Source organism: Corythoichthys intestinalis, chromosome 2, assembly GCF_030265065.1.
Source record: "Corythoichthys intestinalis isolate RoL2023-P3 chromosome 2, ASM3026506v1, whole genome shotgun sequence".
NCBI classification, from domain to species: domain Eukaryota; kingdom Metazoa; phylum Chordata; class Actinopteri; order Syngnathiformes; family Syngnathidae; genus Corythoichthys; species Corythoichthys intestinalis.
This window is the reverse complement of record NC_080396.1, coordinates 41966455-42215318: the sequence shown is the minus strand read 5'-3', so window position 1 is coordinate 42215318 and position 248864 is coordinate 41966455. Positions and strand designations below refer to the sequence as shown.

Sequence of the window (248864 nt, the reverse complement as noted above, 5' to 3'; positions counted from 1 at the left end):
GACTCCTTTAGTGTCAGATTTCCAAATATATAAACCAAAAAGGGTAGCTTATTCAATTGGCTACTGGTTATTTCATATCTCATCAGCATTCTTCACAAAACACGCACACGCGGTACATATTATCGATGCGTAAAATTAAGAAAATAACATGCATTTGCTCTACACCCTCAATGTGTTGGCCGTCGCAATTCTATAATTCATGCAACATAAATGAGAGTAAAGAGTGGTGTACAAAACCACAGAATTCAATTCTGACCTTTAGTGAAATATTCAGTTGTTTTTAAAACTTGTAATTCTGATACTTTAATCAATTTATTACAGATTGCTAAACAAAAATTGTGAAAAGAAAAACAAAGAATATTTTATTTAAGGGCCAAAATTTAGTTTTTAAATATTCTATTGTATTTTTCTTAGTCTAAGCTCTTTTTTTTTTTTTTTTTTAATAAGATTGAAATGAAAACTTTTTGTGGTCTTGCGCCTGTCCTTCACCACAAAAACCGCTGTTACTTTGGAAGGGCATAGGTTTGGTCTCAACATTCGTAGGGACGATATAACAGCATAACCTGCATGTAGGGACTTTTTGCTCGGGACGGGACATTAATAAGACCAAACAGATTGGATGAAGGGAGCAAAGGGCCACATTTCTCATGTATATGAACCTAATTAATTAATAGGCAAAATGATCAATGCAAAATAAATCCTTATCTACTGATGATAACTTTTACGTGCATTGGTTCAGATGATACACTGTTCGATTCAAACCTTTGTTTTAAAAAAATACTAAAGAAACCTTTTGAAAACTTCCTGAATAAATGTCTGGTTTTTATTAGCAAACATAAACATAATGAAAATAATTCACTTAATAATGGTAGGGTCAATTCTATCCTTACAACATATGGAACTTTTGAAAGATCTAAATTCTCTATATAACTGAACATTATATCATGCAAAAAGGTAAGGTTGCTTAAACATTGGTGGGGACAATTTTAGCATCCTGAAAAGTTGGTAGTGTTATGTCCCCACCGTCCCTATGCAAACCTACGCCATTTTTGTAAAAGTCCTCCTTATTTTCCTTTACTTTAAAAAAATCTCTCCGCCTCAATGGAGAGGATTGCTTCAATTACATCGTTCTGTGTTCTATTTGACAAGCCAGAAAACACAGTGGATGTATCCAAATGTCTAGCTAACCTTTCATCTTTCTCAGCAAAACCATGTAATCGTTCTACATATATGCCACGTTTAGAAGAGCTTACACGCTCATTGTTACCACAAAATGTTAACTCCTGTTTAGCTAGGATGCAGGTTGCATTAATGAGGTCTTTCAAACTCTTTCGGTTTTCCTTTACCTTAGCATTGTGGATGCTACCATTGAGCTTCCGCTGTTCATCAAAGCCAAATCGATCCTTGAGCTTCCAAAAGTTTTTAAAGCAATCAGGCTTTGAATGTGAGTGGTTGAGCTCTCATGTTTGCTGAGGCTTCGTGGTAGTTTTTTAATGTCACAATATCTCGTGTTAGTCCAGACATTGGCACAAGTTGAAAAGAAAAGGCAGGGAAAGCAGCAAAGCCGATTTTTCGAAGGACAGCCACATAGCCAGTCTTTTCGGGTGTACCAGTCCGTTTGAAAAGCGCGAGTTATCTTCTGTCCCGTAGTTTGAAGCAAACCTTTTAGCTCCGGTGTTGAGTTAATCGCGTCCACTTTTGACGGAAAGTCCAGTTTCACGTACGCCGCCTTTCAGTGCGGCAGAGTACTATCTGCCGCAACCTGCGCTTTTTCACTGCGGTTTTATTTCCCATCAGCAAAACTAAAAATGTCGCTCACAAACATTAAACTTTAAGGGTTAAAGGCATTAGCCAGACTGTGGAAAATCAGGTCAAATAAACGTATCTAGAAACATTATAATGGCGACATGCAGATGTACGGCAACCAGCACGCTCCAATTCCATGTATCAACCCAGTTTGTTATGGATTGCGCATTCAGAGGTGAGGCTTTACTCGTTGCTGCCGCACCTCTCGTTTCATTTCTTTATTTGAACAGGAAATAGGCAAATTCAGCGATTTTGACTATAAAAAATGTTTGAAATGAGTCATACATAAAGAGCAATGGACAAATATTAATATAAATTTGATGCTATAATTATTTTTTTTTCATGATGACAGGTGAGGCTCTGCCTCACCTGCCTCCCCTGACCGCACGTCACTGACGGGGTTCAAGGCTACATTTTTCACAAACCTAATTATTTGATAGGCTAAATTATACTCTATCATACTAGCTTTTATGTGTATTGGTTCAGGTTATACACCGTTCAATTCAAAGCATTGTTTTCAAAAACTACTAAAGAAACATTTTGAAATGAAAGTCCCTTTGTTAAAAGAACGGGGAGCTATCCAAGAATGGGTCCACATCTGGGGGACACTGGAGCACCCCTAGACTTAAACTAAAGTACTGTAATATGAACGTGATTTGGGAAAAAAATAATCTGAGACATCCAAGACCCGATCTACATCTGAGGCATACTAGATTACCCAAGACTCGAACCAAAGTACTCACGAAATTCTGATGTGCAATTTCATTTCACATATTTTTTTCATGTCTGTTCATTCCAGTGTCCCTCTGAAGTGGACCCATTCTTGGATTTTTTTTTTTTTTTTTTTTAATAAAGGGACTGGCACTCTGGAGCCACTGCGTTGCATCACTGTAATGCACATAATGCATACAATGATCCAAATGAGGGACAGCTAGCTTGATGTTGTTGTTCCTTGTGGAGGCTGGCCTGAAAGCAGTATGTTTGCATGTTAGCAACTTCACACAGTTTAATGTACTGCTAACTCTGATGCAGGTCGGAATTTCAGTAGCAAAATTAGTGGTCTTTCCCCCAGCACCACAACATTTACGTCTTTTTACATTACTTAACGTGGCTGCTGCTGGCCAAAAAAGAACCCCTTCTAATTTCCTCCTCTTCGAAGGGGGCGGAGGAGGCGGCATGTTGTCGACATGAATCTGTTGGGGCTGTGTGAGTGTGCATGTGTGTCTGTGTGGCAGGAGGGTGGGGATCAAGTCATCAGCCAATCAAACGTGCATTTGAGAGGGGAAAAAAATCGACCGGCACCTTCAACAAATGAAAAGGGATAAATGCAAGTCTGAACATAATGAAAATAATTCACTTAATAATGGTAGCGTCTATTCTAGCCTTAAAACAAATTGGAAGACAATTTTAATCACCAATATAACTGAACTAATTATATTATGCAAATAGGGTTGCTTAAAATTTGGTGGGGACAATATGAGCATCCTGCAAAGTTGGTAGTGTTATGTCCCTACCGTCCCAATGCAAACTTACGCCCTTGATGAGGACTGTAAGACAGTTGTGAGGTGTGCTTTTGTTGATGTGACAGAGGAGTTCAAAGTGGAGGTGGGGCTACATCAGGGATCAGCTCTGATCCCCTTTTTGTTTGCAATGGTAATAGACAGGAAGACAGATGAGGTTAGACTCTCCATGGACTATGATGTTTGCAGATGACATTTTGATCTGTAGTGAGAGCAGGGAAGGGGTGGAGAAGGAACTAGAAGTGTGGAGGTTTGCCCTGAAAAGGCAGGGAATTAAGTTTAGCCTTAACAAGACGGAGTATCTGTGTGTAAATGAGAGGGACCATAGTGGAAGAGTGAGGCTACAGGGAGACAAGAGACCAAGATGGAGGAGTTTCAAGTATTTAGGCTCAACAGTCCGGAGCAATGGCGAGTGTGGAAAAGCAGTGAAGAAGCGTGTGCAGGCAGGCTGGAACAGGTGGAGAAAAATGTCAGGTGTGATGTGTGATAGAAAGGTTTCAGTTAAAATGAAAGGAAAGGTTTATAAAATTGTGGTGAGACCAGTGATGTTGTGTGGTCTGGAGACAGCGCCCCTGAGGAAAAGACAGGAGGCAGCCTCGAGGTGGCAGAGATGAGGGAACAGAGGATGCACAGGACAGGGTTAGATCATAATTCACTGTGGCGGCCACTGAAGGGGAAAGCTGAATGGAAAAGAAGATTTTGAATATGAATGTAATAAAAAAAGTAAAAATGCATCACAGGTTTATTGAAGGGTCGAAATAGTCGATACAAAAACATGCATTGAGAAGTCAAAATTGTCCATACATGTGAATATACTGTAATTGTAAATGATTTTCCTTACAGATACGTGCACTGTGGTTAGCTGGTGAACAGTTCAGAGATTGCTCCATTAGTAATCATTCTCTCATAGGGCTCCATTCTAAAACACTGGTTTTCTACATAAATATAAATCTCAGCCTGGAATTTGGTCTGGATGGCACCATTGCTTCAGAACAGGGATTTGATTTTTTTTTTCACTTAAAAGTAGTAATCTCATTTTAAAAATATGAGCAAATGCGTGATTTTTTGGGCCATGCTCCCCAACTAAAACAGACTACCGGGGTTTCCTTTAAAAAACGATGAAAATAAGTGAAAGTTGAACTAATCATCTCATGGCAGCTAAAAACAAACCCATCATACATATACAATGACTATCAAGCATATCTTCCAGGTCAGAAGTATGGCACGTAATCATGCTTGTTTTCAAATCCATTCTTTTAATAATGATGCGTCACAGGGGCATAACTTGATTGTTGTAACGTACGAGACGCATCCCAGACCCTATTTTAACACGGGGAATGGCAGTCACCACCGTATTAACTTGTGCCCTGCCAGGATAACGTTTTTGATTTTCTAATTAAGTACACATTGTGCAAGAGAGGGAGTGTGGTGACTTGTATCTTAGTAGTTAAAGGTGCTATGAAATATGACAGCAAGTAGGTTTAAAATGATAGCAGACCATATTTTGGACACAAATCCATTAAAAAAAAGTGACAGAAAATTCTTAGTAATGAAATTAGATCCTAATTACTGTATTTTTCGTAGTTTTGGTAATCATTCAAATAAAGGCAAGAATGACTCTTTATACCAAAGTTTACATTTTTGGGTATAGGATTTTGTACTTGGATTATTTTCAATATTTAATATTGTTACTTTACGGAATATATGAGGATAGCGTTCTGCCTATTTAGCAGTAGGCCTAACATACAGTTTCAGAAATTTGCACTGGGAAATGGTCATTTTACATTTGTGTTTTCTTAACACACGAATATATTTTTATCCAAATAAATGCCAAATGTTCTCAAATACTGAATAGTTTTTTTTATTCTTCAATCAGTTAATATACATGTTACAGAATGTATAATGTAATAACGTGAAGAACGTGAAAAGTAATGTCAGTTACTTTGCCGAGTAACTAATTACTCTTACATTGACGTTATTAACTCAGTTACTTTTTGGGAGAAGTAATTTGTAACTCTAACTAATTACTTTTTTTTTTTTTTTTTTAAATAAAGTAAGATTAACAACACTGGTGATGTTACTTCCAGAATTGCTAAAAAAAAAAAAAAATGATGGGTGGTCTTTGATGCATTTTTTTTTTTGGGTGGAATGAAATGATTAAAAAAAGAAAGAAAGAAAAAAAAAGAACAAAGAAATAGCCAGATTTGAGTACCATTTTTTTTCTACATGTAAAATTACATTAGTTTAAAAAGCTCATTATTTCGTAGCACCTTTGAGGTGTGCTGTTTTTACGCCATGGTTTCAAATGCCGCTGTCAACATGTGAACAGTTTTTCAACAATATTTGCAATTTCTTGCAGCAGATCAGAAGCTGATACGTTGCGTTTCACTTAAAAAACTTGAACATACAGTTGAACACAATCTCAATTTGTGAGACAGTGACCTTTAAATGTTAGGGATTGAAGGCCAGGTAACGGTATTGGGGACGTCACCAAGGTTACGAATTTTCATATATGGCTACCGCTGACTGGAGATGTCATCCCTTCTTCTGGTCTATTACCGCGGTCTAAAACACTGTTAATTTGACAGTGAGAGAAAATTTTGTGGACTGAGTCCTTTTAATATTAAAAGAGACGATATTCCATTCAGGCCATGAAAACATACGTACTAATTGCTGTGCACCGTTTCGTTATGTTACAACAAAGTAGTAATTGAGTTTATTTATTACCCGTCGACGCTGCGGTACAACCAGAGTAAAAGCGAGTGGATTTTAATCTCAAATTAAACACATTAAAATCATTTTTTTCCCGCTTGTTAGGTGTTCTACTGTTACGTAGGTTAATAAAGAAATTGGGTGTGGGAACTTCACATAATTTCAAGACATCCACCCACTTACAGGCAGTTTTTAATGAAAATACATTTCAGAACCTGCACCGCTACTTCTTATTCTCATCGCTGCCGAGGGCGGACCATCGTCTTGGGTGCACAAGGGTCGGCAACCTGCGAATAAACTGCATTACATTCATAGCTCGTTAAATCTGTAATTAATGAATTTATTCATTCATTAATTATGATTAACTCACCCTTATAAATGTGTGTGTGTGTGTGTGTGTGTGTGTGTGTGTGTGTGTGTGTGTGTGTGTGTGTGTGTGTGTGTGTGTGTATAATGGTGACCAAAACATGCCAAGATTTGGAAAGGCATTATTTCTTGAATACTTTTTTTTTTTGTCGGAATAATAAGAGACTAGCTATAACTACCATATTTTCTTTCTTTCAGAATATCATTCATCCTATTAAAGATAAAAAAGTTTAAGCTCTTTCTGTCACTGTTTTTTGCCAACACTGTAGTAATATACAGCAGATGGCATTCAAAGACGGAGAGATCTCATTCATCTATTTTGTACTGTTTTGTGTTACAAAAAGATTTAGTTAATATGAATTTTCCCTGATGACGTAGATGAACAAATGTATTCCTTCATGTTGTCACCAAAAGAACACACATTGGTGTGGAAAGCATAGCATCCATTCCCACATGCACAATCATGCACACAAAGACACAGTGAGCAGACTGTGGTTGTCTGGATTAGTGAGCAATGCACAAACAGATTTAAGCGTCACATGTTGGCCCCCTATAAACTGCGTCTGTTCACAACTATGCTCCACGCCCCCTAAGCATCTCCCGCCCTCCCCCACCATCGGCCCACTTCGTCTGCACTCGGCCATCATTGATGGCTAGGCTACCGCAGCATCACAAGGTGGAGCGCCGGTTGTGAGAGAGGGAGACACAGGATCAGGGTCAGATGGAGTCTAGTTAGCTGGAGTGACGTGCAGGGTGCATGTGTGTGTGCGTGCATGTAAGGAAGCAAGAACAAATAAGGGAGGGAGAGAGAGCTTTAAGGAGAGTGCGTGTTTAGGTGTGTGTGTGTGTGTGTGTGTGTGTGTGACAGAGAGAAAAGGAAGGGCAGACAAGAGGAGGAAGAAGAAAACTAAAAGGTGTGAAGGAAAGAAGGGTTTGCAATAAAGACGAAAGAAGAAATAATGGCTGAGCCGGAGTTGAAATTAAGGAGCAGCCGGGAGAGCGTTGCTAAGGAGAAGATGGGGGGTAGGTACACTACAACATAATACAATACACTCACCGCCACATGTCGCAGTGCTCTACTAATGCTTCATGTGGGCTGATGCAATGTTGCAAGGCAAGGTGATGCCTCAGGGAGGTATGTGAGCGTTTGTGCCGACAGGTGGATCAAGTGTGCGAATAAATGCTTTATTTACTGTATATTTAACTGAAATCTGCTTTGCTCTCCCACTGAATTCTTTTCAATACACGTGCAGACAAGAAGACGGAATCATTTGAATAGCCCCATTGTTTCTTAACCTGTAAAAATGGTCTTGATACTTAGAATCGTTTGCGTGCACAAGTTAGTTGGATCATAATCACTCCAGTTTATTTGCACACTCAATTTCAAAGATGTCCTTTAAAGTACTACAAATTGGTTGCATAGCATAAAGATCCTTAATGTTTGATATATATTACAATTAGCAAACAACATTAGAGACACACCATGGTAAAGTAAAATTGTTTACATTACACTGTAAGCTAATAAAGCCTTCCTCCTCTTAAGGCCTATTCTTAAAGACAATTTGAATGTAGAATTACTGTATGGTAATATGCTTTTCAAATGAATTACTGCTCCATAGAAATATAATAAGTTTGAACAAACTAAGAATGCCCAATGGAACGTATTCAAGCTGTTTTGCAACCCATGCAAAATATAGTCAGAAAGTGTACATCATCCTACTTCAACCCTACGTGGCTGCCATAGAATTAAAAAAAAAAAGTGTTGAGAGCAGGTGTCTCCAAACCGGTCCTCAAGGACCACTGTTTGTTCCTACCGATCGAGCACTGACAGTTTAACCAATGAGGTTCCTGCTAAAACAAGAAGCACCTGACTGCAATCGAGTGATTAAACTTATAGAACAGCAGATTGGTGAAAAGGTGTCTTCGTTTTTGTTGGAAAAAAATCCTGCACCCACTGCGTCCCTATCTGGAATAGCATGGAGACCCCTGGTTTAGAGGATAGATGTGTACAGTATACAACTGAACATCTCTAGAATATACCTATCAAATTTTATTCCGATCTGTCTGTGAATAAACAGGGAGTAACAATTATAGTTACTGTCCTCAAGAAGAAGAAAAGAACGGTCTAAAAAAAAACAAACAGAAAGAAAGCAAATTGCACCATCGTCTATCTGCCCTTTTTTTTTTACCATCATCCAATATCCTTGATTCTTTATTTTCTGACATGAGCAGAGGTAGAGCCAGACCAAGATGGCCAGATCATAGAGAAAGCTTCTCCATCCACTCCGATGGTCGCTGCCTCCTCAAGCTCGCCTGACCCACAGCCTGGCAAAGGGCAGAAGATCGAACTCAAGCGCAGCATCACCCTCTTCAACGGCGTTGGCATGATCATAGGCACCATCATCGGCTCGGGCATCTTTGTCACGCCGACGGGCGTGGTAAAAGAAGCGGGGTCGGCGGGACTCTCTTTGATCGTCTGGTCCGTCTGTGGGGTGATCTCTACCATGGGGGCTCTATGCTACGCTGAGCTGGGCACCACCATTACCAAGTCCGGTGGCGACTACACATACATCCTGGAGGTGTATGGCGAGCTGGCCGCCTTCCTCAAACTATGGGTGGAAATGCTCATTATCCGGCCGTCGTCACAGTACGTGGTGTCTCTGGTGTTTGCCACGTATCTCCTTAAACCTGTGTACCCACACTGTCCTGTCCCCGATGGTGCCGCCAAGCTCATCGCTTGTTTGTGTCTCAGTGAGTACCTTTCAGGAATATAAGGGGCAAAATTGCTGACACTACATGGACTCATGTAAATAAAGACTCTGATAAACGAACAATTTTTGATTAAATTCCTGTAATTAGAAGTGTAAAGGTATCTTTTGCTGCAGTATACCGTATTTTTAAGCAAAGCTTTTAAATTTTCATATGCACAATGAACTGCAAGTGTTAACTGGCTTTCGCCAAACACTTCCTGAGCTAGACTGCCGTTCCCCTTATCCTTTTATTATAATTTATAAGAATAATAATCAACTTTAATATAGCTCACTATTTAACCATTTTATTAGTCACACATTGATGATAAAAAAAGATCACTTACCACATCTTCAATGCATTCTTCTTGGTAAACACGAACATGATTTTCTGTAACTGCTGGTTTGGATAATCACAATCATTTGAGATCCCATCCAGGGTTAACTTCTATTCTATTCTATATCATGTCATCATTTGCAAAAGATGAAATGAGTAACAAGCCTATTTTGATAGAGTTAAGAGTGGAAAGAACAGATTGTTGTTATCAAACATTAAACATTAAAGTAGAAATATTTTGGAATAATAAATACCTAAGTATTAGATATGTTGAAAATTCAAGTCAGTAAATAAGCAACTACACACACAACAGCACAGATGACTGAGCCTTCAATCTTTGATTGCGTCTCACCTCCTGCAGCTGCCTTGACCTTTGTCAACTGCATCAGCGTGAAAGCCGCCACCAAGGTGCAAGACTTGTTCACTGTCTCCAAGCTCCTTGCACTGGTCATCATTATCCTCTTCGGCTTCATACAGATCTTTACAGGTGAGTCGCAGAATGGCAGATTTTTAAATGTAATGTTCAACCAAGCATGGTGGATAAGTATAGAGAACCAGGGGCTATTGCACAAAAATAGGATAAAGACATCCAAGATAAACGCGAAGACGCGGCTTGACTACACTGATCGGCGCTTTCTTGGATATATTGGTTGCATGTTTGCTGGGACAGGGTGTAATGATGCATTTCAATCAAGCCAGGAGTGAATGTTTGGGATAAGTGCATGAAATTAATCGCATAATCACAGGTGCAACAATGGAGACTTTATGTGCACATTGATTACAGCACATTAAGAACTAAAATCCAGTATGTGCCAAAAAGCAAACTTAAGTGCTGCAAAAAGAAAACAATGAGAGAGAGATAAATCTGCATACAACAGCAGACCAGTTTAATGTGGAAGTAGCCAAAATATGTACGTAGATTAATAAAATGTACTCTGTTGGAACTGTCACTTCAAGGTATAAAATGCTTAGATGATTACTTTTATTCATTCATTTATTCATTTTCCATGCCGCTTTTCCTCACGAGGGTCGCGGAAGTGCTAGAGCCTATCCCAGCTAACTACGGGCAGTAGGCAGGGTACACCCTGAACTGGTTGCCAGCCAATTTTATATTATTTTATTTTATTTATTTTTATTTGTACTTATTTTTGCTTTTATGTGGTTGATAGAAGTGCTGCTATGTAATGCTATGTCAAGTATAAATGAGACTTCTAAATCAAACCTCTGACAGAAATTCGACAAGTAATCTTTGTTACGTAGTATTCAGCATAACGCCAGGCTACGAACAAAGGAATAATTTGACAGGTTGTTGAAGTTAAAAAGTAAAGTTAAATTAATATTGAACCCTTCCTTTTTAGCGTCATGGTCTTGTGGTGATACATACATATACATATTTTTTAATTTAATATTTCTTATTTCATCATTATGTAGAATTTCTTGTGTTTTTTTCTTTCTGAATTATTTTATATGATTAAGGTCATGTTATTATGTATCTTTTTTGAACCTTTAGAAAGCATTCATAATAAACAGTCTGGCTACTTTTTTGCTCAAATATTCACTTTTTATTTGTGATTTGGTATTTAAGTATCCAAATGTCCAGGATCAACTTGGTCTTTTTTTTGTACAACTAATTTGAAGCTTAAATTATCCAGGGTAACTAATATTGACTGACTTAATCCCTTATCTTGGTTTTGTGCAACACACCCCAGGAATTCAAAAACTAACTAAATAATACACATTAAATAAATAATCAAAATACCGACAGTGGGGCAAAGAAGTATTTAGTCAACCACTAATTGTGCAAGTTCTCCCACTTGAAAATATTAGAGAGGCCTGTAATTGTCAACATGGGTAAACCTCAACCACGAGAGACAGAATGTGGAAAAAAAAAAAACAGAAAATCACATTGTTTGATTTTTAAAGAATTTATTTGCAAATCATGATGGAAAATAAGTATTTGGTCAATACCAAAAGTTCATCTCAATACTTTGTTATGTACCCTTTGTTGGCAATAACGGAGGCCAAACGTTTTCTGTGTGTTTGGGATCATTGTCATGCTGAAAGACCCAGCTACGCCTCATCTTCAATGCCCTTGCTGATGGAAGGAGATTTTCACTCAAAATCTCTCGATAAATGGCCCCACTCATTCTTTCCTTTACACAGATCAGTCGTCCTGGTCCCTTTGCAGAAAAACAGCCCCAAAGCATGAGGTTTCCACCCCCATGCTTCACAGTGGGTATGGTGTTCTTTGGATGCAATTCAGTATTCTTTCTCCTCCAAACACGAGAACCTGTGTTTCTACCAAAAAGTTCTATTTTGGTCTCATCTGACCATAAGACATTCTCCCAGTCCTCTTCTGTATCATCCAAATGCTCTCTAGCGAACCGCAGACGGACCTGGACGTGTACTTTCTACAGCAGAGGGACACGTCTGGCAGTGCAGGATTTGAGTCTCTGGCGGCGCATTGTGTTACTGATAGTAGCCTTTGTTACTGTGGTCCCAGCCCTCTGTAGGTCATTCACTAGGTCCCCCCATGTCATTCTGGGATTTTTGCTCACTGTTCTTGTTATCATTTTGACGCCACGGAGTGAGATCTTGCATGGAGCCCCAGATCGAGGGAGATTATCAGTGGTCTTGTATGTCTTCCATTTTCTAATAATTGCTCCCACAGTTGATTTCTTTACACCAAGCGTTTTACCTATTGCAGATTCAGTCTTCCCGGCCTGGTGCAGGTCTACAATTTTGTCTCTGGTGTCCCTCGACAGCTCTTTCGTCTTGGCCATAGTGGAGTTTGGAGTGTGACTGACTGAGGTTGTGCACAGGTGTCTTATATACCAATAATGAGTTAAACAGGAGCCATTAATACAGGCAACGAGTGAAGCCTCGTTAGACCTCAGTAGAAGAAGTTAGACCTCTTTGACAGCCAGAAATCTTGTTTGTAGGTGACCAAATACTTATTTTCCACTCTAGTTTGGAAATAATAAATTTGGAAATAAATTCTTTAAAAATCAAACAATGTGATTTTCAGTTTCTTTTTTTCCACATTCTGTCTTTCATGGTTGAGGTTTACCCAGGTTGACGATTACAGGCCTCTCTAATCTTTTCAAGTAGGAGAACTTGCACAATTGGTGGTTGACTACTTATTTGCCCCACTTTAAATCTCTATTAAAACAAAAATATTAAAATATATATTCATATCAATCATTATTTATCTATTCATTAAACTGTTTATTTCTTTTTACCAACACTGATTTATTCAAAATTTATGTAATTATTTAAATTTGTATTATTTGTTAATTATTTTTTTTATTAGTTACTTCTGCAATTCAAGATTTATTTATTTCACATTTGATCTATTTCACTGTGGCACCTTTGTTACAGTTTCGGCAGCATGAAATAATTTTATCTGTAATTGGCCCAGCATGTAGTCAGCAAGAACTGGGTGGGTTTTAGCATCTAGCGAGTCCCAAACCATCAATTTTATCCAAATGCGGCTTGCAAAATGGTAGTGTGTCCGCAAATGAGGGTGTGTCTGGCCATTTGTCACAACATAGCACCAATGATAGCGCACATGGGTTGTTACATCAACATATTTCGAAACAAACCCCCACTCAGAGATTTGCGATTTCCCAGTTTCCACTAAGTTCTTGTACTTCAAAATCTACATTCCACTAGTTTGAGTTTAGCTTTTCATCACTTAATTTCTCTCAACTGTCATACAAGCCTGGTATCCCCAATCAATTTCAAATTGATGAATTCGTCTGAGCACTTTTCTGCTAAGGTAGCCATAACACATGGATGTACTCGAAGAGCCAAGTGAACTCCTCTTGGCCTTTTTTTCTGTGTATGATTTTTGGTGTCATATTATAGGTCGCTGTCTGGTTTGATACTGTATAAAATCAACAGACTCATCATTTTTGTCTCTATTGATCCAAAAACTGTTGACTATCCTTAACAAGTGAAGTCGAGCAGTTAACTGTCAGCTTGTCTGTACAGAGCGTTCCCGCGAAACTACAAATCAGTACTCATGTGCATGTTTGTGTACAAGGCGATCAGGTCTACATGGATGAATAGAACAAAAAGACAATTATATGTCTAAACAGGAATTCTTTGTTTGAAAAAAAAAGTCCTTTATCATTATGATGGTGATATTGCTCGTCCAAGAATATACATGCATCTGCTCCTCATTGCCCTAATTTGCAAGGCCACACCCACAAGTATTGTGCTCGCCACTGTGTTGCCATGGTGACGACTCGGCGCTGCTTGCCGGCTGCTGTCGTGTACACACATTGAGGCCTTTCAGAGCCCAAGAGAAAGGGCAGAGTGTGAACATCCTGCACGTGCGCCTTTGGTTATCTTCATTAGCATCTGAAGAAGACAGGTTTACGTGGAAACAACTACCGACTACACGCAAATGTACACTCGATTAATTTTTCATTGGGTCTGCTATAATTTAATAATAACTAGATTGTGAGGCATGCACAAACACCAAGAAAAGGATCACAAAGCGACCAGCCCAAATTAAAATCCTGAATGGCGATAAGGTGATGTCACATATTTTGATTGTTTCAAGTGGATGCTCATGTGATGAAGGCGAATCAGTGTCACCTTGTCACTGATGAAGTTGTTGAAAATTTTCTATAACAGTATTATGATTTTGAAAATCACAGAAGAAGGGAATACTCTGCGATAGTTTATAGTCATTTACTTATAGATAGCTCATATACCACATTATTCTTGCTGCTGGGACAAATAGGTAACATTTGCTCAATTTGGCTTATTAGGTAAACCAGTTCTTGTTCAGGGCTCACCATAGCAGCGGCTTCTACATACAGTGGGGCAAATAAGTATTTTGTCAACCACTAATTGTTCTCCCACTTGAAAATATTAGGGAGGCCTGTAATTATCAACATGGGTAAACCTCAACCATGAGCGACAGAATGTGGGGGAAAAAAACAGAAAATCACTTTGTTTGATTTTTAAAGAATTTATTTGCAAATCATGGTGGAAAATAAGTCTTTGGTCAATACCAAAAGTTCATCTCAATACTTTGTTATGTACCCTTTGTTGGCAATAACGGAGGCCAAACGTTTTCTGTAACTCTTCACAAGCTTTTCACACACTGTTGCTGGTATTTTGGCCCATTCCTCCATGCAGATCTCCTCTAGAGCAGTGATGTTTTCGGGGCTGTCGTTGGGCAACACGGGCTTTCAACTCCCTTCACAGATTTTCTATGGGGTTGAGATCTGGAGACTGGCTAGGCCACTCCAGGACCTTGAAATGCTTCTTATGAAGCCACTCCTTTGTTGCCCTGGCTGTGTGTTTGGGATCATTGTCATGCTGAAAGACCCAGCCACGTCTCATCTTCAATGCCCTTGCTGATGGAAGGAGATTTTCACTCAAAATCTCTCGATACATGGCCCCATTCATTCTTTCCTTTACACAGATCAGTCGTTCTGGTCCCTTTGCAGAAAAACAGCCCCAAAGCATGAGGTTTCCACCCCCATTCTTCACAGTGGGTATGGTGTTCTTCAGATGCAATTCAATATTCTTTCTCCTCCAAACACGAGAACCTGTGTTTCTACCAAAGTTCTATTTTGGTTTCTTCTGACAATGACACATTCTCCCAGTCCTCTTCTGGATCATCCGAATGCTCTCTAGCGAACTGCAGACAGGCCTGGACATGTACTGGCTTCAGGAGGGGGACACGTCTGGCAGTGCAGGATTTGAGTCCCTGGCGGCGCATTGTGTTACTGATCGTAGCCTTTGTTACTGTGGTCCCAGCTCTCTGTAGCTCATTCACTAGGTCCCCCCGTGTGGTTCTGGGATTTTTGCTCACTGTTCTTGTTATCATTTTGACGCCACGGGGTGAGATCTTGCATGGAGCCCCAGATCGAGGGAGAATATCAGTGGTCTTGTATGTCTTCCATTTTCTAATAATTGCTCCCACAGTTGATTTCTTTACACCAAGCGTTTTACCGATTGCAGATTCAGTCTTCCCGGCCTGGTGCAGGTCTAAAATTTTGTCTCTGGTGTCCTTCGACAGCTCTTTGGTCTTGGCCATAGTGGAGTTTGGAGTGTGACTGACTGAGGTTGTGCACAGGTGACTTTTATACCGATAATGAGTTAAAACAGGTGCCATTAATACAGGTAACGAGTGGAGCCTCGTTAGACCTCGTTAGACCTCGGTAGAAGAAGTTAGATCTCTTTGACAGCCAGAAATCTTGCTTGTTTGTGGGTGACCAAATACTTTTTTTTCCCACTCTAATTTGGAAATAAATTCTTTAAAAATCAAACAATGTGATTTTCTTTTTTTTTTTTTTTCACATTCTGTCTCACATGGTTGAGGTTTACCCATGTTGACAATTACAGGCCTCTCTAATCTTTTCAAGTAGGAGAACTTGCACAATTATTATTATTTGCCCCACGGTAAGCATCAGAAACAGGCTCTTTGCTCTCCTTCCACTTTCAGCATGTGTTGTCTTGTGTAATCAAGGCCCCAAAGAAAGAACTAGGTGTTTTCCATTTTACACAATGCACGCAACGTAATCAGCCAATGCTCATGTTTCGTCAGCATCCGAATCGTAAAGTCAAACGTTCAAAATAAAAGCACCCCAGCGAGCTACTGTACTCTGCCTCCTTATCGAGCCAAAAATATGTGATTAATGACTACAAGTTCAAAGTGCAATTGTAGAGTTGTAAAGTCAACCTAGATTAATCTGCACAACACCTAATGCCAAAACACAACACATCCAATTAAATCAGTCCTGTCTTGTGTGTGTGCGTGCATATGTGTGTGTGCACAGGTGACGTGCCCTACCTGAGGCCAGAGAATGCCTTTGAAGGCAGCAAAGTGGGTGTTGACAATATTGTCTTGGCTCTGTACAGTGGTTTGTTTGCTTTTGGAGGCTGGTGAGTCATCTTTAACTGAAGTATTGATCAGCAATAGAAAACTTCCTCATAATAGTTTGTGTCTGCAGTTGCAAGAATAATGATGCTTAGCTTTGATTTGTATTCTAAATATTGTGCTTCATGTTATTTATTTAATATTTTATCACAAAAATTGGCCTCAGTGAGATGTTTACTAATCTAACTACTACAAATTACAACCAAATTGATCAACATCAATTAGGTTAGGTTAACTAAATTGATGTTATTTAATGTTAATGTTAAATGTTATTTAAAGCAATGTCTTTGTTTTGCTTTCTTCTTAGGAATTACCTGAATTATGTAACCGAGGAGATGATCAATCCAGTGAGGTGACTTAAATGTGATGGAGATTGTTTTGAGGAGGGTTCTCCTGTTAGTATTTGCCAATAGCATGACTTCACTTACTGTTGAAAGAGCATGCTCACCTTCTCTCAGTTGCTTGATGTAGAGTGTGAATTGTGCATCAACAGACAAAATAATACACACTATAATTGCAAGATGTACTGCATATGAAAAAAAGTTGTTTTACTCATGTTACTAAAATATTGTAGAAAAGAAATTATGACCTTTGAAAAAAATCTGATATTTTTCTTAAGAGAAATGTTTTCTCTTCAAAAAAATGTGGCTTCATTATCACAATATTATAACTTTTAAATGAAACAAAAATGAGTATGTTTTGCTAATAGTACAACAGTATTTACATAAGATTTTGGCCCTTTCTTGGTAAAAAAGTACTCCTCCCCCCAAAAGTGAAGAAAAATGTCTGAAAAGAAAAAAAAAAAAAATTCTTCATAAATTATTAAAAATACAATTTGTATAATGAAATTATTTTAATTATAATTTCACTTTATGCCACTTTATTGTGGAATTTGAAAGAAAAGAAACATTAACAACATTTTAAACATTATTGTTTAAAAAGGTAATTTTTGTTGTTATGTTTATGAAATTTCAACTATATTGTTATAACAGTACAACTTTCCTCCTTCCTACTTAAATTATAGTAGTTTATTAGTTTTTTTTTTGTTGCTAAAAATAATTTGACTTTATTCTAAAAAGAAAAACGTTTTTTTTTATTATAATCCCATCCATTTACCTATTTTATTCCTTGAAAAAAAACATAATACTAATAATCATAGAAGTTTATTTGTCATTGCAGCAAGTATAACTAAATTGCAAAAATACAGCAGAAATAAAACAATACTATAAGGTGCAATATAGAACAACAAAAGCAATAAAAAAACAAAATACAATAAAACAATAATGAAAATGATGATAATAATATTTTTATCATCAGTTTTTTTTTTTTTTTTGCAAAATAGAATCAGATCTTTTTGCTGAACACAATGTTTTTTCCTAAAGCTATTCTCATAAAAACATTATCCTTTTTTGATGTAACTATGTTGCATGCTGATAACAAATTTGAACTCTTCTCCACCCAAGAAACCTGCCCCTGGCAATCATCATCTCGATGCCCATTGTGACGATTGTGTACATCCTGACCAACTTGGCTTACTTCACAACCATTTCTCCTGAAGAAATGGTTGAATCAGAGGCTGTCGCAGTGGTTAGTATTGTCCATTAAATACATTTTTATAAAAAAAAAAACATAAAAGATAACGTATGGACTATATATCATTACTAAAATGTAACCTGTTTACTATGACTGTACACAGAGCTTTGGCGAGTACCATCTGGGTGTGATGTCTTGGCTGATTCCAGTGTTTGTGGGTCTGTCTTGTTTTGGAGCCGTAAATGGATCCTTGTTTACATCAGCACGGTAACATTATTATTGTTATTTGAGGGAATGGGGGGTGGGTTAAATTGAAAGCCTTCCCACCTTGAATGTAAAAGTGTCTAAAACCTCCTCCTATTGCTCACAAACTTGATATAGGCAAAGTGCATCATGAGGGAAAATAAATAAATGTAACCCATACTGCTTGTTCCAGTTTGTTCTATGCTGGAGCTCGTGAGGGTCAACTTCCTGCTGCTTTGGGACTGGTCCACACTGACCTTTTCACACCGGTGCCATCCCTCATCTTCACAGTAAGAACAGCTAGGATAATACCATTGCTTATGTGCTTTTCAAGTCAAAATAATCCCAATTATGTGGAATCTGGCCCATGAAAGGTTAAAGGGTAAAAGCCAAACACTTGCTTTAGAAAATGTTAATACATACATCCTCTTTTTGTAGATCCAGCCACATCAATCCCAATCTACCATCTTCACAACCCAAAAGCAAAATGAGCGAGCAAAAAAAAAAAAAAAATCCAGTTGCTAGTTATGTCTTTATTTTTACAAAATTAACCTATCTGATCTATCTTTTGTCTTTGCTTCTAGTGTGTGCTGTCCATGCTTTATGCAATTTCCCAGGACATCTTCTCTGTTATCAACCTGTTCAGCTTCTTCACTTGGCTTTGTGTTGGCATGGCCATTGCTGGGATGGTCTGGCTGCGAATTCGAAAGCCCAACCTGAAAAGGCCAATAAAGGTACAGTGGTTGTGTCTACTTAACCACATGTGAGTGTGCTGAAATCTAAGAGAGGTCTAGACTCAGCACATCTGAACTATCTTTTCCTTCAAAGTAATTCAGTATGTATTTATTTATGAAAGGATGAATGAATGAATGACTTCTAGTGGTTGCGCAGAGCTTGCATTGGCGCTTATTTTGTGTGCTGTCTTTCATCTTTGTTCAGAGACAAATTGCCTCTCTCAGGCTATTCTCCCAATGATTTTAAACACCAATTGTCTAGTTGTCATCTTTCTGTGTTCGTGACCTGTTCCTGACTGAGACCCTTCTAAATTGAAAGCATTGTGCATTATTTTCCTTTATTAACTTATTTCACCGCCAAATCCATTTGCCTGCCCCACCCAGAGTGGATGTTTTGCCATCTATCGCTTTGGAATATGGTCATTTGTTGGCAGCTCCCCCAATTCAAATAGATTTGACATCAATTGATCTGCACCACTCTCATACAGTAATTTAAAAAATTTCGTCTAAAATATACAAAACTCATAAGATGATCTTCAATACATAATCATATGTTGCTACAATAATTTGACCAAGGCTGAATGTGATGTAACTGAACAATTACAGAAAAAAAAAAAAAAAAATGGTCGGGGACTCACACCGCATACACTGTAAAAAACCACCTATAGAATTTACGCAATAAAATTGAGGTAACAATTTACATTCACTTTGATATTGTAAAGTTTAGCCAATAGTACTTAGTAAATTTTTTACCTAAATGCATAAACAATAATATACTCAAATAATTTGGGTAAGGTTTACTTAACCTTTTGAAACAGATTATATCACTTAATACCGATAAAAATGGAGTATAATTTACTCATGGTTGTAGTGTATTTGTATTGTATATTTTACTGAATGTTTTTAATAAACATTAAATTAAATATCAGCTTAATTATTACTATTGTAGATTAGGTTTGTTTTACCCTAAAGACATTGTATACAAGAGAAACATTTGATTGTCAACTGTTTTTATTGACAATTTGCTCATTAAATTTAACATTTAACAAATTGTCTGCCCAACATAAATTGCATGCAAACTTTTTTTCCTCATCGTATGTGTTCATGTACAGTATAAACTGATAAGTGAAGAACAAGCGGGCATCAGTCCAAAACAAGTAACATGCAAACAACATGGTTTAAGAACAGTTTTAACTGAACAGTGAACAACATGAGTGCATCAAGCATTTTTCTGTTTGAGATACAAATAAGGCAAAAATGCTGCACCATAGATGTTTGAACCCGTAGTGCTATGTTGTAACATGTTAAACTACAGTGCAAAGTAGTTTCATGAAATCAGTGTGCAAATTTAAGAAACAAATGTAAATGGAATACATCATGAGCAGAAAAGACTTCCTAGAGCAGGGGTCACCAACTCCAGTCCTCAAGGGCGCGTATCCAGTCTGTTTTCCACGTCTTCCTCGTCCAACACACCTGAATCAAATAATCAGGATCATTATCAGGCAATTGGATAGCTTGCTGATGAGTTGTTCCTTAATATATATTGACTAATTCCAGTTGTGATGGCCTCTAGTGGTTCTCACCATTATTAGGTGTGTACACACAGCAGCCCAGCGCTACTCAATTACACTGAAGGGCAAAACATCTGACGAGACTGTACGCCGTAACAGAAAATTTAATAATAAAATAAGGTTAATGGTTCAAATTAAGCAAACATTATTACCAGCAACTCATGTTGCCATGCTCTGAAGATCATTGTTAGCTAGCTATCAGGAATGGCTGTCGAGAGCCAGGAATAAAATAGAAAATTATTTTTTACTATAGGGGCTTCTTAATTTAACACATTTCTTACCAGGCTTGTTAATGTTTTCACATTGTCAATTTTAAAAGAAACAGTAAGTTCAAACTTACCTGTTACTGTAAGATGCAATCCAAGTTGGAATGTCTCGCCAAATGAAACGGTCCTATTTTCATTTCAAAGAAGATGCGCAGCCTTGAGCACATACTGTACGTAATATTTTTGGGTAGATATTATCTTGTTTGTTCAAGTTGGAAGTTTATACTGATTAAAATTGGGTAAAGAGAGTAATTTTAAGCAATTTAATACAGTGCACTTGTTTACCTAAATACTTTTAGTATAACTTATTCAATTTATATAATCATAATTACTACCTACAAAAATTGTTTTTTGTTTTTTTTACTGTACTGGGCGATTGAGCCTACACTGAAAAAAGAAAAATTGATGGATTTACTTGATAAAATCATTGTAACAATTTGCACTTCCTTTTATTCAATTTTACTGGTTGCAATATTAAGTTCCGTTCACAAGTAAGTACACAGTTACAATGATTTTATCAAGTAAATCCACCAGTTATTTTTTTCAGTGTAGCTTGCAGAACAATTTGCTGTAGCAGAAAAATGATGAGAATAATGTGGTTTTTTTTCACTTGATGCAGATCTGTTTGTTCATCCCCGTGGCTTTTGTCCTGAGCTGTATCTTCATGATCATTGTGTCCTTCTGGGCGGCTCCCATCGAGTCATTGATAGGCTGCAGCATCATTCTCACGGGCATCCCAGCCTACCTGCTGGGCTACAAGTGGAAGAAGCCACGTGTGGTCAAGAAGATGCTTGGTGAGTTGTTATTGTTCTAAAATCAAATGAAAACAAGGAGAATTGTCCAGATGTAAACAGGGAGGCAACACTGACACTTTGTTATGAGATTGTAGAAAGAGGATCAGCTGGAGAACACATCTGGACTTTGTTATCATTAGTGGGTTTGTGAAAAGTCTTGTCTTTGCTCTAACCTGGAAACAACATATGTCCCTAGGGCAGTGGTTCTTAACCTTTGTAAAGGTACGGAACCCCACAAGTTTCACATGTGGATTCACCGAACCCTTCAGAATAGGATAATAAAGCTTTTCTTTTCCCAATTCAAAACTAATATACAGTATCTAAGCTAGCAAGCTAATAATTTTGCACATTCCCGTTCAAAATTCTTCTCATTTTGACAGCATGTTTTATAAACAGGTCAAAATTTGAGACCACGCTGCATATTGGTCTGTTGTATTCCCTCATACTGAGTGCGAGTCAACCTTCAACTGAGCAAACCAGCTCCTCCTCCAATCAGATTGAGAACTAGCAGTTAAAAAAATGAATTAAGCATGTAAATTGGGAGCAAACCAGTCCAAAACCTGGTCTAACAAGCAACTTTGCCTAGATTTAATACGCGTGCAAAAAATAGGGCTCTGCAATCTTTACCTTTGCCGAACCCCTAGATTTACTCACCGAACCCCTGGGATTTGATCAAACCACTGCCCTAGGGGGTAAAAGTTAATCAGAAAGGAAGCTGTCCCTCAGCAAAATCAACAGATAAGAAGTTTATTTGTCCAGCTCTTCACCAATTGGTATCATCAGACACAGTTTGCAATCTGCAAACACAAGTACCACTGAACACAATATTAGTTCCAAGATCAGCACCAAAATAAAGGAGGCATACATTTGTTTTTCGAGAAGCAACAAAAACCGAGAGACAGTTACCTTGTGATGCTTGCTAAGAGCGCTAATGAACATGTTTTGAGAGCTTTGCTTTGGTTTGTCTAGAGACAAATATATCTTCTTAAAGTACAGGCAAAAAATATGATCTTCCTAAATTTCTAAGACTTTACAGTGTTCAGGCCAATTTTGTAATTGACGAACCAGAACACAACGTGCGTACTTCCTGGTTCTCTGACAGTGGACTGCTGAACCACGGCCAGGCCATACTAATATAGTATGTAGTATACTTGCGGTTTACTACATTACTTAATACTTTGTGTATGTGTGGTGTTAATAGCGAGAGATGAATGGCGCCATTCATTTAAGTGTCAAGCACACAGCGCATAAAATAATGGCAGTATCGCTTGTGACTCTCCACATCAAATGATCAATAGCCGTGTGAGGTTGTCATAATATAAACCTGCTTAGCGAGGCACCCACTTGCCAATGGCCAAGCATTTTAAATATAAATGTTAGTTATTTAAATTCAATCCAGTCAGCCACATATTATATAAAATTGGCGGTTTTCAGAGATGAGCAAAAAAGACCAACTGAAATAGAGTTCCAAATGTTATTCTGAGCCTTTTCAAATTATCCTTTAAAACCAGTAAAAGGACATCCAAGGTTATATAAAATGATGGGGGGACGCATGATCGGTCGTTAAGAGCTCAGCTGTGTGACAGAGAGAACAAGAGAAAAGAATTTTGTCATAGCACATAATTTTGCCATATCTCATAATAATGGTGTATTTTCCCCCACAGAAATCTTCACCATGTTCTGCCAGAAGATATTCCTGGCCGTCCCAGAAGAAAAAAATGACGAACCTGAGGAATCGGAATAACGCCACATGATCATGAACCAGTTTAACTCATTTGTTTACATTACTTGAAAATGTGCAGTTTTCATGGTATTTGGCATTTGCTTTGGCGTTCAAAGTGTGTAATGGCTAACATACACTCTTCAAATGTGCATCTGAATTATATTCATTGCACACTACGAGAAGCTGCATTCAACACACACTACAATGGCCTAAAATGTACCTAAGTATGTTTTAGTGTTGTTGCTCTCACACATTGAGTAGGATTTCCAACAAAAGAAAAGGTTTTGACAAGACTCTTGACATCATGGCCAAATACAGCAGTGTTGACGATCTTTATAGGGCGATAAACTGTTGGAACTGAGTAGGACTTCCTACTACATTTTTGTGAGAGCATGTTCAGAATGTTTTCTTACGATAATCTAAAAAAAAAAAAAAAAAAAAAAGTAAAATACTTTAAATTACTTGATTAGAATTGGCAGGAACGTGGTTAGCCTATGATTACATGTTACTAAAATACTGTACGTGTTAAAGGTACTTTTGAATAGTTTTAGTTTTGTATTAATTTGTTAATGAAGCTTAAACTACACAGTGTAATGAAATGTGCGTGGGTGTGTGTGTGTGTGTGCGTGTGCACGCACTATGGTGTGCTGCTTTTTTTATTTGCTTTAAATTCATGTGAAAAAGGCAAAGCTTTATTGTGTTACCACCAGGGACGGGCATAAGAATGAAGTTAAAGATCGAGTCATAATTTATGTTTTATTTCTTTTCCTGAGGTGGCGAGCATAGTTGTTAGCATTGCATTACAGTGATCCCTCGCTCCTTTGCGCTTCAAACATTACGCCCTCAGTCCATCGCAGATTTTTTTCAATTAAAAAAAATTCAGGATTTTATAGAGATGTCCCATCCGATCATGTACAGCCTCTCACTCTCCCTTCTGAAGCGTTTCTTTCGCACCAGGCGGCTGCAGCTTGTTAAAGTAAACAATGAGTGACAAGGGAGCTGCTTGTGGCTAGTGGCCAGACAATTACCTTTCAAAGGCCGCCGCCTCGTTTAACTTTTTAAATATTGGCTGTAGTCGCAATGGCAACTCACTTTGTTGTGTCGTGAGCTGTCATCTAAGCACTCAATGAAGAATTTAATGAAAAATTATACTTTGGGGAAAAATCCTGTCTTATATGAATCTCTTTTCAGTGCTAAATGTGAATAAATATATTGAACACACACACTCACACACACACACACACACACACAAAAAAAACAGTTTTTAACACTGACCACGAAAAACGAGGGATCACTGTATCTGTAATTGAATTGACTGGCAACCGGTTTGGAATGGACTGTCAGCCCAGTTCACATTACGTGCAACCATGAGTACAGGAGCAATTAAAAAAAGGTGATAATATGTTGTGGCTAAGCAGCGGACTCCACTTTGCCTTAGTTGTTTCAAGATTCGTAAAAACATGGATTTTTATGCCCATCCCCAGTGATGATGCTGGTGTAAAAGCTTTTTGTGAAGAAGGCTTTACAAAGTCTTGTGTCAATGTCAGATGATAATTACTACATACTGCAGCAAGCGTCACTGTTGTGATTGTATATTAGATCGCATGTACCTATTATGTCTGCTGTTATTCCCAACTGAGCCAAGTTTCCTGGTCATTCAGAGGGATCTTTCTTTTTTTGAAAAGTTGTGAGAGATAATGAGTACACGAACAAATTTTGATGTCATGGCAAGATCTAACATTTCCATTACACATGCTGGCTCATGAACATTATCCTTCGCATTTTCTCATATGGTTTCCAGTTGAATTTTAAAATACAGGTGCAGCTTAATGAATGTTAATCAACACATAACGCGAAGTAAACCCGACAAACAGGAATGCTGATGAAGTCTTCAGCATACAAAGAAGGTTAAAAACAATGAAATCTTCGACTGCCACTAAAAGATTAGTGCAAGCAACCACATGTGTTGTGTTCGCATCACTAAAGTCTTGGATGGTACACTATTTAATCTCATTTTAATTGAAATAATCTCTGTCTGTTTTTTTCTACTCTTGTTTAGCAGTGACCATGGCAGGTACATGTGACAATAAAGCTATTTTTGGTCAGTATTTGTGTGTGTGTGTGTTTTTTTTTTTTTTTTAAATTTATCAAGCATTCACAAAAAATGACGCCGTATTCACACGGAAGGCATACCTGTCAAGTTTTACGGTTTCGGCGTAATTTGTACAAGTGACCACTGATTTTTAAAACGTGTACGCCGTACGTTCAAAATCTGTACGTTTTTCGTGCATTACTTTTTTATTTCACCATTCGGATTTTGTCACCGTTTCGGCAACAAGACAATGTGCGTTACTACGTTGGTTGAATGACGCGAGAAAAGTCAGACACACGGAGAAAGAAGAGCGGGAGTGGGAAGGATGGAAGAGAGTGTTGTGACGCTATTGCAAACGCGATGCTAGGCTAGGTGGCTCCAATATTTCCTCCTGACTGTAGCCAACAGCCTACAGTCTATGCCCACTTGATGCTACACTACATAACATATGCATATAGAACTAGATGTGAAATGACAGACTCGGCGGCGTTAGTAACAACAGCCATCTTAAAGCAGTAGACTTCTCAGAGAGGCTGTTGTAGTGAATCTTCCTAGCTGACCTAAGTTACTTTTTATCTAAAATACTCCTAAATGGGCAAAATCTTGACTTGAATCTATCTTTAAATGATGAAACAGTTTTATAACTTTCACATGTCGAAAGTGGACAGAAGAGAACTAATGCAAAAATGGGAGCAATTTTAACAACTTTAACGGTTGATTCACAACATTAAATGACTTCCAAACATATCAAAGGTTACCATGTTTTTTCTTTCTTTCTTTCTTTCTTTTTTTTTTAAAAATGAAAAACAAAACATGAACGGTAACACCAGTTGCTTTGCCAAGTAACTTATTACTCTTTCATTCAGGTAACTGAGTTACTAACGCAATTACTTTTTGAGAGAAGTAATTTGTAACTGTAAATAATTACTTTTTAAAAGTAAGATTAACTACACTGGATATAAAGATGCAGTCTGCAGAATCAAAAGTGACGAAAGAGGAGATTTTATTTTGCCAGTTTTTTGCCGAACACAATTTCCCTGCAACTATTGCTGATCACTTCTCAGAATTAGCAAAAGAAATGTTCCTTGACTCAAAAATTGCATCGGTAAGTTAATTTTTTCAATTGACCTTTTTTATTCATAATTGGACACACTAATGAACTACCTTCAAATCAAACTGAATTGCGAGCTGAAGTGCAGCCATCAAAACACATGTAGAAATTGTCAAAAGTGCTACAACAATTATAACAAAAGTCATTGTTAAATTTTAGTAATAATGATATAGCTGAAGATATTGATTGTTCTTTGATTGCACTAGGTTGTGTGTGACAATATTACAAATAAGTTCATATCATTTTAAAAAACTGACTTTTTTTCTTCTTCTTCATATTGCATGCTATATAAATCATTGTAAGATTAGTCATCAATTTGTAAGGGCATATGTCACTATTTGTAAGATTGCCAACGGCCTCGGGTTGACAGGTATGGGAAGGTTTCAATTCTGCCCTCCTTATACATTAAACAGCAACTTCAACAACAATGACTAAATTCAAAAGGGGCTAATGAATTGGTGTGAAAGGCCTGCCTGCTTCTTTCTTGTCTCGTCTTTTTGTGTGATTATGTCTGTGTGCAGCTGTCAGGACATCTCATATCCTCCTGAAGGGAAATGATGAAAGGGTCTGATGGTGACTGATAGAAGCAGTGCCACTGGGGGCACAATATTAGAGATAGGACAAGCAATATAGACTTAGTATTTGCGACTTTCAGCCACAGGACTATTGCCTACAGCAATCAAAATATAATATTGAAGGGTTGCTTGCATTTACTACCTGTTGATAACATGAACTTCATGTTATAGGTTGTGCCTGTGGCATTCTGGAACCCTGAGACCAGGGAATTCCGACCGCTGTGCTGTGGGAAATATCTGGCTTTTATTTAATTGGGGTCGAGTCGTCACTCGTGAAAGGCAGAAAACGAGCAGTGAAATGCTATTTCACTACACAGCAGGAAGCATATTTAAGCTCTATAGGCCCACAATTCAACGGCAGGTGGTGCTAAATCGCTTTGAACTAAATCCCGCCGTGATTTAAATATTATTCACCGCTTTGCCGGCAGATGGCGATATGAGGTTTTAAAACGCACTCATTTTTTTTTTATACAAAGGATTTGACCAGTAGATGGTAATAGAGGTACATTCTCTTGTAATGATTTGAATTCCCTGTGAGAGATAGGAAAGAAACCTTAAACCAATCTTTCATTTGTTTTGTCCATTAAAACACATTCGATTTAATCTGATAATAAATGCAAGCAATATTTGTAAACATGAAAATCACTGACCTATTTTTGTTCTCTATCTTGTGAAAAACATTTTGTGAATAATTTACGAGAACAGTGAAAGAAAATCATGGAAAATGGAAATCGTGTTAACCCTACCTACTAGTATCCGTTTTCTTTTTCTTTCTTTTCTTTTCTCTTTTCTTTCTTTCTTTTTTTAACAAATCAACAGTAGGAGGCGCTGCCTGTTCATCATCGTCATCATAGGGTATGACAGATTTTATTTCCATTCGATTCTTAATTCAGCTGTGAAATTCAAAAGTAAAAGGCTGTGTGCGTGTGTGTGCGCGTTTGTGTGTACGTGTTTCTTGTTTTTTTTTTTTTTCCCCCCTTTGAAAAGCTGCGGATAGTTGCATTAACTTGGGTTTCATCATCACACATTATTAAAAAACAAAAGTGACTAGTGGACAGAGAAATACTGCCTGCTATATAATATTGACTGTAAATGATGAATAGGGTTCAAAAATTCAACATAAGGGACCAAACTTTTGTTACTCGATTTGATGTTATAAAATGTAATAAAGTGTTACATACAATTTTTAAATGTATGAGTACAAATGTGAAGAAACAAACAGAAAAGCTCCCAATACTTTGGACATTTTATTACAGACAAAAAAGAAAACAAAGGAATATTTGTGACACAAAATTAATCTAATGCTGGTCCAGTGGTATTGCACCAACAACAATTTTTGAAAAATATTTTAATTACCCATGTTATAATAATAATGCACCCTGATGAAAACTCTAGCACATTCTGCCTTTTTTATTGATAAACCAATGGGATATCTTCTAACCAATTGAAAAAGAGCATTTTGAAAAACCACTATTTATCAAAACAAAGTCTGTGGTGTGACAAAGTAAAGAAGTACATTTGGCAGGCTTTATACACAAAACTGAATTATATACCCAGATGTACATTTTCTTAAATCCTGCTACAGTGAAAACCAAAAGATCTCTTTTTTAAATTCTTCACAAAAGATGATAAAGATGAGTTCAACACAATTCTAAAACACCTAATAAAACTAGTCAAAACTTCAAAACCCCACTGTTTTTTTCTTTAGTTAACATTTCACATTTAGCTTCTTTTTTTTGTTTAATTCACCTGTACAAGTGGTGTTGGGACAAAAGGAAGGTGGGGGATGATCAAAAGGGTTTGAAATCTTCCTCCTCTGCACTTCGGCATCGTCCTGAGGTCACGTGACGAGAGTCGACGCGCCCTACTATCGGCAGGGAAATGCTCGATTGTTTTTGGGTTTCCTCCTCCTCTCTTGCTTGTAGCACATTTTTAGTGTGTGTATTCCGTCATCACACAATCCAATGAAAAGAAACTCAAAACAGCAAGGGACTGCTGTTAAATACACACATGAGAAGGATCTGTTTTTTTTGGTTGTATTTACAAATTCTCTGCGAGAAATGAGGAAAATTAGTCCTTCATTAGGGGCAAAGATGGGTTTTGCAAACATCTCGTGTGTGCGACTCGCTTGAAAATGTCCTGAAAACATGTACCCCTGTTAAGGTGACTAAACTGGTCAGCCTCACTCATTGAGGATGCTTTGAGCATGTCACTTCCACCCATCAAGAGGCAAAGGAGCGCATCAGAAGGAAATCCGAAACAAAATAAAAGGATATTTTTTTTGTCTTTCTTTCCAGTATGTTGGCAAGAGCTCATAGCTCACTGCCCCCCCCCCCCAAAAAATATGAAAAGTTCACTGATAAGTGAGAGGAAAAGAGAGAGAGAGAAAGAAGAGAAAAGAAAAGTGCCTCAGGCGTGTGGCTGATCTAAGTGCTTGGCGAATAGGTGAAGATGCTGGAGAAGTCTTTGGGATTTTCAAAATCCGGCAGATGAAGAAGAAGAACGCAAAACTGTGTCAAAGCTGATATACTGATGATGTTATGTTGGGTTCCTTGAAATTTGTCACGTGTGTAGAGGTCTTCAGCTTCAAGTGAGGTAGAGTGGCTTGTCTCGAGCTCCCATGCCACTGCTAAAGAAAAGACAGGTTAAGTTAAGTTTCATACTACTCATTTCAACATATGCAGGAATATCACTGAGTGTCACGGGAAACCGGAAATCTCGGTGACTTCAGGAGCTACACAGAGGCACACACAGTCACACAAGCATTCACACTCAGGGTCAAACAAATTTAGGAAAGTCAAGTGCCTCCTCTCGAATGACTCGTCATATTTTTTCATTCAAATCAACATGTTTTATAGATTAATGCCAATATCTGCCAGCAATTACTGACTTGTGCCTTAATCCGACTGAATTTATTGTCAACCATAAGCTAAAAAACAGGGGATATCCAAGACTGTGTTGGTTGGTGCTACAAGAGACATTGTTTTTGCAAGTGAATACAGTGGTACCTCGACATACGATCGCTTCATCTTTTGCCATCTGATGAAAAATTTGACTCTCCATTTGTTTCTATAGCCGACGACATGCTTGAAATACAACAATTTATGACAGCGCTGCAGTTTCTTTGTTTTCCCACATGATGGATGCATGGCGGATTTTCTTTTGAGAGAAATCAACATGGGTTCCAACTATGTTAATGCAGGTGGTGACAAAGGAAAAAGATGATGCTTACCTTTGAAATGAAAATGGAAATGATAGAAAAATATTAGTGTGGTGTGCGCATCCGTGGCTCGACCATACACGGCCCTAGTATGTCTATGAACTGGACGGTCCTCCTCTTACCTCTGTTCGCCAGTATTTATAAGTTAAGGTGACAATTACTATTATTGTAACATCGCCAAAGAAATCGCCAGCTCAGTCAGGTTTTTAATAATTTATTTCAGAACTTGTGCAACACAACACACCTTCTGTCCGCCGCAGCTGACGCCAACAACAGAACAAGAAATGTGGAAGTAAAAACTCTAATGCACCTATGTCACTGTCACGTCAGCTACGCGGTGCGTTCAGGTACATCACCCAAAACACATGCGCCACATTAAAACCCCATTCGTTACATTATTACAGGTATTATTATTATATTACTATTCCAAATTTTATTTATTTTTTATTTGTTTTGCTCTATGTAATTGTGATTTTTTGCAATAGTACCAGAAGTATTTATCAAGGATTTAGTGTAGGTTTTTGGGCTGTGGAACGAATTAATGGAATTATAATGTATTATTATTGGAAAATCCTGCTCCACATACGACCATTTCGACTTCCAAACAAGGTCCTGGAACAAATTAACTTCGTATGTAGCGGTACCACTGTATTGTCAATTTTACTGAAGATCGTGTGTGATGGAGACTAAGGTCAATGGACACTTATGGAATACATGGTAGGTAGGTAGGTAGGTAGGTAGGTAGGTAGGTAGGTAGGTAGGTAGGTAGGTAGGTAGATTGATGGATACAATTCACCCAAATCGCTCTCCAACCCTCTTACCGATTGTTGTTTTACATCCTAAAAGGCTGCAACCCTTCTAGGTTGGATGTGCATGTACCATTACAGAAGATAAATATTTGGGTCCTATACCCCTCACACACGCACTAAAGCTGTCCTGTCTCGTCTTCGTGCATGAACTGATGAAGCCTGTTTGGATTGAAAGGGCGAAACATTGTCTAAGGCAAACTGAACGTCAACTTGCAATCGATTCAATGCCCTAAGAATACAATGACCTGGATGAATGAGAATATTCACAGCCGTAGATTGACTCAATGTCCTTTCAAAGTGGATTTCAATGGTTGTCACTCTCCAATGATGCTGTTTTCAAATGTGATGCATTAGTCTATGGAATGAGCAGGTAGGTACTACGATAATTCATCTCATTTTTGCAGACTCCTAACATGAAGTGTCAAATGCAAAAATCTGCAATTCCTTCAATTTATCTTTAAGGAGATACCCAGGGCCCTCCAAAGCGTCAACATACTATTGAGAGCAGGAGAAAATTCCGACATATACTCAATGTGCCTCAAAGAGCAGCAAACGTGATTTGACTCAGGCTTGATCCTATTTGACATAGAACAACAGAGAAGGCTCCAAGTGGAGAAGCCGATGACTTCCACATTACATAGCAACACCAAGTTTCAGGTGTGATACAAAACAAGCCCTCTTGTAGCTGCTTGAATGGCTTGATTCGATAAGGCAATGTGTGCTAAACGAAACACAGGGGAAGTTAATTGGATGTCAAGGCTGGTAATGGCGTTATACTGCTGCTGTGTGTCACTTTGGATGAGGTGCGTTGCTTTAAACAGGACAATCAGAGTGTGTTATTAATAGATTTTTAAGTTTGGCAGTGTGACAGTGAAGTGGTAGAACGACTCGTTCGGAAAATTAATAAAACGGATAACAATTCCCATTTTGTGATATGTTCTGTATTGAGCATACCTGCAAGGGTTGGGTCCACAATCCCTGTTGCAGTATTCACTATCCCATTCTGGGTTCTGGCCATGCACTGGGTTCGGGGCCCCTGGAGACTGTGAGCCCCCCACGCTGTTCTGGTACTCAGTCTGAATATGGGAAAAACCCTGAGGGTCACAACGTGATTAGTAAAATTAATGTGAAGATAGTAGACTGACACTGAATGGACAGGAAATGTTAATGATTGAATCTTTAAGAAAATAAAATATATCTGGGAATAAACCATCAAGTAAAACACATAAAACTGAACTCTTAAAGTCAGAACTCCTACAGTCATTACATGGCATTAACGATCATGCTAAAGAAACACCAAGAACCAATATGTATTTGGGCACCATCAGTCCTTTTAATTTACTGCACGTAAACAAATTCCAATTGTACAACTGTGGTGGTTGTTCAATTTGTCACCAAATTGGTTAAAAAAAAGAAAAAGAACAGCAAAAAGGATCAGACAGCAAATTATGATTATAATAAAAGTCCACACCCACCTGTTGGCTGAGAGGTGGGGAATGCAAAGGTGCCTGGAGTCCCATTTGGTGTGAGATGATTGGCTGTGACTGCTGCATGCGGATAGGCTGATTGAGCAGGGAGCTCTGGTGCAGGGAGAGCTGGGCATGAGGGTGGAGGGGTGGGCTGATCTGGAAGGGAGCAGGGGGTGAGGCACTCATGCTGGGTGGCAGCATCTGCGATTGGCTTAGAGTGGATGCCAAGCTGTGACGCGGCGGACCCGCGTAGCTCTGGAGGTCCGACAGAGGGAATGAGCCCGACGGGCCCAGGTAGGGTGATGAGGGCTGTGGACTATACAGGGGCTGCTTGGGGGGTAGCAGGTGGGAGGCCTGGCTTGTCTGCTGGGCACTTTTTGGCTCTGGATCATTATATGTCTGAAAATGAGACACCACATTTTAAATCATATAAACACACACACATGCCTGCCCCTTCAGTGCTTCTAAATAGTACTAAAATATCTGTGATTGATTGGCATCCTGTAAAAGATGTATCCCACCTATCACTTAGTCAGCTGGGATTGGGTGCAGCTTGCCCATGACCCCAATGACGACTAGCACTACAGAAAATGAATGGATTGATATAGAAATATTTGACATACTGTAGATTGGATTGGATTTAAAACGATAATTGGGACAAAGAGAATGAATTTCAAAACGTTAAGATTGCAACCAGTACTTAAAAATTTCATTTAAAAAAATGGAAAGGGAAGTACACATAAGACTGACATAATTTGGATGCAAAATTAGGCTCACCCCTCTGCAACTGCATTTGTGGCACATTAAAACTTGAAATGGGAGGTGGCACATACTTGACACCTGCCTGATTTACCGTAAATCTAGAATGTTAGAACTATATGGAACACACACTCAACCTTAGTCCAGAGTTCTGCAGCTCCAAAATAATTCTCAACTTAATTTTCAATCGATCTTTGGCTTGAGAGCTTTTGGTTATGCATTTTCCATTAGGGCTGATGAATGAACGGGCAGATGAAATTTGATGTTTGGCAGGAGAAGCAGTGGAGGTGGAGTAAAAACTCGCACGAACTCCAGAAAACAACAAAAAAGCTTGGTGATTTGACCTTTCCCACTGAGGGTGCAATGAACAAGTGTCACACCCATAGGGCGCCCCTCTTCTGCCCTTTTATGATGAGCTGTCACACTGCTCATCTCCAACCATCAGTGTTGATTAGGCTGTAATGGAGCCCATTTGTATGAATAGATCTGAGGCTGGGGTAATGATCAATAGACACCTTTAGAGAAATGGGAAAAGAACAACCACACACACACACACACATGGGTGGACAGACACACACAAGAACCCAGGCAGAGAAATGAGACTGTTTGCTTGCAGAACAAATGGAATGACAAAAGGAATCTTCCCGGCACTATGTTGTGTTGTTAATACAAGGCGGCACTAAACAATGCAATCCTCAGCCCTCTTCCTTGCTCTTCTTTATTCCACTGCTGTCACTTTTCTTTAAATCATTCTGGGGGCACGCAAATGTTATTCCTTCAAATTAACAAGAAGCTAAAAATAAATGATCAAATATGTCATTCATGACCTTTTGACATATTGTTTTAGAGGCATAGAAGAGAGAAGAACGTGTTTTCTATCATTAATCTGTTATAGCTGTTATGGTCATATGCTTGGACTATGATTGGGCGACCCTCCCCCAATACCTCACTATTGCATCTACAACACTCCCACCCCCACAAATCGACTACACCCTAAGGAAATCAGGTATTGTTCCAAATACAGTATGGCTGGTTCTTTTTGCATCTAATTCCCACCTCCACCCTTCTCCAACACAGAGGCCCCTCCCAGCCCATTAGTGGGGCTTTTCCATCCAATCCATCATCAGTCTAAGCCAGTGCCTGTGTGTCATAAGCGTTACCTTGGAAACCAGACTTGCTCTGTACGCCGCCAAGGCTTTCAGGTACTCCTTTTTTGCCGCCTCAGTTTTTCTTTTGTAACCCTGAGAAGAAAGGTGAAAATCAAAACATGCGGTTTCAGGTGAGACTAGATCTTGACTTGCTCATGCACATACACACTCTTAATGTTTCCCTTTCCATCAGAGCTAATGGTACAGAACACTTTTATTTCCTCACTGCATCACTAATACTGCCTCATCTCAATGTGTCTCCTTCTATTGTAGAAACACATCATTTCCATTCCAATCCACCACAATAAATGAACTGGAACTTCTTTCAGCTCCCGAATAACAGTCCTATCAGCACACTGATATTAGAAACTCACTGAACTAGCTTGCTGCGGCAGTAAAGACCATAAGGAGGGATTCCACTGCCCTTCTTGTCGTTACGGCAACTCTTATCAATAGTGGCTTTATTTATTTATTTTTTTTGAAAATACACTACAAGTGTTGGACACGTTTTAGCTGGGTAGTACTGAAACACATTAAATATTATGAGTGGCTATGAGGAATACAGAGCTGGGTAATAATGGCAGTTATATAAACAGTTGAAAGGGGAAAAGAGGGCTGCTAATGTTTTTTTCTCCTAATTGCTCTCCTATCAGAATGTGTTTTAGAATGTCTGTTGTCATTCTTTTTCATCATAAGTTATTACCTAAACAGCCTTTCATCAACATACAAATCAGGTTTAAAAAAAACTTGTGCAGTATAATTTTATTGACTACCCTGGTGATACAGTATTTTTATAACAATTTTGAGATGCTTTTAAGGTCTGAAAACAAATTAAGAATACAGTGGTACCTCTACATTAGAGCTGAAACGAATCCTCGAGCAACTTGAGTAACTCGAGTTTAAAAACTGATACGAGTAATTTTATTCACCTCGAGGAATCGTTTAATTTTGCCAGCTCTAAGCATCATGTTTTACCCGAACTCCTTTTAATGCGGGACAACGTGCTGATGTCACGTGCGTAGAGGAAGAAGCAAAAAAAAAAAAAAAAAAAACCCTTTCTGCAGCCGACAGCCGCTACAAACTACGGCGTCGTTGCTAAAAACTAGCCCGCATGATGCGGTGGTAGCAGGTAGCGTCTGATGCGTCTCATAGATATCACATGTATGTTGAACTAGATGCGATATGACAGAGTCAGCGGTGTTAGTAAACAGCCGCCATCTTAAAGCAGTACACTTCTCAGCGCTAATAAGTAAGATTAAGGTTACTGTCACTCGCTCACGTACGTAACGTTAGCCCTGCGGAGGGCTAGGTTTCTATTAAGACCACTGTCGATGTGTGGCTAATTTGTCTTACATAGAGGCTTTATTTAATCTGTGAAACATAGCGCTGTAGAGTGATGAGGCTGTAAAATGAAAATATGATAAAGCTAACTGTTAATTTTAGCTCAGTAGTCATTGCTGGATAAAACACCAAGTAGCACTGGCCCCTAATGTGCTCCAATACAGTAGGTATCTTACTGTAACTTTGACAAAGAGTCACCCGCTTCATTAGGTTGAAATTATTTCTTTTTTGGGAACTTGTGGAACGATAACAACAACAGGAAGGCACGTCTCTCGCTCTCCCGCACCTCCCTCATCCCCGCACGTCACGCGGTGCATTCAGGAACGCATGCAAATATCCTCGCCATATTATATAACCTGATATGTTTTCAACAATGTACATCGAAAATAAAGACATTGATTGACTGAAAATGGTTCAATATTAGATGAAATGTCTTTTTTTCTCATGTATATTTATAATTGCTCTTTACCTAAAAAATATGTTTTATCCAACTCGATTAATTGATAGGATTTTCAGTCGATTACTCGTTTACTAAAATATTCGATAGCTGCAGCCCTACTCTACATACGAAGTTAATTCGTCCCTGGACCTTGTTTGTAAGTCAAAATGGTCGTATGTCGATCAGGATTTTCCCATAAGAATACATTATAATTCCATTAATTTGTTCCACAGCCCAAAAACCTACACTCAATCCTTACTATTACAAATGGCAATTACACATATCAAAACAAATAAATTACAAATAAAAATCGGAATAATATTATAATGATAATAATTCCTGTAGTAATGTAATGAAATGGGTTCCAATGTGCTGGACGTTTTTTTCTGTACCTGAACGTGACTGACATGACAGAGACTTTACTTTCGCTTTCAATGTTTACTTGTGAATACCATCAGCTGCGGTGGAGAGTAGACGTTTTGTGTTTGATAAGTTCTGAAATAAATAATAAAAACCTGACGAAGCTGGCGATTTCTTTGGCGATGTTACCACAATAATACGGTAATTGTCAACTTAAAGTGCCTGTGACACAAAAAAGCATGTTTATTTCATAATACACGCGGTATTTTATGCCCCTGAATGATATAGGCCGCTTGGATGTGTGTGGAAGCGATCGCTATTTTTATTTAGTTTTTTTAATCCTGTGCCATGAAAATGAGTGACTTCCGGCTTCGGTCTTGCATTGAGGAGGAGGGCGCTGTGACGTGTACGGTAGAAGACGTCCTCTTCACGCTACAGTGTACTGTTGTGTATGAGGACGCAGAATTCAGCTGATTTTGCGGATTAATACGTTTATTTTTCGCATCACGCCAGCCAAACGGCTGCAGAAAAATCATTCTGTATGAGGGAGAGGCGTATGCGCCTTTTTGGAGTTTCAAAAGGTTCCCATTCACCGTGGATATTTACTGTGGGACCATTGGACTTACGAGGAAGTGAGTAAACATCTTGTTTTGTATTATGTCAAATACGAATATACAACGATTACAAAGTGAACACTACAAACTTCCTTTAAATGAAGGACTACTTACGTTTGATCATTGATAGGCATGTAAAAAGCTCTCCTAATGCTCATTAGCAGCAGCACGTTAGCTGCACAACAACTCCAGCCACCCTCCTCCGGGGAACGAACTGTAAATTGCTCTCCGCCGGGCGGTTTGCCGTTTCGCGAAGACAATCGACAACCGGGTCGTCATGTCAAATAATCCAGGATAGTTATGTGTGATTTTCCGCTTCGAAGACTTTGAAACATCACTCGGTTTGGGTTAGCATGTCGGCTAGCTGTCATGCCTTCTGGTTTGTTTACATTCTCCGAAGCCGGGGAAGGGAAATGACATATGTCCGATTTAGGTGTCATAAAATATCGTTCGGGAGGTGCAACAGTAAAGGTGAAGTCAACAGTTTTGACCATTATGGAGTAATTTTGCCATGTCGTTCTGAATAAATGCATTTTTATTATTTCATATTTCATTCAGCACAAGACTGTTATTTGTCATGTCCATGCGATTTATTTAGTAATTGGGGAAAATACATGGATAAAAAGAATATCCTGTAAAAATATTGAAGTAAAGAGACAGAAACAATGACATTTTGCCGCTCTCTTCGTCGTGTTTTCCTCGTTGTGAATAGTTCCCCCTCGACGGGCTGACTGGTCCTTCTCAAGCCATTTATATAGCTATTGGGGAAAATACTTGGATAAAAAGAATATCCTGTAAAAATAATGAAGTAAAGAGACAGAAACAATGACATTTTGCCGCTCTCTTCGTCGCGTTTTCCTCGTTGTGAATAGTTCCCCCTCGACGGGCTGACTGGTCCTTCTCAAGCCATTTATATAGCTATTGGGGAAAAATACTTGGATAAAAAGAATATCCTGTAAAAATATTGGAGTAGAGAGACTGAAACAATGACATTTTGCGGCTCTCTTCGTCGCGTTTTCCTCGTTCTGAATAATTCCCCCTCAATGGGCTGAATAGTAAAAGCGATGAGCCCAGTCTACCGCTGACGTCATCCACCTGTTGGGGACGCTAAAGCCCTATAATGGTAGGCGTGGCTAACCGGCAGATTAAAAGACTAATTTCTCATCATCTGTGCTTTGCTAAATTGTTGTAGATAGTCGAATTGTCTCAAAATATGATTCTAATTCACATAATAATGCCATTTAAGACTTTTTTTCTCGTGTCATATGCTCTTTAACTTGTAAAGACTGGCGAACGGTGGTCGGAAGAAGACAATGGAGATGTATTGTTAAGCCAGTTCACGGATGTGCTCCCCACGCTCATATTTTGTATAATTTGCATCTTCATTTCAATGGTATGCGTCACCTTTTTTCCTTGTTTCACCACCTGTCCCAACCTTTTTGAAACCTGCATTGATTTCTCTCACAAGTAAATCAGCCCTGCGTCCGTCTGCCGTGCTGTCACGTCGTCGTATTCCAAGCATGACCTCGGATGTAGAAACAAATGACGAGTCAAATTTGACGTCAGATGTCGAAAAGATCGTGTGTCGAGGTACCACTGTATTGTTTTTTTAATTTCAACCACTCAAAATGTTCAGTAGAATCAAACCTATCTATCCATATGTAGTTTAAGCATCATGCTTTGGGGCTGTTTTGCTAGAGCAGAAACTGGAGCTTTTAATAAAATAGATGGCATCAGAAGAAAGAAAATTACTGTACATGGATTTATTAAGGCAACACCACAAGACATCAGCCGTGAAGCTAAAAGTTGGTGCAAATGGTTCTTCCAAATGGAAAATGACAATAAGCATACTGCCAAAATAGTTAAAAAGTGCCTTGAGGATAACAAAGTCAATGTCTTGGAGTGACCATCAAAAAGCCCTGATCTGAATGCCATTGAACATTTGTGGGCTGATCTGAAAAGCCTTGTGAGACGAGGCAACCGACAAACCTGATTCAATTACACTAGTTTTGTTATGAGGGCCAGGATTCCAGCAAAGTACAGTCTGAAGCTAGTGGAAGATTACCCAAAATATTTGACCCAATTCATGCAGTTCAAAGGAAATGCTACTTGATACTAGGGAAATGTTTGGAAACTTTTTACTTCTAGGAAAATAATGTAAAAATCGCTAAGAACGTCTCTCTCATTCTTGTTGCATTTAAATATTATTAAAGAAATGAATAATAATAATAATAAAAAAAAAGAATTTCAGTAATCCTGACTGACTTGAAATAGGAGAGGTCTTGTCTGATTTGACTTCAGACAGTGAAACAAAAAATGAAATGTGTGTTTTTGTACAGTTTATGTAAACCTCTGGCTTCAACTGTACATAGCAAGTCAGTCTGGTCTACGGTGAATTGGATTCCCACTCGAATCACAGCATGTGAGGCGGGACTATGTGATGCGTCTTGAAGGGGAGCGGTGGCAAATCTTTTTTACACTCCTGGGAGTTTTGAAAGGTGTTGCGCGTTCTCAATTTTTTTCTCTATATCCAACAAAGGGGCTGATCTAGGGGACTCGATGGCACTTTTATTCAGTGTCCTGCTAAGGTTGTACAAGTCTCATTCGTCGCATGAAGAAGACCAAACTTTGCACATATGCACCAAAATGCTGCTAGATTGAGTCAAAGGCAGACATATCAGACCTAAAAATCTTTTGAATGGACTTTAAGCGTTCACTATGCAAATACATTTGCTGTACAACATTCACAGAGTCTTTTTATAGTGTTAGGGTTGCATAGAGTGCAATTAAAGCTGTGTATGCAAAATCATTAACTGTTCTCTATCTTTACATGGTGTTTTAAAAGTTGGAACATCAGTAAAGAGATCGATGCAATAACAACAGGAATTGCATTTTTATACATCAGGTTTAAAATATATAAAAATATCATGAGTTAAACTGCGTATCTACTAGACAAAAAATGTTAATTATTGGCAAGAGGTATCAAGATGTGCAGCTCCAAACTACAATGGTTCAGAAATGACAGCATGGTGGCATTTTGAACGTCTCCACGTTTTAACATTGTACGGAAAATTTCAGGTACCCAGTGTTTATTTATTCATTTAAAAATGCTTTCTCTTTGCTAAAAGGTAAAAAAGTTGAAAATTACAACAACAACAAAAAAATGCAGACACGAGGGTTTGAACAAAATTTGAGAAAATAAAATAGCAAAATACCTGTCAATACTTATAAAAATTAAGTTTAAACATACAGTATAGTTATGTATGCAAATACCTGTCAAATACCTGTCAAATGCCGGATAAGCATTTTCTGACATTTTCAGTGATTGTTACTAATTTCATCTTCTTCTGAACTTAAGTAGTTTCTTTTTTACAGCATTGACTTATGACTTTTTTTTTCTTTTCTATTCTGTTTTAAAATGTGGTTCAGTTGTCCAACTCTACATGAAATAGATTATTTAAAAAAAACACTTTGAAATAAAGTCACTTAAGTAAGAAAATAGGTCTTTTTCAACGTTCAGTTTTAGAAAACCATCCTTTATTAAGAGCAACCTTAATCATGTCATTAAGCAAAAAAGGGAAACTGATGCTTTAGATTTGAATAGCCTCAAGGTAAAACACGATGACCTCATGTTTACTGCAGCAGAGCAACGATGTTGAATAGCGACAAAAGCATAAGGCTGCTTGTCATGAAAATGGGAATTGTCAAGATGCCCTTTAGCTACACAAAGGACAAGATGGACTTATTTTATATTCTTGGGAGGATCAAAAACATAGAGTGGCAAACTAGCGATACCTTGAACAAAACTGGACTGCATTTTTTCCGCAGTTGTCCAGTTTTATTGTGTTCATCCGCATTACTTTAGGTGCAATGCACCTTGGATGACACAAGATTTTTTTTTTTAACTGAGATACATTACTACTTTTTTAAGAAGCAGACAAAAGCGCAACCGTGAATGCTAACAACAACTGGTTCCTCGACTACACTCTTTTGTGTGTGCATGTAGGTGTGTGTGTGTGTGTGTGTGTGTGGGGGGGGGGTTCTCTTGTGTTCTGAGTCTCACAACACATTGACAGTGTTTCAACACACAGAAATTCAGGACTAAGCACAATAGAACAGGACATGTCTTGCTAAAATCTTCCGACAGTAACACATAACTGACATGCAAACTAATCCAGTTCATAATAGAATTTCTATTATTTAGCTCTATCCAAGTCCGCATCTTGCCACAATGTCCTTGTAGAGGCTGAAGAGGAAGTCACTCTTATTTGTATAACTCACTACCAGAAGTATGTCTGAACATGAAAAATGAAAGTAAAAAGTCCTCTCTCTCTCTGTCATGTCAGCCACGCGGTGCATTCAGGTACACCACGCAAAACACATTCGCCACATAAGAACCTGATTCGTTAAATTCTTACAGGTATTATTATTATTATTACTATTATATATTATTTTTCCTATTTTAATTTATAATTTATTTGGTTTGCTCTTTGTAATTGCTATTTGCAATAGTACCAACAGTATTTATCAAAGATTTAGTGTAGGTTTTCGGGCTGTGGAACGAATTAATGGATTATTCGTATGGTAAAATCCTGTTTGACATTCAACCATTTTGACTCACAAACAAGGTCCTGGGACGAATTAACTTCGTATGTAGAGGTACCACTGTAAATGTATAGGTTTTTTAAACGAGAGTCAGGGGAGTCAGGGATAGATAAATGGGTGAATTATCTTTAGGAAGAGGGAGAACTTGCTCATTAAGGTGAGTGGTATCTCACAGCAATGTTCTGGTAATTACACAGTGGTTAATGCCTGCTGTGAGTTTCACACGCATTGCACACTGGTGCAAGAGGAGAACTATTATGGTATATCAAATTAAATATAATATTACAGACACACAAAAAAGATTCCCTTTCTTGTTGATTAGTAGTGTTTAAAAAAGCAACAACCCTGAACACATAACCCCAGCTGTATTACAGAAAAAAAGATCCCATTGGATATATATATACATACAGTGCCTTGCAAAAGTATTCGGCCCCCTTGAACCTTGCAACCTTTCGCCACATTTCAGGCTTCAAACATAAAGATATAAAATTTTAATTTTTTGTCAAGAATCAACAACAAGTGGGACACAATCGTAAAGTGGAACAAAATTTATTGGATAATTTAAACTTTTTTAACAAATAAAAAACTGAAAAGTGGGGCGTGCAATATTATTCGGCCCCCTTGCGTTAATACTTGGTAGCGCCACCTTTTGCTCCAATTACAGCTGCAAGTCGCTTGGGGTATGTTTCTATCAGTTTTGCACATCGAGAGACTGACATTCTTGCCCATTCTTCCTTGCAAAACAGCTCGAGCTCAGTGAGGTTGGATGGAGAGTGTTTGTGAACTGCAGTCTTCAGCTCTTTCCACAGATTCTCGATTGGATTCAGGTATGGACTTTGACTTGGCCATTCTAACACCTGGATACGTTTATTTTTTAACCATTCCATTGTAGATTTGGCTTTATGTTTTGGATCATTGTCCTGTTGGAAGATAAATCTCCGTCCCAGTCTCAGGTCTTGTGCAGATACCAACAGGTTTTCTTCCAGAATGTTCCTGTATTTGGCTGCATCCATCTTCCCTGTCCCTGCTGAAGAAAAGCAGGCTCAAACCATGATGCTGCCACCACCATGTTTGACAGTGGGGATGGTGTGTTCAGGGTGATGAGCTGTGTTGCTTTTACGCCAAACATATCATTTTGCATTGTGGCCAAAAAGTTCAATTTTAGTTTCATCTGACCAGAGCACCTTCTTCCACATGTTTGGTGTGTCTCCCAGGTGGCTTGTGGCAAACTTTAAACGAGACTTTTTATGGATATCTTTGAGAAATGGCTTTCTTCTTGCCACTCTTCCATAAAGGCCAGATTTGTGCAGTGTACGACTGATTGTTGTCCTATGGACAGACTCTCCCACCTCAGCTGTAGATCTCTGCAGTTCATCCAGAGTGATCATGGACCTCTTGGCTGCATCTCTGATCAGTTTTCTCCTTGTTTGAGAAGAAAGTTTGGAAGGACGGCCGGGTCTTGGTAGATTAGCAGTGGTCTGATGCTCCTTCCATTTCAATATGATGGCTTGCACAGTGCTCCTTGAGATGTTTAAAGCTTGGGAAATCTTTTTGTATCCAAATCCGGCTTTAAACTTCTCCACAACAGTATCTCGGACCTGCCTGGTGTGTTCCTTGGTTTTCATAATGCTCTCTGCACTTTAAACAGAACCCTGAGACTATCACAGAGCAGGTGCATTTATACAGAGACTTGATTACACACAGGTGGATTCTATTTATCATCTTCGGTCATTTAGGACAACATTGGATCATTCAGAGATCCTCACTGAACTTCTGGAGTGAGTTTGCTGCACTGAAAGTAAAGGGGCCGAATAATATTGCACGCCCCACTTTTCAGTTTTTTATTTGTTAAAAAAGTTTAAATTATCCAATAAATGTTCTTCCACTTCACGATTGTGTCCCACTTGTTGTTGATTCTTGACAAAAAAATTAAATTTCATATCTTTATGTTTGAAGCCTGAAATGTGGCGAAAGGTTGCAAGATTCAAGGGGGCCGAATACTATTGCAAGGCACTGTATATATATATATATATATATATATATATATATATATATATATATATATATATATATATTTTTTTTTTTTTTGGAGGGGAGAATGGGAAATTCGTATTTTATTAAAGCACAGCATAAAAATGTGACACATCAGCGTGATTGGCAGTATTGTTAATCTTACTTTAAAAAAGTAATTAATTACAGTTACAAATTATTTCTCCCAAAAAGTAATTGCGTTAGCAACTCAGTTACCTGAATGTAAGAGTAATTAGTTACTTGGCAAAGTAACTGGCGATAATTTTCATGTTTTATTTTCTCAAAAAAAATACAACAAAAACAAAAAAAAAAAACGTCACACAATGTGAAGTTTAAAGAGTTTTTGGGACAATTGGCCCTAGCCCAATTCTTTACCCTAAACTTAACTAGACAGAGGGGTATTGCGGATATTGCGATAACTAGATAGTAACCTTTGCTATGGGTGGAAGTCATTTAATGTTGTGAGTCAACCGTTAAAGTTGTTAAAATTGCTCCCGTTATTGCATTAGTTACCTTCTATTTTCGACATAAGTAACTTTTAGGGGGTGGCGTGGCTCAGTGGTAGCGTAGTTGTCCCCCCCAACCCAGAGGTTGTGGGTTCAATTCTCCGCCCTGATGAACACGCCTAAGTGTCCTTGAGCAAGATACTGAACCCCACGTTGCTCCTGGTACTGGATGGCAAGATAGTGTAAAGCGCCTTGAAAGGTGGAAAAGCGCTATATAAGTATAACACCATTTACCATTTTAAAACTGTTTCATCATTTCAAGGTAGATTTAAGTTAAGTTTTGCTGATTTAGGAGTATTTTAGATAAAAAGTTACTTAGGTTCGCAAGGAAGGTTCTGTACAACAAAGCCTTCTTGAGAAGTCTACTGCTTTAAGATGGCGGCTGTTTACTAACACATCTAGTTCTTTATTATACTTGTTGCTAATGCCGCCGTGTCTGTCGATTGCATCTACAGTAGTTCTGTATGTATGTGATATCTACCGAAGTATCATGTGGGCGTCATTTGTAGGCTATCGGCTACAGTCAGGTATTATTGGACGCACCTAGCATAGTGACATCGCATTTGCAACGGCGTCACACTCCCTTGCCTCCTCCCCACTCCTGCTCTGCTCTCGCGTCTCCGTGAGTCCGTCTTTTTCAGACTTTTGTCGTGGTCGTCAACAAACATCGCAACGCATCGTAACGCACGCCTTTCTCGCCTCAGTAACGGTAACGGCGTTGCCAAATGAGAAAAGTAATTGATTAGATTACTCACTACTGAAGAAAATAACGCCGTTACATTCTAACGCCGTTATTAACAACACTGGTAATAGGCATTCAGCAAACAGGGGTTCACTGTCATTTAGCAAAACTATTCAAACTTGTCTTCCTTAATTTAAGGAAGGAAGGAAGGTAGGTACAGTATGTTGTGGGGTTAATAATTCTTTTAAACATATCATTTAAATATCATAATAATAATAATCTACATAATTAGGGATGTCCCGATCCGATCACGTGATCGGAAATCAGGGCGATCAGGCCATTTTTCATAAGATCGGAATCGGTGAAAAGAATTGGGTTTTTATTTTATGTTACATATAATTTTAAAAATCATATTGTGCTGGCTTGAGTCGCCATGGTTTAGATCCACTTACCATTTTACAGTACGTTACTGTCACCTCGTGGTCATAATTATTCACTGCATCCACCATGTGACGCAGTTTGAAACATATGCTCATTCACTTTTACCGTACACAGCCTGTTGGTCCCATTAACGCTGTTGAGTGCATTCTGTTACGTTTCTACCTCGGAAACTATATGTCTGCAAGTATTTTACATTAATACCAACCTGCTAATATGCAGTACATTTGTGTTAGTGGGGGAAAGCTATATAAACGAAATTTGTTAATAAGTCCTGCTGTATGGAAGCTAACCTATACTTATAGCGTGTATCCCAAGTGAAGTGTGGTGTCTCAATGGTATTCATACACCGGCATGTATTGTGCAATTGTGTTTGTTAGTTTCACAAACTTAAACAAATTACTTCATATAAAAACAAGAAAAGACCAAGCCTTGTGTTTTATTGGAGGACATACAATATTAGCTAGTTGCCGGGCAGTGTACAAGGAAACGCATTGTTTTAGGCAGTACAAAATACAATGGCGTGGCCTAAAGAAACAAAAACATATACGATTTATTCTCCGCAAAACTCCTGGAAAAAGAGGAGCTGGAGTATCGGATCCGACTCGGTATCGGCAGATACTCAAAATCAGGTGACTCGGACTCAGCTGCAAAATTATGCGATCGGGACATCCCTATACATATAATTGTTCCTATAGTTCCTGTTCCTAGAGATATCATTTTGTTAAGGTGTAAGTTTTCAACCTTTGGAGAACATAGGATTTTTCAAGAAAATGGTTTAAGAAAAAAAAATTTTTTTTTTAATTTTGAAAAACTTTAATAAACTGTGTTGACGTTTGGCACAAGTTTGTCCCGAAATGTTGCTCAGACTTCCAACTGTGAAACTTTGGGGCCTTGTATTTAAGGGGTACTCCGAAAAGCATTCTCTTTATATTCAAAGAATAAAAAGCTAACGAGGTTGTGCCTGATTGTGGGAAGTAAATTTGAATAACAAATTTAAAATGCAGAACCTCTTGTTCTTTAAATTCAATATAAAATGAGATTTTGAAAGAATACGAGCTTGGTAATTCAATCATGTTTTGTCCAACTGCATTAACATATGAAAGCATATTATCAACGTGCACTTCCAAAGATATACTAGATGTACCTGCTTCTGTTCCTCTCCTAGGCTGTCCCACATGGAGGCAACAATTTTGGAGACGTCTCCAAAGGTGGCGTTGGGGTTCTGACCCTTAATGGCCGCCTGGGTGTCTCGGAAGAAGAGCGCATAGGCTGAGACAGGTTTCTGTGGCTCGTTGGGGTCTTTCTTCTTCTTTTTCTTTTGCGGTTTGGGTTTAGGTTTCATCATTTCTGCTGAAGACCGCTTGTCGTTGCTTATCTGCAAAAAGACAACAGACCGGACAAAAGCTATTAATTAAGGTAATGAAAATAACTTTTTAGTTATACATCAGGTCAAATGATGACTCGTACTTGACGAGGCAAAGGATTTAAGGATGACTGCTGCTTATAAAGGTGAACTGCAGCAAGGTGCGCAAAGGGCAGAACCAGGGTGAAAACAAACACATTCTGTGAATCGCAGCCATAGTTTGTTCTAAGAAGGAACAGATCGATATACGAACTAAATGGACATTAAGGAGACTGCTTAGCCTCTGGGGTATCGGAAAGCAAAACTGGGCAAAGATAGAAATAACAATCTTCTTTGAAGCATAGTACAGTACTAGTATTATTGTTCTTTACTTTCAAATAAATCCCACACGTATCTTCACTTTGTGAGAAAAGACAGAGGGTGAAAAAACTCCCCACAGAAATCTCTATATTTAAAGGCTGTAATCACATAGTTTGTCTGCAATAACACAGGGCAATCTCACTCCACTTTCAGGAGGCGTAAACTGCTCACATCCGCATGATGTGCAACATCCAATACACATGAATGCACTTTCATTTTCCGTGAGGGGTTCAGACGTGGAGTCAAATCCAGGTCACCTGATCCTGGTTGTGATTCTGTATGAAAATTACCTTCTTGGATGCAGAGAACACATCAAACACAGGAGACAGAGAAGGCGGGAGAAAAAGCGAGAGAGTGGGGAGGGCCAAGGGTGTGGGCAAGCCCGAAGACATTTCAAGGCAGAGAAAGAGCCGTAAACCTGGTTTCTCGATGGTTTTAAAAATGATCTTTTTATTCATTAACATTGTAATAGCAAAGTGCCTATTACAATGTTCAACCTAGTTAAAGGCTCTGTTTTTCTTTGTCATCAGCATCTCATTTCAGAAATCACATGAAAGCACAAAGCAGAAAATGGGTGGCAGTGTTGGACTTGAGACCCCACTATCCAAGACTTTGCCCAAGACCAGAATTCACAGAGACCAAGACAAAACCAATATTTTGGTACTTGAGACTAAGGCTAGGTTCATAGTACAGGTCATAATGCACAAATCTGATTTTTTGTCATATGTTTTTTTTTTTTGGCGTGCCCGTTCAGACTGCCTTTGTCCATTGAGACCATTCAAGTATTACGCATGCGCACTAATTCGCAGTCTGACACGCGCTGAGCAAGAAGACCCGCATGTACAGAAGCATGAAAACAAATGACCACACATGCTGGCTGTCTTCCGTCATTCCAGGGTTATCATATTTTGCTTTTCAAAAAGAGGACAAAATAACAGACATAAATAATCCCCGTTTAGGCTTATATTCAAAGTTTATATGGATCGATAGCATGCAGGCACTGCCCGTGCATGTCACACGCATACGGGCAGTTTGCCCCGACTCTCAGCCATGTAAGCAATGTTGAAATATTGCTCATATAGAGCAGAGAGAAACCCGATCATTCTCAGGCTTATCCTCAACCCATTCAATTTTTTTTATGACTGTTGGCAAGCCCGGCCCTTCCCCAAAAGCCGTGTTCAATGCAAGCTAGGCGCTAATAATGCACAGTTGCACCGCTAACGTACCGTCTCTCTCGCTCTTTGATGGTAAATAATGTTATACTTGTTTAGTGCTTTTCCACCTTTCAAGGCTCTCAAAGTGTTTTACGACGTAATTGCTGCATGAATTCCGATTTGGGAGACTTGCCAGTACAGACATTCTGGAAAAATGTGGCCCAGATCGGATTTGAACCACTTACGAAAGTGACCCAGATCGGGTTTGAAATGGTCCAGTTCTATGCGATTTGTCACGTTCAGACCATCAAGTTAATGCCTCACTCGAGTCCGAAAAACACGAAAAAATCGGATTCATGCATCAAGACCTGTAGTATGAACGTAGCCTAAAACAAGCCGAGAAAAATAAGTGACAAAGTTGAACAGTTGGAGTACATTCACTTTTATATACAAATGTTTTTTTTTAAACACACGTGACTTGCATAAACATAGTATCTGCAACACTTTCAAAGTATGGCATGCAAAATTCTCCCATCTCAACATTTTTTTTCAACTGAATTCTTCTAATAATCCTTGCATACAGTATATTTAATGATCAATCTTAGAAGAAGAGTTCATTTATATGTAAAATAAAAACAAATGTGAGTTGAATTTAAAACCTCTTTCCAATAATTACGGAGCCCCCCGGGTGCCAGGGTAGGAAAAAAAAAATCATAGCTAATCTGTACCCACAGTTTAGTAATCTGTACCCACAGATTACTAAACTTTATCCACAGTTTAGCAATCTGTGGGTACATTTTAGTAATCTGTACTCACAGTTTACTAATCTGTACCCACAGTTTAGCAATGACTCGAAAACAGTAGTCACCAATGTTTGGCGGGGACTCCAAACCCAGAGGGACCGACCGAGCAAGCACCTGCACGTTTTGCCCTCGGCGAACAAAGGGGTTTTAAAAGGTAACTATTGCACGTTTTCTTTGGTAGCCATCTAAAATTTCACTCTCAGGTGTCATCAATCAATATGGCATGTTGTGTTCGCTACCAAAGAAAACATGCAATAGTTACCTTTTAAAACCCCTTTGTTCGCCGAGGGCAAAACGTATAGGTGCTTGCTCGGTCGGTCCCTCGGCGTTTGGAGTCCCCGATAAACAATGGTGACTACTGTTTCTGGGTCATTGCTAAACTGTGGGTACAGGTTAGTAAACCGTGGGTACAGTTTAGTAATCTGTACCCACAGATTACTAAACTGTCACAGTTTAGTAATATGTGGGTACAGATTACTAAATTGTGGGTACAGTTTAGTAAACTGTGGGTACAGATTAGTAATCTGTGGGAACAGATTACTAAACTGTACCCACAGATTTGTAAATCTGTACCCACAGATTACTTATCTGTGGGTACACAGTTTAGTAATCTGTACCCACAGATAAATAATCTGTGGTACAGATTACTAAACTGTGGGTACAGATTAGCTATGATTTTTTTTCCTACCCTGGCACCCGGGGGGCTCCGTAGGAACTTGATGACAATTAGACATATGCAATACTGTATTTCAAATTTATTTTCAATGTCAATTTTATTGGCTTCCCTAAATAACTGTTACTGTATATTTTAGTGTTGACAGTCGCTAATAACTATTTTCCTTGCTGTTATATAACACTTGTTTTGTAATCACCACCACATCTTTTGGATTCCACAATTTCCTCCCCAAATCAAATGCATCCTTACAACAGTTGCCGCCACCCTTTCTCTTTTAACTGTCCAAGTAAAAACAGGAAATGAACGTCTTTGAAAGTCTCATTGTTTCAGCAAAAAACACAAAGCAGAAAACCATGCTGTACACAGATCTTCACAGCGTGAAATGAAAGTAATCAAAATTCAAGGTCCAGGAGCACAATTGGTGACAAAAGAGCAAAAAAGAAAAAAAATTGTAGAAAAAAACTGAAATGAAATGACAATTCAGGACAACGTGAAGATGCTGCTTGTCTATTCACAGCTTACAGGTAATATTCATTTCTTGTGAACAAGTATGTCTCGTTTCATTTAAACATAATCAGCCCTCACTTCCAGGCAATGAGGCAGAAGACGGGCATTAGATATGACATCTGTTTCATTCAAGCCTTTGAAGTGAAAAGAAACTAAAATGAAGGTAGACCAAATTGAACTAACAAAATGGGGGTGGGAGAGACAAAACACAGCTAAAACATTTCCAGGACAATTCACATGTATTTGTACTCTGGAGAGCATGATGACAACCGTGTGCAACAACATGCAATTAACTAGATGATGGAACAATGGGCACATGCTTTCATTTCATCTTGTGGTTCTATTCTTCGATTGTACAAATGGTGATGGAATTGCATTGAAAATGAAAGAACAAATAAAGCAGAATACTGTGCCTATAAAGAATCCAACTGGAGCAACTGCTGAAATACAATAGTTGTAGTATAACAACCTTCTTTTGACATGTATAACAAACAGCTTCCTCACATGAATTGGAGGCTAAAGCAACCTGTCAGGTACGCAGTAATAATTCTTATTATATAAAAATGTGGCCTTCCCGAGCCTGCTATGCTGCACACATCTGTCATTTAGATCAGTTTAATTTTTGCTCTTTAGACTGTTCCTAACAAATGTAAACTCCAAATGCATTTGAACTGTATTATTGAAATGCTTCTTTTGTTACAACTACCAAGCCATGCAGATAATATCAGCTATGGCAAACCAGAACAAAAATATTATCACAAACAGGTGCCAATATCTGAACAAAACAGAAGTTTCCCCATGACAACCAGTAGGAGTCACTGTTGAAAAGTGATGTCGTGTTGAGTGTAAAATTGCAGATTACTCCCTGGGATCTTGTCTTCACTGAGGGGGAGGAGGCCAAATTGTTTAATGAATATTACAACTGTAACCCTGATGATGATGATGTCAGTGGCGATGGGGGAGAGGAAACATGTGCACCTCTGCTTTACATCTCATTGCCTTTTCTTTTTGAATCGCACCTTGCAAGACTGTTCCGACGCATTTGATTTAAGGAAATGTCATTCAACATCAGAACAGGCTATCATTTACATTTTTATCATCTATGCAGATCTATAATAGGCCTGATATAATTGTCACATGTATTCTTACAGCAAACTAGAGGACAAAGTTGAGGTTGACGGATCCGCAGTAGCTTCAAATAAAAGTATTTTTCACTTATTGTACGTTGTTGCTTGGAAGAGACTACCACCTGCTTCATAAGGACCAGCAGATTCTAAATATATATTGCACTCCTCTTTCTAGTTTACCATCAAAAGACTGAACTACGGTGTCAGCCTCAGCTTGCTCATCCCATCAGCGTTTCTGTTGTCTGAGGGGAAGCGAGAGACGGAAAAGGGGGGAGGTGGATGCTCCTCAGGAGGGTGGGGGTCGCTGTAAATCTGAATGGAGAGCATTGCATCGGCAAGACAAGATTAGAATTGACAGCCTGATAACTGCGTCACTATGAAAACAGCAGCGAGAATGAGAACGAGATGGAATAGAAAAAGGTGAGGCACAACAAAGGACGAACTCGGACATGCAGGCTGACAGTTACAAAGACGTGAAAGTAAGACTATAAAATCAGGTAACAGTTTTGGAGGGCATGAATGTGTTTGCTCAGTCATGGTCTTAATGTTCAGTATGCATCATCATCATAATCATCGTTGGAAGCAGCAAGCAGCAGGGTGGAGATAACTGTGAACTGCTTGGACTTGATAAACCCAAACCTTTTTTTTTTACATGATGGTATTGCAGAAAAGCATGCTGCAGACCCTTAAAAGATACATTGTCCTCCTAAAAACAGTGAGGATGAACATGACAATGGCCTCATTATAAACAAATATATGTACAGGCATGAATAGATGAAAAATTAAATGAGGGTGGAAGCGCCGTAAAGTTTTGTATGTAATCATACTTAGATTTCTTCGTCACTGAACTGCCTACATATTACTTTACTTTTATAAAAACAAACATGACACATTCTTGAAATAAAGAGCACACATTCCAAACAAAATTATAGCTGCCTGAGAGAATTCCATGTTTACCATACAGCACAGTGCTAGGCACAGTTACTGCTGCTTTTTATTTGACAGTCTGAAATCTGAGCGCAACACAGAGGCCACAAAAATTCCCACAGCGGAAGGAAAAAAGAGGTGTTCGTGGCATGTAAATGACTTGCAGTGCTTAGCTGAAAAGAGTAGATTCTCATAACAGCTGTCAGTGATGACAAGAAATGACGATTCATGTCATACAGTTTAATTTATACTGTTCCTATAACTCCCATCGTTGTCTATCAGGAGTACGCGCTCACTCTCAACAATGACAACCCACAGGACACAATGAAGATAAGCTTTAATTGTCTTCGTTTGCAAAGTTTCTCTTGAGACATTTGATTTCCAGATGTCAAAATTAGCTGATCTCACTGGGAGAAGTGGGAATCCAGACAAAATGTTAAGAATAAAACCTGTTGAAATCATATTAAGGGCCATGGTATGTTTCGCTGTGACACAGCTATCAAGGCAGGAATGTGTCTAAAATTAACATGCATTTTTTGAAAATGTGGGGACAAAATATAAACTCACACAGAAAAGTCTGAGAAAACATCCAACACACAACCTCTTGACTGTGAGGAACATACAGTATTTATTTATTTATTTTTTTACATTTATTTCAATTGTTGTGCAAGCTTAAAGCCTTGTTGACTGTTTCTGGGTACATTAGAAGTGTACAATGTGCAATAGATGTGGGAATCTTGGGGTATCTAACGATTCGATTACAATTCAGAGGCTCCGATTCAATTATAAATCGATTATTGATGCACACCCCCGCTTTTAATGTTTTGTAAATTAGTTCCAAATTTGTTCAAAAATCCTCTCAGGCTAAACCAAACTACTATTTCAGTATCAAGTTAACTATTAAAAACAGTAAATAATAAAATACTCAAGTCCCCATTCTGTATCAGCAGCTTTAAACTACATTCAATTAATTTAATGTTGTGAATCAACCATTAAAGTTGTTAAAATTGCTCCTGTTATTCCATAATTTCCCTTCTTACTACTTTCGATATATCAAAGTTTTAAAACTGTTTCATCAATTAAAGATAGATTCAAGTCAACATTTTGCCGATTTAGAGTACCGTATTGGCCCGAATATGAGACCGTGTTTTTTGCATTGAAATAAGCCTGAAAAAGAGGGTGTCTTCTTATATTCGCGGTCTAGACAGTATACTCATTCAGGACGCTAGATGGCGCCAGATATCATTGAAGCGATGTTCTGTCATGATAGCATGATTGCAATGTTTTTCCTTATTCAGAGTTGTTTCAAGACTACAGTTACAGTTAGACTTCACTTTGATGGTTAATGCAGTTATTGCAATTTTGTTGTTTAATCACAATAGATTGGTTAAATTACATTTCAAAAACCAGAAGCCATTCATTTACGAATGTGATTGCACTTTAGTTTACATATTTACATGTTCAGATATTAAGATTTGAATGAGGCAAAATGAAATGCTTCTTCTCTCAAATATATTGTTATAATCCTTTGTTTCGGATGTACTGTAATTATTTTCTGTATAAAAATTAATTTGGTGTTCAAAAAGTCTTTTCAAACTTGAGTCTTGAAAAAGAGGGGATCGTCTTATAATCAGGGCCGTCTTATATTCGGGCCAATACGACATTTTAGATAAAAAGTTAATTAGGTTGGCTACAACAGAGCCTTCTAGAGAAGTCTACTGCTTTAAGATGGCGGCTGTTTACTAATGGCGCAGACGTCGTCTATTACTTCGCATCTAGTTCTAAATATATGTGATATCTACCGTAGCTGTATGTGGCCGTATGTTTGTAGCAACTAGCAACTGGACGTTGTTTGTAGCTGCTGTCGGCCGCAGTCAGGTATTATTGTTTTTTGTTTTTGTTTTTTTTAAATCTAGCACCATGGGTTGAAAATGATATTTACTCTCAGTCCGTTCCTCATTGCGTTCCGAAGACCGCGCTGACTGTGTTTTAGTTCCGTTTTACCTAGTATAATTCAATAATCAGAATTTGGATGTTTGTGAATCGTTCTCAAATCTTCCATGGCCGAATCGCGTATAATCAAAGAATCGGACATTATGCAGGCCTCTAGTGTGCAACCCAATTGAATGCACTACCTTTCAAGACAAGAATATTCACTCATCTATTATCTGTACCATGTAGCCTCATGAGGGTTATGAGGGTGCTGGAGCCTATCCAGTCATGTGATTAAAAAAAAAAAAAAAGTAATACCTACCGTAGTTTTACATGACTTTAATTATGTGCATTAACTATTGCAAAATTGACATAATTAGCAAGAAAAATATTGTATTTGTTGTTTTCACATACATTCTTATTGAACCAAGGAATTTAAAATGTATACATTAATATAATGATCTTAAAACAATAATGTAAAAAAAAAATGTTTAAGCCATCAGTATGATCTCTGGGGCTGTGTAGTTGAACACAAAACTGTTATTTTGCTGTATAAAAGGTAACAGGTAAATAGACAATTTTATTTAGCACCTTTTGACATCCTATTGTGTTGCTTCTCTGCTTTTTGCAGATGATGTGGTACTTTTGGCTTCAACAAGCCACGATTTTCAACTTTTGTTGGAGCAGTTCAGAGCTGAGCGTGAAGCCATCGGGATAAGAATCAGCACCTTCAAATCTGAAATCATGGCTCTTGGTCGAAAAAGGTGGATTCCTGCTCCGATCAGGAATAAGGTCCTTCCCTAAGTGGTGGAGTTTAAGTATCTCAAGGTCTTGTTGACAAGTGAGGAAGGATGGAGCAGGGGATGAATAGGGCATTTGCAGTGATGAGGTGGCATGGGTATCTAATTAGGATGACCCCTGGATTTCTCCCTGGTGAAGTGTTACGAGGCACTTTCTATTGGGAAGAGGCCGATAGGGTCGACCATGGACACACGGGGGATATTATGGTAAGGTTCATACTGCGGGTCTTAATGCACAATTCTGATTTTTATGTCATATCTGTTTTTTTGGCGTGCCCGTTCAGACTGCCTCTGTCCATTGAGCACGTTCAAGTATTACGCATGCGCACTAACTCTCAGTCCAACACGCGCTGAGCAAACTGGCCCGCATGTGCAAAAGCATCAAAACACCAAAAGAAATGACTACACATGCTGGCTCTGCATCATTCCAGGGTGATAATATTTTGATTTCCAAAAAGAGGATACAAATAAAAGACATACAATAAATATTCCCCGTTTAGTCTTATATTCAAAGTTTATACGGATTGATAGAACGCATGCATCGTTGTGTGTGCGTCATGCATGCACAGTTTGCCCCGACTCTCGGCCATGTAAGCATAAATACAGTACTGCTCATTTAGCACACCGAAAGAAAACCGAGCATTCTCAGGCTTGCCCCCCCCCCCACGTAATTAAAAAAAAAATTTTTTATGACTGTTGTCAAGTCCATCTCTTCCCAAAAATCCGAGTTCAGGCTAGGCGCTAATGTACAGCTCCATTGTTGCCGTCCTCCATACTTCTCGCTCCTTGCTGACCTAATTGCTGCATGAATTCCGATTAGAGAGATTTGACAGTTCAGACCGCAGCCACATGCTGGACAAATGTGGCTCAGATCAGTTTAAACCACATACGCAAGTGACCCAGGGGGGATTTGAAATGGTCTACTTCTATGCGACTTATCACGTTCGGACCGTCAAGTTAATGCCTCACTCACAGTCTGAAAAACATGAAAAAATCGGATTTGTGCAGTGTGAACCTAACCAATGTCTCACGTCTTGCTTGGTAACACCTCATGATCCCCCTGGAGGACATGGATGAAGTTGCTAAGGAGAGAGAAGCCTAGGCTTTCCTTTTGAAAAGCTGCTGCCCCCGCGACCCGAAATCGGATAAGGGGTAGAAATGGCTGGCTGGGTGGATGGATGGGTGGGTGGATGGATGGATGGATGGACTGACCTTCTGCCATCTGCAGAATTCTTACCCCTGTCACTATATGCCACTGTCATTAGGAGATAGACAAATTACAGCATTTGCAGTAAAAAAACAAAACAAAACAAAACAAAACAAAAACCGAATGAATGAAATTTTGGTTCAAAAAAGTGAAAGTAAATGATTTCATGTGACACAGATGATCTCCTATGGAACATTAAGATGTCAATAGTTAGGAATTACATTGTATTAAATTGTATAGAATGGTATTGAAAATATTGATCAAGAAAGGAAACAAAGTTTGTTTATGTTGAGCGCTATATATGGTTGAAACAAATAAGCAAGATTATAGCAATAACGTGTATCTTGGAAGAGGATAGCATAGCTGCTCACATTCTATTCTATGCTGTGACATCTAAAGAACATTAAGGGGGATCCAATTTTTAGGATAGGGATCCAAAACCATTCTCTAAATGCAAATGTAGCACATAAGAGAGCAACTTTTCAACACCAAGAGCACGAAGCACTGCAGAGCTCAGTGCAGCTGTTATCTACTCCAAGCCTTTAGTGGGTTTATAAATAGATAAATGGCCATGGTTAAAGGAGCAGCAGCAGTGAGAATAATGCAATTTCAGAATGTCATATGTAATTTTTCGACCAGTCCCACCACAAGATGTACCCTTAAGGAGAAAGTGGGTTCCTCGTAAGTTGCGTAGTGCAATAAAAATATCACGTGTGTTGTAAAACATATGCATGCTGCCATGCAATTTTTAGCATCAATGTGTAGAGCTCCAGTCCACTGATGAGGATAATATTGTACATGTTGCATAATTTTTAGATTTAGGTTGGAAGAAAAGAACACATTTCGTGTATAGATTGAGAACACACGTGGCATAAAGTTTGCTTTGATTGCATACGTTTTGTGGTTATGTAGAGAATCATTTTGTTTTTACGGACATCTGCAAGTAATATGCAGCACTATCAAGATTGGTCTTACATAATGTGGCCGACAAGAAGAAAAGTGTAAACAATGCTGTTTGACGCTCGAGCCTTCTGACCATAAATGGAATAAAATATACTAAACACTAGACAACATGTGATAATCTACTTAAATGTCTATCCACACATCATTATAATGTACTAAATCTTTAAATCAGGCTGCATAGGTGACGCCTGGTGGTTTTAGACATATCTTGAAAATGTACCATGCACTTTTCATCTGGAAGCTATTACAGCGCCATGTCAGAGCAGCCATCTGTAAGCAATGAGCAGGACTGCATGTCAAAGCCACCTCACAGATCCCTGAGCAGAAAGAAGCAGGCAATCATTCGGAGGGCAGCACTCATCAAATAAAGATACAACCTGGCCCAAACAATCAGCAACCGGAAGTGCAGATTCATGGTTGGGATTTAAAAGAAAAATAACAACATCAGGAGTCATGTGAACCAGAACCAGAATAGAACTTGTGTTCAATCGGGTCTTGTGCTGGTCTAGTACAATGTGCAAAGCTTTTCATCATGTAAAATATCTTTAGACTGACAGGCCGCATCACTGAAGTTGCAGCTAATATTACCTTTTCAGATAATTTAATTTCAACGACACACCAGAATCGGTGTTCATGATTTAATGTTAAATGGGTGGGAATGTGCTGTCTGCTTTGAGGCTCTCCTCTCAGCACTAGACAGACTTAATCAGACTAGATTGCAAAGTTGAGACCCTTGTATTTGGTAATGTGGTCAAAACAGTGACAAGTGAGAGGTAATTAGATTAACGGTAGTTTAACGAGCTGTTTGAGTGGTCCACGCAGATTGGATTTTAATAAATAGCGGCAAAAAGGCATCTGCTGTGCACTTCCTGGCTCTCCTGGCATTCTTAATTGGCCCCAGTGGATTGCTGTAGCTCAGCAGCACAGTAGGCAATTTAGACTAGGAAAAGGCAAAAAGATGATTTTCCATTCAGGTAGGAATTACACAGGATCGTCTTTCATAGTGTTAGTAGAACTAGTATGAAAATAAAGATTTGGTATTACCAACCATATTGTGGATTTGATGAAGGTTGTATCGGTGCTGTGTGAGAGAGAATATAGGAAATATTAAATGGAATAACCTTATCCTGCTGTTTGTTTTCAAGGTACAATGTCCCCATGATGAGGTCTTTGTAGAAGCAAAAAGCTACGACGGGGAAAAAAATACAATTAATCAAACATGAATGAGCGACCATAGCAGAGTTATTTCCATAGCAACAGCCCGAGGGGACAACTTGAACCCTTTAATGTGAGCTGGTGATGTCTCTTTGTAAACATCTGCGCAGTAGGGGGGAGAAAGCCAATGAGAGAGCCTGGCAACAGAGGCATCACAGGGCAACAACCTCTTGGTAGCAATCGAAGTTTCCATTATCTGGTGTTGAAAGTACGGTAAAGTGGTTTCTGTATTATGTTAGGTAGCCTACCTAATATATCTTTACACACTTTAAAGATTTGATTTAAAAAATGAACAAACAAATATGTAAATGATTGTTTTTTTTTATTTATTCATTTATTTTTAAATCTGCATATGAAATTAGCCTCAAAGCAGCACAAACAGATTTTAATGTTATTCCTTGATTGCACAGTGATGCACAGACACCATCTCTTTTATGCTCCCCATCTCTTAGAGCCAGCGATTTTAAATGGCTCTTCCAGCATCCGGCTGTGAGCAACAGTGAGCGTATTAATGTAGAATGTAAAATTATTCATATTGTAAAAAGGATTCTAATACTGATCCGAGCATGCGTTTTTCTTCTTTGCTGGACCATCCAAATATTCACAAACACATTCAGAATACAACCGCCTACATTCTTGCTGTTAAATCACATCAGTAGCTTCTCATTCAAGTAGAAGTGTTTCTTTTCAGCTCACAGCAGCAAACAGAACTGACGATCACAACAATATAAGAGATGTCTGGGCTAGTCCGCCAGTAGTATAAGAGCCAAGCTAGTGAAACATCCAAAACATTTTGTAAGCTGTCATTTTCCCCCTAGAAAATAAACTCAGATAATTACTGTACATTTAAAAAAGTTCTCTTCTGTGCAGCTCTGCTTTCTTTTTGACGATAATGTATACCTCCAGTGGGCCTCCAAAGCCTTCAGACAGTGGCTTCCTGGTGAGAGTAGAATGAGTTCAGGGGGGCAGTAAAGCTGAAATTAGTCCACGAGGCCTACCATTATGCTTTGACTGACGAGCTGTGATGTATAAAATCAAGATTTACTTTTAAAACTAAAACTCCAAAACCCTCCTATGTGTCTGTTGGTATTTTGGAGATGTAAACACACGTTGTTTCCTTGTCATTATTCTACCACTCGGAGGCAGACGCTCGGTTGATTTTATGTCTCTTTGTAAATGCAGGGCACAATTGTTGGTTCTGTCTGACGACTGCCAGGCCTTATTAGACACGCTTATTGGATTTTTATGCAGGTACAAGGCAAATTCTTTTGTATTTTGCTTTTAAAGTTGTTCAGCTTTCTCCCATTTATAATGATGATTTTAGATGAATACAACCTCTAGCACAATGGTGAGACAGTTTAAATCTAAAAAGGCGGAGCAGCATAACTATACACTGAGTAGCAGTGAATTTCAAGTCAACCACAATGTGCTCTCAGCAAGTCCTTTGTAGTCAGTGGTCAGTGCTTCTAGTTTAAGTGCACATAGACAACTAAGTCAGATGGCCAGAAAACTGATTATTTATACCAAGAAAACATGTAATTTCATTTTCCTTGTATCCAGAAGCAACTAAACCTTGATTATTTGTTTGTAGAATCTGGCAGCGGCACCGCAAGCGGGAAGCAGGAACCCGTCGCTTGCTCCCATCGCACACATCAGAATTTCCTCGGGCAAGAGTAATGGCTCCTCTGCGCTGGGCTGCGCCTTGCTATTGTAGAATCACAGAGCGGTTAATTGAAACAAATGACTCTAATAATGGGACATTATCCCCACAGGCTGACTTTGTGGCGGGCCTAATTAGCGTAGCGTTGCTGACGAGGGGGACGAGTCAACGCTCCGATCCCTTAAAGGAAGCAACCAAGGCGATGAGGGATTCACTTTCAGCGCAAAAAACGTGTTGTGCTCTTACAAAAGCAACGCTGGACATTAAATACTTAAAAAGATATACATAGAGTAATTGCTACATGTGTTTGATTATTTGCCTTTTAATTTTAGCAACACTTTGAAGGTAACTCATTTTGTGATAAAAGGGTAAAGAATAGAGTAATGCAGATACAGTAGTACCTCTACATATGAATTTAATTGGTTCCAGGACCTGGTTTGTAAGTTGAAATGGTCGCTGGTCGGGCAGGATTTTCCCAAAAGAATACATTATAATTCGATTAATTCGTTCCACAGCCCAAAAACCTACTCAAAACCCTAAATGAATACTGCGAGTACAATTACACATACCAAAACAAATAAATTATAAATACAATCGGAATAAAAATAGAATAATAATTAGAGTTGTGCAAAATTTCTGTTTCTTAGATTATTCGCGATTCGGCCGTGGAAGATTCGAGAACGATTCACAAACATCCAAATTCCGATTATTGAAATATGCCAAGTAAAGCGGAAGTACAACACACTCAGCGCGCCGCGCGGTCTTTGGGGCAATGAGGAACGGAGCGAGAGTAGCTAAACATCATGTTTCTCATTACCCGGTGTTCTGTCAAAATTTGCTCCCTTATAAAATTTTGCTCCCAAAGCTTTTGTGGCGCTGAAAACCCCCTCTTTTACATTCAACTGGACTCTCAATGTTATCCAAAGTGCTAACTAAACTAGATACATCATAAACATACATGTGCAACACGAAAATGGCTTAAATTAATACTTAACGACGCGGCAAAGTTATTAACAGTGAGAGCGCGGAGTGCAGTTACTGTGTGCAGCTAACATGGTAGGATGTGTCTGAGAACTTTTGTACATGTCTTTACATGATGAAAATTAAGTAAATATTCCTTTCTTTATGAAAGTTTGTAGTGTTTACTTTGGAATCGCCGCATTCGCGGCCATTTTTAATTGTACGCGCATGCGCAAAACCCGCAAGGTAGCAATTTTTGATGGGTTGCAAATTTTGTCAGAACACCGGCCCCTCGGGTAATGCCAATGCTCAACTCACGGCTCTAGCTCAACTCATGCCACGAGATAAAAAAAACACAACAACATACCTGACTGCTGCCGAAAAGCTGCTACAAAGTCCATCCACATAATGTTACGGTAGATATCATTTATATCGGACTAGATGCAATATAGATTCGGCAGCGTTAGCAGCACATCTACAAAAAGCTAGATGCGGATGTTAGTAAACGGCCGCCATCTTAAAGCAGTACACTTCCCTGCAAGGCTGTTGTAGCGAACCTTCCAAGCAAACCTAATTAACGCTTATCTAAAATACTCCTAAATCGGTAAAATATTGACTTGAATCTATCTTTAAAATAGTTTTAAAACTTTCACACGTCGAAAGTAGACAAAAGGGAAATTATGGAATAACGGGAGCAATTTTAACAATTTTAACGGTTGATTCACAACATTAAATCAATTGAATGTAGTTTAAAGCTGCTGATACAGAATGGAGACTGGAGTTTTTTATTTACTGTAATTTTTGTATATTTGTTTACTGCTATATGTTAACTGGATACTGAAATAGTAGTTTGGTTTAGCCTGGGAGTATTTTTGAACAATTTTGGAACTAATGTACAAAACATTTAAAAAAAAAAAAAAAAAAAAAAAAAGGGGTGCCTCAATAATCGTTTTATAATCGAATCGGAGCCTCTGAATCGTAATTGTAATCGTAATCGAATCGTTAGGTGCCCAAAGATTCCCAGCTCTAATAATAATAATGTAATGAATCAGGGTTCTCATGTGGCAGTTGTGACTGACGACAGAGTGAGAGAGGTGCAGAAGATATTTTACTTTCTCTTCTCATGTTGTTGTTTGCGTTGGCTAAGGCGGACAGTATGCGTGTTGTGTTGCACAAGTTCTGAAATAAATGATTAAAAACCAGACAAAGCTGGCGACTTCCTCGCCGATGTTACCATAATAATAATTGTCACCTTAACTTAGAAAGACAGATGAAAGGAGTTTGGCGGAGAACCGTCGAGATCGACATATTCCAAGCCAGTTCACTGATGTGCAGACCACGTTCATATTTTTCATCTTAATTTCAATGCCAAGCATCACCTTTTTTCCTTTTTTCACCATCTGCACTAACCTTCTTGGGACCCATGTTGATTTCCCTCACAAGAAAATGCGTTGTGCATCCGTCTTTTGGGAAAAAAATAAAATTGCGACGCTCTCATAAATCGTCGTATATCGAGCAAGTCGGCATATGTCGAGACAAATGACGAGTCAAATTTTACGTCGGATGTCGAAAGGACTGTATGCCGATGCGATCATATGTTGAGGTATCACTGTACGCAACACCGTACAGTTGATTTAGAATAAAAAAAATTAAAAAAAAGTATGATAATTAGAAGCATATGCTTTTAATTGTTTGTAGCACCAATAACGTTAAATTAAAAGTGAATAAAAATTACAGCGCAAATGTTTTTTTGTTCTGGCTGCAACATGACATGTTGATGTAAAGGTGAATGTAACTTCCATAACAACCCAGGCTAAACTTCGTTTTTCACATAAACACAAAAAGTCTCTCATTGGGAATTTATCACTTTAACAAACTTTATGACACAAATGTATGTACTGTTTTCGGAAATGAACAGAGTTCTGGTGACATTTTGTGACAACTTAGCATGTATTCAAAATACCACAAAAAACACAAATACCTGATTTTTATTTTAACAAGCAGCCGAGCAAAGGTTTGATAGGTAAAAGACAATAAAAACACACAAAAAAACCCCCACTAATATCGATTTTAACAGCTTAGTAGAAAACGGAAGAAGATGTTTGTAATTATTTGAATGTTGTTGATATGGGGGATCATAGTTAGTGCATAGTTTACTAGTATACTTATATGTATACTGCATAGGGTTTATGTTTGGTGAGGTGAACATCAATTATTTGCGGAAATTTGTCAATCATGGTTGACCTTGGTCCAATTATCCACCAAAAACAGCAGGGGTCCATTGTTCATTGATTATTAATAGTGGGGGTCCACTGTACTAATTCTAACTCAAATTAGAAAAAAACAAAGCTTTCAAAAGTTTGGGGTCAGTCACCAGGCAATTTTGTGTTTAATTTTGTGTCTTTTTTTAAAAACAAACTTATTACTGCCACGTTTTCCTGCCATTTAAATACACAGTGGATCGTTGATGTGACATGCATTCTTTCACACTAACTTTAAATTGCTGCCCATTCCTTTTTAAGCAAAATTTTACTTGTAGTGACACCCCATTATACTACCCCAGATGAACATACATGCACATATGCACATTTTCATTCAATACTTTGACTGACTATTCAAGAAATGTACATATGGTATTGTCTTTTGCATGTAATCGAAGTCTCCTTTTGTGGCCTGTAAAAATGTCGATGCAAACAAGCGGTATTTCTCTCCAGATGCATTCTGACAACCAGTCCAATCATTTTCTTTTTCAAAATGTTTACCCTTGAACACGATGCTCCCATAGAGTCAGCTGTAATGCAGTGTTCAAATCGCTGTGACCAAGCTGTTTTAAATATTCATCAGTCCTAACAGTCGCCTAAGGTTGTTTGCGTTAGTGCCATGAATATTCATGCACGCCAATGAATGCACATTTGTTTTTAATGCTCAGTCTGTTAATACTGCACTTCATTACTCCAAAGTCGGCATAATAAAGTGCCACAAAACAAAGCTTTATTTTATTTTATTTTTTTAAACACCATTCTGTTTGCAAGCCTATTTGTTTCAGTTTAAATGAAAAGGGAGCGCCCTGCCAATTATCTTGCTGTCATTTCTCTTGACAACTGCGAGACACATGGTTTGCCCCTGTGCTAGAGTGTAACACACTGAAGGGCATTTGTCTCTTCTTTTTAATGAAATGAAAATACACAACAAAAAACATTTCTACTGCTCCAAAAAGTGATTTATCTTCGAATGTCACCAAGATGTCATATCTGCCCCAGTGAAAGGCAGCAGAGCATGTGGGTCATATGAGATATGCCTCAAACCTTTCGAAATAAAGACAGCTGTTTCAATAAACACAAGTAATCCAAGCAAGCAATGAACATGTGAAGTCAAGTGCAAACTGCAATTTGCGGCTGCATTTTTTGATTCATACTTCTTTTGATAGTTTTTTTTTGAAGCAGTTTTCCACCATTTTCAGATTCAGACTACTGAATTTAGTTGCTTTTTGGCATGCCAGAGGATTTAATTCAAATGTAATGTTGGTGAGGTATTATAAAGTACAATGTCTATATCTTGTGCATGAGCAACTATAGATATCTTCGAAAGAATTCCCAATAACGATTTCTGCTTATTGCGTATCCTCGAACTCTGACCTGTTCAATTTCTCCATTTTGCCTCAACCTCATAATCTCCAAGCTGCAAATAAATAAAGCAGCCTGCATCGATTCGATGTCATTGTTTTGAAATCTCTGTTCCCCACATTGTCGCCCTTGTCCTAAATGCCAAGTGATGCAAAAATAAATTTCCTGTCAGATTACAGTAAATGAAGTCGAATGGAATCAAGCTCACATAACCTTGTCGTGATCAGTGTCTCTGACAATGTCCGACACACGCAAACAGAGACAGACACACGCACACACAAATTTGTTGCTATTGTTTGATTTAAGATTGTAATTGTTGAGAGCCATCTTTGTCTCGAAACCCATTTCAAGACCACATTTTGAGGGTCTTGATCATAACTCTCATAAGTCTTGGTCTTATCTCAGTCTCGGACCACAACTTCAACTTCATTAATGAGATTTTAATGAAAAACCCTTGGTAAAAAAAATTCTTGATAACTTTTATTTTAATAACATACCACCACCCCTATAAATGACCTTAACAATTTTTCCCCTCAGATTTTGATGATTGATTTTCATGGTTCTGGTTCCGACTGTTTTGTCTTGGTCTTGTCTCTAATCCCAAAAGTCTTGGTCTTGTCTGTGTCTTGGCGAGTTCTGGTCGTGGGCAAGTCTTGGTCTCAGTTAGTGTGGTCTTGAGCCCAAGACTAGCTTCAGTAAAGTGCATATCAAAGTCCATACTGTATTTCTGTACTAAGTGGGGATGAAATTAAATAAAATTAAAATAATTAAAAATAAAAAAAAATCTAATTAATTAGTAATACAAAACCATAAAGTAATACTAATACTATATTAATACTATATTTCTAACATCCAAGACCACGCCGTTTTCTTCAACTAATTTCCTTGTACAATTAAATGTGCAGTACATTTGTTTGGAAAAATTTTAATGATAACAACAAAAATAACTCATAAGTTTCATCAACTGCGACTGGCTGACGATCAGTTCACAGTGTTTGATACTTGGAGATGCTAGAAACAACGTTGTGGCTCCGCTAGCTCGCAATTACAGCTGTTAGGAGAAAAGTCAATGGATCTAGTTTAGAAATAATTACCATCCTTGATGAGTACCATGTATTATATTTCAGGTTTATATCATGTTATTTGCTTGAAAATGATTTTTATATGCTGAAGAAATTTACAGAATACTAACACAGTACGAGCACACTTGAGGTTAAAACCCAGAAAATGTCGCCAGAGCCAAATCAACTTATATTGCCTTAAAAAAAAAAAAAACAGCAGCAATCCCTACATTACATGTAGAACATGCTTTCCAACTAACAACATACATGAGATAGATAATAAGAACCCTAAATAACTGGTTAACTCTGTACAAAACTATGAATCCAAAGTCAAAAATGAGTGGGAGTCCAGTGAGTCAAACTTGTTAAACTGGCAGCTGTTTTTTTTTTTTTTTGGGGGGGGGGGGGGGGGGGGTGTTGGCACGGCTTTGGCCTCCCTTACATTATTGCAGTAATAAGACAGGGAGTAGTGCTGCATTTCAATATTTAAACGCCGCTGTGCCCCTTAAGGCGCTATTTTGAGCCCCTCCATGACCCCTCATTACTGTCTGCTGGCAAATGTCCCTCCTACTTTGTCTTATCAAAGTCTTAGAGCTTGCTGGCATCCCTTCCACACACACCCAAACAGCAGCCTCAAGCAGACCTGAGTGATCAGAGGGGTTGTTGAACATGAGCCCCCTAAGTGCCACCTCTTCCCAGGCTGGCAGACATCCTGACAGCGAAGGATGAGACAGGGATTCTCCGGCGATGCTGAGCATTCACACGCCAACATGTTACATTTCGCAGTTTGCTCTCATCCAAGGCTTGTCTCTTTCTGGCTTGATTCATAGTCACTGCAAGAGTAGGTCAACTTGGAAGGGAGGAGCAACGACAATAAGTAATAAAGCTGTAAATAGCACTTAGTGTCAAGCACTAACATTATTTGTTTCTAAGACAAAGGATAGCTTAGGACTTAGGCACAGTGCTGTATATATACAATAACCAGTGTTGTTAATAACGGCGTAAGAGTATAACGGCGTTACTAACGGCGTTATTTTTTTCAGTAGTGAGTAATCTAATTAAATTACTTTTCTCATCTTTGCAATGCCGTTATCGTTACTAAGGATGTAAAGGCGTGCGTTACTACGTTGGTTGAATAACGCGAGAAACGTCTGAGAGACACGAAGAGAGAAGAGCGGGAGTGGGAAGGAGGGAAAGGAGTTATGACGCCGTTGCAAACGCGATGTTAGTCTAGGTGGCTCCAATATTACCTGACTATAGCCGACAGCCTATAATCTACGCCCACATGATGCTACGCTAGATATCACATGCATATTGAACTAGATGCGAATTGACTCGGCGGCGCTAGCAAATGTAAAGAAGTAGATGGGAAATGATAGACTTGTCGGCGTTGGTAAACAGCCGCCATCTTAAAGCAGTAGACTTCTCAGGAAGGCTCTGTTGTAGAGAACCTTGCCAGCCTTTTTATTTACTTTTAACTTTTTATCTAAAATACTCCTAAATTAGCAAAATATTGACTTGAATCAATCATTAAATGATGAAACAGTTTTAAAACTTTTACATGCAGAAAGTAGACAGAACGGAACTAATGCAACAACGGGAGCAATTTTAACTACTTTAATGGTTGATTCACAACATTGAATTACTTCCAAACACTTCCAAACATAGCAAAGGTTACTATTTAGTTATCACAATATCCTCAATTCCCCTGTGTCTAGTTAAGTTTAGGGTAAAGAATTGGACAAGGGCCAATTGTCCCAAAAAACCCTTTGCACTTCACATAGTGTGACCTGTGGTTTTCTTTCTTTTTTTTTTTTTTTTTTTTTTTTTTGGATGGATAAAAAAAACATGAAAAGTAACACCAGTTACTCTCCCAAGTAAATAATTACTCTTACTTACTCTAGTTAACTGAGTTACTAACTCAATTACTTTTTGGGAGAAGTAATCTGTAACTGTAATTAATTACTTTTTTAAAAGTGAGATTAACAACACTGACAATAACTAGCCACAACATTATCACCACATGCGCAAAATAACGATATCCCAGACGGGCTGTATAAATTTTCAATCCTGACGCAGCTGTAGAGAGCTTTGTCATAATTTCTTCAACTAATTACATGACCAAATCCCAAAAATTTAATGTGGGGTCAGGCCACTGTGAACTACAAGCACAATAATAATCACATTTACAGTGTATCACAAAAGTGAGTACACCCCTCGCATTTCTGCAGATATTTAAGTATATCTTTTCATGGGACAACACTGAGAAAATGACACTATGACAGTATGAAAAGTAGTCTGTGTGCATCTTATATAATAGAGTTCATTTATTTTTTTCCCCCTCAAAATAACTCAAAATATAGCCATTAATATCTAAAGCTCTGGCAACAAAAGTGAGTAAACCCCTGAGAAACTAACTAAATTGAGTACTGCTTGTCATTTTCCCTCCAAACTGTCATGTGACTCATTACAGGAGTCCTGTCAGCATTGCTGCAGAGATTGAAGAGGTAGGGGTTCAGCCTGTTAGTGCTCAGACCACACGCCGCACTCTACATGAAATTGGTGTGCATAGCTGTCACCCCAGGAGGAATCCTCTTCTGAAGACGGTACACAAGAAAGCCCGCAAACAGTTTGCTGAATACATGTCAACAAAGCACATGGATTACTGGAACCATGTCCTAAGGTTTGATGAGACGAACGGGCTTTCTTGTGTACCGTCTTCAGAAGAGGCTTCCTCCTGGAGTGACAGCCATACACACCTATTTGATGTAGAGTGCGGCGTATGATCTGTGCACTAGCAGGCTGACCCCCCACCTCTTCAATCTCTGCAGCAATGCTGACAGCACTCCTGTAACGAGTCACATGACATTTTGGAGGGAAAATGACAAGCAGTGCTCTATTTGGACAGTTAGGGATGTACGTAGTTTTTAAGAGGTGTACTCACTTTTGTTGCCACGGGTTTAGATATTAATGGCTATATTTTGAGTTATTTTGAGGGGAAAATAAATTACCTCTATTATAAAAGCTGCACACAGACAGCTTTTCATTGTGTTATAAAGTCATTTTGTCAGTGTTGTCCCAAGAAAAGATATACTTAAATATCTGCAGAAATGCGAGGGGTGTACTCACTTTTGTAATACACTGTATACCTTCTAAAGGCATACTATCCGATGCAGCTCTTGTAAATTTTAAATGTTTTTTTTGTTGTTGTTTTTTTTTTAATTTCATTAGTTTACATGATGCATGTAGTCATCCTTGTTTCTATTGTATCATCAGGCCACAGGCTCACTATTTCAGATACTTGACTGAAAATGGCTTTACTACAAAAGCAGTAAAAACATAAGTAAAAGTGCAAATTATTGCATTTAAGCTTCCACATGAACAGCAGAAATAATTTGCTCTCTAAAACCTAAAACAACACATATACCTGTCGAGACATTTGCTGTTTTACCAACATCTGAAAAAAAGAATACTTTTGCACAGCAATTTACATTCTGGGAAGAACACCTGATGTTCAATGTACATCAAATTTAAACGGCTTGTGAGTCAGTGTCAATTTTCAACGCATCTTATGATTTTGGAGTTAGTATGTGTGCTGAATATTGCATTCCAATCATAAGGATAAGAGGTAGCTGGCAGTCAGGATAAATTGGACTCTTGTGCGCTGCCGTTTAAAGCGAACATTTTGTGCCTAAGCAGCATGATGGTGGTCAATCCACTACTCTCAATCCTGAAATGATTTAACTCTGCTTGCTGTAAGATCGATGTGCGCTGAGAAAGAGAATCCCAAAGCAGGGAGAAGTTTACAGAGCTTTAGCCTAAGGCTACATGTTGTACAAAAACCAGCAACAACATCCCTTGAGAAGAAGTGAATCTGCTGCTCCAGCTGAGCTTGTACTTGTAGGAGGTTTATTTGTGCACTGAAGGATAGCTTTTATTGCAGAGAAGTGTATCCTAAAGGTACAACTTTTTTATTTGCTTTTTTTACTGATGGTGAACAAGTCTGTAAACGATTAGTATTTTGGTTGTCAATGCAGCTCCAAGTGTTGTTTTTTTCATAGGTGAGCGGTCACACAGAAACTGAGAGCCTATTTTGATCTACCTTCATTTTCTTGAAGCACGACGCAGACAGAAATTCAATCTTACATATTATACCCTTATCAGTATGAAATTAAGGTTAATTGAGTTTGCAGGGGAAACATCGAATGAAACATCCCTAATGGAAACGAAATGAAAACAACGCCATCTTCAATTTCTTTAAATATTTCTCAATATATAGCCTACTTTCCTATTCCGCAGCCTGAGAAATAAGCCCCTCTTGTCCCATGAGATAATAAATGAATTGAAATCCCCCCACTCCTACCTCTCATTCCCTCCTCTTTCTCTCTTATCGGTCATCTATTTTTCCGGAGTAAGCTATTACTTGTGGCGGTTGCTAGGCGACAAGAAATATTATTAGAGGCTATTATTAGCCGGGCTTTGCAAGAGTAGTACTAAAATGTAAAAGTGGGAAACATGAATGCGTTACATAAATCTTGTGCCCTTTCAGCAAGCGTGCAAGTCTGTGTTTGTGCAGTGATTTACTGCAATGAAAGTCCATTTATGAGAAAGGGGGTGTGAAATAAGAAAATGGAACATTACACCGAAGGGCTTTTTCAAGGTAAATAATTGCAAAGGTGAAACAAATGCTGTTTCAAAAAAATGACACGCCCTCTCTGACTCTTCAAACAATATTATTGTGGCTTTGTTACACATTCTTCACCATGTAAACACATTTGCCCAAAGGCGAATAGAGAGTGCTAATCTTCTCATTTAAATTACCGTATAGGTGTCGGCCATTATATTTACTGTATTACAGCCAAACGCATCTTTGAATGGACTGAGAATATTCTGCAACGCAATCTGCAAAATGTGACCCAATCCTGACTAACCGAGGCCTTTAGCCACCACCCACAGTGAAAAGAGGGCAGGCAACTTATGCCATTTGAGAAAGAGAAAGAAAACCACATAAGACCTGATTAACGAAGGATAAACGCCACGGATGCTCACATTAAAGCATAAATATTCATAGTGGGGGAGGGTGTTGAGAGGGGGAAAAAAGTAATATTCATGTCAGATGAAAGTATATGACGTTGAATAATTAACCACACGGGCCATCTATTATTCATCTGGTTCGATTCTATGATTAAAGCATCTGACTGTTCAGCAGGGGCATTTACATGTTGAGTCTGAAGCATGTTTGACACAAGAAAAAGTCCCTTTGCTTTCACAGAGGGGGATGAGGGTATCTTTTAGAAAAAGAAAAAGTTGCTGACAAGGGACATTCCCTCTTCTTCTCGTGCTTTCGTCAAAAACCTCCCGTTCCCCTTAAAGCTCCTTTTTTCACCCTCTCTTTCACTTTGCTGGTCTTCACAAATGAAAATGTGAAACGCTGAGTTTCTTGCTCCCTCTCTCGGTTCTCTTTGAGGTAATGAAATCTTTCAGTCGCGCAGCTGAGGCGATATTAAAGGAGCTGTGCGCTGCAAAGATGTGTGTGGGGCTGCAGCTCGGTGCACTCTGTTTATAAATGTTTCACACGCGAGGCCCGAGCCTCAGCTTTGACTTCACTGTCTCAGCGTCCATGGCCTCTAACCGTGCTGATTTGAACGCTAATAGATGAACACTTTACCGTTATGAAAAAATGATCACAGGGAATCAAGAATATTGTAGCTCAGGGATGCATGCAGGAAAGTACCACATCGTGGAATGACAAAAGGGGCAAAGGGCTGAAGAAAGGTGAGAGAGAGATTGTACTTACTGAGTGCATAGGCCCCGAGAGAAGGTGGCTGTCCTGACCCAGCATGTTGGACATCATAAGGGCGGGCAGCTCGGGGTAAGAGTAGGTGTTGAGTAGGCCATTGTGAGGCAAGGTGTGAAAGGGGTACCCTGACTCATGTTCCATAAGGTGCAGCAAAGAGGGGTCAGCATGATTAGGGGGTGTAATCGGGGGGATCTCGTAGTCTTCATCCCCTGCGCCTCCCCCTCCTCCACCATTGCTTCCTCTGCCCTGACTGGTATAGCTCTGCAAATGCATACAAAACAAATTAACAGCAATAATGAATATTATTGTGCATGTTTTTAAACTATCGTGTATTCAAAACATCAAATGCAGGTGACAAAAAAAGGACACACATTCATACCTATGAGCAATTTAGAGTCTCCAACCCACAGACATGCATTAGCATATCTTTAGCACTGTGGGCGTGAATTGGAGCACACACAGGAAATCCGCAAGAATTAAATTCAAACATTTAACTTTGCAGCTGCATCTCAAAGACACAGCTAGATACTCCAGTTAAAATAATGTAGTTCATCATTCAAAGCATTAACAAGAGCAAACATACCATTTTAAGTTGCCATTTAGCGTACCAGAAGCAATTAATGTGTTTTTAGCAAAATTTGCTGTAAATGAACTATGCAAGTAATTATTCTGAAATAATTTCATCCATTAACAATTTTATAAGTAAGGCTATAAACACACAGTCAGCAGCTGCTCTACAAGCTATTTTACTTCACATCCTGACAACAAAAATACAATGTTTGTTTGCAAAGAAAATCATTGACCATCAAATTGTACATATTTTCGTAATCACATAAATAATACTGCTTCTAATTATAAACCAAGCATTTTGTGTGTAAATGTGCAGCAAAAAATGCATAGCGAGCAGAGTCTGTGGCTGTCTTTCGCAGCACTTGTCTTGACATAATGCTGCACAGAGAAAGATGGTTTTCTGCTCTCAAAAGCATACTGAGGGTGTTCACCAGGGAATGAAAAGCAATTTTGTCAGCGACAATCTGATGCCAACTCCCCTTTATAATGACCGAAGAAAATTAATCATCACAAATAATATTCCAGTGTCAGCCTTTCAAGAGCTTTTTAATAGAATTTTTATTATTCATGTCTCGTGGTACACATCAACTAGTCCGTTCTGCAACATTTCAGAAATCAATTCAATATCTTTCTCATGTAGCCTGTCATCCCGCTCGGCAGTGCAGCAATTCATCTTACAAACAAACATTTAAAGCAAACAGAAATTGTGGAAGAACAGCTACGATATCACCCTAACAAAACTCGTGGAAGCCAGGCTGGAGACCTAATGCATTCTATTATTGCAGGGAATGTAATAACACTAAAACATTTTATTAAGAGTGCTGAATGTGCCTTTTCTTGATGATTGCTTAAAACGATCAGTTTTCCCCTCCACATTAGAATGTTTTTGCAGTGGCTGTTGTCATTTAGAATTATGGTTCCCAGGCACACAGTATACAAATAGAAACAAAAGTCACAATTTTTAAACTCATCCAAGGGTAAAAGTTGATGGTATCGTCAGTTTTCATTCAGTAACATGACATGACTGTTTTGTAATTTTTCTTCTTTGTGGCGTTTTTCTACAGGGAAAAGAGGGGGCCTTCTCCTTCTTTTCCTTTCGGCTTTTTCCTTCAGGGGTTGCCACAGCTAAACATGTTCTCCGCATTCTCTGCTCTCACACCAACTATCTTCACTTCCTCTAAAATACAAAAAAATAGCCTACCTGGAAAGGCCTACTATCTCTCCAGCTCTAATGACTGTTGAATTGTGTTGCTATATTAATAAAGTGCCTGTGACACCAAAAAAAAAAATCTTAAATAGCATTATTATTGGAATTAACATATTCTAAGACGATTCGACTATATACAACAATTTGGCAAAGCACAGATGGCGAGAAATGAGTCTTTTAATCAGCCATTTAGCCCCTCCTGTCATTATATCACTCTGGCGCCTCCATCTGGGGGATGACTTCAGCGGAGTAGCGATTTCAGCGGATTTAGAATTCAGCCCAATGGAGGAGGAAGCGTTTTTCAGCAATTGTGGTTCAAGTGTGGATCTTTCAAGTGATATTCTCGATCCAGAGGAAGCCTGTGGCATATATGTTTGAGTTGTATTTGGAGTAGGAAGATTTAAAATAAAAAAAGGCTGATGTCAAGAGCATACTGTAAAATGTTATCATTGTTTTTTCTCTCTACTCCAATATTTTTACAGGATATCAGGAAATCTAAGAATTATTACCCGATTGCTGAATGAATTATACGGTCATGACAAATAACAGTCTTGTGCTACATGGAATACGAAATATTGAAAATGCATTTATTCAGTACGACAGGGCAAAATTACTGCATTATGGTCAAAACCGCCAACTTCTTAAACCTCCCGAACGGTATTTCGTGCCATCGGAGTTAGTCCAGCTCTTGTCATTTCCCAGCGGGGACTTGGAGATGGAGGAAAGAGCGTAAACAAAAGAGGAGTGTTAGAGCTAGGCTACATGCTAACCCGAATCAAGCGGCTCTTCCAAGTTTCTTCCTCGCCTTTCGAAAATGAAATTTCACACAGAACTACCCCAACTCATGTCACACAAAGCACCGGGGGTGATAGCCTTCACCGATGGGCCAGCCTGCGGCGGTGAGCAGGTTTTGGCTGGTCGTTCCCCTGCTGCGGCCCCGGCAGAAGTGCTCGGTGCCGGGGATGCAGCTAGGGAATGAACACTGAAAATGGCACATTCTCGGTGGATAAACCGGCCGACGTGGGAGCGCGTGGCTGTCCGAGCCCAAGCCGAGGATAGCACTCTCTCGGGGTTCACAAGAAGAGGGCCGAGGGGTGGAGGTCTCTACACAATTGAGAACCGCAGATGGGAGTCGGGGGCTCCCAGGGCCCAAGCCGAGGATTACGCTCTCTCAGCGGGGACACGAAGCGGGCCGAAAGAGGTGGAAGTCTCGACAGAATTGAGAACCGCAGACGAGAGCATAGACAGGCCACAGCACAAAAATCAACCAACGTATGACCAGATACCAGCCTACGTAGCATGAACTATATGCTTGCCTTATTAGATTAGCTAGCTCAACACTTTTGTTAAATGAGATAACAATTATTATACAAATATTACAATATTTATCCTACTGTGGAGAGGAGCAAGATGTGCTATGGGAATGACAGCATTGCATTAGCCTGCATTTACTGACTGTCCTTTGGTGCACAGTGATTAGCTACCGGTAATTGTGTTCAAGGGGTGTGGCCTTGCAAAAAGGTCAATGAAATTTTACAATGATGTGTCCCTTCTAACTGGACACGGGAGCTGCCATGTTGGAGGTCGACGCATTGTTTTGTTCCGGTGCTTATTGAGTGTTTGATTATCTGTGCTTTTCAAGTACTATCTAAAAAGTACTTGGCTTTCCAAGCCAGCACCGGTTTTGGATAAGGGCGAGAAGACGTGAATGCCACAAATCCGGCAAGACATGGGGTGTGAATCTGCGCAGATTGTGTTTTGGCCGCAGTATTTGATTGAACAGATGTGTTCATTGCGGCAGATTAAAAAAATAATAATTTTTAGCCATTGTCAGCGTGAACCTAGCCAACGTCATCAGGTCAATCAGAGCAGTTTCTCTCATTCTTTTAAATCTTTGCATATTCACATCGGTGCTGGGGACATACTGTATCTGTTCAGAAAAGTATGCAGTGAGATAGGACCAATTATGACCGATTTAAGTGAGTTATACAGAAAAGAAACCAAATTCTTTCTGGTTCAAGCCCATCTAATACAATACCCAACATGAATGACAGATGAATACTGACGACCATATAGAATTAAGGTATTAAAGAAAATGATAATACTAAGGGGCTGTGAGATATCAATAGAACCGTTGTGTATGATAACAAATATTAATAAAGTTAACAAAAAAATAAATCACATTCATGAGCAATTATCGAAAATAGATCGAAAATTACAACATTTCCGAAAGTATTCCGGAAACAGCCGAATGGGGCTTTGACGTCACAGCCAGGAAACAAAAGGTCGAGGCAGGTGCCATCGTTGTATATCGACGAGAGAGTTGCGTTCGTGTTTTATCAAAAAATCGCTACAATGGTTCAAACCTGTCATGTATATGGTGTACAAATAGCCATTTGTCGCAATGTAGTACCCATGAGTTCCCGAACGCAAGAAAAAGAGCTGGACTACGCAGACAATGAGTAGAGTTCGTCCGTGCAAAGAGGGGTAATTTTGCAGAACCAGCCTCCGGCACGGTTTTGTGTGGTGCACATTTTACACCTGAAAGCTATTCGAACTATGGACAAATGAAATCAGGTTTTGCTAGGAAATTGCTGCTGAAAGCAGATGTGGTGCCCACCATACATGCGCAGCCGCCTAAATGTCCCGAGATATCAAGAAAGAGGACAATGACTGGCACTGATGAGACCACCCCACCACCCCAGGCTAAGCAAAGGAGGGGAGCAGCCAAGCTCGAAATGGCCAGAGTGAGTACCGTATTTTTCGGACTATAAGTCGCAGTTTTTTTCATAGTTTGGCTAGGGGTGTGACTTATACTCAGGAGCGACTTATGTGTGAAATTATTAACACATTATGATATCATTTCACATGTTATTTTGGTGTTTTGGAGTGACAGTGAAGGTTTGGTAAACTTGTTAGCATGTTCTTTATGCTATAGTTATCTGAATAACTTAATAGCTATGGCCACGTTCTTCCTTTGGCAATGTGTGTTCAATTGTATTATTGACTTTTTATATTGAAATGCATGCTTTTAGTTTGTGGCGCTTTCACGCCCACGTGGGGGCGCACTTGCACTTGTTTGCGTGAAGAAGAGCGCTCACACGCCAGAACAAGACCGACAGCTACGTAGCTCTGAGTGGGTGAATTAGCGAGAGAGAAACACGTCTGCGAACCTACGTTCATTGTTTATGCTTGTAACATATCTCTACAGAGGCAACGCCTGTGTGTATCATCTTTTCTGTTGTTGTTGTGTGTTTTCCACCCGCGATCGGACACTTAGAGCCAGTTGTGTGGTTGTTTGAACGATGCGCTAATGCTAGCGAATGCATGCTAACCGTTTGTGTCTGTAAAAGCACCTAATTATCATTTATTTACGTCGATGTGAACCTGTTTGGTATCGAGGACGAAATTGATTCAGCAAATTATACGGACGTCCAGCATCGTCATTTGGTAGTTTAGCCCGCTGAATAGCCAGGACCGAGCCGTAGCGTCCAGGTGAGGACAGTATATTCGCATTTCGTTGTTCATGCACTGAACACTTATTCAGCATGTTGATCTCTATTGTATTTTTATATTAAATTGCCTTTCAAGATGACATGTCTGTTCTATGAGTTGGATTTTATCAAGTAAATTTCCCCCAAAAATGCGATTTATACTCCGGTGCGACTTATATATATATTTTTTTCTCTTCGTTGGGAATTTTATGGTTGGTGCAACCTTTACTCAGGTGCGACTTGTAGTCCGAAAAATACGGTACTCTTTTATAATAAAAAACATATCACGCATTGGATATAGGACTGGACACATGTATAAATTATCGCTCGTAAAATATATACAACAAATCCTCTAATCCCATTCATATTTGTGTCTGTTGGCAGAGCAAAAACCTATGATAGCACAATAAATCATAATTATTCTATGCATTACTTTATTTTGCGGTCACGGTGTATCAGCTTCACAAAAAGAAATGCAAAACAAACCATTCGGTGTTTCCCACACAATCTGTTGCCGGTGTTTCATCAGTGTGATTGCTCCCCTCAATGATCGTTTCATTAGGCTGCATTGGCTTTCGTTTGGGCTCAATTTGATAACCCAAAACACCAAAGAAAGGTTCATAACTCTCGTCATCACCATTAGAAGAAGGTTCGTTACGTCGGATTCGTCGCTGCAACTAGTTTAGCGGACTGTGTGGGTTGCTGTAGGCACACTCTTCGTGGTAGACAAAAACTCATAAGACTTGTGCTCTTTTGGGCGAAGCCGTCCCGACTCTTTATTGAACCGCCAACAACTCAATAACATCCACTCTCTCTCTTTCTCTCTCTTTCTCTCGTTTCCTGCGCTTGCACACGTCATCAACATGAGACACATTTGAGTGTTACAAGAGTTCCCCCTTACAAAAAGAAATGTCCTCATTTCCATGCACATTTTACTTTAGTTTTTTTCATTGATAACAAATACAATAAAACATTTGCACATATACAATAACAATTCACACACAAAAGAACATGTGAAAAATTAATTTTTCTCTTTTTTTGTTTGTTTTTTTGTTTTGTTTTCTTTTGCACACACAGTCATACCTGGGCCACATATCACAGCATTAACAAACAAAAGACCCAAATAAAGCAGAATAACAGAACTATTTAACCCCACACATAATCCTTCGACCGGACAGGGGGTTTTAATATCCCACTGCTGCCACCAATGTAGCGGACCGTGTGGGTTGCTGTAGGCACACTCTTCGTGGTAGACAAAAACTCATAAGACTTGTGCTCTTTCAATAGTCTTACAATAATTCCTAAGTTTGCCTTTTAGAGTGTGGGCAAAAAAAAAAAAACTCTTTATATAAAAGAAGGCAGCAGATCCAAAATGCAATAATCAGGTAATCAAGTTATTATTAGAAGATGGTTAACACAAGACAAAACAAAACAATGTAAACATAAAAGCTGTCATTGTTCTTATTAGAGATTGCAGGTAGGAATTGAATTATTGAGGTCAAACACAAAATAAAGTCTAAATTTGAATTTCTCCTAAAAGTGCGAGTGTGCATGCTTTTCTAATTAACATAAAATTGAATGTATTCTTTGATCGAAACAAAGCTGTTTAACATGAAATAAAAGGTTGCACTTAATATAAAAACAAGCAAGGTCAAAATGTTTTATGAGCAATCGTTCAAACAGCTTAAGCTTATTTACAAAAAGATATGGGTTTTATTTAGTTTTCATATTGATAATATAACATAATACAGATGGGTACTTCTTTTATTCTGTGCACGATTTCTGTGTTATAAAACATATTGTAGTGTTGACATTTGTAATTTCCCTGGTTAAAATGCTGTTTGAGACTATTCAGTAGTTGTGCCTTTCATTGTTTTCATGAATGTTATTTGTCTTTATGGCTTCTACGATGCCCTTGGAGAAAAGACATGAGACAAGGACGTTTCATGTTTAATATTTACAAATGTAAGATAAATAATTCAAAAATATACTGTCTTTCGGAGCATTGAAGGAGAGTGGATCAAAGTGGGGTCAAAATGAAACACATAATGTTGATTCAGCCCTTCCCTTGTAACCTTCACACTCTCTCTCTAGAGCTAAAATTTGAGCAAATCGGTCATTTTGTCTGACAACGGTATTTAGCTATCTTAAGAGCCAAATACAATAAATCCAACAGTAACTTTTAATTTTGTTTTCATATATTGCTCTGCTATGTCATAGGAATGCTCATGATATATTGCGATGAGTTGTAACAGAAGATGAAAAAAAAAAAAAAAAAAAAAAAAAAAAAAAAAAAAAAAACAGAACCTGTGTTTAAAGAAATCAATTTGAGCATTATCAATGTGCTTGATCTTTGCCACATCTTTTCTGTGAAAGTTATAAAGAAAAAAACAAAAACTGAAAACATATTGAACCTCATGTAACTTGCTATTTTAACAGTTATTGAAGTGCTTACTATTCATCATGAAGGACTCAACCCCAAAAGTCATCCATCATTCCATCCACCAGTGGCAGACATTTTTTTTTTTTTGGACTCATCGTAGCCCAGCCAATTCCTGGGGTCTCGTCACTATAGTAGGGCTGGGCGATATGGCATTAAATACGGATCACGGTAAATTGAGCAGATTTACCTCGATAACAATAAATGACGATAAATTCGCCCAAGCGGACTGTTATATAATTTGAAAATCTGAATCAATGCATAAAATAAAAATTAACCGTTTCTCATTGATTTATTTACCAGCTTTCAATTTAACATATTTAACAATTGTACATGCAGTCTAAACATTAAGTATATAAAAATGTATTATAAACAACAAGAATTCAAGTATGAACAATGTAAAACATTATAAAATCAATACGACGACTGTGCAAATATGCCATTGTAACACAAATGACTTACAGCTTGACCAGTATACTTCAAACAGACAAGTTATTGTCAGTGGCTGCTGTGACATAATTACTCAACACAAGTGTTTACTTCAAGTTTTCAGTTTTTTTTTTCCCCAGAGTATTTTTAAATACATGCACGCACACATGCACCCTCCACGCAGATGCACACAAATTAAAGCTATATTGCTCTTATGCCAATGAAACATTTAAGATTTTATGATGTTAGTAATGACACAGAATAAAGCAAGCACATACAGAAAAATAGCTGTGGCATTAAACGGTCATATTATAGGTTTCACTGTTGGATTGTACTTTATGCTGAATGCTTTACCATCATAAAAGCTATCAGAGAAATCACACACACACAGTGATACAAAATAACGCGACATACTGATTGCTAGATGCAGTCCGTGCCCAATCCACTCATTAAGTTCACCCGTTTCGACAAGGTCAGAACCGCTATCCGACATTCCCATCACGTTCATTTGTAGCGTTAGCCGCTAGTGTTAGCCTGTTGCCTGGCTACCATTAGGAAGCACTGAAAGCACCTCTCCTCAAATCGTGAGAACCAGGGAGGACAGCGGGTGAAAGCCTGTCTGGATGCCGCCAAGAATCTACTTAATGTCGGGTGAAAATTTGGTGAAGCTCCCTTAAGCCACGCTCCATCACGTTTGCATGTAGCGTTAGCCGCTAGTTTTAGCCTTCTGTTTCTTTGACTTCCTGATAACCACAAGACTTAATACGTAAGCACACTGCTTTCTTAAATAAAGTCAAAAGTCAAAGCGGGATGATAAGACTATATTTTCTTGTTTTATTGAATTACCGAATTTACAGACATGGTCAAAATTACGTTGGTCATCGTGAAGAATTTCGGTAACGGTAAATTTTCGGTGTACCGCCTGGCTCTACACTATAGGGCTGAAACTTTTTCTCCCTTTTCTTATTTTTATTTTTTTATCTTTTGCTTGTGCTGTGTTGTTGTGACTTGGACCTTGAGTGTGTGAATAAAAATCTATCCGTCTATCTATCTATCTGTCCGTCCGTCCGTCCGTCCGTCTTTCTTTTCATCTTGGATTTTGCTTTAACTTACTGTAACTCCTCTGGTGACTTTCTCTTTCTTGAGAGTCATCTTTTTTCCCCAGTGCTTGGGGGGTTCAGAAACATGTCTTCTTCTAGGATAATGTGGGGTGGGTACTGAGATACTGACAATCAATCAGCAGCAGTAATTATGTTGCACGCATTCACGCGGAAGCGAGCGAACAAGGTGTGTTTACGGCCCACGGAGAGCAACGGCTGGCTGCATAGACTGTAAGGTTGTCTTTGATGGGGATAGCGTACAGGGAAACACAGATTTAAAAACAAAAAATTTTTACTGGCCCAGTGGGGCCAGTGTTTGGAGCACTCTGGTGGCCATGGCACCGGGCCATTTATATTGTCGACCTCTGGCCGTCCGTCCTTCTATCCATCCATCCATCCATCCATCCATCCATCCATCCATCCATCCATCCATCCATCCATCCATCCATCCATCCATCCATCCATCCATCCATCCATCCATCCATCCATCCATCCATCCATCCATCCATCCATCCATCCATCCATCCATCCATCCATCCATCCATCCATCCATCCATCCATCCATCCATCCTCAATGTCGCTTATGCTCATTAGTACAAAGTACATCAGATCTTGATTAAATGAAAATCAAATCATTAATTAATGTTAAAAAAATAAACATAAAAACATTTGGTAGATTAAAACAAATGTTATTTCAATGATGATTATGACCATGCTTCATTTTAATAAAAGTCAGAGAGATGAGCTATTAAATGAAATAAGAATTATTATGTTTTAACATAGTGTATATATGTACGCAGTTATAATTGCGTTTGTATAATTCATGCTTTACATTGTGAGCATTATTGGCAAAGGCCGAAAATCTTCTTTATCATGTAAAGTAACTACTGCAGATCCAAAACGCTCAAATTGCCATCTTAATTCATACAATCAACTTGTCTTCAGTGGTGATAAATGATACAGCACTGAAAATGTTTTGACAAACATCCAAGACTGGGTTATAATGATGGAGTCATTTTTGGTGTTCAGTTAAAGACAACTTAAATGGTTATGTCTAAAAATAAACTAATAAATAAATAAATGAAAAAAATACTTCCAAAAACACTTAAGAGTCTGGCGTGGTAGACAATGTGTGGAAATTTTTCAAGAGACAGATATAAAAACTGAAGTTTAAAATTGCTTAAGGGAGTGTTTTCATGACACTCTAAAAACAGGATGGACACACTAAACTGGAAAAAGCCTCATCAAACTAAATAACTTTCATTTAGTATATAATGTCCTATGGAAAGTCATTTAGCCATATGCTACTCTGAGAGTAAAATGACAGTGCAACATGTTTTTTTTGCGATAAACAACAGCTGGCCATGCATACATAAAGATCCTCATGTCCAGTGTGTGCATGCCTGATAGATTTATGGCAACAGTAAATCTTGAAACACATCTTATGAGGAATTTCACATTTCACCTTCAACAAGCAACCTTGTGGTGGAGACAAAGGTAAGAAATCAAGCTCATAGCTCATAATCAACTCCACGGATGAAGAGTGCCCGAGAAGCCTGCCTTACCTGTCTTTGAATAGACAAGGGAGTACATTTGTATCAACAGGAGCAGACAGTGTGATAGAAAAGAATGAAATAGCACCTGGTTGACTGACAGCAGGACAGAACTGGGATAAGGGAAGTGTGCGAGTCGGGGAGGGTGTTACGAGAATACGGGGTCGTAGTTCGTGTCTGTCACTAAAGGACAGGTGGGCTACGAAAGGCTCCAACCAATGGTGAGACAGTGAGCTAACCTCTTCTCTGCTTCGCGCGTGCACTGGTAATTCTCTCAAATGTCACATCAAAATGGATCTCATTTAAGGACCCATCTCTCAATTACAGATGTGGGTGGACGATGTATTTTGAAAAGGTCTAGGAAAGGGCCAAGTTTTGAACCTTCATAGTTTCTTGTTCACTGTTAGAAATCGAGATAAAGATGAACATTAAAAAAAAAAAAAAACATCTTAACTCTTCACACTGGAACAGAAAGGCCTCTAGCACATGTTCTAGTCATCTCATTTGAAAATATATATGAAAAATATTTTGTATATCAGTGGTTCATCCCCCCCCCCTCCAGGGTATATACATGGAAGCCTGGGTAATCACATATGGCACAATAGCTTGAGTATAATCGCCTTTATTTTTATTTTCATGATGTCACTCTCTCAGCCCTTTGCTTTATGACTGGCAAACCGAGTGGAGGCAGGCAAACGGGCGGGGTGGAGAGGAAAGGAAAAAGCAAGGGAGGGGTGAAAACAAATGATGTGGATCCCTCATTGTTCTTTCTCTATGCCCTCATTCCAGTCAGGGTAATAAGAGAACATTGTGATTTACTGTCAGCGAAGCGCAAGAGTGCATCAGAGAGAATCCACTGCGGCAAGGGCCATTAAAATAGATTTAACTTCCCACAGTATTAGGCCAGATGTCTACACTTCTATTATATTTCAATCAGCCATGACCTTGGTCTCACTGTGATGAGAAAGATCACTAGCAGAATGAGAGAGAGTGAGCGTAAGTGAGGGAGAAACACGCAGAAAACCAATAGAAATATCAAACTACTTAGTCACGCTAAATCCCTCTGCTCCATCGTGCTGCATTTAAAGTGAGATGCTGTGACGGAAATAGAGGCAAGGATTCAAGTTCTTTTAAAAGACTTTATGAATCATTGAGCGCTCTCTTGGTGCTGATAAGTTGCTTCTTTTTTGGAGGGTCGGCTGCTGTTCTGCAGGAGGATGCATTTTAAGCAGCACGCTGAAAAAAGCGGGAGACTGTGGAGTTGTTTTGGTAGTCCTCAATCAAGTCATTATTGGCACAGTATTTCTCTTCTATCTACTGATCAGGCTCAACTGGCTGATGAGGCCATTCTGAGCATGTTTGCAACTCTTTTTTTTCTTCCCCACAATGTGCCATCTTTACGTCAACTCCTGCATCCATTCCATGCTTATAAAAGCAGAGCAAAGGTTGCTGCTTGTTCTATTTCAGAGCATGACGGTAATTGGACTTATTGGCGGGCAAGGGCTGACCTACATAAAGAGCTACCGATCCCTGGCTGCAGCTCTTTACAGTCCATCCAAGCATGGGCGTGGATGTTGTGCCGATGTGACTCTGATGTTCCTCCAGCACTGTTTTCAAATATCGATTTTACTGAACTGCATTTTTTGTGTGTGCTAAAAAAAAATAGTGTTTAGCCTGACTAGACAACAGTGTGTGTTAAAATTTGAATATATTGTGAGACTCTCATGACCTAGCCAACGGCTCCATATGACCTCAAAGAGGGATTGAAATGTGTTGGCGTTTTCAGACTTTTGATTTTTGTCATCCATTGTCTTGAATGCCCCTTCATGGTGGTAAGAGACAACCACATTCACTGATAAGGGTGAGGAGAGTGCTAGCAGGACTATAATGGTGCACTGTGACTCACTATTAAGTAACGATACCTTCGCCTACATTAGGGTGTGTAGTGCCAGGGTGTACTAAGAGGTGACTCAGACAAAGATGGGGAGGTGGAGGAGGTATTGATGGCGGGGGTTAAAGGCTGACTTCAGCTGTTCAAATAGGCCAAACCACATCAGGATGTCAATTAATGAAAGTCACAATAATATAATGTCAAATGGTTTGCATGGAAAATGTTGACACTGGTTGTCTTGACAAGTTGGCCATGGTCAAATTAAAAACAGACACATGCCTCTTCTCTTGTTTTGAGAACCTTGAAAGGATGTGACTCCTTCCCCATCTCATCATAGCATGCAAATAATATGGGAAGCATTTGAAACAATTTCCCTACGGAGGACCTTGTAAGCCATATCTAAGAATCAAACAAATAAAATCAGTGTAGCAGAACAAAAGTGGAATAAAAGTCAATACGCTCTATGAATTGTGGTGTTGATCGACCAGCACTCAAGAAGAGGAGCCCCCGGAGATGTGCCCTTGATTTGCATTATGAGCAGATTAACGTGAATATGCATGCTCACAACAGCGCGAGCACAAGCATATGTACTGTCTAGAAGAGTGATGATCTGACATTAATTAAACACATAAGTACAAACTTACGGTGGCCGAGAGGTGTCAGGCGAAATGCAAAGTCCAAACACTTTGCAAATAGAAAAAGCACGAACCCCAATTGCAAACGCTTTGCAAAAGAAAAAAAGCATGAATGCAAACTGCCACAACACGATCCCTGATTTCTAAAGCGTGATCGCAAATTGGCAAAAGCACGAATCCCAATTGCCACAACACGACAGCAAATGGCTCGCAGCACGACCGCAAAAGGCTCGCAGGACAATTGCAAAGACGATGACTCAGAAGTAAAAAAAAAATATAATAATAATAAAAAAGACGTCACTTTGTGTATTGCTATGTGTGCTTTGTGACCATCTCTACGGGCCTCCGTAAAGTTACCCCCCATTCAGACGCAAATGTATATAAAAATGATGTTAATCGTTTGTGCTGCAACGGTTTTGTAGATACAGTATTATGCTTTTATTGAGATATTAATTTCGAGTGGGGACGTCACTTGTAGCTTTTTCTTAGCTTAGCTCCTGCAGCTAATGGAGCGTACCAACTCTCTCAATAACAGAGGGGTGTCCTAACTACTAGCACGAACAGAGCACAAAAAAATTTGGGTCCATTTTGCGGTAAATTGGGGGGCTTTAGATATTAATTTCGAATGATGACGTCCCTCTAAGCCCCGCATTTACTGCAAAATGGTTCCGAATTGGTGCCATTCGTTTGTGCTAGTTGTTAGAACACCCCTCTGTTATTGAGAGAGTTGGTACGCTTCATTAAAATAACAGAGGGAGAGAGTTGGTACGCTCCATTAACATAACATAACAGAGGGGTGTCCTAACAAGTAGCACAAACGAATGGCACAAATTCGGAACTATTTTGCAGTAAATGAGGGGCTTAGAGGGACATCATCACTCGAAATTAATATCTAAAGCCCCCCAATGTACTGCAAAATGGACCCCAATTTTTTTGTGCTCTGTTCGTGCTAAAGTCACCCTTCTGTTATTGAGAGAGTTGGTACGCTCCATTAGCTGAGGGAGCTAAGCTAATAAAAAGCTACTAATGACGACTGTGACGTCCCCACTCGAAATTAATATCTCAATAAGAGCATAATACTGTATCTAAAAAACCGTTGCAGCAGAAACGATTAACATTTTTATATACATTTGCGTCTGATGGGGGGGGGGCAGCTTTACGGAGGCCCGTAGAAATGGTCACAAAGCACATATAGCAATATACAAAAGTGACGTCTTTTTTATTATTATTGTTATTTTTTTTTAACTTCTGGGTCATCGTCTTTGCAATTGTCTTGCGAGTCTTTTGCGGTCGTGCTGCGAGCCATTTGCTGTCGTGTTCTGGCAATTGGTGTTCGTGCTTTTGCCAATTTGCAATCGCGCTTTAGGAATCCGGGATTGTGTTGTGGCAATTTGCATTCGTGCTGTGAGCCATTTGCTGTCGTGTTGTGGCAATTGGGGTTCGTGCTTTAGCCAATTTGTGATCGCGCTTTAGGAATTGGGGATCGTGTTGTGGCAGTTTGCATTCGTGCTTTTTTTTCTTTTGCAAAGCGTTTGCAATTGGGGTTCGTGCTTTTTCTATTTGCAAAGTGTTTGGACTTTGCATTTCGCATGACACCTCTCGGCCACCGTACAAACTAAGGATAGTGGGTGTTTTAATGTGTGACGAGCAGACAATACAGGAAGTTTTAAAATGTACAATCCCAATAATACACAAAGTACTATAACGGAAACACAAATGTGTGTCCCAACATTAAAAAAAGATAAATGTTTACAACGTACAAAACTTGCATAATGGAAAGCATGAAAGAAGACGTGTTTGTTGTAGTATGTATATTTGCAGAAAATATTTACATGTGATAAAAATTTATTACAGTATCAAAGTATAAAAAGTTTGATAAACTACTATATACAGTAGAAGTACCCAAGATTTGTGCATGGTATCTAAGTGTGAAAATTTCAATGATAAAACAATACAGGACACTTGTAAGAGCATTTAGCTCATAATGAACTCTCATTTCTTGACTATAAGGCACACCTGACTATGAGCCGCACCCACCAATGTTTAAAAAAAAAAAAACTAGTTCAGTTCTGTCATGTTTTATTTCTCGGTTGTTGTTTGTTTTCTCAGTTGTTCTTTTGATGCATTAAAGACCACATCAGTTGTTCTTTGAGACGCATTAAAGAGCAAACTGTCTTTGTTTTGTGACGCATTAGGAGCGCACTGTATTTAAGGACGGCCGTGTCTATCAGCTGTGTCGGACGATTGCCTTGCTTACCGCTGTGTGTGCCCTCATCTTAATGCTCTTCAATGTTTCCCCTGGTTGTATCCTACTTTGATCATTTTGTTTTATTGTGCTCTATTTTCTAGTGGACTTTGTTAAATTCGCGTGCTTTTTGGCATGCTTCCTTTGTTGTACTTTTTAATGAAATATAAAATTATTCGGTATTTCTGGTCTCTGAGTCTCTAATATAGATCTACATAAAAGGCTTGCTTCGTCACAAGTTCAAAGTGGTAAAGTATTGGTTATAGACCAAAAATTTACAGTACATGATATTCTGTACTATGTATGAGAATTCTAAGTACCTCATTGACTTCTAAAGTACCTCATTGACGATAAAGTGGAATGAGTTGACGACAACAATCACAATATGACACTTAAATTATAAAAAATATTTTGGTCTTAAGAAAAGTTTTTGACAGGTCTGCCAAGCCTAGCTCAAGGTTGAGTGAGTCTTTCAGAGTGCAGCTGCAATGAGCTGAATTGTATGAAGAAAGGATCTGGATTGACATTCCCCTGCAAGAGTAAAACTAAACATAGCTGGAAATAAATCCTGTATAAGCGCAACAAACCACATTGTCAGCTAGGCACGTATTACGTTATTTCATGGTGACACATTTATCAGAGTTGTTTAATTGAAGAACAAATTAAAATGGAAAAAGATGTGAGGAAAAAATATGCTTACATGAAGATACAGTGATTCTGGTTAGAGACAAATTCATGTAAAGGAGTCAAAAGAGGGAGATAGTCATCAAAGGACATACAGTGGGGCAAATGGAGATAGTCATCAAAGGACATACAGTGGGGCAAATAAGTATTTAGTCAACCACTAATAGTGCAAGTTCTCCCACTTGAAAATATTAGAGAGGCCTGTAATTGTCAACATGGATAAACCTCAGCCATGAGAGATAGAATGTGGAAAAAAAAACAGAAAATCACATTGTTTGATTTTTAAAGAATTTATTTGCAAATCCTGGTGGAAAACAAGTATTCGCTAAATACCAAAAGTTCATCTCAATACTTTGTTATGTACCCTTTGTTGGCAATAACGGAGGCCAAACGTTTTCTGTAACTCATCACAAGCTTTTCACACACTGTTGCTGTTATTTGGCCCATTCCTCCATGCAGATCTCTTCTAGAGCAGTGATGTTTTGGGGCTGTCATTGGGCAACACGGACTCCCTCCACAGATTTTCTATGGGGTTGAGATCTGGAGACTGGCTAGGCCACTCCAGGACCTTGAAATGCTTCTTACGAAGGCACTCCTTTGTTCCCCTGGCTGTGTATTTGGGATCATTGTCATGCTGAAAGACCCAGCCACGTCTCATCTTCAATGCCCTTCCTGATGGAAGGAAATTTTCACTCAAAATCTCTCGATACATGGTCTCATTCATTCTTTCCTTTACACAGATCAGTCGTCCTTGTCCCTTTGCAGAAAAACAGCCCCAAAGCATGATGTTTCCACCCCCATGCTTCACAGTGGGTATAGTGGTCTTCGGATGCAAATCGGTATTCTTTCTCCTCCAAACACGAGAACCTGTGTTTCTGACAAAAAATTCTATTTTTTGTTTCATCTGACCATAACACATTCTCCCAGTTCTCTTCTGGATCATCCAAATGCTCTCTAGCGAACCGCAGATGGGCCTGGACGTGTACTTTCTTCAGCAGGGGGACACGTCTGCCAGTGCAGGATTTGAGTGCCTGGCGGCGCATTGTGTTACCGATAATAGCCTTTGTTCTGTGTGTGGTTCTGGGACTTTTGCTCACCATTCTTGTTATCATTTTGACGCCACGGGGTGAGATCTTGCATGGAGCCCCAGATTGAGGGAGATTATCAGTGGTCTTGTATGTCTTCCATTTTTTAATAGTTGCTCCCACAGTTGATTTCTTTACACCAAGCGTTTGACCTATTGCAGATTCAGTCTTCCCAGCCTGGTGCAGGTCTACAAGTTTGTCTCTGGTGTCCTTCGACAGCTCTTTGGTCTTGGCCATAGTGGAGTTTGGAGTGTGACTGACTGAGGTTGTGGACAGGTGTCTTTTATACCAATAATGAGTTAAAACAGGTGCCATTAATACAGGTAACGAGTGGCGCCTCATTACACCTCGTTAGACCTCTTTGACAGCCAGAAATCTTGCTTGTTTGTAGGTGACCAAATACTTATTTTCCACTCTAATTTGAAAATAAATTCTTTAAAAACCAAACAAAGTGATTTTCTGTTTTTTTCCCCTCCACATTCTGTCTTTCATGGTTGAGGTTTACCCATGTTGACAATTACAGGCCTCTCTAATCTTTTCAAGTAGGAGAACTTGCACAATTGGTGGTTGACTAAATACTTATTTGCCCCACTGGGGGAAGTTTAAAAACAGACCATAAACAACTGCAAAATGAAAAAGGAACACTGAATGACAGGGAGCACGAAACCAACTGTAGAATGCAGAGCTACAGAGCTGAGTATCAGCTATTGCTCCCTTGCAGCCGGCCAAATCAATAAAGACAGATGGCACAGCAAGACACCTGCGAGCAAAATACAAGAAAAAACCTGACTGCTTCTCTAAATACCACAAAGCAACAAGTCTGACAAGAGCGAGGGAGGCCTACAAACTCCTTTTAACTTAAAATAAACTTCTCTACAGCTGCTTCTCTAAATCCACCTTTTGTTGTCTCTCATTTTCCCTTCACTATCTCACATATATATACATGCATACAGGCTAATTACAGGGTGAGTAAAAGCCAGACAAAATTTTCAAAATATACATGAGGATATGTCTACACAAAACACCAAAAGATCATGCCTGGTTTGAATCCAAAGAACACTTATTGGCCATTTTACCAAATTAGAAAATCTGTGGTCAGCGTTGAAGGTAGCCATTTTGGTTTTAGTGGCAAGTCCTGTCATGTAGCGACTACCCTACTGCAAGAATACACATGGCAATCAGCATTATTTGACAAACACGTGATAATAATAATGAAGTGAGATTCTTTTCAGTTGGGTGGTGGAGGAGGTTGTGATAATGGAGGGGGATTCGTGTATACCTTGTAGTGACAGAATTTTTTTTAGTTGCCACAACACAACATTATACTGTCAGCTCAAACACTTTAAATAGTTATTTCTGGTCAATCACTGTTCTGCAACAAAATAAGATGCGCTCAATTTCTATTCCTAATTCCTAATTAAAAATGATGATTGCCTAGTTTAAACAAGCAAGGAGTAATCAACGAGACCAACTGCATGTTTGGAAATAGTACGTATTCTGAATTAAAACTATATGCGATGCCATCCTAACTACTAATTTCCCCAAACCTCAAAAGAAGATTTATTAATTCAACCATTCCACTAATGGTTTTGGATGGATACATACACAAACAGAATATTCTGTCCACAGTTCGACACTGAGAGATGAATGAAACACATGGAAAATATCAATATCATATCGAAAGTGTACAGTGGTCAGAACCTTGAAAACATCTTGTTTGAATGAAATGATTGCCTCCAAGCAGACAGTTAAATGCCCCCCTTTAAAGCTGTTTCTGATTAGCGGTTCTCTCTTTTTAAGAGCGCAGAGATGTTATGTGTAATGCAATCTCCTGGCTGTGTCAAACTGCTACCTCACTGTGTATGCTGTGCAAGACGCAAACAATGGACTCTCTGTTCTGGCTCCATGCACCTCAGACAAGCATCATGGTCAGACTCCTATATGGTCATGAATCCATAAGTTAAAAGTTGTATTACGGGGCACGTCTTTCATATAATGAGATCCTTTTAGAAGGTTTCATACTGTATCTCTTGAGTCTTTTCACAGAATATAATAAAATAATCAAGCAAAGCATACACTTTGCTAGTTCACATAATAGATTAAATTTTTAGTAATCCCCATTTCAAATTGAGGCAGATTATTCCATACTTGAAACTCTGATTTGTCTGATGTACCGTCAAACACAAGAAATATTAATCAGAAAACGCAAGAAATTAAGCATTGATTAAGAATGACTGTCATGCACAGCAAACTGCTCAGATCCCTAGTATTGCAGGATGTTTGTTTAAACAAAACACACATATTAATGTAGCAAGAAATTCCTTTTCCACCTTTACTGTGAATCATCAATGTTATAACGCCACACAACTGGTTCAGTTTATATCAACAGTAGTGCAAATCTTTTTTTTTCTTTTTTTGACAAAACCTGTAAATTAAATCTATTAAAATCCCCAAGAGGTGTGCAGAAACAAAATTTAACTCAACATATTTTTAGCTTTCAGGTCTCCCCATTCAATTTCAGATCAGCTTATGCGCATCCTGGTGATTTGGAGAAGCAGTCGATCACAAGTAGCAAAGCTCTCCTCTTACCCAAATAGTACATGCCTTTTTCAGCATGTGAAACTTGCCCTTTGTGAGCATGCAAATGGGAAGCATTGAGCAAAACAAAGCAATTACGTATTTTTTTAATGTAAAATTGTAAGTAACAGATGGGAAGAAAACCTGGAGGACTTGCGGTTTTGTTGCAAATTGGTGTAATATCAGTAAATGTAGTTCTTCCAATTTGCAGATTTGACTCTTACAGTATACTATATAGTGGTGGATGGCCTCCTCAGGCCAGGCCTCTGGCAACGTTCTAGCGCCCTACTAGCCCCACTCATAAAAAAATCAATTCAATTAAGAAGGTGAACATAGTTTTTTTTTTCTAATATCGCAACAATTCAACACTAAATTATTCAGGGTCTGTATCTTCAAACATTTCAAGTGTCATGAATGTTTACTTTTGTGTGATGGGCTCTGTACAGTAGCTGCCGAAACGCTAGTGAACTCGGATTTCATAATGGTTTCATACAGACTGTGTCACATGCAACACGCAACACAACTCACTAATAAACAATAAAGAAGAATAAATGTAGTTCCAAACATTGTAAATGAGACGAGATTGTGGGTAGCAAGGAAATTGGCTAGACGGCAAAGGTTTAGAGGGGCGTAGTTTGTATGAGGCGTGGTTTGTAGTGGGGGTGCGGCTGCAGTCAGACCCTTCTCAGCTAAGCGCTACATGCAGAACCAACTGTGGGAGTTTCCGCCCGGACGCTTTAAGTGTCAGACAGCTTTCACAAAGGGTTTAACAGTTCACGTGGAAGTTATGAACCGTTTCGGTTTTGCATTTTCAGTTCAGCTCACTTACATACTGTTTCGGTTTTATTTTATGATTTTTTTATCCCATGAAATTTATTATTAGCGCAACCTAAGCACTACGTGTGGAACCGACTGTGGGACGCCTTAAGTGTCGGACGCACAGGCTCCCAGCCAGTGTGGCAACGGACCCCTAGGCTATGCCTGGCAGAAAACAACCGATGGCAGTGCGGGGAGATACTTTTTGGCTTCCCTGTTAAATTTTAGCAATGGACAAAGGTTGGTGGATAAAACCAAAGTTATATTGATACTTCCGAACTTATATTTTAACCCACATAATATGGCATAATTGCCAGACAGCTTATCTTTCTTCAGCACTTCAGACATTAAATCAGATTTTTTCGATTTCGCGAAAGATGGTTTTGAGGACGATATATATATACTGACGACGATGAAAATATTTCCAATATTATTATGAGCCGGAGGCAGAATATCCAGCAGATGACATGATTACTGATGGTGATGAGGGAGAAGTTGAAGAAATCGCCGCCAACATTCTGGAAAATGAGTCAGGCACGTCTACGGCGCGTCAACGTTTCCACCACCTCAACGCAGTGAAACGTGGCTGTTCAAGTCAAGGAAGGAGTGCACACCAGCCGCAGTGCAGCCACATTTTAGACACGTCCTAGAAGTGGTTCAAAGTGTCACACATCGAAACGAACGGCAGACTTTATTATTTGACGCGAGAAGCGACCATCCTGCCTCAATACTACTAGGTAAGATCAAGTAGGCCGGAAGTCACTCGTGTAAAAATACGGTGGATCCGGTTGATTTTCAAAATAATATGCATTAGTTTTATTAATTTCTGCATGGTGCTTTAATTTAACAAAAATCCATCATTAAAGCTTTTGAACTGTTTATAAGAAAAAAAAAATGATTCATTGAGGCAATTCATTTATAAAACGTGAAAATTTTTATCATTGTGATTGTTTTTCTCTTTAGCACAGGACTTTTTTCTTCTTTCTTTCAGAAAGAAAGCTGACCAATATGCGGGGTCTGAAAGTGGTTGCTGTATTATTATCTTTAAATACTCTTACGCGTTCATGCAATCCTCACGTGAACCAATTGAGCCGCTCCACAGACGCTATGCTCGTAAAATGCACCCTGTGGAAATTGGGGGCGAGCGTCAGTGGTGCGTTGACGTGCCACAGACGTGCCTAGTGTACAGTAGTGTACAGTATTACCGGGGTTAGGGATATGCGCGACTAGTTGTTTAATCGTTTAACCGCCTACTCATAAATAAATGTTTAATATTTCACTAGTCGGTTAAACGCAGCATCATGAGCCGCTTTCAGACATACGCTGAACTCCGGTAGCCCGTATGTCTGAAAGCAATTTCCCGGGTCGACTCCACGCACAGAAAGTGCCGAGTCGCCAACACACAGACGTAGGAGAGGGCAGTGACACATAATTTGGGGATGTTTGGCGAAGGTGTCAGGAATGTATTTCTATTTCAATTGTTTACCTTTAGTCACTTTTTGTTACATCAATAGAATTTAAATAAAAAACCTGTCCTGAATGTTAGGGCTAAAATAGCTTGTAGATACACAAACCTTTTGCATTTTCAACTTTTTATTTAATATGTGTATTAAATTGTGAGTTTTCTTGCTTATAGACTAGTCAACTCGTTGCAAATAAAATCTGAAACTAGTCGGCAGGAAAATTAGTCAAACATCCCATCCCTAGCTAGTATCTCCTAAAAACTGAATACTCATACAATAGTCAAGATGTGGTAATAGATGAGAGAAATGCTTTGTTTGCCTGCGTTCCCCCTCGTCTAGCTTCACCGCAGCCCACGGTCCAGCTATACAAATCTCACCCACCCTCATCTAAGTGCATCATTTTAAAAAAAAAAACACACATGCGTTGATATCCCTAAATTCCAAAATCCACCGACAATGCAATAGTTTGGCATTTTGTGGCGGACAATTCCCTCATTGATGCCAAGAGTAAAGGGACAATTTCTACATTTGTCTCCTATAGTTGATTGAATTTTCTTTTGTCGCTGATGAACCGTGAGACTGATTTTAAAAAAGTATGACGCTACATTATTTCAAAACAGGTTTGGATTATGTAACATTTTTTTTTGTATATTCTTCAGATCTGGGCGTTAGTTTTGCTGTGAAATGTCCACTTTAAAGCCAGTGATGGAAAACAAACAAACAAACAACAGTCCCCCAATGTGAATTACATTTCTACCATGTCAATTCAAAATGAATAATAGCAAATTCAACTTGAATGGTTGTAAGTGGTGTTTCAGTAACTCACTACAACATAATAATGAGGAGTATGTCAAGGCTTAAAATAGTCCTCTTATGGACCTTAGTGTCAGAGAAGGCCAAGTTATGAATCATTCTAGTATTTCATGTTAGTGCTTAATAATTTTGCTCAGAAACCATCAACACTAGAGCAAAGCCATGCACACATCAGCCCCTTTCACATTTCAAATGGTTGTGGTGCATTAAAGGATTTTGGGAATTAAAGCCAGAGAGTGAACTTTGTGTTTGTGGTGGGGAGTTTTGGGGCTGGTGAGTAAGCTTCTCTTTGACATCACTGACAGAGCATCAACTACAGCTGAGATGTTTTGAAAAGCCTAAATTGCTTTATCCACTAAGAAGCTATTTGTTGACACAACAGTGCAGACCTGCCGAGGCAGTCAGTGATTGACACATGGCTGCCACAGCGGAGAAAGTACAAAGCCGGACATTTATCCCAATTAGTGTGCACACATGTTTGCATACAAAGTGACATAATTAGGGCAGGTCAGCAAATGTGGCTAACAATAATGGACTCCCGGTTTGTGATGTGAGGTATAAGTAGACAATAAGCTTTAAAGCTCCCTCTCGACCTCTCATTACAGTCACTCAATCCTAACATCAATGGTAAGGCAACCTTATGGCTACCAAATCACCTGTGAGTGTTTGCGTGTGTGCATGTATGTGTAACTTAAGGATAATAGCATTTAGTAGTAGTGACGTGGGTATGTGAAGATTTTCCCAACAGCGATGACAGGCTCATTTTGGAAAAACATTTGACAGGTCTTGACAGCTTCCAATGGCTGACCTTCGCTGAATCCCGATTTTTGTGCTACAGTCAATATCATGTTCAAATGTTTAGTACACTACAATAAAGTGAAAAAAGTTTGTATTTTTGGAGGAACATTTTTTTTACTCTGTTAATGAAAAAAAAAAACATTATTGTTAGACGGATGCAAAAATCTCTTGTTTCTATACTAGTCTCATATTCATCAGCATAATGGCAATTCATCCGACCCCGGATTAAGCGGTAGATGACGGATGGATGGATGGATGGATGGATAATGGCAATTGAAGTTTTTTACAGTTGTGGCTCAACTTCATTAAAATGTCACATCAACAGCTGAAACCATATAAACGGCACTTTTTCTGGTTGAATCAACACCCTTCATTTTCCCAGTTGTTTTGAGACGAAAGTAATTGGTTACTAATTCAACATAATCGAGAGAGTTCTACAAAGTTTTGGTAGAGCAAGCACAGAAAGCAAGAAACAACGTAAACTAATAAGGAGTAAATAATGTCGCCTATCTATCATCCATCTATCTAGTTCAGACAAGTGTGTGTTTTTGTTTGTGTATGTCTCGACCTGTCATTGATAGCAGTTAGTAAGGCGCTAATTGATGAGGACGGTCCACCTCGCCATGTTTTGACACTCTTTCCTGAGTGCTGGATCAACAAAACGCGACGTTCGAAAATTGGCCATGTGTCCAGCAGTGTGTTCCCGACGAGCAGCTGGGAACCCTCAATGCAGTGCCTGTCTATACCTCCCCGACTGTGACCATGACTGTGCTTCCAGACGGCAAGCAGTATCATTGGCGTTGAAAGCAGTGTGATGAGGGTACCATAAGATTTGAGTGACCTGTTGAATCACAGTGATAACGCAGCTGATGGTGTAATCCATATGCTATATTTAGCCATCAATCCACCCATTTTCTCCAAGTTTTTTCCCAGTTTCAGGGGTATCAGGTTAGTAGGGAAGTATAGACTTCCCTTTCCCCAGCCAATTCATCAAGTTCTCCCAAGGGATCCTAAGACATTCACATGTCGGCTGGGACTCTCGCTTGGTGAGACAAGGCCTGGAACCTCACCAGCGAGGCATCACTACTAAGCCTGAACGATATATCGTTTAAACATCGCCATCGCGATGTGCGTGTGCGCAATAGTCCCATCGCAAGCACGTGCGATAGTTTTTCTTTTTTTTTTTTGATCCACATACGCTTCACTTTCTGGTCTGCGCACAGCCTCCTACCCTCCCACTCCCAGCCTTTTGATCCTCTCAGTCACTGCCACAACGATGGCTTTGATCTGGCCAAAGAAGCAGACTTCACACGGGCATCTGTCAATCATCGTTTAACTTGTTAAACAGTTGCAAGGAAGCCCCGCTGGAATGAATGTGTGTACTGTGGGGACGTTGGAGACATTTAAATGCCAGAAGTGATCATGAGGAGTTTGAAATTTCTACATGTCACTTCAACGGTCACAGCTACAGTAGATAAACAGAAGCATTTAATAAAGCCAAGCATTTATCTGCTACAGTACTTTATTCTTGTTCAAAAATGATTTGGTTGGACAGTTATGTTTAAAACTTATCATAATTATGACATTTGAAGTGCTTAAAAACCACTTATTTATACATTTTTAAAATCACTTTGGGGGAAAAGTGAGAAAAAAACATGTCTTATATGTATCTCTTTCCAATGCTAAATCTGAATAAATACATTGGGCACAAAAAACACACACAAAAAAAAATTGTTTTAAATGGGGGAGGTGCGCTACTTCGCGGTTTTTCACTTATCGCGGCGGGTTCTGGTCCCCATTAACCGCGAAAAACAAGGGATGACTGTACACTGTGGTGATGGTGAGTCATCTAAAGTCTTTCCAAACAGCTATTTAAGTCATCTTGTGAAAATTTCTTGAAAAAAAAAAAAAAAACACTTTTTTTAATATCGCAATATAATATCGCAATATATCGCAAACCTAAAAAAAATCGCAGCAATAGTTTTTTCCAATATCGTTCAGGCCTAATCACTACTGTATTTAATTAGTTGTTTTGGTTAGCGAAAATGTGTGCGACAATAGCCTGAGACAACTAAGGCCTGATTTATGTTTCTGCGTTCCGTTGACGGTGGCGCAACGGTGCTAACCCTACGTCGTCATTGAGCATTCGAAGTTCTGCGTCAAGGGAACTCGTTGCTCTGTAATTCACCGCCAAGCCATTAGAGGGGTGTGGCTTTATCTTTGTGCGGTTTTAGGAGACTTTTCGAATTCCTTTAGTTTTCATCCAGTCGTAAACAGCAGTGGCAACAGAGATGGAATGCGTGTATTTGGAGCTGTAGCTAATCAATATTGAACAACAAATGTTGTTAATACCATTTTACGAATGTTTCAAAACGATGTTGTTTTGCTGAACCGGAAACAACGTTCTGAGCGGACTAATCACAGTCCTTTGACGGTGACGTCACGAAGCGTTGATGTGACGCGCAGTCAGGATTTTTGGGAGGCGCACATTCGGCTACGGCGTAGGGTCATAAATCAGTTCTGCGTTAACAGCATAGGTCCGCCGTCACCGCGACGCAGAACCAGAAATCAGCCTTAAGGCTGCAACAACTAATTGATTAAATAGATTAAAGTTGATGAATTAATTAGGTGCCAAATAATTTGATAATTTAATTTTGCTGGCAGCTATGAGGAGTCCCATTTGGGTCTTTTTTGTGTGTAATGTGAGGCTGCACGCAAGCGCCAGTGATTAGCGCAAGAGAGAGCGGGTTCACTGCTACACTCAGGTTGGATTACAGCTGAATCAATAATATTACGAAGTGTCGAGAGTTAGGCCATTTCTACACCTAGCAGGTTTTTTTTTTATTTTATTTTTTAAAATCTTTTTAGAAGATATACTTTAACAAGTTTAATTTAGCATAATATAAAAAATGATGTACAGTGTTCCCTCGCTACTCCGTGCTTCAAAACTTGTGCCCTCAGTCCATCGGGGATTTTTTTTTCCAATTAAAAAAATAAATAAATAAATGCAGTATTTTATAGAGCTGTCCCTATCCAATCACGTAGTCTCTCACTCTCACCTCTGCTGCTTTTCTTGGTCAGGGAGTGCACTAGAGTTGCTTATTTAGGTTAACGATGATTGACAGATGTTAAGGTTTGATCTTGCCAGAGACGCTTGTAAGCCCAAACTTCAAAGCACCACATACGTCAATCATCGTTTAACTTGTTAAACAGTTGCTGTGGTAACTCATTTTGTGTAAGTGAGCAGCTTGAGCGGATTTGAGTGGACTCACTCACTGAAGCATTTAATAAAGACAAGCATTTTTCTACTTTATTCTTGTTTGAAAATATTTCAGTGGGACAGTAAGATGTTTAAAATAAATAATCATAAGTGTAACATTTGAAGTGCTTAAAAAACATTCATTAATACATATATACAGATATGTTTTTTTTTTTTTATTATTATACTTTGGGGGGAAAGAGGTAAAAAAACGTCTTATATTTTATATGTATCTTTCTAATGCTGAGTCTGAATAAATACATTGAACACAAAAAAAAAATCTTCCGGGGGGCACTTCTTCGGGATTTTTCACATCGTAGCAGTTTCTGGTCCTCATTAACCACGAAAAACGAGGAATTACTGTGTTAATCAAGATCAGCCGATCTGATGAAAATAATTGTGATTATTCTTTTTTGCCGTATTGCCCAACCTGACAAGGGATGATATCTCACAGAGTATTATTAAATGATTAAGATATGGATATTAAGAGAATGTATATAATCTCCATTATATAATCTGTCAAGAGGCATATATTTGGTGGTTTATGGAGCTCTTTAATCTTGATTTAAAACATGAGGAAAATCAGGGCAAACTTTGCATGTGAGTGATTTAAGACAACCAAATATGGCTATGATGTATCTATTCTGATCTCATCATTTTAATGATTAGTTATTGAATTGTACGATTAATAGTTATGTTTTTTCTGGCCACAGTGGCTCAATGGTTTAAGGGTATGATTTTGGAATATTGCAATTTATGTGTTCAGCAAATCATTCATTTTTACATGTGAGATGAAATATTTTAAACAAAAGTCTTTATAGAGGCGATGGACTGGAGGTTGTGTTCAAACTATAGGGGAATCACAATCATCAGCCTCCCTGGTTCTACTCAGGTGTACTGGAGAGGAGGGTCAGTCAGGAAGTCACATCTCAGATTCAGGAGGAGCAGTGTGGTTTTCGTCCCAGCTGCGAAACTGTGGACCAGCTGTATTACCTTTGCAGTGTTCTCGCGGGAGCTTGGGAGTTCACTCAACAAAGACTAAATATATATCAGCAACTTTTGGTATTGTGACTTATGAAGCTTTTAAATTCTGCAAATTGTTACAAATAAATTGTTATAAATTCTTACCAACAACACATTTTGACTTTCTGAACTACAACATATGGTCGAATTAATAATCTATGTAATAAATTAATAATAGTAATTGACCATCGATATTATAACTCCCACTGGCATCTTGCCAGCTTTTACTGCTGCTGAGCTTTTTTTCAAAAGCCTTTTTTCCAGAGAGAGTGAATCGCAACCACATACGTACGCGGTCCCAACCACAACCAACAGCTAAATAATAATGAATTAAAGTTTGTTTACTTTGATACAGAACATGAATTCACTTTAGGGCATGCCAGTAATGTTGGCAAATCTAACCATTACAATTTCCAATGACAAACAAAAAGTGGTTCATTCGTTGGCACATCACTGGGAACATGAGGATAGCACATCTGCCTTGGGGCAAAAGGTTCTGGACATGAGTCTCAGGTCAGACCTTTCTGCGTGGAGTTTGCATGTTCTCACTGTGCTTGTGTGGATTTTTCTCAAAAGATACTCATGTTTTTGCCCACAAAACAAGGACGTCAGTTTAATTGAAGATTCAGACTTGCTCATAGCTGTTAACTTGAGCGTGAATGTCCAAAGTCAGCTAGGGTCTAAGCCGTCCAGCTCACTTGTAACCCTAAGCAGGCTTTATGGATGTGCACACTATTCTACATATACTGTACATAGTAAAAGTAGGGTATGACTTTAATGTCTTTTGTATTGACGATATTCACACACATTCATGTATTTTCTAAAGGCAATTCTTACTTTCTTTCGTTTAAAAAAATTTTTTTTTTTTTATGCACCTAAACCTTCTACCAGGACTTAAAAAGTCAACATCTTTCCTGCCACACGGTACTGTCAGAGCTGCAACACTAAAACACACAACAAATACCTTATACTTACGTAAATATAGATATTGTTCATTTTTATGTCTTCAATGTCACAAAAATTGAAACTATTGAAATGTGGTCACACCCACCTGGTTTGGTGACCGGAACTCTTGGTTATTGTCATTCATGTACATGTTGTCACCATCAAACTGCGGGAACAAACAAAGAGGAGACATTGACATCGTATACAGAATTTGGTTGAAATAAATTAATAAATGACATGGAGGATCTGTGTAGTGAAAAGCCCTTTACGGGTGGCCTGATGTGTTACACTAATGACTTTGTCACTTTGGTTAAACCTTGTGCTTGGCATGGAACTGTCGGTAATTACCGTTCATCAGCAGGGCCGGTAATGAGGCTACATGAGCTCAGTGGTGAAAGATAGGCCGTTCCCTGTGGGCTCTGCGGCGTGTGAGAAGAAGTGTGAATGAATCAGCGCACAGCGACTACACGCTGCGTCTTCGGGAGCGAGTTAACAAGGCATTGAAAGATCACTTGCTGCAGGTGCCAAAACACTGTCTGACTGGGGGTTAGGACTTAAAACGTGACCCATGAACCCCCTGCGAGAGTGTAAGGAAACAATACTAGCCACCACTTGAGTGCTACATGCAACACGCTAGCTCTGATGTCAAGTATACTGGAACGATTAATCCCAAAGGAATTCCCTGCAAAGATCAGCTGTGACAAAGATGTAAAAAATACAACTCACACTGTTTTTAGCTCAAGGGAAAATGAGATTCCTCCCCACAAACAGCTCAGTAAGTGAACAGATGCAGTGTCAAGGTGACAGAGAAACTGCTACCCTGTTAAGAGGAGACGTATTGTGAAACGCCCTTGGCTTCCAAAGGCATCACACTTTTTCATAGCATGCAGCAAATGGAACAAACCTTGACTGGGCTGGAATTGTGCGCACACACATAGACACACAAAGAAACTCAATGTGTCAAATTAAGCCCCCTTTTTGTTTGCTGACTGAGGTCACTCTTTGTAATATCACTGCACAGAAGCCAGACAGCAGAGACAACATGATCAAACTCGACAGCGTTCCACACCAGATTCCTCAGATGTGAAGCTACTGGGAGCCCTTTTTTTATATTCGGGTGATCGTCTTTGTGCACACAAGAAAAGAAGCCTTGAAAACACAATAAACACATGCTGGGTAAAAAAGGCGAGAAATAAGATGATATACCGGTACCTGGTTAAATCAGTCACTAACAGGAGTACAAACCTTCATTATGATAGAAATATTTATCATCTGCAAAACTAATAATCTAGTATTTAAATTAAATCTAGTACATTTTATGTAAACATAATTTAAAAAAAACATTAAAGGTCATATTTCAGCATTTAAAATTACAGTATGCCGACTAAATGTGCAAGCAGAGTCAATACCTTTATTAAACTTGGTCTGGCAGGAAATCGCTTCAGACGTCATTGGCATAGCACATTCCAAACTGAATTCAATGTCAAATGTATAATTTGTATTGGAACCAAAACTCAGTGGGAACATACTTATACAAATACGAAATGCACAATGTTTATCTCCCTTTCAATTACTTTTTAATCTGTACATTCTAATATTTATTTCATATAGTGTTTTTTTACTGGAATATAACAAATATTTTAATTTTGTATCAGGAAGCAACACAATCTTGTTGTGTCCTAATGTTACAGTGACAATAGAGTATATTCAATTCTATTCTACATCATAAAACATCCAAGTTGATGAGGCGGAGACAGAGGGGCAGTTTACATGGTGACGCTCCGAGAATATGACAAATTTCAAAATTGCATTTATATGGTTCCGTCTCCATTCGAACAATGTCGCAATTCCGTGTGAAAACAATGTAGTGTTCATGCCAGGCCCTAGGGGGAAGTGCAAATTTACAAGGCGACAGCCAATAATGCACTTTGACACCAACAACCTCCTCAGCCCGGAAGACAACATACCCGCCCACTCCAAGCAATGGCATTTTTCTTTTGCTCCAAAAGGCACAAAAATGGAAACATTCAACATATAAAAAAATAAAATATTATAAAAACAGTAAATTAAAGCCGACGTTCTGCCATATTTGCTGTTTTTAGTGTTTAGTAGCATAACTGCGCACGCCCAATGTGAAGTGTGCGAGTGCTGACGTTATCGGCGCTGGAACTTTCCACTGATATAGATGCGGAGCAAGCCCTCTCAAGCAACCACAATCGAATCCTTCCACTTTGGAGCCCGCATTCAAAGGTTTGCATCTTCGCCCTCCGTTTTCGCCGACACCATATAAAGGTGAGGCCATTCCGCAACAGTCATTCCGTCTTGGCGTTGCAGAGTCGCCATGTAAACTGCCCCAGAATCTTGTAAACAATGTATCACTCGTAACTCAACATAAAGATTTTTTTTAAGGAGGTCTAGAAACTACCGTATTTTTCAGACTATAAGTCGCCCCTGAGTATAAGTCGCACCAGCCAAAAAATGCGCAATGAAAAGGAAAGAAACATATATAAGTCGCACCAGAGTATAAGTCGCATTTTCCGGGGGAAATTTTATTTGATAGAATCCAGCACCAAGAACAGACATGTCATCTTCAAAGGCAATTTAACATACAATAGAGAACAACAGGCTGAATAGGTGTACGGAATGCTAACATTACATGAGGCTAGAAGTTAGATTGGGCCTAATGAATCCAGCCTGACCCGACAGGCCCGCGGGTATTAAAGCCCGATGTGGCCTGAGCCTAATCAATTAACTTGATTTGCTTGCCCAAGCCCGGAAAAAAACGAAATTTTGTGCTTTATTTGTCGGCACGAGCCAATAACCCCCCGAAATTTTATGTTTTATTTGTGAGGACTCAGGAGAAAGAGAAAATGCGGGGATGCGATGCGTGGTTGCGTTTTGTGTGATCACATTTGTGACGATGTCGGTGCAGATATGCATAATGATAACTAATTAAAGCTTGTCTTTTGTAACGAATTCTCCCAGTTAAACAAGACTGTAAGTTAAGGGTTATTCAATTAACATTTATATCTCTTATATTTGCGTGTCTGTTCTAACAGGCGGATAGTGGATTTGAAATTTATTTTAATCTCCTCGAGTTGGCAGAAAAAAAAGTTTTCTCAATGTTTAAATAGTCTACATATTTTTATGATAACTATAAATGCATTTACACAATGAAATAACGCTGGAAAAGTTTGTTAAATATATTTCTCGTATAAGACCAAAGCGCCACATTCGTTTACATTCAGCGAAGCTGACCCAGGTTTCTGTATCGCATCTTCAACAATCAATTTGAATCATTTCCATATCCCACTCCTACCGCAGTTGTTTACATTTCAAATCCCCTGTCTTTATTTTGTTTTTCACACCTATAGCTGCTCCATATCGAAAATGAAATACCAGGATGCTCGCGGAGGGCGCCAGGGTGGGAGGGAAGATTGAAAAGAGAGCGAGGCCACTGCGTTCACATGCGCAGGCATGCACAGCGCCTTTTCTGTTTAATCCATTTTAAAAAAAATTTTATTTAACATCCATACATCGTTTTATTATAAATATATGAATATATATATATATATTTTAAAAAGATAGCTAGAAAGACGTCGGCCTGACCCAACTGTAAATAATCACACATAAGTCGCTCCAGCGTATAAGACGCACCTTCTGCCAAACTTATGAAAAAAAGTGCGACTTCTAGTCCGAAAAATACGGTACATGTCTTTTGAGAATGAACAGGTCATATTCATCTCATTAAAAGCAGCTGAGTCTTGGCCACCGATAAACTGGCATTATGGAAACAAAGATTGAACTGAAAACACAAACGTTTGCGCCACTTAACAACGCAATGATGCGTCAATATTAGTGCACCTTGACAGTGTTACCTTTTTTAGCAAATACATTTTAAAATACATACAAAGAAAGTCACTAAAGGCTTGTCTTGATGAATAAGGTGTGTGTGATGCGTGGGTGTTTTTTTTTTTCTTTTTTAAACTTGCTTCATCTTGAGATGCTGGCTGTTGTTCAAACTGGCACTATGTCCAGAACTTGTTGAGCTAATTGCCTCTGATGGCAATGATGATTATTGTTGTTATTAAGTCACCTTCAAATACTTTCCCCAGTTGGATTTGGAGCTCAACTTCATCATTTTCCAAAGACAACCTATCTGTTGTCTTAAGTTACTTTTTTTCTGTTGAAGAACTCTCTAGAGTTTAATTGGTAAATAAGGGAAGACCAAAACAGCTAACTGAGTAAACGAAAGGGTTCAAGGACAAAACACCAATCACTATCGCGTTTACACCATCGAAGGGCAGAAGCTGAATCCATACCGACTGCACTGAAGTCATGTTAATGCATCACAACAAGATCAGTGACCTGCTGCAAATAACAATAAATGATACAGGCTGGCAAAAAAATAAGAAAAACAACCAACCACAACCAAGAAAGGTCAGCCATTTTGTGTGTCAACATGGCTGCTCATATAGTATATAGCAATGTAAACGCCAAAATCTCTGGCCCCTTCATCTCTCCTATTCCAATGCTTCATTCTCCTAGTTAAAATGCCAATTTATCCTGGACCCAATGCTATCAGCTCTGCCATTACTCCACATTTACAGCAAAAATCATCTTTTCATTCACTGCTCTCCTATTCCTCTCTACCCCCCTCCCTTTTTTCCTCTCATGTTCTCATCGTATCCAACCTCTTGTAGCAGTTGCAGCCTGCCTCTATTTCTCTCCCCTCTCTTTTTTCAGAGGGCCTTGGCATCGCTCGCTCCCCGGCAGTCTAATTGGGCATTCTGCCTGAGACAAGGGCCTCATTAAGCAGTAATTACACACATGTTGTTTTCGGCAAACATCTCTATTTGGATTGCTTTGCATGGTAATTGTTCAGCGGGGACCACTGCTTGCAATGTTTCCCTGTGTGACACGAGGTGCTGAGAGAGAGGAATAAAGAGGATGTGAGAGAGTAATAATAGGATGTGGAAGAGAGGTAAATTAGGAACTAAAGAATGCATACATAAAAGGATAACAGGGAAGACCAAAGTGGATGGCCTAAAAGGATGAAGGTGAGGCCCTAAATTGAGAGAGACAATGAATAATAGGGATTCATCGTGAGAGGGAAGGTGGGGGAGTAGTAGAGAGCGAGGATGTAGATGGGAAAGAAAGTAGCACAGATAGCGACACCCACAACTAGGTCATGCCTCACAATCATCCACAATGCTAAGTGTCTCAAAGCTAACGAAGCCACAACGTGGAAGTAAAGTAACTAGTAGAGCCAGGGGAAACGTGTAATATCTACATTCGGCTAACAGTGCAATACAGTGCTGGAAGCTTTTCATCCAGTCACAGGTGTGTGTGTGTGTGTGTGTGTGTTTGTTGGGAGGGGGGTCAATACATGCTTTGGTTTGATTGATGGACAATCCATAAGCTGTACATAAAACCTTGTAGCCAACATCTGTTTGTGTGGGGGGTTGGGTACAGAATGAAAAAAGGAGAGCAAGAGAGAGAAAGAGAGAGCGGGAGACAGTTTGTGATGCCTTTGCTGCATATACTTTTTCATTTCTTAACTATTATTGTTTTGCAAGCTAATTAAAATTTCAACACTATATACACTGTACAAAAAGGACATATGCTCTGGATTGAATTATTCAGCAAAATAGTTCAAAATGCACTCACCATCTGCTCCAGTTTTGCACACATAATATCAAGCCTGTAGTGTTCCATTGCATTGATTAGAACACAAGATCTTCTTGGAAATTGTTAATTATTATTATTGATACTGTTAGGTAACCTCATTTTTTAAGCATTATCAACAAAACAAAACAAATAACGGATATTTTGTCTTTAATTGAAATGAGCTAATTTTTTTTTTTTTTTTTTTTTTTTTTTACAAATATTGTTTCTAAAAACAGTTTAGTATCTATACTATCTTCACTGTGGGTCATTACTTTCAAAAATCTGCAAAAAGCTGAATTGATTCAACTAATACCTCTGGGAAAATCTTATTATGTAGTTTACTTTTGAAGCAAGGCCATTATGCAGTAGGAAATCCCTGTTTAGCCTAAGTAGAGTATTTGTATGGCCTTTACTGCAAAAGGAATAACAATAAAATGTAGCTAATGTGACGGTCCTTAATAGGTTTACATTTATTATATCATTTAGGGGTTAATTTCATTTGTACTTTCGACAGTGAATATATCACCACCGGTTGATTTTTATTAAATAAACACAAATCAGTGAATTACAGTTCCATCATTTTTTTTTTAACTTAACAGGAGGACTTAACAAGAGGAAGGACCATGGAAGTTACAACAATACTTTACAGGGTATGGACAATTGTAGTGACTATAAACGTGCAGAAAAAGTAGTGTCTTAACACACAACAAACTTTTAGAACTTTTCAACGTATATAAGTGAATCTCAAGCAGAATGTGTAATACTTGTGACTTTAAAAGCCTTTTCCAGCACACCAAGTCTCTAAAAATAATTCTCTCACCGAGCGGAATTAATAAGCCCAGAACAGTACACAGCCATTCTGTGAAGAAAGGGGTGTGGTGGTGGTGCTGGTGTATAGAGGAGGTTGGTGGTGGGGGGGTCCTCATGCAATATGCATGCCTGTTTGAGCACCCTCCTTCCTCATCCTCACCCTCTCCTCTTGATTTCTTTTTCTACATCTCTCACTCGCTCCCTCCTTCTGTGTTCAATTAAACTGCAGGAGAGATGGAACAAACCTCAATCTGAGACAATGTGCCCCTGAATTTTTATGTTTTCCAGCACACATTCAAAATAAAAGACGGAAGAATGCAAAAGAGACTGCAAGTTGTATAGGAGTGAGTAAAACAAAACAAGACTACAGTAACAATTTTGCCACTATACTCCTCGCGAACAATGAACGCATACGGTCTTGTAATGTAATAGTGTATTGTATCTGTATGTGACTTAATTATCCATGTTTATGTCAACTTTTACTCCTGAACATTTAATAAATAAAATGAATTTTTTTACTTTGATGCATTTACCCAAACTACACAGTAGTGTACATAATGAAAAATCCCATATGATACACTAGTGAATGGTAGTGTATATTCATTAATTGTTTCTACAAAATACAATATATTCCGAAGAAACAGTTCGTTGATACAATGCCTGAACCAAGTCCTACTTGTTCTGATGTGGCAGAAATATTGACTGGGGGAGGTCATGAAAAGACGTAATCAGGAAGTCTTTATATGCAGGGGTGCACATAAGTGGTGCCGCATGCGCGCATGCGTACTGGACGTAGACAAACGCGCTGTCCCTCAACGGCTTCCATACGCTTTTGCGTACCGATGGCTGACCACTGTATTTGCGGAGGACACGAGAAAATAACTTCTCAAAATGTCGAAGACGCAGGCCACACTGAGTAATTACTTCCGTGTTCCCCCACCCCCGTCAAAAGACAGACAGACGACAGAGACGTCACCGGAGCTACCGAAAAAAAGGACTTTTGCTGGCAAGAAGCAAATGATGCTCGCACGGAAATGCGGTACAAAATGTGCCGTGAGAATCCCAATGTCGCCGATAAGAGCAGCGCATTTTATGTAGGGTCAAAGAATTTTAGCCATCCAAACTTTGAAAACCCACGGAAAAAACAGAGAGCATGTGGCAATTAAGCAAACTATCGATGTCAAACAGGACCCCACTCGCCCTATGGACAAGTGGCGGAATAAAGGTAATGAACAACGACATGCACTGACAAACGTGTTTTTGCTCGCATTTTACAAAGCTAAACATGCATGTTCAATGAGGTCTTATGAGGAGGACATCCCACTTTTAAAAAGGCTTGGAGTAATGTGGGAGCCGCATAATGCCCTTTATTTTGAATTGGTGCTTTTTATTTCTTTACATTTCACTTCAAAGTAATGGCAATTTTGTTGTGCCATTTGATGTTAATCAAGCATTAATTGTTAATATAATTAATTAAAGTTAATTGGCTCTAAGTAAAGCTTGTCATAAATTTATCGCATCAGGTGGGTTGGCTCTCAAGCTCAATGAGGACCATGTCACATCTCCAGGTCCTCCTCTGAGAACCTGGGCAAAAAAATTATGTGCACCCCTGTTTATATGGGTGCACCGTTTACGTGTTTGTTTGCATGTGTGTGTTTGTACCATCGGTTTTTAAAAAAGAACTGGACAAACTCTCGGTGATGTCACGCATAACATTAGCCAGTCTCGGGTGATCACCTGTCCGGTTTTAGGACAGACACTCATCCTTTTGAGTGATGTGTCTGGCGTCTGGCACAATTCATTAGCCGGACACTATTTGTCCAGCTTTTAAAGAAAATGGGCTTCAGTTCAGTTTATGTGATGCAACTTAGCCCCACAGTTGTCACAACAGGTCTGTGATTGGCCAAGAGTGGCTTCAGTTGAAACGTCCTATATCACTGGTTCAATAAAATGTAAAAAAAGCTTCATGTGTGCCTATCAAACGACATGGCTTCCTCCCCGAGATTTTACAACAATGCTAGCAAACATGCCAAAACAATAGGCATCTTTTAACATTGAATGGATAAAAGAGGACGATTTTCTCGCCAAAAGCAATTGAGACTCGTTCCACGGTTTCTGCACGCTTTGCTGGTCTGAAGTGGACGTGAGCAGCAGGGGAAAAACAGCTGTAAAATGTCAGCCGGAGAGCGCGAAACAGACAAAAATGAGCCGAGCGGCCGGTGGGTCGACTTCGAAAATATTTTTTTTATAACCATCATCGCCTCTCGATAACAAAATAACTGCAGCTGAACTTTGTAAAGTTGTTCCTCTTGTAAAGGGTTCACTTGTTTTGAGCAGTTGAATGCTCATATTGTTTTTACACAACCAATTCCTGTTCTTAAGAATTTTGTTTGTTAATAACGTTGTTCTGGCAAAATATCTACACCGGCGAAACGTCAACCAATGGCGAATTTGACACCCTAAGTGCTACCGTGCCCTTTTAGCTTGTTTTGTTTAGATGCATACAGGGAGAACGTACTAAGAAATGCCTTAAGAAAATATGTAATATCAAATAAGGGTGGTTTAAATACACTACGTGACTATTGTGATCAACAAATAAACACTGCTTTAAAGTTACCACAAGAAAACACAATGCTTAAAGCTATCAGAGGAAAACACACACCATAAGTATTTTAGGGCAATGGAAAGGTTAAAAAAAAAAAAAAAAAGACTCTAAAAGCAAAAATAATAAGTACTCGCTGCTTTTAACTAATGTGCGCATACGTGTGCAAGCGCACTGGGCATTAATAGGTCGTTTCGCCATCGCCGAATAGGATATTTTGGCAGAACACAGTTTCAAATTGATTTATTCTTGGGCACGTTTAAATTTGAAAACACAGTACTGTTAACTAAATAAATTGTCTAAAAAAGCTTGACCTTAAATTAGTATCTTTTACTATTTAATTACACAAATAAGATCTATAAACCGTGCAAAACTTTATTGGTGATGAAAATACACCGCAAGTCTGATGTACTATTGTTTTTTTAAAATATGTCCTACATTTTGACCTTATAGAAGTGATCACCATATTAGCCACCCTCCATTTCTCACCCACTTTTCCCTGTTCATGTTTTGCTTTGCATTATCCAGGCCCATTGGTTCTTCTAGGTCAGATTTGTCTCTGCCTCACAGCTAAATTATTTTCAACTTTTTAATAAACACGTGAAACAGGCTGGATTTCCACTTCCAATCGGCTCCAAGAAATTGTGAACATTTGTGAGGATAAGCGGTAGAGAAAATGAATGAAAATATGTTAAATAAAAATCACATGTACACATGGCATTTCAGCGGCTTCAGGTTGCGTGGCCCAAAAAGACACACATTTAGATTAAAAAAAAAATTTTTTTTTAAAGAAAGATTATGGCATAACGATTGTGGTATGAAAAAAATCACGAAGTGATGGTTTTGCCATACAGTCTAAAATTAAAGTTTATAACAGGCATTAAACTGGTCCAAAAAAATACCCCCCCACCCAAAAAAAACCCCAAAAAAAAACACAACACAAGTTTGCCCAAGGAAAGTCCACTTTGCTTAATCAATTTAGAACACACAGTGTATAACATATTTCTTTTTGTGTATGCATGACTGTATTGTATTACCTCCCACTGGCCAACAGGCACACCAGAAGGAGCAGCAAAATTAATTTGATTGCAGCATTAAATCACGATGCACAAACCATTCAATTCTTTAAATTTTATGCTATTCCAATCTTTATATTCTACATTATTATTTTGTTCGTATAATATACACCATTATCAAATGCAATTTTTAGTTTAAGTTAATTTAAGTTTCATTTTTTCGTTTTTAAAAACGCAAACAAAATATCTGTGTTCATTGCATTTCTTTTATTTCAAATGTGTTTGTCAAAAGTGTTTACAACCACAAGTATGAGGACTATACAAATTAAGCTTAAGTCACTGCTGCATTTTACATCGAATGCTTAATCATGTAATATGAGAAAATGACCTTTAATACTAATACTAATAATAATCAAATATTTTACTCAAGTTACGTATATTCTCCAAGGTGACAATAACAGCTTTTGTACATGTTCAAGTCTTTAAAAAAGTTCTGTGAACATACATGTACTTTTAATTAAGTAATACTTTAAGATACCTAATAGAAAAAAGCAGGCACACACACTCATCTACACACACTTAGGGTGCAGCTTGTGGCCATGGTCACATATGCTGTTATGTTGTTGTTGTAGTTAGGTAAGGGAAACAGGGCCTCTTCCTGGGTGTGAGAGTACACCAAAAACACCTAAAACATTCAGTATGCGCAGTTGACTACAGCTGGAAGTGACTTTCTAACAACAGCAAGCTTTATTTTCATACCTAAAAAGTAAGTAGAAAATACTGTGTTAGCCCTGAAGGCCAGTCCCAGACCAAGAAAAGACCAAAATGAGGTCTTGAATCCACGACCGGTCTTGAGAGTTATAACCGTAATGGACGGCTTTCATACAGTGCCTTGCAAAAGTATTCGGCCCCCTTGAACCTTGCAACCTTTCGCCACATTTCAGGCTTCAAACATAAAGATATAAAATTTTAAATTTTTTGTCAAGAATCAACAACAAGTCGGACACAATTGTGAAGTGGAACAAAATTTATTGGATAATTTAAACTTTTTTAATAAATAAAAAACTGAAAAGTGGGGCGTGCAATATTATTCGGCCCCCCTGCGTTAATACTTTGTAGCGCCACCTTTTGCTCCAATTACAGCTGCAAGTCGCTTGGGGTATGTTTCTATCAGTTTTGCACATCGAGAGACTGACATTCTTGCCCATTCTTCCTTGCAAAACAGCTCGAGCTCAGTGAGGTTGGATGGAGAGTGTTTGTGAACAGCAGTCTTCAGCTCTTTCCACAGATTCTTGATTCAGGTCTGGACTTTGACTTGGCCATTCTATCACCTGGATACGTTTATTTTTGAACCATTCCATTGTAGATTTGGCTTTATGTTTTGGATCATTGTCCTGTTGGAAGATAAATCTCCGTCCCAGTCTCAGGTCTTGTGCAGATACCAACAGGTTTTCTTCCAGAATGTTCCTGTATTTGGCTGCATCCATCTTCCCGTCAATTTTAACCATCTTCCCTGTCCCTGCTGAAGAAAAGCAGGCCCGAACCATGATGCTGCCACCACCATGTTTGACAGTGGGGATGGTGTGTTCAGGGTGATGAGCTGTGTTGCTTTTACGCCAAACATATCGTTTTGCATTGTGGCCAAAAAGTTCAATTTTAGTTTCATCTGACCAGAGCACCTTCTTCCACATGTTTGGTGTGTCTCCCAGGTGGCTTGTGGCAAACTTTAAATGAGACTTTTTATGGATATCTTTGAGAAATGGCTTTCTTCTTGCCACTCTTCCATAAAGGCCAGATTTGTGCAGTGTACGACTGATCGTTGTCCTATGGACAGACTCTCCCACCTCAGCTGTAGATCTCTGCAGTTCATCCAGAGTGATCATGGGCCTCTTGGCTGCATGTCTGATCAGTTTTCTCCTTGTTTGAGAAGAAAGTTTGGAAGGACGGCCGGGTCTTGGTAGATTTGCAGTGGTCTGATGCTCCTTCCATTTCAATATGATGGCTTGCACAGTGCTCCTTGAGATGTTTAAAGCTTGGGAAATCTTTTTGTATCCAAATCCGGCTTTAAACTTCTCCACAACAGTATCTCGGACCTGCCTGGTGTTTTCCTTGGTTTTCATAATGCTCTCTGCACTTTAAACAGAACCCCGAGACTATCACAGAGCAGGTGCATTTATACGGAGACTTGATTGCACACAGGTGGATTCTATTTATCATCATTGGTCATTTTAGGACAACATTGGATCATTCAGAGATCCTCACTGAACTTCTGGAGTGAGTTTGCTGCACTGAAAGTAAAGGGGGCGAATAATATTGCACGCCCCACTTTTCAGTTTTTTATTTGTTAAAAAAGTTTAAATTATCCAATAAATGTTGTTCCACTTCACGATTGTGTCCCACTTGTTGTTGATTCTTGACAAAAAAAATAAATTTCATATCTTTATGTTTGAAGCCTGAAATGTGGCGAAAGGTTGCAAGATTCAAGGGGGCCAAATACTTTTGCAAGGCACTGTAGCTTGATTAGGCATGGGACAAGATGAAGATTGTTTACTGAACTTGTGCCACCTAGATTTTTTTCTAAACATTATGTTAGAACAATTAAACAATGACACTGTTTGGACAGGCCTTATAGCACTCATAAATGAAAACAGTTAAACTCCTACCAGAAGCTGAGGGAAAAACATTTAACACCCAAAAATACATAATACAGGTTTCAACCACTCCCAACACCACCAATTTAAAAATAACAACGGTTGCAGCTCCCATTCATCCGCTTTCTGTTGCAGTGAAAGAACCACAAACACATCAAACTTTCAAGTGCTAAGACAGTGACACAAGGCAAGATGAAGAAGGAAGCGTTTATTTCCACAGTGAACTGAAGTTCACTGGGCTAATGACGTTCATCAGAATTGGAAATCTCATCACTGATAGGGCTTCATACCATTTTAGCACAAGGACGCAAATATTGTTTAATTTCATTTGTATTACATATTTTTCTATTTCATTTTTGTAATATGTGTATTCATCGCAAAATAAAAGAATCAAGCCATTTTTTTCACCACATGAATCATGCTTACCGTATTTTTCGGACTATGAGTCGCAGTTTTTTTTTCATAGTTTGGCTGGGGGTGCGACTTACACTCAGGAGCGACATGTGTGAAATTATTAACACATTATGATATCATTTCACATGTTATTTTGGAGTGACACTGATAGTTTGGTAAACTTGTTAGCATGTTCTTTATAATATCGTTATCTGAATAACTCTTAATAGCTATGGCCCGTTCGCGTTCTGCCTTTGGCAATGTGTGTTCAATTGTATCATTGACTTTTTTATATTGAAACGCATGCTTTTAGTTTGTGGCGCTTTCACGCCCATGTGGGGGCGCACTCGCACTTGTTTACGCGAAGAAGAGCGCTCACACGCCAGAAGAAGACGGACAGGTACGCAGTGTTTCTGTCTGAGCGAGTGGGCGAGAGAGAGAGAGCGAGAGAGACATGGATGCGAACCTACGTTCATTGTTTATGGTTGTAAAATATCTCTACAGAGGCAACTTCTGTGTGGATCATCTTTTCTGTTGTTGTTGTGTGTTTTCCACCCGCGATCGGAAACTTAGAGCCAATTGTGTGGTTGTTTGAACGATGTGCTAATGCTAGCGAACGCATGCTAATTATTTGTGTCATTGCTGTAATAGCACCTAATTATCATTTGTTTACGTTGATGCGAACCTGTTTGGTATCGTGACGAAATTTATTCAGAAAATTATACGGACGTCCAGCATCGTCATTTGGGAGTTTAGCTCGCTGTAAAGCCAGGACCAAGTCGTAGCGTCCTGGTGAGGACAGTATGTTCGCATTTCGTTGTTCATGCACTGTACACTGTACACTTATTCAGCATGTTGTTCTCTAGTGTATTTTTATATTAAATTGCCTTTCAAGATGACATATCTGTTCTATGTGTTGGATTTCATCAAGTAAATTTCCCCCAAAAATGTGACCGGTGCGACTTATTTATGTTTTTTTTTTTTCTCTCTTCGTTGGGCATTTTATGGCTGGCGCGACTTATACTCAGGTATGACTTGTAGTCCAAAAAATACGGTATTTCAAAGAATCCATGGTAATAGTGTACTTTATGTAGGGGTTGTGCCTGACACTCCTAAATCTTACCCACCAAGGCTTCAAATGTACTTTTTCTTTTGTTTGTATTAATTAGAGATGTCCCGATCGATCAGCATCAATCAGGTCCGATCACGTCATTTTCAAAGTATCGGAATCTGCAAAAAAATCGGCCATGCCTTTTTTTAATATATATATATTTTAATTAAATCGTTTTCTAATTGTATTTAACGTTACAGACATAATATGTTACACTCATCCAGAGTCTTTAGTTTAGGCTTAACATAGAGTTATCAAAAATATCCCGATGACAGCGGCAATTAATTTATCAAAAAATGTGTCACGATAAAATATTTAATGCTATTAATATATATGCTGCACAACCATCTCACTCATTGTCGTGCTCAATCTGTTATAACGCCGTCTTACCAATATAGAGAGGTAAAAGGGAGCACAAAATGAGTTGAGTGAATTTTGGCAGCCTTTGGAACCGTTCTCTAATTGGCTAAAACCTTGCAATCCCTCTCCCTATGATTAGAAATATCATGGGAAGCAATGTGGGGAAGCAAGGTGGCAATACATCTTTGTCTTAACACCTTAACTTATTTCCCAAAGCAGAGAAGATATATCCATTGGTAGCACGACGCACAGTCATGGTTTTACTTCCCATCATGCTTCCACTTCCCGTCATGCATTTGGGCATGCTGCAGTATCATTTACTGAAAGCTCAACAAATACACTAGATGGCAATATTTAGTCACAATACACAAAGTCACAAGTCTTTCTATCCGTGGATCCCTCTCACAGAAACAATGTTAATAATGTAAATGCCATCTTGAGGATTTATTGTCATAATAAACAAACACAGTACTTATGTACTGTATGTTGACTGTATATATTCGTCCGAGTTTTATTCATTTTTTTCTTAATGCATTGCCAAAATGTATATGATCAGGAAAATTTATCGGGAATGATTGGAATTGAATCGGGAGCAACAAAAAAAAAGCAATCAGATCGGGAAATATAGGGATCGGCAGATACTCAAACTAAAATGATCGGGATCGGATCGGGAGCAAAAAAACATGATCGGAACAACCCTAGTATTAATTATAAATCTACTGCACATCTGCAGCCATTTTTAAAACCTGGTAATCAGCGGATGTTTGTCAGAAAAGCTACTACTGTCTAATGGCTATAGCGGCGGGGCATTGGCATCTATTCTTCTGTTTCGGTACAGCGTTGTTCCTATACCGCTGCCAATTTTTACTGCATTTTATAGTCAGAGAGAACATCAGCTAACAGAGGTACAGTAGTAACTGGAGAGCCGTATCATGTATAAATACTGCTAAACGCACCCTGGCTGGAATCTGCACATCTCATTTCTATGAGGTTAAAGTTACCTCATTCACTACCAAAAATCATGTCACAAAACATTTCCTTCTTTCAAGTGCCACAGAATATTGGTGTTCTATGGCTACATGAGCATAGAACTTACAAAAAGAAAGATTAGACTCCCATCTTTCATTATTAAAAAAGTTTGTTTCTACTCTATTTTCTTCTTTAGTTATGATCAGTTGAACATCAAAAACGACATTGTTATACATCTTGGGTAGTGAATGAGTTAAAAAATGTTCACAATATACTGATGACCCGCTAATGTTACATAACTTAGCAGTAGTTTATGCCAAATTGGCCCGTTGCCAACTCAGTGTTGCTAATGTGAGTTAACTAATTGATAGCATCAGGCTAACGTTAATATCAGCATTCTGTTATGTAACGGCTGACGAGGGCTTTTTATTAATTAATTTATTTATTTTTATCATTCAATCAGCCGTATATATAGCTTTTTAAGGTTCCTCCTATGAGACAGGTCTGAACTGGATCCCTCCCAGTTTAATATGGGAATATATTCGTTGTGGATATATAGGCCAATCAATCTGGCGTGCACATACTGTACTTCATCCTTCCAACTGGAGATGTCCGATCACGTCATTTTCAAAGTATCGGAATCGGCAAAAAAATATCGGCCATGCCTTTTTTTAATATCTATATATATATTTTAATTAAATCATTTTCTAATTGTATTTAACATTTCAGACATGTTATGTATGTTATGTACATGGATGTTACACTCATCCAGAGTCTTTAGTTTAGGCTTAAGGTAGGGTTATCAAAAATATCCCGATAACGGCGGCAATTAATTAATTAAAAAATGTGTCACGTTAAAATATCTAATGCAATTGATGTATGCGCTGCACGACCCTCTCACTCATTGTCGCGCTCAATCTGTAATGATGTCGTTTTACCTATATAGAGAGATAAAAGGCAGCGCAATATGAGTAGAGTGAATTTTGGCAACCTTTGGAGCCTTTTTTTTAATTGGCTAAAGCCTTGCAATCCCTCTCCCTATGAATAGATATATCATGGGAAGTAATGTGGGGAAGCAAGGTGGCAATTGATCTTTGTATTAACACCTTAAGTTATTTCCCAACGCAGAGAAGATATATCAATTGCTAGCATGGCGCACAGTCATGGTTCCACTTCCCATCATGCATTTGGGATGGCCACAGTATCATTTACTGAAAGCTCAACAAATACACTAGATGGCAATATTTAGTCACAATATACAAATTCACAAGTCTTTCTATCAGTGGATCCCTCTCACAGAAAGAATGTTAATAAAGTATATGCCATCTTGAGGATTTATTGTCATGATAAACAAATACAGTACTTATGTACTGTATGTTGAATTTATACGTATATTCGTCCGAGTTTTAATCATTTTTTTCTTAATGCATTGCCAAAATGTATATGATCGGGAAAAATTATCGGGAATGATTGGAATTGAATCAGGAGCAAAAAAAAGCAATCGGATCGGGAAATATCGGGATGGGCAGATACTCAAACTAAAACGATCGGGAGCAAAAAAACATGATCGGAACAACCCTACTTCCAACCATCCACCCATCCATTATTTTCCGCTTAATCCAGGGCCGGGTCGCGGGGGCAGCAGATTTAGAAGGGAAGCCAAGACTTCCCTGTCCCCTGCCACTTCAACCAGCTCCTCCGGCATGATCCCAGTTTCTTATGTTTTCATTGTAGAATATTTAAAAGTACCATTTAACAAACTAGAAAAAATACATTGGAAGTTTTGCAAGGGAGAGGGGGTTGAAGCTTGGACAATATAGAAAAAAATAAAATGAAAAAGAATCTGAACAACTGAAATTTTTTTTTTTTTTTTTTGCAAAAGATCACCCAGCCCGACTTTGTTGTCTATTATAACTCAATGTGCATTGAAATCATGCTCCTTCTGTCCATCATATAAAAGGTATAAAAGACACAAGACTGACTAAATTGCTATTTACAAAGTCATGGTGAATGATCGGTAAGACCATTCTAACCAGTATTGCCGAAACACCTTAATAGCTCAAAGTGCAACAGCATCATATACAATGTGCTTGACCCAGCAGGTGCAGGATAGTGCTATATTTAACTACATAGGCACCACTAGGAAGTAAGTAGTTATCCCACCAGTCTGCCTGACGGTTACACATTCTGAGGTGATAATGTGTGTGTGCCTGTGTGTGTACACGTGCACCCATACAATACAGTATGTTGTTGAGGTTTCTTAGGAGAGGATGCAGAGTACAAGACATTTTTAGCTGGGGTAAACAGTGATGAGGTAGAGATAAAGGGCAGAGTGAATGTCACATTACCCTAAGCCTTTTGCCTCAGTGAACCACAGCATCAGATAACCTGCAGCGGGGGGGGGAGTCTGGTTTCATATAATTGCTTATCTCATTGAAATCTACTGCTCGCTGCTTTTGCACAGAATTGGAAAGAAGTGAGAATGAGTGAGGGGGCCGCCCCCAAAAAGTTTAAAGTTTGACAGTTGAAGTAGCGACAATGACAAACGATTACATGCACAGGGAATACTCATCAAATTCCACAAGTGTCCTCCATGTCAGTTTTGCAGTTTACAAAATCAGGAACATTGCTTTAACAATAACAGTAACAAAGACTATTTGCGCATCGGAACAAAAAAATAATATTTCAAAAGTTACACAGACTGCATGAAGAGAATGTTTGGTTCTTCTCAGAAAAACATTTCCATATCACATACTAACTTTTCAAATTAAAAATGATGTAAACAGGAACAAAAGAATAAATCCATGTAGGGGGGACCTTACTGCATCTATATTTTCACACGGGTGTATACTGTATGAAAGCAAAACCTTTCATATAAAGTATGGTAATTATGGCCTTCGTACTCAAGCAATTCAGGGCAACCATGCATCTGAAGGAGTACAGCAACACCATTTCATATGTTGCTGAAGATGCAGATTCAGTCTTTAGTGAGCTTGTTGATCGACAAACAAACGGGGTAAATCTTATTTTCTTAAGAAGGTATAATGTAAAGCACAGAATAAAGGTATAGAGAACCACTGTATGAAAAATGCAATTAGATATGCGCTGCAAATGGAATAACAAAAGACGAATGAACAAAATGTGCATTTACATCATCAAATGCTTGTAGTTATGTAATTGATTATTTTTTTATTATTATTGTTTTGTTCATACAGTATACAGTATGCTATGCAGATGCAAATTTCATTTTTAGTTCGATGGTTCATTAGACCCAATCCATGAGCTGCTAAGTGAGTTAAGGTCTCCTTGCTGCCATTTCCAAATTGTCCGTTGGTGTAAACGATGATAGTTTATCTAGTATGTTATCTGTAACTTGAATTGGAGGCTGGCATAGGCTCCAACTCATGCACAACCCGAATGAGTATTAATGCAATAGATTCAGAAAATGGAGGGATAATTTCAAGATCTCCAACAAATGGGAATTCAACTGCATTTACTGTATTAACTATTGGGATAAAAAAAAAAAAATTAAAAAAAATTGATGAGACCGTGCAACCGAAGTCAACATTCATACATTAGTTGATATGGCAAAAGAAAAGACTGTTCATAGGGCTGTCAAATTTGAATGCATAAATACATTGCTAAGTATATGTAATAAGATTTCAACATGGGAGAAAATAAGGCTAACCCGTCAGGTCTCAGACGCTGGAGGGAAGTCCACCAGTGTTGTTTTCGACAACAATGACAATAACGACAATATTTCGTCGACGAACAAATTTTTCATGACAAGGACGTCACGATGACGAGCTAAAAATATGGCTTCAGAGACTAGAACGAGACAAATGCCAGTTTTGGGCCGACGAGACGTCAACAAGACAAAAATTCGACATGGTTTCTGTCATATGTTCACAATGCGTGACATTTTCATATTGTATGTGGAGTACGTCATCTTGCATCGTAGCATTGTTTGGTTGTGTCACTCATGTGAAATGTGCTGCGCCTCTCCCTCACTCTCCTCACCGGAGTTTAGAATGTGTCTAGGCTGCGCTCCATCTTGCTTGTTTGGAAACACGGTAAGATTTGTTTTCTTATCTTGGCAAGGGAAAATATTCAATGCTGCTTTAGCCTTTTAAGGTCAGTGCTGAGTGATCACCAGACGGTAAATGTAACTCCTAGCAATAGTGTCGCATTCGCGTTAGCATTAGCTTCAGAATGGCAAACTTCCTCCTGAAACACTGGCTAGTCTAAAGCAGAGCTACTTGGCTTTTCTGGACAGTAAATCTAGAGGCGAGCCAGTTGGCGAAATGGCTTTTAGCTAATAGCCCACTTCAGCTGTTTTGTTTGGTAAATGAGCAATTATCGGGAAATACTGATTGCTTGCAACTTCTGGCTAGAATATAAGAATAACAAACAAAAAAATCCCAGATTTACCAGTGTTAAAACCTCTGACTTTTTTTTTTTTTTTTTGCATACAGTTTGTGGCTTTCAAGTGGGTTTAATTGAAAATGATGCACTGCTTTTCCTGCCGAGTGTGTATTATCATCACCAAAATGGCATTGTCCTTGTAGACGCTACAATACTGTATGTGCTCGTCTGGCTCGTCTGTCTATGTTCATTGGAAATTGTTGGAAACCTGCAAATGAGCTAATTCTGAATCAAGTACCGTATTTTTCGGACTATAAGTCGCACCTGAGTATAAGTCGTACCAGCCATTAAATGCCCAAGGAAGAGGAAAAAAAAGACATATATATATAAGTCGCACCAGAGCATTAGTCGCATTTTGGGGGGAATTTTACTTGATAAAATCCAACACATAGAACAGATATGTCATCTTGAAAGGCAATTTAAAATAAAAAATACAATAGAGAACAACATGGTGAATAAGTGTACAGTATGATAATGTTACATGATGCATGAACAATGAAATGCGAACGTGGCCGGTATGTTAACGTAACCTAGCTATTAAGAGTTATTCAGATAACTATAGCATAAAGAACATGCTAACAAGTTTACCAAACCATCAGTGTCACTCCAAAACCCCAAAATAACATGTGAAATGATATAATAATGTGTTAATAATTTCACACATAAGTCGCTCCAGAGTTTAAGTCGCACCCCCAGCCAAATTATAAAAAAAAAAACAAAAACAAAAAAAAAAAAAACTGCGACTTATAGTCCCAAAAATACAGTAGTCAACATTTGATTTGTATTGTTCTGGCATTATGTCCTTGCCCCTTGTTTCCTGTGCCCACAATTGTGTGTAACATTTGTTTGTGTGTTTGATTTGCAATACGTCAATGTCTGTTATATTTCTTACAACTTTACTTCATCATTTTAGGGTCCCTAAGTCAGTGCTGCAAGGTCAAAGGTCTCCAAACAACTGTGCAGCACAAACAGGAGCAGTTTTCATAGTGCGGGGCTTGGCTAATATATCTCACCACAGCAGTGGGTAGTCTTTTCCTAGCTGGACTGATGCCTGGAGGGGGGGCAGAGTGGAGCCTGACCCCTCTTTCACCCACACTGTACCGGGCCTGTGGTTTGAGATAGAGACAGAGCGAGCGAGCAAGAGAGACAGACGGGTGGGGAGAGAGTGGAGACAGAGAAGACAAAAGCGGGAAAGGAAACGACATGGTGGGGCTTTAGTTTGCGAGGTACAAGCAGGGCATTTGTAAAGGAGCAAGTCAATTCACCCCCTCACACACACACACACATACAGCCACAAGTACAAACAAGACACACCTCCTGAAATCTCCCTATCCTTCACACCTCTCAGGGCCAATGCACACGTGCAAGGAGAGGAGTATTGGCATGAGACACACAGTTATTCCACTTTGGCGGTGGGGTGGGGGAAGAGGGCCGGGTGCACAATAGGGTTTAATGAGTTGACATCCCATCCACCCAAAATACAAACCCCCTCACCCAGCCCTTTGCCCGTATGCCTGCACTCCTCCACACACTGACAAGCAGACAGAGAATACCAGACAAAGCTGCAGTACTGAACCAAAACTGCGATGAATGATTGGAGTGGAACCAGTTAAATTTCACGCATTACTTATGTGGTCAGATAAAACTGCAATTGTCAGGGAAGCACCTGTGAACCTGGCCATTGTTTTTTTATGGCTGCAAAACAAATGAACAGGACAAGACCAAAAAAAAATTTGTAAAATTGGGTTAATGTGCATTATGCACGTATTTCATACTAGAGTTGTAACTAGCACTAGTGACCAATTCCTTGTGTAGCCAGCAGCCTACTAATCAAAAGCTAGTCCAAGAATAGCCACAAATGAGCTCACACTAAGCCAAAAAGTTGATTATAAAAACACAAAAAAAAACACTGATATAGCTCCAAATTAACCAAATGTATGCAATTCCACAAATATGTCCAAAACTTGCTAAAACGGACCACCCTAAAACATTGTTTACAAAAAGTACCCTATAATTAGCCCAAACCATCCTACAACCTGCCTAAAACAAGCATCAATCGAGTATGTAATCTCACCAAAATTACATCTACAGAAGGCAATCAAAAATCTAGAGGTCCTACAGTAGATCATTGGAATTTAAATTGTACGACCCAAAAAAAGCAACAGCATTCAACGGTGACTATATTTTAATGTGCAGCACAAGGAACTGGAATACAGCTGATGTCTGTAAGAGCTCTAAGGAATAGTTGTATCAAATTTATATAAAGTATAACACGCAGAGGTCATTAGTAACTGGAGGACCCTTGTCCCGGTTTGGATGTAGAGGCTGTCCCTGACGGACCATGACCTATACCTAAAAAAGAAGGGTTATGAGGTGCTTTTGAGGAAATGGCACAGCCATTATATGCTTTACAATAGTGACAGAACATACAGACCAATTACAATCGAGTTAGGCGATTTCACATTTCTCATCTTGTTGAAGCTGCCCTCAACTTTTTCGAAGTTTTGACATTTTACCTGGTTTTCACAACAATTTACGTTAACAGTAGAGCTTTTAATGTTTTGTACATTAGTTACAAAAACTGTAAAAAATAAATAAATAAATAAAAGGCTTAAATAAACGACTATTTCAGTATCAAGTTAACAGTTAAAAACAATACTCAAATCCCCATTCTGTATCAGCAGCTTTAAACTACATTCAATTAATTTAATGTTTTGAATCAACCGTTAAAGTTGTTAAAATTGCTCCCGTTATTCCATAATTTCCCTTTTGTCTACTTTCGACATGTGAAAGTTTTAAAACTATTTTAAAGATAGATTCAAGTCAATATTTTACCGATTTAGGAGTATTTTAGATAAAAAGTTAATTAGGTTCGCTTGGAAGGTTCGCTACAACAGCCTTGCAGGGAAGTCTACTGCTTTAAGATGGCGGCCGTTTACTAACGCCCGCATCTAGCTTTCTGTAGATGTGCTGCTAACGCCACCGAGTCTATATTGCATCTCGTCCTATATAGATATTATATCTACCATAACATTATGTGGACGTACTTTGTAGCAGCTGTCGGCAGCAGTCAGGTATGTTGTTGTTTTTTTTTTATCTTGTGGCATGAGTTGAGCTAGAGCCGTGAGTTAAGCATTGGCATTACCCGAGGGGCCAGGTAATGACAGGCATGATGTTTAGCTACTCTCGCTCAGTTCCTCATTGCGTTCCGAAGACCGCGTGGCGTACTGAGTGTGTTTTACTTCCGCTTTACCTGACATATTTCAATAATCGGAATTTGGATGTTTGTGAATCGTTCTCGAATCTTCCATGGCCGAATCGCGAATAATCTAAGAATCGGAAATTTCGCACACCTCTAGTTAACAGTGTTCTGAATGTCATTTTTTTAAGTTGGTCCTCTTTGAGCTACTCTGCAGAATTGCAGATTCTCATTAATATGCAGCTGAGTGGAGATAATTATCATACTCATTGCTCTGAATGGCTAATGGAAAAGTGGGTGTGTCGGTCAGCAGCTCATGAGGGAAGTCGATCACGGATGAGTGAAGAGGCCAAATTTTGGCGGCAAGACAGCAAATTAGAACTTCAACCAGGGCACACCCTCATTTTCCTATACATGAAGCAATTAAACATATTGGAAAATGAGTTGAAGGCCTGTTTAAGTCTACGTCATTATGAGACAAAAAGGTTTAGCCACTAAAACTATAGAGTGAAAGGAAATAAACTCCTGGCAGGTCAAGTATGAACTCAATATCATAAATATAATTCATTTAATAATATTTCATATTTTTGTTTTGTGTTACTTGACTAATAAATGTCAAAAAGTTTCAAATCCATGTTATCTGGCTGACATATTGATTACATATGAAGACACGATGACTAGGGTACTTACATAAAATATATTGCACAATAGATAGAAATTTTCTCCAACTAGACCATTTTGAGTTCTAGTCGACCCCTCATCGTCATATAACGCCATATCAGAATGTTGTTAGCCAGGTTGACAGCCGCATGACTCTACCAATGAATGGATGTACAAACCCTCTACAAACTAGAAAAATAACATTGTTAAAAAGAACACGACAAAAGGCAGATAGAGAATTGATTAAGTCAATGTGGGTTGCAAACCATACTGAAGAGTGGTTAGTTATTAGTGCCCATTGAGACAGTCTTTGGAGTGAGTCAGTGTGGGAAGACTTGTGCATTTTTAATATCTTTAAACTGAAGAGCCAGAAGAACACAAACGACATGAAATAATAAAAGGCATTTCACCTTAGCACTATCCAGGCCTCTCAATTATTTACCACTAATGAATGGCCTCAGGCAATATTCATCCTAAGCACAATATCAACCACCCCAGAGAGGCTGAATCAGCTCGCTGAAATACTTAAATACATTTACTCAATTATGCTCACTGTCCCTAATGCCAAAGAGACAAGCGTGTACAGTCTTTCCTCCTCTCGAGCACCACCCCCAAATGACCATCTGCTCACATTCGAGCATTATACTTCAAGGAAACAAGCGCAACAACATTGATGGTTCATTCACGATAGAAGAAACCAGCTTTATTGGGGTTTGTTTTCCTTCCTTCTAGTGCAGGGGATGGGAACCTTTTTGACCAAGAGCCAAAACACCCAACATATTTCAAAATGTGATTCCACGGGACCCATACAGTTAAGTTTTGTAGTTTAATTTTCCCCAAACCATTTTTTTTTTATATACAGGTAGTCCCCGGTTTACAAACGATTTGTCTTGGCTGGATTTCCGCGAATTAACCCTTTAAATACCTCAAACACTCTCGAAAGAAAAATAATAAGTATCCAAAAACATGTACTATACGTCATCATAATGTCTTCGCCAAGACGTTGGAGCTAAATCCTAGTAAGACAGTGAGCTAAGCTCAGAAATGACGATGTCAGACGTCCGTGTGGTTTGCTGACATTATTCAGCTGCTCATGAAATCAACACTTGCAGAATGAAACTAAAATAAAATTAAATCAAATCAGTCTCATCTTCAATAACAGCAATTAAAATTTGTATTTACAAGTAGCTGCTGATACAGCAATAACAAACAATTAGCATCTACAATGGGGCAAACAAGTATTTAGTCAACCACTAATTGTGCAAGTTCTCCAACTTGAAAATATTAGAGAGGCCTGTAATTGTCAACATGGGTAAACCTCAACCATGAGAGACAGAATGTGGAAAAAAACCCCGCAGAAAATCACATTGTTTGATTTTTAAAGAATTTATTTGCAAATCATGGTGGAAAATAAGTATTTGGTCAATGCCAAAAGTTCATCTCAATACTTTGGTATGTACCCTTTGTTGGCAATAACGGAGGCCAAACGTTTTCTGTAACTCTTCACAAGCTGTTCACACACTGTTGCTGGTATTTTGGCCCATTCCTCCATGCAGATCTTCTCTAGAGCAGTGATGGTTTGGGGCTGTCGTTGGGCAACACGGACTTTCAACTCCCTCCACAGATTTTCTATGGGGTTGAGATCTGGAGACTGGCTAGGCCACTCCAGGACTAGAGGTGTGCAAAATTTCCGATTCTTAGATTATTCGCGATTTGGCCGTGGAAGATTCGAGAACGATTCACAAACATCCAAATTCCGATTATTGAAATATGCCAAGTAAAGCGGAAGTACAACACACTCAGCGCGCCGCGCGGTCTTCGGGACGGAACGGAGCGGGAGTAGCTAAACATTATGCTTCTCATTAACCGGCTCCTCGGGTAATGCCAACGCTCAACTCACGGCTCTAGCTCAACTCATGCCACGAGATAAAAAAACACAACAACATACCTGACTGCTGCCGAAAAGCAGCTACAAGTACTGCTAAGCTACATAATGTTACGGTAGATATCATTTATATAGGACTAGATGGATTATAGACTCGGTAGCGGTAGCAGCACATTTGCAAAAAGCTAGATGCGGGCGTTAGTAAACGGCCGCCATCTTAAAGCAGTAAACTTCCCTGCAATGCTGTTGTAGCGAACCTTCCAAGCAAACCTAATTAACTTTTTATCTAAAATACTCCTAAATCGGTAAAATATCGACTTGAATCTATCTTTAAAATAGTTTTAAAACTTTCACATGTCAAAAGTAGACAAAAGGGAAATTATGGAATAACGGGAGCAATTTTAACAACTTTAACGGTTGATTCACAACATTAAATTAATTGAATGTAGTTTAAAGCTGCTGATACAGAATGGGGACTGGAGTTTTTTTAATTAATGTTTTTTTGTATATTTGTTTACTGCTATATGTTAACTTGATACTGAAATAGTAGTTTGGTTTAGCCTGAGAGTATTTTTGAACAATTTTGGAACTAATGTACAAAACTTAATTAAAAAAAAAAAAAAAAAAAAGGAGGGGGGTGCATCAATAATCATTTTATAATCGAATCGGAGCCTCTGAATCGTAATCGTAATCGAATCGTTAGATGCCCAAAGATTCCCAGCTTGCTTCTTACGAAGCCACTCCTTTGTTGCCCTGGCTGTGTGTTTGGGATCATTGTCATGCTGAAAGACCCAGCCACATCTCATATTCAATGCCCTTGTTGATGGAAGGAGATTTTCACTCAAAATCTCTCTATATATGGCCCCATTCATTCTTTCCTTTACACAGATCAGTCATCCTGGTCCCTTTGCAGAAAAACAGCCCCAAAGCATGATGTTTCCACCCCCCATGCATCACAGTGGGTATGGTGCAATTCAGTATTCTTTCTTTCTTTCTGGGTCTTACATGTTTAAATGACATTTTTGTGGATGATATTTTTGCCTCTTTCGCACAGCTAGTCCAAACATTTAATATTCCTAACTCTCATCATTTTAGATATCTGCAACTTAGAGGCTTTGTTAAGAATATCATACCGCTTTTCCCAAATAAACCTCCTACAACAGTTTTAGATAATGTTATGTCTTTAGATCCGACAGAGAAAGGGGGAATTAAGCGTATTTTTAATGTAATTTCTCATATGGTAGCTCCGTCCTTATCAACAATCAAAGACCTGTGGGCACGGGATTTTCAAACACCAATCGGAAAGGGACTGTGGTCCAAGGTTTTGGGTAGGGTACATAATTCATCTATGTGCGCTAGTCATGCTCTGATTCAATTTAAAGTAGTGCATCGGGTACACTATTCTAAGGTAAGATTGTCCAGAATTTTTCCAGAAATCAGCCCTTTGTGTAATAGGTGTAAGCTGGCGGATGCAACACTGATCCATATGTTTTGGCTATGTCCGAGTTTAGAAATATTTTGGAAGGGTATTTTTGAAGCCCTCTCCCTAGTGTTAGGGGTCGAAATCACTCCTGATCCGTTAATATCAATATTTGGAGTTTTACCGGAGGGTCTATGGTTGCCTACTTGGGGGTGTAGGGTTATTGCTTTCACCACCCTTTTGGCGCGACGTTTGGTTCTTCTGAGGTGGAAGGAGGCTGCCCCACCCACAACGTCACATTGGATAAGGGATGTGCTAATGAATCTTAGGCTCGAGAAAATCCGTTATATTCTTCGTGGTTCTGAAAAGAAATTTTACAGTACATGGGGACCTTTTCTTTCATTCTTTGACAACACCGGTACACAAGTGCAGGAATGATATATGCACTGTTGTATTGTTAATTTAGCTATGGGGGATGGGCAACGGTACGGTCGCTTTCCATGCTGCTCCTATTTGGTGGGACATTTGAATGTATTGTATTGTTTTGTATTTTGATTCTGTAACCATTACTGTATGTATTGGGAGTGATGGCACGGAAGAACTTTCTATGGCTATCTGGACGTTTACAATTAGACTTAGACCTTATGGTTGGTTGTGTTGGATAACTTGGAGTGAAACTTTTTTTTTTTTTTTTTTTTTTTTAGTTTGGGGAGGGGGTTGTTCTGTATTTTTGCAAAACCAATAAAAAGAAATTTGAAAGCAAATCAGTATTCTTTCTCCTCCAAACACGAGAACTTGTGTTTCTACCAAAAAGTTCTATTTTGGTTTCATCTGACCATAACACATTCTCCCAGTCCTCTTCTGGATCATCCAAATGCTCTCTAGCGAACCACAGACGGGCCTGGACGTGTACTTTCTTCAGCAGGGGGACACGTCTGGCAGTGCAGGATTTGAGTCCCTGGCGGCGCATTGTGTTACTGATACTAGTAGCCTTTGTTACTGTGGCCCAGCTCTCTGTAGGTCATTCACTAGGTCCCCTCTTGTGGTTCTGGGATTTTTTTTCTAACCGTTCTTGTTATCATTTTGACGCCAAGGGGTGAGGAGGGAGTTGAAAGTCCGTGTTGCCCAATGACAGCCCCAATACATCACTGCTCTAGAGGAGATCTGCATGGAGGAATGGGCCAAAATACCAGCAACAGTGTGTGAAAAGCTTGTGAAGAGTTACAGAAAACGTTTGGCCTCCGTTATTGCCAACAAAGGGTACATAACAAAGTATTGAGATGAACTTTTGGTATTGACCAAATACTTATTTTCCATCATAATTTGCAAATAAATTATTTAAAAATCAAACAATGTGATTTTCTGTTTTTTTTTCCACATTCTGTCTCTCATGGTTGAGGTTTACCCATGTTGACAATTACAGGCCTCTCTAATATTTTCAAGTAGGAGAACTTGCACAATTAGTGGTTGACTAAATACTTATTTGCCCCACTGTATCATTTAGCATCCACACATCATCAAAAACAATCACATAAATTCGCCCTAAGTATTTGACCACAATTGCAAATGTACAATAAAGAGTAAAAAAGGGGTTATATACAGCCGTCACCTCTGGATGCTTCACAAGCAACAAATGTGCGCGCAGGCTGTCATCTCTTCACTCGGCTTCTTCCCCATACGTGCGTGTGCCGTCACTGCCGTGTGTGGGGTGGGCAGGTGTGTAAATTCTCTAACATGTTGAAGTACAACCTGCTATATGCTTCCTGCGCCAAAATAAAAGCATGCATCACAAAACAAAAGTCAACATAAAAATAAATAGATAAATAAAATAAAATTTTTTTAAAAACACGACGAGACGCAGGCATCGTAAAGTTGAAATCGTGTAAGTTGGGTCCAACGTAACCCGGGAACTACTTGTACTCCATTTCGCTCGGCATTGGGTTTTAACTAAGGGAGTGCCAAAAAATCGATTATTGGATGCATCGCGATTTGACACGTGACGATTCGATTATGATGTTCAAAAACGATGATTTTCCCTAAAAATTTTAGCTGCTCGTAGCGGAACGAAATTAAAGACACGTCTGCCGCCCGGACACCTTTAACTGACGCACACAGAACGTTAAGACGCATGCTGCCGGTTACTGAGCGAGCGATTTACTCCTTTTCAAAAGACTGGAAAATAAATTTGTGTATGAGACAGGTACGAACCCGGCGGTCGCGCTTCTGTGCGCAAGTTATTTTTTAGAGCGAGAGGGGAAGAAAGATAGATCGTTGGTCCTTGTCTTTCAGTTATCCAGCAGTAGTATCAAGTGATGTCAGTTAAAAAATGTCCTGAGTGTGTTGCTTAGTCCCAATTGCGTCTAAAGAGGTGAGTACACGAATCCTCTTGTACTGTTTAGCCTTAATTGTTGTTTTTTTTGAGATGTTAACAGTTAGCGCCGAGAGCTTAGCTAATCAGCGAATTCGCTATTGTGTATTTCCATGTCCGTTTGTGCGTTGTTTGTTAGTTTACTCCATATGCAGAACGTGTAAAACCATGATTAAGTACAGCGGTAACACTACAAACATGCGAAATAGTACAGAAATCTGTGAAAACAAAGTATAGTATATTGGTCAAAAGAAGTCTTATTTCTAAAGACACTGTTTCCAGAAAATGTGAAATTCATTCCACCTGTGTAAATGTTATTGTATTGTTGAGACAAATAAGTACTGCCTTTGAAATAGCTGATGTTTTTGCACCTTCTTGTGAAAAAGAGTATCTCAAGGTCAGATGTGTGTTGTATGGGCATGTTGTGAAATAAGTACTGACTTTAAAATGGTTAATGTTTTTGCAGTTTCTTGTAGAAAAAAAAAAGGGGGAAAAAATCAGTTTAAGAGCAGCTTTTTGTTGTATGGGCATGTTTCCATCGTTCCTGTCGAATCATTAGGATATTTTAGATAAATAATGGACATAAATTTGTTTGCACTCATCAAAAGAGCTAGATATGAATCGTGAGACACTGGTTCCCGACCCCTGTTCTAGTTCTTGTGGGAAGACAATAGCCATCACTCATTTGAAAAGTCAACATTGCAAACGCTTTACATAAATAGCGAATAAAAAAACGTTTTCTTGCGTTTTACTTCATTTGACTATGTTTTAATAAACCATTTATCGAAGGATAAATTCATAATATGTGTGCCATGTTTGTGTGGCTTCTCACGGACAGTTTACATGGCGACTCTGCGACACAAAGACGCAATGACTGAGTAGCGGACTCGCCTCGCGTGCATATGGTGTCGGCGAAGACGAAAAATTCTGAATCCTGCCTCCAAAGTGGAAGAATCCCATTTCGGGGGGTTGAGGGGGGCTTCCTCAGCATGCATATCAAAGGCTCCTGCGGCACGAGACCGCGCCGTTAAAGTCAGCACTCGTACACGTCACATTGGGCGTGCGCAGTGGTGCTACTAAACATTAAAAACAGCAAATATGGCGGAATGTCGGCTTTAATTGACTGTTTTAATAATATTTTTAAATTCAATATGTTGAATGTTTCAATTTTTGTGCCTTTTTGAACAAAAGAAAAATGACATTGCTTCGAGTGGGCGGGCATATTTTTTTCCGGCTGAGGGAGCTTGGTGGGGTCAAAGCGCATCATTCTCTGTCGCCCTGTAAATCTGCACTGCCTCCTAGGGCCTGGCATGAATACTACATCGTTTTCATGCGGAATTGCGACATTGTTCAAATGGAGACGCAAATGCAAAGGTAAATTTGAAATTTTTCGTATTCTCGGAGAGTCACCATGTAAACGGCCCCTCAGTTTTTTTCTTTTCATTCCAGCACATGAGTCAGCTGGATGGGTGGGGCTGCACAACACACCTGTGGAGCATCAGGAGCGCTCATTATTTAACGACTCCTGTCGTCTTATACGGGTGTCGGACTATTGCATAGTTGCTTGCTTACAGCTGTCTCCTGCCCATACGTATGTCTTTTCGTGGTACACTTTATTTTTGTGACAGTAGTTTTATTTGGACTTTGCTAATTTGTTTTTGTCTTTTCTCGCCTTCGTCACCTTCCCCTTAGTTATCTCGCCGACTTGGTTCGTGCCTCTTTTTGTTTGTATTTTTATCTCACGTGTTCTGGCGTGCTCCCTTAGTTCCCTTTTTTGTAATAAATTCTACAAACCACCTGTCTATGTTGGATCCATATTTAACGGCTCGCCGTTCCATAACAATGTGAAAAGGTCAAAATGTGCATAGACAAAATACAGTGAGAAATTTACATATGTAATGCTATAAAAGTGTGAACTGGGACAAAATTGTCAAGCATTTTTAAAAAATTATTATGTATGCTTTGTGTGGAAAAGGTGCTGTTGTGCATTCTTCTGTAGGTAATACAAATTTTGGCTGTGTTGTGACATGGTTGCCATTACTTATAAAATCTTGAGAAAATACCAAATCATGTGTAACTTCGCCAATCCCCAGCGCTAACACTTGTGGTTTCCAAGGAGCAATGCCAAGTGCATAGAAATCTTTTATAACCTTCACCATTTACACGATCACCTGTGAATGTCAATAGATGCTGCCATCTGTTACTTTTATCTCTAGATGACTACTCGCATGCTTAACTGTGCTAATTACTCTTCATTCAGTGCTGATATTTGCCTGGCTGATTACTTGTGAAAGCACTAAATACTCATGTTGTCTCAATCTATGTACCAAAAGATTAAATAAATAAATAAATAAGGGGAAATATGTAGCAGGAGAATGGCAATTTGTTCAAGGCCGGAATAAGAAGGACTTCAGCCAAGGCTTGCACTCACGCAGATGTTCAGGAAGCATTCGTCTGCTTAATAAGATGACAATGTGATGAAGGCAATTCATAACATTTGCTAACAGATTCTTGTAACCCCCAAACATTGATGGAAAGCAAACAGTTCTACACTTGCAGCACCAAGTTAGTGAATCAGTGTCACTGATCACTTCAACTGTTTAGAATTGCTCAATCGATTTTCTTTACAACAAATTCAACATGTGTGTTAATTTTATTCAATCCATCTTATATACATTTATATCATAATTTTAGTTTGACCTCCAACAAGTCTTACAAGCTGATGGCTTTTGTGCTTCCATGTTTAACATACAAAATACACTGAACGGAGTAAAGAGTATTGCAACAAGATTTGTCCATTTTCTATTTGTCAGCGTTTGGCTGTAAATATACCAAAATGGAATTACATTGCAGAGGATCTGTTTCCTAGACAGCTTGTAAATTACAACCAGGGAATAAAATAGAGGGGAAAAAAAACAGAAAGGAAATGAAGGAGAGTTTAAAGGGGGAAAACATACTATTTTCATTTTAACTGCTTTAGGGATTAAGGCTTGGGGTTCTAGAAAAAAAAACTGCATTAAAATAATCCACCATTTGCATTTTTTATCTCACAAAGGAGGCACGCACACACACACGAAGAACCCCTCTATCCCACCTCCGCGCTTCTCAAGCTCCCCCTCCCCCATTCTGGGTCAGCACCCATACAGAGACATAGACACAAACTCATATGTACATCATGCATACACACCATCATCATTAAGTACAGGCGAGTGCGTGTGCGCACACGCACACACACACACATTGAGATCAACCTGCTGCCATCTGCTCTATGCACTCTGTACAATCCTTGCCGAATACATTATTTGCTACAATATATCCCATCACATTCCCTCAATGTCACAGCCCCATACTGGTGGGGACTGAGAGAGGGGGCAAGGAGAGGAGTGGGGTAGGTAGAGTGGTTGAGCGCAAAGTGCAAAACAGCTATTGTACTCAGAAGGGTGAGAGAAAAAGGTGTGACACGCCAGGAGCACTGCTTGGCCCACTACCTCTGTCCTGTACTATTTTATTTTATAGTGTACTGACTGGCCAAGATGTCGGAGCTAAGTCCTAGCTAGACAGCGGGCTAAGCTCCGAAATGACGATGCCAGACGTCCGTGTGGTTTGCTGACTTCATTCAGCTGCTCATAACATCAACACTTGCAGAAAAATAAAATTATATCAGTTTCATCTACAATAACAGCAGTTCAAATTTGCATCTATAACTAGCTTTTGATACAGCAATAACAATCCACACAAACGATTTGCATGTTTAAGTTAGCGTCCGCACATCATCAAAAACAATCATATAAACTCGCCCCAAGTATTCGAGCACAATTGAAAACGCACAATAAACAGTACAAAAGGTGTTATATAAAGGCGTTGCCTCTGTGAATGCTTCACAAGCAACGAATGTGTGCTCAGGCTTGCAGCTGTAATCTGTCCCCTTTCTCTCTCACTCGGCTGCACGGCTTCTTTGTGGGAGCTGTCACTACCCGCAAATGAGCTCTTCCTCGTCTGTGCGAGTGCGCTCTTCTTCATGTGCGCAAATACATTCTTCTTCGTGTGTAAATGCGCTCTTACTCGCGTGCCATTAGTACTACTTGCGCCACGATAAAAGCATGCTCACAAACCAAAAGTCAACATTATTAAAAGAATAATAATAAAATGAAATAAATAAGTAACGAGACTGGCGTCGTACAGTCAAAATTTACGTAAGTCGGGTACGTTGCAACCCGGGGACTACCTGTATCTACAAAAATGTCCTATTGCACGGAAAAACAGCCTTCATTCTGCGTGAACAAGCAGCGATGCTGCGTGAACAAGCAGCTATGAGAACAGGTTAAAAGATTTAGGGGGGGGCAAGATTTGAGACAGTTGTGAGTGAAAAACTAAAAGCAGTTTCGCTTTTTTTTTTTTTTTTTTTTTTTTTTTTTAAAAGCAAAACCATTTCATAGGGGGAAAAAAAGGTTGTATAGCAATTTGGAGCAAAACACGACCAGTATTAGGCACCGAATGTCAATCATTTATTACAATAACGACAGCAGATCACAGATGTTAGCCTGGTTAGTTTTTTTGCCTCTCTTTTTCTGAAAGCACAATAATCCACCATTCCACTGGAACTTAGCTTAGGATGAGCAGAAAACACTCCACGTGTGTACATTTTTGTCAGCTTGTGTCTCAGTGGCATGAAAGATGCTACAGTCGTAGATAGGGTTGCCAACCGTATCTTGAAAAATGGAATCATCCCATATTCAGACAAAATAGTACATGTCCCATATTAAGTTTACAAGGGACGCGTTTGTCCCATATTTTCATCAGAATCAAAAATAGTGTTTAATTTGTAGAACGAACGAATACTGGTATGGTGCTTTTCAAGAATGTAGGGAAATGCATTTCCCTGCTTCTCCTGCCTTCTGACCAATGAGCTGACAGAACAATGACAATCCTGCTCATGTCATTGGTCGAGGAGGTACTTTCACTTGCCATGAGAAAAACAGAAGACAACATATGAATGTGGCAGATAAAAGGTTTGAGTGAAGCGTGAGTAAAAAGCATGTTCAAAATCCTTTTTTATTATAATTTGATGTTCTGTCAATTACATTTGCATTTCTTCATTATATTTAGAGTGATCATTTGCAAAACTGTTATTTTTGAGTGGACTTTGAACGCACCTAAATTGTTTAAAAAAAAAAAAAAAAAAAAACCTCAACTAAGAGGTAGTACTATCTCATACAAATGAGTCATTGCTCACATGAAGCCCTCCCATAGCCATTCATATGACCCCTCCTTCATCTATTGTTTATTCATAGTTTAGCAATACACCACATATTTCATATCCAAATATTATTCTACTACACGTCAGCCAAAAATAAGAATGACTTAAGTAAACAATTGCTGCTTGGTTTGTTTAATGTATATCATCATATCATCAACTGTTGCAAGCACATGATCATGTTACTTTTGTATATGGCAGAGCAGTGGGACAGAACATCTGGCAAGTCCACACTTGGCTACGTACTGAGCTGCTTTGCATTCACCAGCTATTGAGCTCAAAATATTCTTTCCACTTGACTCACTAGATCTGCTGAGTGGCAATTAACCTTGCTGCAGTAAAGTCTTAAGCAGTCTTTCAAACTTTACAAAATGTCACATCGGCTGAACCTTTTAAAAAATGTAATAATATTTAGTTACGTGAATGCATTCATATATTTTACAGTTCAGGCAGGTGACTACTGGACTATTAAGAGGGATCATGCTTGTCTAAACAGATCTTTCAAAAGGTGCATGGTGTGGAATCCCTCTCTCCCTTGCACTCATCTTTTTCCCACACTCCACACCTCCTCCATCCTCCACCCAGCTTTTCCCAGATGCTCCCGGCTCTTGTCTGTGTTTGGGCTGCGACTGTGAGGGGTCACCGCCTGCCTTGTTCTCACACGCGCGCGTGGTGTGTGTGCTCGTATGAGCATGAGACTGCACGCATTGTACAGAAAAAAATGTGTGCGTGTATGTGTGAGAGTGTCAAAATAAGCTTGGGGATTTCTCTAAATATCAAAACCTTTTCCAGTATGCGTCCCTCTGTGTGAGTATGTACAGTATGAGTGCATGTGTGCATATGTGTGTGTGCTGCAAGCACAGTGCCAGGCCTCTTTAATGAGTCTGTCAGGCGCTGTTAGCGACGGCGTGCTCCCCTGGCTCAGCGCACTCCTGCAGACACACTGTGATTAGCCGGGCCAACGGCACACCGCCGGGCTAGATTAAACACTCACCATGCCGTCAGGGAATGAACACACACACACTGATTTAGACACACGCACATAGCTTCGTCACCATTGCGCCTATTAACCAACTCTGATACAGTAATATGTACTTGCCCTCCAGAGTAAGGTGTCACGCTTGCTAGAATAGAAAAAAAGACCAATATTTAAACAAAACAGCAGCCTGGGGAACTAGCAGAGGGTGCTAATATTTTGATAATCTGTCCGTCCCTATTGAATCTGTGTCCGCCACTAATTTCTGAGCATCAGTCTGAATTAAGGATAGCCCCTGTGACTCCACCAGCCTTCTAGGGCTTCATTAAAGCAACATGATACACTAATTACAGGTAATGAGCCTTTAATGAGCATCCTTGATGAATGAGTAGATATGTAGACAAGGAACAGGCTCGAGGGGCAGGCCCGAGGGCAAGTCGTTATCGATTCCTCAAGGGGTCTGATGGGTTTTCCTGCTTGACCGCTCAGACAAGATCTTCTAGATAAGCATAGATGACTGAACCAACAGAAGGATATCATTTGGCGAAATACAACATGATAAACTAGTTGAGTATTTCACCACAACTATGACAGCCAGAAGAGTCTGGAAAAGTTTTGTCCATTAATCCAGAAGGACATTTGCGAGGCCAAACGTTGATGTTGGACCTGAGAGAGGACCTACTGGCAGCCTGGTGAGCAGGGTTCCTGACGGCGACCAAATTTTGCGACTAAAATTAGAGCTAGTACGAGTATTTTTTTTCATCTACTCGCATATGCGCGACCATTATCATTGCGTTTTGTTGTTGTTGTTGCTGACAAACTTCACGGTTAAATCCACTAGTTGGCGGTAATGTAACGAGCTGGTTTGTTGAGGGAAAATACAACAGAAGAAAAAGAAGGTGAAGGTGGGCGATGGGTGGAGCGGGTTATAATTGGAGTAGCGAGAATGACAGCATTTGCGAACAGCGGCGAAAAGGACAATCAGTGAATACTTTCTTTTTTAACAAACCCGACGGCACTGTTTAAAAGGAGGCCAACGGGGGGAATAATTCCAACTCAGGGGCTCGACACACGGGAGGCGATGAGCGATAGCGAAATGCAAAAGTCATCGCCGTTGAACTGAAAGCCATCAAACGGGGCGCAATGCCTCGTGCTCAGACCATACGCCACACTCTACATCAAATTGGTGTGCATGGCTGTCACCCCAGGAGGAAGCCTCTTCTGAAGACGGTACACAAGAAAACCCGCCCGTCTCATCAGGTCATACTACATGGTTCCAGTAATCCATGTGCTTTGTCAGCAAACTGTTTGCGCGCTTTTTTGTGTACCATCTTCAGAAGAGGCTTCCTCCTGGGGAGACAGCCATGCACACCAATTTGATGTAGAGTGCGGCGTATGGTCTGAGCAATAACAGGCTGACCCTCCACCTCTTCAATCTCTGCAGCAATGCTGACAGCACTCCTGTAACGAGTCACATGAAATTTTGGAGGGAAAATGACAAGCAGTACTCAATTTGGACATTTTGGGATGTACCTAGTTTCTAAGGGGTGTACTCACTTTTGTTGCCAAAGGTTTAGATATTAATGGCTATATTTTGAGTTATTTTGAGGGGAAAATAAATTAACTTTATTATATAAGTTGCACACAGACTACATTTCATTGTGTCAAAGTGTCATTTTGTCAGTGTTGTCCCATGAAAAGATAAATATCTGCAGAAATGCGAGGGGTGTACTCACTTTTGTGATAGACTGTATGTGCTGGTCGCACACTGCTAAAATAATACGCTCCTCCATGTTGACAAAGCGTGGTGTGTGGAGGTCAAATTCCGTCAAATTGGCCAATATCCTCGAATGTGATTTGTCGATCCATAAATACGTTGTTGATTGGATGTAGTGCCAGGTGAAAGTAACAGAAATAGAACAAAATTCCCATGCTAAGCTAATTTCTAAGCAGTATACTGGTTGATGTCTACACTAATAGAGAACAAAATCCAGATTCCTCAGTTTGTAGTTTTATGCATTTATTTTGAAAGTATTATTGACCAGTTAAACTGTGAAAATGAGAGAAAACGTTGCATGTTGATTTACAGTGTGCGCCCCTGAATCTTCTGGTTGCGCCCCTAAAATTTTAAGTTAGGGGCCACTGTGCGTCTGGTAAAAAATGTTAGTCTGGAGCACTGTGGTGACTAACTTCAAACATGCCTGCTGCTTTATTCACATTTTTTTCTAATTGGAATTGTGTGACCCTTTCTGATATTATGCAATCTTGCATCCCATTCCTCGTAAATTACATCTGCTGAGCCAGGAACAATATCATTAAAGCATATTTGCTACGACAGCACAAACTCTGTTAGCTCCATAATGCGCACTATGCCCACCCATGTGGTCAGTAACTAATCTCTAATTTAGAGTACTTTAGATAATGTGTAAAATAGAGTACCTGTGAACTATCCATAATACACAATTTTTTTTGTGTGGAAATTTACAATTATTAATGTGATGCAAATACATTTTTGAAGATTCCATTCTATTTAAAAAATGTGTAAAAAGCTGCATAATTGTTGTAAAGTTTACAGTTCATAATTTATGAATTTGTTTTATGTGTTTTATTTCTTTTTAAACTGTGGCGGGTTTATTAGCTTTTTTTGTTGTATTTTTTGAAAGGAAATGCATTAATAGACCAATACTGCATTGAGGTAAGAGCTCAACATCTGTGGATTAGTATCGAACATTTTCAGGGACTGGGAAAAATGACGGAAAGCACAAAAATTTTGAAGAATACCGTCACAAATATTCCAACTCTATTCTCTACTTTACTCCAAGTGTCAAAGTGGTTAAACCTTATTTGGTATGCCATGCTCATTATCATCATCTAAATGCTACAAATGTGTGTATCTATTAGTTTCAACAACAGCCACATCCAAAATGTCCTTGTGGAGCATTCAGGTTAGTTACGTTGACTCCATAGTGCTTACGTCAAATTCATAAGCATAACATATTTACCAAAAAATGGAAAGAATAAAAGTCCCTACAGCAAAACTTTCCTTTGTGGTGGTATCTACTCCCCCTCATTTGCTGCCTCTCGTGCCAAGTGGCCTGATTTTGCCCCTCTGTGTGGCACATGGTGGTTTTCCTTGTCACATCACCTCATTTCCTGCTGTCATTGTGAAGGTACAGTTAAAACAGCGCAGTTACCGGATAGGCCTAACTGACACTCTCAGATGTGGTTACAGCTTTTCATATTATAATGCGCTCCATTTTCAAGACCAAGAAAAAAAACTATTAGGTGTTCAACCAACTCCAAGGTGTAAGCCATCTCTCGCCCAAAGTCCAGTTAAACTGACACCTAAGGCAAAAATGGACAATAGCCTGAGGTCTCGAGCTAAAAGGCATTCATGGGGACAGTTGACACTGGTCAACAGCAAAGATAAAGCACCGCTTTGAGGGTGTAATGACAAATTGTGGTTGTCAGTAAGCCTGTCGCAATATGCAATAATTCCATTTATCGCGCGATATATAAAAATGAAGGCGGTAATTTTTCCGCTGCGATTTATCGCCTCGTGTGCACGTGCGTGCGGCAGACGTGCTGTTAAAAGTTCGGATTCCTCGTTACCAACTGCGCAAAATGCATATTCGTTCCAGGTCTGGCAAAAACTAGCGCCGGAGCCAATCGTTCCCATTATATCCTATTGTTCAACGTATACCGGCTGCGTCAGTGCTCCGGAGTGACTGTGGACCATCTATGGGGCGCCGGTGTCGTTGATGTGTGGGCGCTCCCGTCAGGAGTGACAGTTCACGCGGGGCGGCTATTTTTCGGCACAACGCCGGATATTTACAACGAAGTTCGCCAAAACATTGTTACCAACTTGGCTGCTACGAACAACCTCGCTTTGACAACGAACAGCTGCTTCAAACTCGTCCTGTTTATGAAAGTCGATTGTCATATGCTGGTGTGTAGTAATGAGCAGATGTGACTTCAGCGGCGCTTGCTAACTTGTTGCACACACTAGATATCATGAAATGGCAAACTAGATGTGCTACGTTCCATGTCATTGGCTACGTGAGCCCAGAGTGATTATGGGACACGTAGTCCATACTACATCGATGAATTCTAAACTGTCATGACTGAATGGAAATTGAGAAGGCCAAATCAATCCATACCAGTGACTATAGGTAATGTTGCAAATATTGTTAATTCAGGACATGACACAGATGGATTCGGACCAGAAAATAGGATGTCTTGCTCATGTAGTAAATCTAGCTGCTAAGAGAGCTGTAGCAATCAACAATGTGCCCTGCCTCACTTTACAAACAGTAAAGATTGTTTTCAGCACTTTTATACAATTTTTTTTCAGAACAGTAAGAAGTAAGCACATAAATATTGTGCACTAAAATGCATGTTTATATGATGGCAATTTAATTTTTGCTCGTTAGCAAAAAAAACAAACAAACAAACAAACAAAAAAAAAACATATATAATTGTTTTTTTTTTTTTTTTACACAGCATTATATGTATTGAATCGGATCGAAAATCGTGTCCCCCGTATCGAAAATCGTACCGAACCATGACTTAATTGTATCGTTGCATCCCTATGGAACACCATAGCAGAAGCTATGACGGGAAAAGTTTTCATTTGCCTAAATGCTTAAGTTATTAAGTGCAATTTTTTTTTTTTTTTAAAAACACATTTTATTCTGTGTTTCTGTGCGGTATCAATATTGTTGTTTTTTACTTAAGAGGCATGGTCTATTGTTTTTAGATGTGATTTCTTAAAAAGTATTTTTGAATTTAAGAGTAAATAATTATCGTGTTTAAATGAGTGTACTTGATCTATTACTATATACTTCTCACTGTGTTATTGTAAATTGGTTAAAAAAAATTGGGGCGGGGGGCGCAATAATATCGCATATCGCAATAATTTATTAGAATAATTATCGCACACTAAAATTTGTTATCGCGACAGGCCTAGTTGTCAGTTCAGGGGCTCCTTCCTCAAAACGTTCACTTGTGGGCCTTACCTCTAAGCAAAACAACTCTCATCAGACAATGCAATGATATGGCATATTGGGCATGGCAGGCCTACCTAGTGGGCCTCTTGCTAGCAAGCTTGTTGGAAACATGCAAAGCGACTCTTTTGGTTTTAAGGTTCTTTTTAAAAAGTTTTTGATCGAACAAAAACCTGCAAATCAAAGTACTTAATTTAATCTCATTTTTATTTTTTTTATTTTTTTGTAATTAAACCACTTTGATGGTGGTGTATAAATTAATAGATGTGTGCTCTGTTCACCATTTAAAATTAAAATATACATTGCAGGGTTTCCCCTACACATAAAAGATTGTGACGTACCGCCACACAAAAATAAAAGCCGCCACGCCTTGCAAAAGAGATGGTTTTTTGTTTGTTTGTTTGTTTTTTCTTTTAAAGGCCGTTCCAAACTAGTGTCAGCCTAGTGTGAAGGGTTCAGCAGTGACCTATTCATTGTGTATTGTGATGTCCATAACTAAGCGCGACCCCCTTAAGAGATGATCGGACAGGAAGAGCTGTGACGTAGTGGGAAGTGAAAAAGAGAACAGGCGAGATAGCGGTCGCATGTTGCGGAAGCCCGCTGTTATTTTGTTATTGATTTTCTTTATTATTGTTGCTACAATAAAGTGAGTAAGCCATTACAGACTCCTCTACTTCTTCCCCCCCATCTGGGGGATTACAGTGTTTTGGAACAGACTTTTCGGCGAAAGTGAGCGGTGGACGGCCTATTTAGGGGCCGTTTACATGGTGACTCTCCGAGAATATGAAGAATTTCATATTTGCGTTTATATGGTTCCGTCTCCATTCAAACAATGTCGCAATTCCACATGAAAACGATGTAGTATTCATGCCAGGCCCTAGGGGGCAGTGCAGATTTACAAGGCGACAGCAAATGATGCACTTTGACCCCACCAAGCTCCTCAGCCCGGAAAAAAACATGCCCGCCTACTCCAAGCAATGGCATTTTCCTTTTTCTCCAAAAGGCACAAAAAATTGAAACATTCAACATATTTAAATCTAAAAAATATTATTAAGACAGTAAATCAAAGCTGATGTTCCGCCATTTGCTGTTTTTAATGTTTAATAGCACCGCTCCGCACGCCCATGTGACGTGTGCGAGTGCTTACGTCATCGAACCGAAGGCGGTTTCAATGCAAATGAATGCGCTGCGACCCACGTAATTGAATTCTTCCACTTTGGAGGCAGGATTCGAATTTTTCTTCTTCGCCTTCCGTCTTCGCCGACACCATATGCACGCGAGGCCATTCCGCTACTCAGTCATTGCGTCTTCGTGTCACAGAGTCGCCATGTAAACTGGCGCTTAGCTGGAACGGCAAGTTTGAATGAAATTGCGCCAAGAGGTGGGCAGAGCGCCGCCGCGCTCATGTCAGCAACGCATTTAAGAATAGAGGGGCAGGCGTACTTATATCTGGGTTATCAGGCTGCTTCGGTGGACATATATACGCAATCACGGCTGACGAAACCTTGATAAATGCGCTTTTTTATCGAAGTTTTGCGAGCTCTGGGACACTCGAAAAATTGCTCTCATACTTCTCCTGGCCGAGCTAATTGGTTACCTCGATGCGCGTTTGTGTGGAAATGTAGTTCACGAACAACAACAACAACAAACAAAAAAAACAATTCACCTTCTCACCGAAACTAGTAAAACTCTTTACACGGCAATTAGAATTTCCCTCTACTCCTTGAAATGGGTCCATTACAAGGGCGTAGGTTTTTAATATTGGTAGGGACGAAAAAACAGCATAACCGGCATGTACACTTTTTGCGGGGGACGGGACATTAATCAAACCAACTTCTTTTTTTCAATCTAACTTTTTTTAAAGGCTGCTGTATAACTTGCTCGTTTCATCATGATGAACAAATGTTTCCTCCATGGATTGATACGGTAAAATGAAAGTGAAAACGTAAGCCGGAAATCCGAGAGAGCTCATCCCTGTCGACACGACAGTAACAATAGGAACTTATGTTATTTGGGTTTGAGTTTCCCGAGGGACAGAAATAGTTGACGGACACAGGAAGTCTGTGTTGTTACGTTTGTTATGGTCCAAGTTGCAGAGCTGCAATAAATGTTGACTCAAATGAGTTCAAGAAACTAAATTCTGTGCTTTATGAAGAGTGAAAAAAGCAGAATTTAACACAAACGAAATAATTCGGCCGATCAGAGTGAAGTATTACCGAAACAAAATGGTGACGTCACGTGCCGTAATGGTCGGCAACGGATCGCCGCATACGTTTCTTCAACACAACATGGCCGTGTCAATAAAAAAAAAAAATTATATATATATATATACAGTATATATTTCTGTCTCCCTCCATATTCTCGTTTATAATGCGCACCATGATTTTACAAGTTGATTTTGGGGGGGGGAAAAGTGCGAGTTATATTCGGGAAATTACGGTAATTTTCTCCATCTTGTTTTGAGTGTTAAAGACTAGTTAACAGATTAATGGGTCAGATTATTCAGTTTACTTTAGGTAAATATAAACATTTTTTGTTATTAAGCCCATACATCTAAAGGTAGGTCATTTTTCACTAAAATCAAGGGAAAAACTGCTTTCAAATAATGTTTTGAACAATACCACTTCTTGAATTAAGAACATTTCAGACGAAATTTTTTTTTGTTTTTTTTTTTTGGTAAGATTAAATATACTCACTTTTTGCTTATACTAAGTGTGTTAAGATTATTTTCAGCAAGCTATTTTACTTATTTCAAGAAATCTAAGTGAGTAAAATTTACTTGAAGCACTTGAGATAATTTCGCTTATTTCTAGTAGATTTACACTGAAAACAAGGAAATTTAACTAGTCATCAGCCAATCAAACGTGCGTTTGAGGGGAAAAAATGGTGTCAGTGTAAGTCTGAACATAATGAAAGTAATTCACTTAATAATGGTAGGGTCAATTCTATCCTTACAAAATATGTGAAGACAATCTAAATGACCTCTATAACTGAACTCATTTATATAACGCAAATAAGGTTGCTTAAAAGTTGGTGGGGACAATTTGAGCATCCTGAAAAGTTCCTAGTGTTATGTCCCTAATGTTCCTACGCAAACCTACGCCATTGGTCCATTAACAGAAGGACTTATAATGTTGTGTTAATGTAGTACATATTATGGCCAAATAAAAGGGAAATGAAGGACTAAGAGATATAAGTCGTACTATTGCTACGAGGGAAAAAGTCGTATTATTATGTAGGGTAATATAGCTATAATCAGTTGCGCATTTTACGTACATGTACCGTAGCTGAGAGCTACGACATTAGCCTGGCTAATGAAATATTTCAAATAGATCTTTATTTTGGTTCTTCTTGGCAAGAAAAACGTGGGGGAAAAAAATCTAATTTGTCACGACATGATGCAATTTCGCCGTGGTACGACATGGTGAGGCGGTCGGACTCCGATGCAGCCCACCACCACAGTTTTAAAAAATCCTAGGGGAAACCCTGCATTGTATTATGATCTTGGCGTCGCTGTTGGTAGGTGTTTGCTATTGAATTTCATGCCATTTATTTTAATTCAATACAATGGTATCTTTTCTTATTCATGATCTATTTTTGGGTGGGGTGGGGTGGGGGCATGGTCCTCTTTGCATGGGGGCCCCAGAGTGTCTAGAAACATCCTAATGTATGGATACATGCAAGAATTGTTCATCATCATTTAGTCATGTCTCTTCTTCTTCACCCTGAACTGCATTTCACCTCCTCCTTAAGCAGATTTTACAGGATGCCCCGTCCACCAACTTAACAGTGCTCCTTTTCACTGCTTCAATTGTGCACAATTTGGTAGAGCATAATGTAGTAATTGTGTTTTGCCCCTGGAGGGAAACTATGAGTGCTGTTGCAAAAACCTAGCAGGATGTACTGAACGTATGGTTTCAAAAAACCCCATAAGAAAATCCAGTTGGGAATTGGGACATCCTATGAAAATATAAATGGATAACCACCTCTAATCTGCAGTTATATTGCATGACCTCTATAAGAGTGGCTTTCATTCCATTTAATGTGATATTTGTGTAGGCCTAAGAATACCCTAGCTAGAAAATGCATTTGGATCGCTTTTTCAAAAGCTGTACAAAACAGAAGCTTTAGTCATAAAAGTGACTTATTGAACCAGCTGCTCTTGATTCACCTCGAATTACTGTACCCTGAGCTTCACAAAAAACTGTTAATTAGATTTGGTTCTTTCGTTCTCAAAACCTTTGATACCAAGTACAGAATCACGTCTAACATTGAAAATACAGTAGCAAAGTAAGCATACGTGCTCATGAAAAAGGAGGCTGAGATTTTCTTCCAAAAAGCACATTTAATATTATTGTATATAAGTGTAACTTTATCCGTCCATTACCTGGAACACTTACCCATACTGGGTTGTGGGTGTGATGTAGCCTACCCTAGCTACCTATGGGCGAGAGGCAGAGAAGCCTGAACTTTTTGCCACCCAAATGCAGGGCAACTGTACTGTAACAGAATGCACAATTTAACCAATAATAAAAATACAGATATGGAAAAAAAACTGCATTTAAAATATTAAAATGTATTTCACAAAAGATGAATACATTTTTATTGAAAAAAAAAAAAAAAAAAAAGTTTTAACAAACTGTTCTTAAAGGGATGCTCGATCTTAAAGACATGTAATTCTTAAACGATAAATGTTAGTATGAGTTATAATAATTTGATATTAAAACTCCTCTAAATGTTTTCCTTTTAATAAAATTTGTAAAATTATTTTAACTGATAGGTCGCCATTTTTGTTGACGTCACAGTGCGGTGATGTCACGTGGCCCGCTGCCGTACTTCCAGTGTGCCACTCGTTAGCTACCCCAACATGTCGTCAGTTCTGCGCTTCCAATTTGAACCAGCGTGGAAAAGTGAAGAGCAGGACAGCACTGTCGGTCATTCAGAACATGAGGAGCAAAGGCAAAATGCAGAGACAATACCTGATGAGACAAGAGTTGGCAAAACTGGTGGTGTACTTGCGGCAAGTGCATCTCAATGACAACGGAGCGAGAGAGTGTATGCTGTCGAAAACTGTTTTTTGTGAGCAGATCTTCAAGGTGAGCTATTGTGTGATGAAACTCATTCCAATATAATTATGTAGATTGTTAGCATCCAGAGCTGTCGTGTGCTTTGCATACAATACAGGCCAAAAGTTTGAACACACCTTGTCATTTGTGCATTTTTATTTTCATGACTATTGACATTACAAACTCTCGGTGAAGGTAATAAAACTATGAATGCACACGTGTAATAGTCAGGATCGGAGTCGTGTCATGGCTGACTGTCCTCATTAAATTCGTCATCTGATGCAAATCCTGGGATCGAGTGTCCTCCATGTCTTGCACATCCAACTCACGTTTAGCTACGTAAAGGTGGTCCATATTAACTGCTCGGCGCGTCTCAGCTGGCCACTGTACTGCTGCATCGGATGTGTTTGGATCAGTTTAAGTGGCAGCATCATTCATATTACGTGAATATTGAACAGACACACTTACTGCCTGATGGTAAAATATTAACTTCCTCTGTGACTAGCATTACGCTCGAAGGTTCGCCTACTGCCGTAGCGACAGGAGCAGCCTGCCTGCTTAAGAGAGCGGCCAGAGTTTCTTGTCTTTGGCGCTTTATTGCACACATTTAATTCGCTATCCGAACGCGTTGAGGCTTCTTGTGAGGGAAAATAGTTGAAACAGCATTTGATTTTAGTCTCCGCTTATATCCAGCCGCTCCGTTAAGCTCTTTTTTAAGTTGTCGTCGACTAAAATCCTCGAACGCGGTAGGAGAAAAATGGCGAAAACAAAGCCTTGGGTCCTTGGGAAGTTTTGTCAGTCTACAGGCATTTTCCCAAACCTTTTTCCTCTTCTTGTCAAAAGGAACTCTGTGGAGACTCACATCACTCCCCTTGTTTCCATTTGACTGGAAATTGCATCCAAAAGAAGCACATCGTGGCATTTTACTTTGCGAGTTTAGGCAGCAATACACAATTGCTGTACACAATTGGAAACGTCCAATTTATGTCATCACTCCTAGCCCGCAAAACATGGCGTCAACTATCGGTCAAAATATGTACTAAATATCATAAAATATTGTCATTGATTTAACATTTTATGTGTTTCCAACAACATATTTTAATACAAGAGAACAATTGTGGTTTATTAGAGCCTACATGTCTTTAAGATCGAGGATCCCTTTAAAGATAAAATGAACATTTGTATAGGCATGCTTGGTAGTGGTGAACACTAAAATCACATTGAACATGTCAATAATCTATATTTAAAATAGAACAGCTATAACAAAACAAGCACTATAAACTACACCGGTGTGATTTTAAGATTGAGATTATGGATACAAATAATTAAATAAGGAAATAGGTAAATTTTGATGACAAACCATGACATATCTTAATTGACTTAACATAGTGGGGATGCAAATTACCTATAATTTGGCAGATGACTAACATTCCCTCAAAAAATGTCCAATGTTAATTGTTATTGTGCAGTTCATGACACTCCAGTTGAGGTAAATTGTAAGACAAAACTAACATAACAAGCTAAATTACATACAGTATACTGCACGTTAAAATACAAAATGCACTTCTTTTTTCCTCCTAATGATGCCATTGATGTGCTAACAAAAAGTGTCAATTCGAAACAATAAACTTCTCAAAAAATTTTATACATAAGTTTATACTGTATATATACACACACAAGCGCCTCGACAACATTCATAGACAGGAAAAATGACAAAACTCCCAAGCATATGCTCTTTGTACGCTGCCAAAAACAAGTTTTGTCAAATAAGCTTTTCTTCATCTACTAGTTCTTCTTCCACTCTTTTAATAACGCCAGCGCTTCTTTGTGAATTAAACCTTTGGCAGTAGAAATGCATGACCTTTTTAGGGTATTATACAAAAATGTTATACTATCTACTCGACCCAGTGGAAACACATCTTATAAGATTTTTTTAACAGAATAAACATGCATATGTAATAAGTGTTGTTCTGGATCCTACTGCCTGACTTGTTTCATCCCATCTGGGAAGCAAACTTGAGCTGCCACCATGTACAGACTGGTCTGCAATGGCATGAAAATACACTCTCCTTTAAGGGGATCCACGGATAGAAAGACTTGTAGTTCTTACACGTTAATAAAATAAGTTAATTAAAATAATTTGATATTAAAACCCCTTGATGTTTTCGTTTCATACAATTTGTAAAATTCATATAACTAATAGGTCGCCATTGTAGTTGACATCACAGGGCGGTGACGACACATGGTTACGCTGCCGGGCTTCCAGAGTATGACTCTGATTGATTGATTTATCTGTTCGACCCTGTATTTTTAAAGCGGGAGGAACATTAATGAACATGACAGCACTGTCGATATTTCACAAAACGAACAGCAAAAGCAAAATGAACAGGAAAGACAGGATGAGATGTGACGAGAGTAGGGAAAAAAACGGTGTTCTACCAAAATGTGCTACACCGGCGAAATGTGCTACAAGAGGCGAATTTGAAACCCAAAGCACTAACGTGCGCTTTCAGCATTCTTTGTTTGGATGCATACAGACAGAACATACTAAAGATGCCTTAAGAAAGTACTTAAACAAAGTAATATCAAATAAGGGTGGTTTAAATATGCTACATGACTAATGTGGTTAACAGATCAATAATCTGCTTTAAAGCTACCACAAGAAAACACTATGCTTAAAAGTATGAGAGGGAAACACATGCAAAAAGTATTTTGAAGCAATGAAAAGGTATTTAAAAAAACTCAATAGAAACACAAATAGTAACTACTCGCCGCTTTTAACCAATGAGCGCATGTGTTGGACGTCTCGCCGCGTAGAATTGCAGTAACCCGGTAGTATTCGTCGAGTGACTGTGACAATCTACATCATCAGGTCGAGCGTCCATAAAACATGGGCCCTCCATAGGTCAAAACATGTACTCAGTATTATAGATTTTTACATCAATGGCAATATTTTATGTGTTTATAATAACATTTTAGTAAAAGAGAACAATTGTGCGCTAGTTACAGCCTACAAGTCTTTCGAGGATCGCTTTAACGCTGGCGCTAGCGGGTGTAGTTTACAAAACGGCCCAATGTGTTAATAGGATAATTTTGAAACAAATCAGCATAAGCTGGGTAATATAACTAAACTATCTCTTTTGGACAATACATGACCTAACGATGAGCTCTTATGGAAGCGGTTTTGCAAATAAATGATTATAGTTGATAGAATTAAAAGTGTTCAAATGTGAAATATGGGCCCATAATAGAAGCTCCCACTGCAGGGCAAACAGTGGATTGAGCTTTTGTAGTCTTAAGCAGCCAAAATCCTTTCCAGATGTTTAGAAGTGGATAAAATTCTTCCTCCAAAAGACAAATATACATTGAGATTTTAAACGATAAACAATGACATGCCACGAGATTCCTTGAAGTTCGCTGTCCTCTTTAAACTCTAGCTCGCCTCCAGCGCCAAATACAGTGCCTCTTTTGTTTTACCACTCAATCCTCATGTTACTGTAGAACGCTAATGCACACAGATCGATAGCATACTTTCCATTTCAACATATTGCGCTGATGTCCGAACACCAAGTTTAAAATTAATACTGCCCTGTCAACGCAGTCTTATTTTTCTTTCATGCAAAATACATAATTTAAAAAGAATTTTTTTTCAGCGACATGACCAGAATTTATTTGAAGCCTGATGATGCCATTTCTATACTACTTGTTGCAAAATGGATGTACTGTGTTCCAAGGTAAGATAATAGTGAAAGGATCTACTGTATACTCAATGTAAAATCTGATCTGATGAAATTTTCAAGTATTTTCAAAATGTTTCCCCTTTCCAGGTTAAATCTTCATTCAAGCACAGATAATTTCTGGGCACATAAGCCTAGACTTCAGGAAAACTGACCACACTCTGACCTACTCTTATGTATTCAATGTGAAAAACCTTTTTCCCAAAATATTTTATACACCTAATGATGCTCACTTGAGTAATGTTTTAAATTGCAAAACTATGAATTATTATTTTGACCTTTTAATGATTGACTATTGCTACCAATCGAAAGCATTATACAGTCACACTCATTAATAATATACAGTAAATAGGAACTACAACTCTTTGAGGTAACCTAAAATGGTTACTTGCTGCAACAGTTCTGTGCCATGAGTCATGACCAGTGTTGTTAATCTTACTTTTAAAAAGTAATTAATTACAGATACAAATTACTTCTCCAAAAAAGTATTTGCGTTAGTAACTCAGTTACCTGAATGTAAGAGTAATTCGTTACTCGGCAAAGTAACTGGTGATAATTTTCATGTTTTTTTATCTCAAAAAACAAAACAACAACAACAACAAAAAACAGGTCACACAATGTGAAGTTTAAAGGGTTTTTGGGACCATTGGCCCTAGCCCAATTCTTTACCCTAAACTTAACTAGACACAGGGGTATTGCGGATATTGCGATAACTACATAGTAACCTTTGCTATATGTGGAAGTCATTTAATGTAGTGAATCAACCGTTAAAGTTGTTAAAAATATCTCCCGTTTTTGCATTAGTTCCCTTCTGTCTATTTTCGACATGTGTAGCTTTTAAAACTGTTTCATCATTTCAAGATAGATTTAAGTTTTGCCGATTTAGGAGTATTTTAGATAAAAAGTTACTTAGGTTCGCTAGGAAGGTTTTCTACAACAGAGCCTTCTTGAGAAGTCTACTGCTTTAAGGTGGCGGCTGTTTATTAACGCATCTAGTTCTTTATTACCGTAATTTCCCTAATATAACGCGCACTTTTTTCCCCCAAAATCAACTTGTAAAATCATCGTGCGCACTATAAACAGGTACATGGATGGAGACAGAAATATATATATATATATATATTATATATGTATATATAAACCGATTTTTTTAATTGACACGGCCACGTTGTGTTGAAGAAACGTATGCTGCGACCCTTGCTGTGACGTCACCATTTTGTTTCGGTAATACTTCACTCTAATCGGCCGAATGATTTCGTCTGTGTTAAATTCTGCTTTTTTCACTCTTCATAAAGCACAGAATTTAGTTTCTTGAACTCATCTGAGTCAACGTTTATTGCAGCTCTGCAACTCGGACCATAACAAACTGTGTCCGTCAACTATATCTGCCCCTCGGGAAACTCAAACCCAAATAACAATAGTTCCTATTGTTACTGTCGTGTTGACAGAGATGAGCTCTCACGGATTTCCGACTTACGTTCTCACTTTCATTCATCATGATGAAACAAGCAAGTTATACAGCGGCCTTTAAAAGAAAAGTCACATCTGTTTTGTTTTCTCCTAGATTCTGGTAAGTTGGAGAAGTTGTCAAATCATATTATTACCGTAAATATTGTCAGTTTATGGTAATGTTTTGAACTACCAATGTGCTGTACTTGTGCTGTGTTTCACCAGTCAGTAAAATGACATTTCTGTATTTGTACACGAGTTCTTGTTTCTTGTATTGTTATAGTTACTGGTGCTAAAATTAGGGTGCGCGTTATAAACGGGTACAATAATTTTCCCTAGATTTTACAAGTAAGTTTGGGGTGCGCATTACACATGGGTGCGCCTTATATTCGGGAAATTAAGGTATACTTGTTGCTAATGCCACCGTGTCTGTCATTTGCATCTAGTTCTGTATGTATGTGATATCTACCGAAGCATCATGTGGGCGTAGTTTGGAGGCTATCGGCCACAGTCAGGTATTATTGGAGCCACCTAGCATAGTAGCATCGCGTTTGCAACAGCGTCACACTCCCTTGCCTCTTCCCCACTTTTGCTCAGCTCTCTCGTCTCCGTGAGTCCGTCTTTTTCAGACTTTTCTCACGGTCGTCAAGCAACATCGCAATGCATAGTAACGCACGCCTTTCCCGCCTCAGTAACGGTAACGGCGTTGCCAAGATGGGAAAAGTAATTGATTAGATTACTCACTACTGAAGAAAATAACGCCATTATATTCTAACGCCGTTATTAACAACACTGGCCATGACTGATATTTTAACGTAATGAGGTGCTTCAGCTGCCACATTTTGGAGACGTATATGTGATATTTTATGTTTTTCAAAAAGCCAATGGATACATATCAGTCAATTCATAATTTTTTCAAAATTTTACTTAATTTTAGTTGAAGACAATAGAGTTAGCTAACATTATTCATCAACCATGCCAAAGTTCCTTTTCAACCAAACTTCAGAACTTGCTTTCAGTCACGTTATATTTTTTTGCTCACTCAGACCACCACTTCAGAAGCTTCCATCGATCTGTGTTGCTCCTCTGCCTTCCTGCTGCCGTTCACCTGTTCAACCTTCTGCTGCAGGAGCAGTGATTTGACAGACGCGGAGGCTACAGCAGTCCTATGTTATTTCTGAACATATTGAACAATCTAAAAAGCGACTCTTTCATATCTTGACCACAACTTCATTGTGACTATTTTTCCCCTCCTTCCTTTATATATTGCTTGGAGAACAAGATGGATTGTGAGAAGGGACAGGGCCATTTTAATCCTACAGTGAGGAAAATAAGTATTTGAACACCCAGCAATTTTGCAAGTTCTCCTACTTAGAAATGATGGGCAAAATCGGAGGGTGTTCAAATACTTACTAGTATTTTCCTCACTGTATATTCTGAGTGGTCACATTTTCTTTCCACAGTATGTTGAAAGGAGACGATTTGACTGCCCCTTCAAAATTGTGGGCCATTCTCTTGGAAAAACAAAATACCGTATTTTTCGGACTTTAAGTCGCAGTTGTTTTCATAGTTTGGCAGAGGGTGCGTCTTATACTGTAGAGCGACTTATGTGTGATTATTTACGGTCCGGTCGGGCTGACTTCTCTCTGGCTAACTTTTTTAAAAATAAATATATCTTCATATATTTATAATAAAACGATGTATGGATGTTAAATAAAATAAATAATTTCCCCTCCACGAGTCCGCATCCATTACATTTTTGACCTACTATTTCCTTTTCGATATGGAGCAGCTATAGGAGTGAAAAAAAAACTAAAGACAGGGGAATTGAAAAGCAAACATCTGCGGTAGAAGTGGGATATGGAAAGCAGTCAAATTGATTGTTGAAAATGCTATCCGGAAACCTGTGTCGGATTCGCTGAATGTAAACGAATGTGGCGCTTTGGTCTCATATGAGAAATATATTTAACAAATGTTTCCAGCGTTATTTCGTTGTGTAAATGCATTTATAATAATCATAAAATATGTAGCCTATTTAAACATTGAGTTTTTTTTTCTGCCAACTCGAGGAGATTAAAATAAATGTCAAAGCCACTATCCGCCTGTTAGAACAGACACGCAAATATAAAAGATATGAATGTTTATTGAATATCCATCTTACCGTCTTGTTTAACTGGGAGAATTCGTTACAAAAGACAGGCTTTAATTTGTAATCATTATGCATATGTGCACCGGCATCGTCACAAACATGATCAAACAAAACGCAACCATGCATCGCATCCTCGCATTTCCTCCTTCTCCTGAGTCCTCACAAATAAACATGAAATTTAGTTTTTTTTTCGGGCTCGTGCCTACAAATAAAACAATAAAAATTTCAGGGTTTTTCGGGCTCAGGCAAGCAAATCAAGTTCATTGATCAGGCTCTGGCCGCGTCGGGCTGTAATACCCGCGGGCCGGTCGGGTCGGGCTGGATTCTTTTAGGCCCGGTCTAACTTCTAGCGTCACGTAATGTTAGAATACCGTACACCTATTCAGCCTTTTGTTCTCTATTGTATTTTAAATTGCCCATTCAAGATTAAATGTCTGCTCTTGGTGCTGGATTTTATCAAATAAATTTCCAACCCCAAAAATGCCACTTATACTCCGGTGTGACTTATATATGTTTTTTTTCCCTTTCCATTGCGCATTTTTTGGCTGGTGCGACTATTCTCAGGTGCGACTTATAGTCCAAAAAATACGGTAGCAATCATCCCCAAAAGAAATGCCACCCAATTGCCAGTCTAGCCCTGGTTATCAAATATTCAGTTGTCCCAAGAATGAATGAATGATGCACTCCATAACGAAAGACGGAATTGAACTATTTGCACTTTTAGCAAGGTCAATGTTGCACAGAGAGTGAATTGAGCATGGGAAGCAGATGATGGGGACTGGCAGTTCACAATCAATTGTAGGGCAGAATTCAAGCAATGCGACTTTGTATAGAATCAACTGTGTTGGTATGTGTGTGTGTGGGGGGGGGCATGTTTGTGCATGCATCTTTGTGTAGACATAAGTCCTTCCTCAGAGTACAACACAAATTATGAAAGAAGGCACAGCAGCTTTGGCGCCATTGCATCCTGTCTCCTCGTTACCATTTTGTAGTATATGGGTTTTTATATTACTTTGCTAAACACTGGCAGTCAACATCTTCAAGATAATAGTGGTACAAAAAAGTTATCTGAATTATTTGTCACGGAACATAAAGAAAACAAATAAACTGGGGAGTAGACATGCTTAGATTATAGCTAATTTGCCTTGATCACATGTCAGTCATAAATTTCATGTCATGACAACCAAAAATCTTATACAGCCCCAGCCAACCAAGGGGGGGAGCGAGTGCGACCCACCCCTCCTCCCTCAGCTCCGGCAAAGGGGCTACCGCCATCGCTCTGGGAGGGTCCCCCAGACCATCCGCACCCCCATTAACCAGCCCTCGGGGAAAGGATGAGAGGACGCACCACCGCCACCCGCGCCCGACTCACCACTAACCACCCTCCCTGACCCACAGCCACCGTCGCAACCAATATTTCTCATAATGTTAAAACCTCACTCCTGTAATATTTCAATTCAACTTTATTTTTTTGAGTACTTTAAGAACTGTCGCTGTAAAATGTGCTGTAAATAAATATTGTATAACTGAAATTTAATTAAATCTAACCTAATCCAATTATGAAAAAAAAAATTCAAAGAGTATTCATTCTTCCAGTAGATTTTTACTCAGTTTTTGTTATTGATGACTGCGTGTCAATCTTACCAGTCAAAAAGATCATCTCTTCACAGTATTTTACAGCGGTAAAATAAAAGGTGTTTTTATTGCAACAGGATTCCCCATTTCTTTCTGATATTCCCATCAAATCAAGATCCCGGTGCATTTGTCAATGACATCACTGGGTGTACAATGTGCTATGACAAATTTACTGCTACTGTCAATCATGTCATGATGTAAAACTAGCATTGTCTGAACTAAGGCCACATACAACATAGAAATCAGCTGGTAGACATTCAGCTAAGCTGTACTGTCATTTTAAACACATGTTTATACAGTTGGGAAGTTACCTAACACCCACGTGACCCGGATAGCCTGTTTCATAACAGTGTCAGTTGCATAAAATAAAACTGTCATCATTTATGGAATTCAGAAGTCAGTCATTATCATTACAGTATATGACATACGATATTATGCAAGGCATTTTGCAATTCTCTTAGCAAAGACAATACAGTAGGTATACAATACAAAACACCTTATGTGGCAACGATATAACAATTCGTCTTGGTTCAATGAACCAAACAATCAGCTTGTGAAGAGGAAAGAGAAACACTAATCTCATTACCTTTGCATGTGGCCCTGTGAGAATACTTGTTTCTCCATGGAAATGTATAAAGGGCGAATAAATTAATAAATAAAATACTTAAATAAATAAATGGAAACCGATTCAGGGTGGGACTCGCCTACTGGGATAGTATCCAGCACCCTTGAATGAATGAATGAATGAAAGTTTCAGTCGCAAATCTCTGTGATTCATTTTTCATGCAATTAAATCAGTGGAATTTTATAAAAGCATGTTAACTCTGTTAGCAACTGAGCCATTTGCATTTTTAATCAAACCAGATTAATTCTAATAGGAGAGCTGGGCTAATGCGATGACAGAGCAGGCCTATTGTGTGTCTGTCACACTCATTTAATTCTGTCATTATGTCCCGTATCCTATTATGATAATTGGCTTTTTATTCTCAATCAACAACCAGCACAGGCTATTTAAATATAATCTCTGACTGGTGCACTCTTCACCTTAAACATGTATGAAGTTTACCATCTTTAAAAAACTAAGAGAAGAATAGGCAAAAGAATATAGTACAGTAGCTCATCCAACATGCAAGTAAACTCGAAAAGTCGCCAAAGTCATATAATGGAGGGTGGCCTCGAAAGTGTGCAAATGCAATTCAAGGCTAGATTCTCATCAAAATCATCATTTGCGATCACATTTGATTGCTTTTGTTTTCCCTATATTCACTCTGGCTGTGAGCAGTCAAATGTTGGTGCAACTACCATTTAAACAATAAAAGAGTGTAGGCATGTCTAATATGCATCTCAGATTAGGTACACTTTTGAATAGGTAGACACATTTTGGGACATAACTGTTGGTGCCGGAAGTGAAAATAACACAGTTAATATTAGGATGACAACTCACTAATTCTCACAGGCAATAGCTCTTAATGTGAGTTACTGAATGTGCATCAAAAGCATCGCTTGCACACTTAACCTGCCCTGTCATACCCTAGTCTTCCCTGTCCTCCCTCTTACTGTGCTATTGATTAATTGGTGCATCTTTGTAACTAGATGTCGACCGATATGAGATTTTCAAATGCTGATACCGATATCTAAAAAAAATTTTCAGCTGATTGCCGATATCCAAAGCCAATTTTGTAAGCCGATGTTTGAGGCCGACATACTTTTTTTTTCAGCACATAGATGAGAAAAGGCATTAAAAAAAAAATGCTTCAACAGCTTCAAGTTTACAATGACGACCTGAGACTTAAAGGATTAATTCAGTCTAGTGCTACAAAACCAACGAAAGCAGCACTTCTTTTTATGATTATACACATTCAGCAAGAACAATACATTATTTTCAAATAATTTAACCCACCAATACGTCACAATAAGATGTAAACAAGTGAGAGTGAGAGTTTAAAGAGTATATGACACAAGAAAAAAAGTCTTAAATGGCATTATTATGTGAATTAGAATCATATTTTGAGACGATTCGACTATATACAACAATTTAGCAAAGCACAGATGACAAGAAATTAGTCATTTAATCTGCCGGTTAGCCACGCCTACCATTATAGGGCTTTAACGTCCCCAACAGGTGGATGACGTCAGCGGTAGACTGGGCTCATCGGTTTTACTTTTCAGCCCATTGAGGGGGAATTATTCAGAACGAGGAAAACGCGACGAAGAGAGCCGCAAAATGTCATTGTTTCAGTCTCTCTACTCCAATATTTTTACAGGATATTCTTTTTATCCAAGTATTTTTCCCCAATAGCTATATAAATGGCTTGAGAAAGACCAGTCAGCCCGTCAAGGGGGAACTATTCAAAACGAGGAAAACGCGACGAAGAGAGCGGCAAAATGTCATTGTTTCTGTCTCTTTACTTCAATATTTTTATAGGATATTCTTTTTATCCAAGTATTTTCCCCAATTGCTAAATAAATGGCATGGTCATGACAAATAACAGTCTTGTGCTGAATGGAATATGAAATAATAAAAATGCATTTATTCAGGACGACATGGCAAAATTACTCCATAATGGTCAAAACTGTCGACTTCACCTTTACTGTCGCACCTCCCGAACGATATTTTATGACACCTAAATCGGACATATGTTATTTCCCTTCCCCAGCTTCGGAGAATGTAAACAAACCAGAAGGCGTGACAGCTAGCCGACATGCTAACCCGAACCAAGTGATGTTTCAAAGTCTTCGAAGCGGAAAATCACACATAACTAGCCTGGATTATTTGACATGACGACCCGGTTGTCGATTGTCTTTGCGGATCGGCAAACCGCCCGGCGGAGAGCAATTTACAGTTCGTTCCCCGGAGGAGGGTGGCTGGAGTTGTTGTGCAGCTAACGTGCTGCTGCTAAAGAGCATTAGGAGAGCTTTTTACATGCCTATCAATGATCAAACGTAAGTAGTCCTTTATTTAAAGGAAGTTTGTAGTGTTTACTTTGTAATCGCTGTATTCGTATTTGACATAATACAAAACAAGATGTTTACTCACTTCCTCGTAAGTACAATGGTCCCACAGTAAATATCTACGGTGAATGGGAACCTTTTGAAACTCCAAAAAGGTGCATACGCCTCTCCCTCATACAGAATGATTTTTCTGCAGCCGTTTGGCTAGCGTGATGCGAAAAATAAACGTATTAATCCGCAAAATCAGCTGAATCCTTCGTCCTCATACACAACAGTACACTGTAGCGTGAAGAGGACGTCTTCTACCGTACACGTCACAGCGCCCTCCTCCTCAATGCAAGACCGAAGCCGGAGGTCACTCATTTCCATGGCGCGGGATTCAAAAAACTAAATAAAAATAGCGATCGCTTCCACACACATCCAAGCGGTCCATATCATTCAGGGGCATAAAATACCGCGTGTATTATGAAATAAACATGCTTTTTCGTGTCACAGGCATTTTAAGCCAGTGGTGTCAAACCAATTCCACAAAGGGCCAAGAGGGTCCTGGATTTCGCTCCAACCAATGAAGACGTCATCTTTTCACCAATCTGATCTCCTACAAGTGCAATCAGCTGACTGCAGTCAGGTGCTTCTTGTTTCAGCAGAAAATTCAGAGGTTAATCTTTTTGCGCAGTCTTAGTTAAAATGAAATCCAGGACTCTCTTGGCCCTTTGTGGAATTGGTTTGACACCCCTGGTTTAAGCGGATGCTCGCAATGCTAAAGCTAATGCTAACGTAAATGCTATGCTAACACTACAAGTTATATTTAGAGTGTAAGGATCACTCAGTAAACACCTTAAAAGGCTAAAGCAACATTGCATATTCTCTCAGGCAAGATAAAAAAAAAACTTACAATACAGTGATCCCTCGCCATTTTGCGCTTCAAATTTTGCACCCTCAGTCCACCGTGTATTTTTGAAAAATAAATAAATACAGATGAGCTGTCCCGATTCCGATCACGTCGTCTCACTCTCCCTCCTGCTGCTTTTTTTGGTCAGGCAGTGCCCTGGAGTGGCTTATTAAAGTTAACAATGATTGACAGACCTTAATGTTTGTCCTTGCCAGTGATGCTTGGAAGCTAAAACTTCAAAGCGAGGCATACGACAATCATCGTTTAACTTGTTAAACAGTTGCCGTGGCAACTCGTTGTGTGTAAGTGAGCGGCTTGGGCGGATTTGAGTGGACGCACTCAATGAAGCATTTAATAAAGACACGCATTTTTCTACTTTATTCTTGTTTAAAAATAATTTGGTGGGACAGTAACATGTTTAAAACCTATCATGATTCTACATTTGAGCTGCGTAAAAACCATTTATTAAGATACTGTATATATATAAATAAAAGCTTTCTTTTAAAATTAATTTGGGAAATTAAATGAAAAAAAAACATGTCTGATATGTATCTCTTTCCAATGCTAAATCTGAATACTTATGCGGGTTCTGGATTTCCATTAACCGCAAAGAACGAGGGATCACTGTATTTAAAAAACAGGCAAGCTTGAAGCTTCCTGTAGCAGCCTACCGTCAAGCTGCTGCAGGGTCCTTCTGGCAGCCACAGCTGCCTTTTTTTATCGGCTCTTTTTGTTGTTGTTAATTGGCCAATGGCTGATGTTGAAAAAAAGTCCATATATCGGCCCGATATATCTGCCGGCCGATTTATCGGTCAACCGCTATTTGTAACATTAGTTATAGTCATGTAGCATACAGTATAGTGTATATTTAACTGTGCTGTATATTCCCTATTTTCTCTGATTAAACCATTACATCATAATCTGTACAGCTGCATTTTAATCATGAACACAATATAAAAACAACCATAAAGGGAGTATATCAAACTTTCTTAATATAATTCGTAATATTTATGTTATACTTTTGTGAATAAACAATCAATTACAAAGCTAAGAGATACGTTTTCATCAAGTCCCAAAAATGCTGACTGCAGGAAAAAAATGCACAACGCACCTTCTGTGTCTGCAGTCATTAATTGGCTAATTCCCCTCATACTTATTTTAAAATACTCATTAAAATAAAGTCAGATGGGGCCAGAGATTTCTCAAACACCATCCAAAAATATTCTACTTCTAGGTCATACAGGCAATATCAAGACACGCCAAAATAGTTTGTTTTTTATTTCATTCTATTTCTGTCTTTGACATATCCATTCTGTCTAAGTGAAATATCAGTTAATACTAAAAACTTCTTTAAATGTTCTTGACCTATTTTTTTTTAAATGCACAGCATATTGCCAAATTACAAACTGCAGTAAGTGAAGGTCCACCATGTGCTCATTAAATGCTATTATTAAAATAATAAATAAATAAATAAATAAATACATAAAATAAAATAAATTCTACCTTATGACATTGTCCACCTTGTCAGCAAACTCAAATATTCTGTGGTGTGATTGTACATTGCCTGCTTGATTTCTGACAGCAAAACACTTACAGTGGGGTAAATAAGTATTTAGTCAACCACTAATTGTGCAGGATCTCCCACTTGAAAATATTAGAGAGGCCTGTAATTGTCAACATGGGTAAACCTCAACCACGAGAGACAGAATGTGGGGAAAAAAAAAAAACAGAAAATCACATTGTTTGATTTTTAAAGAATTTATTTGCAAATCATGGTGGAAAATAAGAATTTGGTCAATACCAAAAGTTAATCTCAATACTTTGTTATGTACCCTTTGTTGGCAATAACGGAGGCCAAACGTTTTCTGTAACATTTCACAAGCTTTACACACACTGTTGCTGGTATTTTGGCCCATTCCTCCATGCAGATCTCCTCTAGAGCAGTGATGTTTTGGGGCTGTCGTTGGGTAACATGGACTTTCAACTCCCTCCACAGATTTTTATGGGGTTGACATCTGGAGTCTGGCGAGGCCACTCCAGGACCTTGAAATGATTCTTACGAACCCACTCCTTCGTTGCCCTGGCTGTTTTGTTTGGGATCATTGTCATGCTGAAAGACCCAGCCACATCTCATCTTCAATGCCCTTGCTGATGGAAGGAGATTTTCACTCAAAATCTCCAGGTACATGGCCCTATTCATTCTTTCCTTTACACAGATCAGTTGTCCTGGTCACTTTGCAAAAAAACAGCACCATAGCATGATGTTTCCACCCCCATGCTTCACAGTGGGTATGTTGTTCTTCGGATGCAATTCAGTATTCTTTCTCCTCCAAACACGAGAACCTATGTTTCTACCAAAAAGTTCTATTTTGGTTTCATCTGACCATAACACATTCTCCCAGTCCTCTTCTGGATCATCTAAATTCTCTCTAGCGAACCGCAGACGGGCCTGGACGTGTACTTTCTTCAGCAGGGGGACACGTCTGGCAGTGCAGGATTTGAGTCCCTGGCGGCGCATTGTGCTACTGAAAGTAGCCTTTCTTACTGTGGTCCCAGCTCTCTGTAGGTCATTCACTAGGTCGCCCCGTATGGTTCTGGGATTTTTGCTCACCGTTCTTGTTATCATTTTGACGCCACGGGGTGATATCTTGAATGGAGCCCCAGATCGAGGGAGATTATCAGTGGTCTTGTATGTCTTCCATTTTCTAATAATTGCTCCCACAGTTGATTTCTTTACACCAAGTGTTTTACCTATTGCAGATTCAGTTTTGTCTCTGGTGTCCTTCGACAGCTCTTTGGTCTTGAGCATAGTGGAGTTTGGAGTGTGACTGACTGAGATTGTGGACAGGTGTCTTTTATACCGATAATGAGTTAAAACAGGTGCCATGAATACAGGTAATGAGTGGTCCTCGTTAGACCTCGTTAGAAGAAGTTAGACCTCTTTGACAGCCAGAAATCTTGCTTGTTTGTAGGTGACCAAATACTTATTTTCCACTCTAATTTGGAAATAAATTCTTAAAAATCAAACAATGTGATTTTCTGTTTTTTTTCCCCACATTATGTCTCTCATGGTTGAGGTTTACCCATGTTGACAATTACAGGCCTCTCTAATCTTTTCAAGTAGGAGAACTTGCACACTTGGTGGTTGACTAAATTCTTATTTGCCCCACTGTACTTATTAGAATTTACTGTATATGAAGTGGAAAATCTTAATTTTTTGGTGTGCAATTGGGAGCTCTCAAATTCACCCTACGGTGATATTGACTTGGTGTTTCTACTACAGTACATCTCTCATGCAGCTATCAGGTAACCAAATGCCTCACATGCAGTTATTCTACATAAGAACAAACGAAACACACAATAAAATGTATTAGTATCTTATCTATTGGTATGGATTTGCTAAAACTACATAATAAAAAATATAAGCCTTCAGTTGAATTCTCTGAATCTGTTGAAAGATTGTGGAAGTGTATCTAAACTGCGCTGCAGAAACTTGATTACTATTTTTGTACATTGATAAAAATGATACAAGCCTTTGTTTAGTGTAAAACATTGAATGTGTTTGGTTTAGTTAAACACATTAATTAAATAAATGTATTTATGAGTTAGGGAATTTAGGTGTTGTTATAATACAAACCATATTGATGCTGATGACGGTGAGGCGTTTAAAGATTTTTCTCGAGGTAAAGGTGTATCTCACCCTTATAGTTACTTTTGTCCGGAATTAGTATGAACTGCGGCTAGCAGTGTGTGTTGATTGAGTCAGACAAGTGCAGCTAGAAATGTACTAATTTTCTCACTGTGGCCACCACTTTGCCTAAATCCATGTGCATTAGTGTCCTTATGTGAGGACACTTTTACGAGAAGAGGTTTTTAGAGCCATTATTGCGGTCCCAAAGGACAGATGCTAAAAATTGGAGTAGGTAAGGCCTCTCCAAACAGTTCAATGATGAGTGTTCTGCTTTATCAAACAGAAAGGCAAGTTCTTAACGCACATTTGCTATTTCACAGCTCCTTAAGCAATATAACTTTTAACCGTACGTTCTTTGCACAGACCAAAGGTAGGGGATACTGCACACATTACACATATCCTGCAGAGGGTGCTAGTTTCCATTTTAATAAATATTTTCTATTTAATACAGAGTAATGATCATTTTTATTCAACTAAACCTAGATAAACTACAACTAGCTATGTATTTTTGTTACCTATGACTGAGAAATCTATCAACCAGTAACAATTCAGACACCCATTCCTCCATTCTTTAAAAAGCCATTGGGCGTACAAACCGTTTTTTCTTTTACACATCAAATATTCCATATAGATTTTTAACCCAAAAACTGTTTAAATTTTAAATCTGTTCATTTCAAAGGAATTGCCTTTGTCGTCGTTAGGACTTCAGGGAAGCTGGAACCTACACCAGCTGACTTTGGGCAAGCTGCAGGCTAATGAAGAAGAACATGAAAACTCCACAAATGCAGGCCTGAGCAAAGATTTGAACCAGTGACCTATTATCTCAATTGAGGCAGACATCATAACCACATACCACTGTGCTGCCCGCTGCACAGACAGACAAGGAGTACAAACGTTTCTGGACAGTAGTAACAATTCAATTTCAGTTGCAACGTTTTATAATGAGCCATTAATAATATACAAGTTGCAATTCATATAAAACAACACTGCCTGTGCACAATTTACATTTGACTCAGGATTGACTCACTATTATTTCCATAAAGAGGACTTAATATTTCAGTCTTGAGTACACAGGGTGGTGTTACTATGGGCACTGAGGCCTGTTCCTTTGTGTTTGGAGACAACAGCTGTCTTTACCTTTGGCAGGCAAACAGGCTCATTAAGGGCAACCATATTTGTTTTTGTGCCCGATACCTAGCCCTAAGCAAACACTGCCATATCTCCACTGTGCAGCCCTCGTAGTCTCAACATTTCCTTCCCTATTGTGGGGGGGTGCTGGCACACTGAGCATGCCATACATTGCCCCCCCGTGGGCTCTGGCCGAGGTACCAGTGGCTCTCAAAGAATGCACGCTTAATTGAGAAATTTAGTTGAGGTTGGAGCTGATGAATTGCTGAAATGTTGTTAGAGATGCTACAAATGTTACATGCATAACGTATGTCATTATAGTGCCTGATATTACATCTTGTCGTTTATGACAAGAAAGGCCTCTTTGTTTGTCGTGTGGCAGACGTGATAAAGGCGTCATTATTTGCTTCGCTCACAGTGAAAATGTGTGCTGAAAGGTTCCATTCACATATTTTTTTTCCTCTCTCACCACTGTCTCAAGCTTGAGTGACAAGGCAGGTTGAATCCAGAGCACTTTGACAAAAATTCAATTTTAGAGGGAAAATGGCATTGGATGTGATTCCATTACTGTATATGGCAAACACAGGAACATTTAAACCCAGAAGGCATTCACATTCATTTATACATGAAGGGGGGGGGGGCATTTTGGCTCTTCGATAAAGCACATATAGCAGTACTCGAGGAATTTCATCTTGCAAATTCCAAGAGAGGTCTTGCAAAATGTACTCACTTATTTGATTTCATCTCCTTTCACCATTTGTCATGGCCGGAGTCACAATGCATTGTGAAATGAGTTCTTAATGTGGAGTAATGAGACTGTCATGGCAAGGCAGTCTCTGCTTGTTTGAGTTTGACTCATGTTGGAGATTCAATTAAATCAGCTGAAGTCAAGCTGGCCTCGGGCCAGATCGGTAATGGGTGACCTCATTCAAACAATGCTCTGACATATTGCAACAATAAGAGGAAGGGCCTTGAGCTAGTCGCAAAAGCAAACTGCACTCTGAAGCGATAAGGTAAAAAAATTACAGTGAAGTCACTAAAGTGTTTGAAAGATTCATAAAGCCATTAGTCTTTGGGAAAATTTTTCTTTCATACCTTTGGTGCTTGTAAATCACTTAACTGTTTGTTTGTGTCTGTGTGTGTGTGAGCATGTATCATTAACATAACGGATCGAAAGGATGACAGTACTGTGTAATACTATTCAGATGTGATAAAAGCATCCATCCATAACAGATGTTAAGGAGATGAAGCATACATGAATCAGCGAGATGTTTACTCCAGTGGAACCTAAAAAGCACATATTAGTAGCATTGTCATATTGCTCACTGTTTAAAAATATCAAAATAAAATAACCACAGAAACATTGAAACATTAAAACGTCTTAGCTTGAACGAAACAAGTAATGTAAAGGTGAGTTGCTCATAGTGCTGGGCGTTTTATGTACATGTATATGATATATGTATAGGATATATGTTACCCAGAGGTTGCGCTAGACATTTTCGTTGTCTGTCATTTTGACTGACAGGGTCATAAAAATCCGGTCATAGTCTATTTTTACCCGTCACTTAAATTTTTAAAATGATAATGATGACATATTCAATAGTATTTAGTTTTCATTCATTTTTAATTAATATTGTAACGCTTGCTTGGCGGCGAAAAATTAGACACGGAAGTCGTGGTATTTTTCTCCCTTTTTACTCTGCTTACTGCCAACAACTCCGCCCCCAAAGAAAAAGAGGCAACGATATAGACCCCAATCACCAACGTCACACAATGATCTTAATTGTGGTTGTCAGCCCAAAATCTTCTAAATATATATTAAATGCATCTTACTGGATATAAAATGACTACTACATAGTCTGTGGTGATCGTTTGGTGCCCAGATTTCTTGTCGAATTACAGCAGTCCATCTCGCTCTTATCTTCGGGTCTCTCAGAATACGGTAGAACTTCAAGTCTCTCCGTCTATCTTCTCTGTTACAGCAACCAACCGCCACACACGCCTTCACCATTTTGATTATTAATATTAACGAGCAGAAAAACACGCCGTAATAGGAGGCATGTACGTAGCGGTAATGTGTAAACATGACGAGCTGACACACAATATGGCGGCTCCAGTCAGGGGGGGCGGAGTTGTGACGTCATGTGATTGGGGTCTATACACAGGCGGCAATCTTGTCCATCAATTGGATGACGCGCTGGCACACCGGGTGCACCAGTAAGAACCTCGCGTTGATGTGTCAATCACGGTGCCGCCGCCAGACCCCGGTGACGCTACAATATTCTGACAGAAGAGCTAACGACGTCATGCATTAAGAGAGACAATAGCTAATTAAAATGCTAACTCGCCACCCTGTGGTCTGGGGTGTGAATTGCAACCTGTCAAAATGACGGACGGACTTCAGTTTTTTCCGTCACCGTTTTAAAAAACCGGTCAACGATGGAAAATATCCGGTTAACGCGACCCCTGATGTTACCTGATATTATTTGTGCTTGATGTGGAAAAAGGATTATTTATCCTTTATACCAATGACACTGCAAGACCTCACATAGTCGACTGCTGCAAAAGATGAGCTCTGAAGCATTATGATGATCCACCTCTCAGCAGCCCAAAACAGGCGGATCACCGCGTGGCATCGAACTGAAGCAACGACGTACGTTTGAGGTGTCAACAATCAAAATGTCCTGCAAATCACAGAAGTTCTTGTTCATCAACGTTCGCGCATGTCAGGCCAGCGGCATCAACGGCCCTGCACAACCACAATAAATCATAAATTGTACATTAGTGCAAGTTTGACAAAACAAAAAACTAGGTTTTTCTTATTTTACGTATTGTAATTAACACTTTTAAGGTGAAGTTTAACTCCTTAACTTTAATTTGAAAACTATCAAGTCATATCAAATATAAATATTTGGCAAAAAAAATAAATAATGATAAACATATATCAAAATTTATCATAAAAATCAACACTAACTGTTGATTGAGATCATTAAAAATCAATTAATAAATAAATCATCCACACACTTGTAAACACTCTTGGCAGCTTTTTTCACTGTAAGTGTCCCACATGGCCACATTGCTTTGCATATTTGTATATTCCTGTTAAGGTTTTAAAATGTCCTCCATCTCTTAACACAACTTGTTGAAAACTTGTTTTGGGTCAAATTCAAACTCGAAGAAGGCATTTATATATACTGTATCTGAAAATGCATAATCACCTTTGACTTATTCAGCCTGGATTTCTTTTTCTTTCTTTTTTAATGCTCCAATTTAACACTGCCAAAAAGAATTCAAACACAGCTGTCACATCTCTTCTGTTAGAGGTTTACTTGTCTGTTTACAAGTCTCAAGCGATTTATTTGGATGTTGAAATGCCTGGACTCTAAATCAAGGCACAAACACTCCCAAGGCTATGTAAACAACTTTCCCAGTTCCAGCCTCCAACCACGCTTACCGCACACTAACTTTGACGCGAAGGCCAAAAGCCTTTGGATAAGATCCCCATTGTCACACAATTTGTAAGAGAGGCTATTCCGCCATTTAATCTTAACCCAAATCCACTGTCAGTATACAAACATCAATGAGTCATTTGATGGTACATTTATCATTCATGGTGTGAAAATTTACATTTAGGAAAGGTTCAGACATACTTGGAGTGCTTTGTGGAATAAACAGAAACACGTTTAAAACATCAATATGGAACATCTTGATCTACTCACTCTTGCTTCCCTATCCACTGGGGCTAAATCAGTTACAGTAAACAGATAAAAGAGTGCACGCATTCACAGTAAGTGCATCTCATTAAGCAGAGCTCCCTCCGGCCCTAATTCCATTAGAAATTAAAACTAGAGACAATTAGTGGCAGATTGGTCTCAGTTCAGCGCACTACAGAGTGCTTCTCAAGGTTCCAAGATGACTTAATTACAGGCTCATCTAGAAAGTGTGCCATGGAAGAGCAAAAGGTGAATGAAGAAATACGACAACCTGGGTCAAAGCTTAAGAAGTAACTTTTAAAATGCTATGTTATCATACCGTGCAAACAGTCCTGCATAAAATTATATTTAAACTGATAATTGGTCACATAATCGTGTAATACAAGACCACTAGTTAACCTTATATTTATTCATGCATTGATTCATTTAAATTAGGCCAGTTAAAATTTTCCATAACCTAACTAATCTATCTTTTAAGGAAAGGTAGCCTCTTGAGGTATACTGTAAACTACAGAAGCACAGAACAAAGCAACATTCACTCTTTTTGATAGAAAGGATTGTTTTATTCTTCTCCTGACGATGCAAATGACAGGGGCTTCTTGTCATTAACACACACTGATTAGCAGACAGAACGATCAACCAGTCCGTCATTGTTTGACAAGAGTACTGATAATATAATGAAAAGGATGCCAAATGAACTAAAGGTCAAATAGTGAGTCCAGGTTCAAAAAAGCTCTGGCAGCGTATATTAACGTGACACTTAAAAGGATGTAAACTTGATCCCAAATGTCAGCTTGCCATAGTATCTGCAGCCTCAATCAAATTAAAACTGAAAGTCAACTTTCAATGAGTCTGAATTCATTTTAAAGGAAATCAGCATCTTCAAAAACAACCCTGGAGGGCAAGTCAAAAATTCCAACCAAAAGGAGATAATTCGCTCATTTATGATTATTATATCAGGGATACAAAACACACTTTGAGGGAGTAAGCAAAGAAATTCTTGTTCCTGTAATATTTTTCCCCGATTTGCCCTTCAAGAGAGAATGACAGTGTCTGATTTAATTGATCCATGTTGCTGGTGTCACGTGTGACTCAATGTCCTATTATATTGTGGTGTTGTCGTTGTAGGAAAGGAAATGCCCCGGAGCTATATGCTCCATGTAAGTGCCTGTGTGTGCTTTTGTGTGTGTGTGCATATGTACAGTAGATGATTATTTAAATTTCCCGCTTTAATTGGACAAACTGGGATTATTATTTTTGTCATTGTCATGAATAAAGCTGGCAAATGTGTAAGTAAGCAAGTATATACAGCAGATAACCCAGTGTAGATTTTCTTGATCGTACCACTTGTAAATACAGCTTACTGATTTGTCCATTTTGATAAATTTGATTTCACAGTCCTAATTTTGCCATGTTAAAGTATGCAAACTCAATACGGAATATTATGAATGGAATAAATGGTATTTGACTGAATAAACAACAGCAATGTTGAATTGACTTGTGTAGTACACAGTAGCGATAGACCGATTATCGGCCGGGCCGATTATTGGCTCTAATATTTGGAAATTTGACGTATATTGATATCGGCCTTTTGTAAATCCGACTGGCCAATATGAAAAAATCAAATTAAAACTGGTTCAGATGCAGCCATGCCTCTCTCACCTGCCTACTGTCTCCTGCACTACAATTCACCCCATGCTCTAATTGCTTAAATGGTAATGGTAAATGGAGTTACACTTGTGTTGCGCTTTTCGACCTTTTTAAGGCCCTCAAAGCGCTTCACACTGTATCCTCATCTACGTAGTGGCTGGGTTGGGGAATGACTACTCTATCACTGAATCACGCCACCCTCTAATATTAGCTATTATTTTCTACTTGTGTGATTCAATAAACATGCTTTAGGCATTTCAATGAAGTTCAGTGTTTGTAATCATTCATTTTTTTAACGCCAATTTTTACACTTTTACAGCAAATGAATATCGGCTCCAAAAATCGGTTATCGGCCCCTCGAACTACTAATAATCGGTATCAGTCCTTAAAAACCCATAGTGGTCGATCTCTAGCATACAGTGGTATAGTGCACGAGATTCGACTGAGACCTGTACTTTATACTGTATTTTTCCATCATCAAGTTAGGCTAATTAAGGTCAATTTATAGATAATAGTGCTATTCTATTCCTTTGCAAACTATATCTGAAATAACACTTTTTTTTTTTTTTAATGGTTTGATTAAAATTAGAGATGTCCCAATGGCTGATGGCTGATCACGCCATTTTTTCGGGTGAAAAGGATCGGGTTTGGGTTTTTAATTATTATTTTTTTCCTCTGCATCATGCTTGCACAGCCTCTCACTCCTACTGCTTTTCTTGCTTACCTGTGAATCTGGCGTTTGCTTATTAAAGTAAACAATGAGTGACAGCTCTGAGACCTTTATCATGTCAGAGAAGCTTGGTAGCGTTGCCCTTCAAAGGAGCCAGCAAGGTGGGTAATGGCTAGAAATCCGAGCTGTTTTTTAACGCGACATGAGCAATACCTCACTCAGCTGCCCACGACTTAGAACTTCCTAACTACTCCTCCCTTCCTACAGCAACTCCGCCCAAAGACGTAAAAAAAATAAAATAAAATTTAAAAAAATAAAAGAGCAAGATTGGATAATTTCTCGCGGCACACCTGACGATCAGCACAACGGTTGAAAAACACTGGTGTACTCATTGTGTTGAGGCTGTCTCAGCAGCGTGAGTGGATTTGAGTGGACTCACTCAATGAAGCATTTAACAAAGACAAGCATCTTTCTAAGGTATTCTTGTTTAAAAATAATTCAGTGGGACAGTAACATGTTTAAAATGAAATGTTTTTTTTTTTTTTTTTTTTTTTTTTTTAACAACACTTTTTTTTGTATCGGATTGGGACTCGCTATTAGCAGATTCTCAAGATCAGGTGACTCGGACTCGGGTGCAAAAATATGCGATCGGCACATCCCTAATTAAAATCTCACTGACAATTGATACACACATTGGCAAAACGACTTGCAGCATAAGTATGCTTAATGTGATAGGAATTGAAAACAGAAGTACAGAAAATTGAGTGAGATCCTAAAAGATTTTCTTTATTGTTAATTAGAAATAGAATAGAACTTTAGTGAAATAACAGTTGTTATTTCAACTTTCCTTTTTTTTAAATTTTTTTTCATTTTTAAGATGGTTGCAATTTAATTTAAAAGGAACATTATGTGTGACTGATTGAGGGGATGCTACAAAAAAAGGATAGACAGCATTTCATTCTGAATTTTAAAAAATGACCATGCTTAGTTCAAGTCTACATGAAGTCCAAGGCTATGGCATGCTCTGCAACGAGTGTATGCGTTTAGGTCATCATAAACCTGTTGCACTTGCCAGCAATCTTAAGTAATACATCTGACAAGTTCTACAAAGCACAATGGACTCCAATATCAACTTCTTCAGAAAGAATTCTGAGCACGAAAACAAATGTTGGGTGAATATTTTCTGACGAGAAGCTACCTGAATTATATTTGTTTACGTGGGCGCACATGCTTTGTTGACAGGAAGCCGGCTCACCAGGAGGCACAAGGAGGAGCTTGTGTAAGTGACAGAACGAATGAGGGGAAAGAAAAAGGGAGGTGCAGTGAGAAAGGCGGATTGAGGGTGGGATTAGGGTGGAGTGCATGTTTTCAGCAGGCTGGGCAAATGACATGATCTCTAATTACCTACAAAAGCACTGTGTAACCCAAACCACAGATTAGTGGGTATTATTAGGCTTAATAAAACATGACCATCTCTCAGTTTCACTTGCTTTTCACTGCTGTGACACAAATATTTGTTGCTGCTTATGAGACTGGAAATATCTTTGCATGCAAATATGCGCCCTACTTGTTCTGTAGTTCTGGTTAAACAGCAATAGCCACTAGTGTTTTTGGATGAAAACACTCAAATAATGTGTTCTTTGGCTTGACTTGATCAAAGGTAACAGTTCCCAAAAACAAAATTCCCTAAAACTTTATTGTACTTTTTTGGAGAGCCAGGGCAAACATCATAAAAGTAGACTGCATGGAAACAAAATTAAAACCAAAAATGAATCATTATATTATTTCATCAACTTATTTGGATTGAGAAGTATTACCTATGACCAAAAGAACTATTTTGCATCTCTTACTGTCTTTTCTTTACCAAATGTAGGTCAACTGATTTCTTTTTCTTGTCAAATGATGCCTGTCATGACACTTGTTGCTAAGCAGATTTCATTGGGCACAGAAATCTAAGATGTAGATCATTACCACTAAGTTACTTTCATGCTAGCATTGGGTTTCGGTAACACAAAGTAAGAAAGGACAGAGAGAGGCGAAAGGAATAAGGAAAATATTGTATACGTTGCACTGATGCCATGGGTGTGTTAGATACACTTACAAAACACTGAACACAAGGTAATACAGTGACACACACAAGCATGATACACATATCCAGAGACATATGCTTTCTTGGCTGTGGTGGGTTGTGCCAGTAAGTGCTGCTTTAGGCAGGATTTTTTTTTTTCACTGTCTACTGTGTTATTAACAAAACTATAAAAAGATCAGTTCAAGTTACCCTTTCCTGTCTGTTAACAACTCTCGAAATGGGATCTTAGACTGATGAAGCTTGAAAAGACCTAAAACAGCCTTTGAAAGCACAACTACATTAACCTTATGTCATTATTTCCCGAATGCTACTTGTCATTCATTCACTTAGATTGTCTTCTCCCTGGAAGGTCATCACATCTCATCTGTATTACAGGTACTCTCAGCTATGTGAAAGTGTATAGTTTGACATCAACTAAAAAGGAACTTTTTCTCACTTTCTTGTGATTTTCTCCACCCTATGACATCTGTACTACTTTTACTTTTTCTTTTGACAAGCTCATTCGAGCCCCTTTCTCTTTCCATAATTGTGCTTCAGCCAACTACCATGCTTTTAACCAAATATAATAACAGAGTAGGAGAGCTGACGCCACTGTATTACAACTTCCATGTATCAGACTTTCTAGAACACTTTTCGAGCCCTTGTAAACAATCATGGAGCGCATCATTATCTCTCCAAAAGGAACCACAGTTGGATTCCCTTGGTTGTTCTGTGGGCTGTCGTGGCCTCTGCTACATTTTCAGCCTTGCCCAGGCAATTATATCAGCTTGCTAAATATGTCATCTACGATAAAGAAGTATTCTGACAGATGATGTGACCTTCACAGATTCGCCACAGTAAAAGCATTATCCTGTACCTGACAAAATGAGTATCAGTTCAACTTGTGTGTTCCATCACTTCAACTTGTGGTGCAAACACTAGGGCCGATTTTATTTGTAAGGGATATTCCATTCAAACAAGACAAGAGCCTTACAACATTGGCAAGGAGCTTATAGCAGGGCCCACCAGTGTTTGCACAGGACATACCTCAGGAAGCTGAGACAACTGAGAATGTTTGTCCAAATCCCTGTTTCCTCTAGACATGCATATATGCATTAATGTCCAACATATATAAAGTGCATTTAGCGCATATGTGCAGTATGGGAACCTCAGTCACTACTGATATTGTAGCTTCTTCTCATTCAAAAACCATTCAGGTTGTGATGATAATATAATAAGGCGGGCAAGGAACCATGTTTGGCAACTCAGATACCATAAATTTCAATGTAAAGTCATAATTAACCATGCCATATAAAGACTAAATATAAGATTGAATTTATACATATATTTTTAAATGCACTGATAAGCATAACTGTATTGAAAGCAGGAAACATTTAGAACTAAAATCATCATAAAAAGTCTCAAAGGTGACGTGCAATAATTCAATTGGTTGTAACTTGATAATACATAGGGCAAATAAAATAAAATAAAATAAATTAAAAAAAAAAAAAGAAAATCTTTAAAAAGCTGTCATGCATTTCAGGCTCTGTGCATCCGTTAACAAGCATAATCAACAATTAAATCAACACCCAGGAGACTAGTAAGCAGCAGGTGCTGGCAGCATTTTCTGCTTTCTTCTTCAGTTGCATGATTGAGGATGCCATTGCAAAGCCCCATGGGAAGGTCCGAGCAGAATATTGTAAGAAAAGCACAGAGAAGTGTCTGGGCTTCATTATGGCTAAGTGGGATAACTCCAACAACCATGACGCTGTCATGCCAACACATACAGTATTTGCTACATCACAAATCCTTCTTTTTACAAAGAAAATAAGATTCCGTTTTCATTGAAATCCTCAGAGAACTACAGTGATCATGTGAGTTCCATTCTCTATTTCACTGCTCTCATGCGCTTAGTTGACACATTCAATCATAAAGTTTACTTTTTCATCTTTCTAACTAAAGAGTTGCATGAAAGGAACTACAGTACTTTCTTTGGCTGTTTACAGGGTCCCCCCAGGATTGATAAATCTAAATTCAAGACTTTTAAGACCTTTTTTAATGCCATTTCAACTGAAAATTAATACTTTTCTCGCACCTATTATTTAGATTATATTGAATCATATTAAATAAATAAAGCACTGAACATCAAATTTAACCTCAATTACCAAGTGTTTTTGACAAAAGAATGCACATATATTGAAGATACAATTAAAACACATTTAAAGTAACATTATTAAGTCTGTCAGAATTTTTTTTAAACACACACACACACACACAATAATTATGGACAAAAAGAGGAGGAGGACAGGACTCACACCAGCCATCTTCTGTAACAGGCTAGCCGCTAGTGCACCTGCCAAGACCCCAGTGAACATGGCTAACTCTCGAGTTAAAACGGCGAAATTCATTCATTCGAAAGGCAAACCGAAATGTTTAAGCAGGTCCACTGCCTTCGCATGACCCATAAACTGCAACCTAAAGTATCTGGATGTAACTTAAGCCCCTATCACATACTCCAAAACAACGGGAATATCGCGGATAACCGTGCAGCAGTTGTGTGTGAAAACAATTTCCCGTATCGACTGACATAGGAAGCAGTGTGTGTGAAAGCAGGCGTTAAATTCCCGGGTCACAGCAGATGGCTGATGACTTAAATATCATAGCGGCGGCCGATGTAACTTCCTCCCTCTTTGCAGTAAGAGGAAAAGCGGTAAACAAACATCGCAATTATAAACATAGCAAGCTGGAAACAGCTAAATTAAACTGAAAACATGACCAAAATTAAAATGTCAATTATTAGGTCGGGCCAGGCCGGGCCAGGGTTCTTTCTTGCTAACTTTTTGACATAACTATATATTAACGATGTATGAATGATAAACTAAGGAATACTTGTTATAAAATAAATAATTTGGATTAAAAAAAAGAAGGCACTGTATGGTCATTGCAGAGCCAGATTGTGCCTATACGCACCTTTTAATCTTCCCCTCGGCGAGTCCGAAAAACCGCATCTGTTTATTTATATTTAACAAACTTTTCCAGCGTTATTTCGTTGTGTAAATAAAATTTATAATGATCATAAAAATATTTAGTCTATTTAAACATTAAGAAAATGTGCATTTTTTTTCTGCCAACTGAGAATTCGTTATAAAAGACAGGCTTTTATGCTGACATCGTCACAAATGTTATCACACAAAATGCGGGTCGGGCTTTAATACCCGCGGACCAGTTCGGGTCGGGCTGGACTTTTTAGGCCCGATTTTACCTCTATCTTAAAGTCTAGATGAGCTTAAATTGGCTGCAGTTACGAAGTCGGGAATGCTCCATCTGGAAAAAAACACGATTTGACCAACATTATGTTTAACAAACTTTTCCAGATTATTTCATTGTGTAAATGGATTTATAATGATCATAAAAATATGTAGACTATTTAAACATTAGAAAATATGCGTTTTTTTTTTCTGCCAACTGAAAATTCATTACAAAAGACAGTTAAGACATCGGGAACGCTCCCTCTGGAACAAAACGCAATATGACCAACATTACGACAGCCGATGCCGACCAAAAATGACGTAATATCCGAAACAGATCAGCAATGGACTCATTTCAAGTATATGAATGGTGGTCTGTTTTGGTGTTCAGAATCCACAATACTTCTGCCTGCAGGACCACCGACTAATGGACGCATTCCCGATGAAGAGGTGGATGGATTCTCCGTTTTGACGGTTGTGGTGGTTTGGCACACACGAGTTGCATTTCGATTTGTAGTGCAGTGCATCGTAAAAATTCTATGCGTCATCTTGGTTATGGATTAAAAAAAAATAAAATTAAAAAAAAATAAAAAACTTTGTCACGGATATAATTTAGGTTGCACTGAGATGTTCTTGAAAATTAAGACCACGGTGAAAAAAATCCAGACTTACAACAGCTAATTTAATACTTTTAATACCTTTAATAATGGAAAGCTAAATTCAATGCTTTTTTAATACTTTTAATAACCCGCAGGTACCCTGGTTTAACATACATTTCTGCAATGTTTGATCCAGCAAATATGGGTGCAGTTGTGATCATATGATCACCCAGCCTGAATCTACAGTGTCGTTGATGTTGAGTGTTTATGTTGCTGGATGGTCTAGCATGTTGAGTCGTGTGGAAGTAAGAAAATTATAATGTAGAGGTGTTTAAGAGAAGAACTGTTCAAATTCCAGTACTCCGGAGTTTAAATCGAGAACTTATGTTTTTTTTGTGGCTATACTCTGCTTAAATCACAGATAGGTGGGACATTGACTCACGAGGTCCAGCAGATAGTTAACGTGTTGTTTGCTAGCATCTTATTTGTAATGTGCATTACCACCACTGACAGGCTTGGAGTGGAAGCCCTCCTTGCTTAAATATGTCATCATTCCAAAAAAAAAAAAAAAAAAAAAAAAAAAAAAAAAAAAAAAAAAACATTTTTCAATCAACAGGTTCAGACTCCCAGGGTTTCAGGTTAGTGACTTGGGCTGAGGTTTGTGCTCTGCTGAGCGCTTTTATAGTTTTAATGGAAACATGTTTTATACAGCGCTTGTAGATCTTATTAGATTGATTCAGGGATACTATACACTCATCCCAACTCTCTGCCTCTCTCTGCCTCTCTGTTTCTCAACAGTAATTGAGGCAAGAAGGAAAAAAAATCTAATACCACACTACCAGACGATTCTTTTTACCAAAAACTATTGATAACGACGTGCTCATATCAATTTATGCACAAATTGACCTAGTGGAATTAAGGTTTGGTTGATTGAACACATAGACGATTCACTTGCACGATGGTATGACTTATTCTGTTGTATGAATGGAGACAGGTAGAGGCATAGGTTAACAACACAACATTCACCATCTAATGTCTTTTCGGAAAAATGATATGCAAGCACCCTGATTGCAAATGAATGAAGCTGACATAAAAAGGTTAGCAGTAGCTAGTCACCAAGCTGAAAACATTAAGTAAGAAAGGAATATGTCTGGCACCGACTGCTGGATATGTCAGCGCCAATTCCGGTTTCATGAAATGGTTTCAATCAATATTTCATCTGGTCAGTCTCCAATACAAGCTTCTGTGCGTAAAAGTGAGGGGAATATGATGTAGTGTCTCTTTGTGCTTGGCCCCCACTCAGTGTGTGTCACCAGGATTTCCACAGTGGTATGCACAGCCTTCCTCTGCACTGGGCTATGAAAGCAATTGTGATTGTGATTCCGGAGTCAGCAAAATGCTTGAATGGCCCTGAGTGAGCATGACACATAGACACACACGCATACATGCACACACATACACACACACAAGCACACTCACAGCCACTGTCCCCACATTGGACCAATGATTACTTCAATCCATTTGACTCGCATTCATCCTTTTATTCTCACTCCCGCCTCAGTGTCACATACCACAGAATTTGTCATTAGCTAAAAGCAACAACAGTGTACACGCAATATGAATATGCAGCAGTCGACCTGAGTGACGGATGCAATCAGTTCATTTGTCACCCATGCCAACGAGGTTATGTCTTTGTGGTGAGAAAGATTCCATCAAAACCGCTCAACCAATTCTAACGTATTTGTTGAAAGAAATAACTCATAAAATGTTGTGCTAATCCAAACAATGTTTTTCCACAGTTCAGAATATTAGATTTATTGTATATACAAATGGCAGTTTCTTAATTGCTTTGTTTCTTTCTTTTCGTTTAATTTAAGAAAAGTTTTCTGATGATAAAACTAAATTAGGGCACTTGATACCAAAATCAATGTCCACAAGACAGGTGCTGTCTACACTAATGAAGGACCTATTCAGTAGAGTTGTATCAAAGAACGATTTGACTGATATACGTTTTTTAGGACAAGAAATACGAGCATATCAAAAACAAGCTTCTAAATTGATACAATAACTGATAATAATCGATACATCGATTGTCAAGCTGCGCATTGGCTATCACAGGGCTAGGAATTGCTTTACCAAGGCTTTACATTATTATTATTATTTTTTTACACTGAGCAGAGCTTAAGAAAGTGATTTTGTTTTTTGTTTTTGAATGGGCTTCTTTAGGACTTATGGATAAATTTAAAAAAATAATATTGTGTTTTTTTCCATGCGATATTAAATTGTATAGCTTTGTTTTTTTTCTATATCGTATCAAAGCATATGAACCGAATCATAATTTAATGGTTATGGTTATTTACTAGTGATACACGATAATGCATTTTTCAGCCAATACCGATAACCGATAATTTCCTCCTCGTTCCAACCGATAACCGATAATGTCAAACCGATAATTTTATTAAAGATTTATGTAAAATTTTAAAGTATACACAAGAGAAAATATTGCTGTGCAAAAATAATATTGCTCTTTTTTTTTTCAACATCAAATGTGAACAAGTAGTAGTAGTAGTAAATTCCAACATCTAAATAAAGACAGATTGTCTGACATTGTGTAATGGTAAACTTTTGGCAACAATTACTTACAAAGTAAATACATAAATTGCACAAAAATGGCTTTAAAAGTATGCCATTCCTAAAGTATAACATTACTACACAGCAAAAACACAGCTCCTTAAGACTAGTTAAAGTCCCTTGTTTTCAGTGTAAATCTATTGGAAATAAGTTAAATTAACTGCCAGCACTTCAAGTATATTTCACTCAGATTTCTTGAAGAAAAATGGCCAGCTGAAAATAAGATTAACAGCCTTATTTTAAGCAATAAATTATTATACATAATCCTAAAAAAAAAAAAAAAAAAAAAAAAACTTGTCAGAAATGTTCTTTATTCAAGAATATGTATGGTTCAAAACATTATTTGAAAGCAATTTTTTCTTGATTTAGGTGAAAATGACCTTATTTTTTTTAGATGTTTGGGCTTAATAAGAACAAATTGCAATATTTAGTTCAAGTAAGTGGAATAATCTGGCGCATTCAACTAGTCTTCAACACTCAAACAAGATGGGGAAAATTATTTGACTAGATTTAAGAAGAATGATCTGATTAAGACGTCATAAATTTAAAACGTACTGAATGCATTACTGACTGGATGACTTCTTTGTGTCGTTTGGTGCATGTTACAATTATCAACTAACCACTGTGCCGTCATGATAAACATGGTTTGTTGACATCACCTGTGTAAGTGTCCGTGGTAAAACTGATGTGATCGGCATGTCTTTCGCGAAGAATCGTGGTCGTATAAACTGCATTATTTTTTCATCCAGGGATTTGGCTATCGGGTCATTTCGGGAATTTCCTCCCGCCTGTGCCCTTCAGTCCACCCGGCTGCCAAATTAGCACCCGCGCCAGGCCTCTGTCTTGAACCGGAGTGGCGGCGGCAGCTAAGTTCGTACCGGATATCCGCCCGCCCCGGCCGGCTCGCTGCAGCGCATTCGGTGCATGGCTCTGCTCTCATCCTCTACCCGCCTAGGGCGAGGTGGCGCCCTGCCGGACCGGCGGGCTCCGTCGGAAGACAGCTACTTGTCAACTATCGATCTGGTGAGGTATTTAACCATAGATGGGAGTTTACCACTCGCTTTGGGCTGCATTCCCAAACCCCCCGACTCCGGGAGGACCGCAGCGTCTCTGTATCGTCACAAGCCCCGTAGCTTCCTTTATAGTTTATTTGTTAACAATAGCTTTAGCATTCATGCTAGCAGCAGCCTCATATTCGTTCCAAAAATCATTGTGATGCAGTTTTAAATGGCTGCTGGGTTAGTGCTAGTGGTGTTCAATGAGGACGCTCTCTTTAGGCCTTGAGGAACTGTTTTGTACATGGCGAGAGCATCGTTTATTTCATTTCAGACACGGGAAAAGCAACGCACGCTAGTGAGAGCGCCTCAACAGTGTCAACACTGATGTGTAACACCGCCTCCTCTATGACGCCGTACTCCTAAACCCCTCCTCCCACAGGGGCTTCAGAGAGGGGAGGGGCTGAGCAGGCGGCAGTGAAGAAGTGGAGAAAACTGCTTGGTTGCGCACATTTGGAGGCTAAATCAAGTATATAATTATCGGATTGCATTATCGGTTGATTTTTTTATTATCTGTATTATCTGCGTGACGTCATAATTGCCATTATCGGCCGATAATTATCGGTAGCCGATATTATCGTGTACCTTTATTATTTACAGTATTTAATCAGTCTCATCCCAAAGATTCTCAACCCTAGTATTCAAGTTTACTGAGGATCTAAAACTCATTGGCTGCCATCGACAGTGTTGACAATAGATATCAAATCCCTTTGAAATAAGAGGGTTGGCAGAGAATGGTGATATTTCAGTGCCATTTGCATTGATAGGTGTCAAATCCGTTTGAATTGGGAGAGTCTGGCAGTGATCCTTCACCTTACTGTTCATATGGATTAAATCAGACATGTCCAAAGTCCGGCCCGGGGGCCAAATGCGGCCCATGGTCAAATTTCATCTGGCCCCCTGCCTCTGTTATAAAATCAATAACGCCTGGCCCGCACACAGCCTTAATAAATTGGTCAGCAGTACTGCAACCAGCATATGAAGTAGCTTACACACGAAATGCTGTTCCTCATTTACCCACTAAAAGGCAGCAGCACTTTAACCCTTTATCGCCAAATGTGTCACATTTGATACACCTAAAATTTCATGATTTTGAGATTTAGAATTTTGACATTTCTTTTTGAAAAAAAAAAAAAAAACGATGGATGCAAGTCAACACATGCATCTGCAGGTTCCATGAGAAAAAAACACATGATTTAGCATGGGTTATATATATTAGAGCGCTTATTACACATATTCATTTTGATATTTCGTATTACAAATTTGAAAAAAAGGTTTCATTAGGACCTTATTTTTCAAATTTGTGGATTCTCTGAAAATTGCTTCATGTTGCAGGTATTTAAGGGCTAAGCAACATTACTCCGTGTGACCCATTACTTCCATTTTCTAAAATGGCGACAATCAACAAAAAACAGAAAGTTGTGACGGCCGACGCTTCAGGGATAGGTGGAAATTGGACTATTTCTTCACTAAAATATGCAACAACTGTGTCTTGCCTCATTTGCAAAGAGACAGTTGCTGTTTTTAAAAATTTCAATGTGAGGCGATATTACCAAACAAGACATGCTGACATGTACGACAAGATTACAGGGAAGATTCACAGTGAGAAATTGAAGCAACTTAAAGCTAGTTTAATTTCACAGCAGTAGTATTTCGCAAGAGCCCAAGAGTTGAAAGAGAACGACACAAAGGCTAGCTGCGAGATTGCTGAAATTATTCATTAAAAAAAATAATAAAGCAAATATGACACACTGAATGGCTAGCTAAATTTTGCTTAAATATATTGTTCTACGTAAAGGACGATGGCCCCCCACATTTTTACCACGCCAAATCTGGCCCCCTTTGCAAAAAGTTTGGACACCCCTGGATTAAATGCTTATCACAGTCAATGGCGGCCAGTGAGTTAATGAAAGCGCAGAAACAGGAATATGAATCACAATGATGAAACAATCCCCAGTGAGAATCACCACGCTTGCTGTTTAACATCACCCATGAACAGGGCAGTAGTCTGTAAACTAACGAACAGATGGACAAACAAAAGCAGCTCCAGTTTGTCCTTGGTGGAAGTCCTTACTGATTGAAATTCCAGTTATATGTGGTTATATCCTGTATGTAAACATAAGGGTGACTTGTACAAAGTACAGCACGTAATGTCCATGTCTATTCACATGATGCATTATGAGCATGGATGGAAACTCTGAATATGTAAATTGAAAGTAACCTTTACACTACACAAACACACGCACACATAAACGCATTGACATGCCCGTGCATGCATGCATCCAAGGAGGTACTTTAATAAAAAATAAAAAAATAAATAAAACAGAACCGCGATAAGGCATTCAAATGGAGCGCATCATTCCCTGGCTTATCAGAAGTAGTGAAGACCACCATGCAACAAAGCTTCAGCTCTTCAGTCATGTCCTATCGAGGCAGATATCAGTTGTTGGGAGGATATATGAGCTGGGTGGGGCCTGATTGTATAAACATTAGGCCTACTCTCTCTGCGCTCTTTGCTGTTGTACTGTACTGTATGGCAGTGGCGGAGCGGCTGGAGCAGTCACCACTGTTTGATTAAGGTATTCAAATAAAGGAACAGACAAGCTGTTCCCTTTTCCCAGAGCAAACGAAGGGAGCCTGACAAACAAATAGCCCCTTCACAGTAACAATTGTACCACAGGAAAAAATGCCACTGATTCCTCTAAAAACTGCCTTTTGCGAATCACATGAGAAATACATGGAAGCATACAGCACGTGAGGCAGCAGACAGCATTAACAAATGACACAGTTTCATATTATCCCAGCTCAAAGCTGCAGTGGATCTATTATTCTATATAAATTCTCCCTGGCGCTGTGAGAGCGCCACAGAGATAAAAGACATGAACGCATCGGGAAAATGAAGTGGGCACTGAAAAGTAGTGAAGTAGAAATCTTCAGGGTTATTTATGGATCTTTCTTTTCTGAATCATCTCATCCTGCACTTTAAGTATCCCCCACAGTTGGTTTTATGCACCAAACTGAAAAGCATCATAAATACAGTAGTCTTGTGACTTTTCTTACCATGGAACTTAAAGTGCATGTGACACGAAAAAGCATGTTTATTTCATAATACACGCGGTATTTTATGCTCATGAATGATGTGGACCGCTTGGATGTGTGTGGAAGCGATCGCTATATTTATTTAGTTTTTTGAATCCTGCGCCACGAAAATGAGTGACTTCCGGCTTCGGTCCTGCATTGAGGAGGAGGGCGCTGTGACGTGTATGGTAGAAGGCGTCCTCTTCACTATACAGCGTACTGTTGTGTATGAGGACGAAGGATTCAGCTGATTTTGCGGATTAATACGTTTATGTTTCGCACCACGCCAGCCAAACGGCTACGGAAAAATCGTTCCGTTTGAGGGAGAGGCGTATGCGCCTTTTTGAAGTTTCAAAAGGTTCCCATTCACCGTGGATATTGGCCAAAAACAAGCCCGACTACTGTGGGACCATTGGACTTACGAGTAAGTGAGTAAACATCTTGTTCAGTATTATGTCAAATATTAATACAGCTATTACAAAGTAAACACTACAAACTTTCTTAAAGTAAAGGACTACTTACATTTGATCATTGATAGGCATGTAAAAAGCTCTCCTCATGCACATTAGCAGCACGTTAGCTGCAGAACAACTGCAGCCACCCTCCTCCGGGGAACGAACTGTAAATTGCTCTCCGCCGGGCGTTTTGCCGATCCACGAAGACAATCGACAACCAAGTCGTCATGTCAAATAATCCAGAATAGTTATGTGTGATTTTCCGCTTCGAAGACTTTGAAACATCACTCGGTTCGGGTTAGCATGTCGGCTAGCTGTCACGCCTTTTGGTTTGTTTACATTCTCAGAAGGTGGGGAAGGGAAATGACATATGACTAAGGTGTCATAAAATATCGTTCGGGAGGTGCGACAGTAAAGGTGAAGTCGACAGTTTTGACCATTATGGAGCAATTTTGCCATGTCGTCCTGAATAGATGCATTTTTATTATTTCATATTCCATTTAGCACAAGACTTATTTGTCAGGACCATGCCATTTATTTGGCAATTGGGGAAAATACTTGAATAAAAAGAATATCCTGTAAAAATATTTAAGTAAAGAGACAGAAACAATGACATTTTGCAGCTCTTTTCGTCGCTTTTTCCTCGTTGTGAATAGTTCCCCCTCGACGGGCTGACTGGTCCTTCTCAAGCCATTTATATAGCTATTGGGGAAAAATATTTGGATAAAAAAAATATCCTGTAAAAATATTGGAGTAGAGAGACTGAAACAATGACATTTTGCGGCTCTCTTCGTCGCGTTTTCCTCGTTCTGAATAATTCCCCCTCAATGGGCTGAATAGTAAAACCGATGAGCCCAGTCTACCGCTGACGTCATCCACCTGTTGGGGACGCTAAAGCCCTACAATGGTAGGCGTGGCTAACCGGCAGATTAAAAGACTAATTTCTCGTCATCTGCGCTTTGCTAAATTGTTGTATATAGTCGAATCGTCTTGAAATATGATTCTAATTCACATAATAATGCCATTTAAGAATTTTTTTTCTCCTGTCGTATGCTCTTTAAGAGTTTGATTAACAGCTACAAATGATTCACATGGTTTACAAAAAAACAAAGGCATTACATTTTGGTGCATATTCTGATAAATGTGGGTATGTCACCGTTGTCTAGTATTGATCTCTATGAGGAATCCAAGTGATAACAATTAAGTCTATTCCGGAACAGTTGTGCACAAACTTGGAGGTCTGTCTCCAAACTTACCAACCATATTGTAGTTAAAACACATCGCTAATTTATGCAAGCCTGAGATCATAAATTGTTTACCTTTTGATACTTAGTACTCCTTGTTGCAAATTTGGACCAATGAGTGCTGTAACAGATATGCTCCCACTGAATATAGTGGGCGGGGGGTATAAAAAGTGGCAGTGGCAATCTAATAGCATGCACGCAAATGATTATGAATGAAAGCAGCTGCTGTGCACAAAATGAGCAGTGGGATGGCTTCTGAAAGCATGGCAGCAGCACACGTGTTCACTGTCACATAAACTTGCTAATTACTCAAAGTGTGCTTGCGGTCGCATCTGCGCAGCATCCAGTGCGAGTCACCGAGCATAGAGCAGGTTTGCAAATAAACACACTGTAAAGCTGAAATACAAGCACATTACGACCAATGCAACCAATTAAGCTTCCTCATGCTTGTTTGTGCCCCTGTGACAACGTTTGAAACACAACAGCAAGTAGTGCTAAATCTCAGCATCCTTATCAAATTGTCTTATAATAACCCTTTTGCTGAAATTACTTCTAATTCCCTGTCAAGTTTTCCAAATAATTCAGGCTAGAAAAGCACAGTAGTATGTTATGTACTCAGTATAAAAGTATTGGCTTCAAAGTGTGCAAAAAAGTGTAGAATTAGCATGCCAGGCATGTTTTGATTTGTAGCATTTTGGAACCTAATGAATGGCAATTTTTTTAACGAGTGAAAAAGAATTTTTTAATGATTGTTTGAGTGGTGTCACCCTATCCTGAAGCTTTGCTATCAGAAGACATGCATTGGGCATACTATTAGTGTGATCCTAATTCATTTCCCACAAAGAAGCCTGAGTGAGGCTGGGCGGAAAAGTAATTATTGAGGCACAGATGTAATTATGTTATCGACTATGTACTGATCTTAAACAACACTTCCCTCTCCTTCTAACTACGTAGATTACTGCAATCTTCCATTTATTTCCACTTTCTAAAGCCCACAGTCAGTCATACAATTCCTATGAGTTACATTTATTGTTCTCTTCAAGGTAAAGATGCAATTATTATCTTCAAGCTCATCAGGTATCAACATGCATGACAGACTGCCTGATTGGCAACATTGTAAATATTTGGTTAAATGACCAGGTAGGTAATAGAAACTTACCGGACACTTCATTAGGTACAAGTGGCGATCAAATTGGTTGTGGTTCTGCATTTGTAAAGGTATTGATCACTTTGAGATTGTCAATATAAATACGGATACAGTTTGTGATATTGTTTATCATGCAGCAGTGAAATGCATTGTCAATCAAGCTGAACGTTATCATTTTTCATAAAGCAGCATTTTTAATAATGCTTCTGCAATGGTTTTTTATTAGAAGTGCATTAAAGGAAACGACTAGATTCAAAAGTCCTGATTATCGTTTTGTTCATTATATGGAACTTTTAGATGGCTGCACACACACACGCACGCACAACACATACATAGAGCTGCTCCAACCCTGTTCCAACATGACAGCCAGTACCCTTCTCAGGAGGTTTTATATTAAAACCTTTACGTTGAAATGCCAAGTGTGCTGTTTGTGTCAGTCACTGTGTGCCGTTTCGCGTTACAAAGCAATTACGAGTACATTACACATCCATTCAAACGCCCAACTCCTGCTGGTAAAGCGTCCAAGCTATAATGAAGCAGGGAGCCTACTATGGATTCTTTACAGCCTCTACCCATTTGACACAGGGGTGGGACAACTAAATGGCAGATTTGCGCTTAACCACTGTGGGGATGTCATCTCATTAAGGTAACATATTGCAAAGGTAAAAGTTTACACTAAACTAACATTTATAATGCCATGTAAAAATATAAGTTACAGCTGTCAGTGTTTTGCAGTGCTTTGGAATAAAACAAACTACGGAGTGAGACACCAAGTAAAACGCGCGTAAAACGAAGGGGGGAAAAACTCGCAGGTTGGCAAGACTGGCGCGTTGACACACACAAACACACACACACATGCACGCATCGTGTTTTACACCTATTTGAGTGTCTTTTACCTTGTTGGAGTGATAATAGTCCAGCGAGCTCAAGCAACTTGGATCAGCGGGTAGGGAGCATGAACCCACATTGGCCGGGGGAGCAGGGTAAAATCTCACGTCCATCTCAGGTTGAGCGAGCCTGGACGCATCAATTCACTTCCAGCTTGGACGTGGACAAACTGTTGTGTCGGCAAAAAGGCAAACACGGCAAAACAAGAGGAGAAAGGGACAAAAAGAGGAAAATTGAAGTTATTCTCGGCGCACTTTTCTCCCTGTTCAATGCCGGGCTGGTGCGCAGTGGTCCTCAGCGTGACAAATAGTCCCTCACTCCAAACACAAATGTCATGGATGCACACGTGCTGCCACAACTACTGTATATCCGGGTATTCCACAGCAAAACAAACCTCCAAAGTTAACACTTTCTTTTGCTCTTGCTCGTTTTTATTTTTACTCCAACGTGCAGCCTCCTATGTGAGCTCTCACATTGGCTTTGTTATGGACGTGCTCATATTCTCGCACTGGTTCCAGTACACAGAAGTGGTCGGACTTCCCTCTGCCATGCGACCTCTGCCGATAATACACGGGAAAGAGGAAAGGAGAAAGAAAAGGGAGGGGGATGATCATGGTAGGGGAGGGGTGAGGAGAGGAGGGGAGATTGGTTGGCTGCCTAGGCAACCGTGTGCTCCTTCCTGCAACTGCGCACTCTGTTAGGAGCAAATGTATAGTATAGTGCGTGTTATATATGCTGTTATATATTCTGATATATATATATATATATATATATATATATATATATATATATATATATATATATATATATATATATATATGCTAGTGCGCCGTACATGAAGACTCCCATACGTTTTTTGTTGTTTGGTTTTTTTTTTTTTTTTTTTTTTTGCCAAAGCATATTAAGGAGCGGGGGTTCATTAACTTTGAGTTCATGTGCATTTACATACAGTGTTCTTGTTTGTTTTCTGTGAGTGAGTGAGTGTGTTGGGGAGAGAGGATGTGTAAGTGACGTCTATCATTTGCGTGAGTTTTTAAAGTAAAATTCATCTGCTGCACCCTGTAAGCACGCTTCTCCCGTTCCGCTATTGTTTGGTTTAACACTACTTACTGTACAATGCAACCGACACAATCTATTCGAGAGCCACCATTCAACTGGATCCAGTGCGGGCTAACATGAGACAAGAGGTAAACCCTGAACTGGTCACCAAATAACTAAAGGGCAGGGGTTCATTTGTGCTGGATCCTGCCGGAACAAGATCCGGCACCTCTTGATTTTGGCCTCCCTGTGTTCCGGGACTTTTTGGGGCAGATCCGCCACCTCTTGAGTATACAAAATAATAATAATATAAAACGTTTTTTAAAAATGTATAAAATAAAATAATAACATGCATAAATTCATTTCGAGAACAAATCCCAAGAATTGCATGTTGTTTACAAAAATTTAACGTCATTTGAAAGTCAGAAATTTGTTGATGTACTGAAAAGCTGGACCAACAAATCACGCCCCTGAAATTAAAAAAAAAAAAAAAAAAAAAACTGAATATTTGCGGCATCTGAGGAGCAAGCAGACAGGATCAAACGATATTTCAACATGCCAAAAAGACAGTTGCATTTACTGTCTTTTTTTAAAAAAGAAGGAAGATGGTTCAAAACGGGAAGCAACAACCGGCAATGAGGGCAGCTGCAGCGGTCATGCTAACGGGATGGACCGGGTGCAGCTGGAGGCTAGCGCCACAGTAGCTAGTCAGGTTCACGGACAGCCAGCCAAGCCGGGGAAGGAGGCTGCTACCGTGGCAGCGGCTGGTCAGGTTCAGCACCACCCAGAGTGGGGGCCAGCTACAGCGCCAGCAGTCAGCCAGATGGACAACCAACAGCCGGGCAACAGATCAGTACCCTAATGGGAAATTCCGGTTTGGGCTGTACAATTTGTAAGGCGGTTGGAACTTTGGGGCCAGAGAAGATGGGGGGGATGAAACTCCCAAAAGAATGGGTTTGTGTTATTTATTGTAATCTCTTATTTTATTTTATTTTTTATTTTTTTATGTTTTACAAGTTAGACCTGTTGAGAAACGACTTGCTGACTGCATACTGTAAGTCCCACCTGTGGTTATGTGGGCAATTGCCTGTGCTGTGCAGACTATAGCCTAAATAATTGTAAATTGTTGTCATAACATTTATACCATGGATATTATCTGAAATTGAGGCTTGTAAGTCCCACAGCATGGCCAGTGGGCATTTGCGTGTTGTTTTCAGCACCATTTCCTGCTTATGTTCCGGGACCTGTGTCCGTCTCGTCATCCCTGCGCTGTCATATGTACTTTGCATTCCGGCACCTTATGATTTATAAATTAAGCACTGCCAAAGGGCAAATGTACCCAGTAAAAAAAGTCAACGAACAAAGAAATAAGAATACTCGAAGCTGTGGTTACTAGTATTATACCGTTAAAAAAACAGAAAACTGTAAAACGTTCATTGCCTAATTAACACTTTCAGGGACCGTGGTCACTACAGTGGACAGCTATTTAATGGTGCACAATGTAAAATTTGCTCTTCAATAGTGCTGTCAAATTTATTGCGTTAACGGGCGGTAATTATTTTTAAAATTAATCACGTTTAAATATTTGACGCATTTAACGCATGCGCGGAATGACCCGCTCATGCATTGCCTCAAACAGATTACAATGACGCCGTTTTTTGCACATTGAGTGCTAAGAGGCAGAGAAAGGCGAGTGGACACAGGCGGTCATTGGACCGCACCGCTTATTGGCATAAGTTTCGGCAACTCCTTCACAACAAACATAAGTATCATTTAGTGAAAGCTCAACAAAAATAATATTCCTCTCTCTCAAAAAAATAATGTTCACAAAAAGAAAAGCGCTTCAACAGCCATTCCCAATCAAAATAGCTATGCAAAATACACATAAAACTTAATCAGACTTTGGTGAAACTCTATTCAAACATTTCGTTTAGCTCAACAAATACACTGGATGACAATATTTAGTCACAATATACAAACTATCAGAGCTCTCGTACGTTGTGAAGCCAGTACTCAAATGACCGTGAAGTACAATGGAATGGATGGACCCAATAAACAGGGAACTATGGCGTCAGTCGAGGGACAAAACACTCATTTGCTTGATTTCTAAGTAATGTAAAACTCATTGACACCTTGTGGTGTATGTCAATCACTACCTTACATAGTTAAAGACACTGTGGGAGAACGGCAGGGAGCCTATGTGACGTCACTGCTCGGCGACGTCAACATTGGAAAGCTACTAGTTTATTTTTTTTAATTGAAAATTTTACAATTCTTGTTAAAACAAAAACATTTAGAGGGGTTTTAAAATAAAATTACTATATATTGTACTAACATTTATCTTTTAAGAAATGCAAGTCTTTCTATCCGTGGATCCCTTTAACAGAGAGAATGTCAATAAAGTTAATGCCATCTTGTGGATTTATTGTTATAATAAAGAAATACAGTATTTACAGTATGTACAGTATGTTGAATGTATATATCCGCCCTGGGTCTTATCTTTCAATTCAAAACTATAATATACAGATAAATATGACATATCTTAGATATAGTTTGAATTGCAATTAATTACGATTAACTAATTTTTAAGCTGTGATTAACTCGATTAAAAATTTTAATCGTTTGACAGCCCTACTCTTCAATTATTCATGAAATGGCCAAAATTTCAAATAAACACTAAAGAAACATGTTTTTTGGAAATACTCTTAAAACGGATCTCAATGGTTGAGTGGAGATTTTCCCATTTTAAAAGAAGATTTACGCTTCGCAAATTTCTTCCCGTTTTGCTTCAGTGTTCATCATCAGCCAATCACGAGACCAGTTTCCAGTCTTCGTCCGGGTTACCACAGCTCTGTGCACTCCGTAAACTAAGGCTGCACCAACTTTGACAAACAGTCTGAATTACGTCTACCCTGTTAGGCAAAAAAGAAAAAAAAAGTTGTTAAAATCTCAAAGGATTCAAGACAACAAGAGAAGCAAAACAAGGGTATGCATTCATGTGGTGTGGTTGTGCTACGTTATTTAGCATGTGGATCCATTGACCGGAGCAAAGAAAGTCTTTATGTGTGTATATATTTAGTCAGTAATTGAAGTTAAAATGGATGGAGCAATTAAATCGTCCTTGTGGATGCTGTCAATGCATTGCCAAATTATATATTTCTTTGCCAGTGTGCTTATACATTGAGAAAAGTAGCCCTCCCTCACTTCAGTCATGGTGAGATAAATTAACTTGGGCCTCATTACCTGGCTATTTTAATCATCATTACTAAATGTTGGCATTACTCCATTGAAAACATTAAAATTAAATTAAAAATTAAAAATAAAGATATACTAGTATCTTCTGCAGAGGACTCGTCGCCTGCCACTTAAAGCTCTTTTCCTGCAGGTTCTCCAAAGCGAAGCGGTATTCTGGAAACCCGAAGGGGGAGGGCATTTTGTGCTAGTCAATATTTTGATCTATCTGCAGTACCATTTTTGGACATCAGTCCTACATTGTGCACCTTTAAAAATTGATCATTAAATGAAAAGGAGAAAAAATAAATATTAGCAATTACAGCAAAATACACACTGGTTACGGCCTGAGAATTGCTCTAAAGTTGTTGTTTTTTTCATCGTGTTTAATTAATTTCATGGCACTGATAGCGATATACGTTAAATTCAATTAAACTGGGAAGACTGACTGCGAACGTTCATGTTTCAACATTCATTCGCCCCCGCCCAGAGAAAACGGATTGGACTTCTAGCGCTGTCAATGGAAGCTAGTGAGTTAAATGAGTGCCCTGTAAGGGTTTAAAAAAAAAAAAAAAAACTCAGGCATGAAAGGGTTAACAACAATCTAGCCCAAATATATATACAGTAATTTATTTTACATATTAATATACGATATAATTGTTGTTCTGATTCATATCATTCTGATGGTAGCACAGTGCTCCCTTTCTTTTTCTCCCTTCTACAATGGGAGTTTGAAGCTATGCTGTCACTGTGATAGTCAGGTATTCTAGCCAACATGAGCCAAATGTAAGATTGGCAGGTAAAAATCGTGCTGCAACCAGGATGAAATTATCGAAGCACCCAACATCCTCTGTGGGTTGCTAAATCAATGTTTTGAAATCGACTTTTTGGTGAAATTACGCCTGGTCTTGCGTTCTGTACAGTGTTGTTAATCTTACTTTAAAAAAGTACTTAATTACAGTTACAAATTACTTCTCCCAAAAAGTAATTGCGTTAGTAACTCAGTTACCTGAATGTAAAAGTAATAAGTTACTTGGCAAAGTAACTGGTGATAATTTTCCTTTTTCAGGTCACACAATGCGAAGTTTAAAGGATTTTTGGGACAATTGGCCCTAGCCCGATTCTTTACCCTATACTTAACTAGACACTGGGGGATTGCGGATATTGCGATAACTAGATAGTAACCTTTGCTAAGTGTGGAATTCATTTAATGTTCTGAATCAACTGTTAAAGTTGTTAAAATTGCTCCCGTTATTGCATTTAGTTCCCTTCTGTCTACTTTTGACATGTGTAAGTTTTAAAACTGTTTCATCATTTAAAAACAGATTTAAGTCAAGATTTTGCCGATTTAGGAGCATTTTAGATAAAAGGTTACTTAGGCTCGCTAGGAAAGTTCTCTACACTAGAGCTTTCCTAAGAGGTCTACTGCTTTAAGATGGTGGCTGTTTACTAACACATCTAGTTCTTTAGATATGTTGCTAATGCCACTGTGTTTGTCATTTGCATCGAGTTCTATGATATATGATTTCTACCATAGCATTATGAGGGCGTAGTTTGTAGGCTTTCGGCTACAGTCAGGTATTATTGGAGCCACCTAGCATCGCATTTGCAACGGCGTCCCCACTCCTGCTCTGCTCTCTCGTCTCTGTGAGTCCGTCTCTTTCAGACTTTTCTCGCATCAACCGACATAGTAACGCATAGTAACGCACGCCTTTCCCCTCTCAGTAACGGTAACGGCGTTGCCAAGATGAGAAAAGTAATTAATTAGATTACTCACTACTGAAAAAAATAACGCCGTTAGTAACGCCGTTTTATTCTAACGCCGTTATTAACAACACTGGTTCTGTATCACAAACGGTTAATATTGTCGCAATTGTTTCAATCGGAAAAGACAGGCCATTAGTTGCCAAGACAGCAACTACAGACATTGCGCCACGGCTTCCCGTAGGGGGCCGGGCCAGGCAGGGTGTCGTGGCAGCTTTAACTGCAATAAACTCAAACACACGCTGCGTTGTAACGCCGGATTTAGGTGGAAACAAGACGAAAGTTTTAGTGCATAAAAGCCAGCAGGAGTGTCTCAAGAGTGATTTGGTCGAGGATTCAAGGTAATTAGTGTATAAAATAGCACCATGCATGCACTTTAAAAAGTTGTGAAAAAAAAAATGAAACGAATGGAAAAAATTAGCGTAACCTTGGCTCGAAATATTTACGTAAAATGAATGATAACTGCCCAGTTTTTTGCTTTTAACCAGGAATCTAGACTGCTTTACGTTCATATCTATAGAAATCCCGGGATTTACGCATTTAATTATAAGAATTTTCAACCTAAAAAGCTCTTTGTTTTGTGATGGCCGCCATGTTGGATTTTGTATCCATTCAATTCAATTCAATTTTATTTGTATAGCCCTCAATCACAACAGATGTCTCAAAGGGCTTTACAGAGGCAATATGATACACAATTAGAAATGAAGCAACAAAGATGAATAGATACAGTTCAAGTCCTGGGTATCCCCTATCCTTAAGACCCTCCATGCCGGCAAGGAAAAACTCCAAAAACTCCAGAGTCAATTGGGAGAAAAATGAGAAACCTCGGGGAGTACCACAGTCAGGAGAGATCCACTCCCAGGACGGATAGACAGGAACCCCAGAACTGCTAATGGGAATTAGCAGGCGAAGTTACAGTCCGTAAAAATGCAGTGGAGTAAAGGAGCAAGAAGAGGTCCATCTAGCCAGATGAGACGGGGGTAGCAGCGAGGACGTCTATCCAGCCAGGGGTCCGGACAGTCAGGAGGCTGCAGATCCATACACAATAGTGTTACTTTACATTCCAATAATCAGGTCATTTTCGGCCAATTGCCCATTTTTTGGCAAACAACTAGTAATTTAGAGATTTCTGCGTCAATAAATATTGAATAATATAAATAATATAGTCGAATCGCCTCAAAATATGTTTCTAACTTACATAATAATGCTATGTAAGACATTTTGTAACCTGTCATAGGCACTTTAAGTTTCTGATGTGAAAATTGAGTGATTTATTAGCTGTTGAAAACTTATGTCAAAACTGCACTAAACAAAAAAAAAAAAAGTAAGTCGCTATTTCGGGCAAAAATGTATATAAGATATGTTAAATATTGCTACTGATCCTGAAAATATAGGTGATTATCTCTGCATTTGTTGATTTTTGTGCACCTAGTGTAAAATTTGAGAATTTTATAGCCATTTTAAAGTTTTGTTATACTTATATATATATAAATTATTATTTTTTTTTTTTTTAAAAAGGATTTTATTAGGGAACGACTTTTAATTTTTTGATGCCGTTGTCTGATTTTCTCACACATCTGCCTGCCTGCTCTGGAGAGTAAAAAATGGGAGTGGGGAGCAGGTGAGGGCGTGGTGACACCATTGAAAACTCGATGATGATTGGCTAGGTGGCTCAGAGCTTTAGCATAACACTCGCATTCTCATTAGTATTACCATTTAGCATGTCAAGCTTCATCCTAAGCTTTTTTCTTTTTTCTACATACAGTTCGCGGCATCCAGGTTGGTACAATTAATTGAAAAAAATGTACGATTTTCCTGCTGAATGTGCATTACCATCACCGAAATGGTGTTGTCCTTGTAGAAGCTAAAATATACTAATAATTTGTTTTTGTTTTTTTATTTAATAAAAATAGTCACTTGGGGTAACGACGGCCCTTTTGCTGGGCTGCGGGAGAAGGAATGGGCTGAGCTGGCTCAACCCCCAAATTGACTGGGGAAGGGCCGTGGCCCTCGGGTGGCACCCGCGTGGCACCCAACTTGTCTGCGGGACTATCACATGTTAGATGGGACTCACGCATGACTAGGTGAAATTAGACACACTCAAGTAGGAAACCTCGGTGTCAGGATTAGCGATGAGACAGCATAGAATAGGATGCCAACATACTCACAGTCACAAGGGATTCACACAAATACTGGATTCTAGACCACATGGCTGATTTAGGTACACTTCACCCCTCCCAACTTCAGTCCCGTCCACCCCCCCTTCCTTGGTTATCAGCCCCCCCCCCCACGGTGTCAACAGGAAATACAACCAGCTAACGATAGCTCCAACATATTCATAGTTAGAGAAGGCGTTTTATGTATTTCTTCTTGTCGTTTGTGCTTTTTTCTGTTTATCTCTCCCTTTTCTTTTGTTCCCCCATATCCCCTTCCTGTTCACTGCTTTCTCCTAAGAAACGAGGTACGTTGAATATCACAAAAGATGTACACTCCCATGCGATACATTAAAAATGTTCAGATCAATCTGACATTCAGATCTCCATTCTCAGTGTCATGCAGCTGAACAGGACAAGTTTAAAAAAAAGAAAAAAAAAAAAGTATAAAAATACAGCATACGCTGTAAAGAATAAACAACTGTTAAATCACTGCCAAAAAAAACAAACAAAAAAAAAACATTAAATTTACAGTCGAGTCTGTTTTGAATGTCAGTCACCTTAGTGCATTTAAATTTGTTCTCTTTTCAAGACACATCCTGGTGGTGGCATGAATAGGAGTTATTTTACCCTGAAATCCCCAAGGGTGAAATTCTGAACTCCTGTGGAAAAAAGTAATTATAATTACCATTGCATTCTAATGATGTGATTGTAATGATAGTAGGATGATTACAAAGATATTGCAAACCTACAGATGGTATTCCATTTAAACCTTATCCAACAATGTACTATACAGATGACATTGAATCACATATCCTTTGATCACATCTTGAGAGTTTTGTTTCATGTAGTTATTTTCATTGATGATGATGATGAAACTTTTTTATTTTGAGCATGCACACAAAAAAAGAAAATACAGTATAAGTCAACTAAAATAATTGCACTCAAAAGAGAATGGGAAGAAGAAAAAAAATTATTTTATCCCACCCCTGAGCTCATTGTCCAGCATCCTTACTTCGTGGGATCCTCCTGTCCACATAATGAAAGCGAAGAAAAGAAAAACAGACAAAAACAACTAAACCAATAGACAACCAACTAAAGTTAGCTTATTATCATTACATGTAATCACAATAGTTGTGAATGTGTGTGCGGATGCTTGTATGTTCTATGTGCCCTGCGACTGGCTAGCAACCAGTTCAGGTGAGTAATCACAATATTTATTCACCCACTCATCGGCGAATGCATATGAATGGTTTTTCAAAATCCTTTTACTATATTATCAAGGTCATGAATTGAAAAACACGGGCAGTAGTACACTGCAAGACCTTAAGACTTTCTCAATTATTTATTATTCTCATTTGAGTCAGGTATTAGGACCTAGATGTCTTCCACTAGCCTCACGGCCATTTTCCAGAATAATTGTCCATAAAGGGTCACAAGTGTGTGACTAACCCAGATGATATTGAGTGAGATACATACAGTATATTACATTATATTTCCATAAACATATTTATCATTACATTTTTGATAAAATTATGCAGTTCTACAGGCCAAAACTTGTCAATTGATCACATATCTACAACCAATGTGTGATCCATTGCCTGAACAGTTAAAGCAAAAAATGTTTAATAATTTCATTGCAGATTGTAAATTTAACATAAGAAGCATTTAAAAAGTTAAAACACACAATGTGAAACGTGATGGTGTGAACCCTCAAATAGAGAGTGAGACCAGCTCTCAGAGGGAATATGTACAAAAAGCTTTAATCTTGTATTGCCATACAGTTGCAAATGTGTGCCAGGAGAAACCAGAGCTAGCCTGCCTCTGACAGCACTCTGAATTTGATGGATAGCGTACCCTTGCCCTGTGATGTGCATGCACATTTGATGTTGAAATGGCCTATCTACGGGACCGTTGTCTTTCAATCATGTCAAGGCAAAGTACAGAACAGAGCACATTTTCTGTTGCCTGACGTTATTACTCTGCTTGCTACACACTTTACAGCACAATCCTCACTCCACCGCCTGCATGCAAATGCTTTACTTTCATCACTTTGCTCATTCATTTTGACTGTTTCTGGGACGCATGCTTGTAATATTATTAAATGGTTATAACGTGGGAGATCCAAAGTCAAACTCATTATGGTTGTGGTGGCTAATAACTATTTATTTCAAATGCATCCCTGGGTAAAACCATAGACATCTTAAAACCTATATGAACTGAAATTTGAAATGACCATTTGAACATCTTAACAGCAAATCATAAGTAAAAAATAAGTTAAAACTCTTGTAGCTCTAACATTCCCAAGTCACATAAAAGTCTCACAAAAAGTCCCCCAAAAAAGAGCATGCAGTAAAAGTTACTTCTATGGTTCATGAACTTCAGGGTTTGTAATAAGGGTTGATTTTGCAAAAGAACAGAGGTGGGTAGTAACACGTTACATTTACAGTATGTCTTTTACTTGACTAACTTTTTCAGGAAAATATACTTCTCAGAGTAGTTTTACTATGCAATACTTTTTACTTTTACATGAGTAGATTTGTGAATAAGAAACGCCAGAGATGCCCACAGTGGATCTACCAGCTTCACCAATGAGACATCAAAAAAAAAAAAAAAACACATGACTCTATTTTACCAATGAGACCTATGTAACAATACAGTCACATGACCACACACAAGCTTGCGGTTGGAAGTCGAATGACGAGACTGTTCAATCATGTGGCGTGTTTAAAGCACCGTAAAAAAAAAAATCAACTATTTCACAGACAGCACATCCATCAACATGAATCAAAACTGCGGATTTCAACCTCTCTCAGTTTTTATTTGGCACCGATAGACCACGGAAAACAGGTGATAAAATCCTTTCAATTTCATGGTAGGAAATGGTTTCTCCACTAGAGGGCACTAATGCTATTTGGACAGGTGATGTTTCATTTCTGTAAATTTTTCTATTCAGAATTATAAGGTTTTTGTGTATTTTCTTGGGCCTAATATAGTCATGTAATAGGCTGTTGTACAGTAAAAATAATATCAGTTCATCTAGATTATGTTGTACTGAGAAAAAATATACCATTGTTTAAAAAAAAACATTGTAAGCAGTTACTCATTACTTGAGTATTCTTTTCACTGAATTTTTTTTAGCTGTACTTGAGTAAACATTTAGGATGACTACTTTTACTATCATTTGAGTAATATATTTTGAAGTAACTCTACTCTTGCTTAATTTTTGGTTACTCTACCCACCTCAGCAAAAGAGGCAAAACAGTCCTACGAGATCAGGAGTTTCAAACATACGGCCTGTGGGCTGGAAAAGGGCCACCAGTAGGTTTTTCTTCCTGACAGGTAAGTTTTAGTTTATTTGGACAATACATTACCGAATATATAACTTATCGGGCCAAAAGTATTCCGGTACGGCCCACTTGAAATCCGTGCATAGGGCCCATGAACCAAAATGAGTTTGATAACCCTACAATAAATTGCGGATGGTGTTGTGCTGCCTTACATGTTACTTGGTTGAATTAAAGTGACAATATCAATTAAAAATCTACATTAAATAAAAAAATAAAGAAATAAAGTAATTGTGACTTTCTGAATGAAATCCAGTTTGGCAGAAAAATGAAGTACTTTTCCATCGTAACTACATAAGTATAATATAATTGTCAAGGCAGTTTATTGATTTATCTTTGTTATTGATTATGTAGTTTTTATTATCTTAATTTGGTGCATTCGGAAAAAAAAAAGTTTTAAAAAGATACAAACAACAGCAAAAATGCTTCAGTGAGTACAGAGTAGTGTTTATTATTTTACATGTATTAATACATAATGCCACAGATAATTATATATCCTCTTTACTTGGATTAAACATCTTGTAGATTCATTAAGTGGACTTGTTTGTTAATAAACACTTGTGGGGGTACCTACATGTGTGTTTGTTTGTGAGAGTTGTTTAAACACAAAGCATGACAGCAGCGTGTGCCTACTGCTGGTGCTCTCATATTCCCACACTTTAGCTTGTCATTGTAACAGCACGCCTCTTATGTTACAAGGCAACCTCTTTTATTTTGCAGATTTTGGATGGCAGGCGCACTGGGTCTTTCCTCCAACCAGCCACCTCCACTAGCACTCTCAAGCCCAGCACACTGAGGGTTAAACACATGGCTCGGTGCCATGGCTTCATGGGAATGGAATGTGGAGTGCTGTGTATTCACGGCTTCTTTCCCATCATCCTTCACTGCCTTGGCGCATGCTAATGATCAGTATTATTGAAGCACAATTGATGGGCAAGCAAGCAAACAAGAGAAACTAATTACAACTAAGGCTTTATTGTCCTTTAATTACTGAAGCTCTGTGGCAATTAGCGGCACACAAAGGCACAGGCCTACTTTAATCTCAAGTAAAATGTGATGCAGATGAAAACATTTGGAGGATGAAAGGTAGATAAGATCATTCGGATTTTGGTTTGTTCTGAAGAAATGGCGGTTGGTTTGTGTAAAGCATGGAAGAACAAAAGAGCTGCTAAGAGTTGAGCTTATTTTGACCCATAATCATCTAAACAAGATGCCTACTAGCTTTAAAAGGACAAGTACTTTTAAATTAGAACACTACAAGTTGTTAAAATTGTTAAAATACTTAAAAAAAAAAAAAATCCATTTCCCTCGAATTCTAAACACAACACACTTTCCTAAAACTACATAAAAAAACACCAAAACAGTTTCTCAAAGCCTTCAAAAGATTAAACACTAAATCCACCATCACACTACAACATAATAACTGAACACACAATGAGCATGTCCTTTTGCCAAAATTTTTTGACACTTTTTAAAAACCTAACAATATTTTTACACGGATGAAATTGGGTGTTCATAGATCTGTGTTTCATATGAACAATATGTAAATTTTCAGAATACAATATACAGTGGTACCTCGACATACGATCGCTGCGACATCCGACGGAACATTTGATTCGCCATTTGTTTTTACTTCGACGACATGCTTGAAATACAACGATTTGTGACAGCGCCGCAGTTTCTTTGTTTTCCCGCAAGACGAACGCACGGCGGATTTTCTTGTGAGAGAAATCAACATAGGTTCCAACAAGGTTAGTGCAGGTGGTGAAAAAAAGGAAAAATGTGACGCTTACCATTGAAATTAAGATTGAAATGATAGAAAAATATGTGCGTGGTCTGCGCGTCCGTGAATTGGCTCGACAATACAGCTGTAGAATGTCCACAATCTCGACGGTCCTTCTTCGACCTCAGCTCACCAGTCTTTATATGTTAGGGTGACTATAATTATTGTAACATCGGCAAGGAAATCACCAGCTTCGTCAGGTTTTTAATCATTTATTTCAGAACTTGTGCATCACACCACGTCAACTGTCTGCCATAGCTGATGTCAACAACAACAGAACATGAAAAGAGTGCAGCAAGCAAGGACTGGAGTCAGAGGCGGCGTGTCGAACCAAACGGCGAAATGGGGATGTTATTTATTTGTCAAACAAGGTACACGTGTGTCTGCATGCGTCGACCCGTAAAACCACACTAAAAACCTCCGGCTTTCCCCACCAACTTAACCCCCCCCCCCGCCCGTAACCATGCCACTCAACGTAGTTCCGTGGGTGAATCAAACAAAACACAACCGCCACAATAGAGCCAGATTCGCTACATCATTATCATTATTATTATTAGGATTTGTATGTATAATTTATTTGTTTGGCTATGTGTAATTGCTATTTGTAACAGTACCAGCAGTATTTCTTAAGGATTTAGCGTAGGTTTCGGGCTGTGGAACGAATTGTTATAATGTATTCTTATGGGAAAATCCCGCTTGACATACGACCATTTCGACTTACAAATTAAATTCGTAAATAGAGGTACCACTGTATACACTACTGTACACAACGCAAACACTATAGAGGATGTACAATAGTACTGTACTCCTATTGACCTGTACAGTCACATCTAAAATCATTGGAACAGCGAGTTCAATTCCTTTTGTTGTTGTTGTATACTGAAGGCATTTAGGTTTCAGTAAAGATGAATATGACAACAAAGTTCAGAGTTACAACTTTTATTGCATGGTTCATACATCAAGATGTGTAAAACAACCCAGCAAAGATTCATCTAGAATCCACCCACTCAACTCCAAGCTTCACCTGGATGCACAAGCTTCTCACCCTGTCTCTAAAGGAGAGCCCAGGAAACTCATTTCATCCGCTTGTATTCAGGATCTTGTTGTTTCGGCCATGACCCACAGCTTGTGGCCATAGGTGAAGGTAGGAACGTAGATCGACCAATGAATAGAGATTTGCCATTGGCTCCGCTCCTTCTTAAGATGACAGGCCGATGCAGAGTCTGCATCACCGCAGATGCCGCGCCAATCCGCCTGTCAATCTCAATTCTTCCCTCACGTGTGAACAAGACCCCAATGTACTTAAACTCCTCCACTTGGAAAAGGGCCTCATCCCTGACCCAGAGAGGACATTGCACCTTGCTCCAACTGAGGACCACGGTCTTCGATTTGGAGGTGCTGATTAGCAACCCGACTACTTCACACTTCGTTGTTAACTGCTCCAATGAGAGTTGAAGACCGCGTTCAGGTCGTACAGAGACCGGACCACTCGTATCAGGGGTTCCTGTACCCTATCCTCCCAGAGGACACCTCACAGGACTCCCCGAGGGACACTATCGTACATCTTCTCTAAGCCCATAAAACACATGTGGACTGGTTTAGCGAACTCTCGCGAGCCCTCGAGAATCCTGCTGAGGGTATAGAGCTGATCCACTGTTCCGCAGCCAGGATGAAAACCACACTGCTCCGCTTGAATTTGAGATTCAAGTACCCGATGGATCCTCCTCTCCAGTACCCCTGAATAGACCTTCCCAGGGAGTCTGAGAAGTGTGATTCTTGATAATTGAAACACACCCTCCAGTCACCCTTTTGTAAAAAAGGTATCACCACCATTCACTGGTCTTTCAAAGAGGGGAAGCTCAAAGTGTGTCCGCCAATGAGTGCTTTGTGACAGAGCAGGGGCTCAGCGGCACCCGCTGCTCGGTAGGGACAGATCGACCCCCAGAGACACTGAGCATCCGATGGCGGGACAAGCCCAGCATTTATCCAATGACTCATTTCGCTGCATTGGAGCAATGCACTCTCAACTCTGTAGATGCTCAGCGTCCACACTGTTAAAGCACTGTGAAGCTGTGCGAATGAATGAAATGAAAGCTGCGTCGTAACCAGTGATAAAAAGCTGAGACTGAACAAAAGTTGAGCACGTTGTACCACATCTTAGGTCAATGACATGTACAGTGTACATTTGATCACATATTTTTTGACATTTTAGGGGAAGCTAAGCTTCTTTGCAGTCTTAGAGCAATCGCCTCTGCACCACCCAATACAGAGGTACTGTGCCCGATGTCCATGCCATGTCGCAGAAGTGTGTCAACCAAGACAAACTCACAACATCCAGAGCGTTTAGAAACTCTGGCCGGATCTCATTCACCCCCTGGGCCTGGCCACCAAGGAGCTTTTTACCCATCGCAGTGACTTCAATTGTATTGTTTTATATGGTTACTTTAAAGGTAAAAGGGTTGTGGAGGATATACAGACTGCTTAGCGCTCCTATATCACGATAGATGTTGTTTACCCTCCCCCCCAATCCAACTGTTTTGCGTGTCTCCAGTATTATAGCTTTCCAGCATGACCTGTCAAAGATGCATATACATACATTGAAAAAAGGAGAATTTACTAAATATTGATGAAAACAAAAAATGTTGGGGTTCCCAAATTTATGCACTTGTCTTCCTTTATTAATTATGGCACACTTTCAGTAACTCCTATTAACTTTTTTCACTTCTCAAATATTACTGTTTTTCTGCAACAATATCTGATATATTTAAATGAAATTGCTTATCAATTCAACCTATGATTTATAAAGGAATATCTTGAAAATTATCAGTGGTACCCAAACCTTTAAATACTAAAGTATTTGCCCTATATATAGGCTCATCTTACAGGAATAAAAATCCAAACATTTTATGAATTATTTATTTACATTAGTCAAGTTAAAGTTTACCTTTGTTGATTTTCACAATTGGTTAGATGATAACACATCACGACAGTCGCATTTTCTTCTGTCCTTCACATACTTATTTTTATTAAACATAGTTTAAAGGTACAGTAAATTTAAAGAAAGGCAAATAACCCCAACATGTTGATAATTGCTCGGCTGTAATCAAAAGTACACAGAATACTTCGGTATGTATGACTGGTCTTGGGGCTTTCACAGACTTACAATATCAAGTTGTGGCTTTAAACTGTACCATACATTAACATTCTTTTGGTTGTTTTAGAGAAAGACGGCAAAAATGTGACATATGTAAAGCCAAAAGAAAAGTTGTGCCCGTTATTTGTCATGCGGCACCTGTCTGTAGTGACTGAGATTGCAAAACTGAGAACCTTCAGGGCATTTAAAACTCAATTTAACTCAGGGGCAAGATAAATGTCAAGGATTTTTCATTTACTCAGAATAATTTTATTAAATGTCAGTGGACCTCATGCCTCCAATAAATGTAGTCATGTAATGTAGAACGTATCTGTTCATGTTTGAATGGGAGGAGGAAAAAAATAACCTGAATTATACTGTGTACTTGTGTGTATATATGTGTGTATACACTGCTGGCCAAAAGTATTGGCACCCCTGCAATTTTGTCAGATAATGCTCAATTTCTCCCGGAAAATGATTGCAATTACAAATGCTTTGGTAGCAATATCTTCATTTATTTTGCTTGCAATGAAAAAAAAAAACACAAAAGAGAATGAAAAAAAATTAAATCATTATCATTTTACACAAAACTACAAAAAAGGGCCGGACAAAAGTACTGGCACCCTCAGCCTAATACTTGTTACACAACCTTTAGACAAAAAAACCGCAAACAACCGCTTCCGGTATTCATCGATGAGTTTCTTACAATGCTCTGCTGGAATTTTAGACCATTCTTCTTAGGCCCATTGCTCCAGGTCTCTGAGATTTGAAGGGTGCCTTCTCCAAACTGCCATTTTCAGATCTCTCCACAGGGGTTCTATGGGATTCAGGTCTGGACTCATTGCTGGCCATTTTAGAAGTATCCAGTGGTTTCTCTCAAACCTTTTTCTGGTGCTTTTTGAAGTGTGTTTTGGGTCATTGTCCTGCTGGAAGACCCATGACCTCTGAGGGAGACACAGCTTTCTCACACTGGGCCCTACATTATGCTGCACAGTTTGTTGGTAGTGTTCAGACTTCATAATGCCAGGCACACGGCCAAGCAGTCCAGTGCCAGAGGCAGCAAGCAACCCCAAAACATCAGGGAACCTCCGCCATGTTTGACTGTGGGAACTTTTTTTTTTTTTTTTTTTGAAAGCCTCGTCTTTTTCCTTTTTTTCATCTGACCAGAAAAAAATCTTTCAAAACGTTTTTGTTTTTCTCAGGTAAGTTTTGGCAAACTCCGGCCTGGCTTTTTTATGTCTCTGGGTCAAAAGTGGGGTCTTCCTGGGTATCCTACCATAGAGTCCCTTTTCATTCAGATGCCGACGGATAGTACGGGTTGACACTGTTGTACCCTCGGACTGCAGGACAGCTTGAACTTGTTTGGATGTTAGTCGAGGTTCTTTATCCACCATCCGCACAATCTTTCATTGAAATCTCTCGGCAATTTTTCTTTTCCGTCCACATGTAGGGAGGTTAGCCACAGTGCCATGAGCTTTACACTTATTGTTGACACTGCGCACGGTAGACACAGGAACATTCAGGTCTATGGAGATGGACTTGTAGCCTTGAGATTGCCCTTGCTTCCTCACAATTTTGCTTCTCAAGTTCTCAGACAGTTCTTTGGTCTTCTTTCTTTTCTCTATGCTCAATGGGGTACACAAGGAGACAGGACAGAGGTTGAGTCAACTTTAATCCATATTGATCGCGTCAGCACACAGCCACACGGTCCGTTTCATTCAGGAGCATAAAATACCGTATGTAATATGAAATAAACATGCATTTTTATGTCGTATACACTTTTAACGTGAATTATTTAAGGTAAGCACATTGGGGTATTCCTGTGCTAATAGCTGCATTCATAGTTTGAGTTCTGTCTAGTTTGTGCCTTCGTGTGTCTTGTCCTTGTGATTGCCCATTGTTTTCACTTGTTGTGGCCTGCTTCTTGTGCATCTACCAATCTGATTCCTCTCGTATCACCCACCTGTGCCTCATTGTCTCATTGTGATGGCCTGCTCCCAGGGGAAATAAAAATTATGTTCATTGTTCGAAGTTACATGCATTTAGTGTTATAGCATGATGTGCCACAAGACACTGTGTTGCAATGATGTCGACTTGAAGAGATGCAATGTAACAGATAACAGCGTTGTTTGAGGGTTTAAGGGCACTTTCACACAAGAACAATTTTTTTCCCTCAGATAGTCCGCTTTGCTTTGTAAATGTGAACACGAACCCGGACTCTAGTTCGGACCAAACAAATTAACTCTGGTCTGCTCAAAAATCGTGGGTCTTGGTCCGCTTTAAGTGCACTCTGTTTCGCTTGTGAATGCATGTTACGTCCCACGGACGGCTCACTAAGGGCGCAACATAAAACGAGCCACACAAGGTACGAGTGGACCAGGGGTCGCGTTAACCGAATATTTTCCGTCGTTGACCGGTTTTTTAAAACGGTGACGGAAAAAACTGAAGTCCGTCCGTCATTTTGACAGGTTGCAATTCACACCCCAGACCACAGGGTGGTGAGTGAGCATATTAATCAGCTATTGTCTCTCTTAATGCATGACGTCGTTGGCTATTCTGTCAGAATATTGTAGCGTCACCGGGGTCTGGCGGCGGCACCGTGACTGACACATCAACGCGAGGTTCTTATTGGTGCACCCGGTGTGCCAGCGCGTCATCCAATTGGTGGACTAGATTGACCCTAATCACATGACGTCACAACCCCGCCCCCCTCACTGGAGCCGCCATATTGTGTGTCAGCTCGTCATGTTTACACTTTACCGCTACGTACATGCCTCCTATTACGGCGTGTTTTTCTGCTCGTTAACATTAATAATCAAAATGGTGAAGGCGTGTGTGGCGGTTGGTTGCAGTAACAGAGAAGATAGACGGAGAGACTTGGAAGTTCTACCGTATTCTGAGAGACCCGAAAAGGAGAGCGAGATGGACTGCTGTAATTCGACAAGAAATCTGGGCACCAAACGATCACCACAGACTATGTAGAATTTAGAAGATTTTGGGCTGACAACCACAATTAAGATCATTGTGTGACGTTGGTGATTGGGTCTATTTAGTTGCCTCTTTTTCTTTGGGGGCGGAGTTGTTGTTTTGTTGGTGTTGTTGGCGGTAAGCAGAGTAAAAAGAGGGAGAAAAATACCACGATTTCCGTGTCTAATTTTTCACCGCCAAGCAAGCGTTACAATATTAATTAAAAATGAATGAAAACTAAATACTATTGAATATGTCATCATTATCATTTTAAAAATTTAAGTGACGGGTAAAAATAGATTATGACCGGATTTTTATGACCCTGTCAGTCAAAATGACAGACAACGAAAATGTCTAGCGCAACCTCTGCAGTGGACACGAGTTTATTTACACAACTATTAAACTCGCAATGAATATGTACAAAATGTGGATGAAGCGCGGCTTCAGGGTATGCCCAGGCCAAAACAACAAACAAAAGGAATCTACCCTCAAACCCCACCCGCTAACTAAACCCTGATCATGAAAAAGCACAAAGAAAAGACAGCCACTAACCTAGCTTCTTACACTAAACAAAACAGGAGAAAACGGGTTGAACAGAAACGGCGACTTACCCCTACTGCTTCAGTGCTCTTATTTACAGTGGTGAACAAAAACGATCCATAACGAATAAACACAAAAGACCTCACCGAAAAAGCGGGAGTGTATCAAACTAGCAATCAAACGCACACGAGAGTGAATGGCGAGCAAACAGCTGGCGAGAAGGACTGCGGCAGAATGCTGTCAAATGCCACCTCCAAGAGCGTTGACAGCGGCAGGTTTAAGAAGCTTGGCGCCTTTTCGTCATGGCCAATTAGCGGCGGCGACGTCATCTGTCCGTCCGGCGCCGATCATCTTGCGTCACAGTGGGAGGGGAAGCAGCCAGCTGGCGGAGGTGACGATCAGCTGACTGGAGGCTTCTCAAAAAAAAAAAAATTAAACGGCCAGGGCCGTCACAATACAACCGGAGCAAAGTGCGCTTTTGCCACTTTACATTCAGCGTCACAGCGTGGAGCTGTGATACTGCAGACTGTGATGCTACTTGCAGTGCATCCATGGAAGTGGAAGTACAGCCCGCATTCAAAATCAACATAGTCAAGAGGACAGACAATTAACCATTGCCAAATGTTGTTGTGCAGCGCTAAGCAGTTGCATTTGATACTCAAAATCGGGTTGTAATGTGGCGGTTTTGTTTTTCATGCTGTTCCTGAACGCACGATATAAGAGTTCAGAGAAGTGCGGGATACTTTCTATATTCAGTTGTTGTTGGCTTCGCCTTCGGAGGACAGTAGCCGTGTTGTGTTGCACAAGTTCTAAAATAAAGGATTAAAAACCAGACAATTCCTATCCTCCTTTCCTTCCTATCGTTGTTACAGTATTAAGGAAACAAATGCCTGCACCAGAGACTCCATTTTCGGTTGTCCCCCCCCCCCTTCTTTCCAGCAGGGACAGGGTAAGGGGGATAGTTCAGTTGGCGCAGTGTGAATGCTGAACCTTTTCAACTAGTCATTTGCAAGTGTTGTTGCGAGGTAGCTCTCCAACCAGACTCTGGTACTCTTGGTCTAATGCAGTGCTTCTCAATTATTTTCTGTTACGCCCCCCCAAGCAAGAAGTAAATGTTTCGCGCCCCCCCCCCCCCAAACTCTCCGCCGCCACTGTAAATAGTATTATTCGTCTATAAAATTACTATTATAAATACGCATCTGCCTAACATTGTGTCCTTTTTTTCTAACAAAGAAAAAAAGTAACAGATCAACTTATAATAAAGTATAACTTTATTAACATTGTTTTGTTTGTAACAGAGAAGACTTGACGTGCATCAATTTGCCTGAATTAAAAAAAAAAAAAAAGTCACATTCAAACTGTAAAAATACACTCAAGGTATTTTTGACCATTTGATACAGAAAAATAAAATGTAATAAAATCCGTAAATAATAACAAATTCAAATTGATTAGAAACATTTACTCATGAGGACAATATGCCAAAAAATTTGACCGCAAAAACAAAAATGAATAAAGGAAAAAAAAGAGTGTCCTTGGACAGAAGGACAGTTTTTATTTTTGCTGCTCACACTCAGTATTACCTCCTTTGCAATGGTGTGGAGTCATTTTACAATGAGCATGCTAACAATGCTCACTGGTTTACTGATTTAACACTGACAAAGCAGGACTATTGTTGGCAATATTCGGCACGTTTTCGCTGAAAAACAATCAAGCGGCTTATCAATGAGATTGGGGTCGAATGTCTTTAAGTGGCGTCTTAATTGATTTGGCTTCTGGCTGTCCGCTATAATTATTTTCAGACACTTTAAACAGTAGTCTTTCCTCATCACCCCACTGTATTAAAAGTCAAAGCTAAAAGGCAAACGGCACGAAAAAAGCGCATTCTCGGCGGCCGAGGTAGAACCGTAGGTGAGGGCGGTCGTTGTGACGATCCCAAGCCGAAAATGGCACTTCTCGGGCGGCGACGTGAGAACCGGACAAGACAGTGGATCGCTGCGTGAGTGAGTCCGGTCGGAAAACAGCTTTCAAAAACGGCGGCGGCGCACTGCTCTTCATATCTGTTTTCTGTGTGCTGAGTGCTCTTCCTTAGTTCAAAAATACTGCACGCACTCTGAAAATGAGAGCGCCACTGCCACCCACTGAGTGGATGTGCAAGTACACTTTATTCCAGTCCGGCAAAAAAAAGAAAAAAGCATGTTCCCCGAGGACACATGCGCCCCCCCTGGCATCGCTCTGCGCCCCCCCAGGGGGGCGCGCCCCACTATTTGAGAAGTACTGGTCTAATGTGAAAGTTCCCTAAAATTATCGTACATTTTTGCTCATTTCTGTTGTTCAGTCTGGCAGGTTGCACTTTGTCAACATCACATTTCTTTAACAGACAAAATTACAGTGTAAAAATAAAGTTACGGTTGGAAGGGAGGCTTTAGAGTTTATTTTGACAGTGAAAACTACATTAATTCAAACAACACAGCTTTACTCACAATTTACTCTTTTGACTAGAGGCGTGCGAAATTTCCGATTCTTAGATTATTCGCGATTCGGCTGTGGAAGATTCGAGAACGATTCACAAATATCCAAATTCCGATTATTGAATTATACCAGGTAAAGCGGAAGTAAAACACAGTCAGCGCGGTCTTTGGGACGGAACAGGAACAGACCGAGAGTAAATATCATGTCCAACTCATGCCGCTAAATAAAAAAACAATCATACCTGACTGCAGCTGACAGCCGCTACAAACAACGCCCAGTTGCTAGTTGCTACAAACATACGGCTACAGCAGATATCATATATATGTAGAACTAGATGCAAAATGACAGACGATGTCAGTGTTAGAACATGTATTATTGAACAGAGATGCGAAATGACAGACTTTCCAGGCGTAAGTAAACAGCCGCCAGCTTAAAGCAGTAGACCTCCCCAGAAGGCTCTCTTGTAGCGAACCTAATTAACTTTTTATCTAAAATACTCCTAAATTGGCAGAATCTTGTCTTGAATCTATCTTTAAATGATGACATAGTTTTAAAACTATGACAAAAGTAGACAGAAGGGAAATTATGGAATAACTGGAGCAATTTTAAGAACTGTTAATCACAACGTTAAATTAATTGAATGTTGTTTAAAGCTGCTGATACAGAATGGGGACTGGAGTTTTTTTATTTACTGTTATTTTTGTATATTTGTTTACTGTTATATGTTAACTTGATACTGAAATAGTAGTTTGGTTTAGCCTGAGAGGATTTTTGAACAATTTTGGAACTAATGTACAAAACATTAAAAAAAAAAAAAAAAAAAAAAAAAAAAGGAGGGGGGTGCATCAATAATCGTTTTATAATCGAATCGGAGCCTCTGAATCGTAATCGAATTATTAGGTGCCCAAAGATTCCCAGCTCTACTTTTGACTATGTGTCAGTGTAACAGATGCATTCTTATTACAAGCTCACTAATTCATAACAGCTTTTAGAGTGGAACCGTGAGTAAACTCCCTCTTGGGCCACCTTAAACTGTTGCGTTCGCATCTATTTTGTTGTTTTTGGATGGACTGGTCCATTGGTTAGATCAGTGATGTGGTTAGCAGGGGTCAAAGTGGGCTGGAACGCACCGGATCGGCGTTCCGCCAAGAAATACGATGGTGGAACGCCATTCCGGCATACGGTGCTTTGAGCCCGAAAATATGACCGCAACTTCCAAAACCCAATGTTTAAATTAAAAAAAAAAAAAAACTGCCACGTTGCCACACACGCATCTCCAATAAGAACAATCTACTAATGTCAGATTTACATACACAAGTGTTAACAATACAAGCCTAATAAAGAGCTTGCTTAGCGTCATCCGTTTTCACTGATTTTTATTATTCATTTATTCTACGTAGTTCTCCCCAGTGTCTCTCTCTCTATCTGACAAGTCGCATTGCCTGTAGCCCTTTTCACACATATTACCAGGGAATTTCTCGTATAAGGTAACGCAGGATTTACTCTCGTCATTGCTTTCGTGCATGAAAAGATTCCGAGAATGAAGCCGGTTGGACGCTTTCACAGACTTGACCTGTGTTGCCCACTGGCACTCTCTGTGCGTGGAAGGCTGCTGGGCGATTTTATAACCTGAACATTACCTCATTTTTGGTCAGCATTGTCACAATGTTGGTCAAATCCTGTCGTGTTTTGTTCCGGAGGGAGCGTTCCCCGACGTGTAACTGCAACCAATTTAAGGTCATCAAGAGGTAAGATCGGGCCTATAAAAATCCAGCCCAACCCGACCCGGGTCCGCTGGTATTAATGCCCGACCCGCCCGAGCCCGATCAATTAACTTGATTTGCAGGCCCGAAAAAAACCCAAAATGTTATGTTTTATTTGTAGGCCCGAGCCCGGGAAAAAAAACAAAATGTTATATTTTATTTGTAGGCCAAAGCCCGAGAAAAAACCCCTCAAAATTCTATGTATTATTTGTGAGGAGGAGAGGGAAGGGATGCTCCAGTCAGACCTGGACAGATCACTGCTTGCTGCTTGGAAAAACGGACAGGTTGCGTTTTGCGTAATCACACTTGGTGACAATGCCTGCGCATTAAAGCCTGTCTTTTGTAACAAATTCTCAGTTGGCAGAAGAAAAACGCAACTTTTCTTAAAGTTTAAATAGTCTACATATTTTTATGATCATTTTAAATGCATTTGCACAACGAAATAACGCTGGTAAAGTTTGTAAAATGTAAATAAAAAGATGCGGTTTTGCATCGCAGAGGAGAAAGAGTAAAAAGAGGGCGCATGGCACGCTCTGGCTCTGCAATGACCATACAGCGCCTTGTCTTTTTTATCCAAATTATTTATTTGATAAGTATTCCTTTGTTTACCATCCATACATCGTTTTGGTATACGTATATAAATATATATTTATCTTAAAAACTTAGCGAGAACCCTGACCCGAACGTAATGATTGACATTTTAATTTCGTTATGTTTTCAGTTTAATTTAGCCATTTCCAGCTTGCCATGTTTATAGCCCTGCTTTCACACACACCAGGAGAAAACCAACGCAGGCATGGTGAGAACATGCAAACTCCACACTGGAAGGCCGGAGCCCGGGATTGAACCCTTGGTATCAGAACTATGAGGGGAACGTGCTAACCACTGTGAAACCTGTTGTGTTTTATTGTGTGTTATATTTATAAATGTGCCAAAAGTTCTTGCATTTTGGTGGTTTTAGGAGTTTTAAGCTCTAACATGATTGAAGTGACATTATCCTAATTGTGCCATTCAAGTTGCAAATCAGCACAAGGTGTAATCATGGAAAATATCTGCCAGGCCTATAAGACTATTTTATTTTAGGCCTATTTTGTCACTAACTCCATTTATGTACAGCTAGGATCTTTTACATCCATTCAAAAGTGAGATAATTTGCCTGATGACACTAAATGACATCTGTCACAAGCATTAATGCTCATGACAGTACATGTCATATGACAGTCTTATGGCGCCGCTGACAAATAAAGTGTTACCAGGTCATACATTTTCGTGTGAATATCCCATTATGCGGTGAGGATAGCTGCGGAGTGGCTTATCTATGAACAAATGCCGTTTTCCTGTCAAATTGGGTCTGTGGCAACGTGGCGGCTTATAGTCCGAAAATTACGATAATTGTTTTACTTTGTATTGTTATAATCATTTTATAATCCTTGAAAGAGAAATAATCTAGTGCGCATTTGTGCTGCAAATCACACAGAAAACTATGTGTATAGCCTTCAGCCAGTAGTGGGCTGTAGCACACCTTTTATTCACATTTACAGTCATGCTCAAACTAACACATAAAAGCAGAGGAATGGAAAGGAAGTAAATGCAACACTGCACCTACTGTTGAACACACACTGGAGGGATAGCAGTGGGGGGGTCAAATTCATAATATTTTACGGCATGGTGATGTAGATGATGTTTCCTCTTTTTAGCTCAAGAAAAATTAGGCAGAGAGCACTGTCACACGGTTGCATGTCTAATGTCTTTTTGTGCACAACCACTGTATGCTTTTAGCAATTACAACCATTGGCTCATTGCATCACTGCGTGATTTCGGGATAGAACAAACCTAATCTTAATCCTGATGCATGCAGGGGACAAAGATCATAATAATTCTATTGTGCATCTATTTGTGCAAATATGAGCGCAAAGTAGGGGGGGGGAAAACATTCCCCGCTATTTGCCTGACAGCAACATTTCAAAATAAAAGTGTTGAGGAAATAGATGGCTTTTTTAAAGGTCTGAAAGCCACAGCTGCTTGGCAAGCACAAGCTGCCTCCTTTTGTCTTTTATCTTCCTCTGTAATGCGCACAGGTGCTACTTAATTCAATTGGAGAACGTTGCCATGGTTTTACATTAATATATTTCCATGTTACCATTTCCACTGTTGTCATGGAGATGATAGGACCTATTTGAACTGAAAGCAGAGATGGCTTTTTTATGGTGGTATTTCACTTGCGCACTCTCATTTGCTCTCTCCATGTGGAGTCACGTGGTGCAATTGCTTGATTTAAAGTTTGCATTTTCCACCCTTTTGTACATGATGAAATTGCGCTTTTGTGGCAACACTTCCAAGCATGACAAGCATGCAGCACAGTTCTTATTGCATGTTTCTTGCTATAATGCACAAATCATATTCACGCTCCAACATGTGACATTGAAAATAATTTCCACTAATGTTCCTGCCAACCTACCCCCTCTCCCCAACACACATACACATCACTACTCAACCCGCATTGATTGACTCCATTTGGAATCCAAAGAGAAAATGAGTACTAAGGAAAATGAGCGGGTTAATGAACTAGACTGGATATAGAATTTGTTGAGAAATCAAAGCCACGGTGTAAAATGCAAACACTTTTTATTCATGCTATCTCCTGCAAGGCAGGGCTATTTCATTTTAAAGTAATTGCACAGTTTTATCAAATCAATATCTCTCCCTGCTATTATAATGGTTTCTTTCTGTCAATTTGATACAATTCCAACAGTCAAACACAATGCAGGTATATCAAATTTACTCAAGCATGGCAAAGTTGATGGTATTGGTTATTAAGGCTCTAAGGTTGTTTTGTTCTTTTTAAACATACCTGCAGATCATCCACCCAGTAATAAGCTCAGAGGCACCTTGGATCTTATAGAAGTCATTATTTCTGTAGGTAAAGAGAAAAAAAACACTGAGAAGTAAAGAAAAGAAAAATCATCACAACATTTTCCTGAGCTCACCTTGGACTCACCAAAAGAATGCACTTAAATTGCTAATGTATCAGAAAAATGAAAAAATAAATAAATAAATAAATAAACACCTTCACTTTAAGTTAGAAATAATATGGACAATTATCTCAATGGTCCAAATTCATCAGCAAATGCTGATCTGAAGAACAGTCAAACGTGGCCTACTTTTTACTGCATTAGCATTGCAGCATCATGCTGGGGAAATTTTACTCGGGGTTCATTTTAGATGGCGCTTACCCAGGGGTGAAAGTGGCTAGAATTTCTTGCCGGAACTCCCTGACGTGATGGTCGCCAAGGAGCCAGAATTTTTTGTTTATTTAGTTATTTAGTTATTTTCATTTTTGGGGGGGTGGGGGGGGGTCAAACCTCCTAAAACTACTGAAATGCAAAGAAAACTGTTTTGGCACAGTTATTTCTATAACACAAAAAAAACTGATTTTCATTCAAAATTGTATTTTTTTCAATGATTTGCAAAATAAAAGTTAACAAAAACAGCCATAACCCCAACCTCCATCTCCTAATTTTTATTTTCCCACATTTCCTCACATACTAAATGCCACATCTCAATTTTAACTACTTAAGAACATAGGATGTATATTAAAATTGAAGTTAATGTAAACATTTACGTTTTTTTGTTTTTGTTTTTTTAATAATAAAGGTATAAGTAACATACATTCAGAAAAATAAGTACAAATGACTTATATGGCCTAATGCAGAGTGAAATGGAATATATTTTGAAGATCGTGTAAACATTTACTTTTTTAAATCATAAGGAAATGAATAAGTAGCCTAACATAAATGAACAAATATAAGTCCAAAGTGCACATTGACAGCTAGGATGTTCTGAGCCTCCCCATCTGAGCAAATAAAACTAAATATGATGAATAAGCATCCTCAACTCTTTCCCTGCTCTTAAAGATTTGATCCATTTTCTGTTTCATTGCCCTTTTTTTGTCGCATCAATTCAACAAGCTTTTTTTTTTTTTTTGCTGTTCCAAAAAACATGCACATTTGAACCAATCAGAGCTAACCATCTCTGCTGATCACATGTCAGTATGTCAGCCAATTGAATGGATAAATGGTCCAGGCGTTTTGCGTGCATTTGCACATTGACGTGACTCATCATCATTGGCTCAGATAACTGCAGCAGCTGGAGAAACCTCCATGCCGTCCGTGGAATAAAATCAATAATAAAAAATATCGGTCAAAACGGATTAAGCTACACAAGCACTTTCTTATGCTTGTTGTTAACACTTGTGTATGTAAATCTGATGTTGGTAGATTGTTTTCTTCTTGGAGATGAAATGCATGTATGGCAGCTTAGCATTTTTAAAAAAAATTTTTAGATAGCGTTTTGACAGTTGCTGTCATATTTTTTAATCAAAGCACCGTGTACCAGAACAGCATTCCGGCCCTGAATCTTACAGCGGAACTGCGTTCCTGACCGTTCTGGCCCACTTTCAACCCTGCGCTTACCATTGTGAAATTAATCACAGTATATGGTTGCAACTTTCTAACTTTCCGAAACACTGTCCAATGTAGACAATATTAACATCTCTTTAATGTCATTGGACAATTTAAAGGCACAATAATAAAAGCGATGCATGCAACATTTAGCATACTACAAAACCTTCACAAATGCTTAAAAGCATAAATGAAAAGATATTGAACATACAAAATAGGCAGTTAAAGTAAATGGCAAAATGATTTCGTGATTTTTTTTTTTTTTGGCAACTACTTATGTGCAAATAGTACTGTATAGTAGTAGAGGATTCATTTTATCAATGCATTTTTTGTCATTGTTAATACAAATATGAAAACTACAAATATTTAAATAATACCGTCGAACTCATTGTACTTCTTTTACTGCTTTCATACCAACTAGTAAAACAGCCCATTAAGTCAAAATGCAGGCCAGAAAACTTTTAGGCCTTACATATATGCAATAACAAACAATATATTACTGCATATGAAGTATAGAAAAAAATTATAGAGATCATATTTAAAACACAGTTCTTGTTTTATGCACTTACTTCCCTTATTTTTGTCAAATAGGAAACTTTGGACCCATTGCAGTGCAGCCATTTTTAATTTTTTTTTGCCATGAATACAAACACTAAGTGACAAGATGGTTACTCTCTCTGCACACTGACAGTTCATCCCGGACTAGGAAAAATGTCAAAAATGTTTAGTCATGGCTGAATGGAGTTAATTACCGTCCTCTGGGCTGCCTCACAACTCAGTGCCACTAATGGTCTTGAGCTACAGATAAAATTCCATTTAAAGGAATGTTAAAGCCACAAGATCTGATTTGGCAAATATGAAATATTTACTTGGATGTAATTAAAGTGACAATGCTCATCACCAACTTGTGCCCAGGAAGAATGAATTGCCCTGAATGGAAAAACAGTGAAACAAACGCTGATGGCTGTTTGGACAGAGATGGCTTGTAAATTTAGTTTTGCTGAGGATTATGGTGACAGTATTATAATAGATTAAAAGCAATTGCTGATGACCACTCGGTCGGTACTGAAAAATGACTTGTAAATTTCAATTTCTCTTCCAATGGCAACATAAATATAATTGGTTACTTGTTTACAGGAGAGGTTCATTGGGTTCAGTTCTTCTGCCTCATAGACCAATGAAATAATTGCCACATGTCAGTCCTGCTCACTGAGATGTTTGAATGGCAAACTAGACAAAGACATGACACTAAGTCAGACATAAAATTGGGAAACATGGAAATGACTCCAAAAAACAGCACTCTTTCGATTTTCATTAAAATTCAGTATATAAGAGGGGAAAAAATTTTTTTTTTGTTACATGCCAGTTTCAATCATTCAAATAAAATCAAATTTCAGACATACTGTATAAAATATTCATTAATTCATTTTCTGAGCCACTTCTCCTCAACAGGGTCACGGGGGGTGCTGGAGCCAATCCCAGCACACTTTGGGCATTAGGCGGGGTACATACCGTAATTGGTTGTCAGCCAAATGCAGGGCACAAGGAGACGAAAAACCATTCGCGCACACACTCAGGGACAATTCAAAGTGTATAATATATGTATTTTATTATTTAATGAAATATTATTTTTATATTTTTGTGGTATTTCAATTGATAACACTATCACACTGTATAACTTTCCAATTTATTATGTTCACTCTTCAGCTGGGAGGTAGTCTTTAGACCTGTTGAAAAGAAGACATGACTTTTAGGGCCTAAAAGTGGCCTAAAAACTTGTTTGCCTCCCACTTGAGGCACAGATCTCTGAAAACGAACGTTTTTCTATTCCATGTTTATACTAATTTATCATTGTAGCGGTTTCTGTGTTAAGAAGTGTGAATGTTGTGTTCTTGACCACTACTTTACCATTACCACAGGAAATTAAAAATGTCAAACAATGGAGCACATTTTTCTTGTTTGCCTCATGGCTCAAAAGATGTAGCCTACATCAAATTAAATGGTGAGCCCAAGAAGCTACGTGACTTGTGTCGTTTCCATGACATTTCTGGCAGGAGAAGCAGCTGCCACAGTCACCCAAAATTCAAAATATACAGTAAATTTAAGGGAAACAAAAGAACACCATATCAACCCGTTAAACACATAGAAGTGTTATGTGTTGGGGTTCTTTCTTCAACTAGCCTGGAAGATAAAAACCGTGTACAAATATCATCACATCCAGATTTGACACAATAATAAAGGCCTATGCAAGATGAATGAGTACTGCCGTACAAGTTAAAGGAGTTTCAACAAGTTCGAGTGTCTGAATATTTATGTAAACAGGAAATTGCATATTCACACCACCCCTTAATTTTGCAGAATTGAGTTTTATACCTTGTAAGTCACATTTTTTGATAGTGTCAGTTGGATGTGACAAATGTACGGCCCGCCAGGGGTCCAAATCCAGTTCGCGGTGTTGGTCGGCCTGACAGGCACGTTTGAGCTCATTCATACTGTACATACAAAATCAAGTTTTGAGATTGGCACCATGAAACCATACATTTGTGATTTGCGTGATGGAGTGCGTGCACTACTTGACTTGGCTCTCTTTCATGTCTGCAGTTAGATTTGTTCGTTCCCCCCCTCCCAGTCAAAATGGATTGGACGTCAAGCACCGTTAATGACAGCCACTGAGTTAACAAGAAAGTGACCCAAACATGCCCTGAAACCAACAGGAATTAAACTGGAAATTCCCAAACATCAACAGGAAGCAGGAATGCCCCAAAAAGCAACAGGAAATTATCCAAAGTCCACAGTACGTAAGTGACACGTAAGTATCTTAAAATTACATGGGAGTGACGCAAAAATAATTCATTGCCTGCCTTTGGCAACGATAGACGTCCAATTCTCCTATACTGGAAGGACTGGCTGTGAATGATCATCTTCCATTGCCACTGACGGTGCTGGATGTCCAATACATTTTGACTGGGAGGGGGAGAATGAACGAATGTAACGGCCTCACAGTCAAAATGGATTGGACGCCGAGTGCCGTTAATGGCGGCCAGTGAGTTAACGTATTTGGTCAAAGATACACCGGTCCGGCCTACATCAGATCTAATTGTAATAAAAGTGGCTCGCAAACCAAAATGTTTTTGACAGCCCTGCTGTAGGTCACATTAATGGTGGAAAATACCTTGAAATGACAAATCTCATCAAACTTTTTTCTCACAAAAAATAGCAATTGAACAGGTGTGCAGATTTTTCTTTAACCCTCCTATAAATGACAGATGCATTTTATGGCATCAACTATCCCGTGTTTACGTTTCTAAATCTGTCTCTGTAATACCCCATAGTGTCCTGAGATCATGTTACATGATAAAACACACAGGAATGTGTTGTTTTCATACCCATTCACTGTAGGACTATTGCACCGTATTGTACAGTATCAACAACTATCCAGGCCATTGCATCACATTCTTATGCACATGTAACCTTCGTTTACACACAAGGCAACACATCATTGCAGGATAAACTGAGTCATAATAGCTCACAGGCTATGCAAAACAGAGACAATTTGAATAACAAATGATGGAAAATGTATACATTTTATAGTGTATATGACACCTAAACTGGAATCTTAAATGGCATTATTATTGGAATTAAAACCATATATTGAGAGGATTCAACTACTAATATATAAAACAATTTGGTAAAGCGCAGACAACGAGAAATGCTTCTTTGCTGTTTAGCTCCTCCTGTCATCATAACGCTCTGGCACCTCCATCTTGGTGATGACGTCACTAGGTGAAGTATTTAGCATTGAGCAAGATAGAGGAGGAAGCGTTTTTCAGCGATTCTGGTACAAGTGTAGATTTTTCGAACGATATGGTCAATCCAGAGGAAGTATGTGACATACATCTATATAAAGTATGTTTGAATCGTATTTGGAGGAGGAGGAGGAAGATTCAGAATGAGAAAAAGGTGACTGAGACAACAAACACGAGGCTAATGACTAGAGCAGACTGCATGGGAAACACAAAATGTCATCATTGTTTTTAACTCTCTATTCCAATATTATTAGAGGATATTCTTTGTATAAGTATTGATTCCCCGACTGCTATATATATAAAAATTATATCGCCATGACAAATAACAGTCATGTGCTAAACGGGATATGAAATATTAAAAATGCATTTATTCAATATGACAGGTCTAAATTACTGCACAGTGGTCAAATCTGACGACTTGCACCTCCCGAACGGTATTTTATGCCACCAGAGTTTCAGTGGACTACTTCGGCTCTTGTCACTTCCCTGCTGCAGCCTCAGAGACGGAGGACAGAGCGTAAACAAAAGAGGAGACGTGAGAGCTAGGCTACACGCTAACTCGAACTGAGTGGCTCATCCAACTCTCTTCCTCACCTTTCTAACACCAAAAAATCACACAAAACTGCCCCGAATCTTGTCACACATGGCAGAGGGAGTGATGGCCTTCACCGATCGGCCAGCCTCCGGTGGCGTGCAAGTTTCAGCGGACTAATACGGCCCTGGCAAGCAGTACCGTTGGACCCAGGGCAATGTCAGCGAGCGTCGGGCAGGAGTGCTCGTCGCCGAGAACGCAGCAGGGGAATGAACGCAAAAAATGGCGCATTCTCGGCGGACAAACCAGCCGACGTTGGGCAGCTTGTCACACGCCATGAAAGCCGGCTCATGAGGGCAAGCAATCCGCCTTCACCAGGCAACATCCGGCGGCTTGTCACACACCATGTTCGCTGGCCGATAAAGGCAAGCACTTCCGCCTTGACCGACCGACGGTGAGCATTGTTACCCACAAAATGCAAGCCACCTCCTTATTTAAATGTGTGCCATTATCCCAGTATTTGACATAATATAAAACACTTAGCTCACTCACTTCCTCGTCCGTTCAATGGTCCCTCGATTGTCGGACTTTTGCCCATTCTTCGCAGTGAACAGGATCTTTTGGAAACCCAAAAAGGTTCACACAACTCTCTCGTGTAGCAACAAAAGCCTGCAGCACTTTGGGCCGGCGAAACACGAAAAATACACGAATTATTCCGCAATCAGCTGAATCCGCAGTCCTTCCCCATACAATAGTATGGCTGTATTGTGAAGATGAGCTTGTCCACTAACGTCACATCTTCCTTCTTCCTCAATCCGAGACTCTGGCCAGGAGTCACTCATTTTCATGACGCGAGATTTAAAAAGTTGAATAAATATATAATTCGCTTTCAGACACATCAAAGCGGTCAATGTCATTCAGGAGCATAAAATACAGCGTGTAACATGAAATAAACATGTTTTCTGTTGTCGTATACACTTTAAAAGAACCACAAGTAAGTGTGCTACTTTGGGGCCCGATTACCCAAATGACTCTAGGAGCTGTGCTGTCAGGGGCTATATGCCCCTGTTACGATTTCCCATGGCTGATTGGTCTAAGGTGATGGGGTCAGAAAAAGAACGGTTCAGAAGACCCTGGTGGACAACAATAAAAGCAGTGTGCCCGGAAAAGTACCAGGACTCCCACCTGGAGCCGGGTCTGCGGGCTGTGTGCGAGCACCTGGTGGTCGGGCCTTCACCCATGGGGCCAGTCGGGCCTAGCCTGAACTGGAAACATGGGCTCGTCATCCTGTGGGATCACCACCCACAGGAACAAACATCAGGCTCCGGTGTTCTGTGGACCAGGTGGCAAATCAAGGCAGTGGCCTTGGCAGTCTGACCCCTGGTTGAAGAAACTGGCTTTTGGGACATGGAACACCACCTTTCTGGCGGGGAATGAACAGGAGCGTTTCAACAGAAACAAAGACAAGAAGGAATGTAAAAAGGAGACAACAATGAGACAAACAAGGCCAATAAAAGAACAAGCACAACAAGAACATCACAAATAACCCATCACCGATCACTGCAAAAGGGAAAACCACATCATGGACTGGGAAAAGGCCATAGTCATCCGCACCGAAGAAGACAAACCTCAGCGCTAGATCAGGGATGCCATTGAGATCCGCAAACAGGGCCCAAGGACCATCAACAGGGACGAGGGAGCGTACATGCTCTCTACGACCTGGAACAGCATCCTGGAAGAGTGAATGGTCAGCAGAGGGGGTGACTTGCCTGTCAATCTGACAGGTGAGTCACGCCTTCATCCATCAGCTGATAAAGACGCGTCACACCAACACCAGTGACCCTCTGACGAAGGCGGAAGTGTTCGCCGAAACATGTCAGGTAATTAAATCACCTACTAATGTCTGGGATAAAAGAAAAAAAGAAATTGACTAATCCGGCTAGATATAGTTGGCCTCAGCTCGACACACAGCTAGGGTTCCGGGACCCAAGTCCTTGAGAGGGAGAGCTATGGGGGAGAGGTGAAGGGCTGGGATGGGCTTTTTAATAGCCCCATGGCCTCTTGTGTTGTAGTATATCCTGGGGGACGTAAAAGTTACTTCCCTGTGCCTTTGGTTCGGGGATAGCCTGGAACTCCACACTCACCGCTGTTCCAGCTAGAGAGTCTGTCGACTGTTCCGTGGATCAAATTCTCAGGGCGGAGCAAGCCACAGCAAAAAGACAGCGGAGTCGACCAATCAGCGATGGCTGGACGTGACGATGGTAAAGCGACAAGAAACTCTAGCGCAACGACGTAAACATACGAGGACAGCAGAGAACGGAGAAGTTTATTCAACATGGCTAGCGTGAGACAGACTGTTGGTTTTAGCGACACAATGTGTTTTTGGTCATTCAAAACTGAATTTACAGCTGATAGGAACATATCCTCGGCTCTCCCGTTCGACGTCTGTGTTGTTGTGGAGACGAATTCTGATGCGCAAGACTGACGTTGCTCGTTAAGAACACATCACGCAAATAAACAAATCTGATTGCACGGACGATTTTGTTCTGGCTCAAGAGGCCAAAAAGGAGCTGGGTCCCAGGCTCTGAGTCTGGAGTTCCAGGCTAGTTTGGGGAAGGGTTTCGACTATTACCAATCCATATGCACCATTGTCCTACTGGGGGACCACATGGGTAAAGACAGTGTGACCTGGAGCGAAGTGGTTGGGAGGAACGGCCTGTCTGAGCTCAACCTTAGTGGTGTCCAGTTATTGGACTTCTGTGCTAGCCACAGCTTAGCACTAACTAACATCATGTCTAAACAGAAAGATGCCCATCAGTGCATGTGGCACCAGGATACCCTGGCCGCCAGTAAATGATCGACTTTGTAGTCGTATCACCAGACCTGCGTCCGTATGCTCCAAAAAGGTTCAGGCAAACCATTCGGCGCCTCAGTGGGGGGAGGCAGCAACTTGCTCCCACTGGGGAGCTGTTGACTGCAACTGGGGACATTGTAGGGCAGTGGAAGGAATACTTTGAGGAGCTTCTTAATCCCACCAACACGCATTTCATAGAGGAAACAGAGCCAGGAGGCCTGGGGTTGAAAGGGTCAATCACCGGGGCAGAACTCACCAAGATACTGAAACTACTCCGTGGCAGCGGACCTCCGGGTATTGATGAGGTCCTCCCTTGGTATCTCAAGGCTCTGGATGTTGCAGGGCTGTCTTGATTGACAAGCCTATACAACATTGCATGGTCATCAGGGGCAGTCTCTTTGGAGTGGCAAAGCAGGGTAGTGGTCCCTATATTTAAGCAAGGGGACAAGAGACTTGGTTCCAACGAACTCCTCAGCCTCCCTGGGAAGTCTACCCTAGTCTACCCGAGGGTACTGGAAAGGAGGGTCTGGTCTATAATTGAGCCTCATATTGAAGAGGAGCAATGTGGTTTTTGTCCTGGAACAACGGACTAGCTTTTTATCCTCGCATGGGTGCTGGAGGGGACATGGGAGTTTGCTCATCCAGTGGGATGGATGGCCTCTTTTTAGTGGCCATCCAGTCTCTGTACCAAAAGGGTATGAGTCTGGTCTGTGCGGCCGGTAATAAGTCCGACTTGTTCCCGATGAGGGTTGGACTCCGCCAGGGCTGCCCTTTGTCACCGGTTCTGTTCATGACTTTCATGGATAGAATTTCTAGGCGCAGCTGGGTGGTGGAGGGGGCAGAGTTCTGTAGTGAGAAGATCTCATCTCCCCTTTTTGCAGATGACGTGATCCTCTTGGCTCATCCAGACAGCAACCCTTCTGCTGTCGCTAGGGCAGTTTGCAGTGTGAAGTGGCTGGGATAAACATTAGCAACTCCAAGTCTGAGGCCATGGTTCTCAGCCAGAAAAAGGTGGATTGCTCACGCCAAGTCGAGGTGAGTGAGTGTAGATCGGAGCTTTAAATTGACAGGAAGACTGGGGCAGCATCCACAGTGTTGTGGGTGCTTCACCGGTCTGAGGGGATTCGGGCATCTGGTGAGGATGGTCTCTGAACCTCTCCCTCAGGAGGTGTTTCAGGTATATCGAACTGGCAGGAGACCTCAGGGTCGACCCAGGACATGCTGGAGGGTTTACATCTCTCGGCTGGCCTGGGAACGCTTTGGGATTCTCCCGGAGGAGCTGGTGGAATTGGCTAGGGCATGGTGGGCAAACTATTCCACAAAGGGCCGCAGTGGGTGCTGGTTTTTGATGCAACTCATCAAGAGGACACTTTTTCACCAATCTGGTGTCTTACAAGTGCAATCAGTTGATTGTAGTCAGGTGCCTCTTGCTTCCCCAGGCCCCTCATTGGTCAAACTGCCTGTGCTGGATCAGTTGTAACAAAGACCACGACCCACTGCAGCTCAAGGACCTAAGGAAAGGGCTGTCTGGGCCTCTTTGCTGACACTGCAGTCCCCGCCACGCGCATATGAAAGAGCGGGAGGCGATGACAGAGGGTTAGTGCTAACAGTGAATGAGAAAAAGCATTATTTATTTATTTATTTATTTATTTAAGTGTCTAGGTGAAAGGCTAAGAGTTAGCATGAGCCATTTTTGCACTCAACCTTAGACTATTTAGCTCATTCAAAAAAGACAAAGTACACATAAACTGGGATGTGCGAGGAGGACACAAAGCTCACAATTAGAGAGAAAAATAAAACCCTTTCTACCTACCAATCAATGGACAAGAGCGTTACTGTATTCTTTTTACAAAGTTCGTCTCTACTAGATGCTCTGAATGTGACTAATAAAGTGCCTACATGCACTATAGTCACTTGTATAAAGCATAGCCATACAAGTGTAATCCAACATTAGGTAGCTGACAACAGTTATGGAAAAATATTTGCTCTTTCTACTAATATATTATAATGTTCACTAACGAATGGAAAATAAAACACAGAATGACTGCTAAAAGCATTGCTTTTTGTAGTATTGTGTCATAGCTATTGGTTTATTTGATTTTAGAAAGTGACTTGATATGTTTTTGAATGAATATACTGTATGAGCTATTTTGTATGAAGGTACATTTACTTTTACTAGAAATTGACAAATGAACAAGAAACGAAAAAGAAAAGAAGTATTTGTACTATATTTTATTTTCCCATGACGATACAGTATGTTTACTATGTGTGGAAACCAGCTTACAAAAATTTAGAGCTAAGTGTGCAAAGGAAGTGTGTGTGAATTTATATATCAATGAATTGTTTTACTATTGCACCAATCAGTCCTCCTTGCTGTAGCCTACGATTTCTCTGCAGCCCCCCCCCCACCACCTTCCACACAAACACTGTGCATCTTCCTCCTCCCCTGTTTCTCTCCCCTTTTCTCATCTCCCTCAACTTGTAACCTGAATTCAGTTGCGCAGTAGACCAATCGATCACAAAGAGTACTTTTTTCCCCCATCTGGCAATTTCCCTGTGAGGAAAGGGGATATAATGTGAGCTAACAGTGTGGAAAATCAATGCTCCACTGGCATACAATAACTAAGAGTCTGGTTGGTAGGAGCATTGGGCTCCATCAGGCCAGTTGGAGCGATAAAGCCACCCCGCGTCGACCATTCAGGGTCCCCTGCTGACCTGTGCTGACTCTCAGCAGGAGGTTAACAGTTTTATTCCCGAAATCCACTTGATTTCATAAAGTTAATGCTGGGTGAGTCAGCACACACCTAAGAAGGAGAGGGATTCCCACTGCGTCCCCCCTGTTTGCATGCACATCTGGCAACAGGAACTTCCGTGTTTAATAGAAAGCTATATACTAAATAGTTGCAGCATATTCAGCTGATTTTTTCCTTTGTGATAGGTATTCAAATACACTTCTTGACATACTGTCTACAGCAGTCATGTACAAAGTCCGGCCCGGGGGCCAAATGTGGCCCGTGGTCAAATTTCATCCGGCCCCCAGCCTCTGTCATAAAATCAATAACATCTGGCCCGCACACAGACTTAATAAATTGGTCAGCAGTACTGCCACCAGGATATGAAGTATCTTACACACTAAATACTGCTCCTCATTTACCCACTGAAAGGCAGCAGCACTCTAAGCAACATTACCCCGTGTGGCCCTTTACTCCCAAGACCGATCCTTTGCGGTTGCTGCCCCCAGGCTGTGGAACAGCCTTCCCCCCGAAATCCGCACCACCACGGATGTAGGTCTTTTTAAGTCTCGGCTAAAAACACACCTTTTTAGACTCGCCTTTTACAAAGATTAGGATAGCCTGGTTTTATTAGCTTAAGGGCTTTTTTAATGTTTTTTTTTTTTTTTTTTTTTTTTTTCTCGATTTTATCGGTTTTATTGTTTTACTTGCTGGAATTTTATTGCGATGCGCTCTTTGTTTTATTTTATTTTGTAAAATGTCATTGTATAATATTTTCCTGCCTTTTATTTATCTTGAGCCATGTTTTGTTGTAAAGCACTTTGGGGGCCTTTCGGGTTTTGTAAAGGGCTATATAAATAAATTTGATTGATTGATTGAATTTTCTAAAATGGCGACAACAACAAAAAAAGTTGACTGCGACAGCCAACTCTTCAAGGATAGGTGGAAATTGGACTATTTCTTCACTAAAATACGCAACAAATGTGTCTGCCTCATTTACATAGAGACAGTCGCTGTTTTTAGAGAGTTCAAACCAAGTACCAAACAAGGCACGCTGACATGTACGACAAAATTACAGGGAAGATATGCAGCGAGAAATTGAAGCAACTTGAAGCGAAGTAAAATTTCACAGCAACAGTATTTTGCCAGAGCCCGAGAGTCGGAATAGAATGTCACAAAGGCTAGTTGCGAAATTGTTGAAATTATTAATTGAAAAAAATATAAAGCAAATGTGACCCTCAGAATGGCTTGCTAAAATTTGCTTAAATATATTGTTCTACGTAAAGAACGTCAGCCAAAGTCGGCCCCCCACATTTTTACCACACCAAATCTGGCCCCCTTTGCAAAAAGTTTGGACAAACAGCAAGGTTTCACACTAGTGTGCCGTGAGAGATCATCAGGTGTGCCGCAAGAAATTATCCAATATCGCTTTTTAAAAATGTTAATTAATTAATTAATTTATTTTTTAACGTCGTCCGGCGGAGTTGCAGTAGGACGGAAGGAGTAGGTAGAAGGGTGCGGTTGTGTGCAGATGAGCAAGGTACTGCTTGTGTCGCATTCAAGAACTGCTCGGATTTTTAGCCATCAGCCACCTTGCTGTCTGCGACAATGTGGACCTCAGCACGTCTACTGTGCATCATTTGATTAGAATTGTCAGGTGTCGATATACACGGAAATGGCTCAAGTTTCAGATTAAGTAAGTATAAATATTGAGAAATTATTTTATAATTAAATATACTGTGCAGAAAGTAATTTTAGAACATATTTGGTTTGTGGTGTCCCGCGAGATATTTCCAAAGTAAAAACGTGCTGTAACTCAGAAAAGGTTGAAAAACACTGGTCCACAGTAATAGTACTACAGCTACAGTATGTACTAGTAAGCAAATGTTTGCATCCTAAGAAGACTATACTATTAAAATGTTTTTGCTTGTTAGTTCATCAAAATGATGCGTTTTCAAAGCAATATATAGAGCAATATTTGGCAGGGGACTCATGTTTTCAGTCCTGCATATGTGAAAATCCTGAATATAATTTTTCTTTAAGAAGAAAAAAAAAAAAAAAAAAATTATATTCTTATATTCTCAAATATGCACTTTTTCATAGTCATTTATTTTGCATACAACTTTAACTGGAATTTTCGCTCTTACCTTTAGGCCTTTTTAACAGTTGCAACAATTTTGCAAGTGATGTCTCTAGGAAGAATAAGGGTGAAAACATGCTTTATTCTTCACATAATGTGTTTGTTAAAATATTTTTATCAGGATAAAAAATAGCAAATGATCAAGACAGACAGCAGCTAGATTGGAGTCTTGCTTCACTTCACATATGATTCGCATACAACAAAGGTCAATGTATACTTTAATGGAAACATTATTGAGAATGAAAATGATTCGTCTGGGATTATTTCTAGCTGGTGTACACAATTTATGAAGAACAAAGCAATTGTTTGTGTGCTTTTGACGAGTAAGCTATAGGATCCTAATCAACCCCGAGGCTTCTGACTCATTACTTCAAGTGAGCACGTGCACGCTCATCACACATTGCAGGACAAGTGTGAAAGAAGTTCCAGAAGTAACAATAAACTGGTTGACACATTTCATAACAGTACTGACACACTGATCCACCGCAAAGCAGAGTGCATGTGTGTGTGCCCTTTTCAGTAGTACTCAACTGCTTTTTCCACACCACTCACACTGGCCTGCTTCTAACCTGCTGATGTTGCTTTTCGTGAATAGACGATAACTTTTTTCTGATTTGCTTATGTAGGGAAAAAGATGAAAGAAAAAAAACTTCCAAAATATATGGTAGGTGAATAGGATGACAGACACATTTTGTTAAAATTACTCAAAAATCTAAGCGTTTATAAGAAAGATGATTTCAACCTTTAATGCACTATTTGTTTTTCTCTCTTTTTTTTTTTTTTTATCCTTAGAGGGCATTCATTTAACTCATTGGCTGCCACTGATGGTGATAGATGTCCAATCCATTTTGGACGTTGTCTAGCACCATTGGACTGTCCAAAATGGATTGGACATCTAGCACCATCAATGGGAATGAAACATTAGAATTCAACCCTACTACCCATAGTTAGCTGGGATAGGCTCCAGCACAGCCCACGACACAGAAGATAGATACTACAAAAATAAAATAATAAAATAAATAATTTAAATAATTTTAAAAAATATATACATGATATAATAATAATTGCTAATACTTTTTTTTTTTTTTTTTTTTTGGGTGGGGGGCAAAAATAGTCACTTGCCCTATCAAGGGTTAAATGTCCTAAATGCCAACCTTTTGAATAGCTGTTGACCGTAGTGACCACTTTCCGTGGAAGGGTTCAAATTTTCAAATCTTGCAAGAAACAGATAATACTGTAATGGGGAATAATGAAGTGAGTTGCTGCTATCTTCATTAAGACAGCAAGGATGCTATTGAGAGGCACCAGTCACAGAGCATCGTGCCAATTACACTTTGCACGATTCCACCCCAAAATTAGGATGAGCCAAGAAGGAAAATCGTTCCTGGCACGACTCGGGTCCTAATTATCCATTGAACAAATGGTGGGGGTTCATCAACATTGTGTTGTTAATCCGCCCATAGACGCAGCGAAATAAAGAGCGTTGACAGCTTTTTGGCTTGTAAAATACAAGACGTGGGCCACTTTGTTGTGAGGAACGCATACAAAAAACAGATTATATAAATGCGTCCTACTTGATTGTGATAAAACAAAATAGAAATGTGGTCATCACTGGTGGCAAGCAAACAGGCTTGAACACAGGATACTTTCAACTGTGTTATCGTGTTTGAAGAGCAGAACTTGAACCATGAGATCGTCGTCATTGTCACACAAATGCACATACAGACTCACACACTCACCATAGAGCAAATTTTACTTTAAAAGAAACTTTAGATATGTTGTGCATCTGCAAATTTTACTTTATAGGGAATAGCAGTGAAATAGCATTACCATAAGCTTGGTGCAATGCATGCATAATAGATTGTTGTTTTCACTCTGCATATGGTAGGAGCTGGATTCGCTTCAAAGTGCACCAAATTTGCATGATTCGATGTGAGGGATTCTGGGATTAGAGAATACCACTCTCCCACCACCCCACCCTTCAGCCATAGAAAGGTATCACATTCCCACAGATGGAAGAGAACATTGAGAAAATATTGCCATTGCAATACAAAAGAGCAAAAGGGGTGGGGGGGACATAATACAGCCAAAAGTTTTGTCAGTTTCATTTTTTAATGGAACTGAAACGAAGAGCTGTTTTGGGATTTTTTTATTCATTTGAGTTTGAGAAATTACATAAGGATTAGGTTTAAGACATAAAATAAGATAATGTTTGGATTTGAGAATAGAAAAAGAAAAATATAATAACTAGTTTTGATACTAAGTCATAGTATGTTAACATGACCATAATTATGATTACATTGACAATAGACCTGTCGCGATAACAAATTTTAGTAGGCGATACATAGTCTTATAAATTATTGCCAATATGGGATACTATTTTTTTTGTTTTGTTTTTAAACCAATTCAACAACTAATGTAGTGACAATGCACCTTAATAAATCACCCATTGAGATGCAATAAATTGTTATTCAAAAATTAAGCACAAACAAAATTAAAAATATTACAAATATTACAAATAAACACACACACAATGCATAATTTGCCATTTGAAAGCGACATAAGTGTATGTAGAATATGAAAAAGGTGAGAAACCTAATGTCATGTTTGTTTTCTGCCTATTAGTGGCCATCAAAAGTGTTGAATTTATCCAAAACGACTGTCATCTTGTCTTGCAAAGTGTGCATGTTAGCAATAAAGCCAAACTATTCATTGCCAATCAGAATTTTAATAGTGGGTGTCATTTTAAGGCGTGCTGAGTCGTGAAAGTATATGAGAGTAACTCCAGATAGCATTATGACGTGCTTTTATTTTGAAATTTTCACCAGAACTAGGTTTGCTAAGCCACTATTTTTACACTCATTAAAAAAAAAAAAAAAATATATATATATATATATATATATATATATATATATATATATATATATTAATTAATTAATTAATTAAATAAAGGTGCACTTGTCTTATATTTTTGTCATGCATGTGGTGTGTTATAGATTTTTTTTCTATTTTTTTGCATTGTTTGCTAATGCTGTAAACCAACGAGTTTTCATGTTTGAAGTGTCACCTTTTAACCACAAGTTTGCATTTTGGAGAAGACTGCCAATGTTTTAAAGAAGGCTAATTGTCTTTTTTCCATTAGCCACGATGTAGCAATGCTAATGTTTTACAATGTTTAATATAGACGTTTTTTCTTATTTTGTATGTCTGAACTTTAGTTCTACCTTGTGTTGATGACCAATCAACATCTGTTAAAGGAACTAGAGTCTCATATGCAATTAATACGCACGTTTGCCGCGTGCACAAGCCTGGAACTCCAGACTCCAGCTATAGAGTCTGGCGACTGTTCCGCAGATCAAATTCCTAGGGCGACAAAAAGACAGTGGAGTGGATCAATCAGTGACGGGGGGCCGTGACAGTGGTAAAGCGACAAGAAACTCTAGCACGAGGATGTAAACATACGAGGAGAGCGGAGAAGTTTATTTAACATGGCTAGCTCGAGACAGACTGTTGGTTTTAGCGACTCAATGTGTTTTTGGAGAAAACTGAATTTAATGAAATTAAAACCAAATACTGTACATATTTTACTATAGCATAATTCTAAAAATTAAATGTAATATTGTTTAAAAAAAATTTAAAAACACAAATACCCCACTAAAATTACTTGATCAGCTACCCTGGGCAAACATCCAGAGCCACTTTCAAGTGACAGCTGGAGTCCAGCCTTTGGACTGCACTGTCTAAAACTCTATCATGCAGGAACATCTGTATCCTCATGGGTAATGCCTTTGCTATCATGTCAAAGCCAAAAGGTGAGCAGAGTTGCATTGAGTGTTTAAGTTTGGCAATTTGCCCACACACAAACTACACACACAGGTGGGTAGTCAAAAATTGCACTTTCTGTTTAGAAAAATTTGACTTGAGTTCAAAGTAAAATATTTTTACTTTTACACTTTAATTTTATACTTTTTTTTTTTTTTTTTTTAAACTAAAAACAGTATTCAAAACATATACTGTGGTATCTCAAGATACAAAACCTTCGGCACATGAACTTTTTTTTTTTGATTCATTTTACGAAAAATTATCATATAATACGAAAGATAATACATACTGTAATAGATAATTCACAACTACAACTACACACACAACTACATTCGTCTATACTATATATTATGTGCTACACAATGCTCATGTATATGAAAAAAAAAAAAAAAAAACTTAAAAGCAATGCTTTATCAAGGTACAAACAGCTAGGCGAAACAGCAAGCAATGACTGCCGATGTTAGCTCGTCTTTTAGCACGCCGTGTTTGCTATGAGCTCGAGTCATGTGATAACATCTGTAGAATGAGCTAGAACCTAACAAACTAGTTACACTTAAGCACCACTAAGGGGCGACAAAGCATTACAAACAAGACAGGCAATCAGAGGACGACAGCTAATTTAATGTAGTGTTTTATTCTAGCTTTGAATTAGGTGATTTACATATAAAATACGATTCATTATACAAAAAAAAAAAAAAAAAAAAAGATGTCCTTTCATTCAATTTCGTATTATGAGCTACCACTGTACTTTGGTAAGGACGGAGGATAGTCTTCAATACTTTTTCAAATGACTGCCATCGGGTAAATATTAGTAGAAATATGTTGCGCGACATGAAAAATATGCATTACATCTCCTTTGGGACAAAAATGACACAATAGAAAAATAGTGTTGATGAACAAATCATACAGAATAGACATTCCAAACTGGTGTAGTCACCCGGAACAGATTCGGGGGGCTTCCTACAACATGTAAAAATGCCTCTTTGATGCTTGGTGTTACTTTTTCATTGTGAAATTTCAGCACAGTCTATTACTGCATAGGGTAAACTCAAGATGCACATGCCTCAGCCAAATGGGGGTTTTCACAGCAGTATATGCAAATTGTATGTCAGTGCTGAGCTTTCTCTCTACACATTGGATAACCTGATTATAATTTAGATCAGGATGTCCATCTGTTAGGTGAACACCCACACAAACCATGCATATAGGATGAACAAGGCAGCCACATGATTCTAACCCGACTTACTGAGAAACATTGTCAGAAAAGACAAAGAGAGGCTTTCATGTATGCTTGACTGCTGCAGTCTTGCTTTCAATTCATGTTTAATTGTGGCCTAAACAGAATGAGAAAAGCTTTCAATCTCATTGAGCTCAAGATTCTCACTTTCGATTACTATCAACATCCCCACAACAGGAAAAAAAACTGAGAAAAGAAAACAATAGTAGTCATTTTAACAACCATTTTACAGTACAGGTAGTCCCCCAGTTACAACTAGTGGTGTGCCAATAAATTGATTATTAGATTAATCGAGATTCGACACGTGACGATCCGATTATAATTCATAGATGTTCAAAAATTATGATTTTTCCCTAATAACTTAATGACAGCCGCTGCTAGCGGAATGAAATTCAAGACACGTCTGCCGCCCGGACACCTTAAGGGACGCACAAGGTTAGGATGGCTGCAGCTGAAGTGACTGAAGATTTATTCCTGTTCAAAAGACTCGATAATAAATTTGTGTATGGGACAGGCAGTAATCCGGCGGTTGCGCTTTGGGTCCTCTTCTGTGCTTATGTTATTTTTTTAGAGCGAGAAGGGAAGACAGATAGTTCGTTGCTCCCTGCCTTTCAGTTGTCCAGCAGTATGTTCAAGTCGTGTTAATTGGAAAATGTCCCTTGTGTGTTGCTAAGTCCCATGTGCGTCAATGGGAGGTGAGTACAGGAACCCTCTTGTACTGTTTAGCCTTTATTGTTGTTGTTTTTGAGATGTTAAAAGTTAGCGCCGAACGCTATACTAATTAGCCAATTCGTTAAATTTCCATGTCCATTTATGCATTGTTTGGTGGTGTACATAAATTACTCCGGATGCAAAATGTGTAAAACCAGGATTAAGTACAGTGGTAACGCTAAAAACAAGCGAAATAGTACAGAAATATGTCAAAACGAAGTATATTGGTTAAAAGAAGTCTTATTTCCAAAGACACTTTGTTTGTTTCCAGAAAATATGGAATTCATTCCACCAGTGTAAATTTTATTGTATTGTTGAGGGAAATAAGTGCTGCCTTTGAAACAGCTAATGTTTTACACCTTCTTGTGAAAAAGAGCAGCTCTTAAGGTCAGCTGTGTGTTGTATAGGCATGTTGAGAAATAAGTACTGCCGTTGAAATAGTTAATGTTTTTGCACTTTCTTGTAAAAAAAAAAAAAAAAAAAAACCTCAAGGCCAGCTTTGGGCATGTTTCCATCGTTCCTGTTGAAATATTAGGATATTTTAAATAAATAATGGACATAAATATTTTTTAAATCTATTTTATCAATTAATAATGTATGATATGATGCATCGATAATGTGATCATTGTCAATACCGTGATCACCGTTCAATGATCGAATTATAGCACCCTGACTCGTAATCAAATCGAATCGTGAGGTGCATTAGCTCGCACACCCCTAGTTAAAATGTACTCGTCTTACGTGATTTCAACTTTACGACGCCGCAGTCTCGTCCGCCATTTTTATTTCCAGTCGTTTTTTTTTTTTTTTTTTTTTAAATAACGTTGACATTTTTTCTGATGCATGCTCCTATTATGGCACAGGAAACAGAGCAGGTAGTATTTCCACACACGAGTAGGGGCGCATGTACACACAAAGATGAACGCACGTGCGCACACAACGAAGAGCGCATTTGCTCCCACGAAGAAGTGGCACAGCCAAGGGAGAGATAGAGGGGAAAGATTACAGTTGCTAGCCTGCGTGCACATCTGTTGCTTGGGAAGCATCCACAGAAGCAACCCTTGTATATAGCCACATGTGTACTGTTTATTGTGCGTTTTCAATTCAACTTGGGGCGAGTTTATGTGATTTTTTTTTTTTTTTTTGATGATGATGTGCGGACGCTGACAACTAAACGCTAATCGTTCGGGTGAATTGTTATTGTTGTGTCAGCAGCTAGTTAAAAACGCAAATTTGAATTGCTTTATTGAAGATGGAACTGATTTAATTTCATTTTTATTTTAAATTCATTCTGCAAGTGTTGATGTCATGAGCAGCTGAATAAAGTCAGCAATCCCCACGGACGTCTGATAGTTTCATTTCGGAGCTTAGTTCGCCGTCTAGCTAGGACTTAGCACGAACGTCTTGGCCAGGACAGCACAATGACGTATAACACATGTTTTTGGATAGTTATTTTGAGATTTCGGAGTACTTAAAGAATTAATTCCGACTTGCGTGCAAATTCGGGTTATGTTGCCAGTGTAGGAACGGAACTTGTTTGTAACCCGAAGACTACCTGTATACAATAAGTTTTGTATGACAACAATCATAATCAAACATATGGGGGTTACAAAAATATATAATTGACAGATAAATAAATGGCCTACATTTTGTTGTTGGGTCTCAGCCAGGGGTCGCGTTAACCGAATATTTTCCGTCGTTGACCTGTTTTTTAAAACGGTGACGGAAAAAACTGAAGTCCGTCCGTCATTTTGACAGGTTGCAATTCACACCCCAGACCACAGGGTGGCGAGTGAGCATATTAATTAGCTATTGTCTCTCTTAATGCATGACGTCGTTGGCTATTCTGTCAGAATATTGTAGCCTCACCGGGGTCTGGCGGCGGCACCGTGATTGACACATCAACGCGAGGTTCCTATTGGTGCACCCGGTGTGCCAGCACGTCATCCAATTGGTGGACTAGATTGCCGCCTGTGTATAGACCGCAGTCACATTACGTCACAACTCCGCCCCCCTGACTGGAGCCGCCATATTGTCCGTCAGCTCGTCGTGTTTACACATTACCGCTACGTACATGCCTCCTATTACGGCGTGTTTTTCTGCTCGTTAACATTAATAATCAAAATGGTGAAGGCGTGTGTGGCGGTTGGTTGCAGTAACAGAGAAGCTAGACGGAGAGACTTGAAGTTCTACCGTATTCTGAGAGACCCGAAGAGGAGAGCGAGATGGACTGCTGTAATTCGACAAGAAATCTGGGCACCAATCGATCACCACAGACTATGTAGTAGTCATTTTATATCTGGTAAGATGCATTTAATATATATTTAGAAGATTTTGGGCTGACAACCACAATTAAGATCATTGTGTGACGTTGGTGATTGGGGTCTATATAGTTGCCTCTTTTTCTTTGGGGGTGGAGTTGTTGTTTTGTTGGTGTTGTTGGCGGTAAGCAGAGTAAAAAGAGGGAGAAAAATACGACTTCCGTGTCTAATTTTTCGCCGCCAAGCAAGCGTTACAATATTAATTAAAAATGAATGAAAACTAAATACTATTGAATATGTCATCATTATCATTTTAAAAATTTAAGTGACGGGTAAAAATAGATTATGACCGGATTTTTATGACCCTGTCAGTCAAAATGACAGACAACGAAAATGTCTAGCGCAACCTCTGGTCTCAGCAGATGTCATACTTAGCTAAGAACATTTTTGCACACTGTAAAAATTGAACAAAAAAAAATTATGTGACAAAACTCTTGAAGATCAAAATATTTGGGGGTCACAAAGTTTTCAAGTTGGTTAGGATTCAGAATTTTATTTTGTAATGATTAAAAGAAAAGTCCTTTTAATATAGAAGGAAAAAAAAAAACACATGAAAATGTATTTCTGTGCATCAGCCTTCTGTTCCCTTCCTATTCCTTTGTCTTAAAAGGACTTTTTATGGGCCAACAATAACAAAAAAAGGGAAAGTGATCGATTTTAGCAGATCATTTTGCCTGATGGAACCGAGACCAGGAATATGGGGACTGGATTTTTTGTTTCCTTAAAGCATTTAAAGTGCTGCAACCTCACCATTTTAAAAAATTCAGCAGGAAGATGTCTTTTCAAGAACAATGCCCTAGTTGTATCTTCAAAACACTCCGATGTTCCACCATTTCACCAGCAGAGAAAAGAGAGAGAGGGTAGAGACAGAAAGAGAAAAGGATATGAACATGGGAAAAAAATTATACAAAGAGAAGAAAAGATGTACAGATAGAGAGAAGAATGAGAACGAAACAGAGAGCGAGCGAGAGAGAAAACAATCATGGCTAGATATTATAGTATTTTATATATATATATATATTAATATACTATATATTATATTATATAAAGTGTTGTTGAGTCATATTGGTGGTGGTGTTGTGGCTGGATTTTTACAACTTTTATATCCAATTATTTTTCTTTTCAATCTGTTGATTTACTTAGAAATTATGTTTTGAATGTGTTGGAGGGCTACAAAGTCAGAGCGGAATGTTAGTATTAATTATGGTTTGTTTGGCAATTATTATGAAGCCACCTTCATGAAAGTGTTTGTCTGGTGAGATCTTGTTCTGTTCCTCCTGAATTTATATGGTTTGGTTCAAACCATCAGCTGATGATCAGGTGTTAAAGAAGGCCAGCTGTGCTGAGGCCCCTCTCATAAGGCTGTACATGACCCCACCCTCTGACTTTTCCTCTTTCTATTTCTTTTCTCCAAACTACTAATGTGAATGTCTGATATGTATGGTTGTGCAATACTGTATGTACAATGGATTAGCATAATAATACCAATATAGAGAAAATTTAACATTTGGCAGAACTCTTACGCTAATAACTAGTACAGTACATACAGGAATGGGGGTACATAAAAAATTTAAAAATACTCGATGACTAGATTTTTCAGGTTTTTGCACTTGAATATTTCTTTTTCAGGTGTTTTTGCTTTTACTCCCCAAATTTGAAAAGACAGCTCTTTACATTCCACTCCTTACATTGCAAACGCAGAACAAGATGGGTGAAAATTACAACAACAACAAAAAAGATTTCTTACACATAATGTTGTGTGTCTCTTTCGATGATTACACATCTGTTTAGCTGTTTATGCAATCTTTAAATGGTATTTATTCTGTACAAGAGCATTTTGCCCTGGAGGGGGAAAAAAAACGTTTGTACCCCTCCCTTTCCAAATCCTTTGTTGATTAAATTCAAACATTTAAATTATATGAAGATACCATGATGTAAATTACTTGAATATAACAAACAGACATGCAAATGATTTTTTTCAATATTTGAAACAGCGTTTTTTTTTTGTGTGTGTGTGTGTGTTTTTTTTTCATATCTGGCCAAGAAGTGCTGATTTTGAATTACGGTAATTCATTCTTAAGTAGTTTTGCATATTTTTCACCCTTCGGATCAGGAAAAAATGCTGCTTAACTTGCCCATTTTCTATATCTTCTGTTGTATAATGGGCATGATATGAAATAAATATAAAGCCTTTTTCATGGTTAAATGAACCTTTGTTTCTTTAGCTTAATTAAACCTATAGCGATGTCTGCTGTTGATGTATGCCTTTTTTGTCCAAAGTCATTGAATCCCTACTGATTAAATTCCCCCCTAATTGATTATCCTTAATAAAATGCGAGCAATTAAAGTAAAAGCCTGATAAAATGGTGGCCGACTGTCAGTCAAACCTGCAGACGTGTATTGCAAACACGCACCCCTTTTACTCTCTGCTGTCCTTGTTTTGTGTGTTGTGCCTGTTTAAAAACAGATCAGGTTTCCGGGGGCGACCAGAGGGAGTAGATGATACTTAATCAGCTAATTACCACAACAAGGTATCTTTTCAATAACAGTAACCCTATCATGTTTAATTCTAAATAATTAAATTGTTGTTTTATGATCATTCCAACAACCTGTGACTTACGTTAACACAAGAGAAATAACATGTACCTTTGTGTAATATGGCAGAATAAGTCACCCTTTGTGTATCTTTACATTTATGTTGATGGTACACTAGTAGGGAGAAAAGAGTCTCTGTTGTTGCCATGACGATCCAGGACCACCCTATTGGTGGACAAGCCAGGACAACTCTCATGGTGTGCGCTCACTCCAGTGAATTGTGTGCAGTGCTTCTGACTTGGTTGGGTTCATTCATTTGTTAAAGTGGGTTAATAAAAAGGTTCCATTTTAGCAGTATCAAATCGTGAGTAACCACATGCCCGTCAAAATTAAATTGGCTTGATGTTGAATATACAGTTAAGTTAAAAAAAAAAAAAAAAAAAAAAAAAAAAAAAAAATCAAAATTTCAACAACAAGGATATAACAAAATGGATATAGATTTTGACGACGCACCTTTTCCTTTTCAACCAGGTCACGTCAGTATATGTTTTGGTAGTTGGTAAGAGAGGAGAAATTGATATTAAAAGCACTATTTAACGGCATTAGACGTCCAATCCATATCAACTGGGAGGGGCTGGAAGCGATTATTCGATCCCTTCCACGCCCTCCTTATTAAAATGGATTGAACGTCTATTGACGTCAATGAAAGCCAAAGTTATAAGACATGTGCGGTCACAATATGATTTATAAAATGAATAAAAATAATAACAATACTTCCCAGAGCACAATACACAATGGCCACTTATTTGAATGTTCTTCCTATTTTATTTATTTATTTTGCAATTTGCCACAATTTGTTTGATTTATAGTTTTTTCCATCACTCATTGCATTTTATAATGAGTTTCTTAAAGATGATTTTTTTCATTTATTACTATTTAAATACCCCCCCCCCAATGTTATCCTTCAATATATTTATTTTATTTAAAAATAATTTATTTACTTTTTATTCCTCATCACAAAATATGTGCAAATAACAATATTCACTATTAATAAACTATTACAATTGGAGGTCAAATCGGGTCCACAAAACCGCAAATGGCCGCTGAGCCGCAGTATGAGACCGCCATCCTATATGAATTTAGTCAATACGTTGCATGAAAAATTATAAGTCATGCAAGAAACGGTAAACATTGGTGGTGATAAACGTCCAATCCATTTGGACTGGAGGGCGGACAGTGAATGATCGATTGATCAATCAATCAATCAATCAAATCCCACTATCGCTGTCAAAGGATTCAAAGGAGAAAGAGTCATACTGACATCGAACATGAACTCAAGTTTAACATAGCCCACATATCGAAAATCATTTATGCAAGAATTGGCTATGTTACCCGGGGGCAAATTATGTAATTTGGAATAAATTCTTTACAAACCTTTCAAGGTGTATGACTCACAATATTCAAAAGAAAAAAATAAAATCAAAAGCTGCTAATTTTTGTGAAAGTAGAAGTGGCAGTGTTTCAAATTAACTAGGATGAGAACTCATTTTCATTGATATGATGGATACATATATACTCTTTCTACTGTAATGCAGTTATTCATCATTCAAATCATCTTGCATTGTTACAGTGCTGCGAAAGCAATGAGAATCCAGAATACAATTAAATGGATTACCATTTTCTTCCCCTCCATGTGCCTTGGGAGAAAATGACAAAATTACCTTAAAGATTACATTTAGGGCGGGGGAAGAAGGATTGTGCGACAGAAAAATAAGGCGCATAATTCTCCAGCTCTTTTGCGTTCAACTTTGAGAAACTCACAAGCTGAAGGCGTAACCGTTACTTTCTGTAATGAAGGAGAGGGCAGGGCCACGTCTATACTGTGGCTGCAGGTCATTGTTGGCCTACAGATGAACTAAGTGACAATAATTGAGTTAAGAGGGGAAACAAATGATGTCATGAGTGCATGAACTGGAAAGAGTCGACTGATTTATTTTCCAAAACAATACATGCCAGAGCAAATCAGTTTTATTGGGAGGTGGGGTGTAGCTTTGCTTCACTAGAATTTATCGCTGAAATGCACTGAGAAGGGCAACTACTGCACACACTAACCCTTTAGCTGTAGAGTATTGGCAAACAACAGGTACTGAAATCAAGATCTTCCCAATAAGATGTGCAAAGAAACGAATCAGGTTCAACATTATAAAATTATGCCCAAATAACACTACAGTATCTCAATAAAGTCAAACAGTTTAACTTTAAAAGTAAATTGTACAAAAAAGATATATATTAGGCAACCCTCAACCACTGAGTATCCAGTGTTACGGTAAGAGTATCATAAAATGCATGAGTGCTCCCTCTTGTGGTAAGCAAAAGAATCAGTGTCTAAAAGTGTTTCAGTTCAGTTGCATTTAACTTTAAAATCTAAAGGAGGAGGCTTCGCTATTTTTCAGGCATATGATATAATTCTACAACAGATTCAAGTAACATTTATCTTTTAATTGATTTGTGAAAACTATATATTTTATAAACGACTTAATATAAACTTGTGTTTGCGTCTTGGCTGTCTCAAACGGCTCTTGTCTCTTTGAGAAACGTGCCCCTACCCCCCTCCTCATTCCTCTCTTAAACTATCCGGTTTACTTTCGTTTCAGAGTCAGTGCCTCTAGGGAGAGGCAGTTCAATAAAAGACAATCATGTTAGCTGACAGTTTGACTCACGTAAATTTATAAATATAATGTACGCGAAATTTCCTTACACTTGTAGTCTGCCCAAGTGCTAAGTGTTAGCTAAGCTGTAGCATTACATGCAAACATGTCTTGAGGCGGACGGGAGATGGGGCACGGGCGAGGGGAGGTGCTGGGCAGGAGGAGAGCATTGTGCCACACGTCAAAACAGAGGAGGATCTAGGAGGAAAAGGCGGAGGTAGGTACCACCAAGCATTTTAGCAGCCCCCAGCTGCAGACAGGACACATTTGACAATTTCTCAAACACAGGTGAATGGTTCAGAAAACTTCTCCCAATGTGTCTTTAACCAGGAAATGAGCATATAGCATGATTAAAACCTCATAAATGTTAAATTTGCATGTGACACCCTCAACCTCCCCCTTTAACACATTAACATTTTTCAAGAAATGCGTTTTTTTTTTTTTTTAAATCTAATTTTGGTAACCTTTTATGCGCAATATATTTAAATCTAATCAGAATATCATAGTGCCTTACAACAAATTAAATACAAATCTCTGATTTGGTTTTGGCGATGTTACGGATGGGGAGTAATTTATGATTTTGTTCAGGTATGTTTGTTTTCCTTTTACTTTGTGCTGGTTTATGCTGGTTTTCACCTGTATTTTTCCTTTGCAGTACTTTCCGCCTGTGTGATCAGGGAGGGCCTCCACAGCTGGAACCACTTCATCATCAGTTAATCATCCAATCATGTGATCTTCCTTCCGCTATATAAGTTTGAATTGTTTGCTTTGTTCAGGGGAGGTGGTGGCAGCTCTCAATTTGGTTGTGTTGGTCTGTTGAGCTTGTTTTTGACTTGGGTTGTTGTGATTTTGAAGTTTGCTATCTGCCACTGGTTTGTTAATGATCTCTTTTTGTCTTTTTTCCTTTAGGTGGGGGCAGATCACAGAGGTAGGGACTTTAGTAGTGATGGTGAGATGAAGCCTCGTGAGTAGTGATGGTGAAATGAAGCCTCATGCCTCATGAGTCATTGCACCACTTGAGCCAATGGATTCGAGAAAGGGTTCATTTCTCTGAGCTTCATGTGTCCACGGAACCACCTACTGGCTAAGTGTATAATCACAGTCATTTGTCTCCCAACCACATGAGTGATTCGTTAATTTGTGTGTGTGTGTGTCTGTTGGGAAGGTATTATTTAGCAAAATATTGTCTCACCATATCCTCGATGTACATAGATTATCACATAAGTATTAACATTTTTTTCTTGAACTTTCTTTTCATTGTTTTCCTGTTACAGAAGTTAAATTTGGCATACATCTTCAGCAATGGGATCAAACTCATAACCTGAGTGACCATAATGTATGGGGGGCAGTACCCCCTGAATCAAAAAGAAAAACAAAAAGGACCTATATATATGAAACAAACGCACACATAGACTTAAACAGTACCTCACAGTCATAAAAATATATGATATGGTGATGTCTCCTGTAGGTCAGCAGTGCCAAGCAGCTCCCCAAAAAATCAACGTACAACAAATTATACATATAAACGTATGAACTTTTGGGTCCAGTAAGAGGAATTGTCACATACAGTCACAGTCATACGTCACTCATGAAGTAAAACTTACCATATATTTTTTAATGTAGTAGGTGTATGCGTGAAAATGATTCCATAAATGACCTTACCATAATGTGCCAGGTTGTGCAATGTTTTTTTCTCTCTGAAAATGACATGTGCATAATACATAATATGTAGCCGCTGTTGCATAGGTCCGCTCTGCATGACGCTATCCGCCCAATTTGCCTAGGACAGGACTCGAACCCGCACGTACGACGTATCCAGCACGGCAGGTGGACGCTCTGACCACCAAGCCAGAAACCAACGAACCTGCGTGTACCTGTTACACGTAATCAGGGAGAGAACAGTAAGCATGTTTGTGTAACATGAAAAAGGGTACTAATTATGGTGGGGATTTTTGTTCTATTTAAAAAAAAAAAAAAAAAATCCACAGAGAGGAAGTCCTCTTTCTTGCTGGTTCCATCCAAGTATGAACTACTGTACCCTTGTGTCAACTCACGTAAACTTTTCACTCTCCAAACCACCTCCAAACTAGCCAAACGCTCACCTGATCGCAACTCTCCTTCAAACACCCACATTTTGAATGCAGCCAGAGGTGTTGATAGACTAGCAAGCTGTCAAACCGCGCAGCAAATCTAAAGCACTCCCTGAAGCAATCACGTGGTACAGCTGGGCAGCGAGGCTTCGGATGTCATCATTTTCGGAACCTCCCCTAAATGAAGCGGGCCTCGGTACGCGCTTCGCGGAAAAGTCCCTTCATTACTCGACACACACTTCGAAGGCTCAGCGCACCTTGTGACATCACTAGGATTTAGTTTGGGGGTTGTTTTGGGTACTAGGTTTAGTTGGGGATTTTTGGGACTTCTCATTTAGTGTTTGCGGCATAGTGCAGTGGGTTGGGTATGTGTTTGTGTGCTCTGTGTCCATTGCCTAAAGTTTTGTTTTCTGTTGTTAAATAAATTCTTTAATTTGCAATTTGATTGTCACTGCCTCCTTCATTCACACGCCGTCTCATGTTACGCTCGCGGCCTCTACGTAACAGGCAAACTTTAATAAGATGATTCCAATAGCTTTTGAATATGTGGTACTTAATGCAAAAAGTTTGAGAACTACTAAAAAATATTTTTAAGTAAGATGCCATTAAATACAGACACCTGCATATTAACAGTCCAGGACTAGCAGATTGGCATCTTGCACAAATTAGCAGATTATTGTTTTATTTTTGAGCCAACATATTGATAACACTTAGTGGAGCTACTGTATATCAGCTCTTATTATTTTTGTATTATTATTTATGCCTCAAATGCATTTTCATAGGATGTCAGTTACAGGTAGTCCCTAGGTTACGAACGAGTTTCGTTCCTACGAAGAAATTAAATGACATATAATATACTGTACTTACTATCAATGTTGAGAGTTAGCAGACGAGACACTGTTATGTGACAAGACGCGTCGTAAAGTCAAAATCACGTAAGTGGGGTACGTCGTAACCCGGGGACTACCCGTATTGTCAGATTTTCACTGTTAAACGGTGACCTCGGTCCCTCTCCTACAGGGGGCTTCATGTTGTGCCAGTTTGTTTGTGTTTTGCAATCACTCCCCCAAAGCAGTTTAAGAGTTAAGGATGCCCATCATCTTTGGAAACATAAATGTATATTTAGACTGTTCTGTCCGTCACTCTGTCATAGTTCAGCCCTGAAATGATGCAACTATGTTGTATAAATTAAAAACTGTCAAAACATTTCAGGGAAAACACAAACATTTGGAGGTCAAAGCATGTAATAGACATCGCGCAAAGAGCACGTACAGTGGGGCAAATAAGTATTTGTCAACCACTAATTGTGCAAGTTCTCCCACTTGAAAGTCCGTGTTGCCCAACGACAGTCCCAAAACATTGCTGCTCTAGAGAAGATCTGCATGGAGGAATTGGCCAAAATACCAGCAACAGCGTGTGTAAAGCTTGTGAAGAGTTACAGAAAACGTTTGGCCTCCGTTATTGCCAACAAAGGGTACATAACAAAGTATTGGGATGAACTTTTGGTATTTACCAAATACTTATTTTCCACCATGATTTGCAAATAAATTATTTAAAAATCAAACAATGTCTTTTTCTGGGGGGTTTTCCACATTCTGTCTCTCATGGTTGAGTACCCATGTTGACAATTACAGGCCTCTCTAATATTTTCAAGTGGGAGAACTTGTACAATTAGTGGTTGACTAAATACTTATTTGCCCCACTGTAAGCAGTCATTTCACTTGAGTTTGAATAACTAATAAGCCAAGTCAATCAAAGATGAGTTGATAAATAAATTAATATGTCAATTTAATTTCTTTTAAAAATAGGTTTATTATTACCCTTGTCTACAAACTTAGAATTCTATGGAAGAGGATTAGGGCCAGTGAAGGAATAAAAAACTTTCCAGTCCCTTTTAAGTCAGAATTCTTCTTAAAAGTTTTTTTTCTTCACTGGCCCTAATCCTCTTCCATAGAATTCACATTAGAGCAGCTTTAGAGAACGGGGGGGGGGGGGGGGGCATAAATACATGTCTTCGGTACTGAATGAGTTAAACATATAAGTTAATAATACTGTATATTAAATTTCCTGAATTAAATATGATCATTTGTACAATAGATCAAGTATAATATAATATTGACTTTGATATTAAATAATGCCATCATGAAAAATGAATGAAAGGATTCAAACTAACCAATTATAGATACACAGGAAAAAAATCGACTTCAATCATTGTGACAAATACAACAGAACTTTTGATATAGTAAATGGCTGAGTGTTGGGTAAAAGAATGGATCATCAGCCTAAAGTCCGTTTCACATCAAACAGGAGACATCATTTTTCATGTCATGATATTATCTATGGCTGATTTATTTTTAAACCTGTATGACATCAGGAAGATGACAATCGAACCAGATCTCATAATCAACTAGGGTAAAACAGCACAGTTTGATGTCAAAGGCTTTACACACACAACTGTTCTCTTTTCTGCCGATGCTGCTCTCCTTTCAGGTCACTTAAAACTTAATCAAATCAGTAGATCATTTAAAAGAGAAAAAAAACTGTCTGTCCCAGGTTTTATTTGACTAGTAGGCTCACTCTAAAAAGTTTCTCACTCTGTAGGTGTGTTGTTCTTTTCAACATGACTCATAATCCTGTACGACTCACTCGGGTATGATACCAGGAAGGTGACAGTGCTGACAAAGTTGGAGAGTCCTCTTTTTTACTCTGCTCTGAAGATTTTTTTATTAAAGGAGGGGAGATCCTTAAACTCTGCTCTGAAACCAGCTTATCTCCAAAAAGGCTGATATGAATACTATGTAGGATAAACTAGACAGTCTGTTAAATATGCACTTAACTGCAACAAGAAATGCTCTCACTGAAACTAGCTTAAAGGGATATGGTTGCTTTAGATATCACAGCCAATGATGCGCCGTGAACAGTCGCTGCCTCAGGCCAACACAGTGACTAATGCATTTAACTGAGATTAAACAGCCTATATATTTAATGTGAAAGCCAGTCATGTTTTACAAGAAAGAAAAAAGGATAGCACTGAACTTCCTTTGACTGGAGAACAGGTTATATAAAATTATCAAAGCTGACTTTCCAAAACATCTTCTTAAAAGTTGATCAGATAAAATGTACAATTTCTTCTCTGTGCAGTGCATTGTGGGAAAACGAACAGCCCACTTTGTGTTTGCTCGTTACTGTGGAATATTGCGGTTGCAGCCTAATAGAGCAAAAGAATGTCCAGACTGAGAGTTTGAGCGTAGGAAAACATGGCCAGAGGGACACATACGTATACTATTAATGTGCAATGCTTTTGGATATGTATCTGCAAACACAACATATTAAAATAAAAGCAACAGCATAATGTGTGCCTTTGCACTTTTTGAATACCACAGGGAAATTGATTTTGGGTCATAAAAAGGAGAAGAAGCATTAGAGATATTTTCCAATTTGAAGTGGACATAAACATGCACAATAATAGAAAAGAAAGCCTAGTGAATGTATTACTTGGTGTCTCAAGGCTAAATTTACAACATGCATAAAATTGTGATCGCATCTTACATTCTCATATTCATACTCTTAAAAATGAGCAGCACTGGCATGAATATTGACTTTTAGGTAATTTCCGGTAACGTGTACAGCGCCAACGCAAACAATGTTCATGTCACATTTGAACAAGCTCATTGGCACAGTATTTTCAGGTCACTGGCTTTCATTAGATGTAATGGGAAGGGGGCTGGGTGAGTGTGTGAATTATGAATGAAGAACTACTCTGTGGATGATGCAGATTATGCAGCCCTGCTTTCCTGATTGCCACCTCTCAACAAGGTTTTACAATTATAAACTCTTGTCACGACAAGTAATACAGACAGCCAAAAAAGACAACCATTTCAAGTGGAAGCTATCCTGAAACAAGGATTTACCGTATTGGCCCGAATATAAGACGACCCCGATTATAAGACGACCCCCTCTTTTTCAAGACTTAAGTTTGAAAAAAGACTTTTTGAACACCAAATTAATTTTTATACAGAAACGACCACGGAAAGCTTTTCTCTGACTGAGCATTTTTTAGGCGATCTTTTTGAGCTCTCCATCTCCGTACATTACACTCTGTGACACCATATTTCACAGCCGCTTTGCAGTTGTTTGAAGACACCGCCTCATTTATCACCATCAACTTGAAGTTTGCGTCATAACTTCTCCTCAGCTGCCGGTGTTCTGCCAAAATGTCCTACATCGGCGAAACGTCCTACATTAGTCGAATTTGACACCTAAATTACTACCGTGCGCTCTAAACTTGTTTTGTTTAGATGCATACAGGAATAACGTACTAAAGAAATGCCTGCAGAAAATACTTAAATGTAGTTATGTCAAATAAGGACGATTTAAATACGCTACGTGACTAATGTGGTCAACTGCTTCAAAGCTAACACAAAAAAACACAATGGTTAAAAGTATGAGAGGGTAATACATGCAAAAAGTATCTTTGAGGCTGTGAAAAGGTTCTAAATAACTAAATAAAAACAAAAATAGTGAGTACTCGCCGCTTCCAACCGATGTGCGCATGCGTGTGAATGCATATGCAAGCGCCCTGAGCATTGTGTAGGACGTTTCGCCGCGTAGTAAGGAATGGCCAAACACCGGTTAACCTGGCCAATCTTCGACCCACTTTTCTCCAAATTGTCGCGAAGTTTCTCCATTTTCGGTTATCTCTTCTATTACCGGTATTTTCTTCTCTTTTCCTTCTTACCACTTTCTTCTTCGTGTCAGGGGTTCCCTTTGGCCGCCCGAGTCGCGTTCAGCATTCGATTCATTGATGACTGGCGCCATCAAGCGTCGTGAATGGGTATATGTCTAGGCCGCAGTTTGTTTTTTTTTTTTTTTTTTTTTTTTTTTTTTTAGACCGCAGTTATAAGACGACCTCCTCTTTTTCAATCTTATTTCAGTGCAAAAAACATCGTCTTATATTCGGGCCAATACGGTATTTGCAAAACACCAAATCCTCAAAAACTTGGTCGTAAATAATCGGATGACACATATAGGCAAACAACCACTGACCCACTATAGGCAATTTCAGTCTTAGAAATGTGTGGTTTTTATTTTCACATTCGATTATTTACTGCATGTGTGGGGACTTTAAGCAGAGGTGGGTAGTAATGCATTACATGTACTACGTTTCATTTACTTGAGTTAACTTTTTGAGCAAAATGTACATATTAGAGTAGTTTTACAAGCCATACCTTTTACTTTTACTTGAGTAGATTTGTGAAGAAAAATCCCTACTTTTACTTCGCTACTTTGGGCTACAAAAGAGCCGTTACATTTTTCGTCTTTATGCTTCGTATTAGAGTTATTAATTTATTCATTTATTGCTAACGATGCAAAGAGTAGCTCTACCACTTTCACCAATGACATGTTGCAGCAATAATCACGACTCCATTATCCCAACCGGACGCAAGCTTGCCGTTCTATTATCACGCCAGTCTGTTCAATCATGTGGCGTCTTTAAAGCACTGTAAAAAATAAAATATTTGATGAGAGATTTGTCATTTGTTGAGAGCTCTGCCCTCAACATGACTCGAAAGCACATATTTTAACCTGTCTCCCAGTCTTTATTTGGCCAATTGAAAATTCACTATTTAAACTAGGAACTATTTTCCCCACTAGAGGGCACTCTAGCTCTTTGGATGGATAATGCTTCGTTTCTGTCATTATGCAATGGGTTATTGTACAATATCGTTACAACAGTTCATATAGATACATTTGTGCTGAGAAAAAAGAAACACATTTGTAGGCAGTTACTCATAATGCTACTCATTACTACTTCTTTTCACCAAATACTTTTTTACTTGTGCTTGAGTACATTTTTGGGAAGACTACTTTTACTTTCGTAACATTATTTTGAAATAACTCCAACTCTACCTATCTCTGACTAGTGTTTTTTGGACCATTTTTCCAAACAGTTGCCTTTCTCCATATGCCACTGCCAGGCAAAAGAAGGTCAAAACAACACTAAAGGGGAAAAAAAAACATGGTGCGTGGTTGTCACATCAAATAATGCCCTCGTGTGACTAACAAAGCTATACATAAATCCAAGATATCATCATAATCACAATCATCATCATCTAAACTGCTCAACTCAACTGCCACCATTTACAAGATGTTTAAATACTAAACCACACTTTGGCACTCCT

The 248864-nt window shown here is 39.0% G+C and overlaps 2 protein-coding genes across 3 annotated transcripts; one reads left to right on the top strand and one right to left on the bottom strand.

Moving 5' to 3' along the window:
• The first annotated feature begins 7030 nt into the window (after window positions 1–7030).
• LOC130911999 (large neutral amino acids transporter small subunit 1-like) lies at window positions 7031–25643 on the top strand. Its single transcript, XM_057829706.1, has 11 exons — window positions 7031–7427; window positions 8637–9155; window positions 9850–9975; window positions 16295–16400; window positions 16703–16747; window positions 17859–17982; window positions 18092–18195; window positions 18365–18461; window positions 18756–18905; window positions 21362–21536; window positions 23201–25643. The coding sequence occupies exons 1-11, from the start codon at window positions 7364–7366 to the stop codon at window positions 23278–23280; spliced, it is 1590 nt and encodes a 529-aa protein (XP_057685689.1). The 5' UTR covers window positions 7031–7363; the 3' UTR covers window positions 23281–25643.
• A 2638-nt stretch (window positions 25644–28281) lies between these two features.
• Window positions 28282–187106, bottom strand: LOC130909038 (thymocyte selection-associated high mobility group box protein TOX-like). 2 transcript variants are annotated; one of them, XM_057825095.1, is made up of 9 exons: window positions 186555–187106; window positions 121647–121739; window positions 100733–100792; window positions 71597–71860; window positions 46606–46836; window positions 34455–34535; window positions 32542–32934; window positions 32021–32160; window positions 28282–29666 (listed from the first exon to the last, which is right to left on the bottom strand). In XM_057825095.1, the coding sequence occupies exons 1-9, from the start codon at window positions 186657–186659 to the stop codon at window positions 29624–29626; spliced, it is 1410 nt and encodes a 469-aa protein (XP_057681078.1). In that variant the 5' UTR covers window positions 186660–187106; the 3' UTR covers window positions 28282–29623. The 2 variants fall into 2 exon arrangements, with proteins under 2 accessions (XP_057681078.1, XP_057681086.1); XM_057825103.1 differs by lacking the exon at window positions 121647–121739.
• Window positions 187107–248864: the final 61758 nt, after the last annotated feature.

What these genes read in the sequence shown, in the direction of transcription:
- LOC130911999 (XM_057829706.1), top strand. Translation starts at nt 7,364, where the DNA reads ATGGCTGAGCCGGAGTTGAAATTAAGGAGCAGCCGGGAGAGCGTTGCT. An exon ending in GAGATGATCAATCCAGTGAG is followed by an intron (nt 16,748 to 17,858) that starts GTGACTTAAATG and finishes TCTCCACCCAAG; the next exon opens with AAACCTGCCCCTGGCAATCA. An exon ending in TGTGGTCAAGAAGATGCTTG is followed by an intron (nt 21,537 to 23,200) that starts GTGAGTTGTTAT and finishes TTTCCCCCACAG; the next exon opens with AAATCTTCACCATGTTCTGC.
- LOC130909038 (XM_057825095.1), bottom strand. Translation starts at nt 186,659, where the DNA reads ATGGACGTGAGATTTTACCCTGCTCCCCCGGCCAATGTGGGTTCATGC. An exon ending in AAAGACTACCCACTGCTGTG is followed by an intron (nt 100,793 to 121,646) that starts GTGAGATATATT and finishes TTGTTCCCGCAG; the next exon opens with TTTGATGGTGACAACATGTA. An exon ending in TCTCGGGGCCTATGCACTCA is followed by an intron (nt 46,837 to 71,596) that starts GTAAGTACAATC and finishes GTCTTTTTGCAG; the next exon opens with ATAAGCAACGACAAGCGGTC.